This window comes from Oncorhynchus masou, chromosome 15 (genome assembly GCF_036934945.1).
Source record: "Oncorhynchus masou masou isolate Uvic2021 chromosome 15, UVic_Omas_1.1, whole genome shotgun sequence".
NCBI lineage: Eukaryota > Metazoa > Chordata > Actinopteri > Salmoniformes > Salmonidae > Oncorhynchus > Oncorhynchus masou.
Genome location: NC_088226.1, coordinates 55,629,884 through 55,881,329, shown reverse-complemented (window position 1 = coordinate 55,881,329; position 251,446 = coordinate 55,629,884). Strand labels below are relative to the sequence as shown.

Genomic DNA, 251,446 nt, shown 5'->3' with positions numbered 1-251,446 from the left:
ATGGGTCCTGAGATCTTCAGAAGGTTCTACAGCTGCAACATCGAGAGCATTCTAACCCGTTGCATCACTTTCATTCATAGGCTAGGTTGTAGCAACCTCATGATGGCTATAGGGAAAACTGAAGTATTATGTAGTAGCCTAAACCTCTCAAAGTTTCATTAAGCTGGGTGAATGGAATATGAATGACAGCCAACATGCTGTAATAGAAATAAGGCCATTAAAGCTCATTTAAAAAAGTATAGTCCTCCCTCATCTTAAACATTACCAACCGCACTGGTGTGATCATCCATGTGAAGAGGAACTGCATTACACCAGATAGGACATTTCAGGGCTTTATGTTCAAAAGAAAACGGCATTGAGGAAGGCTTACTTTGTTGTACCCAGCCAAGTCCAAATGTTAAAACAGAACAGCTAAAACACTACAGGCAACCTGGTCATGGAAACTGACTACACAACACACACACGTATGTGATAAGCTGTTTAATCGTCTATTTGTATTATTATTCACATGCAAAACATTATAGGCCTCAAATATTTGTTTTACAGAATGGAAGTAAGTAGAAGTGGAAAGATAGATGGGCTGATAAACAGATGAGGTACTAATATCCCTCTCATCTCTTTCCCTCCCTCCCTCACTCCCTTTCATTTGTCTCTCCCTATCCCTCTCACTCCCTCCTTACCTGTCTTCCTCTCTCTCCCTATCCATCCCTCTCTCCACACACACAGCTGTGGAATGTCCAGGCAGGTTGGCTGGGTGCCTGGGTCATGTCATGCCAATTAAGTTCAGCAGCTAATAGTCTTCCATTTGGGAATCCATCCTGTTACAGACAACTTTAACCCTTCCCTGAACTTAGAGTAACTACTACACACTCTCACATGCATGGAAATGGGCAGGCATGCTGTGATGAACACATACACGCAGATGCAGATACATAAATATTTATTAATGTGTATGTGCGTGTGTTTGTTAAAAGCAGAAGTAAAATTTGGATTGGAGCTTGTGGGTAATTCAGCAATAAAGTGATATTATTCTTAATCTCCCACCAGCCTCTTCTGATAAATATACATAGAAATATACATTTACAGAACACACGTAAACACAGCCACAATAATTTATACAAAACCGACCCTCTCTCAATTATGCACATTTAAAACATATTCTAAATAGAAATCCAGATGTTACATCCCCCTCTCCCACATTCCATTCAAACATGTTCTCGATATCATCAAAGCACAACGGCGGAAATGAGATACAGTACATTACCAAAGGAAGTGAAAAATATGGAAAGAGAGACATGATTGTGGGATGGATGGATGGATGGTGGTGGGGTATGGGGGAGGGGGGTGTTGAGAGAGGGACCCAGAGAGACATCTACATCATTTGGCCTAATGACACCATCTGGTGGATGGTAGGGACATCAAGATCACACTCACAAAGAGGGAAGTGGGTGAAGTGTAATGAAGAATTTGGTTCTGGGTGAAAAGCACTTATGAGAAAATGTAGTTTTCAAATCAAATAAAATCCAAATGTATTTGTCACATGTGCCGAATACAGGTGTAGACCTTTCTGTGAAATGCTTACATACAACCCCTTAACAAACAATGCAGTTTAAAGAAAATATAGTTAAGAAAATATTATCTAAATAAATTAAAGTAAAAAGTTTTAAATAACAATAATAACAACAATTAAATAACAATAATGAGGCTATATACAGGGGGTATCAGTACCGAGTCAATGTGCGGGGGTACAGGTTAGTCAAGGTAATTTGTACATGTAGGTAGGGTTAAAGTGAGAGGACAGTCTATGACTTGGGTGACTGGAGTCTTTGGCAATTCTTTGGGCCTTCCTCTGACACTGCCCAGTATATAGGTCCTGGATGGCAGGAAGCTTGGCCCCAGTGACGTACTGGGCCGTGCGCACTACCCTCTACAGCGCCTTACGGCCGGATGTCGAGCAGTTGCCATACCAGGCAGTGATGCAACCGGTCAGGATGCTCTCGATGGTGCAGCTGCATAACTTTCTGAGGATCTGGTGACCCAAGCCAAATCTTTTCAGTCTCCTGAGGGGAAAAGGCATTGTCGTGCCCTCTTCACAAGTTTCTTGGTGTATTTGGACCATAATAGTTTGTGGACACCAAGGAATTTGAAACTCTCAACCCGCTTGACTACAGCCCCATAGATGTGAATGGGGGCGTGTTCGGCCCTCCTTTTCCTGTAGTGCTGATACTTGACACTTTTCCCCACATTATACAGTTATGGTAAAAATACACCTGTATAGTGGGCTTCTGTTTTGTATTGAATTCTTATCAGTGTGTACAGTATGTGAGCTGCCATTTTGCATTGAGTTCCCTTCAGTGTGGATGTTTCCCTGTGAGAGTAAATGTCAGAGTGATTGAGCGGGCAGCAGCGGCATTGTCTGGTGAGGCTCTGTAGGTTGGACCAGTCAGGGATTCCCTCAGGACTGGAGCACTGTGACTGCATGTTCCACAGCTGTCAGCAGCAATTGACTCACCACTAGACACCACTGACACTCTCACACACACTGATACTCTCACACACACTGCACAAACACGATCGTACACACACACACACACACACACACACACACACACACACACACACACACACACACACACACACACACACACACACACACACACACACACACACACACACACACTCCATGACTGCAGAATGACACCCCTTGTCACATTAGTGACCACTATCATCACACACCAGACCCCAAAGCCCACACACACAAATGCATAAATGGATACACACACCATATGCAGGATACACCCCCTCAAATTCGACTAACACTACCCTGAATCTGTCCCAATACTTCATGTCAATGAGGTATCATCGCTGTTGCTGTAGACATACAGTACTTTCAGTGGGATTTTGTGGCTTTGTTGAGTCCTCCGCAGAGACAACTTTACAAATATAACTGAACCAAATGAAATAAAATCATGCCAACCCCTTCCCCTTCTTCTGTCTATTTCCAATTGCCTCCCAGCTGTACCTCTCCCCTCTCTGTGACCCTCAGATCCCTCTCTCCCATTTCTCCACAACACACTCTTCTTCCCTCCCTATACCTCACTCTCTCTACACCTCTGTCACTCTTCTCTCTCCCCCTCCCCCCTCCCCTTCCTCTGCCCTGTCTCTGACCTCACAGTGGGGCGTCTCTGTGCAGCATCTGACCCCCTGGCCGCCTGTCTCACAAATCTCCCATAGAGCCTCTAATGGCTTCTACACATGCAGCCGTGACAGGACATTATACACTACCTGTACTCATTAGACACTGGCTTCTGCTGCTGCTTCACTCTGTGGATCACACGGTGGATGGACTGGTGCTGTAGTGTGTGCTTCTAACCTTACCTGTCTTCACCTTCATGTAACCTGGAATAGAGAGCAGACCTTTAATCCAATCACATACTAATCAGCAAATATCTCAAAAGAGTGAGGATGGAGGCATTTCACAGTTTTGGAACATGGCCATAGTTTTCAGTCCTTCTTGGATGAAATTGTTCCCTCCTCTGAAGGAGATAATCCAATTAACATGCAGTTCAAATTTGTCTTTGGGTGAAAAGCATAATTTCTGCAAGATCATTTATGACATGTATCATTTTCTCCCAGATCATTATGACTTACAGGCTAGCCAGATATTCAGGATGTGAAGCACACTAGCACTCATAGTGTAATAATGAGCTGATCGACAGTAGGAAAGAGAGCTATGAGAGATCCAGAGATGGTAGCGTGTAGATTTTTTATTTTTTATTTTAACCTTTATTTAATTAGGCAAGTCAGTTAAGAACAAATTCTTATTTACAATGACGGCCTACTCTGGCCAAACCCCGACAACACTGGGCCAATTGTGCGCCACCCTATGGGACTCCCAATCACAGTCAGATGTGATACAGCCTGGATTTGAACCAGGTACTATAGTGATGCCTCTTGCACTGAGAGGCAGTGTCTTAGACTGCTCCGCCACTCGGGAGCCCTCAAAAAGAGTGAGAGAATGTGTGTGTGTGTGTGCATGTACAGTATGTACACTGGCTTTCTAATCACACCCTAGCAGAACCACAGAGGGTTTCATTGGGAAATGCCAGTCAGCAGACAGAAAGTCACAGGCCCCAGAGCAGGAAGAACCACACTGGGAGTGCAACGAGACCACAGTATGACCACACCACAATCACACGCCACTCGCTCAAAGACCACAGCTTAGGGGCAGGCCAGCGCCAGAGCATGGCCCTCTGGGAGTGGAGAATGGAGAGGGAGGGCAAACTGGGTCAACAGTACCATCATACAGTGCTAAGACTCACAGGGCTGATTGACTGACTGACTGACTGAAAGAGGGGGATCAACTGGAGAAGATGTTACTTTAGCTTGTCTGTGTTTACAACAGTAATAACCTGTCATAACCCTATCATCATTATCATCATCATGTCATTGACACACACTGTTGCTTACTGTCTGGGACAAGGGAACATTAGCAAAAAGAAAGAAGTTAATAAGAGGAGAGACCGTGTGACAGAAAGATATAGTGAAGAAAGGCACTATTGTACATGTAGCTGGAGGTGCTTTCCTACTTCAGAGTCGTGATGGATGGAGGTTGTAAAGGGATGAATAAGAGATGAGGATCAGGATGAAAGGGCTTTCCAGAAACAGCAGCCTTAGTCACACAGCTGGGCTGAGACCCCTGAGCCCACCGGGCCACACCACACCACAGCCAGCCTCACTGATCAACACAGACACACACACAAAGTAACAAACACACACAGTCATATGCAGTCACACAAACACACACCTCCCAAGAATCCAGATTCCAGCTCCAGCTCCAGCCTAACCATATACCCAGCCCCAGTTGACATGAGTCAGAGGGAGGGAGGGAGGGAGGAAGAGAGGAGGACTGCCAGCCAGCCAGAGAGGTGGGGGTGAGGCAGGGAGGAAGAGAGGGGGACTGCCAGCCAGCCAAGCCAGTCAGAGAGGTAGGGGTGAGAAGGGAGGGAGGGAGGAGGACTGCTAGCCAGTTAGCCAGAGAGTTGGGGGTGAGGAGAGAGGGAGAAGGACTGCTAGCCAGCCAGTCAGAGAGGTGGGGTAGGGGGGAGGGATAGAGGACTGCTAGTCAGCCAGCCAGTCAGAGAGGTGGGGTGAGAAGGGAGGGAGGAAGAGAGGACTGCTAGCCAGCCAGCGAGAGAGTTGGGGGTGAGGAGGGAGGGAGGAGGACTGCCAGCCAGCCAGCCAGTCAGAGAGTTGGGGGTGAAGTGGCACGCTGCTAATAGAGCTAGGAGGAGGAGTGCACACTGAATGAATTTGGCTTTGAGCAAGGGGGAGTCTACAACACAGTGTAGGTGGTGTGTGTGTTTGTGAATGTAAGTCAGTGTGTGTGTGTGTTTTGCGCCAAGGTTGTGTGTGTGTGTGTGACTACGCATGACTGTATGTGTGTGGGTGTCTATGAGAGCCAGAGAGTAGGTGGTGGAGAGGAGGGGTGTGTGTAAGGATTGGGCCAGGTGTAATTCTAGCCAGCTCTGTATGATGTAGCTGTGGTGTCACTGGGATGGGAAGTGACAGGCAGGAAGCCCCACAGACAGCTGGGTAACAGCTCACTCCCACACTGGGGAGGGCTTTACACTGAACACCAAAAGTACTGCCTCTCCTCTCATTCACTCTTTCTCTCACTAGCACTGGAGAGAGGGGGAGGATGATTCATAGAGAGAGAGGGGAAGAGAGAACGATAGAGGGTGGAAGAGTGTCAGTATAGATTGGGAGGTAGGGTGAGACAGGGAAATGAGAGAGGAAGATGTTGAGCAAGAACAGAGATAAAGAGAACAGATAGAAGGTGAGAGGGAATTATAGAGGAGGACATGAGAGACGGGGGAGATAGAGCGGGAAGGACAGTGAAGGAGAGAATGGATAGGCAGTGAAGAAAAAAGGGGGGTGTTTGTATTTCACATGACTCCATTAAACTTTTAGTAGTCCTCATTTCTCCAGTTAGATTTCCTGTTACTAGATCACCAAAACAGCTACCGCAAATCCCACAGCCGACCAATGATGAGACACATTTTCCACCCTCTCCCTCTCTCACACACCCACAGAATAGAGAGGCAGTGAGAGGAGGAAACAGTGCCTTCAGGAAGTATTCATACCCTTTGACTTATTCCACATTTACTTGTTACGCGCTGAATTGTCAACATGGACTCCTCCAGCTGGGTCGTGTCATCATGGACTCCTCTAGCTGGGTCGTGTCAACATGGACTCCTCCAGCCGGGTCGTGTCAACATGGACTCCTCCAGCTGGGTCGTGTCATCATGGACTCCTCCAGCTGGGTCGTGTCAACATGGACTCCTCCAGCTGGGTCGTGTCATCATGGACTCCTCCAGCCGGGTCGTGTCAACATGGACTCCTCCAGCTGGGTCGTGTCAACATGGACTCCTCCAGCTGGGATGAGCCATACTATACACTCCACTCACACAGAGACTGAAGACGAAGACAGACACAGAGAGAAAACAGATGAGAAAAAAATAAGAGATTGACAGGGAGGAAACAAGGGTTGAATTGGGACTGTGTGTGTGTGTGTAAAAGAAAGACATGAGAAATAAATGAAGATTAAGATAAATAGGCCTTTGCAGAAAAAAAGACCGCCACAGATGTAAGAGACAGAACAAAAGAGAGGGAGAGTGACAGAGGGAGAGTGACAGAGGGAGGCAGTGAGGGAATGACAGGAGGAGGGATAGACAGAGGGATGGAGGGGGGTGGTGGATGAGAAGCAGACAGAGATTGACAGCTTCCGTTCCCTGGGACACATGAATAAACCAGCACAGCATATATCGCCTTGGAGAGAGAGGGATGACAGAGAGAGATAGGGATGAGAGAGAGTGAGGAGAGAGGCAAGAGAGGAGAGAAAGGAGGAGATGAAGAGAGAGCGTCTCCATAATCAAGCCATCAAGGAGAGCAGGAGCAAGGGAGTGATGGGGGAAGCAGCGATGGCTCTGAATGAGTCAATCATGATTAATCAAAACGCTTCTTGCTCTCCATTCAGGCGCTCCCCTCTATCTCCTCTGCTCAGTACATGCACATGGTTACTCGACAACATCACAATATGGTCTTCTGGGCATTTCCATCAAATCAAATGTTATTGGTCACATACACATATTTAGCAGATGTATTGCGGGTGTTGTGAAATACTTGTGTTCCTGGCTCCAATGGTGCTGTAGTATCGAACAATACACACATCTAAAAAGACACTGTATATGATGTGTTAGTGTTGCTAATATAGCCATGGAAGTGAAATCCAAATGATTTTCTCAGCCTTTACGTACGATGTGCTGTGTCGCAGAGGAAAAAAAACCTTCCCACCACATCAGTGCTTCTCAGAGGAGTCCTGTATCCTGACACAGAAAAGAGGGCACTTTCATATTTATTTAAGTACTGGGCTCAGATCCAGAGAAGTCCTTGGGGAGATACAGAGCGGGCAGCAGAGGAGGAAGCGGGTTGGAGCCACAGTAGCTCTGAGGTTTCACCAGCACTGCCTCCGAGCACACAAACACACACAGCCAAGGGCACAGTCATTCAACACTCACACTGCCAAGGGCACACTGTCATTCAACACGCACAGCAGAAATAACCAATATGGATAGGGTGTGTGTAACCGCCTGTGTGTGTGCACGTATCACTATCTGTGTGTGTGTGTAATAAAAATAGCCGTGAAGGCAATGACAAGTTGTGAGATTGACAGATAGATGGGATATCTACATGAGGGTTGTGCGTTTGACAGATCGATGGGATATCTACATGAGGGTTGTGCGTTTGACAGATCGATGGGATATCTACATGAGGGTTGTGCGTTTGACAGATCGATGGGATATCTACATGAGGGTTGTGCGTTTGACAGATCGATGGGATATCTACATGAGGGTTGTGCGTTTGACAGATCGATGGGATATCTACATGAGGGTTGTGCGTTTGACAGATCGATGGGATATCTACATGAGGGTTGTGCGTTTGACAGATCGATGGGATATCTACATGAGGGTTGTGCGTTTGACAGATCGATGGGATATCTACATGAGGGTTGTGCAGCGGTACCAACTGGGGTATGTCCCAATGTCTTCAATGTTATAATAATAAAACAGAACATCTGGTGGTGAGAAGCTAAACCTCAAATCAGGAACGCCATGGACCAGACATACCTCTACTACTCCATGCATCTGCGACAGACGCACATGGAGGGACACCTCAGCAATTATCCAGCACAGTGTAGAAATGACACAGGATGTTTTTAAATCAACACTTCCGCCGTGTGGAGTGACAATGAACTACAGGGACCTCAATGCTCCACAGGCATTCACAGACTACTAGGTTAGTATTAGTCATCAAAAGGTCATCCTTCATTTAGTAGTAACACTGAGAAATGTATAGTAACATTACACCATTGACGCTTTAGCTCCACTGCATTGCCTCTGGGACAAGATGCACAAGAACAAAACAGGACAGACAACAATTGATTTGATTGACTTTATTTGTAAAGGCACCAAAAGTACTTCCTTACTGCAGAACATTTCATTTATTTATAGTAAATGTTTGTTATTTTTATATTTCACCATTTCTTTAAATGAAGCTATAATTACATGACACAAATTGTTTGTTTTTTTGGGGGCCAAAGTATGAACTTCAGTTTTTTTTCATTATACACAAAATATGTATTCAAAAAATGACCTATACAAAGCTCAAAATGCTTACAATGCTTCACGCTACGGGGCAACGGGTAAAGGGCAAACAGTGGGTCAGGGGTTAAAGAGGGACAGGTATAGGTCAAAGTACTGCACTTCCTCTAGTGTCACAGCAGTACTGTAGGACAGAGCACAGGAATCATCCAGGACAGACACAGAATATGCAGCCATATATCTGTGGTGTCCAATCAAAAACGCATATTTTGACCAATTGGCAAAACAATGTTACTCATCTAAGAAAACCAATGGTCCAAACCTCATATCTCTATCATAATCCATTCAAAAGTTATTGGAGTGTGTACCCTTGTAGGATGGCCAGAATTAGGGTGACAATCAATGGAAGCCAGAGAAAAAAACAGGGTCAAAAATCTGGAAAATTGCATTGTGTCAGCTAGGCTGGATTCTGTGCAAGAATTAAGGCTACTGGTTACCTGACAGGCTCACTTTCCCATTGAACTCATCTTCCTTCTCGAAGCCGCAGGACATAAATTAGAGGTAATATGGATATCGATTTGAGACATGACGTAGTACTTTCTTATTTTAGTATACGGTTTTCATATTAATTCTACATTTCTATTCCTTTTTGAAAATTCTTCACAAAAACAAGTGTATCTCCAAAATGTCAACAGAGCAATGAGCGTATTTTCAAAGCCTTTTACATTTAATTCAGCTCATGTCATGCCAATTTAGCTTCATGCGACCAGTGGAAACTTTGAAGACGAGCACAAAATGTCAAATCCTCAAAAGTTGTTATGCGAAACCTGCACCGCTATCTGTCAACAGAACTCAGTGCTTATTATGGGATGTATTAGTTTATGAAACGCGACGTTTGGGATATAAAGGGGAATGATATGTTAGAGAGACCCAACTGATCGATTCACAACATGAAGAACCTTATTTGTCTTGGCAAAATGTATTTTATAACATAAGTGAAATTATCACGATAGCGCGTTTTCACCCACACATAAAGCTTCAGAAGTATAACTGTATACATAAACTGGCCCTCCACTACTAAACAAATACATCGTTAATTTAGCGGAATCTTTAAAAGCTTTTTACTCTCATTCTATTTCATAGCGATAATATTCAAACAAGTGTATTGATCACAGAAAATGTGGACCAAACTTTAAAACATTTTGTGGCTAATAGAAAGGAATACAGTTCCAAGAGACATGCGTTTGTGTGCATCTACCCACACGCATTGCATATCACTACTGTTTACGTCAATAAGAGTAAGTTGTGCTGTTCACAAGCAGTATTAGACTTAAAACAAAAGCCACATTTCAATCCCAGGCTCACCACTGACTGACCAAAGTTCAAATCTATATTACAGAGGTTAAATGAATGCATTCACATACGGCTATGAAATCTGTTCTTGTGACACTTTATCTAAGACATTTACACAGATCTCTACACCCTCACAGTGTAACCCACCATCAAACAGAGAGGATGTCTATTAATATAAGGGGAATACAAAAAACATACAATACATCACACGCTGTATAACAGGCTGGGATCAAAGCAATGGTCAGACAATAACACCAATCCCTTCCCAATCGTACAGTAAAACCAGCAGTCAGCTTCACATCTTCTATACCATTCAACCTTTAGTTCTAGCCTACAGCGGCACTTACAGGTCGAGCTAATAATCGCACACTTTCTCCAACAGGCTGAGAGAAACATGTTGGGGTTTGTAGAAAATATATATATATATTTTTTTAAATGTAAATGCACACCAAAATAATGGCGATTTGTGCTTCATCTACTCAAATGACTGATCAAAAATGTTCATTTAAAACTATTCATTGGCCATGGACAATGCAACCACATTTGTGAGTGCTGTATTTGTATTCTATACGAGAGCTAAATCATGCATCATTTCTTCTTACAGAGACTCATCTTTTGAGTGACAAGATAGTGGGCGCAGTGGACATTTTGTTCTATGCCGCTACCTAACATGAGAGACCGAGATGTCAACCTGTTTCCTAGAATAGACCAGAGATCCCTGTTCAAAAGAGGTGACTCAGTGGATGTCAAGAGCTGCTTTCTAAAAGACTTACTGCTTTCTAGTGTTGAAGAGGCAACGTGCACTCTCCTACTGCATCACCACCAGGGAGAGAAAATATCTGAAGGTGTTTTCTATCTCGCACAATGTTAATCATCGCTGCGATCTGTACATTCAGACTGTTATGATAGTACTGATAGCATGCCTTTCATGGAAGCGATCTAAAGTAGCTCAGTGGGTTAGACAGGGCTCTCTGGGGACTGGAGTCACCAAGTTACACGCTTCACCAAGAAGACTAGCATCTTGGGGCGGCAGGGTAGCCTAGGGTAGCCTAGTGGTTAGAGCGTTGGACTAGTAACCGGAAGGTTGCAAGTTCAAACCCCTGAGCTGACAAAGTACAAATCTGTCGTTCTGCCCCTGAACCCACTGTTCCTGAACCCACTGTTCCTAGGCTGTCATTGAAAATAAGAATTTGTTCTTAACTGACTTGCCTAGTTAAATAAAGAAAAAATCTTTCAACGACTGTCCTTAACCTGGGGAGGAATCATAACCTGAAAATCAAAGCGAGGCCAACAAATTTTCAGAACATTTTCTCACTGATATCAATGCAGGATTTTGACGCTAGGATTCAGACATTAACAGACAATTTTTGCTGTTGCTTGTCTAAAAGTCGGTTTATGAAAACAGTATTGTGAGAGTTACCCCACATCAACCAACTGAATCAAGTTGAAACAGAGACTAGAGATCTGGGTGACGCGAGCCTGTCTGTTGGATCTCTTCTGGTTTGTTATTCCACTTATACTATGTGACATTCAGGCTCCCAGATGGGCCTTGGTAAATAAGAGAGGAAGGAGATGCTCAGCCAGGGTGGTGTAAAAACACAGATCCATTTACCACTGGGCCATAAAGGGAGCAGAATGAGGGAAAAACAAATGAGCAAAAAGACAAACCACAAAAATAAAATACAAAATAAAAAGATATATACATGAAAGAAATGATAGTAAAAAAATCTATACTGTACACAAATTGAAGCAGTTGGAATGACGGCAAATGCATCAGATAGGCCGTAGAAGTCGGAGGACTAAAGGGGGAGATGTGGTAGAGAAGAGGGACTGGCATGGATAGATAGCAGATATACAGGACCACAGCCCTCTGCCGCAGCGGTAGTTAATATGCGGTAGAGGGCGGGAGGGAGCTCTAGTCGGACTTGTCCCCGTCCTCCTCACGGTGGCTGTCAGCTCCCTCGCGAGAAGCCTTCTCCTCCTTTGCCAGCTGGGCCTGCGAGGCCAGGATGGAGGAGAGGGAGAAGAGGCCTGAAGAGGAGGTGACGGCCGGCAGGGTTGACTGACTCAGGCCCAGAGGCATAGGGGTCATGGGCAGGGCCAGACCCTGGAGCTGGGACAGCTGGTGAGCCTGGAGCTGCTGCTGTGGACAACACACACACAGCTCAAACACAGAGGAGACACAGAGATGGGTACATATGGCTCTCACACATATATTGGCAGCCCTGCACTAACTACCTATTTCTTTGAAAATAAGTTAAATAACTTTTGGTCTCCAAACATTATTGGATTTTCAACATCGCAGAACCATACATTATATTGTAAACTTAAGTTGACAATTTGAAATGTAAAAAATTAAGACAAATGGCATGGATAAACATATTGGCACCCTGGAGCTAGTATTTCACTGCACAGCCTTTGGCCAAGATAACTCCCAACAAATGCTTATTGTAGCCACCAATGAGCTTGCTGCAACTTTTATTGGCAATTTAGCCCACTTTTCTCCAGAAAACTTCTCCAACTGCTGTTTCTAGCTCTTGCCATAGGTTATGGATGTGGTTCAGATCTGGACTCTTCATGGGCCACTCCAGAACAGTCCAGCGCTTCTTCTTGAACCATTCCAGGGTGCTTTTGATGTGTGTTTGGGGTCGTTGTCCTGCTGGATGACCAACAACCTTTAACGTCACAGTTTATAAACACTTTTTTTTGACACCCAGTTTAAAAACAACAACATTGGACTCTATATAACATTGATAATTGACTGATTTCACGAGGTCCTGCACACATTTACGACCAGGGGCAGCAAAGCAACCCCATAGTATTATCAAAGCTCCCCCATGTTTGATTGTAGGGAGAGTGTTCTTGTCTTTGAATGCTTCATTTGGTCATTGGTGCCAATCATTTTGTCAATGCCATTAGTCTTTATTTGCTGAATTAAAATATTAAATTTAAGTTTACAAAAAAAAAAAAATGTACAAACTGTGCACATCCATTCCACAAAATGTACGACTGGGCCTTGACAAATTCCAGACAAATACCTTTTTATCATCATCATCAATATCATCATCAAGTAAAGCACCAAACATAAAGCTCCATTAAAACCCAGAGCATCAGATGCATTATCATAATGATGGATTGATAGCTAGATAGTGATGAGTGTCAGACCCATAGAGGACATCCTGGAGGGAGCAGCCTACCCGGATGATGGAGTTCATCTCTGGAGGGGTGACCTGCTTGGCCCTCTCAATGGCTCCCAGGACCTGCTGCTGGTGCTGGGACACACACACATGCAGGGGGGTTAGATGGCTCAATACTACCAACACTGACCCTGTGCTCCTCACCCATTCAATTATTAAGTCTCTAACACAAGGCTGGGCTTTGATAGAGAATCAATGATCCACTCCCATGTTGTAATGGGTCATCTCGTCATGGACACAAATTAGCATATCTTATCTGGATCACAGCAGAGCGCTCTGGCCCCTTTCATTACAGGGCTCGCAATGATGAATGGAGATATATATATGGGGGAGAGGAGTCAAATAAGAATGATCTCATTCCAGGCTGCAGGGCACCACGTGGGGTTAGGGGTCAGGAGTTAGAGGGTGTTCTTACCTCCTGGGACAGATAGGGGAGGACTTGGGCACAGATCCCGTTCAATCTCTTCACAATCTCAGCCTGAGGAGATAAAACACATAAGCCCTTAGCTTCATTTAACACCGCCTCAGTCTCACATCAACATACACCCCACCCTCCCAAAGAGCACTTCACAAGCACACATATATATTACTTTACGTTCCAGCAGTAATTATCATAACAAACTCCAATATGCAAAGCAGTGTTAATTGTGTTACTTTCTAATTCAGTGTGATATCTGAGAAGACATTCATTTACTACACACCACCATTCTAGACAAAACACCACACTTATCACTCCATCATCATGCACACTGACATCTCGCTCTCCTCTTAAAATGCATTTTGTGCCTCTTTCTATATGTGAGGAAGAATATGATGCACACACACGAAAGTAAGAGGAAATGCTGAATGTTCTGTCAGGTGGGAGAACAATTCATTGAAGCTAACCGGAAAGAGGGTCTTGCAACTGGCAGGGATGGGATTTTTTTTTAAGTGGAGGGAGACAAAGAAGAAACAATAACCCCTTTTCAATATATCCCCAGTACAAGCTGACTAAACTGTCTGGAGCTCCTCAGCTGGAGAGAAGAGAAAGCTTGGGGAGGAGATTGAGAGAACGAAAGAAAAAAGGGAGGAAGAACGAAAGAAAGAAAATGAGAAAGAAAGAGAAAAATTAAAAAGACAAAGAAAAAGATAGAAATGGAGAAATATAAAAATTGAGAAGACAGTGAGAGAAAGAGCAGGCGTGAATTCTCCTCGACATTCAGTTGTACACATCCCCTTCGATTTCAACCCTCTAATGCTGCCGCAGTTCATCTGCACCCAGTCACACACACACACACACACACACACACACACACACACACACACACACACACACACACACACACACACACACACACACGCGCTAACATAATTGGGGATCCACACACAAGCGTGCACACACAGATTTTCTAAATATTTCATCCCCGCCAGATAAAGGAGTAGGGGTGATGAATTGTACTCATGAGGCAGAGCAGGGGGGCTGTGTGTGTATGAGCTTGTATGTTCTCGAGCGTGTGTGCGTGACTAGATTTTTCACTGCGTGTTCTTTTCTGCCGGTGTGGCTGTCAGGGAGGAGCCGTCAATCTTTTAGCGCGCCAGACAAGGTCACTGATAAGGCCGGGTCCACAGAGGCCCATCGCTCTCCCTCAGTAGCCGGCCCATGAATTACCACCCCCATCTCGCAACAAAACCCCCCCGATCTATAGGCACCGGATTAGCCCCTTAGACAGCAGTATGCTACTCTTCACTGTCCATGTAGTAATATACAGAGACTAGAGCTTTACCCTGCGCAGTACTGTACTGCTCCTTCTTTTAGAACAATCCCTCTGAATAGGGATGTTTTCTTAGCGATGCCAGAGAGAGATGTTTCACTGTCTGTCTACAGGGGCCATGAGGATAAGAACCAATTCCCATCTCTGACAGCACTGCTGAAGAAGGGTTTCCTATTAACATAGACAGAGAGAGACTTACCTGCTTGTGCATTTCGATGTTCAGCCCATAGGACATCTCATAGTACTGTAAAGCAGAAGGAAGATGAGGCGTTGTTATACAGTATAATAACAGAAAGAGGGAAACTCCATTATGTCCTGTAAAGTGTAGACAGATTGTCTAGCTATATGCATTTCCTTCTGTCCCACAGAGCCATCTACAGGAGCCATCTCCTGGTTCTCATGCAACATGTCATTACTGTTACACCAGGTAAAACCCTTCACACACACACACCCACCCACCCCATTGTCCTCCTATGTCGCTGTGAGACGGAAAGGGATGGTGTGTATGTGTGTGAGTGTTCGGTGTTAATGAGCAGGCCAGTGGCTCAGCATTAGCCCTGTTAAATCACCAGCTCTGTCTGTGAGGGCACAGGCTCCAGCGTTCAAAAACACGCACGCGCGCGACGGGGAGTACAGGCTGTCCAGCCGAAACTGCACGTCCCTAAAGCAATTATGGTGCTGGGGAAATTGAGGTGCTGGCGATAGCAGCCGGCGATAGCAGGGGAACCCGATAGGCAATTAAGGGAGGGTGGACCAGGCTGGGGCTACACACACACTGATCCGCTGATGGATACGAGTACAGCGCTGCACAGATTAGATGAGATTAAGCCAGTCAACGGATCAATTAGAGACAGAATCAGACAGCTACACGGGCCTTGCCAGAGACAATGAGATTAGCTAGAGGTGGAGAGTATGTGTTGGGGGAAGAGAAGAGAGAGGATGACAACACCAGAGACAAAAGGACCACAGATGAGACTAGAGGAGAAATCATAAGAGGAAGGAGAGAGACAGAAAGACTGAGAACAATGACATGGAAAAGAGAGAGATGGGCATAGGGCTAGAGAGGAAAGGGGTGGGAGAGTATAGACAGGAGACAAAGGTAAAAGAGCGAGATGGTATTTTCAATATTGCTGTATGTTGTAGTTGCTAGACTAAAATGGTGCCAAATTCAATGACCTGTTGTAAAAAAATGTCCTAGAATAAAAGGTGAAAATATGTTTTGTTGACATATTGTTGCAGTGTTAAACATCCTGCTGCCTGTAGAGGTGGTGGTAGGTGGTATGAATGCAGTTTCCCCTATATTCATTTAGCAGCGGCGCCCCAAATATACACAGAACAAAAATTAAAAACAGTTCATATAAAGAAATCAGTAAATTTAAATGAAATAGGCCCTAATCATTTCACATGACTAGGAATATAGATATGCATCTGTATTTGGCTCATGCAGCGTGACACATCTCCTTCACATAGAGTTGATCAGACTGTTGATTGTGGCCTGTGGAATGTTGTCCCACTCCTCTTCAATGGCTGTGTGAAGTTGCTGGATATTGGCGGAAACACTGTCGTACGTGTCGATCCAGAGCATCCCAAACATGCTCAATGGGTGACATATCTGTTGAGTATGCAGGTCATGGAAGAACTGGGACATTTTCAGCTTCCAGGAATTGTGTACAGATCCTTGCAACAGAGGGCCGTGCATTATCGTGCTAAAACATGAGGTGATGGCAGCGGATGAATGGCACGACTATTGTCCTCAGTTACTCGTCACGGTAACTGTGCATTCAAATTGCCATCGATAAAATGCAAGTGTGTTCATTGTCCTTAGCTTGTGCCTTCCCATAACATAAACCCACCACCACCATGGGGCACTCTGTTCACAACGTTGACATCAGCAAACTGCTTGTCCACATGATGACATACACACCGTCTGCCATCAGCCCAGTACAGTTGAAACCGGGATTCATCCATGAAGAGCACACTTTTCCAGCAGTCTGCAGTCAGGTCAAGACTCTGGTGAGGACGACAAGCACGCAGATGAGCTTCCCTGAGACGAAAAAAAACAAAACAATTTGCAGAGGGATGCACCTGATTGGCAATGATGTTCAGATATCCTGTGGCTAGGGCTGGGCGATATGGCCAAAATCTTATATCCCGATATCGGTCATTTCATATCCCGATAACGATACATAACACCATATACACATTTTCTGTAAATTCAATGAATAAATAATTTATATAAAACGACCACATGTAAAGGCCTATTTCTTATTACATTTTGAATTATACTCAACAAATAAAAGGTATTTGCATTTGGTACCTTGGGTCGAGTATTAGCACCAACTCACGAAACGCCCGTTTCTCGACCGTGTAAATTGGGGCCATGTCTTTGCAGATGTAAGTGGTAACGGAAGCTGTTATCTCCTTCCATCTTTGTGATTCTTTGCCAAATGGTGTGACGAGGGCAAAAGCCTCTTGCAACGTCTGAGTAGGGGGTTTGTTTTGAGCACTCAACTGTACTTTTTTGGGCCTCATCCGTACTCTCTCCGTACTGTTTCACATGATTCTTGCGTAGGTGGTAAAATAGGTTAAGTGGTGTTTGAGCCTGTTGTCGGGACCGGCCTGCGGGATATTTCGCAGAGGATGGTTTTCTGGTCTGTGTCAGACTTTTCATACCCAAACCACGCCCATGCGACCGAAGTAGCTCCTCTTTTAGGTATAAGCTCCGTGTCTCTGTGCTCTGTGTCACATTCACTCTCCCCCATGTTTGTTTGTGTTGCAAATTTCCTTCCACATGGCACGTGTGTGAAAAGCGCAAAGCGAAATCCAATTGACACAAAATATTGCTGTAAAGAGTGTGATTTGCAACACCACGAAATAAACGATAGAGCATAATATGAAACGATAGACGTTTTTCTATCGTCACGCGATATGTATCGTCATATCGCCCAGCGCTACCTGTGGCATTCAAACATTGCTCAAGGCTCCCAATGAGTGCCATGAAAACAACAGCCTGTAATGTCAAAACATGGCATTATGGATGCATGTACAGTACTCATGTGGTTTTGTCCATACCCTAATCCTCCCATCAGCTTGAAAGAGCAGGAACCCGGGACTCAGACCAGGCAATGTTTTCCAATTCTCCAGTGTTTTCGTTCCTTAGCCCACTGGAACCGCAGTTTCTTGTTTTTTTGCTGAAAATAGTTGAATGCTAAGGTCGTTGGCTGCCATACCACATTTGTGTCAAGGTACGACGAGTTGTGCATTGTTTTATGGGTCTTTGGGCACCAATGTTGTACTGGACTGTCAGTTGACTAACTGTAGCCCATCCGTTGCTCTGCACAATTTGTGTCAGCCTCCGTTGTCCTCTTTCATCAATGACCTGTTTTCGACCACTGGCTGGATGTCCTTTGGAGAGTGGACCATTCTTGATACACACAGGAAACTGTGGAACGTGAAAAACCCAGCAGCGTTGCAGTTCTTCACACACAATCCGGTGCGCCAGGCACCTACTACTATACCCCATTCAAAGGCACTTAATTAAACCTTTTGTCATGCCCATTTACCATCTGAATGGCACCCATACACACACCTATGTCTCAATTGTCTCAAGGCTTAACAATCCTTCTTTAACCCGTCTCCTCCCCTTCATCTACACTGATTGAAGTGATATGACATCAACAAGGGGTCATAGGTTTCACCTGGATTCACCTCGTCAGTCTACGTCATGGAAAGAACAGTTCCTAATATTTTGTAGTTCTGTACCAAACAGAACTAGCAGTCTCACACATGAGCGCACAGCCACATCAGTTATATTTCAGATGGTGTCATCATTACATTTTAATGCATTTGAGTAGAACGTCCTTTTAAAAAGTGACATTGACAGAGCAGGGTCACTCACAGTAGCACACACACAGGCAGACTGACAGAGGCAAACACACACACAGCGAGACACAAACACAAAAAAACTCACCATGATATAATGACGTTGCATCTCAGACTTCTCACTGGCCAGCTTGTCACACTCCAGCTTCAAACTGCAGAGAAGAGATCAAAATAGAAAATATTTAGGCTCCAGGAAGCATCACTCATACCTCTTCAGGAAGACAGGAAATGACTTCATCCTTCACTCATCGGATCTTACAAGGTGTCAATCCACCAAGAGAAAAAAAGCCTCCCAAATAAACCCTAATAAAATACCCATACGTATTCCCAGAGTGATTTAAATGTCCTGCCTATAAAAAGCGGACGGTTGGTGGATGACGTGGATGTGCAGCTCTGCTCTGTGTCGCAGACAGTCATTAGCTGTAATCATGTCACAGCGCTCGCTGCAAGAGTTACAGGAGGTGACAGGACAAAGGAGGCCAAGCCTCTACTGTCACACCACTTATCACAAGCTTTCATATTAGAATGGCGTCCGTGTTGACATCCCCCTCTGTAGAGCGTTCCAGTGGATCAACATTAACCAGGAGGGAGCCGTTCTGAATACCAGACCAGGGTTTATAATGGTGTGTTCACGTTAAGATTGTTTTTGGGATCTAGATCTGTGCCGTCAGCGTCACTGTGAATGAAGACTCAAATAAGGCAGACCGTTAGCTGTGGCGAATCCTCATCATTGTCCCCAACTGGGAAAATGCTGCTCATAGCCACCGCCGTCACTGACATGGAAAAATAGTTGATGCAAATGGGATCATATCAGTGGCGCTGTTAACTCAGCCCAAAGTGAAAGGTTAAATGATTTTTTATTATTTATTTTTTGACAACCAAATCTCTATTTTTGATGTATATGCCATGTTATAGATGGGTCCGGACACCTTTGTGATTTCACTTGTTTTTGATAAACATAAGTTTATACTATAAGGACGAACCCAGTCTGGACTTCTGCATAGGGGACTAGATGATTAGAGATGAGATTCAGAATGACAATACACTGAGAGTTTTGCAGTTTTCGAAAAGGAGGCATTTGTTTTTGTTCATGTTTTTTCAGGGCCCTCATACCGCACAACTCGAGAATGAGGAAGTGATTCGTTGTTTGTGGTAAGTCTATCAAAAACAAGTGAAATCACCAAAACAAACAGGTGTCTGGACCCTTCTCGGTCCTATGCCATTTACATCTAAAATTGAGTTCTTTTTTTACAAACAAATATTTTCCTTTAAAGAATAAACCTCATTACAATTCAACAGCAGTCGTCAGATTCTCTGACCAAACAAGTGCTCAGGGGGGCGCATTTCATTCAGACAGCTCTCTCTCCCTCCCTCCATCCATCCGTCTCTACTCCTCTTTCGCCTGCAGCCTTCACTTAGCCAAATCGCTTTTTCCTCCTAAAAATAATAATATCTGCAGCAGCGCGTGCGCAAACACAGGGGTTGGTTGTCATGACAACCAGCCCCCCCTGCTGCCACCCTACCTGAGAGCGGATTGTGATTGTCTTTGTGCGCCTGTGATTGGTGGAGGTGACCCGGGGGCTCGGAGAGACGCTCTCAAACGACACTTTGATGGAGTTTTATTGCCGCTCCTTCCGCCTCTAAATCGCTCCTGCTGTCATCTTTATTTTGATTTATGTATTCCCTGATCTATTTATGCATGTGAGGGGGGGAGGGGTGACAGTTACAATGCTCACTACTATGCTCAGGAGACCACCTGCAGAACATTTCCCTAAAAGGGCTGAACACAGCCTTCTACAAAGCCTCGTCTGTGGCTCCTCGGCTCAAGTCATTAGGCAGCGTGTATGCAAGCTCTGAATACGGTGTAGAGAAAAGGTATTCTTTCAACTGCTTCTGAAGGGGGTTAAACGGTGGGTTGTCTAGGGAATTACACACCAAAGCCCAGGCTCTGAGGTGTTCCTACTACACTAGGAATGGACTGATGATCAGAGACAGAAATTTCACACAATGAACAAACATGCAGGCTTTTATCTGCTTCTCCTCTGATGAAGCTCAATAGAACAGGGAGGAAAGAAAACCTCAGCCAATACACTTCCTAGTTCCTATACCACAGGTAAATAGGGGGAGGGAATCAGAGGCAGTTGAAGCCCTGCTGCTTCAAAGGCTAGAAATCCATAAAACGGAAACCTTCCTTCGGTACCATGAGATCCACGAACTCCACACATTTAGTCATGAATCAAACAGAGCAATACACTGTACTCTCTGGTACATCTCAATCCAGGTAAAATAAATGACCTTGTGCCATCTAGCAATTGCCAATATTGTTAGGTTGTGGTTATAGCAGGACATCAATAACAGTGCTTTCTATTACATGAAAGAGAACAAAGTTCTAGACTAGGGTTCTAAATAGAACTGACACACACATCCATTGGTCTGCTCTTAAAACATATGTCCTATTTTCATGTCTTCTCCTCTGGAGCAACAGCACACTCCTAGAATACGTATTCTTTCACCTGCTTCCATCTGCCTCTGAAGGGGGTTTAACGGTGGGGCGAAATAAAATGTATTAGTCTTGCTGTGATTTATTTGATATTCTAATCATGCAGGTTATTCCAGTGGGCTTTTGCACAGAACCGTGCAGCAGTGTACTCTAGTACCGCACACTGTATACTTACGCAACATAACTCATAGCAGAATGGAATTCAAGTGTTCTAATCTGTACACTCACCTACAAAGATATGGCTATGCTCAGAGTATTCACAAATAGCAGACAGATTTAGTATCTTAACCCCTAGTTCCCTCAGATAAGCCTTGGTTGAAGGGTTTGTGTGAGAAACAGTGCTAAATGGATACCTGTGGTATTGTGCTTGGAGGAACTGGAACTCGTCCTTGATTCGGTCACACGAATCGGAGGTTGTGAATTTCAGCTGCTGCGATGAAGCCTGTAAGACGGACAGACAGACAAACACCATCAAAACATGTCAGTGAAATAAAAACTAGTCTGGCCTGGCTCACACTAGGGTCGTTCCACCTCAAAAAGCACATGGGGATTGACAGAAATCATCTAAGATGATCGTTTCTGTAGTTACTGTTGAAACATTTCGGAGAAATTAAGGCCAAGTGAGTGCACACATATTTACCATTTTAAATGATAGGATTCAGATACAATGCCTTCAGAAAGCATTCACACATCCTGACTTTTTCCATATTCTGTGTTACAGGCAGACTTTAAAATTGATTAAATTGAGATTGTGTCACTTGCCCCATAATGTCATAATGTCAAAGTGGATTTATGTAGACATTTTTACCAATTAATAAAAGATGAAAAGCTGATCTGTCAAGAGTGAATAAGTATTCAACACATTTGTTATGGCAAGCATAAGTAAAAATGTTGCATGGACTCAGTGTGCAATAATACAGTGCCTTCAGAAAGTATTCACACCCTCAACCGTTTCCCCCAAAAATTGTGTTACAAAATGGGATTAAAATGGATTTAATTGTCAATGACCCTACACAATATACTTGAATGCCAAAGTTTTTATTTTTTTAATTGATGTAAAATAAAATAAATATATCTTGAATAGATAAGTAGTCAAACCCATGATTCAATACATGTTGGAACAACCTTTGGCAATGATTAGAGCTGTGAGTCTTTCTGGGTAAGTCTAAGAGCTTTGCACACATGGATTGTACAATATTTGTACAATATTTGCATGTTCATTATTTCAAAAAAAATTCAAGCTCTGTCAAGTTGGTGGTTGACCATTGCTAGACAGCCATAGATTTTCAAGACAATTTAGGTCAAAACTGTAACTAGGCCACTCAGGAACATTCAATGTCTTGGTAAGCAACTCCAGTGTATATTTGGCCTTGTGTTTTAGGTAATCGTACTGCTGAAAGGTGAATTTGTCTCCCAATGTCTGTTGGAAAGCAGATAGCCAAGCACAAAATCCTAGAGGGAATACCTGGTTCTATTATTTCTTTTAATCCTAATAAACGTCCTAGTGCTTGCTGATGACAAGCATCCCCTTAACATGATGCAGCCACCACCAGGCTTGAAAATATGAACAGTGATTCTCAGTGATGTGTTGTTGTGTTGTGTTGGATGTGCCCCAAACATAAACCTTTCGGTTACTGGCCCAATGCTCTAACCATGAGGCTAATTGCTGCCCCCAAACACAGCCATTAAACTGTTTTAGAAAGTCACCGTTGGCCTCATGGTGACATTTGCTTTTATGGAGGACTGGTTCGAATTGTGAGGATGACCACAATTTACTCATCATGAGCCAAATCTTAGTTTCCTACTCAAAGTTGCAAAGGAAATGTTGTGATCTAGTTGATAAAAAACAAAAGACCAGCGCAATAGATGTGGTGGTATAGCAGGAACAGCGGCATCTAGTGGTCAAAACCTGATACTTTCAAACTACTTCATGGTAAATAATGCATGGGACATCAATTGCTAATGTCTCTAAACAGGGTATGAAGCAGCAATTCTCCAAGCCCCAGCATCACACTACTTGTCAGAGAACTGATACTGTATACTGGTTTTTGGGGTGGGATTGGCGTGGGGTCTGTTGGTGGCTAGAGAATTTTGCGGGGGGATCCCTCATCTTATTCATTGGTAGGAAGGAGTTTTGTCCAAATCGGATGTAGGGTACTATATTTATTGAACTTATTTGAATCCTATAAAGTTAAAATGGCCAATATGGATGCAATCAATTAGCTTACATTTTCAGATTTTCAAAGAAGTATACAAAATAATGTTTCAGGAATGTCAATCTTACTTGTTTCTAACTACAGAAACAATTTCAGAAAAATCTGAGATGGTGGGTGTCATGGTTTGCTGAAATGACTCAATAGTACGAGTGGGTTTTGTATGGTCATTACACTTTACAAGCAGTGGTGGTAGTGGATGTAAAATATAAATGCAACATGTTAAAACCTCTTGAAGCTAGGGGGCACTATTTTTATGTTTGGAAAAATAACGTTCCCAAAGTAAACGGCCTATTTCTCAGGACCAGATGCTAGAATATGCATATAATTGGCAGATCAGGATAGAAAACGCTCTAAAGTTTCCAAAACTGTCAAAATATTGTCTGTTAGTATAACAGAACTGATATTGCAGGCGAAACCCTGAGAAAAATCAAACCAGGAAGTGGCCTCTATTTTGAAAACTCCATGTTCCATAGCCTCCCATTGCTCCATTTAAAGGGATATCAACCAGATTCCTTTTCCCATCGCTTCCTCAAAGTGTCAACAGTCTTCAGACATAGTTTCAGGCTTTTATTTTGAAAAACGAGCCAGAACGATAACATCGCGTCAAGTGGTCACATGAGTTTTGCTCGCGCAACAGAGTTTGGATAGGTATTGCTTTTCCCTCTCCTACTGTGAAAGACATTTGCGGTTGATATATGATCAATTATATATTTTAAAAACAACCTGAGGATTGATTATAAAGAACGTTTGACATGTTTCTGTGGACATTACGGATATTATTTGGAATTTGTCTGCGTTGTCGTTACCGCTCTTTCCTGTGGATTTCTGAACATAATGCGCCAAACAAACGGAGGTATTTTGGGTATAAAAATAATCTTTATGGAACAAAAGGAACATTTGTTGTGTAACTGGGAGTCTCGTGAGTGAAAATATCCGAAGATCAAAGGTAAACGATTAATTTGATTGCTTTTCTGATTTTCGTGACCAAGCTACCTGATGCTAAGTGTACTTAATGTTTTGTCATGCAATCAATAAACTTACACAAACGCTTGGATTGCTTTCGCTGTAAAGCATATTTTCAAAATCTGAGATGACAGGTGGATTAACAAAAGGCTAAGCTATGTTTTGCAATATTGCACTTGTGATTTCATGAATATTTTGAGTAATATTATTTGACTGAGACGCTATGCTATTCAGTGGTTGCTGATGGCAATTATCCTGCTTCAGAGATGGGTAGCGTCAAGAAGTTACGTGCTGGTCCCATGTTTCATGAGCTGAAATAAAATATCCCAGAAATGTTCCAGTCGCACAAAAAGCATCTCTAAAATGTGCAGAAATTTGTTTACATCCCTGTTGGTGAGCATTTCTCCTTTGCCAAGATAATCCATCCACCTGACAGGTATGTGATATCAGGAAGCTGATTAAAACAGCATGATCATTACACAGGTGCACCTTGTGCTGGAGACAATAAAAGGCCACTCTAAAATGTGCAGTTGTGTCACACAACTGGCATGCTGACTGTAGGACTGTTCACCAGAGCCGTTGCCACATAATTTAATGTTCATTTCTCTACCATAAGCTCCAATGTCATTTTAGAGAATTTGGCTGTACGTCCAACTGGCTTCACAACCACTCCAGCCCAGGACCACCACATCCAGATTTTTCACCTGCGGGATCGTCTGAGACCAGCCACCTGGACAGCTGATGAAACTGGGTTTGGACAAGCGAAGAATTTCTGCACAAACTGTCAGAAATAATCCCGGGGAAGTACATCTGCGTGCTTGTTGTCCTCACCAGGGTCTTGACCTGACTGCAGTTCGGCATTCAGTGGGAAGATTCTCACCGTTGGTGGCCACTGGCACACTGAAGAAGTGTGCTCTTCACGGATGAATCCTGGTTTCAACTGTACATGGCATCATGTGGGTGAGCTGTTTGCTGATGTCAACATTGTGAACAGAGTGCACCATGACCGTTGCAAGAACTTCCAGTGCGCGTTTACAGAGACCACTGAGGCTGTACCCCTACAGTTTTAGACAGTAGCCAATAGAATATCAATAGACAGTAGCCAATAGACTATTGTGGCTATCAAGCATAATGTATGCATACCAACAAAACCAATGGAGCAAATCCCATAACATTTTCACATATATAGCCTACAGTAGCCTATATGTGGTGTTCAATGCTGGCATACATTGCATGAGACTTAAAAAGTTTACATTATGAAGGGCTTGAATGTTTTTTTTACTTGGTCTGTAACACCATGGGCCAAATAGGTGACTGTACATTGTATGATGCAAGAAACCACTTCAAAATAAAATTAATTATTATTACCACAGAGAATTAATAATGTAGGCTACACCTCTGCTGATTTGCATATTTAAGCCTCTGAAAATACTACACTGCCCCTTTAATTAAGCCATAAGATTTATACCTGACTGGCTTTTCAAAGACAGCTTGAAATGTAGCTTACACATTTTGTGCTCTTGTAGGAAGCAGCAACTCCCCATTGCTGACCTATACTTATTCATAATTGGGCTAATTACTCGCTAACGAGCAAAGAATATCAATAAATGTGCACACACTCTGCTCTGAAACATGCAGTAACTCACGGGTGATTGAAAGCCCACTCGTGGGCTACCTGCCAATAGAATTCTACACTGTTGCGCTTTGGCTCTGCCTAGAACAAAGTCACAGACTGAATTTTGCAGTTAGATTTTTTTTTTGTATTGAAAAAGGGGCTGCTATGATATTGATTCGCTCACAGAAAAAAACATCTATATAGTACAAACTAATGGGGCGAACTCAATGAAGTCTTTCTCTGCGCGGCCTGGCATTTCTTCAGCGTGGCTGTCCTGGAGGAGGTGTGCGGCGGGAAAATTGGTTATGGTATGGGAAGGCATAAGCAACAGACAACGCCACCATCACCTCATGTCAGCATGATAATGCACGGCCCAATGTTGCAAGGGTCTGTACAAAATTCCTGGAAGCTGAAAATGGCCTGCATATTCAGACATGTCACCTAATGAGCATGTTTGGGATGCTCTGGATCGACACGTACAACAGCATTTAAGTTCTAGCCAGTATCCAGAAACTTTACACAGCCATTGAAGAGGAATGGGGCAACATTCACAGGCCACAATCAACAGCCTGATCAACTATGCGAAGGAGATGTCTCGTGCAGCTCGTGCAGTCACACCAGATACTGACTGGTTTTCTCCTACGTTTTATTGAAGGTATCTGTGACTAACAGATGCATATTTGTATTCCCAGTCATTTGAAACCATAGATTAGGGCCTAATAAATTAATTTCAATTGACTGATTTCCTTATGTGAACTGTAAAATCTTTGAAATTGTTGCATGTTGTGTTTCTTTTTTTGTTCAGTTTAGTTGTGTCTTTGTGCCAGACTCATTGCAGCTTTAAACCCAAATAGGAACGTTTTATCATTTATTTTGCAGACTGCATAATGGGTCAAGTGGGAAATCTCTAAAATGTTCCCACTCTAAAGAGTTTCAAGCCATAACTGCATATATTATTTGCAAATCTGCAATTGCAGCAATAATAACAGCTATACAAAAAAATGACCTGTCACATTCAGAAGCCCATTCAACACATTGCAGAATTGTTGTTTGTGATGAATCATAAATGGGCTTCTTCACTAAAAGGAGTCTCACTACATTGGGAGTTTGGACAACACTTAGAACACGTTGAAATACAATTATTTTCCTTATAATTTCAACAATGCAACCAGTTTGAAAATGTGCACCCTCCGTCTTGCTGTAGATACTGTGACGTCAGGAGGTACGCCTAATAGTAGACACCTTTTCCTAAGAACACAGCTGGTTCCAGATCCGACAGTTTGACTGACTTGAGATTTTGCCAAACCCGTTTTAACTTTGAAAAGATTTACAGACTTTTGATAGCCAGTATGTTAACTATCCTAAAAACAAAGGAAGGCTAAATGCTAAGCCACATTCCCTACAATCAAAACACTTAGGAGGCCAAGTGAAAACCGCTACATACAAGTAGGCCTCAACCATTACAATCATCGTTATCACCAAGCAAAATCTCTACACAAACATAGCCTACAGGCTCCAAGTTCCAATTGATCTAACCTTTAAGATATATCCAGCCAACCGTTGCAAAGACAAAGAAAACCGTGGCTATAGTCAGCCTGACCCTGCAGGTAGCCCCCAGACAAAGCTAGGACCGGGGAGGGGGAGGGATTATTGCTTCCTCAGTGTGTAACTGTATGCAAACACTTAATATACCAAAAGGTTATCGGAGTCAATAGCCTCAGGTAGCGCATTCCGGGGGGGGGGGGGGGGGCAGTGTTCCTCCCACAGTAGTTTGTCAGCCTTGCTTTGAACAAAGCTCCAACCAGGAGTAGGTAGAAGCTACCCCTAACCACTGATACAGGGTCATATTTTTTTGTCCCGCAATCTAAATGGTAAAGGCTGGGGTTTGAGGTAGGGTAATCTGATCCTAGATCTGTGGATAGGTACAACTAGTGGCTCGAGCACCCCCAACCATGTAGGCCCCTTACCCTTAACCTCACCCACATGTGATGTCTGATTTTCCCCCAGAATTTATATACCTTGACATTGCTCATTCTGATGTTGCTCGTTACGAAATGTCAAACTTTTATTTTTCACTTTTTGGATTATATGTGTATTTTTATTGTATTGCTAGGTATTACTGAACTGTTGGAACTAGAAACATAAGCATTTCGCTGCACCGGCGATAACGTCAGCAAATCTGTGTACGCAACCAATAAACTGATTCGATTTGAGGTACTCTAGGCTATATAAAACATGCAGTAGTACTGAGTCTACTATTGATGGTGCAGTACTGTAAAGTGACCGAAACAAGAGGCTCTATGGGGCCTTAGAGCACACAACAGATGGATGCACATAATGTTAATGAAATACTGCCGTAATATTGTGACACATGCCATCTGGTGTGACGAAAAAAGGTGCCTGCTCGCTGTGAGAGTGTAAAATGTGTGCGCGTGTGTGTACGTACATGTGAGAATGTGTATTTTAAGTATGAGTGTGTAAGTGCGCAAATGTGTGTTTTAGTTTGTGAAGTCAGCACGTCTCAATGCAGAGAGATAAGCCTCCATAAAGATGCTCTGCTGCTGCCATTGAAGCCAACACCTAGTCCTTGGAATGAATCATGCACACGCATACATAAATAAATCCAGCCTACTTTTACACAGCCTCTCTCACAAACGCACACAAGTACTGTTCACACACAGCTCCAAAATGTAGGACAATCCCTAATTTGATTCTTCCCCACTCCTTTGAGATGCAATTAAAGCATTACAAAGCTTTGTGCTATGGTGGGGCAATAGTCTTCACTGACTACATGGGATTAATAATTTCAGGAAATTTGCAGCCCCCACCCATCCCTTTCCTCCTCCTCCTCCCCCACCCAGCCCAGCTATTGAAAAAAAGAAAATCATATAATCCAAGTGAAATCTACACCGCACCATAATGTCTATCTTAAACAAGGATTACAAACCCAATCCTGTTTCTGCTCGGCAGATCAGACCACAGGCTATGCTTCATGCATGCACACACACGCCGACAATAACACCGAGTATCATCAGAAAACATCCTCCTCAATTGTAAATCCTGCCTGAGGGGAACAGCAGTGTGGGGATTGCATTTCCTGGAGCTCCGGCTCCCTGTTTACATCTCCACGGGAAGACTGAGGAGAGAGCGAGAGAGGAGGAAAGGAAGGTGGGGGGGGTTCTAATCATTCACCAATGACAGGATATTGACATGACCAACTTCTGCATCGCCACATTCAGGGTGGAACAGAACCAGAAGGGAATCTCTCACAGACAGATAATTGGAGGGGGATAAGGGAAATATGATGCGCAACGCAAATCTGTTTACTAACGCATATGGACATATGAACAACACTTTAACCTCAACACAAACCTACCTGAAACACAAATTGTTTACTGCCTTAGATGGACTCCTATAGCGACAGTAAACAAACATAGCACACATATGTGTGTAACTTTGGGGACAGGGACATGACGACGCCCCCCCCCAATATTAGAAACTCGTAAATTTGACCCCATCCCCAATATTATACCATGATCAGTTTGATGGATTTGAAAACATTTTCAGACTGTAAAGCACCAGGCAGCTGCTGGTTTTATGTGGCTTTAAAACTGACTCAGTTCCTCATTTTCTACAAAACTAAAGAATACTGAACAAAAATGTCAGCTCTGGTGGACATTCCTGCAGTCAGCATGCCAATTGCACGCTCACTCAAAAATTCAGATATCTGTGGCATTGTGTTGTGTGACAAAACTGCACATTTTAGAGTGGCCTTTTTGTAGCCCCCAGCACAAGGTGCACCTGTGTAATGATCGTGCTGTTTAATCAGCTTCTTGATATACCACACCGGTCAGGTGGAGTAATTATCTTGGCGGGGGGGAGATGTTCACTAACAGGGATGTAAACACATTTGTGCACAACATTTTAGATAAATACATTTTTGTGCATATGGAAAAATTCTGGGATCTTTTATTTCAGCTCATGAAACCGACACTTTACTTGTTGCGTTTATATTTTTGTTCAGTATATGATTGGATCCCCAACCACCAAATATGCTTTCGGTTGCATCCGGTCCCCAGAGGCAGCCGACTGACATATTGCTTTGATCTGCAGTAACAGTTCAGGGGCACGGACTTGCTCTCTCTCTTTGTGGTGTTCGCCGAGGAGAGGTAGCTACAGGGATCATAATTAAGGGCGTGCCGTAGAAAATATGTCTGGGATGGTTCTGGCACCATAGATCCAAAAATCCATACAACCACTGTAGGCTTTCATCAAAACATGTTAAAAATGCAAATTGAGGTTGATGCCACAGATCAGAACATTTAGCTTAAAATGTTGATAAATGTATTTCTTCACATTATAAGCACACCAATGCGCACACAGCAGTGGCTGTTGAATAATGAAAGAATGTTGATTTGAAAAGTAATAGAACATGAAAGAAATGCTGGTTACAATGGCATAAGGAAGTGTTTATAAAAACATTCCTCAAAATTTCTATGGTCTGACTTTGGCAAGGCTACTTCGAAAGGTAGGCCTAAGACGTGCCTCAGAAAATGACAAAATCTCCAGGTTTTTAAAACAATTACATTTTATGGTTAAATAGTTTCAAAATGCTGACTGCCTCGTCTCAGATTGCAAGGTGGGTGATGGGTGTGGTCAGTGCACAATAGTAACTGGCCTTTCTCTTCGCTCGTGACCATTTCATTCTGAACAAACTGTGCCCTGAGTAGGCCTGGGTCAACAGAATATAGCTTTTAAACGTGAATGTTAATTATCCTCATTACATGTGTCAAACATGACTGGAGTTTAGCCTACATTTATTTAATTAAAAGTCTCATTAAAGTTTGGTTACATTTTCTGGCGCCTCCCTCATGTCAGCATTGGTGTGGACTTGTCATATAGGTTACACTTTGAGATGTAGACAAATTATTTATGTACAGGTATCTGCCAAAATAAAGGAAACACCAACATAGTGACTTTGTAGGGCCACCATGAGCCAGACAGCTTCAATGCACCTTGGCATAGATTCCACAAGTGTCAGGAACTCTATTGGAGGGCTGGAACAACATTCTTCAACAAGAAATTCCACACACTTTAAACCCCTATGCTCCTTTGAGAGTGTCTTTCAAAGTCACAGATATCTTCTTCTAGACATGGTGGCCAAAATAATGGGCAACTGGGCATTTTTATACATCACCCTAAGCATGATGGGATGTTAATTGCTTAATTAACCCACGAACCAGCCATGTGGAAGCAGCTGCTTTCAATACAGCCTACTTTGTATCCCTCATTTACTCAAGTTCTTTTATTTTGTCAGTTACCTGTCCATTTATGAAACATTTATTTGAATATTATTCCAGTGTTGGCCTTTTTAGAGGCACATTTTTTTTAACGTCAATTTCATGCTCATTTGACAGACCCATTTATTTATTTCACTAGTACTCTTATTAGCCTTTTAAAAATCACTGAATGTCCTAGGTCCATGAGTAAACCCATGTTGGCATTTCAAAACAAAAATAAACAACAAATGTTAAATTTGGGATGGTTGAAATTGCACTTTGGGACAATTCTGGGACAATGAAAAAAGGTAGTCTCTAGCCCTGGGCAGCTATATTCACGAGTGTTCCAATGTATAAATATTTTGAACATTAAAAACGAGTAAAAGTTCATGAACATTGCATAAATGTATTCCTATGTTGTGAAACTAGTAAACTATTGGTGATGAGATAGTGTAAAAAGAGTTGTACCGACTGATGCAATGCTAAGTTGTCTATTTTAACTAGGCTAACGTTAGATGGCTAGCTAGCACAGTATCTGCAGTTTCAAATGAGCAGCACTCAGTGAGTCAGTGTTCACTCTAGTGAAAAAGTAGCTAGAGCCCTTAAATAGAGGTGACAATGTCAAAGAGGATAAAAAGTGCAGGACATAATATTTTTGGGAGGAGTGCTGAGAACTAACTGAATGAATGGCTACATAGCTAGCTAGCTAACTTCATTGTACAATTCAGAATAGACTGGCACTATGTAGTCAGCTAGCTAGTGGTGTGCCTTTGCTATGGATTAAATGATATGACATGCTATTTTATAAAATCTATTCTCTGTAATTAATATTACCTGATTAAACTAATCAGGTACTGGTAATTAACTAGGAAGTCAGGGCACCACAGAATAATGTTTATAGAGCTGTTGTCTTCCAAGAAAACTCTTAAAGACCTGGTAATCTTTTATATCAATAGCAGTCATTTATTAAACATTATTATTATTACGTATTCAGTCTCATCTGAACGTCATAAATTCTTGGTTATCATCACGAACCCTGGCTAACAAGTTGAATCAGCAATACAATTGTTTATTTATTTTTATTTACTAAATAATCACACAGAATTACATATACACAGGAAGGATCATACATTGACTACTAACTATGTCATTAAAAAAAACGTCCCTAGTGGACAAAACCTAAACTGGCTGGTTACACAAAGAAAGGGGGTTGGGTTTGAATGAAAGCGTGGGAAAACAGAAACAAAAGGATTTGGTCTCTATCGGACCTTATGAAGCTATGCCATCGTAAATACAGAATCTTATGCATTCTAAATGACGACCCATTCGGAAAAGGAAAATGCAAGAAATAAATTTACTCCGAGCTACGCTTCTATAGATTGGTCGAAGATGGAAGGCTGGGTTGCCCAGCAGAGATCTCCCTTGTCCTTCAAAGAATATTTCTGGGAGGATACGTTGTAGTCTGTCGTCTTGTGGTACAATGGCTACGTTGTAGTACCGTCGTCGTGTGGTAGAACAGATACGTTGTAGTACCCGGTCTTTCCGAAGAGATTGTTCATCCTTTCCTAGGCCACGCACGTTTACAGCGGCTGCTGATAACTCGACCTCTAGGATGTATCACTTCTTTACTGAATAAGAGTTCAAAGTTCATACCAAGTTGCCATACTATAAGCTCATGCTATATTCTGGCTGGTATCGTCGAAATTCATCCTTCCAGCATTTCAATTGTCACCTCCACGTTGAAATTCACCCTTCTAAACACATGGACATCAATCCTCACGTCTTTCGGGAACACAATGTTCATTTCGTTCAACCATTCTGAGGTTGGCTTAGTTCACCGTCATTTGGGTCACGGGGGCTCTTATAGAAATGGAGAAAAGGAGTTGGTTCATAATTTTACATTTACATTTAAGTCATTTGGCAGACGCTCTTATCCAGAGCGACTTACAAATTGGTGAATTCACCTTATGACATAATTTCCAACCAATGCCTATTCACGTGGGCGTGGCCACTGATTGAGCATTTTTTTCTTATGAAAACAATTCTCTCGTTTTAAAAACTAAAACTACATTTAATCTTTTCACAAATAGAATCAACTTAAATGTTTAAATATGAAACTATGTGAATCTGATAACTAGAATGTGTAGACTTTGTGTAGACTTTCCAAGATACAGTTTGTGTCATCCTATCATCAGTAATAATGGACATCATGGACATCATATTCTTTAAGTACCAACGGATACTTTCAACAGGTTGGATTACCTAAAGTTTGTTCTTTTCCCCAACCTTTTGATGTTACAATACTCTCTCTATGTTAACAAAGGGCTTTCCAAGAGTCCATTCTGTAGAGTGGCGAGAAAAAGGGCGAAAGGTATTTATGGGGGAGGGGTGTCATAAACCACCCTTAACCTGGCAACGTCATGACACTAGCTATACATATTGCCACATAGTAAATAAATAATTTAGCTAATAAAAAAGAAATCTGGTTAATAAGCTAACCATATCATTGTTAAGGCCATCCATTTTTTTCATATTATAATGATATTTGGTCATGTGATTATGGTAGGGTTCAAAGATAGGAGAGAAAGAGAGAGAGCACCTCTCACGTTGAGGCAGGGAGAGGATGAACAGGTCATCAGGTGAGAATTTGAGTTATAAAAGCACTATCAGTTCAACTCATCTTCACTGACTGTAGCCCAAGTGCTATAACAAATGTTGTTGCCTGCATTTTGATTTCATTTGGTTGTCATGGAGATTGAAGACGTGGCTGCGCTTAACAATGACACAAAGCAGATTGAACTGTTGCCGTCTGTCATATCCACCAGGAGAAGCTGGATACCATAGATAGGAAAACAATATACCCAAACTTCATTTCTGGCAGTGACCCGCATAAACAGGTATTTGGTGCATTTAAGTGAATTGAGGCTGTAGAGCTGACCCCACTCTGTACCACTATATGCACACCTTTGTATAAGGTTATTAACTGTTTTGAATGTGTATGTGTTTTACTTTATGGTGAATTATGAGTTGTTGCTATGTATTTTTTAAATATATTGCTTGAGCATATTGAAGTCTACTGCTTGATCCATATTGAAGCATTAGGTTTTGACTGTCACTGAATTATTTTATGAATTAATACAGCAATTAAATTATGTAACCAAGTAAGAAGTTTCTGGACTCAGACTGCCTCGACTCCATTTAAATTAACTAGGTATAAGAAATTAGTTATGCAAGACCATATACTAGACAAGCGTAGTAAGGAGTACACAAATAGAATAATGGGTTGACATTTAAATGTCGATAAAGGGGTGGGGTGGTGACTTTCTGAACTTAAGAGTAAGAACACAGTTTAAAGTAATATAGAAACATTGGTGTGGGGGGGACATGCCCTTGGACCACCATAGAGGGGTGTTGACACCGGAACTCGTTGCCCCCCCCCCCCCCCCACCCACCCACAATATCCAGCAAAGATACAGGGTTCCACACAGACCTATATAGCAAGGACTATACTACAACATATGATAAGATCTTCCATCCAAGAAGAGCTCCCACAAACAATTCCATCTAAAGGCCCAGCTTAGAGGTTGTAAAGCCAGTGTACCCAGTAGAGTGAGCTGGCTGGCTCAGGGCTAACCCCTGCATGTTAGGGGCTGAGGAATTGGATTGTGTCTTAAGCGCCGGACTGGGCCTTAGACACAGCAACAGGGAGTCTAATCCGGTTTGGGCCAGGAATTTGATTATTATCGCCATGGACCAGGCTGGGGCTTACCCCCATTCCAGAGACGCAGTTATCCCCCACCCTGAGCCTAGCTGATTTGACCTTGTTAAGATGCTTTAAAATGTGATTATTCTACTTTTATCACTTCTAGTGAAGTGCACTCGCAAACAAGCTGCCCCCACCCCACCGCACAGCCGGCCAAGCATGGCAGTCCAAACGCACAATGCAATCTGGAGGATGGCATACCAGTACACACACAAGCCAGGGCAAGAGCACAGGGGCTGTAACAACCCGAAGGAGACATCCACGCAAGGGGAAATTTGTCACAAGCGAGGAAAGCAGTGAGGGCAACAGGGCTGTAGGTTTGGAGACCATGGGCAAGATTAAAAATATCCTGGTGAAGGAGGCTGTGAGATTAGAGTGTGTGTGGTTGTACCTGTGATTGATGTCTCTTTCTAAAAAGCAAGGTTATTACTTACAAGGGTCCAAAAGGGCAGTACAATGATTACCCCCAGCTTCAGAAACAAATAAAAAAATGGACAATGAAAGCAGAAGGCCTGACATGCATGGAACACTAAAATGCTCCCTCTGGACCCAGACTCCTATCTGCTAAACAACAAAGGTAGCTTTCTGGCTAGTTAGACCCAGCTGGGCCACAGCCTAACCCTGGGCACTACTAGTCCAGTCTGGGAGGGCTTCCTGCCATAGATCTCTGAGGTTTTCAATGAGCTCCAAGATGAGATGTTTTGTTGCTCAAGTCTTTCTCTTGCCTTGCGTGTATGAAGGGAGAGAGTACAGCTAATTCTCTTGTCTGGTCTCTGCAGTGCCTGTGTTCTGGCAGGTCTGGGGCCTGTGCCGGGGTTGGCCAATCAAAAGCCCCCTCGCCTAGCCGCTTTGTTCCAGTCCAGTGCTCTGCTCAGGGGTGCGGTTACACCCCCCACCCACACAGCCACTGCTGAATACTGATGGAGGCACTGCTCCACTTCTAACCCCCCTCATCACACACTCCCACACATACTGCTTGTACCCTCACTGACACACACACATACAAACATCCTCATCATGCTCTGCTTTCTCTCTTTCATCATCCTCCACTTTGTCCTTTTCTTTCTCCCCACACACACACACACACACACACACACACACACACACACACACACACACACACACACACACACACACGAATAAGGTATGCAGACAACAAAAGGCCAATCCCCACAAACAAAGCATGCAATCATTTATGAACAAATAAAACAGAGGCTCATAAAATCTACCCCCACACATACGCATCACTCATAAGGAGAGCAGCCAGATGGGCGGTAACAGGTGTCTCTTCTTGCAATCTTCAGGTCTCTGAATAATAAGAGGGACAGCTCTTTTAGGTAGCACAATATAAATGCTGTGGTTCTTTCACTTCTCTGAGGATTTGAGATGTAATGAATTCTAACCACGAGCTCAAAATATATATTTTTTTACATACTCACTTGCAGCAATGGCAAAGTCAAATTTTCAACATTATTTGGCCTTAGCATTTCATCTAGTTGGCACTCACTGAATTTGTTTTTAGTGAAATAAATGTTTTTTGGGGGGCAGAACCAGTCTCGTGTGTTAGTCCTCCATAACTGGGACGTATGAACCCAGGATGGGGAGAGGTGTATGGTATGCATACCCTGCATAGAATGTGTGTGTTCATGATGGGGAATTAGAGACTGTCCCAATTCCCCAACCCCATATTCACTTGAAAACCAGCCGGTGTGGCCCCCCACAAAAATCCATATCACCTGTGACCCGTGGCCTGCACTCAGACCCTCAATAGCTGTGCCCCCCCCCCCGGGGTTGGTGGGGCACTGGGCCCTCCGGCATGCTAATGAGCAACCCTGACATCTGCTGGCTGTGTGTGTGTCAAGCTCCACATTTAATTTGATCAAAAAAACAAAGCAGATGAGACCATTGAAGCCACTAAGGATATCTGTGTGTGTTTTAAAAGACATGTCTGTACCCTTGTTATTGAGGTTGTGTATGGGTGAGTAGGAGAGAGCGAAATACATGGGAAATCTTTATTTTAAAACGGGTGTGCAATCTTTAGTGCATTGACGAGTGGATGTCAGCTTTGGCTAGAGAAAAGTGAAGATGGCACCCTTGTGTGTGTGTGAGACAGAGTGAGCGATTGAGCAGGGGTGGGTGGAGTTTGATTAATGGGCGATACAGGGGACCAGGGATTAAGCCCCGCGCCCCCAGTTGTAGGCTTTAGAGAAAAAGGCTGGACGCTATACTATTAATTCAAGTGGCCTTAATAATGCCTGTGCATCCTCTGCCCCGACCCTCCCACCACGGCATCAGATCTGGGAGGAAACGCATGATAAAGCGAAACAAGCTGTGTGTGTGTGTGTGTGTGTGTGATCGTGCACCTGTGAATCAAGGCCAAACTTCTTGTATTGTCTATAGGTTTGAGATTTTACTCCCATATTGCCAAATTTAGCAGCAGTGGCGACAAGCTGTTCTGTGGGTTCTACTTACAGCAGCAATAGTTTTATCCATCATCTGCCATTTGCTTATCTGTGTTAGTCACTCACAACCAAATGTATGCAAATACACCTGGGTTTAAACACCTGGTGCTGGTAACAGGGGCTTGAAAGATGAGAGATCATGCTTTAACTGCTACAGTACCGCATGGACTGTAAGCACATTCACTTTATTAAACCCCATTTGCACAGGAGTAGTTTATTGGGGGAGATAATTATGTGCACAAGCACAAATTACCACATCAGTAATTTAAGTTCCATCCAAATCAGCCGAAAATTCCAGCCGAAAACCTACTAACGCCAAGGTCCTCTGATACTACTAGTCCTGTGTGAATAGGGCTTTAAAACCATTCAAATTATAACACCTAATTGCATAGGAATCAAGGTAAAATAGTGTAAACTTACAATTGTCACCATAACTTGGAATATACTTAGTTTATTAAAGAAATATATGAAGGAGAAATATTCTACTTTAAGCATTTCACAGTTTGAGAGAGCATCTCACATCTTAATCTCCAGTTTAAATCTTCCAATCTGACACATACACTACCGTTTAAAAGTTTGGGGTCGCTTAGAAAATTCCTTGTTTTATTTTTAAAAAGCCCATTAAAATATTTTTTGGCCCATTAAAATAATATAAAATCGATCAGCAATACAGTGTAGACAATGGTAATGTTGCAAATTACTATTGTAGCTGGAAACAGCAGCTTTTTTAATGGAATATCTACATAGGCGTACAGAGGACCATTATCAGCAACCATCACTCCTGTGTTCCAATGGCATGTTGTGTTAGCTAAGCCAAGTTTATCATTTTAAAAGTCAAATTGATCATTAGAAAACCATTTTGCAATTATGTTAGCACAGCTGAAAACTGTTGTTCTTATTAAAGAAGAAATAAAACTGGCCTTTTAAAAAAAAATATATAGATATTTTTAACTTTAGACATGTTGAGTATCTGGAGCATCAGCATTTGTGGGTTTCTTTTGCAGGCTCAAAATGGCCAGAAACACTTTATGAAGTACTTTCTTCTGAAACTCATCAGTCTATACTTGTTCTGAGAAATGAAGGCTATTCCATGTGAAAAATTGCCAAGAAACAGAAGATCTTGTACATTGCTGGGTACTACTCCCTTCACAGAACAGCGCAAACGGGCTCTAACCAGAATAGAAAGAGTGGGAGGCACAGGTGCAGAACTGAGGAAGAGGACAAGTACATTAGTGTGTCTAGTTTGAGAAAGAGATGTCTCAAGTCCTCAACTGGCAGCTTCATTAAATAGTACCCGTAAAACAACAGTCTCAACATCAACAGTGAAGAGATGCCTCTGGGATGCTGGCCTTCTAAGCAGACTTGCAAAGAAAAAGCCATATCTCAGACTGGCCAATAAAAATAAAAAGATTAAGATGGGCAAAATAACAGACACTGGGACAGAGGAAGATTGGAAAAAAGTGTTATGGTCAGACAAATCTAAGTTTGAGGTGTTTGGATCATAAAGAAGAACATTCGTGAGATGCAGAAAAAATGAAAAGATGCTGGTGGAGTGCTTGATGTCATCTGTCAAGCATGGCGGAGGCAACATGATGGTCTGGGGATGCTTGGTGGTGGTAAAGTGGGAGATTTGTACAGGGTAAAAGGGATCTTGAAGAAGGAAGGCTATCACTCCATTTTGCCATGCCATACCCTGTGGACGGCGCTTAATTGGAGCCAATTTCAATTTAGACTCAAATAAATAATGAAACATGTTCAATTTGGTTTAAATAATGCAAAAACAAAGTGTTGGAGAAGAAAGTAAAAGTGCAATATGTGCCATGTAAAAAAGCTAACGTTTAAGTTCCTTGCTCAGAACATGAGAACATATGTAAGCTGGTGGTTCCTTTTAACATGAGTCTTCAATATTCCCAGGTATGAAGTTTTAGGTTCTAATTATAGGACTATTTCTCTCTATACCATTTGTATGTCATATACCTTTGACTATTGGATGTTCTAATAGGTACTTTAGTAATTGCCAGGATAATCTTGGGAGTTGATAGGCTTGAAATCATAAACAGCGCAGTGCTTGAAGTATTGCGAAGAGCTGCTGGCAAACACAGTAAAGTGCTGTTTGAATGAATGCTTACGAGCTGCTGCTGCCTACCACCGCTCAGTCAGACTGCTCTATCAAATCAGACTTAATTATAATAACACACAGAAATACGAGCCTTAGTTCATTAATATGGTCAAATCTGGAAACTTTTATTCTTTCAGTGAAATACAGAACCGTTCCGTATTTAATTTAATTGGTGGCATCCATAAGTCTAAATATTGCTGTAACATTGAAGGTTGTGCAATGTAATGTCATAATTACGTAAAATTCTGGCAAATTAGTTCGCAATGAGCCAGGCGGCCCAAACTGTTGCATATACCCTGACTCTACGTGCAATGAACGCAAGAGAAGTGACAATTTCCCTAGTTTAATATTGCCTGCTAACATGAATATCTTTTAACTAAATACGCAGGTTTAAAAAATATATACTTCTGTGTATTGATTTTAAGAAAGGCATTGATGTTTATGGTTAGGTACATTCGTGCAACGATTGTGCTTTTTTCGCAAATGCGCTTTTGTTAAATCATTCCCCGTTTGGCAAAGTTGGCTGTCTTTGTTAGGAAGAAACGGTCTTCACACAGTTCGCAACGAGCCAGGCGGCCCAAATTGCTGCACACTAGTTAAAAGAAATGCATGTTAGCATGCAAAACTAACTAAATGTGCAGGTTTAAAAATATATACTATATATTTGTATATACTTGTGTACTGATTTTAAGAAAGGCATTGATGTTTATGGTTAGATACACATTGGTGCAACGACAGTGCTTTTTTCCTGAATGAGCTTGTTAAAATCACCCGTTTGGCGAAGTAGGCTGTGACTCTATGATAAATTAACAGGCACCGCATCGATTATATGCAATGAAGGACAAGCTAGATAAACTAGTAATATCATCAACCATGTGTAGTTAACTACTGATTATGTTAAGATTGATTGTTTTTTATAAGATACGTTTAATGCTAGCTAGCACCTTACCTTGGCTCCTTGCTGCACTCGGATAACAGGTAGTCAGTTGCCACGCAGTCTCCTTGTGTAGTGCAATGTAATCAGCCATGATCGGTGTCCAAAAATGCAGATTACCGATTGTTATGAAAACTTGAAATCGGCCCTAATTAAATGGCTTAAGGACAACAAAGTCAAGGTATTGGAGTGGCCATCACAAAGCCCTGACCTTAATCCTATAGAAGATTTGTGGGCTGAACTAAAAAAAAGTGTGTGCGAGCAAGGAGGCCTACAAACCTGACTCACTTACACCAGCTCTGTCAGGAGGAATGGGACAAAATTCACCCAACTTATTGTGGGAAGCTTGTGGAAGGCTACCTGAAACATTTGACCCAAGTTAAACAATTTAAAGGCAATGCTACCAAATACTAATTGAGTGTATGTAAACTTCTGACCCACTGGGAATGTGATGAAAGAAATAAAAGCTGAAATAAATCGTTCTCTAGTATTATTCTGACATTTCACATTCTTAAAATAAAGTGGTGATCCTAACTGACCTAAGACAGGGATTTTTTACTAAGATTAAATGTCAGAAATTGTGAAAAACTGAGTTTAAATGTATTTGGCTAAGGTGTATGTGAACTTCCTGACTTCAACTGTAAGTATTCACACCAACATTTCCCATTATTCTTTTCAAAATTCAACAAAGTCTGGTTGTTGATCATTGCTAAACAACCATTTTCAGGTCTTGCCATAGATTTAAGTCAAAACTGTAACTCAGCCACTCACTGTCTTTTTGGTAAGCAACGCCAGTGTAGATTTGCCCCTGTGTTTTAGGTTATTGTCCTGCTGAAAGGTGAATTAATTTCCCAGTGTCTGGGGTGAAAAGCAGACTGAAGCAGGTTTTCCTCAAGGATTTTGCCTGTGCTTAGCTCCATTCATTTTTTTTAAAACTCTAGATTTGTTTATTTCTATCCTGAAAAATTCCCCAGTCCTTAACGATTACAAGCATACCTATATAACATGATGCAGCCACCATTATGCTTGAAAATATGGAGAATTGTATTCAGTAATGTGTTGTATTAGGTTTGCCTCAAACATAAAATGTTGTATTCATGACAAAGTTAATTTGCTTTGCTACATTTTTTTCAGTATTACTTTAGTGCCTTGTTGCAAACAGGATGACTGTTTAGTAATATTTTGATTCTGCACAAGATTCCTTTTCACTCTCAATTACACTGTTTTTGTTCAAACGCAACAATTTCATTGATTTGACTTAGTTACAGTTCATATGAGGTAGTCAGTCAATTTAAATAAATTCATTAGGCCATAATCTATGGATTTCACATGACTAGGAATACAGATATGAATTGGTTGGTCATAGATACCTTAAAATAAAAAATTATGAACATGGGCCTCACAACCTCATATTTTGGTGCACTTAAATTGCCATTGATAAAATGTAATGGTGTTAGTTGTCCGTAGCTTATGCCTGCCCATACCATAACCCCACCGCCACCATGGGGCGTGGTTCAATGTTGACATCTTTCTGGAAGATTCACTTGAAGCCAAGTTTCAACCTCTTGGCAGAGGCAACCAGGTCTTTGGCTAAAATGTCCTGGTACTTGCCAAGTTCATGATGCCGTTGATCTTAAAAGTAAACTCCAAAACAATATTTTGGTATTTGCTTTAGAGGTTGACCGATTAATCGGAATGGCCGATTAATTATGGCTAATTTCAAGTTTTCATAACAATCGGAAATCGGTATTTTTTTTATACCTTTATTTAACTAGGCAAGTCAGTTAAGAACACATTCTTATTTTCAATGACGGCCTAGGAACGGTGGGTTAACTGCCTTGTTCAGGGGCAGAACAACTAAGTTTCACCTTGTCAGCTCGGGGGATCCAATCTTGCAACCGTACAGTTAACTAGTCCAATGCAATAACGACCTGCCTCTCTCTCGTTGCACTCCACAAGGAGACTGCCGTTACGCGAATGCAGTAAGCCAACGTAAGTTGCTAGCTAGCATTAAACTTATCTTATAAAAAACAATCAATCATAAACACTAGTTAACTACACATGGTTGATGATATTACTAGATATTATCTAGCGTGTCCTGCATTGCATATAATCTGACTGAGCATACAAGCATACAAGTACCTAAGTATCTGACTGAGCGGTGGTAAGCAGAAGCAGGCGCGTAAACATTCGTTCAAACAGCACTTTTGTGCGTTTTTCCAGTAGCTCTTCATTGTGCGTCAAGCATTGCGCTGTTTATGACCTCAAGCCTATCAACTCCCGAGATGAGGCTGCTGTAACCGAATTGAAATGGCTAGCTTGTTAGCGGGCGCTAATAGCGTTTCAAACGTCACTCGCTCTGAGCCTTCTAGTAGTTGTTCCCCTTGCTCTGCATGAGTAACGCTGCTTCGATGGTGGCTGTTGTCGTTGTGTTGCTGGTTCGAGCCCAGGGAGGTGCGAGCAGAGGGACGGAAGCTATACTGTTACACTGGCAATACTAAAGTGCCTATAAGAACATCCAATAGTCAAAGGTTAATGAAATACAAATGGTAGAGGGAAATAGTCCTATAATTCCTATAATAGCTACAACCTAAAACTTCTTACCTGGGAATATTGAAGTTCATGTTAAAAGGAACCACCAGCTTTCATATGTTCTCATGTTCTGAGCAAGGAACTGAAACGTTAGCACATATTGCACTTTTACTTTCTTCTCCAACACTTTGTTTTTGCATTATTTAAACCAAACTGAACATGTTTCATTATTTATTTGAGACTAAATTGATTTTATCGATGTATTATATTAAGTTAAAATAAGTGTTCATTCAGTATTGTTGTAATTGTCATTATTACAAATAAATAAAATCGTCCGATTAATCGGTATCGGCTTTTTTGGTCCTTCAATAATCGGTATCAGCGTTGAAAAATCATAATCGGTCGACCTCTTAATTTGTCTCATTAGATCCAGTTAGGTGTCTCACACAATTAGGAGTTATTTCCTTCTCCTCTGCACACCGATGAAGTGGTTGGAACCTTTGCAGTCTTCTCAGACACACTGCCAGTCTTAGAACAGAGATGCATCCCACGGCTGCATGCACAAGGGCACACCATTCATATCATGAGACATCCAGGCTCTAGCCTGAGCAAACAATTCCTCCCCCTTCTACGTTGGCACTGGCAATGACAAATTGTTGCTATGGAGCAAGCACACCGTGGTAACATAATAGTCTTGTAATAGTTTTTGCCGACATTATATTCCAAAACCTTCATTTCAGGTTTTATTTGAGCTGGGAACGACAGGGTCTACACAGCACCAACACCGTGCAACTGCAATTGCTTGTTTAGCACATGACAGTAATGTGAACATTTCAAATAGACTTTTACTGAAGTGTTCCTTTTTTACCCAAATATGTACACAAATGTGAGTTATGTGACCATGGGTTGAGAATCAGTTTTTTTCTCTCTTCCATATACCAATTTCTATTACCATGGGAAATTGGGATTTGGGAAAAAGATTTTGGCCTATTGCAGTCATAAAAAGGTACCCACCAGGGTTAGTTGTTTTCATGCTGGGAAATATGCATTCCATTACACACAATAGCTAGGTTTTAATACAAATGGAGACCGATTTTTTTGGTGAATATTCTAAAATATGCATAAAGAATATTCACATTTTCCCACGAGAGGTGTTTCCATGTAACTGACTTATTGAGGACAAAATGCTGTGTGTGATGACGTAGTGCACAAGTACTTTTGCAAACACCAAGAAATTCAATGCGTTTCCATCTACCGATGACTGCCAAAACTTTTGCGATAAATTGTAAACTTGCCCAATCTGTTTTTGCCGCATGCTCTCTAGACATTTCTCTGATAAAGTTGAAAGGGTAGGTTATAATATATGGATAAGAGCAATATCATTTTTATTTGATAACTTGCAGCCAAGCATCGATCATCATCTCACCAGCATTCAAATAATACCATCAATATTTATAGGACATTTGCATCAAGCTCATCAAACTCTTTTGGTGGGGGTCGGGTGGTCCGACCCTAGTTAAGTACTTCTCTCTACGCGTAGTCTGACCTTGATCTTAAGCATGACAATAGCATGCTATTCACCCGCTATTTGTTTTAGGTGGAGATCAAAGAGATTAATGTGTGCCTACAGATACACCCCATTTGATTTCTAGAATGTTTCATTTATATGCCTGGACCTTTTCACTGTATATATATATATAAAAAAAAATGTTTTAAAGTACAATGTATTGTATTAGCCACTATCGGTAGCCACCGTCAGTTATATCCGCATGCATTTATAACCGTGGTACTTCCTCACACTTTGCACCATTATATATTGTTTGTTTACGTTTCCTCTGTCACGTTCGTGTGGCTGTTCCTGAGGATCGCTAGCAATAGTGGTTCATAGTAGGCTAACGTATTACAAGTTGTGAAATAATTTGGGACTTGTAGCCTATTTGAATCATTATGGAACGCAGACCATATGTATTAGTTTAAACCTGGAGCATGGTTCATGATGACTGGACTGTTGTCACAGTTCCACCGTAAGTGAGGAATATTAAGGTTGATTTATAGACTACTGTTCAAACCATATTCTTCACGTTTCTCACCTTCCAATATGTCATGGCTGGAACAGTTGAATATGGTAATGTTCAGGATGAATCAAACCAGTGTATTTTTTGATAAACCAATATATTTTGTGTAAAGGCGTTCCAAACCTGTTTTTTTAATTATTCATAAATACTTTCCTAACCCCAAATAGTATTTTTCAATGCACCAATTGGTGCTGAAAAGGAGACGAATGTGTGTATTGACATGGCCTTCTCTCATTGATCCCTAATATTATGAACGTTCTTATACTCCAGTAAGTTAGATTTTTTTTTTTAAAGATGTCTTTATATAAATGTACTGAAACCCCTATTGAATGACAACTCCATGAAGAAAAACGCAGAAAGTGGGAGGGTTTTCACCAGGTGAATTACATTTATTCAAGTGCGTGTAAGGGAACAACATTACGTGTAAGGGAACAACATTAAGCACCGGCATAAGGTAACGAATGCCTTGATCACACCGATAGTGTTTTTGCGCAAAATAGTATACAGGATCATCTGGATGTGTATGCAACAAAAGTTCAACATTCACCTTCTGCTACCATTTCTGTCAAGTCATCTACACATACAGTTTGAGCATACATTCGATAAATCCAAAGTATGCACCACACAGAACGCACTGCAACAGCAATGCTACAAGGCAAACGCTGCGTTCCACTGGAAATTAATTACTTCTGGTGTACCAAAATGCAATGAAGCTGTCGATCACACCGGTCAGCATCATTGCTCAAAATAGAATGCAGCATCATCTGCACATGTATGCAACAAAGGTTCAACATTCAACTTCTGCTACCATTTCTGTCAAGCCACCTATGCATTCAGTTTGACGCATAGGTTCGATAAATTCAACGTATAGACAAGAGTAAACGCACTGCAACTGCGTCTGCCACGCTGCAAGGCAAACGCAGCGTTTCATTGGAAATTAACATAATTCTGGTGTACCAAAATGCAATGACACTGTCGGTGTGTTCGTCGCGTGAGCCTGAAAAATAACTACTGAGAAGTGCGTAGGAAAGGCGTGCGTATAAAAAGCGTACATTTCCTAAATCTGAATCAGGCCCTTAATGCTTTCCCACGTCGTGGTTGTACAACTTGGCATTTCATTCCGTGACTCCCAAGTGATGGTTTACGCCACCAATTTTCATGCAATTAATTTTACTGACACAAAAAGATACAATGTCGAACGAAATTGTACCGACACTTCATGTTTCCATAACACCTGTCGTGTTATTTATTAATGCGCCATTACTATACTTGCATAACAACTGGATGGAAACGTGGTTATTAAGGCACAAAACAGACCTACTACATGGGTTGCAGGCCATGAATCGCAAGCCAGTACCAGCTCTACCCCTCAGTATATTCTGGATACTCAGGTAGATACTTCACTTAAGTATTGTATTGTCAAGAGGATCATGTAGACAGCCGTACTTATCGTTGTCAAAGAAACTATCAATTCCATTGACAACAAATCATAGACGGGCAGTTCTGATTTCGAAAGTTAATTATCTTAAATGTTTCAACATTGGACATGAACCAAATCTACCCCCAGTTCCTGTATCATGTCTGCAAAGTCCCCCAACTTCTTCGATGTCATCATATGGGGCTCCCTGTAAGAGTAATCACTACACTGTATGCATTACGTTGTCGGGCTTGTATACTTGTAGCTACAGTAAAATAGCCATCCGTTCTACATTTCCCATCTGCCTTGCAATCCAAATTCATTAGCAATGCAAATCATGCGATTCTGTATTGAACAGAACAAATATTGTAATTGTGTCACCGACAGTTTGATGCAAATACTTGGAAATGACCATGATTATTTTCCACTTTGATTAATAACCAGTGAAATCGCAGTCAACTAACGGCATACAAATGTATGGGCACAACAAGTAGCTAAGCATAATACGGGTGGTTAGGCATAAATAGGCCCTAATTTATGTCTGGTTTAGTAATCAAATTGCCCCAGGGGGTCTGCTTAATTCAGATTTTAAACTAAATGTGACGATCATTTTTTTTGATGGAAGTGACATGCTGAAAACATAAAAACCTGATGCAATACAAAGTAACGATGTCTGCTCATTGTATAACTAGATACAATCTAACTGGCACACGCAGACAAACAAGTTAAATACAGAAAATAATCTATTGATTTTCTGAATATTACATTAAATCCACTTACTGAATGTCTGGATTGTGGAAACATCATGTCAATTCCTTGTTTATTGTTTTCCTTCCCAAATACGATGAATGATGAGTGTTCAAAATGTAGCCCCCCAAAAAATATTGGCTTGTTGTTCCCCCCTTTGTCCGTATTTGCAAACTCGAATCTAGCCAATAATCACACGAGTTGACCAGCTCACTAGCGAACGCTAGTTATTGTCCCCAAAATTGGTGATGCAGCTGGCGTCAGCTAGCTAATCAATATCTCTTGTTTGTCCAGATGTATATCACTCGACAAAAGTAGCCTAGTAGCTACCAGCTGGAATCTCGTTTTCGTTGGCGATGAAATACAAACCTCAACCATTTGAATGGTCCTTTCTTAATTCTTCAAAGGCTGTCGCTCAAAATGATTAATCGCTGTTGCTAACGTTAGTTTTCAGTTTATAGGTAACGTAACTAGTACACTAGCTAGCTAAATATAATATGCATATAACCACAAATGTTATAAATAACGCCAGGTCTTTTCCTGGTTTCTTTTGTTCGGTCTTCTTTCGCCGTGTGTTTTCGCCAACGCAACAAAGCCAGCTAAAGCTATATGTCCGCTAACACACAACGCTTCAGAGGGAAAACTGCTCGAATTCGCAAAAATAACTAAATGGACCTCTGTATTCGCTTAAATTGAATTCCTCCCGTTTGTTAACAACTGGTGCTGGTAAACAAACAGTTGGCGCAAAAAAACTAACATTAACAAATCTTACAGTAAACTTTAAAGTATACACTTGCTCAGCGTCTGTCAAATCTGTTCCTAGCCTAAATCCGAATTTGTGGCGGAGGCTGGAGTCCACATTCCATTCCTGAGGCAAGTTGCGACGTTACAAAACGCCCCACAAAGATATCCACCGTACAGAACAAATCATATTCTATGCCAATGGGAATAGAACGCAGTGGGTGTTAAAAGAAAATGTATTTCTATCTGAAACGTTCTACGTTGCACTTCTCAACATGCCCAAAACGTCTTCCCAGAAATGTAATGGCTAAAGAACTAGCGCCCCTCGTGGAAGGGAACACAAATTCCACCTTGAATGAGTACACGAGCTGCATTTAATTTCTGTTTTCTATCGTTTCCCACTGTGGTATCAACAAATGTCAACCACATAAAATGTATCAAGTTTATCTTCTGGATGATTTTTTGTTTCAAAAATAAAGCCTCATATTAAAAGGTGCAGCATAGGCTGCATTTCAAAAGCTAATTGTTCAGAAATGAGTTCATAATATACAGACAGAACACCAGCAGAGTATAGGAACACATTTTATTCCAATTTAAAACATACTTTTTCTTTAAAGGAGAAGGCTATGAAAATCATTTTCATGTTTGAATGAGGTTCAGGCAACAGTGGTTGAAATGAAACATACAAAAGAGAAATATGGCTAAAATACTGTAAATCAATACCCATTAGGTCCCTTTTCTGGAGGGCTTCGCATTAATACAGTTTATCCCCCTCCCCCCACATTCAATTAAAATGTGATTTCTTTCAAAACATCATTAAATACAGAATAAAATTCACCTTTTTCGTTCATTTTCATTTATTTATTCATCTTAATCACATACTTAGTGTTTATTTGTTTTAAAAAGTGGACCATGAAATACATAGGTCCTTATGATTTTTCACAACATTGGCACTTGTTAAGAGTCTGGCTCTACAAAGAAAGGGGATTGGCACATTCATTATTGTACATAATTTACATTTGGTATACTTAAGAAAAAAATACATTACTTTCAATTTATACACCACTACACAAAGTTTATTTAACCTCTTATTTAAAAATCTATCATATTAAGTGCTCCTAAATACAAGAGTTCAGGTAATGCATCAGCCTTACAAAAGATGCAATAAGAGCTTTTAGCATTTCTGTGCATCCATCACATCAGTATGGATCTCAAGAAAAAGCATTAACCATCAAAAGTGTATACACATCTCATAGTACCAACAAAACGTGCTTGAATGAACATGTAAGTTGCATGAATGCAGGAAGTCCCATTACTGCAGCGCAGGTTCAGTGCATTGACCCGTGAGAAAGAAAGGATTAAAGATCAAGTAAGAGGAGACAACAGCTGATTCTAAAAAACACCATATTCATTAATTCACCGATGAATCCAACTGCTACAGTATTTTACTCTTTCGGTACCTTTACTTGGCAAAGCATTACAATAAATAAAGTTTAACAGGCTTATTTCAAAATGAACTGTATGGAAAAATGGTGGCAACTGTTTGTATATACTGTAGTGCTAGTCAGTCTATGGCATGGACTTGCCTCTAGTAGTGTATCCCTTCCTCAATCCCCACTGTGCTGGTTTTAGTGACGACAGTACTTCTTCCGTGTTCTCTTGCTAGTTATTGTGATGTTCAATTAGTGTGCTGTAGAGGGTGCACATAACACATAGCTACATACACACTGTCCATAGTCCACGTGGAGAAAACCAATGTACTTGGTTTAAACTGATACTGACTGTATGCTCAGAAAACCCATGGTAGCATTCTCATATCTGCCAACAGCAGGGAGGGAGGCCTGCGCCAGACACTTGTACAGTGTTTTTAGAGTGAAGTAACCACCCAGCTCATCGCACACCTCAAAACCACTGGATCACAAGCTGATGCAGATACCTACAGTAGAGAGCAAAAGGTGTACAATGTAACTAAATTAATGCAAAACCACTGGGGGTTACAAACATGAAGAGAGCCCAGCATGAGTGTCACGTGTAGAACTAAACCCTACTCTACCTAAGAAAGTAAACCACAGGTCAACGGGGATGGAGTGTGCTTCTTGAGGTAACAGAGCAGCAGAGAAGCAGTAACCACTCTAAAACAATTCAAAAACAAGCTGCCTTGTTGGTGGTGATCTGAAGTACCACTGGCAACATCTCAGTCCAGCCTGCCCTGGCGAGAGACTTTCGTACTCCTGAGAGAGAAATTAAAACTTGCCTACAAGCTCAACAAGTTAAACCAAAAACATCCGTTCAGACATATGCAATCACGACAAAAAGTCTGTTCAAATTTAGTTGAAAGCCTCATCTGCAGTTGTACAGGAATCATTCATATTTCTGCTTTTTATGTACAGTTCACAAATAATGTGGTAAATAAAGTATTAGGTGTGGGACCATTAATTAACAAGTTGTGCAACACCAAACATCCCTGACAACTCACAAGCTGCCTTCACGACAAGGCCGCATCCACCGTGGGTTGGCCAAATGACAAGGTATTACAAAATGTCCAACATGTTTCAACATTTTTAAAACACTGTGGCACTTAATTAAGTCCAAAAAAGGTCTTACTTTTCCACCTTCAGTGAAAGCAACATTTACAGATATTTCCATGAATTGCACAAACCATTTAACAACTGGGGTAGAGAACGTAGAGGAAAGGTAAACGTTGGACCTTTCAGCCAGGCTAGTATACAGTGGACATTAGTTAAGGGGGACTGAAAAGTATACCCAAGCCAACATTATTGGCAAAACATTCTTAGATTGCAATTCAATGTAATTGTAAACACACAGCACAAACTTCACTTTGCAGGGTAAGTGCTTGCCATGTACAGTAGAATGCGAAAAATATTTGGGCACCCTGCACTCAATTTGGCCATTATTTTTGGCACCAAAAATACAAGATATGAAAAACAAGTCTGTCATCATGATAACTCTAAAGTGTTAAGTTTCACCTAACTGCTCTCACCCAACGCTCTCTGGAGTGCAAATAGCACTGTGGCAATCATATGTCTTCCAGTCAGGGTCTTTCTTAGTATATAAATGTCAAGCATAGAAACATGACTAGTAGGGCACATAAAACACAAACCATCCACAACAATGGACTAAAGCCAAGTTGAAGACATGAATGGCAGGTGGGAACGGAAGAGCACACTAAAGATTGGCTGAGGCAGGCAGCTATGAGATCCCCCCGTGGTTTTACTAGGCTCTGCTCAGGCCCAAACGGGCTGGTCAAAGTTTACAGGCAAATAGCCAACAGAATTCATCCTCCAATGATCACCAACTGGCATCCCTGGACAGTTTGCACTCAACCTGTGGCAATAGCCTTCCCCTTGGCATCAACACACCCCAACACTGGCTCCCTGATTCATAACACTCACTTTAATTGCACCTATTGCTCTATATCATCCATAGAGTCATTTAATTCTCTGTCAACTTTGCTAGTAGTAGCCCTTATAATGAAAACTCACCTGAATTACGTTAAAGACAAAATAGCAATCTATCGACATATTGTTAGCTATGGAATCTTAACTATCAAGCAAAAGACAAGATATGGGATTAAAAACCAATACCAAATTAAAATCTTAAATTACAAAAATGCAAGCATAGACCAGTTAAATTCAACCACTGATGAGTCTTTTTTCTATTTGCATAATGCACCAACCCAAAATGGAAAAGAATCTTCCCATTCTCAATCATTTCAAAATTGAAGCAGAACATAACTGCAACTACAAAGTATGATGTCTCTAAAGAAAGGTAGATCACATGCCGTTAAAATCGTATTTTTTTAACAGTACTATGGACCCCGTCTCTCCCAGTCTCCCATCTGATGGAGACACTTCTAGATGGAAGCAGGGAGGAAGAGTCAGATGAACAACATCTAGAGCTCTGGTCCATAAATTAGACAAATAAAAAAAAGACTTCTCTTATTTATCACTACCATTTCTCAAAATATTGGCCAAATAGGGAAAAAATATCCAATACCTTTAACAAAGAGAAGCTGTACTGATACTGTGTAGAGGACCAACTTGTGACTTAAGTTAGCTGGCAGCACTAAAGATTTCTTTATTACAAACTATTGCTCCTTACTACTCCTTTATGTCATCTGCACAAGTACAGCAAGTTGTTTACCTTCATTGGAAGATAACCAAAATGTTAAAAAAATTCACAGAAACATACTATCAAACAATTGTAATTAATTAGGCAATTGTCCAAAAGAAACGGTATAGTACGGCAAATATAAATGAGTTTTGCCTAAATTAATGTACTAAACTTTTCAATGCAACTATGAGAGAAGACACATGTAAATATACACATTTCGTTTCAGTCATCTCCATCACCCCATTCTCCAACGAGTTGATTTTGTTCATCGTATCTGAAAAGTTTTGGGGGATGTAACTGATACTGGCAACTTGATTGTATCTACAGCAAACAAAACATTTGGCAAATGGTACCGCATTTTAAGGAGTAAAAATCATGACAAATTAAATCTAAATAGTGCTGCAGTTTATTCATATTGTCGTTTTAGAATGTTACAAGATGCTGCCAATTCAACAAGGGGTTCTGTGAAAAATATAAATTATGTTTTGTCTGAGGGACAGGGGAGCAGTGGATTAAGGAGGAAACTTTAAAAGTTTCCAATCATGTAGGTTACATCCTCTATTGGATAATTGTGACTTTCCTCTTGGAAATGAGAAATGCTGAGGTCTTGTTCATCTTTAATTAACATCATTGGGAAAGCAGTAGTAGCAATAGTAATAGTCAATTAACTCACCTAAAATAATTCTTAATATACACAGATCAATTTACTTAATCTCTCCCACCCTTGCTCTGTCTATGTGTGAGCATCCACTTGATTGTAACACACACTTTTTACATTCAACAGTGCAAGGTGACTTCTAGCCTAGCGTGAGGTTTGGGAAAAACACACCTCAAAGACCATGTAGAGTTGAGCTTTCCCTCCACACCTCAGCACCACCCGCACCTGCTCCAACGATTCCATGCAGTTACCCACAATCTTCTGCAGACTGGTGGGTGCGCAGACTGGTGGGTGCACAGCCCCCCCTCCCATCCCGCAGACAGACCCCCCTGACTGAAGGGGGGACACTGGCTTTTTCCTGCTTTCCTACACCTCAGCTCTCCTTCCTTTAAATCACACCGGCACCCAAGCCACCAAATCAGACTTCTACCTACCCACCCCCAAGCCCCCCTCCTTTAACAGGGGTGACCCAGAGACGCAAGCCACACCAGGTGACAAATGAGAGCTGTCAACCACCAAGTCAAGTCAGTGGAGGGATGCAGGCTGCAGTGGGCAGGGAAGAGAGGAGTGGGGGGAATGACTGGAGCTGGAAAAACACATCCAATTAAACCATAGACAAGGAGCAGGAGGATGTTGGGACCAGGGGTGAATAGAACCTGGAATATATTACGCATGTGTGATCAAGTGTGTGTGCGTGTGTAAATGCATGTTGGTGAATGTGTCTGCGTGTGTGTGTTAGTGCAGGTGTGTGTGTAGATGTGTACTCTGTGCTGTGTGTGAGGATTCTCTCAATTTTTCTCTCTCACACCAGGTTGTACTCCTTCAGGTTGAGCTGCAGGATGGTGTCTTTGACAGCAGCGAACACAAAGCGGATGTTCTCTGTGTCCGTGGCGCAGGTGAAGTGGGAGTAGATGATCTTGTCGCTGTCAGGGTTCAGGTCCACAAACATCTTCAGGATAAACTCCCGGCCTGCCTGAGCGTCTCTCTGGGGCCCTAGGGGTACACACACACACACATTATCCCAAAGCTACAAGCAACAGGACACATCACTGTACCTGTGCTACCAACGAACACGCAACATTTTAAATTGAAAGGACGACACGTTACATGATCTCAAAAGGTAAGCGATTTAAATCCTGAATGGTATGCTGCAGTAGTTTGTGTCGGGGGCTGGGGTCAGTTTGTTATATCTGGAGTACTTCTCCTGTCCTATTCGGTGTCCTGTGTGAATCTAAGTGTGCGTTCTCTAATTCTCTCCTTCTCTCTTTCTTTCTCTCTCGGGAGGACCTGAGCCTTAGGACCATGCCCCAGGACTACCTGACATGATGACTCCTTGCTGTCCCCAGTCCACCTGGCCGTGCTGCTGCTCCAGTTTCAACTGTTCTGCCTTATTATTATTATTTGACCATGCTGGTCATTTATGAACATTTGAACATCTTGGCCATGTTCTGTTATAATCTCCACCCGGCACAGCCAGAAGAGGACTGGCCACCCCACATAGCCTGGTTCCTCTCTAGGTTTCTTCCTATGTTTTGGCCTTTCTATGGAGTTTTTCCTAGCCACCGTGCTTCTACATCTGCATTGCTTGCTGTTTGGGGTTTTAGGCTGGGTTTCTGTACAGCACTTTGAGATATCAGCTGATGTACAAAGGGCTATATAAATAAATTTGATTTGATTTGAATTTGTATTACATTTCAGTTCATTGTCTAGCCACACGGTGTCACTAAATACTAACAAAAATACATTCAGGTCTGTTCATGCCACCTGTAGAATTTGAAATGAATAATGTTCCAATAATAAATAAATAAATCATATGCATTATATTTGATAATTTGCCTGAGTAGCTGCCATGGTACTGGACATGGCCACATAAGCCAGTGCAGAGAGGTTCTAGGATAAAGGTAAAGAGTCGTTTACCATCAAACTCTGGGAAGTAGTCGACCAGGTGGGAGTAAGTGATCTTCTCCTCCAAGAGGTCCTTCTTGTTGAGGAACAGGATGACGGAGGAGTTCTGGAACCAGGGATATGTGATGATGGTCCGGAACAGAGCCTTGCTCTCCTCCATCCGATTCTGACAGCGAAAGAGGGAGGTAGAGCGATAGGGACAGAAAGGAAAGGATGGTCAGAACTCGCTTGGTTCCTTTATTTGATCTATATAGGATATGCATCAAGTAGTCTTAAGTAATATCTACGTGATTTCAGGCTATTTTGAAACGGTAAAAACAGCTGCTAGCAATGTGCTTTTTCTCCGCGAGCAAACATGATAAATGTTCTATTTTTGCTGACATGGGAGCGAATACATTCAACAGTACATCAAAACTGGAAAATTTTTGTAGGTTGCACTGGCAAATATGAGAATATTTGTCAGGGTATATTATTTCATTATAAATCTGATTATTTCACATGGGGGAGATGTGAGAAGCTAAAATGCTATCTTGCTTGCAGTTTTTAGCAAGCTGCTAGCAGAGTATCCTACAGCCAAATGGCAGGCACAAAATAAGGTAATGTAAAACAAACCTAAACTTTTATTACATGTAGCTATTATTCAAATATGCAATTGGTTTTCTTGCTTTGAAATGAGCCAACAGCGGTGATGTTTTAGCGTGATTATTAGGTTAATGAAAAACAAAACAGGTTTTCATTATTCTATATCATGCAAAAACATTTCAAAATATGCTAATTAGTGTTAACATTTTGTTCTGTTCAATAATCTAAATATCAACCAATTTATTGCTTTCAATTCATCTATTGGGCCAAAAAACTTGACAGTAAATGTTACTTATCCTATGAAGAAACAACCCCTTCTCTATTAGAGCAAACCCATATATTTGATGGCAGATAGCCTAGTGTTTAGAGCGTTGAGCCAGTAACCGAAAGGTTGCTCGATTGAATTCCCGAGCTGACAAGGTAAAAATCTGTTCCCCAGTAGGCTGCCATTGTAAATACTAATTTGTTCTTAACTGACTTGCCTAGTTAAATAATAAAATCTTTGGTCATTCATGAGCTCATATTAATCCAAGATACTGCTTGATTTAATAACAGTTCTATCAAAATAGTGAATCTAGCCTAACAAAAAATAATAATCATCTGGTTAGAAAACACATGGCCAATTGCTACTGCATACAACTCAATTCAGTGTAATTTTAAATTCCTGACTGCACTTGATAAAAACATTGAAATTGTCTAGTGAAACAATCATAGGGCTTTCAAAATATCATTGTACCCTAGAGACCAATTTACAAAGACTCCCATGGCATTTATAGGAAATAAAGGTGGGGTAGTGATGAGATGTATTACTCCCATCCTCCAAATAAGTTCACCAAATTTTGGGGGGAGGAATCAATAAATATGTAGTTGAAAAATATAATGGGTGGAGTAATGCGCATGTTAGGATTAACTTTGCTCTTGTGAGTTTGCTGTGGTCTGCGTTAAGTCTATGTGAGAGCAGATCTTTGGCATTATATAATCCCATTATCCATGCAGAGGCACCCATCCTGTCTGTGTGTAAGGAGGGCCTGCTCTGCTGCTCCTGTGACATGATGTTTACTGTCAGATCAGGTAGATCCAGTAGCGAGAGCAGTGCAGGAGGATGTGGATGTCTCTACCCTCCAAAATACTCCGCTCTGCTCCGCCTGGCAACGTGGTGCAGTGCTGTATGAAACACTCTCTGTCATATGACCCATCAGACAGCTGGTTTAGAACAACAAACTCTCTCCGATGACTAAACAGCCTGATCATATTATCCTCATTTCATCTGGAGCTGCAGTCAAAGGGACACCAGCAAAATGGAAAACAAAACAAAATACAGATTCATACACAAACAAGCAGGATATAAGAAGCTACTATCTACCGTATGACTGTAAATAAGAGACTAATGACAGTGTGCCTGGTGTGTGTGTGTGTGTGTGTTCAATCTCACCTCATTATCAGACTCCACCAGAACCTGGTCGTACTCGCTGAGGGCAACCAGGAACATGATGGACGTGACGTTCTCAAAGCAGTGGATCCACTTCCTTCTCTCTGACCTCTGACCCCCTACATCCACCATCCTGATTGGACAGGACCCAGATGGAGAGATTAATATAGGAGAGAAGTTTTCAAAATTAGGCTAAATTCAGACATTGATGGCAAGTTAAAAGTTTTTTTTTATTGTGGTAACTAGGGTATCCAACTAAATCATTTGGTGAAACTTAAACATTTGAGGTTAGTCCCATTATCACCTTTTATGATTCATAATGCCCAAAATCTAGCAATGAATACGGTTAACTGTCAAACAAAGCAAAAATATAATGGATATCAAGGAATTAAAATTATTGTTACATTGGGAAATTACTGCATTTTAGTTACAATTGAGAACAGCACTTATAATGCAATAAGATGTATACCCTTCTGATCTGCTTTTAAAATACATCAGTGCAAAGAAGCACTCAAACCCACTTTGTTTACCATCATATACAACTATTTGGAAAACATGATTATGTGGAAATTATGTTCCTTTATGGTCAGAATTGTCAGTTATGTTAACATGAGAATTAAACAAATTAAACGCATGTACAGTAAACATACTGTACATGCGACATGCATTATGTTATCAATAACTTAAATTGATAACAATTAAGTTGGATAACTTATTATGCACTAATACAAAATACAGTACAGTAAATCAAAGAAAGTGCAAGGACAGGTTAAACGACCCAAGTTGAACCAAAAAGAAAATAGAAAAGGTGTGCACTGTGCAGAGCCACATCCCAGCCCATTCCCAGCTAAGTGGATGCAGGTGTGCCAGAGAGGTCAGATCGGGACGGCATTATCCTGCTTGGAAACAGCATCTAAGTCAGCCAGTGACTTCAGATTCAGAGCACAAGCCCAGCAGCAGTGTGTGGAGGTAGGCCAGTGCAAAAAGGAGAGAGGAAAGGGGGGTTCGAGGGGAGAAGGGGAGGATACAGAGGGGGAAAGAAAGAATACAGGGAGGGGGAAGAGAGCAGAGGGCACCTCCATCACAGATCAAGCAGGGGTACCGAGTAGAGGCAAGGATTTGGGAATACCGCTACAGTTGTTTTCCAAACATTATTTTCATGGATTTCATAGAATTTTGCATTTATAGATGATGGATCAGATTAGCCATCATGCAACTCAGAAATCCTCCTATTTTCCAACAGTGGTTTAGTTGATGGGAGAGATCTATTAGTCGATATCCATCTTATCAAAGGAGGATCAGGGTTTCTTTCGTAGCCTAGTGAAGGGGCGGGGGCGTTGATAAATGGGGTCCTCTAGGACTCCTGCCTAAAATAAAAGCTCCTTCGCATCAGCCGGCCTCCTTTCCTGTAGCAGTGATGGGTGACCTACTTAGAAGGATAGGCTCTCCTATGGATGATGAGCCCAGAGAAATCATGACATTCTCAACCACCAATTAAGAGAGGGAAGCACCACGGCCGAACGCAGCAGACATGCATGTTTACTTTGTCCTCATGAAAGCCTGCCTTGTGCAGCTGCTGTGAGTACAACCCGGGCTGGGCTGCACCAGACCCCATCACTCTAACACACATTGGGTTGGGGTGAAGAGGGGGGCTCCTTGCATCACAAGTCTCCTCCCCATCTGACTAGCCAAATATTCTCATTGAGATTTAAATGCAGATTGTCTGGATTTGCTTAAATCCTGAGGAATATCTCTGTAATATATTATTATATAGGCTACATGTCCTTAAACACTGCTGTAGTGATTCACAGCCTATCCATCCAGTAGCAGTAGAGTGAAGCGATGGAGGGATCCTCGAATCCAACCTCATTGTGAGCCTGGGAGTTATTTCTAGCGCTGCTGCGCGTAGGAGGGGCTGACATGCTGGCTTCCTATCGATTTGCACTCTTTTGTAATCGCTCTTGTTCGCTGGTTTCATCTCCTCATGATTATCCTCTTGGAGGAGGGGGGGGGCTGTTCTACACCTTGGTGCCCAGTGATCAGTCTCTTCCGCCTGGCCACTTCCAGGAGGCCCCCCCCTCCCTCAGCTCGACTGGCTTGGCCCAGACGACACTAACAGGCAGCATGCCTGGTTACATCATAATGACACCAGACTGGTTACAGTCCTGGAGTACACGGCTTCTCAACATCCCTGTTATGATGACTAAATCTTCAGATGACTAACTGATATTTAGCTCATCATTCTACTCCATCCAGTATTGTACCATGCAAAGCAAGGGGCTGAAGTGTTGTTCATGTCGAGGATTAAATAGTGACAATTAAGACTTGATGGGCCTGAGACAATTATGATGGGTGGGTAAAAACTGGAGATCAAACAACAATGAGGAATAAAAATTAAGCAGCATCAGTGTTCATGTTGAACTTGTGAGGGAGAAAATGATCAATGTTCTCTGATGTCACAACGCACAGTCAACATGAATATTGAAACAATTATGTATTTCAGAGGAAATACAAAACACTAGGAAGGGAGTAAAAGTGTGAATGTCTTTCTACCTGAAAATGATGCTTTGCAAGTCGAAAGGGTATTCAATGATCCCTGTGGTGGGGATGCGAACCCTAAGCACATCTTGTTGGGTTGGTAGAAAGTTGGGTTCAGCAATACGATCCAGATCGCTTAGATAGCTAGAGACCGGGAGAAAGAGAGACAGGAACGACAAAAAGAGAGAGAGAGAGAAGCATGACAGCAGATACCCCCATCCAAAGCAAGTGGACCAGTCAGTCCCATTCCTGAGAGCTCTGGGGGGGGGGGTGACCCTTCACCTGCCACCTCTACCACCTACTAAACCCCCCAATCATCTCCCAGAAAGTGAGTACAGTACCTGATAGCAGCTCTCAGAGACTCTGTTAAACCTTGCATTATATTATATTGAGTTCAAATTAAGGCAGTCCGCAAGTTCAATAAGATCTGGACTAAATACCCATTTTCCTTTTTTGGTTATAGTTAGGAGAAGTGATTTGGCCTCAGACAAACTCAGAGCTGCTGATAGGAAGGAGTCTCAGAGAGCACGCTACCAGGACCCAGGGCTGTGCGGCCAGCAGCAGTGGGGGGGGGGGGCAGGATAGTGGCGGAGGTATAGGCAGCACTTCACACCAGTACCTGAAGATTACATTCTCCAGGTCAAAAGGGTACTCAATGATGCCAGTAGTGGGCACTCGAACCCGCAGCACATCCTGCTGAGTGGGCACGTACCCCCTGGTCGCTATTCGCTCTAAATCTCTAAGGTAACTGTGGAATGAAGGGGGACACATGACACTTGTGCCTGACGCTGCACAATCACCTGCACACAGACAAAAACCAGGTACACACACACCCTCTCTCTTTCTCATGGAAACAGAAATACATACAGGTAATCACATACATTGCACCCCTTGACGTTTTCCACATTTTGTTGTGTTACAGCCTGAATTTGGAAATGTATTTAATTAAGATGTGTAGTCACTGGCCTACACACACACACACACACACACACACACACACACACACACACACACACATAATGTCAAAGTGGAATTATGTTGTTCAATTTTTACAAATGAATTAAAAATGAAAAGCTGAAATGTCTTAAGTCAATAAGTCTTCAGTCCCTTATGGTAAGCCTAAATAAGTTCAACAGTAGAAAGTTGCTTAACAAGTAAAATAATAAGTTGCAGCAACTCACTCTGTGTGCAATAATAGCATTTAACATTATTTTTTTAATGACTACCTCATCTCTGTACCCCACACATACAGATAATTGTAAGGTCCCTCAGTTGAGCAGTAATTTCAAACACAGATTCAACTACAAAGACCAGGGAGGTTTTCGAATGCCTCACACAGGGCACCTATTGGTAAAAAAAAAAAACCTAAACAGACATTGAATATCGCTTTGAGCATGGTGAAGTTTTTAATTACACTGGATGGTGTATCAATAGACCCCGTCACTACAAGGATACAGACGTCCTTTCTAACTCAGTTGCCGGAGAGTTGTTCAGAGATTTCACCACGAGGCCAATAGTGACTTTAAAACAAACAGAGTTTAATGGCTGTGATAGGAGAAAACTGAGGATTGATAACTCCGCAATACTAACCTAATTGACAGAGTGAAAAGAAGGAAGCCTGTACAGAATACAAATATTCCAAAACATGCATCCTGTCTGCAACAAGGCACTAAAGTAATACTGCAAAAAATGTGGCAAAGATATAAACTTTTTGTCCTGAATACAAAGTGTTATGTTGGGGGAAAATCCAATACAACACATTACTGAGTACCACTCTTCATATTTTCAAGCATAGTGGTGGCTGCATCATGTTATGGGTATGCTTGTAATTTGGGAGGTACAGGATAAAACAAACTGAATGTAGCTAAACACAGGCAAAATCATTGAAGAAAACCTGGTTCAGTCTGCTTTCCACCAGACATGGAAGATGAATTTACATTTCAGCAGGACAAAAACCTAAAACATAAGGCCAAATCTACACTGGATTTGCTTACCAAGAAGACATTGAATGTTCTTGAGTGGCCTAGTTACAGTTCTGACTTAAAATAGGCATGAACATCTGTGGCAAGACTTGAAAATGGCTGTCTAGCCATGATCAACAACCAACTTGACAGAAGAATTAGAAAAATTCTGTGCAAATACTGTACAATCCAGGTGTTCTTCAGAGGCTTACCCAGAAAGACTCATTGCTGTCATCGCCGCCAAAGGTGATTCTAACAGGTATTGACTCAGGGGTGTGAAACTTATGTAAATGAGATATTTCCGTACTTAAATGTTCAATACATTTGCTAACATTTCTAAAAGCACGTTTTCACTTTGTCATTATGGGGTATTGTGTGGTGAAAAAAAATTATTGAATCCATTTGGAATTCAGACTGATAAAATGTGGAATAAGTCAAGGGGTATGAATACTTTCTGAAGGCACTGTACATTAATATATTACAGCTGTATCCTGTTACTACTCACAGACTAACGGTAGGCAGTATCCGTTTGTAACAATTATCACTAACCCTGTTAGGGGGGCTGAATCACAATAGCTCAAGTCTTTAGGGCCAAGTAACTCACCATCCTAAAATGGTCCATGTGGACATTTGGGTTCATTTTTACAGTCCTGATAACCTTATCAGTCATAAAAACAGAGTAGCCTAATCACTACATTGATTCTGAGTCATATTACAACAAAGTGTTTTGTCCCTGGAAAGCTATAAGCATTAGCCATGGTGACAAAGTGCTTACTCTGCATTTTAGGGTTGAACAAATTCAGACCTATAATTCTACATAACAAACATGAAATTCAGGTCTCGTTAGGTTAGTTCAAATAGAACTAAGGTGGAGCAGGATGAGAAACATTGCCGTCTGTTCTTCCTCTTTCCATCTGTTTTTTTCCTATTTCTTTTGGTCTCTTTAAATCTCTCACTTTCTCATACAAAACACTATTTAATAGCATCAGGGAGAGATGATATTCACTATTATGCTAACTCATTCTCTTCTATTTAAAAATCTCAATCTCTAACCACTGTAGCTATTGTGTGTGTGTATCCCAGAAATAGACTTACTATTTGGTTGAGTCCGAGAGCTGATATTCACGTCTGCGGTCGTAGGCCTCCTGGATGCCAGGGTCAGTCCAAAGCATCTTTATTGCACTGATGTAGGGCTGTTCGAAGGAACACACCTTCTCCACGTCCACTTCTCGCACAAGCAGCGCATTGGACTGGGGGGAGGAAGAGGACACCAGATAGGGGAAACAGTTGGAAAAGAGTAAAAGATTGGACAGTGTCACTCACATTCACTAACAGTGCTCCAGGATTATTTACACATTTCTGCATTCTGATCAGTTAAATCAGAACATGCTAGGTCATTTGTACAGATTATTATCGATCAATTTAGGCCTAAAGACAGACTACTGTCTTGCCATTGATACATTCAGGCCTCTCCTCGGCAGTGACTTCGTGTCTGTACCTGGACAGAGCAGATTGGAGTAGCTGGAGCAGTCCATTACGTTTTATGGCATGGTTTACAGCCACTTTTATGGTCTATTTGAATACGGTTTGCATTTGATGATGAGGACATATAAAGCTGTGGCTGGACAATTCGATGCGGAAATTGCCAGCCAACAGTTGCCAGTGAGCGGTCCTATGAGTGGATGAGAATTCAGACAATGCCAGAAGGGAATTGTCCGTAGCTGATTTTGTAGTAGTATTCCCCACCTAGGCTATACAATGACTAGGCTATAGAAGTCCTGATGGGTGCACCTCCGGTTCACCAGTCCTAATTCAAATACATCAATTTCACTTGCTATGGATATCTGCATGCAATGCCAAGTTACATGCATACAGTTGAAGTTGGAAGTTTACATACACTTAGGTTGGAGTCATTAAAACTCGTTTTTCAACCACTCCACAAATTTCTTGTTAACAAACTATAGTTTGGCAAGTTGGTTAGGACATCAACTTTGTGCATGACACAAGTAATATTCCCAACAATTGTTTACAGACAGATTATTTCACATATAATTCACTGTATCACAATTCCAGTAGGTCAGACATTTACATACACACTAAGTTGACTGTGCCTTTAAACAGCTTGGGAAATTCCAGAAAATTATGTTATGGCGTTAGAAGCTTCTGATAGGCTAATTGACATAATTTGAGTCAATTGGAGGTGTATCTGTGGATGTATTTCGAGGCCTACCTTCAAACTCAGTGCCTCTTTGCTTGACATCATGGGAAAATCAAAAGAAATCAGCCAAGACTGGCCGCTAACCATTTGCTGCTCCCATTAGTGATCCCTAGTGTAGCCTCTAGATATATAATGAAATACATTGACCAATATGGTCATTGTCCAATGAGTGGACCCCAATCCCTATCCCCAAGTCAGACTCACCTTGTTCTGTTCATACTTGTACTGGATCTTGAGGGTCTCGGAGGCCCGGATCATAGACTGCATTGAGGTGAAGATGTTCTGGTACACCAGCTTGGTGAAGCCTCTTTTGTCCTCGTCAGTGTAACCCGTCCCATGGATGATGCGCATCTGTTTGATGAATGTGCTCTTGCCACTCTCGCCAGTGCCTGAGTAGACAGAGAGGACAATGAACAGATTAGACCAGGGGCTCCCAAATAGATTCAGTTTGAGAGTGCAGTCCACTATCCAAGACACTGCGGTACTCTTTTATCCACAGAGAACTATGTTGTATCCCTCACAGCGCAGATACAGTCGCCCTATGTTTAAGATCAAATCCATAGCCATGAAACTGCCATGTCCATTTGCAAAATTCCAATGAGGAAGTTACTTGAAATAACACATTTTCCCCCCTCGGACATCATTGCACATGCAGTTGAACAGCACGATTATTATTATTTTTTTTACCATGAATGATGGATGCTGGATGCAGTGTTTCCTACTTACAAAGCATGTAGAGTTCTGTACTTTTTATCATAGGTACTGTGAGAGACGTGATTCTGGATTTTTGTTTTAGATTCCATTGTATGATTTTTAAGTAATTAATTTGCATTTTATTGCATGACATAAGTATTTGATACATCAGAAAAGCAGAACTTAATATTTGGTACAGAAACCTTTGTTTGCAATTACAGAGATCATATGTTTCCTGTAGTTCTTGACTAGGTTTACACACACTGCAGCATGGATTTTGGCCCACTCCTCCATACAGACCTTCTCCAGATCCTTCAGGTTTCAGGGCTGTCGCTGGGCAATACGGACTTTCAGCTCCCTCCAAAGATTTTATATTGGGTTCAGGTCTGGAGACTGGCTAGGCCACTCCAGGACCTTGAGATGCTTCTTACGGAGCCACTCCTTAGTTGCCCTGGCTGTGTGTTTCGGGTCGTTGTCATGCTGGAAGACCCAGCCATGACCAATCTTCAATGCTCTTACTGAGTGAAGGAGGTTGTTGGCCAAGATCTCATGATACATGGCCCCATCCATCCTCCCCTCAATACGGTACAGTCGTCCTGTCCCCTTTGCAGAAAAGCATCCCCAAAGAATGAGGTTTCCACCTCCATGCTTCACGGTTGGGATGGTGTTTTTGGGGTTGTACTCATCCTTCTTCTTCCTCCAAACGCAGCGAGTGGAGTTTAGACCAAAAAGCTCTATTTTTGTCTCATCAGACCACATGACCTTCTCCCATTCCTCCTCTGGATCATCCAGAGGGTCATTGGCAAACTTCAGACGGGCCTGGACATGCGCTGGCTTGAGCAGGGGGACCTTGCGTGCGCTGCAGGATTTTAATCCATGACAGCGTAGTGTTGTACTAATGCTTTTCTTTGAGACTGTGGTTCCAGCTCTCTTCAGGTCATTGACCAGGTCCTGCCGTGTAGTTCTGGGCTGATCCCTCACTTTCCTCATGATCATTGATGCCCTATGAGGTGAGATCTTGCATGGAGCCCCAGACCGAGGATGATTGACTGCCATCTTGAACTTCTTCCATTTTCTAATAATTGAGCCAACAGTTGTTGCCTTCTCACCAAGCTGCTTGCCTATTGTCCTGTAGCCCATCCCAGCCTTGTGCAGGTCTACAATTTTATCCCTGATGTCCTTACACAGCTCTCTGGTCTTGGCCATTGTGGAGAGGTTGGAGTCTGTTTGATTGTGTGTGGACAGGTGTCTTTTATACAGTTAACGAGTTCAAACAGGTGCAGTTAATACAGGTAATGAGTGGAGAACAGGAGGGCTTCTTAAAGAAAAACTAACAGGTCTGTGAGAGCTGGAATTCTTACTGGTTGGTCAAAAACTTTTTTGTCATGCAATAAAATGCAAATAAATTACTTAAATCATACAATGTGATTTTCTGGATTTTTGTTTTAGATTCAGTCTCTCACAGTTGAAGTGTACCTATGATAAAAAATTACAGACCTCTACATGCTTAGTAAGTAGGAAAACCTGCAAAATCGGCAGTGTATCAAATTCTTGTTCTCCCCACTGTACCTGTAGAGTTTATTGTTTCAAACAATACAGTAGGTCCTAAAATGAACTAAAGAAAAAGGTTACATTTGAGACATTTCATGTTTAGTACATTTATTTGATATATCTTCTTTATCTAGACATATTCCATATGTAAACATTATAAGAGTATTAGGACACCAATATATTTTCTGTATCATGTACAGTTCACAGATCATAGGGTCTTTCAGGAGGCATTTATAGGTCTAAAAAGTGGACACTTTCATCAAGATTTTCCCAAAAATGGTTTGTGATACGAATGTAAAAAGCATGTCATATAAGCTTCATCCCTATTCTGACGTTTGTGTGAGAATTGCCAAAACAATGACACAAAAAAATATTTTCTAGCTATCCTGTCTACATATTGCTGGACATATTGTATTTGAGTATATTTATTGTAATTTGTACATTGTTTTTACTATGTGCTGCAAAATTAATGGCCCCCTGGGGAAAATAAAGACTTTACAAAGAGGATTAGTGGGCACACTAACACAGACTCACTGGTGAAACTTCTGCCCTGGCAACCCAGTTTCCTTTCTACCAAGAGACCTAAAGCTTAGCACATAATGCTACAAGTGTAAATCGCTACAGGTGCATTATGCTACAAGTGCATGGGGTGGTTGAAGAGATGTGCGGAGAAAGAGCCTCAGGTGGCCTATAGTGTGTGCAGACATTCCCGATGCCCACACATATTGCGACTACAGACCTGAGACAAAATGAATCAGGCACCATAGAAGAGCAGAGCTCATCATGGAGAGTGAAGGAAGTTGTGAAAGGTCCCAAAGCAGTGCAGGTCCCAAACCTTTTGCATCTTTATATAGACATTCCTAACGGTTGTGTCCAACAATGGGAAATTTAAGAATGTTGAGTCTACACAAAAAATAGCAAGTGTAAAGAACGTTTAAGTATTAACCTCTTGAAGCTAGAGGGGGCACTAATTGTGGTGTTTGGAAAAATAACGTTCCCAAAGTAAAACGGCCTATTTCTCAGGACCAGATATTAGAATATGCATATAATTGACAGATTAGGATAGAAAACACTCTAAAGTTTCCAAAACTGTTAAAATATTTTCTGAGTATAACAGAACTGATATTGCAGGCGAAACCCTGAGAAAAATCAAACCAGGAAGTGGCTTCTATTTTGAAAACTCCATGTTCCATAGCCTTCCATTGCTCCATTTAAAGGGATATCAACCAGATTCCTTTTCCTATCAGTCTTCAGACATAGTTTCAGGATTTTATTTTGAAGAATGAGCGTGAACGACCACATTGCGTAAGTGGATAGGTGGGGGCTCATAGTGAATTGTGCGCAAAAGAGAAAGGCGGCCATTGTTACTCCCGGTCCTAGTGAAAAGCCAACTGTCCCGGTTGATATATTATCGAATAGATATTTGAAAAACACCCTGAGGATTGATTATAAAAAAAAACATCTGACATGTTTCTGTGGACATTATGGATATAATTTGGAATTTTTGTCTGCGTTGTCGTGATTCCTGGGCATAACGCACCAAACTAACAGAGGTATTTGGTTATAAAAAATATCTTTATGGAACAAAATGTACATTTGTTGTCTAACTGGGAGTCTCGTGAGTGAAAACATCCGAAGATCAATTAAGGTAAACGATTAATTTGATTGCTTTTCTGATTTTTGTGACCAAGTTACCTGATGCTAAGTGTACTTATTGTTTGGTCGAGCGATCGATAAACTTACAAACGCTTGTATTGCTTTCGCTGAAAAGCATAATTTCAAAATCTGAGACGACAGGTGGATTAACAAAAGGCTAAACTGTGTTTTGCTATATTGCATTTGTGATTTCAAGAATATGAATATTTTCTCGTAATATTATTTGACTGTGGCGCTATGCTATTCAGCGTTGCTGATGACAATTATCCCGGATCCGGTATGGGTGGTTCAGAGAGGTTAAAGCACTACCCCGCCCGCTGTCTTGCCAAGAAAATTAGTAAAAATCCAAATAACTTCACAGATCTTCATTGTAAAGGGTTTAAACACTGTTTCCCATGCTTGTTCAATGAACATTAACAATTAATGAACATACACCTAAGGAATGGCCGTTAAGACACTAACAGCGTACAGACAGACGGTAGGCAATTAAGGTCACAGTTATGAAAACGTAGGACACTAAAGAGGCCTTTCTACTGACTGAAAAACACCAAAAGAAAGATGCCCAGGCTCCCTGCTCACCTGCGTGAATGTGCCTTAGGCATGCTGCAAGGAGGCATGAGGACTGCAGATGTGGCCAGGGCAATAAATTGCAATGTCCGTACCGTGAGAAGCCTAAGACAGCGCTACAGGGAGACAGGTAGGACAGCTGATCGTCCTCGCAGTGGCAGAACACGTGTAACAACACCTACAAAGGATCGGTACATCACACCTGCGGAACAGGTACAGGAGGGCAACAACTGCCCGAGATACACCAGGAACACACCAGGAACACACAATCCCCCCCATCAGTGCTCAGACTGTCCGCAGTAGGCTTAGAGAGGCTGGAACGAGGGCTTGTAGGCCTGTTGTAAGGCAGATCCTCACCAGACAACACCGGCAACAATGTTGTCTATGGGCACAAACCCACCGTTGCTGGACCAGACAGGACTGTAAAAAAAAAATGCTCTTCACTAACAAGTCGCAGTTTTGTCTCACCAGGGGTGATGGTCAGATTTGCATTTATCGTCGAAGGAATGAGCATTACACCGAGGCCTGTACTCTGGAGCGGGATCGATTTGGAGGTGGCGGGTCCGTCATGGTCTGGGGCGGTGCGTCACAGCATCATCGGACTGAGCTTGTGGTCATTGCAGGCAATCTCAACACTGTGCATTACAGGGAAGACATCCTCCTCCCTCATGTGGTACCCTTCCTGCAGGCTCAACCTGACATGACCATCTGGCATGACTGATCGTCAGCCATACTGCTCGTTCTGTGCGTGATTTTCTGCAAGACAGGAATGTCAGTGTTCTGTCATGGCCAACGAAGAGCCCGGATTTCAATCCCATTGAGTACGTCTGGGACCTGTTGGATTGGAGGGTGAGGGCCATTCCCCCCAGAAATGTCCGGGAACTTGCAGGCACCTTGGTAGGAGAGTGGGGTAACATCTCACAGTAAGAACTGGTGAATCTGGTACAGTCCATGAGGATGAGATGCACTGCAGTACTTAATGCAACACTGACTTTTGAGCCCCCTTTGTTCAGAACATATTATTCAATTTCTGTTAATCACATGTCTATGGAACCTGTTCAGTTTATGTCTCAGTTGTTTAATCTTATGTTCATACAAATATTTACACATGTTAAGTGTTCTGAAATTAAATGCAGTTGACAGTGAGAGGACGCTTCTTTTTTTGCTGAGTTTATATGCACTGTATAGCCTTACCTATGGCTTGTGCATTGATGAAACTGGGTATCAGCCTACTCATTGACACCCACAGAAAACAATTCTCAAAAGTTTACACAAATATTAACATTAGCCCTTATTGAAAGACTGACGACTGTGGAAAATAACCTTCCCAGTCAGTATATTGTCCATATTGGATATTAATATTGCACTCTTAACTATGTAACGGGGTATCAGCCTACTCAGTGCCACCCACAAAACACAACTATATAGAGTTAAAACAAATATTACACTGAACAAAAATAAACACAACACACAATCATTTCAAATTTTCCTGAGTAACAGTTCATAAAAGGAAATCAGTCAATTGAAATAAATTCATCAGTTTTCACGACTGGCAATACTGATCTGCTTCTGTTGGTAACGTTTAAAAAAAAGTAGGGGCGTGAATCAGAAAATCAGTTGGCATTTATCTTTGCATTGACTTGATCAGGCTGTTGATTGTGGCTTGTGGAATGTTGTCCCACTCCTCTTCAATGGCTGTGCGAAGTTGCTATATATTGGCGGGAACTGGAACGCGTTGATCCAGAGCATCTCAAACATGCTCAATGGGTGACATGTCTGTTGAGTATGCAGAACTGGGACATTTTTCAGCTTCCAGGAATTGTGTACATATCCTTACGACATGTGGCCGTGCATTTTCATGCTAAAACACGAGGTGATGGTGGTGGAAGAATTGCACGACAATGGGTCCCAGGATCTCGCCACGATATTTCTGCATTCAAATTTCCATCGATAAAATGCACTTGTGTTCCTTGTCCGTAGCTTATGCATACCCATACCATAACCCCACCGCCACTATGGGGCACTCTGTTCACAACGTTGACATCACCAAACCACTCATCCACATGACACCATACACGCCGTCTGCCATCTGCCCCGAAGAGTTAAAACCCAGATTAATCTGTGAAGAGCACACTTCTCCAGCCTTCCAGTGGACATCGAATGTGAGCATTTGCCCACCGAAGTCGGTTATGATGCCAAACTGCAGTCAGGTCAAAACCCTGGTGAGGATGACAACCATGCAGATGAGCTTCCTTGAGACGGTTTCTGACAGTTTGTGCAGGAATTCTTCAGTTGTGCATACTCCGTTTCATCAGCTGTCCAGGTTGCTGGTCTCAGATGATCCCACAGGTAAAGAAGCCAGATATTGGAGGTCCTAGGCTGGCGTATCAGTCTTACACATGGTTTGCTGTTGAGGCCGGTAGGCTTACTGCCAAATTCTCTAAAACGACTTTGGAGGTGGTTTATGGTACAGAAATGAACATTCAATTCTCTGACAACAGCTCTGTGGAACATTACTGCAGTCAGCATGCCAATTGCATGCTCCCTCAACTTGAGGCATCTGTGGCATTGTACTGTGTGCACATTTTAGAGTGAACTTTTATTGTACCCAGCAGAAGGTCCTCAGATCCTCACAGTTCTACAGCTGAACCATTGACAGCATCACCGCTGAGTAAGGCAACTGCAAGGCACTTGACTGCAAGGTGCTACAGACGTTGGTGAGTATCAGCTATCCCAGATGACAGTGTGATTATGCTCTCCTTGGTTGATGTGATTAAGACGTTTAAAGAGCTTAACATTCACAAGGACAGATGGATTATCAGAAGACATACTCGGCACATGTTGAAAATGCGCATGTCTTCACGGACGTTTTCAACATCTCCCTGACCCAGTCTGTAATACCTTCATGTTTAAAGCAGAGAACCATATTTCCTGTGCCCAAGAACACTAAGGTAACCTGTCTAAATGACTATCGCCCAGTAGCACTCACATCTCTAACCATGAAATCTTCTGAAAGGCTGGTCATGACTCACATCAACACCATCATCCCAGAAACCCTGGACCCACTCCAATTCGCATACCGCCCAAACAGATCCACAGGTGACGCAATCTCTATTGCACTCCACACTGCCATTTTCCAGTTGGACAAAAGGAACACCTACGTGAGAATGCTGTTCATTGACTACAGATCTGCATTCAACACCAGAGTACCCTCAAAGCTCATCACTAAGATATGGACTCTGGGACTACACACTTCCCTCTGCAACTGGTTCCTGGATTTCCTGACGGGACGCAGGTGAGGGCAGCAACAACACAGGGTAGGCAACAACACATTCCCCACGCTGACCCTCAACAAGGGTGCCCTTAAGCAGTGCGTGCTTAGTCCACTCCTGTACTGTTCACCTACGACTGCGTGGCTGCGAACGACTCCAACACCATGATTACATTTGCTGAAAAATTTGGCATGGGCTCTCAGATCCTCAAAAAGTTCTACAGTTGCACCATTGAGAGCATCTTGACTGGCTCCATCCCTGCTTGGCACGACCTAAAGGCGCTACAGAGGGTAGTGCAGACAGTCCAGTACATCACTCAGACTTCAGCCACCCAAGTCATAGACTGTTCTCTCTGCTGTTCTTAATAGTAGGTTCCGGTTGGAGCGAGCGGTCGCATCTACACTTCGGTCCGCAGGTAGTATAACTTTTCATTACATTTCATTACATTTCGTTATAGTACAACGGTTTGATTTGTCTTATCTTAGCAATTTCTTCTTAGCTAGCTACATAGCCGTCTTTGTATCAATGACAATTGCATATTATCGTATTTCGTCGTCCTAACGTATCTGCCCAGCAGCTAGCTAAGCAGCTAGCTAACATCCACTGTCCACTAGCACTGTAGAAACTATTACACTCAACTGAACGACTCGATTAGCGTAGTGTCAGCTAGCTACATAGTTGTCTTCGCTGTCTTCGTATCCAAGATAATTGTGCAGTTTAGAGTGTGTAGACTTAGAGGTTAGCTAGCCAGCTATTTGTCGTCCTTAACGTAGGAAATGCTGCTAGCTAGCTAGCCAACAGCTAGCCAACCTCTACCGAATTGAACTCCAACTACCCGGTCAACATTCCGCGTCGCTCCACAGGTAGTATCACATTTTTCATTTCACTTCATTACAGTACAACGGTTTGATTTGTTTGATCGTAGCTAGCCAGCTACATAGCCGTCTTTGTATCTAAGACAATTGTGTAGTCTAGAGCGATTTTCTAGGTTAGCTGGCCAGCTATTGTCGGTCTTTCAACGTAGCTAGCCAGCTAGCCCCCGAATAGCAGCACTGTAGTAACTATTACAGTACAACGGTTTGTTTTGTTTGATCGTAGCTAGCTAGCTACATAGCCGTCTTTGTATCTAAGACAATTGTGTAGCCTAGAGCGATTTTCTAGGTTAGCTGGCCAGCTATTGTCGTTCTCTTAACGTAGCTAGCCAGCTAGCCCCCGAATAGCAGCACTGTAGTAACTATTACAGTACAACGGTTTGTTTTGTTTGATCGTAGCCAGCTAGCTACATAGCCGTCTTTGTATCTAAGTCAATTGTTTAGCCTAGAGCGATTTTCTAGGTTAGCTACATCGCAGCCACTACCAGCTAGCCTACTCCAGCAGTACTGTATCATTTCAATCATTTTAGTCTATAAGATTCTTGCTACGTAAGCTTAACTTTCTGAACATTCGAGACGTGTAGTCCACTTGTCATTCCAATCTCCTTTGCATTAGCGTAGCCTCTTCTGTACCCTGTCAACTATGTGTCTATCTATCCCTGTTCTCTCCTCTCTGCACAGACCATACAAACGCTCCACACCGCGTGGCGCGGCCACCTAATCTGGTGGTCCCAGCGCGCACGACCCACGTGGAGTTCCTGGTCTCCGGTAGCCTCTGGAACTGCCGATCTGCGGCCAACAAGGCAGAGTTCATCTCAGCCTATGCCTCCCTCCAGTCCCTCGACTTCCTGGCACTGACGGAAACATGGATCACCACAGATAACACTGCTACTCCTACTGCTCTCTCTTCGTCCGCCCACGTGTTCTCGCACACCCGAGAGCTTCTGGTCAGCGGGGTGGTGGCACCGGGATCCTCATCTCTCCCAAGTGGTCATTCTCTCTCTCTCCCCTTACCCATCTATCTATCGCCTCCTTTGAATTCCATGCTGTCACAGTTACCAGCCCTTTCAAGCTTAACATCCTTATCATTTATCGCCCTCCAGGTTCCTCGGAGAGTTCATCAATGAGCTTGATGCCTTGATAAGCTCCTTTCCTGAGGACGGCTCACCTCTCACAGTCCTGGGCGACTTTAACCTCCCCACGTCTACCTTTGACTCATTCCTCTCTGCCTCCTTCTTTCCACTCCTCTCCTCTTTTGACCTCACCCTCTCACCTTCCCCCTACTCACAAGGCAGGCAATACGCTCGACCTCATCTTTACTAGATGCTGTTCTTCCACTAACCTCATTGCAACTCCCCTCCAAGTCTCCGACCACTACCTTGTATCCTTTTCCCTCTCGCTCTCATCCAACACTTCCCACACTGCCCCTACTCGGATGGTATCGCGCCGTCCCAACCTTCGCTCTCTCTCCCCCGCTACTCTCTCCTCTTCCATCCTATCATCTCTTCCCTCTGCTCATACCTTCTCCAACCTTTCTCCTGAGTCTGCCTCCTCAACCCTCCTCTCTTCCCTTTCTGCATCCTTTGACTCTCTATGTCCCCTATCCTCCAGGCCGGCTCGGTCCTCCCCCTCCCGCTCCGTGGCTCGATGACTCATTGCGAGCTCACAGAACAGAGCTCCGGGCAGCCGAGCGGAAATGGAGGAAAACTCGCCTCCCTGCGGACCTGGCATCCTTTCACTCCCTCCTCTCTACATTTTCCTCCTCTGTCTCTGCTGCTAAAGCCACTTTCTACCACTCTAAATTCCAAGCATCTGCCTCTAACCCTAGGAAGCTCTTTGCCACCTTCTCCTCCCTCCTGAATCCTCCTCCCCCCCCCCCCTCCTCCCTCTCTGCAGATGACTTCGTCAACCATTTTGAAAAGAAGGTCGACGACATCCGATCCTCGTTTGCTAAGTCAAACGACACCGCTGGTTCTGCTCACACTGCCCTACCCTGTGCTCTGACCTCTTTCTCCCTCTCTCTCCAGATGAAATCTCGCTTCTTGTGACGGCCGGCCGCCCAACAACCTGCCCGCTTGACCCTATCCCCTCTCTCTTCTCCAGACCATTTCCGGGGACCTTCTCCCTTACCTCACCTCGCTCATCAACTCATCCCTGACCGCTGGCTACGTCCCTTCCGTCTTCAAGAGAGCGAGAGTTGCACCCCTTCTGAAAAAACCTACACTCGATCCCTCCGATGTCAACAACTACAGACCAGTATCCCTTCTTTCTTTTCTCTCCAAAACTCTTGAACGTGCCGTCCTTGGCCAGCTCTCCCACTATCTCTCTCAGAATGACCTTCTTGATCCAAATCAGTCAGGTTTCAAGACTAGTCATTCAACTGAGACTGCTCTTCTCTGTATCACGGAGGCGCTCCGCACTGCTAAAGCTAACTCTCTCTCCTCTGCTCTCATCCTTCTAGACCTATCGGCTGCCTTCGATACTGTGAACCATCAGATCCTCCTCTCCACCCTCTCCGAGTTGGGCATCTCCGGCGCGGCCCACGCTGGATTGCGTCCTACCTGACAGGTCGCTCCTACCAGGTGGCGTGGCGAGAATCTGTCTCCTCGCCACGCGCTCTCACCACTGGTGTCCCCCAGGGCTCTGTTCTAGGCCCTCTCCTATTCTCGCTTTACACCAAGTCACTTGGCTCTGTCATAACCTCACATGGTCTCTCCTATCATTGCTATGCAGACGACACACAATTAATCTTCTCCTTTCCCCTTCTGATGACCAGGTGGCGAATCGCATCTCTGCATGTCTGGCAGACATATCAGTGTGGATGACGGATCACCACCTCAAGCTGAACCTCGGCAAGACGGAGCTGCTCTTCCTCCCGGGGAAGGACTGCCCGTTCCATGATCTCGCCATCACGGTTGACAACTCCATTGTGTCCTCCTCCCAGAGCGCTAAGAACCTTGGCGTGATCCTGGACAACACCCTGTCGTTCTCAACCAACATCATGGCGGTGGCCCGTTCCTGTAGGTTCATGCTCTACAACATCCGCAGAGTACGACCCTGCCTCACACAGGAAGCGGCGCAGGTCCTAATCCAGGCACTTGTCATCTCCCGTCTGGATTACTGCAACTCGCTGTTGGCTGGGCTCCCTGCCTGTGCCATTAAACCCCTACAACTCATCCAGAACGCCGCAGCCCGTCTGGTGTTCAACCTTCCCAAGTTCTCTCACGTCACCCCGCTCCTCCGCTCTCTCCACTGGCTTCCAGTTGAAGCTCGCATCCGCTACAAGACCATGGTGCTTGCCTACGGAGCTGTGAGGGGAACGGCACCGCAGTACCTCCAGGCTCTGATCAGGCCCTACACCCAAGCAAGGGCACTGCGTTCATCCACCTCTGGCCTGCTCGCCTCCCTACCATTGAGGAAGTACAGTTCCCGCTCAGCCCAGTCAAAACTGTTCGCTGCTCTGGCCCCCCAATGGTGGAACAAACTCCCTCACGACGCCAGGACAGCGGAGTCAATCACCACCTTCCGGAGACACCTGAAACCCCACCTCTTCAAGGAATACCTAGGATAAGATAAGTAATCCTTCTCACCACCCCCCTTAATGATTTAGATACACTATTGTAAAGTGGCTGTTCCACTGGATGTCAGAAGGTGAATTCACCAATTTGTAAGTCGCTCTGGATAAGAGCGTCTGCTAAATGACTTAAATGTAAATGTAATGTAAATGCTACCGCCACGGCAAGCAGTACCGCTGCAACTAGTCATGAACCAAAAGGACCCTGAACGGTTTCTACCCCCAAGCTATAAGACTGCTAAATCGTTAATGAAATAGTTAACCAAATTGCTACCCGGACTACCTGCAGTGATTTTTTTTTAAAAACATACATATGTTGCTGCTACTGTTTACTATCGGCCATGTGCTGCCAACCTGTTAGAAGGTAACAGATTATTTTATTACAGTGGTTAACTTATGGCTGGGGGGGCAGTATTGAGTAGCTTGGATGAATAAGGTTCCCAATGTAAACGGCCTACTCCTCAGTCTCAGTTGCTAATATATGCATATTATTATTAGTGTTGGATAGACAACTCTAAAGTTTCTAAAACTGTTTGAATGATGCCTGAGTATAACAGAACTCATATGACAAGCAAAATCCTGAGGAGAAATCAAAACAGGAAGTGAGATATCTGGGCTTTGTATGTATTCACCAGAGTCCCCAATGAAATCCCCTTGAGATATGAATGATGTTGCACTGCCTAGGGGTTCCACTAGATGTCAACCATCAATAGAAATTATAATGAGGCTTCTATATTGTTGTGGGAGTGAATGAGAGCAGAACATATCAGCTGTACATCAAGCAGCCATTTTGTGATTGCACTTTTTCCTCATGGTACCCACTTGCGTTCCATGGCTCACGAAGACTAGAAGGAATACTCTGGTTGGAACTTTATTGAAGCTATATGTTAAACATCCTAACGTTTGATTCTGTACTTAGTTTGAAATGTTTCTTCGACCGGTAATATCACTTTTTGAAGTTGACCAGAATTAGCGTTTGGATATGTATACCAAACGCTCTAACAATAGAAGGTATTTGGACATAAATAACGGACATTTCCGAACAAAACAAACATTTATTGTGGACCTGGGATTCATGGAGTGTTTTCTGATGTAGATCATCAAAAGGTAAGGGAATATTTATCATGTCATTTCTTGTTTATGTTGACGCCATCTTTGCGGCTGTGGTGTTTTTAAATTGAGCTCCGTCTCAGATTATTGCATGTATTTCTTTTTCTGTAAAGTTTTTTTTAAATCTGACACAGCGGTTGCATTAACTTCATGCGACGAGCAATCCCGTATCCGGGATCCTATTTATAGCCTCAAGCTCATTAGCATAACGCAACGTTAACTATTCATGAAAATCGCAAATTAAATTAAATATATTTGCTCTCAAGCTTAGACTTTTGTTAACAACACTGTCATCTCAGATTTTCAAAATATGCTTTTCAACCATAGCTAAACAAGCATGTGTAAGAGTATTGATAGCTAGCATAGCTATAAGCCTAGAATTCAGCCAGCAACATTTTCACAAAAACAAGAAAAGCATTCAAATAAAATAATTTACCTTTAAAGAACTTTGGATGTTTTCAATGAGGAGACTCAGTTAGATAGCAAATGTTCAGTTTTTCCTGAAAGATTCTTTGTGTAGGAGAAATCGCTCCGTTTTGTACATCACGTTTGGCTACCAAAAAAAAACAAAAATTCAGTCACCAAAACGGCAAACTTTTTTCCAAATTAACTCCATAATATCGACTGAAACATGGCAAACGTTGTTTAGAATCAATCCTCAAGGTGTTTTTCACATATCTCTTCATTGATATATCGCTCGTGGAAGTCTGCTTTCTCCTCTCAATCACATGGAAAAATACTTGCAGCTGAAGTTTACGCACCAATTTCGACGCAGGACACCGGGCGGACACCTGGTAAATGTGATCTCTTATGGTCAATCTTCCAATGATATGCCTACAAATGTCACAATGCTGCAGACACCTTGGGGAAACGGCAGAAATTGTAGGCTCTCTCCTTGCGCATTCACAGCCATATAAGGAGACATTGGAAAACAGCGCTTCAAAAATTTTGCTAATTTCCTGTTTGAAGTTTCATCTTGGTTTCGCCTGTAGCATCAGTTCTGTGGCACTCACAGATAATATCTTTGCAGTTTTGGAAACATCAGTGTTTTCTTTCCAAAGCTGTCAATTGTATGCATAGTCGAGCATCTTTTCGTGACAAAATATCTTGTTTAAAATGGGAACGTTTTTTTTTTTAATCCAAAAATGAAATACTGCCCCTAGAGTTCCAAGAGGTTAAGGAGAGGTATATCTATAATTCCATGTGTATAACTATATTATCATCTACATTTATGCTGAGTATTTCTGTTGAATGATGTGGCTATGCAAAATCACTTGATGTTTTTGGAACTGGTGAATCTAACGCGCCAATGTAAACCCAGATTTTTTAAATATAAATATGAGCTTTATCAAACAAAACATGCATGTATTGTGTAACATAAAGTCCTATGAGTGTCATCTGATGAAGATAATTCAAGGTTAGTGATTAATTTTATCTTTATTTCTGGTTTTCCTAAATGCTATATTTTGCTGGAAAATGGCTGTGCTTATTGTGGTTTGGTGGAGAATTTTTTTTGTAGTGCTTTCGCTGAAAAGCCTATTTGAAAATCGGACACTTTGGTGGGATTAACAACGAAAATAGATTTAAAATGTTAAGACACATGTATGTTTTAGGAATTGTAAATATGAGATTTCTGTGGTTTGAATGTTGGCCACCTCTATTTTCACTGGTAGTTGTCATATCGATCCCGGTATCGGGATTAAAGCCATAACAGGTTAAGATGGATGTTCATTGTGATCCACGGTGTTTATTGCCCCTTAGTGGAGCTTTCTGGTATTTAGAAAGACTGTACGAAAACAAGAAGTAGAGAATTCGTTCTGCAAGCATAGAAGCAGCTAAAAACAACGCTACGGTGCAGGTCTTTCAGTGCAGTTATGTCTTGTCAGGCTTCAGCCTCGGAAAATATTTGTTTGTAAGTTCGATTCAAGCATATTGCTAGTGATTATTTTTTTATTTCACCTTTATTTAACCAGGTAGGCAAGTTGAGAACAAGTTCTTATTTACAATTGCAACCTGGCCAAGATAAACCAAAGCAGTTCGACACATACAACGACACAGAGTTACACATGGAGCAAAACAAACATACAGTCAATAATACAGTATAAACAAGTCTATATACGATGTGAGCAAATGAGGTGAGATAAGGGAGGTAAAGGCAAAAAAGGCCATGGTGGCAAAGTAAATACAATATAATACAATAAAACAATGAAATGGTTGATTTGCAATGGAAGAATATGCAAAGTTGAAATAAAAATAATGGGGTGCAAAGGAGCAAAATAAATAAATTAAATACAGTAGGGAAAGAGGTAGTTGTTTGGGCTAAAATATAGGTGGGCTATGTACAGGTGCAGTAATCTGTGAGCTGCTCTGACAGTTGGTGCTTAAAGCTAGTGAGGGAGATAAGTGTTTCCAGTTTCAGTGGTATATGGGGTAGTATATGGGGCTTTGGAAGCCAATTCTAGATTTAACTTTGGATTGGATATTTGATATGGGTCTGGAAGGAGAGTTTACAGTCTAACCAGACACCTAAGTATTTGTAGTTGTCCACGTATTCTAAATCAGAGCCGTCCAGAGTAGTGATGTTGGACAGGCGGGTAGGTGCGGGTAGCGATCGGTTGAAGAGCATGCATTTAGTTTTACTTGTATTTAAGAGCAATTGGAGGCCACGGAAGGAGAGTTGTATGGCATTGAAGCTTGCCTGGAGGGTTGTTAACACAGTGTCCAAAGAAGGGCCAGAAGTATACAGAATGGTGTCGTCTGCGTAAAGGTGGATCAGAGACTCACCAGCAGCAAGAGCGACCTCAATGATGTATACAGAGAAGAGTCGGTCCAAGAATTGAACCCTGTGGCACCCCCATAGAGACTGCCAGAGGTCCGGACAGCAGACCCTCCGATTTGACACACTGAACTCTACCAGAGAAGTAGTTGGTGAACCAGGCGAGGCAATCATTTGAGAAACCAAGGCTGTCGAGTCTGCCGATGAGGATGTGGTGATTGACAGAGTCGAAAGCCTTGGCCAGATCAATGAACACGGCTGCACAGTAATGTTTCTTATCGATGGCGGTTAAGATATCGTTTAGGACCTTGATTGTGGCTGAGGTGCACCCATGACCAGCTCTGAAACCAGATTGCATAGCACAGAAGGTATGGTGAGATTCGAAATGGTCGGTAATCTGTTTGTTGACTTGGCTTTCGAAGACCTTAGAAAGGCATGGTAGGATAGATATAGGTCTGTAGCAGTTTGGGTCAAGAGTGTCCTCCCCTTTGAAGAGGGGGATGACCGCAGCTGCTTTCCAATCTTTGGGGATCTCAGACGACACGAAAGAGAGGTTGAACAGGCTAGTAATAGGGGTGGCAACAATTTCGGCAGATAATTTTAGAAAGAAAGGGTCCAGATTGTCTAGCCCGGCTGATTTGTAGGGGTCCAGATTTTGTAGCTCTTTCAGAACATCAGCTGAACGGATTTGGGAGAAGGAGAAATGGGGAAGGCTTGGGCGAGTTGCTGTGGGGGGTGCAGTGCTGTTGACCGGGGTAGGAGTAGCCAGGTGGAAAGCATGGCCAGCCGTAGAAAAATGCTTATTGAAATTCTCAATTATGGTGGATTTATCAGTGGTGACAGTGTTTCCTATCTTCAGTGCAGTGGGCAGCTGGGAGGAGGTGTTCTTATTCTCCATAGACTTTACAGTGTCCCAGAACTTTTTTGAGTTTGTGTTGCAGGAAGCAAATTTCTGCTTGAAAAAGCTTGCCTTGGCTTTTCTAACTGCCTGTGTATAATGGTTTCTAGCTTCCCTGAACAGCTGCATATCACGGGGGCTGTTCGATGCTAATGCAGAACGCCATAGGATGTTTTTGTGTTGGTTAAGGGCAGTCAGGTCTGGGGAGAACCAAGGGCTACATCTGTTCCTGGTTCTAAATTTCTTGAATGGGGCATGTTTATTTAAGATGGTTAGGAAGGCATTTTTTTTAAATATCCAGGCATCCTCTACTGACGGGATGAGATCAATATCCTTCCAGGATACCCCGGCCAGGTCGATTAGAAAGGCCTGCTCGCTGAAGTGTTTCAGGGAGCATTTTACAGTGATGAGTGGGGGTTGTTTGACCGCTGACCCATTACGGATGCAGGCAATGGGGCAGTGATCGCTGAGATCTTGGTTGAAGACAGCAGAGGTGTATTTAGAGGGCAAGTTGGTTAGGATGATATTTATGAGGGTGCCCGTGTTTAAGGCTTTGGGGAGGTACCTGGTAGGTTCATTGATAATTTGTGTGAGATTGAGGGCATCAAGTTTAGATTGTAGGATGGCTGGGGTGTTAAGCATGTTCCAGTTTAGGTCGCCTAGCAGCACGAGCTCTGAAGATAGAAAGGGGGCAATCAGTTCACATATGGTGTCCAGAGCACAACTGGGGGCAGAGGGTGATCTATAGCAGACTGCAACAGTGAGAAACTTGTTTTTAGAGAGGTGGATTTTTAAAAGCAGAAGTTCAAATTGTTTGGGTACAGACCTGGATAGTAGGACAGAACTCTGCAGGCTATCTTTGCAGTAGATTGCAACACCGCCCCCTTTGGCAGTTCTATCTTGTCTGAAAAGGTTGTAGTTTGGAATTCAAATTTAAGAATTTCAGAATGATATGATAATCTTGTTATTAATAGAATTGCTTACTTATGAATGTTAGTTGGTTGCATTTACTCACACAAATTGCCTTGCCTTTCATATATGCCGTCAGCTGTATTACTTTGCTTGTGCGTCATGTAAACTAATTGTAAAACATACTGAAGTTTTGTTACTGTTTCTATTGTAATATGCTTTGTTATTGTACGGAGGTGGTTGCACATGAGTAATTAAGAGTTAGCCAATTACCAATTGAGTAACAATTAGTTATATGGTTTTGCATCGTGCCAGATACAAGGTGCCTTAGCACGTGCTTTGTATTTTTGCAACTTCAACTTGAAATGTATAATGTCCAGCTACCGTATGTCGATGTGAATGGAATAATAAAGTATATTATTTTCTGTATTTTACCGTTTCACAAACGTTTTCAATATGTTAATTCAAGAAAAGTCACGCCTTGGGAGTTTTATTGAAGACTTAGTTGTTAGCTATCTGTCTAGTTTTGCATGGGAACGCAATTCAAGGGCAGAATAGACCACTTTATTCCAAGTTACAGTGCCTTCGGAAAGAATTCAGACCCCCCACATTGTTACGTTACAGCCTTATTCTAAAACTGATTAAATTGTTCCCCCCCCCTCAATCTACACACAATAACCCATAATGACAAAGCAAAAATAGGTTATGACATTTACATAAGTATTCAGACCCTTTACTCAGTACTTCGTTGAAGCACCATTGGCAGAAATTACAGCCTCGAATCTTCTTGGGCATGATGCTACAAGCTTGGCATACCTATATTTGGGGAGTTTCTCCCATTGTTCTGTGCAGATCCTCTCAAGCTCTGTCTGGTTGGATGGGGAGTGTTGCTACACAGCTATTTCCAGGTCTCTCCAGAGATGTTCAATTGGGTTCAAGTCCGGGCTCTGGCTGGGCCACTCAAGGACATTCAGAGTAGTCCCGAAGTCACTCCTGCATTGTCTTGCTGTGTGTTCAGGGTTGTTAGAAGGTTGAATTGTCGCCCCAGGCTGAGGTCTTAAGCACTCTGGAGCAAGTTTTCATCAAGTATCTCTCAAGTACTTGCTCTGTTCATCTTTCCCTTGATCCTGACTAGTGTCCCAGTCCCTGCCGGTGAAAAACATCCACACAGCATGATGCTGCAATCACCATGAATCACTGTAAGGATGGTGCCAGGTTTTTTCCAGACATGACGCTTGGCATTTAGGCCAAAGAGTTCAATCTTGTTTCTCATGGTTTGAGAGTCTTTTGGTGCCTTTTGGCAAACTCCAACAGCACTGTCATGTGCCTTTTGCTGGGGAGTGGCTTTCGTATGGCCACTCTACCATAAAAGGCCTGATTGCTGGAGTGCTGCAGAGATGGTTGTCCTTCTGGATGGTTCTCCCATCTCCACAGAGGAACTCTGGAGCTCTGTCAGAGTGACCATCGGGTTCTTGGTCACCTCCCTGACCAAGGCCCTTCCTCCCACAATTGCTCAGTTTGGCCTAGGAAAAGTATTGGTGCTTCTATACTTCTTCCATTTAAGAATGATGGAGGCCACTGTGTTCTTGGGGACCTTCAACGCTGCAGATATTATTTTGGTACCCTTCCACAGATCTGTGCCTCAACAATCCTGTCTTGGAGCTCTACGGACAATTGCTTTGACTTCACAGATTGGTTTTTGCTCTGACCATGCACTGTCAACTGTGGGACCTTACATAGGACAGGTGCCTTTCTAAATCATGTACAATCAACTGAATTAACACAAGTGGACTCCAATGTGTGGAAATTCAAGGATGATCAATAGAAACAGGATGCACCTGAGCTCAATTTCGAGTCTCACAGCAAGGGGTCTGAATCCTTATGTAAATAAAGTTTGTTTTTTATTTTAAATAGATTTGCAAAAATAATTAACCTGTTTCTGCTTTGTCCTCATGGGGTAGTGTGTGTAGATGAGGGAAAAACAATTAATACATTTTAGAATAAGGATGTAAACATAAAATGTGGAGAAAGTGGTCTGAAAACTTCCCGGATGCACTAAGCTGAAGCATGGGGATTGTCCATCTACATTTACCCCATTGGACACATCTGATTGTGATTATTAGTAATTTTATTCTAAATATATAATTGTTATTCACTTGGAAAAATTAGATTTTTTTTTGTTTCTACTACAAAGTATGTCATTGCCCTTTTAAGACGCCATTGTCCCCTTTGAGCTCTGTTGGGTAGCGATGGCATTCTGAGTCTTTTCTATGAGACGGATCATTTAGCTTTCAAACAGCTCTTCGTTCAGTCTTAGAACTTAAAAAACATGAAAAAAATGTAAATTTAAAGCCTAAACCATTGCCTACCATTATGTCAGATGGTGAAATGTGAGTTAATAAGACATTTTTACCTGACAAAATTAGATTCCTTGCAAATAAAAATGTACGCACTGAAAAAATTAGTGTGGAACAGAATGAGGCTCTCACCTCACTATATTGTTCCTGCACTTAGGAATTACCATCTTCAGAGAATGCTTTTACAATTTATCTGCAGATAATCGATGTCTCGAGTAAAAAAAGCTATATTAAAAGTATGCAAATCAGGGAGCCAAATGAACAGCTCTTTCACATATGCTATTCGGTTCCCGACATTCCCCAAAAAGAAACTTAAAAAGCCTTTCGTTCATGAACGACCCATCACTATTGTTGTGCAGCAGCTTCTAAACCAGGCTTGAAACTCCGGTAGTAACTGAATTTGTAAAACGCTGCCACTTGCACGAGTAAATAAATAAAATGGTAGCAATGGGGAAAAAACTGGACCCCAATTTTTTAACAAAGTCCAAAAGTCTAATATATTTCCCAAAACTGCATTCAAAAGTTTAATCCTGCAATTGCATATTGAATTGTTGTGCATGGACTGCTTGTCAGAATACATGTTTCCCTCCCTATTGTAACTTGAATACACCGCAAGAAGAATCTCACATAGAACAAACAAGCCTACTAGGTAAACAATTTTACTACTCGGTTGTCCAATTTTGTTTTATACAACTTTACATGGCAAAGACAGTTGCACTGAAAAGTTGCATCCTGACTACTTTGCCAGCAGCTACAGTATTCTTCACACCCCTGTTTGAGTTGAGGGCCACTGGGTATTAAAGAATTCCCTTCATCTGGACATCAGTGTCAGTAACTATCATGCATGTCAGTTCAGTGGACACAGCTTAAAAGATAAAATATTTGGGAATATATTTTCATTAAACAGACATGCTTCAAACCAGACACCCCCATTCCACCAGAGATTTAGAATCCATATGACGGAAACCGTCGCACCTCTGTCAGGAAAGCCTCCTCAAATTAAAATGTGTAGTGGGCAGGGTCAGCCCTTCACCCACTCCAACAAGCCATCCTCTCCACTCCCAGTACCCAGGCTGTCTCCACCGCTTCAGCAGCTCTCCTCGCTCTCTGTTCTCCTCCTTTCTCCCTCTACGTAGTCTCCTCTTCAATACCCATCCTTTCCTCCACTCACTCTCTCCCGCTGTCCTTCTGCCTCTTCAGTTGAGTGCTACCCGCTCACCCTGTTTATTCTGCCATCTTTGCACACATGCCAGGCTGGGGAGCAACATGAAATATCCCATTAACACCTGTTCTCTTTGTCTCCGTAGACTTGGCTGCATGGCGGCTGCTGCTGCTCCTTTCAGACCTCAGAAGCCCGAGCAGCAAGACAAGGCAAGCAGTGAGCTTGCAAACCATTACAGACTACAAAGTGAAGCATAGCCGAGAGCTGCCCAGTGACACGAGCCTACCAGATGAGCTAAACTACTTCTATGCTCGCCTCGAGGCAAATAACACAAACATGCATGAGAGCACCAGTTGTTCCAGAAGACTGTGTGATCACGCTCTCGTCAGCCGTTGTGAGTAAGACCTTTAAACAGGTCAACATTCACAACGCCTCAGGGCCAGTCGGATTACCAGGACGTGTAGTGCGAGCATGCGCTGACCAACTGGCAAGTGTCTTCACTGACATTTCAACCTCTCCGAGTCTGTAATACCAACATGTTTTAGGCAGACCACCATAGTGCCTGTGCCCAAGAACACTAAGGTAACCTGCCTAAATGACTACTGACCTGTAGCACTCACAAATGTAGCCATGAAGTGCTTTGAAAGGCTGGTCATGGCTCACATCAACACCATTATCCCAGAAACTGTAGACCCACTTCAATTTGCATAGCGCCCCAACAGATCCACATATGATGCAATCCTATTGTCCTCCACACTGCCCTTTCCCACCTGGACAAAAGAAACACCTATGTGAGAATGCTATTCATTGACTACAGCTCAGCGTTCAACACCATAGCGCCCTCAAAGCTCATCAATAAGCTAAGGACCCTGGGACTAAACACCTTTCACTGCAACTTGACTTCCTGATGGGCTGGCCCCAGCTGATAAGGGTCGGTAACAACACATCCACCACGCTGATCCTCAACACAGGGTCTCCACAGGGGTGCATGCTCAGTCCCCTCCTGTACTCCCTGTTCACTCATGACTGCATGGCCAAGCACGACTCCAACACCATCATTAAGTTTTCCAATGACAACCGACAACGATGAGACTGACCTCCTCCCTGTAGGCTGAGACCTGGCAGTGTGGTGTCAGGACAACAACCTCTCCCTCAACGTGATCAAGACAAAGGAGATGATTGTGGACTACAGGAATACAGGAAAAGGGGGCCAGAGCACGCTCCCATTCTCATCGATGGGGCTGTAGTGGAGCACATTGAGAACTTCAAGTTCCTTGGTGTCCATATCACCAACAAACTAACATGGTCCAAGCACACCATGACAGTTGTGAAGAGGGCACGACAAAACCAATTGCCCCTCAGGAGACTGAAAAGATTTGGCATGGGTCCTCAGATTCTCTTAAGGGTCTTCAGCTGCACCATCGAGAGCATCCTGATTGGTTGCATCACTGCCTGGTTTGGCAACTGCTCGGCCTACAGAGGGAATTACGAACGGCCCATCACATCACTGGAGCCAAGCTTCCTGCCATCCAGGACCTCTATACCAGGCGGTGTCAGAGGAAAGCGGAACGACTTGATTAGTGTAGTGTCAACATCGCAGCCACTACCAGCTAGCCTACTCCAGCAGTACTGTATCATTTCAATCATTTTAGTCAATAAGATTCTTGCTACGTAAGCTTAACTTTCTGAACATTCGAGACGTGTAGTCCACTTGTCATTCCAATCTCCTTTGCATTAGCGTAGCCTCTTCTGTACCCTGTCAACTATGTGTCTATCTATCCCTGTTCTCTCCTCTCTGCACAGACCATACAAACGCTCCACACCGCGTGGCCGCGGCCACCCTAATCTGGTGGTCCCAGCGCGCACGACCCACGTGGAGTTCCTGGTCTCCGGTAGCCTCTGGAACTGCCGATCTGCGGCCAACAAGGCAGAGTTCATCTCAGCCTATGCCTCCCTCCAGTCCCTCGACTTCCTGGCACTGACGGAAACATGGATCACCACAGATAACACTGCTACTCCTACTGCTCTCTCTTCGTCCGCCCACGTGTTCTCGCACACCCCGAGAGCTTCTGGTCAGCGGGGTGGTGGCACCGGGATCCTCATCTCTCCCAAGTGGTCATTCTCTCTCTCTCCCCTTACCCATCTATCTATCGCCTCCTTTGAATTCCATGCTGTCACAGTTACCAGCCCTTTCAAGCTTAACATCCTTATCATTTAATCGCCCTCCAGGTTCCCTCAGAGTTCATCAATGAGCTTGATGCCTTGATAAGCTCCTTTCCTGAGGACGGCTCACCTCTCACAGTCCTGGGCGACTTTAACCTCCCCACGTCTACCTTTGACTCATTCCTCTCTGCCTCCTTCTTTCCACTCCTCTCCTCTTTTGACCTCACCCTCTCACCTTCCCCCTACTCACAAGGCAGGCAATACGCTCGACCTCATCTTTACTAGATGCTGTTCTTCCACTAACCTCATTGCAACTCCCCTCCAAGTCTCCGACCACTACCTTGTATCCTTTTCCCTCTCGCTCTCATCCAACACTTCCCACACTGCCCCTACTCGGATGGTATCGCGCCGTCCCAACCTTCGCTCTCTCTCCCCCGCTACTCTCTCCTCTTCCATCCTATCATCTCTTCCCTCTGCTCATACCTTCTCCAACCTTTCTCCTGATTCTGCCTCCTCAACCCTCCTCTCTTCCCTTTCTGCATCCTTTGACTCTCTATGTCCCCTATCCTCCAGGCCGGCTCGGTCCTCCCCTCCCGCTCCGTGGCTCGATGACTCATTGCGAGCTCACAGAACAGAGCTCCGGGCAGCCGAGCGGAAATGGAGGAAAACTCGCCTCCCTGCGGACCTGGCATCCTTTCACTCCCTCCTCTCTACATTTTCCTCCTCTGTCTCTGCTGCTAAAGCCACTTTCTACCACTCTAAATTCCAAGCATCTGCCTCTAACCCTAGGAAGCTCTTTGCCACCTTCTCCTCCCTCCTGAATCCTCCTCCCCCTCCCCCCTCCTCCCTCTCTGCAGATGACTTCGTCAACCATTTTGAAAAGAAGGTCGACGACATCCGATCCTCGTTTGCTAAGTCAAACGACACCGCTGGTTCTGCTCACACTGCCCTACCCTGTGCTCTGACCTCTTTCTCCCTCTCTCTCCAGATGAAATCTCGCTTCTTGTGACGGCCGGCCGCCCAACAACCTGCCCGCTTGACCCTATCCCCTCCTCTCTTCTCCAGACCATTTCCGGGGACCTTCTCCCTTACCTCACCTCGCTCATCAACTCATCCCTGACCGCTGGCTACGTCCCTTCCGTCTTCAAGAGAGCGAGAGTTGCACCCCTTCTGAAAAAACCTACACTCGATCCCTCCGATGTCAACAACTACAGACCAGTATCCCTTCTTTCTTTTCTCTCCAAAACTCTTGAATGTGCCGTCCTTGGCCAGCTCTCCCGCTATCTCTCTCAGAATGACCTTCTTGATCCAAATCAGTCAGGTTACAAGACTAGTCATTCAACTGAGACTGCTCTTCTCTGCATCACGGAGGCGCTCCGCACTGCTAAAGCTAACTCTCTCTCCTCTGCTCTCATCCTTCTAGACCTATCGGCTGCCTTCGATACTGTGAACCATCAGATCCTCCTCTCCACCCTCTCCGAGTTGGGCATCTCCGGCGCGGCCCACGCTTGGATTGCGTCCTACCTGACAGGTCGCTCCTACCAGGTGGCGTGGCGAGAATCTGTCTCCTCGCCACGCGCTCTCACCACTGGTGTCCCCCAGGGCTCTGTTCTAGGCCCTCTCCTATTCTCGCTATACACCAAGTCACTTGGCTCTGTCATAACCTCACATGGTCTCTCCTATCATTGCTATGCAGACGACACACAATTAATCTTCTCCTTTCCCCCTTCTGATGACCAGGTGGCGAATCGCATCTCTGCATGTCTGGCAGACATATCAGTGTGGATGACGGATCACCACCTCAAGCTGAACCTCGGCAAGACGGAGCTGCTCTTCCTCCCGGGGAAGGACTGCCCGTTCCATGATCTCGCCATCACGGTTGACAACTCCATTGTGTCCTCCTCCCAGAGCGCTAAGAACCTTGGCGTGATCCTGGACAACACCCTGTCGTTCTCAACCAACATCATGGCGGTGGCCCGTTCCTGTAGGTTCATGCTCTACAACATCCGCAGAGTACGACCCTGCCTCACACAGGAAGCGGCGCAGGTCCTAATCCAGGCACTTGTCATCTCCCGTCTGGATTACTGCAACTCGCTGTTGGCTGGGCTCCCTGCCTGTGCCATTAAACCCCTACAACTCATCCAGAACGCCGCAGCCCGTCTGGTGTTCAACCTTCCCAAGTTCTCTCACGTCACCCCGCTCCTCCGCTCTCTCCACTGGCTTCCAGTTGAAGCTCGCATCCGCTACAAGACCATGGTGCTTGCCTACGGAGCTGTGAGGGGAACGGCACCGCAGTACCTCCAGGCTCTGATCAGGCCCTACACCCAAGCAAGGGCACTGCGTTCATCCACCTCTGGCCTGCTCGCCTCCCTACCATTGAGGAAGTACAGTTCCCGCTCAGCCCAGTCAAAACTGTTCGCTGCTCTGGCCCCCCAATGGTGGAACAAACTCCCTCACGACGCCAGGACAGCGGAGTCAATCACCACCTTCCGGAGACACCTGAAACCCCACCTCTTCAAGGAATACCTAGGATAGGATAAGTAATCCTTCTCACCACCCCCCCTTAATGATTTAGATGCACTATTGTAAAGTGGCTGTTCCACTGGATGTCAGAAGGTGAATTCACCAATTTGTAAGTCGCTCTGGATAAGAGCGTCTGCTAACTGACTTAAATGTAAATGTTAAATGAAAGCCCTAAAAATGGTCAGTCTCAAGTTCTTCAGATAGTAGCTACCGTAGAATAGGCCTAGTGTTAGGTGGATGGATTGAGGACATAAGCCCTTTTTTTAGGACATTGTCCATTTTGACCATGTGCCAACCAGGGCCTCTTGTATTTAATCTGGAATATTTTTTTACGGCCTCTAATAAAAGGAATGATCAGTAGGCATATAATGTGTGTGTGTGTACACTACAAGACCAAAACTATGTAGACACCTGCTCGTCAAACATCTCATTCCAATATCATGGGCATTAATATAGAGTTGGTCCACCCTTTGATGGTATAAGAGCCTCCACTTTTCTGGGAAGGCTTTCCACTAGATGTTGGAACATTGCCGCAGGGACTTGCTTCCATTCAGCCACAAGAGCATTAGTGAGGTCGGGCAATAAGGCCTGGCTCACAGTCGGCGTTCCAATTCATCCCAAAGGTGTTGGATTGGGTTAAGGCTCTGTGCAGGCAAGTCAAGTCCTTCCACACTGATCTCGACAAACCATTTCTGCATGAATCTCGCTTTGTGCATGGGGGCATTGTCATGCTGAAACAGGAAAGGACCTTCCCCAAACTGTTGCCACAAAGTTGGAAGCACAGAATCATCTAGAATGTCATTGTATGCTGTTGCGTTAAGATTTCCCTTCACCTCCCGGGTGGCGCAGTGGTTAAGGGCGCTGTACTGCAGCGCCAGCTGTGCCACCAAAGACTCTGGATTCGCGTCCAGGCTCTGTCGTAACCGGCTGTGACCGGGAGGTCCGTGGGGCGACGCACAATTGGCATAGCGTCGTCCGGGTTAGGGAGGGTTTGGCCGGCAGGGATATCCTCGTCTCATCGCGCACCAGTGACTCCTGTGGCGGGCCGGGCGCAGTGCACGCTAACCAAGGTAGCCAGGTGCACGGTGTTTCCTCCGACACATTGGTGCGGCTGGCTTCCGGGTTGGATGCGCGCTGTGTTAAGAAGCAGTGCGGCTTGGTTGGGTTGTGACTTTCAACCTTCGTCTCTCCCGAGCCCGTACGGGAGTTGTAGCGATGAGACAAGATAGTAGCTACTAACAATTGGATACCACGAAATTGGGGAGAAAAAGGGGGTTAAATTCCAAACAAAAAAAAAGATTTCCCTTCACTGGAACTAAGTGGCCCTAACCTAACCATGAAAAAAACAGCCCCAGACTATTATATATCTCCCTCCACCAAACCTTAGTTGGCACTATGCATTTGGGCAGGTAGCGTTCTCCTGGCATCCGCCAAACCCAGATTCACCTGTTGGACTGCCAGATGGTGAAGGGTGATTCATCACACCAGAGAACGAGTTTCCACTGCTCCAGAGTCCAATGGCGGCGAGCTTTACACCACTCTAGCTGACTCTTGGCATTGCACATGGTGATCTTAGGCTGTTCGGCCATGGAAACCCATTTCATTAAGCTCCCGACGAACAGTTCTGACATTGCTTCCAGAGGCAGTTTGGAACTCTGTAGTGAGTGTTTTTACGCACTTGAGCACTCGGCGGTCCTGTCCTGTGAGCTTGTGTGGCCTACCACTTCAGGGCTGAGCCGTTGTTGCTCCTAGACTTCTCTACTTCACAACTGACCAGGGCAGACATTTGACAAACTGAGTTGTTGGAAAGGTGGCATCCTATGACGGTGCCACGTTGAAAGTCACAGCTCGTCAGTAAGGCCATTCTACTGGTAATGTTCGTTTATGGAGATTGCATGGCCGTGTGCGTGATTTTATACACCTGTCAGCAACAGGTGTGGCTGAAATAGCCGAATGCACTCATTTGAAGGCGTGTCCACATATACTTTTGTGTGTGCGTGCGTTGTAGTGCTGTATGCTTTACTCTCCTCTCTGTGATAAAGCTGCATTGATGTGTCAAAGCCCTGACTGGAGTTTGTCTTCCTCAGAGAGGAGCTCTGCTGGTCAGTTAACGGTCTGACTTCAATGAGGGCCACAATTAGTCTCACATAAGCACTGTCCTTGAAACCACTCTCTCTCACTGAATCCTACTGAATGAAGCAAGATTTTACTTCGGGGTTAACAGAGATTAGTGAAGCAGAGACACATCATGCCTAACCACAGAACCAGGCTTCAACCTCTGAACCATGAACTCGGAGTGATAAAAAAAAAAAAATCAGTGAAAACAGATCCATTTCATTTTGTGGTGGTAGCCGAAGGCAATGGGATGCTTTTCTGCTCCAAACTAACGGAGGGCAATAACTTGAGGCCGTGGTTGGCTTCCTCACGGAGGAGGAAAAAAATGGCAGTAAATTTGACAGAGTAGAGGAGTAAGGCCCCCTTTTGTAAATTATTCCCATAATGTTCCCCTGCGAAGCGATGAGGCAGCCAGTTCAACAGAATGTCATCAGGACACTGGCTGGATACGAGGCCCCAGGCTGTGTTCACAGGGAGGCTTCAATGGGTTTGGCGGTTAGCAGGCCAGATTTTAAAGGAACTCAAAACCCTAACACTTGGGGACCCACCCAGCAGGGAGATTTGCATTTAAGATTACCGTCTTAATGTTGAACAGCTGCTCCAAAAAAGTTTTGCAGTACTGATATATACAATTCTTACTTATTCATTTCCCGTGACCCTGTCACAAGATGATCCCTCACTCCCCCAGTCCCTCCTCCCCCTCTTTGTCTGTGCTAGTGTATCAGCAGCAACTTGGTCAAGTCTGCTTCCTGTCCCTGCCTGCGTGGAGCAGACTTGTAGGCACTAGGTAGCCTACATCTCAATAGTCTTCCGTTGTGTCCTCTTCTTGTCTCCTTTCCTTCATATGCACTAAGGTCAAAGACCTAGACAGGCTAAACCAAATTGGTAGACATCCTCCATATTCACCAAGCCTCTGTTTAAGACTTAAGATGCAGCTTCGGCCTCACCACCCGCTGCCAAGGCACTTCCTCAGGCCCTGGACATGGATCCTACAGGCTGCAGCCTTACCACAAGATCAAATGACAGTCATTTCTCCCGTGCCTCTCACACAATGATAAGCATCAGGAGGGTAGGAGGGAGGGAGTGGGTCGGAGAGGAGAAATCGCCATCCGGGTGGATTCGTCTGTCTTCAATAGATTCTGTTTGTTTCCGCTGACTGATCAGAGGAGTAATCTGAGTATCCACTGAGTGGGCAGAGCGAGACAGAGAGGGAGAGCATCTCTCTCTGTGGAGAGCAGCTCTATTCCAGTTTGGAGAGCGTTCCCAACAATCTTTTCCTTCTAAAGGACTTAGATGTCTATCTAATATTTTGCCTATTTTGGTTCCCATCTAATCAGAACTAGCAGTACTGGAATAGACATATTTCCCATTGGGTAAAGGACAAGTGGGCTTTGCAATCTCTCCTTAGGTTAATCTAAATGCGCTCAGACCGTCTAACTTCTCTTTCTGGAACTTAGAGAAAGCAACACAGGGACTGAGCAAGCGAAGCCCACGCTGGTGACACCTGACAACGCAGACAGACACACATCAGACACGGTCTTAAAAGTTTAGGCCTTTCTAGGCCACATGGGGTGGCCTAGCCCCATATCTTACATGTCGTGTAATAGTGTTTTGGTATCATAGCATCATAATCCTAATGAATTTAACATTTGGATAGACTCACTCACCTTAGATCCAATAGGGAGGATCAGAACGGGACACACAAGTGTGCAGCAATGCCATGTCTGGGAGTGACATAGGAGAGGGTTATCTGGTTAAGGCTTTCACAAGCTGCCACAGAACTGACGAAACTCGGGTGTGTCAATATCACTGTTTGCTCAACCAACAGAGCAGTCAAACACAGGTTAGAACTATACTGAACTAAAATATTAACAACATATAAAGGGTTAGTCCCATGTTTCATGAGCTGAAAGAAAAGAACCCAGAAATGTTCCTGTCGCAAAAAAATCTTATTTCTCTCAGTTTGTGTACACATTTGTTTACATCACTGTTAGTGAGCATTTCTCCTTTGCCAAGATAATCTATCCACCCGACAGGTGTGGCATATCAAGAAGCGGATTAACCTTTTGGTGTTAGGGGGCAGTATTTTAATTTTTGGGGAAAAATCGTTCCCGTTTTAAACTGGATGTTTTGTCAGGAAAAGATGCTAGAATATGCATATAATTGACAGCTTTGGATAGAAAACACTCTGTTTCCAAAACTGTAAAGATATTGTCTGTGACTATAACAGAACTGATGTTGCAGGCGAAAGCCTGAGAAAAATCCAATCCGGAAGTGCCCCAGGTTTTGAAAGCGCTGCGTTCCAATGACTCCCTATTCAGCTGTGAATGAACCATCAACGAGCTTACGCTTTCTACGTATTCCCCAAGGTGTCTACAGCATTGTGACACAGTTTTACGCATTTCTTTTTGAAGAATAGCCGTAGGCGGCCACATTGAGTAAGTGGTCACATGGTGGCTCCGAGAGAGATTTTCGCGTAAAATACAGAGGTAGCCATTACTCCAATCGGTCCTAGTGAAAAGTGAAAAACAAATTGTCCCGACGGATATATTATCGTATAGATATTAGAAAAACACCTTGAGGATGGATTCTAAACAACGTATGCCATGTTTCTGTCGATATTATGGAGCTAATTTGGAACATTTTTCGGCGTTGTGGTGACTGCAATTTCCGGGCGATTTCTCATCCAAACGTGAAGAACAAACGGAGCTATTTCGCCTACAAAAATAATCTTTTGGGAGAAAAAAAAAATGTACTTTGGCTGTCTACCTGGGGGTCTCATGAGTGAAAACATCCGAAGTTCATCAAAGGTAAACGATTTAATTTGATTGCTTTTCTGATTTCCGTGACAAGGTTGCCTGCTGCTAGCAAGACATAATGCTATGCTAGACTATGATAAACTTAAACAAATGCTTTTCTAGCGTTGGCTGTAAAGCATATTTTGAAAATCTGAGATGACAGGGTGATTAACAAAAGGCTAAGCTGTGTTTCAATATATTTCACTTGTGATTTTCATGAATAGGAAGATTTTCTAGGAAGATTTATGTCCGTTGCGTTATGCTAATTAGTGTCAGATGATGACAACGGTCCCGTTCACGGGATGGGGTGTCACTACAGGTTAAACAGCACGATCATTACACAGGTTCACCTTGTGCTGGGGACAATAAAAGGCCACTAAAAAGTGCAGTTGTGTCACAACTAGGGCTGTCCCAGACAACAACAACAAAAATCTTGGTTGACTAAGAGTCATCTGTTCTTTCAACCAATTGATTGGTCAACATTTAATGTGCATTTTCCCATATATTGACACATCCTATGTGTTTTTAATCAACTATATTCACTGAGCTTGTCTGATGCTTTAAGCACACAGTTTGATTAAATAATTAAGACACACAAATGACTAGAGGGAGTCCGACCAGCAATTGATTTGATTGTGCGGGCTGGGCTGGGCTCAGACTTGGTGCGCTGTGTTTAAAAATATAAAATGTAAGAAAAAAATAAATAATTAAAGACTGAGTGGCTGACTAGCACCCATTGTCTTGCTCTACTCCCTGCTGCAGCAACCACCACATAAAGTGTTTATCGTGCAGTCTGTGTTGCTGAAGCTTCAACATAATTACAGCCATTTCCGATTGAAAAGTTGCTAATGAAATCCCTCATTTGTTTAGTTAAAACATTTTATATTCCCTCAACCCTTGCTCTCTCTCCTGACCAATGTATGCATCAAATGCACGTGACCAAAGACCTATTCGCACGGGACTAGTATTACTAGAGAACGTTGGTTGTAATTGTTACTCCAGAATGTCCAGGATTCTAGAGGACGAATTGGACAGGATTATTTTTTTCTAAACTGACCCTGTAATTCTTTATTTTTTCCCCAACAAATGGACAGTTATGATAGAAGCCTGGAGGTTTTTAATTCTAGGCGTGAATATACAGTATTTCAAAATGTCCAGGTGATTCCCAAGATTCTGAACCATCTTTCCTATAGTGTCACCATAATACTTGAATTGAGGAAGTGTGATCATAATCATTAGGATATTTTAGTGATCCGCAGTACGTCCTAAAATCCCCCAGGCTTCAGACGTGCGCTAAACAGTGCAATTGCACTTTAGATGCATTTTTTTTTAAAGAGGTCAGATGTATGCTGCTTTGCAATCTATTAACAGCAAGGGTTGCATTAAATAGGCTCAATATTTTTTACTGATCAATTCATACGCACAAAACAAACAAAAGCAATCACTGAAAGTTGATAGGCTACATGTAGGCAATTCATATATAAAAACTTATGCGGCGCACTTAGATCAATTTATCAAATCCGTTATTGTTTTCTTGAGCAAACTGCTAGGAACACCTTTCAAACTCTGAAATTTCAAAAAGAAAAACAGGGATGTCGATTCTGGCTGGAATTGTTACTCTCCTGCCATGTAAAAAATAACTGACAAAGCAGATACGGACGGGACTAAAATGACAGATGTGCACGAGCACAAAACACCACATAATTACATTACCCAACCTCCCACAGTAAAACTAATCACGTCCGAATAGGGCACAATAGGGCCTGACATTTAGCAAATAATAATCATATCAATAAATTGGTTATAGTGGTCTAAGGCACTGCATCGCAGTGCTAGCTGTGCCACCAGAGACTCTGGATTCGAGCCCAGGCTCTGTCGCAGCTGGCCGCGACCGGGAGGTCCATGGGGTGACGCACAAATTGGCCTAGCGTCATCTGGTTTAGGGAGGGTTTGGCCGGTAGGGATATCCTTGTATCATCGTGCACTAGCAACTCCTGTGGCGGGCCGGGCGCAGTGCACGCTAACCAGATCGCCAGGTGCACGGTGTTTCCTCCGACACATTGGTGCGGCTGGCTTCCGGGTTGGATGAGTGCTGTGTTAAGCAGTGCGGCTTGGTTGGGTTGTCTTTCGGAGGATGCATGGCTTCGACCTTTGTCTCTCCCGAGCCCGTACGGAAGTTGTAGCGATGAGACAAGATAGTAACTACTAACAATTGGATACCACGAAATTGGGCAGAAAAGGGGGTAAAATTGAAAAAAATTAATGATAATAAATTAATTTAGTTTTAACAAACTCTGAACACCGTAACAGCAAAATGGATGCAGAGGACGTGACAAAACAAACTAGAAACGGGAATACATTTGAAAATGTAAAGTATTTAGTCAGCCACCAATTGTGCAAGTTCTCCCACTTAAAGATGAGAGAGGCCTGTAATATTCATCATAGGTACACTTCAACTATGACAGACAAAATGAGAAAAAAAAATTAAATGAATTTATTTGCAAATTACGGTGGAAAATAAGTATTTGGTCACCTACAAACAAGCAAGATTTCTGGCTCTCACAGACCTGTAACTTCTTCTTTAAGAGGATCGTCTGTCAATCACTCGTAACCTGTATTAATGGCACCTGTTTGAACTTGTTATCAGTATAAAAGACACCTGTCCACAACCTCAAACAGTCACACTCCAAACTCCACTATGGCCAAGACCAAAGAGCTGTCAAAGGACACCAGAAACAAAATTGTAGACCTGCACCAGGCTGGGAAGACTGAATCTGCAATAGGTAAGCAGCTTGGTTTGAAGAAATCAACTGTGGGAGCAATTATTAGGAAATGGAAGACATACAAGAACACTGATAATCTCCCTCGATCTGGGGCTCCACGCAAAATCTCACCCCGTGGGGTCAAAATGATCACAAGAACGGTGAGCAAAAATCCCAGAACCACACGGGGGGACCTAGTGAATGACCTGCAGAGAGCTGGGACCAAAGTACCAAAGCCTACCATCAGTAACACACTACGCCGCCAGGGACTCAAATCCTGCAGTGCCAGACGTGTCCCCCTGCTTAAGCCAGTACATGTCCAAGCCCGTCTGAAGTTTGCTAGAGAGCATTTGGATGATCCAGAAAAAGATTGGGAGAATGTCATATGGTCAGATGAAACCAAAATAGAACTTTTTGGTAAAAACTCAACTCGCCGTGTTTGGAGGACAAAGAATGCTGAGTTGCATCCAAAGAACACCATACCTACTGTGAAGCATGGGGGTGGAAACATCATGCCTTGGGGCTGTTTTTTTTTTTGCAAAGGGACCAGGACGACTGATCAGTGTAAAGGAAAGAATGAATGGGGCCATGTATCGTGAGATTTTGAGTGAAAACCTCCTTCAATCAGCAATGGCATTGAAGATGAAACGTGGCTGGGTCTTTCAGCATGACAATGATCCCAAACACACCGCCCGGGCAACGAAGGAGTGGCTTCGTAAGAAGCATTTTAAGGTCCTGGAGTGGCCTAGCCAGTCTCCAGATCTCAACCCCATAGAACATCTTTGGAGGGAGTTGAAAGGAGATCTGCATGGAGGAATGGGCCAAAATACCAGCAACAGTGTGTAAAAACCTTGTGAAGACTTACAGAAAACGTTTGACCTCTGTCATTGCCAACAAAGGGTATATAACAAAGTATTGAGATAAATAAGTATTTGGTCAATAACAAAAGTTTTCCACCATATTTTGCAAATAAATTCATTACAAATCCTACAATGTGATTTTCTTTCTCATTTTGTCTGTCATAGTTGAAGTGTACCTATGATGAAAATTACAGGCCTCATCTTTTTTTCCATCTTTTTAAGTGGGAGAACTTGCACAATTGGTGGCTGACTAAATACTGCATGCAGAATTCTACAAAAATATCCTCTGTGTAAAACTTAGAACACCAAATAATGCATGCAGAGCAGAATTAGGCCGATACCCACTAATTATCAAAATCCAGAAAATTCTACAATCACCTAAAAGGAAGCGATTTCCAAACCTTCCATAACAAAGCCATCAACCTACAGAGAGATTAACCTGGAGAAGAGTCCCCTAAGCAAGCTGGTCCTGGGGCTCTGTTCACAAACACAAACACACCCCACAGAGCCCCAAGACAGTAGCACAATTAGACCCAAGAAAATCATGATAAAACAAAAAGATAATTACTTGACACATTGGAAAGAATTAACAAAAAAAAACAGCAAAATAGAATGCTACTTGGCCCTGAACAGAGAGTACACAGTGGCAGAATACCCGACCACTGTGACTGACCCAAACTTAAAGGAAAGCTTTGACTATGTACAGACTCAGTGAGCATAGCCTTGCTATTGAGAAAGGCCGCCGTAGGCAGACATGGCTCTCAAGAGAAGACAGGCTGTGCACACTGCCCACAAAATGAGGTAGAAACTGAGCTGCACTTCCGAACCTCTTGCCCAATGTATGACAATATGAGAGACACATATTTCCCTCAGATTACACATACTGATCACTTGGCTACATAGCTGATGCACGCTGGACTGTCCATTAATCACGGTACTCCATTCTGCTTGTTTGTTTTATCTGTCGGCCTCGTTGCCTAGTCAATGCCATTTTACCTGCTGTTGTTATGCTAGCTGATTAGTTGTTGTTTCAACCACTGTTTTAGCTAGCTTTCCCAGTTCAACACCTGAGATTACTGTATGCCTCGCTGTATGTCTCTCTCAATTGTCAATATGCCTTGTATACTGTTGCTCAGGTTAGTTATCATTGTTTTAGTTCACAATGGAGCCCCTTGTCCCACTCCTCATACCCCTGATACCTCCTTTGTCCCACCTCCCACATATGCGGTGACCTCACCCATTACAACCAGCATGTCTAGAGATAAAACCTCTCTCATCTTCACCCAGTGCCTGGGCTTACCTCCGCCGTACCCGCACCCCACCATACCCCTGTCTGCGCATTATGCCCTGAATATATTCTACCATGCCCAGATACCTGCTCCTCTTATTCTCTGTCCCCAATGCTCTAGGCGACCAGTTTTGATAGCCTTTAGCCGCACCCTCATACTACTCCTTCTCTGTTCCGCGGGTGATGTGGAGGTAAACCCAGGCCCTGCATGTCCCCAGGCACCCTCATTTGTTGACTTCTGTGATCGAAAAAGCCTTGGTTTCATGCGTGTCAACATCAGAAGCCTTCTCCCTAAGTTTGTTTTACTCACTGCTTTAGCACACTCTGCTAACCCTGATGTCCTTGCCGTGTCTGAATCCTGGCTCAGGAAGGCCACCAAAAATTCAGAGATTTCCATACCCAACTATAACATCTTCCGTCAAGATAGAACTGCCAAAGGGGGAGGAGTTGCAGTCTACTGCAGAGAAAGCCTGCAAAGTAATGTCATACTTTCCAGGTCCATACCCAAACAGTTCGAACTACTAATTCTGAAAATTACTCTCCAGAAATAAGTCGCTCACTGTTGCTGCCTGCTACCGACCCCCCTCAGCTCCCAGCTGTGCCCTGGACACCATTTGTGAATTGATTGCCCCCCATCTAGCTTCAGAGTTTGTTCTGTTAGGTGACCTAAACTGGGATATGCGTAACACCCCGGCAGTCCTACAATCTAAGCTACATGCCCTCAATCTCACACAAATCATCAAGGAACCCACCAGGTACAACCCTAACTCTGTAAGCAAGGGCACCCTCATAGACGTCATCCTGACCAACTGGCCCTCCAAATACACCTCCGCTGTCTTCAATCAGGATCTCAGCGACCACTGCCTCATTGCCTGTATCCGCTACGGTGCCGCAGTCAAACGACCACCCCTCATCACTGTCAAACGCTCCCTAAAACACTTCTGTGAGCAGGCCTTTCTAATCGACCTGGCCCGGGTACCCTGGAAGGACATTGACCTCATCCCGTCAGTTGAGGATGCCTGGTCATTCTTTAAGAGTAACTTCCTCACCATTTTAGATAAGCATGCTCCGTTCAAAAAATGCAGAACTAAGAACAGATACAGCCCTTGGTTCACTCCAGACCTGACTGCCCTCGACCAGCACAAAAACATCCTGTGGCGGACTGCAATAGCATCGAACAGTCCCCGCGATATGCAACTGTTCAGGGAAGTCAGGAACCAATACACGCATTCAGTCAGGAAAGCTAAGACCAGCTTCTTCAGGCAGAAGTTTGCATCCTGTAGCTCCAACTCCAAAAAGTTCTGGGACACTGAAGTCCATGGAGAACAAAAGCACCTCCTCCCAGCTGCCCACTGCACTGAGGCTAGGGAACACAGTCACCACCGACAAATCCATGATTATTGAAAACTTCAACAAGCATTTCTCAACGGCTGGCCATGCCTTCCGCCTGGCTACTCCAACCTCGACCAACAGCTCCGGCCCCCCCGCAGCTCCTCGCCCAAGCCTCTCCAGGTTCTCCTTTACCCAAATCCAGATAGCAGATGTTCTGAAAGAGCTGCAAAACCTGGACCCGTATAAATCAGCTGGGCTTGACAATCTGGACCCTCTATTTCTGAAACTATCCACCGCCATTGTCGCAACCCCTATTACCAGCCTGTTCAACCTCTCTTCCATATCGTCTGAGATCCCCAAGGATTGGAAAGCTGCCGCAGTCATCCCTCTCTTCAAAGGGGGAGACACCCTGGACCCAAACTGTTACAGACCTATATCCATTCTGCCTTGCCTATCTAAGGTCTTCGAAAGCCAAGTCAACAAACAGGTCACTGACCATCTCGAATCCCACCGTACCTTCTCCGCTATGCAATCTGGTTTCCGAGCCGGTCACGGGTGCACCTCAGCCACACTCAAGGTACTAAACGACATCATAACCGCCATCGATAAAAGACAGTACTGTGCAGCCGTCTTCATCGACCTTGCCAAGGCTTTCGACAGTCAATCACCATATTCTTATCGGCAGACTCAGTAGCCTCGGTTTTTCGGATGACTGCCTTGCCTGGTTCACCAATTACTTTGCAGACAGAGTTCAGTGTGTCAAATCGGAGGGCATGCTGTCCGGTCCTCTGGCAGTCTCTATGGGGGTGCCACAGGGTTCAATTCTCGGGCCGACTCTTTTCTCTGTATATATCAATGATGTTGCTCTTGCTGCGGGCGATTCCCTGATCCACCTCTATGCAGACGACACCATTCTATATACTTCCGGCCCGTCCTTGGACACTGTGCTATCTAACCTCCAAACGAGCTTCAATGCAATACAACACTCCTTCCGTGGCCTCCAACTGCTCTTAAACGCTAGTAAAACCAAATGCATGCTTTTCAACCGATCGCTGCCTGCACCCGCATGCCCGACTAGCATCACCACACTGGATGGTTCCGACCTTGAATATGTGGACACCTATAAGTACCTAGGTGTCTGGCTAGACTGCAAACTCTCCTTCCAGACCCATATCAAACATCTCCAATCGAAAATCAAATCAAGAGTCGGCTTTCTATTCCGTAACAAAGCCTCCTTCACTCACGCTGCCAAGCTTACCCTAGTAAAACTGACTATCCTACCGATCCTTCAGCGATGTCATCTACAAAATTGCTTCCAACACTATACATTCAACATTCATACACCTGTATGCTCTAGTCGGCTGGCCCTCGCTACATATTCGTCGCAAGACCCACTGGCTCCAGGTCGTCTACAAGGCCATGCTAAGTAAAGCTCCGCCTTATCTCAGTTCACTGGTCACGATGGCAACACCCATCCGTAGCATGCGCATCTCACTGATCATCCCTAAAGCCAACACCTCATTCGGCCGCCTTTCGTTCCAGTACTCTGCTGCCTGTGACTGGAACGAATTGCAAAAATCGCTGAAGTTGGAGACCTTTATCTCCCTCACCAACTTCAAACATCAGCTATCTGAGCAGCTAACCGATCGCTGCAGCTGTACATAATCTATTGGTAAATAGCCCACCCATTTTCACCTACCTCATCCCCACAGTTTTTATTTATTTACTTTTCTGCTCTTTTGCACACCAATATCTCTACCTGTACATGATCATTTATCAATCCAGTGTTAATCTGCAATATTGTAATTATTCGCCTACCTCCTCATGCCTTTTGCACACATTGTATATAGACTCCCCTTTTTTTCTACTGTGTTATTGACTTGTTAATTGTTTACTCCATGTGTAACTCTGTTGTCTGTTCACACTGCTATGCTTTATCTTGGCCAGGTCGCAGTTGTAAATGAGAACTTGTTCTCAACTAGCCTACCTGGTTAAATAAAGGTAAAATAAAAAATAAAAAAAGAATTTGAAAACAAACCCAATTTTGATAAAATTCCATATCTACTGGGTGAAATTCCAGTGTGCCATCACAGCAGCAAGATTTGTGACTTGTTGCCACAAGAAAAGGTCAACCAGTGAAGAACAAACACCATTGTAAATAAAACCCATATTTATGCTTATTTATTTTCCCTTGTGTACTTTAACCATTTGTACATTGTTACAACACAAATATGACATTTGTAATGTCTTTATTGTTTTGAAACTTCTGTATGTGTAATGTTTTTATTTCACTTTTGTATATTATCTACCTCACTTGCTTTAGCAATGTTAACATGTTTCCCATGCCAATAAAGCCCCTTGAATTGAATGGCAAGAATTGTGCAAGCTAACAGTGGCCACAGACAAATAACACGGCAGTACACCAGTGGTGTGCAAAACGGCATCTCGGAACCCGTCGATCCTTGTCACAAAAGGGCTATTGCAGCAGCCGACCACACCAGGTTCCTCTCGTATCAGCTAAAAACAACAATCGGCTCCAGTGGGCACGCAATCACCAGCACTGGACAATTGAGGAGTGGAAAACGTTGCCTGGTCCGACAAATCAAGGTTCCTGTTGTCATGCTGAAGGCAGTCACGATTTGGCATAAGCATCATGAGTCCATGGACCCATCCTGCCTGGTGTCAATGGTACAGGCTGGTGGTGGTAGTGTACCACTGGACCAACATCCCTGTGAAACTTTTCCATACCCTGAAGAATTCAGGCTGTTCTGGAGGCTAAGGGGGGGTCTGACCTGGTACAGAATGTGTTCACGACCAATCACATTTCATTTTACTTATAGCACAACATTGGATTTAACCCCCCTGTTGGTTAGAGCTGCCCTGTAATATAAAAAGTTTGCTATTCACATGATTGCCTGACGTGAACCATGCCTCAAACAAAATCTCAGCAGACCTAAGATTAAGAATTAGGGATGCACGATATATCGGTGAACATATCGGATATCGGCCGATATTAGCTAAAAATGCCAACGTCGGTATCGGCCCGATGTCTAGTTTAACGCCAATGTGAAAACCCGATGTCAAAGCTGACGTACATACCTACATAACATAGGTACATGACGCACGTGTAGTGCAACATTTTACAACACAGCATTCCTAACCTAGCCCCACAATGTCTGCTGTGTGGATCGAGCAGTCAACATGTCGAGATGTCATTTGTAAAATAATTTCAGCGAGACAATTCAAAGGCAAAATCCATTAAATGCCAAGATAACGGAATTCAATGCCCTTGATAATCAACCGATCTCTGTCATGGGTGATGTTGGCTTTCGCGACTGGTCGAGCACCAATACACACTAACATTACCAAATGCGCTATTGTTCAGATGTTGCCCTACCAGAGTTAGACAGTAATAGTGGCACTGCTATTAGCTTCACCACATACTATGGAACGCCGTTTGGGTCTTTGCGTGTCAAAAAAGATACATGTCAAATAACACCATTTGACGCATTAAATAAGCTCTTGAAAAATTTGACACATCAAACAACACCGTTCTATTATAGAATGTTGTGTGTTCTGAATTTGCAAGTGCAAGCCAAGCACCATCACTGCTATCAGTACCACTGTCAAAGCTGTACAAAAAAAGTCTGCAAACAAGCAAACACCGGCCACGAACGATGGGTTTACAATACCGAGTTGGCAATAAAGCGTTATTTGTTCGACCGAAACTTCTGGGGTAGCTAGCTAGCTTTAGCTTGGTACCTAGCTTGCACCAATACAACCAGCCTGAAAACAATGACCAGTAGAAACTGCAGTCATTTTCACTATTCTTAGCAATGATTTAAGAATTCTTGTGACTAAGTATTAGCTTTGTAGCCACTTGTTGTTCGCCTATTGAAATTGAACTTCAGTTCATAAAAATAAATGGCTAGCCAGATACTTAACCCTGTTGCCCAAAACTAACGTTATAAGCAGCCAGCTAGCTTCACCTGGATAGTGAGGCTCGACCTGACCGGGTTATGTGTTGTGAAGCTAGCCATAATAAGGATTAGGCACAATAGTGGAATTTGCGGTTTGCATTCCAAATAAAAGTACCTCTTTGAAAGTGATGCAGAAGGTTACAATTGACATTCATATTGCACTGTACAGCTTTGCCTAAGGATTGGGGAACAATGAAATGCGGTATCAGCCTACTCAATACCCAATATATTTTTTCCTAACGTCCTCAGAGTTATCAGACTCAAACAACCATGCAGTATTATTTTTCCTCTGGAATAGTGTTATCAATACACATAGGTTGACAATAAATGTGTCTCAATTCACAGTCCTGCTACAATGCTAATGGTCTCTGGGTGTCACGGAGTAGACTGAAACCATGTCATTGAGCCACAATCTATAGGTAAGACTGTACAGTGAAATAAGTATGCCCCCAACGCAATTAATTCTAAAGTATAATACATGCAGATTTGTCCAATTAACAAATTGTCTTTTGTTGATTTTATATAACATTCCAACCTTGTTTAGCATGATCTATTAAATTATGGCATAATTCTACCATTTGTATTAATTTGCATCACTGTCAATAACATACTTTTATTTTGAAGGCTAACCGCAAAGTCCACTATTGTGGCTAACTTCACATAGACGGGGCCGACCGCCATTATTCAAATAAGAACGTCTTATAAATTAAGGTTATTTTACATGACACCTAGCTATATAGTTAGCTAGCCAACTATATAGCTACTGAAACAATGTTGTTTTGTTATGTTTTGGGGGATCCATGAACTAGCTAGCTTTTCTTTTAATGACCAGCACTGTAGGTGCGTGGGAAAACTTTACCAGGATCATAGCATACATATCGATGAATCGTTGTTGCATATGAAATATGATTGATTAATTACAATGTGCAATAATTACGTTAAAAAATTATGAACGCGTTAAATTATTATGTGATGTGCAGGCATTTTCAGGTCCTGATTGGTCAACAAGCTTATCTGACAAAGTGCTATTTGACATGTATTTTTTTTTTTTTACATGCAAAGACCCAAATGGCATTCCATAGAAATCCAGGTTGAATATGAAATGACTGAACAAAGAAACAGAACAGCAACTAAGTGAAAGAAATGAGTTTTGATTATGTTTACTGGTAATGGGGACATACGTAAATGTCAACAAAATAGCTTTTTGGTCAGTGTGGTGCATAACCTTTATTTAACGAGGCAATTCAGTTAAGAACAAAATCTTATTTACAATGACGGCATACCCCGGACGATGCTGGGACAATTTTGCGCCTCCTTATTGGACTCCCAATCACGGCCGGATGTGATACAGCCTGGATTCGAACCAGGGACTGTAGTGATGCCTCTTGCACTGAGATGCAGTGCCTTAATACACGCGGATGCAGCGGTCTAACTATTTAACTGTAATAGAATGCTAAAAAAGGGCTCAAATTTTCAATATCGGTATCGTTTTTTGGGGGGGCAAGGAAAATATCGGATATCAGTATCGGCTAAAATTTCATTGTTGCATCACTATTAAGAATTGTTGACTGGCGTAAAGCTGGAAAGGGTTACAAAAGGATCTCAAAAAGCCTTGATGTTCATCAGTCCACAGTGAATCAAACTGTCTATAAATTGAGAAAGTTCAGCACTGTTGCTACTCTCCCTAGGAGTGGCCATCCTGCAAAGATTACTGCAAGAGCACAGTGCAGAATGGTCAATGAGGTTAAGAAGAATCCTAGAGTGTCAGCTGAAGACTTACAGAAATCTCTGGAACATGCTAACATCACTGTTGACGAGTCTACGATACGCAAAACACCAATGAAGAATGGTGTTCATGGGAGGACACCATGGAAGAAACCACTGCTGTCAAAAAAAAAAACATTGCGGCAAGTCTGAAGTTCGCAAAAGAGCACCTGGATGCTCCACAGCTCTACTGGCAAAATATTCTGTGGACAGATGAAAAGTTGAGTCGTGTGTGGAGAAAATAAATGGCACAGCACACCAACATCAAAACCTCCTTCCAACTGTTAAGTATGGTGGAGGGAGCAACATGATTAGGGCTGCTTTGCTACCTCGGGGCATGGGCAACTTGCAATCATCGATAGAAATTAATTCCTGCGTTTATAATTTTGCAGGAGAATGTAAGGCTATCTGTCAGCCAATTGAAGCAATGTGATGCAACAGGACAACGACCCAAAACACAGAAGTAAATCAACAGAACGGCTTCAGAAGAAAATACACCTTCTGGAGTGGCCAAATCAGAGCCATGACCTCAACCCGATTGAGATGCTGTGGCCTGACCTCAAGAGAGCAGTTCACACCAGACATTCCAAGAATATTGCTGAACTGAAACAGTTTTGTAAAGAAGAATGGTCTAAAATTCCTCCTGACCGTTGTGGTCTGACCCGCAACTACATACAACGTTTGGTTGAGCTTATTGCTGCCAAAGGAGGGTCAATCAATTATTAAATCCAAGGGTTCACATAATTTTCCCACCCTGGACTGTGAATGCTTACACAGTGTGTTCAATAAAGACATGAAAACATATTGTTTGTGTTTTATTCGATTAAGCAGACTGTTTGTCTATTGCTGTGATTTAGATAAAGATCAGATCAAATTGTATGACCAATTTATGCAGAAATACTGATAATTCCAAAGGGTTCACATACTTTTTATGCCACTGTAGATAGCCTAGCATATTACACATCTTTCTCAACTAATAAAGCCCAATATCACATAAGCCATTTTAGCTGAAAGTACCACACAGATCAGGAACAGGCAACCTACCTCACATTGGTCAGCTCCTGAAGCTGAGCACAGTTTGACTAGCCTACTGATATTGCCTGGGGCTGTTTGACATACAAAATGACTTGTCGATCAATGACTCAACACAATTACACGCAGTTTGACACTGAAGGAGAACGGAGAGGACGCATCAGTTGTCACAAAATATTAGGTATTTGGGAAGGTACAATGAAAATCGCTTTTCTGACAGATGCATGCTACATTTGGATTGGTTTGGGGTCTGCAGACCGATGCACTGTATCTTAAAAATGTTCTAAATCGGGGACCAATACATATCGGCGAATCTCTACATCCCTATTCTGCAGTCGATGTGTCAGCTGGAACACAGAGCAGAGAGATGAGAACACGCACACTTCTGAGTCCTGGCACTCAGCTCTCTAACACACACACACATATCTTGGAGGGTTTCAGCACAGGGACTGAGTGTGTCAGTGGATGTGCTGCCTGGCACAGTGGCGGTGGAGGGAGGTAGAGGTGGGCCACCCAGTGGGAGGCAGAGGGGGCTGGAGACACAAATCCACTCGAGGCAGAGCAGCCTCTCATTAGCCAGAGGAGAGCTCGTCCTGGACATCAACAAGTTGAGCTGCCTGGGATCTGAGTCTGGAGCTCAGCAGCCTAAATACACTTCCTTCTGTTCCAGAGAGCAGGGTCTTTCATAACACCAAAAATGTAGGACCAGGGGGGGGGGTTAGGTGGCTAGGTGACTATCTGTCTTGACCTATAATTACAGCTACCTAACTAAAAGGCATGTGTACAAGAACATTACATGCACTCCGACACACACACTTACTTTCATTCATGCCAGACTGTGTGTGTAACAGAGTAAACCTCATACACGGCTGTTGCTGCTCTCCAGCTCAGTTCTGTGCACATTTATTCACTTGTGACTTTCATTTGCTACAACGAGGAGTGCACCTCCTAAGCCGGCCTGCCAGCATCTCTAAACAGTTAAAACAGTTAACACAATCAGCCACACCAGAGAAGAGCACAAATCACAAAGGAACAGCACATTTATTTTGTTCTGAAACACGACAAAACCACCACTACATCGGCATTCTTAAATGGAGGCCACATGTGCTCAAATCCAAGGTCATTAACCCTTTAAAAACAATTTATGAAAGTGAAATGATTAATAATTTTGCTCACAATGTAATTTCCTCATTAAAATTGAGTAACAAAGACTGTCAACCTGTGTGTAGTAAACACTATTCAGACAAATTATCAATGTAATTCTCAAATTTGACTGTGATTAGCTAAAAACAAATATATAGTAATATAGACCCCTCCCCTGATAACAGTTTGCCACTGGAGGGAAACCTCAAGGTCCTTGTTAATCTTTGCAATTAGTGATTTTCAAGGCAGTAACACCAATGAAAAGGGCTCGACATTCAGGGCTGCCCGCTGGCCCGTGGAAGATTTAGAAATATTTCGGGCCAGTCAATTATCCCAGTCAGTAAAAAAAATTAAAAATATTGCAATTTTTATCTCGGCTATATAGAAATATGGATTTCCGAAGCAGTTAGTTCATTATGTCGACTGTATAATACACGTGCGCCACACATATACCTCGATAATCGGTAGGGCAGAGAGAGCGCAGCGCTCAAAAAACTGGTTTTTGAGTGGAGCAGCTCACTAAAGACAGACAGTGGTAGGGGTAGGGAAAATGTTGCAAGTTATATCTACCAGTAAATGTTAAGGACAGAAAGGGTATGCAAACCAGGTATTTAAAAATGTAAAAGTCTTGGAACATTAGCAATGCACAACTCAGTCATCATGGAACAGCCTACTTTGAATTCAGACATTTCCTCTAGCCGAATGTTGAGCCCTGAATGACATACAACTTAGGGACACGTATTCTAATAGCGTTTGTTTTTATTGATCTATACAATATAGAAAATACCTTTCATTTCAAGCATTCAAAAATAAAATGCTAAAATCTCAAACAACCCACTTCGCTTGGAATAAGTACCTTAAAATAATGTTTAAAAAAATTGCAGTATAAAGGAATTGCATCGTTTAATCATAAACCGTTCGATATAAACAAAAACACATGACGTGTTTTTAATGGTTGCAAAGGCGAGTGACAAATGCCAACGCAACGACAAAGCACAGTGCACTACAGAATCAACAGTAGTAAATATGGATTCCAAATGAAGTGAGAATGAATTAGATAGAACTCAAGTTCAATCGAGTTCAGGTTTAAATGAATGACCAAAGAAGCAATGCAATATAACATTATAAAAATAGTTTGGGGAATGGCCTCGAGGGGGAAAGGAGTTCCAATGACAAGCCTTAAGGTTATTTATTATAGCTGCTGGTGGGGAGGAGGATGGTTTTCGAAAACTGTTGTTGAAAATCACCTTATGAGAGAACGAGGGTAATTTGACATAAATACATCAAGATGTATGCACATTGGATGAGAGACAAAGGTGATGATTGCAAAAGCCCATAGATTAAACAGCTAGCATGAGGAATGTGCATTATTATGCCGTGCTTAAGAGGCTATAAAGGTAAATAACAATGTGCACATGGATAACAGGAAAGAGAAAAACAAGAAGCTCTGCTGATCGGTTTGTATTCATTCCCACTATGCCCGTAGAATAGGAAACAACATGAATTGTGTTATGCTTACTGGATGAAGTTAAATGAGCATTCAGACCAGATTGAACTTCCGTAAACTACATCATATCTGAATTCCCAGCCATGTGAAATTCAAATATTAGGGCCTAATGAATTTGTAAATTCACCGATTTCCTTATTTGAACTTTAACTCAGTAAAAATGTTTAAATTGTAGCATGTTGCTTTTATATTTTTGTTGAGTATATTTCAACCGGTGTGTCTCAAAACCTTATCTGACAAGACAATCAGTCCACTGCTTGCCAGTCTAAAGCCTTATTTAAGTTACCCTTGTATGAAACTGCACCATATGATTGGAGAGTTGCCAAATTCAATGAGATCGGATGTTTCTGGCTAGGTCTAAGGCACTGCATCGCAGTGCTTGAAGAGTCACAACAGACCCGGGTTCGATCCCAGGCTGTGTCACAAACAGCCGTGACCGGGAGTCCCACAGGGAAAAGCTGCTGGGATTTTCACAATCAACAGTTTCCGGTGTGTATCAAGAACGGTCCACCACCCATAGGACATCCAGCCAACTAGACACAAATGTGGGAAGCATTGGAGTCAACATGGACCAGCATTCCTGTGGAGCGCTTTCGACACGTTGTAGAGTCCATGCCCCGACAAATTGAGGCTGTTCGGAGGTTAAAAAAATATCAATTTTAAAAAGGGGGTGCAACTCAATATTAGAAAGGTGTTCCTAATGTTTTGTACACTCAGTGTAGTTTACAAAAATAGCAGTTTTCCATTTTTACATGAAGAGTGTAAAGTTGGTAAAATAATTTTACCAGCAGTATGGCACAGTCAGGAGGAGAAGCTACATTTCCAAAAGTTCCAAGCGGTAAAAACAATTTGTTTTTGAGACAGGGGTGTCACCAAAACGATGTTGTATTCATTAGGTATGTCATAGCTAATTTTGAAAAGGTGCATTATGATATATTACAAGCTCAAATAATTATGACAGTAACTGTGGGCATATGCATGACTATTAAACCTAGCCCTAATCGTTACCCAAAATGCTATAATCGTCACAGACTTACTTGGGATCTAATAGTGATTGACCACCTCCACTGACGGACATGGATGTTTTAAATCTGCTTTGTAGCAATTTCTAGGTGTGAGCTGATCACAACATAGATGTATTTGTATAAAGATCTGCCAACCCTGTCCAATTTTTTCGAGTACCAGACACACGAGGAAAATTGCACGCACCGAATTGGGGTTTACATTTCCACGGCGTGGAAAAAGGATTTGTCCATGTGTTTACGTACAGCTGACAGTCGGCAAACTCAGCATCACAACAAACAGTAGGAGGGGAGACACTGGGTAGTTATGTAGAATAATAATGTATTAACCTCCATTTCCGTTGACACAAACTCCATACATGTCTGTGTGCTGCAGCTCGAGAATCGGGATGTTCGATTTACTCAGTGGATTTATTTGTACAAAGAAGCAAAAAATAAATAAATAAATAATCAGGTCCTATTAATTTCTGCATACTTTTAACTCAGATCTCATACATGCGTACATGGACAGAGAATTGGGTAGTTGGTACGCAAAATGAGTGCATGTTGGCAGGTCTGTGTATATTTGAGATGGGATACATTTGCAGAACAAAGCCCATGAATGGATTGTCATCTGAATGGTTGTTGATGTAATTGGATTTCAGAAGTTATTTTTAATGTCAGGTGGAGACTCAGCCTAAGGCCATTCATTAAAATATGTACAATTTGCCCAACTTTGTCCAAATCCCTGGAAACCCATTTGTTCCCAAAAGCCACCCTTAATCCAGATATAGGCCAAACACTATATTCTCTCCTAAATTAACCTGAAACATAAAAACACAGAAAATATTTGAGTCGCTAGAATCTCCCAGAATGCCCAGGTTTCCTGGCCTCCGTTCACACACTGCTAGTGTAGCAGCTAGGCCTTGTTCTTCACATTTCCTTTCATAAAAAGGCTGTCATGCCTTAGTTGGCTTATGAATTGGCAATAACTGTTACAGAATTAATAAGGCAGTGGTCAAAAAAGAAATCACGGCTGTCTATATTAAACTATTAGTATGCTTAACCAATGCCCCTTGACAGAGATCAGCTTGTACAAAGACCTTGATGATCCAGATTTTTCAGATTAAACAGACCAAGAAATAGGCTTCCAAACAAATCTAATTAACACTGAGAAGAACCAATTAAGATATGCAATTATGAGCAGCAAACAGAGGGAAACTGGCAGTTCCAAGTGTGTGTAGAGACATGGACAGAGTTTCTGAACATGTTTAACACATTCTGGATCAGGGGAAATCTACCTGATAATGTAGCAAAACAGAGCCTATTTGTCTAACATTTCAGTAACACCTTCAAAATACTGTACATTTCCCAGTATAAAATAGTAAATCTACAATAAGCCTAATACTTCATTCTTGAGCACCAAAAATATGACCTAGTAAAGAACAAAAGACTGATTTTCAAATTCACATTACGTACACAAGTGTTGTCGAAATGTCAGAATTTTGACTTCGATACCAGGTTCAGTATCATGATTAGGTTTGCACATTTTGTGGGAAAATTCAGGTGGAAACTATCCGTGGGAATTAACAGAAATATATGCAAATTATTATTAATACCATTTAAAATGGAGATGTTTTTTTGTATTGGATATATTTACCATATAACATAAGTCAACATTATTGAAATGATTAAATCCTTCCATTAGAAAAATAAATAAAATGTAGTTACAAATTGAACATTAATGAAATTGGATGATTTCACTGAACAACAAAAGGGAATACTGAATGATCTCCCACAAACATTTTCAACATACATCTGTAAAGTGATAGTCTAGAAACAAAAGCTTTGGTTGTCTTCCTCTCAGGCTTCCATGTCATCTCCCTTGACCTCCTCAATGTCCACCTCTTGAACATCAGACTGAGGCCTCATCTTCACTGTCCAACCTGGTTGAGGATGGCTCGTCGTTAGGCTCAAAAAGCCACAAATTTGGCACGGTGGAAAATTTGGCCTCTTCCAGGCCACGGTGGTAAGACACGGTAGTGATGACACCATAGGCCTTGTCGATCTCTGCACCAGACAGGATGCTCTTGCCAGCATACTTGGGGTCCAACATGTATGCTGTAGCGTGTTTGGGCTTCAGGCAGAAGTCTTCACACTTTTTGATGTATTTCAGAACTTCAGTTTCCCCTGCCTGGGGCAACAGTGACGTGAGCAGGGTGGTACGGATTTATTCTCTCACATCGGGAAGCAGAGTATGAACATCAGACAGGATGGTATGGTCTCCCTCAATCCATGCAATGGCAACTGCAATAGGTTTCAGGAGTTTCAGGCTGCTTACCACTCTCTCCCAAAATACATAATCCAGGAGGATCCTCTTGATGGGGCTGTCCATATCGGCAGACTGCGATATGGCCATTTCTTGGAGACTCCTTCCCTTCCAGGAGACTGTCAAACATGATGACAACACCACCCCCAACGGGTGTTGCTGGGCTGCTTCAATGTGGTGCTCTTATTCTTCTCACTTTGCTTGGTGAGGTAGATTGCTGCAATAACTTGGTGACCCTTCACATACCTAACCATTTCTTTGGCTCTCTTGTAGAATGTATCCATTGTTTTCAGTGCCATGATGTCCTTGAGGAGCAGATTCAATGCATGAACAGCACAGCCAATGGGTGTGAAGTGAGGGTAGGACCAAGCAGCCTTCATGTTCGCAGCATTGTCTGTCACCAGTGCAAATACCTTCTACAGTCCAAGGTCACTGACTACTGCCTTCAGCTCATCTGCAATGTAGAGACTGGTGTGTCGGTTGTCCCTTGTGTCTGTGCTCTTGTAGTATACTGGTTGAGGGGTGGAGATGATTTTGTTAATTATTCCTTGCCCACGAACATTTGACCACCCATCAGAGATGATTGCAATGCATTCTCCTTTCTCTATGATTTGCTTGACCTTCACTTGAACTCTGCTGAACTCTGTAACCAGTAAATCTGGTTGGGGGGAGTGTATGCTGGGCGAAGAACATTCAGAAATCTCTTCCAATACACATTGCCTGTGAGCATCAAGGGTGAACCAGTGGCATACAAAGCTTGAGCAAGACATTCAATCAGCAATTCTCTGACTACATTGCTCCATTGAGTCAAAAACAACTTCTGATTCCAGGAAGAACATGAGCTGTTGGTATCAGATTCATCATTTTCCCCTCGAATAGAAGTAGAGGGTCTTTTGTCAGAGGTTGCTTGTTGTGAGAGCTGAGGGAACTTTATGCACTTGGCCAGATGACTCTACATCTTTGCTGCATTCTTCACATATGATTTGGCACAGTATTTGCAAACGTTACACAGATTTTCCTTCTACATTAGCTGCAGTGAAATGTCTACCATTCAGATAGTGGCAGTTACATTTACCTGTAAAGATTAGGATTTTTTTTTTTTTTTTACAAAAAAAAAAATTCCATTTTCAGATAAATACACTGCTAAAAAATAAATAAAGGGAACACTAATACACATCCTAGATCTGAATGAATGAAATATTCTTATTAAAATACGTTTTTCTTTACATAGTTGAATGTGCTGACAACAAAATCACACACAAATTATCAATGGAAAAATCAAATTTATCAACCCATGGAGGTCTGGATTTGGAGTCACACTCAAAATTAAAGTGGAAAACCACACTACAGGCTGATCCAACTTTGATGTAATGTCCTTAAAACAAGTCAAAATGAGGCTCAGTAGTGTGTGTGGCCTCCACGTTCCTGTATGACCTCCCTACAACACCTAGGCATGCTCCTGATGAGATGGCGGATGGTCTCCTGAGGGATCTCCTCCCAGACCTGGACTAAAACATCCGCCAACTCCTGGACAGTCTATGGTCGATGGAGCGAGACATAATGTCCCAGATGTGCGCAATTGGATTCAGGTCTGGGGAACGGGCGGGCCAGTCCATAGCGTCAATGCCTTCCTCTTGCAGGAACTGCTGACACACTCCAGCCACATGAGGTCAAGCATTGTCTTGCATTAGGAGGAACCCAGGGCCCACAGCACCAGCATATGGTCTCACAAGGGGTCTGAGGATCTCATCTCTGTACCTAATGGCAGTCAGGCTACCTCTGGCGAGCACATGGAGGGCTGTGCGACTCCCAAAGAAATGCCACCCCACACCATGACTGACCCACCGCCAAACCGGTCATGCTGGAGGATGTTGCAGGCAGCAGAACGTTCTCCACGGCGTCTCCAGACTCTGTCACGTCTGTCACATGTGCTCAGTGTGAACCTGCTTTCATCTGTGAAGAGCACAGGGCGCCAGTGGTGAATTTGCCAATCTTGGTGTTCTCTGGCAAATGCCAAACGTCCTGCACGCTGTTGGGCTGTAAGCACAACCCCAACCTGTGGACGTCAGGCCCTCGTACCACCCTCATGGAGTCTGCTCAAACGGTCAGAAACAGACACCTGCACATTTGTGGCCTGCTGGAGGTCATTTTGCAGGGCTCTGGCAGTGCTCCTCCTGCTCCTCCTTGCACAAATGCAGAGGTCCTGCTGCAGGGTTGTTGCCCTCCTACGGCCTCATCCACGTCTCCTGATGCACTGGCCTGTCTCCTGGTAGCGCCTCCATGCTCTGGCCACTACGCTGACAGACACAGCAAACCTTCTTGCCACATCCTGGATGAGCTGCACTACCTGAGCCACTTGTGTGGGTTGTAGACTTCGTCTCATGCTACCACTTAATTGAAAGCACCGCCAGCATTCAAGTGACCAAAACATCAGCCAGGAAGCATAGGAACTGAGAAGTGGTCTGTGGTCACCACCTGCAGAGCCCCTCCTTTATTGGGGGTGTCTTGCTAATTGCTTATAATTTCCACCTGTGGTCTATTCCATTTGCACAACAGCATGTGAAATTTGTCAATCAGTGTTGCTTCCTAAGTGGACAGTTTGATTTCAAAGAAGTGTGATTGACTTGGAGTTACATTGTGTTGTTTAAGTGTTCCCTTTATTTTTTTTAGCAGTGTAGTTAAGAAGTTACTTTAACCACTTTTTTATTTTATGAAACATGTATGGAAACAGGTGAATTAACACTCCTCTACTAGCAGGCTCAAGCAAGTTAAAACCCAAATGGAAGCAAAAACTAACTAGCAGAAATTGTTAACAAGTTAGAAATGATTTAAAACACACTTTGCTATAGGCTGCTATTTACTAGTTAACAAAAAAAGAATGTGATAAAATATATTCACCCCACCCAGTATTGCAATCAAAACTTACCAGAGATCATGTCGTTCTTGGCTCAGACAAGTGTAGTAGTGTGGGCTCAATAGCATCTCATTAGTGTGCAAGAACTTGAGAATCAGCTGTACATGTGATGGAAGAATGCACTGTGCATGCAGAGGGATGCAATTCCATTGATTTGGGGATAGTTTAACCAAAATATGCAACAAAACCTAGAATTGCCTTATGTGTATCCCACAAAAGGTTCAAATCAAATTGTATTTGTCACATACACATGGTTAGCAGAAGTTAATGCGAGTATAGCGAAATGCTCGTACTTCTAGTTCCGACAATGCAGTAATAACCAACGAGTAATCTAACTGACCAATTTCACAACAACTACCTTATACACACACAAGTGTAAAGGGATGAAGATTATGTACATAAAGATAGTGGGGAGAACAAGTATATGATAACCTGCAAAATCGGCAGTGTTTCCAACTTACAAAGCATGTAGAGTTCTATAATGATTATCATAGGTACACTTCATCTGTGAGACGGAATCTAAAACAAAAATCCAGAATATCACATTGTATGATTTTTAAGTAATTAATTAGCATTTTATTCCATGACATAAGTATGATACATCAGAAAAGTAGAACTTAATATTTGGTACAGAAACCTTTGTTTACAATTACAGAGATCATACGTTTCCTTTGGTACTTGACCAGGGTTGCATGGAGCCCCAGACCGAGGGTGATTGACCGTCATCTTGAACTTCTTCCATTTTCTAATAATTGCGCCAACAGTTGTTGCCTTCTCACCAAGCTGCTTGCCTATTGTCCTGTAGCCCATCCCAGCCTTGTGCAGGTCTACAATTTTATCCCTGATGTCCTTACACAGCTCTCTGGTCTTGGCCATTGTGGAGAGGTTGGAGTCTGTTTGATTGAGTGTGTGGACAGGTGTCTTTTATACAGGTAACGAGTTCAAAAAGGTGCCGTTAATACATGTAATGAGTGGAGAACAGGAGGGCTTGTGGCGAAATCTGCTCGGAGCCTTCACCGTGCGCTGCCACTTTAAGAGCGCATGAGCAGTAAGGAAGGAGGAAATAAAGAGCTCGTTCAGCTCTTTGGGGAGGAGCTCTTTGGTGGCGCCACAGTTTGTGTGTGCTGCAGAAGTTGTTTGTTTTCAGCGTGTGTAGTTTATAAAGTCTGTAACTCAATCATCAGTGTGATTGCTCTAGGTCGTGGTTGTTTTCGTTTGGGACCGCGCCAGTTATGGATCGCATGGATTAGTAGCAACATTGTTGCAAAGCTTTAACATACAAACCATCGGACAGTCAGACAGTACACCGGCACGCCTGAAGACCACAGCTAAGAAATCTTTTTCTCTTCCCTCTATCGTTCCAGTGCTTTACCCTGCAATAGACTATTTTTCCAATGCACTTCCCATTGAAGTTCATTACAGCTGGACTATTATTGCCCTGCCAGAAGTATTTGGATGGACATTTTAGTTAAAAGGGAGGTTGCGTGTGTGTATTGTTATGTGAACTGTATTGAGGTGAGGTGTACTAATGACATGTGGCCGAGAAGACTGTGGACATTAAGGCCTTTGTGTCGATGAACACCCCCCACATTCATACCCTCTGCACTCATCCACTAGAAAATAATACAGATTATTGCAAATCCTCTGTTGATGACTGGGTTCGTTCTTGTATGAAGTTGCTGTTGAATTGCTCTGCCATTATTAGTATTATTGTATGAGGTATACTTGTTGGGGTTACCCCTGTGCTGTGATGTGGGTTTTATATGGTGTGTATTCTCTTTTCTCTCCACTGGCTATCTGGTAAACAGGCTACACTCTAGGCAGTCTCTTCTGCTGATGTGTGTGGGTCTGGTAGTGGTACTCTCTCTTTTCTACTCTTTCCCTTTCGGCATGGTTAATACCTGCCTGGCGCACAAACAAAATCTTTCTTTACCCCTCTCTAATAAATACCGCTACAGGCTTCTTAAAGAAAATCTAACAGGTCTGTGAAAGCCGGAAATCTTACTGGTTGGTAGGTGATCAAATACTTATGTCATGCAATAAAATGCAAATGAATTGCTTACTGGGGCGGCAGGGTAGCTTAGTGGTTAGAGAGTTGGACTAGTTACCGAAAGGTTGCAAGTTCAAATCCCCGAGCTGACAAGGTGCAAATTTGTCGTTCTGCCCCTGAACAGGCAGTTAACCCACTGTTCCTAGGCCGTCATTGAAAATAAGAATTTGTTCTTTAACTGACTTGCCTAGTTAAATAAAGGTCAAATAAAAATAATTTTAAAAATCAAAAGTGATTTTCTGGATTTTTGTTTTAGGTTCCATCTCTCACAGTTGAGTGTACCTATGATAAAAACGACAGACCTCTACATGCTTTGTAAGTAGGAAACACTGACTATTTTGCAGGTTATCATATACTTGTTCTCCCCACTGTACAGTGGGGCAAAAAAGTATTTAGTCAGCCACCAATTGTGCAAGTTCTCCCACTTAAAGATGAGGCCTGTAATTTTCATAGGTACACTTCAACTATGACAGAAAAAAAATATCCAGAAAAATCAATTCTGACCCACTGGAATTGTGATAGTGAGTTAAGTGAAATAGTCTGTCTGTAAGCAATTGTTGTTAATTACTTGTGTCATGCACAAAGTAGATGAACTTGCACAATTGGTGGCAACTAGTTAACCTTACAGTTAACTAGTCCAACGCAATAACGCCTTTCCTCTCTCTCGTTGCACTCCACAAGGAGACTGCCTGTTACGCAAATGCAGTAGCCAAGGTAAGTTGCTAGCTAGCATTAATCTTATTTTTATTTTATTTCTTTATTTCATCAGGTAGGCAAGTTGAGAACAAGTTTTCATTTACAATTGCGACCTGGCCAAGATAAAGCAAAGCAGTTCGACACATACAACGACACAGAGTTACACATGGAGTAAAACAACCATACAGCCAATAATACAGTATAAACAAGTCTAAGTACGATGTAAGCAAATGAGGTGAGATAAGGGAGGTAAAGGCAAAAAGGCCATGGTGGCAAAGTAAATACAATATAGCAAGTAAAACACTGGAATGGTAGATTTGCAGTAGAAGAATGTGTAAAGTAGAAATAAAAATAATTGGATGCAAAGGAGCTAAATAAATTAAATACAGTAGGGAAAGAGGTAGTGGTTTGGGCTAAATTATAGAAAAACAACCAATAACCACTAGTTAACTACACATGGTTGATATTACTGGATATTATCTAGCGTGTCCTGCATTGCATATAATCTGACTGAGCATACAAGCATCTAAGTATCTGACTGAGCGGTGGTAGGCAGAAGCAGGTGCGTAAACATTCATTCAAACAGCACTTTCGTGCGTTTTGTCAGCAGCTCTTCGTTGTGCATCAAGCATTGCGCTGTTTATGACTTCAAGCCTATCAACTCCCGAGATGAGGCTGGTGTAACCAAAGTGAAATGGCTAGCTAGTTAGCGCACGCTAATAGCATTTCAAACATCACTCGCTCTGAGCTTTGGGGTGGTTGTTTCCCTTGCTCTGCATGGGTAACGCTGCTTCAATGGTAGCTGTTGTCATTGTGTTGCTGGTTCGAGCCCAGGGAGGAGCGAGGAGAGGGATGGAAGCTATACTGTTACACTGGCAATACTAAAGTGCCAATAAGAACATCCAATAGTCAAAGGTGAATGAAATGTTTTTATTTCACCTTTATTTAACCAGGTAGGCTAGTTGAGAACAAGTTCTCATTTGCAACTGCGACCTGGCCAAGATAAAGCGTATCAATTTGACACATACAACAGAGTTACACATGGAATAAACAAAACATGCAGTAGAACAAAAGAAAACAAAAAGTCTATATACAGTGAGTGCAAATGACGTAAGTTAAGGACATTAAACACTGGAATGGTAGATCGGCAGAAGATGAATGTGCAGGTAGAGATACTGGGGTGCAAAGGAGCAAAATAAATAAATACCAGTATGGGGATGAGGTAGGTAGATAGCCTAAGTACAGGTGCAGTGATCTGTAAACTGCTCTGACAGCTGGTGCTTAAAGCTAGTGAGGGAGATGTGAGTCTCCAGCTTCAGAGATTTTTGCAATTCGTTCCAGTCATGGGCAGCAGAGAACTGGAAGGAAAGACGACCAAAGGAGGAATTGGCTTTGGGGGTGACAAGTGGGTGCTGCTATGGTGACCAGTGAGCTGAGATAAGGCGGGGCTTTACCTAGAAGAGACTTGTAGATAACCTGTAGCCAGTGGGTTTGGTGACGAGTATGAAGCGAGGGCCAACCAACAAGAGTATACAGGTCGCAATGGTGGGTAGTGTATGGGGCTTTGGTGACAAAACGGGTGGCACTGTGATAGACTGCATCCGGTTTGTTGAGTAGAGTGTTGGAGGCTATTTTAAGGATGACATCACCAAAGTCGAGGATCGGTAGGATGGTCAGTTTTACGAGGGTATGTTTGGCAGAATGAGTGAAGGATGCTTTGTTGCGATATAGGAAGCCGATTCTAGATTTAATTTTGGATTGGAGATGCTTAATGTGAGTCTGGAAGGAGAGTTTACAGTCTCACCAGACACCCAGGTATTCTAAGTCAGAGCCATCCAGAGTAGTGATGCTGGACGGGCAGCGATCGATTGAAAAGCATGCATTTAGTTTTACATGCGTTTAAGAGCAGTTGGAGGCCACGGAAGGAGAGTTATGGCATTGAAGCTCATCTGGAGGTTATTTTTTATTTTTTATTTTTTTACACATTTATTTTACTAGGCAAGTCAGTTAAGAACAAATTCTTATTTTCAATGCCTAGGAACAGTGGGTTAACTGCCTGTTCAGGGGCAGAACAACAGATTTGTACCTTGTCAGCTCGGGGGTTTGAACTTGCAACCTTTCGGTTACTAGTCCAACACTCTAACCACTAGTCCAACGCTCTAACCACTAGGCTACCCTGCCGCACAGGTTAACACAGTGTCCAAGGAGGGGCGAGAAGTATACAGAAATACAAATGAAATAGGAATTATAGGACTATTTCCCTCTATCATAACTACAACCTAAAACTTCTTACCTGGGAATATTGAAGACTTGTGTTAAAAGGAACCACCAGCTTTCATATGTTCTCATATTCTGAGCAAAGAACTGAAACGTTAGCTTTCTTACAAAGCACATATTGCACTTTTACTTCAACACTTTGTTTTTGCATTATTTAAACCAAATTGAACATGTTTCATTATTTACTTGAGGCTAAATAGATTTTATTGATGTATTATATTAAGTTAAAATAAGTGTTCATACATTGTTGTAATTGTCATTGTTACAACAAAAAAAAAACAGCAAAAAGGTTGTTTTTTTAAATTTATTTATTTTTTAATAAAATCGGCCAAGTAATCGGTATCTGCTTTTTTGGTCCTCCAATAATCGTTGAAAAATCATAATCGGTCGACCTCTAGTATAGAGTACAGTATATACATATGAGATGAGTAATGTAGGGTATTATATTAAGTGGCATTGTTTAAAGTGGCTAGTGATACATTTTTTACATCAATTTTTCTAATATTAAAGTGGCTGGAGTTGAGTCAGTATTTTGGCAGCAGCCACTCAATGTTAGTGGTGGCTGTTGAACAGTCTGACGGCCTTGAGATAGAAGATGTTTTTCAGTCTCTCGGTCACTGTTGTAAGCTAACATTTTGATTAATTTAAGCAAAATACCCGGGCTTAACTTTCATGGAACATTACGGAATGTTTCTGACCCTTTGCAACCCTAATCACGATACCCGATATCGTCACCAGGGCAAACAAAATACGTTTTTGGTCTACCAGCCACTGCGGCAGGTAGATTTAAAAACCTACCACTAAGACTTTTTTACTAGGTACATTGTTTCTTGCAGGTAAAATTACACCAACAAAACACAAAAAAAACATGAGCATGCTTTGTAATGTTTCTAAAACAAATTAGCAGTAAGAAGTAACGTGGTATATTGTTTAATTTCATTTTTTGTGATGTAATTCTTTTAACCAAGATATCACAGATGAGACAAGAATGTTCACCTTCCCCTTTAAGGGTGGGAGGTTACTATGGTAACACGACTCAGTCATGTTTGAGCCTGCGAGATTTGAATCTTGACTAGTAGAAGAGCTGTCTTTTCCCTAGCAGTTGAAACTCAAACATAGAAAAACTACCTAGCTTATGAACAAAATGTGAATGGGCAAGAAACACAAGGATAAAGTTACACATTAGTAGACTTCCGTTTCAAGTAGATTAGACCAACTTTTACACCAGTGGGCAGTTCTTCACGTGCAAACAGCCCCAGCCAGGCAGTGTTGCAGCGCGAGGTGGAATAGGCTATATAGAATTCACAGTTCTTAGACTCTGTGTGATTAATTTACCAGCTATGAAGAAAATGTCAGAGATACTGAGAACATCTACTGCAACATTTATTTTACTATAAATAATTTAATATTGTTTTTATTCACAAATGCAAATGAGCACTGTGGACTTGAGACATGACCGTTTAATTAGGAACGATTAAGTTTTCATAACAATCGGTAATCCGCATTTTTGGACGCCCATTATGGCCGATTACATTGCACTCCACGAGGAGACTGTGGCAGGCTGACCACCTGTTACGCGAGTGCAGCAAGGAGCCAAGGTAAGTTGCTAGCTAGCATTAAATTAAACAATCTTAACATAATCACTAGTTAACTACACATGGCTGATGATATTACTAGTTTAGCCTCCCGGGTGGCGCAATAGTTAAGGGTGCTGTACTGCAGCGCCAGCTTGGTTGGGTTGTGTATCGGAGGACGCATGACTTTCAACCTTCGTCTCCCCGAGCCCGTACGGGAGTTGTAGCGATGAGACAAGATAGTAGCTACTAAAACAATTGGATACCACGAAATTGGGGGGGAAAAAGGGGTAAAACTTATTTTTTAATTTAAAAAAATATTACTAGCTTGTTGTGCCTTGCAAATAATCAATTTATCATCGAATCACAGCCTACTTCGCCAAACGGGTGATGATTTAACAAGCGCATTCGTGACAAAAAGCACTGTCGTTGCACCAATGTACCTAAACATAAACATAAATGCCTTAAAAATCAATACACAAGTATGTTTTAAACCTGCATATTTAGTTAAGAAATTCATGTTAGCAGGCAATTTTAACTAGGGAAATTGTGTCACTTCTCTTGTGTTCAGCGAAAGCAGAGTCAGGGTATATGCAGCAGTTTAGGTAGCCTGGCTCATTCATAACATTGAAGGTTGTGCAATGTAATAGAAACATTTAGACTTATGGATGCCACCCATTCGATAAAATACGTAACGGTTCCATATTTCACTGAAAGAATAAACGTTTTGTTTTCGAAATGATATGGTCAAATCCGGAAACTATTAATGACCTAAGGCTCGTATTTCTGTGTTTATTATATTATAATTAAGTCTATGATTTTATATTTTATAGAGCAGTGGTAGGCAGCAGCAGGCTCGTAAGCATTCTTACAAACAGCACTTTACTGCGTTTGCCAGCAGCTCTTCGCAATGCTTGAATACAGCGATGTTTGACTTCTAGCTTATCAACTCCCGAGATTAGGCTGGCAATACTATAGTGCCTATAAGAACATCCAATAGCCAAAGGTATATGAAATACAAATGGTATAGAGAAATAGTCCTTTCATTCTTATAATAACTACAACCTAAAACTTCTTACCTGGGAATATTGAAGACTCATGTTAAAAGGAACCACCAGCTTTCATATGTTCTCATGTTCTGAGCAAGGAACTTAAACGTTAGCTTTTTTACATGGCACATCTCACTTTTACTTTGAGTGTTTTTGCATTATTTAAACCAAATTGAATATGTTTCATTATTTATTTGAGACTAAATGGATTTTTGTTGATGTATTGAGTTAAAAATAATTGGTCAGGATTCTTGTAATTTGCATTATTACAAATATACTATCATATTATGATAAACATTAAATATGATGGCCAGGCATCAATTTTGCACAAACTACCTTGCTTTTTAACTATCAATTAATTTGTGGCTGCTAGCCAAACAGGGTTGCATTTCTGTCATCGTCTGATGAAAATTAAGCTATTTTCTGCCTAATGTGTTGCACTAATGTATTTTCTGTAAAAGAAAACTATATTTGCATACCCCTGATCCCTATATTGAACCAAAAAAATACTTTCAAATGCAGGTGAAATAGTTTAACGTTAATTTGATGTTCGCGTTTTGAAAATGCTGATATCTGAACTCTAACGGAAGACCTTTGCGATACCACAAGAAAGAAAAAAAGTTTATTAGCCAAAGTCATAGAATGGCACTTGATCCAGACAGCAACTGCTCTGTTCAATCGTTGGGCATCTTGAGTTCCACATCACTACACTTTAAAAATTGTATGTCCATTTTTTTTGAGACAGCCATGTATGCATTAATGAATCAATTTGACTTTGTTTTTTACGAATCTAACTACATAACAATGGTAAATCTCTATTCATAAACTGGGTAAATCAAGATGTAGCCTAGGTCTATTCACAATACAGGTGAATGCTGCTTATTCAATAAGAGTGTGTGCCTGCAGAGTTATTGAGCTTGTATTAGATGATTTCATTGGACTAGAAATGACAATCCCTTCCATTTAGGACTTATTTTATAGGCAACTGATAGAACATTTTTATTGTACTGATCAACAACATTTGCATAAAAAAGCTCTCTTTTATAAAAGTGTGTGCTGTCTCTTTAAGAAAGTAATGATGTAATTTCCAAGGCAGAATGTGACTATGGAATCTGGTGGAAACCAGACAGGAGGAGAGGGAGACAGACAAAGACATGAATGAGTTTGTTGAGAGACTAAGTGAATTAATAATTTTTTGGTGACAATCTTAGAAATCAGAACATTTTGCATTACGGTTTAAATATTATCACAAACAAAGTACTAGGGTAGTGAATTCATCTCTAAACTAGCATGGAAAGTTAGCCTACAATTAAAGTTGGAAGCTACTGGTATAGTCTTGAATTGTATAAAAAAATAATGTTTTTAAGAAGTGTTCTATCCTGTATGGACATTGTTTCGAAAACCAGTAATGAACAGTTTCAACATCTCTACATGCCGTGTTGCATTTATTGAAGTGTTTTAACTTCTGTGCAGCATGAGTGGGGAGCTAACAATGCAGCCCAGACAGCTCTAGCAATGAATTAGTAAGTAGAGTAGACACTTTGCACTATAAAAGGGGCTGCAAAGATTGAGAGGATCAAGTCGGTCTTTCACATGAGACACATTTGACTGAAGTGCCGAACGTAACAAATTCTACTACCAAACCATTTACTGAAAAAGTAACAGTTTCGGTATAAGCGCAACAATAACATCCACTCCACCAGCTTTTGCTGATCCAAGCTTTGGTGCTGTGTAAGAGTAAACTATGTCCATGCTGGTATTCATACTGTACATTGGTCACTCCTTATAGAATTCAGTTGCTACTATTACAGCAACCATCAGGATTAAACCAGCCATTAGTTTTTCCTAACCCACCAAGAAAAACTCTGGTTTCGAGTTATAAGTTATCAGGTCAGGTAAAACTTATGGCCCTACTTACCATCACCAATGGGTTAAATTATGCAACTTCGCTCCATACTACACTCCTCTGCGTGTAAGAGAAAAGTATGAACAAGGTGAAGTCAGTTGTGTGATGCATCTATGTTGTCCAAGAAGCCACTATGTTGTATTATTTTACAACCATGTCATCAACCTGACAGTCACTGTGATAGAGCTTAGTTATGTCAGCCCTGGAGGCACAGCGGCACAAAAGGCCCACCACGAGGATGTCTGATTTTGTGACCCAAGCTCCAGATTATGTCTCTGATCTAATTATTTTCTTAATTGCTGCTCCTTTCCCCCCCCCAACTATAAAAACACAAGAACGATCTGAAGAGACATTAGCTCTGACTACAGAACCCATGAGACTTAACCCACTGTAGCTTACTTACTGAACAGCGTAAACTAGCCCATGCTCTAGTAATGCATGCAACATTGATTTAAGTTTGCCATTCAAACTATAGACATCTATGATAACATAATGAATCTTTGGTAAAAACAGAGGAGAAATCTAGAGTGAACTAAGGTCAACTGAGCCAGTGTGTTGTTCAATGGTGTCATTGAGGCTATACGCTGTATACCCACTTTTTCTTCCAGTGGGCACTTCAATTCTTAATCCCAAATGAGTGTAGTGGAGGTATACGCCGTATTAAAAATGTAGTGCAAGAGAGAAATCATGCACAAAGTAGCCTATACAAACCACGTGAAATATACATTCACATGCGCACCGTTTCAGTGGAATAGACTAGCATCTAGGCAGCAAGAGTGCACAGCTCTCATTGCACGGAAAAGCTCGCAGAAGAGCGACATCGGTAGCCGGTAGGGTTGGTAGGAAAGTAATTTGAACTTATATCTACCAGTGAATGGTAACTAAGGATATGCTAACCAGGTATTGAATAAGTTTGGTCCGAAGCCTTGGTTGAATCTTTGCCATGCGTAATTCAGTCATCATCCTCTGTTTGAATAAAAATGTCTTAAGGCTTCCCCAAAATAACCTTCCCAATTAAAATGTTGACTGCAAAGTAGGCCTACTTGGTAGAATGATATGATTTGTATCAATTGGGATGGCATTAGCTTTGCAAACTCTGCCATCACATACGGCGGCAGGTAGCCGAGTGGTTCGACCAGTAACCAAAAGGTTTCTGGATTGAATCCCTGAGCTGACAAGGTAAAAATCTGTCATTCCGCCCCTGAAAAATGCAGTTAACCCACTGTTCACCAGTAGGCCGTCATTGTAAATAAGAATAAGTTCTTAACTGACTTGACTAATTAAATAAAGGTTACATTTAAAAAAATAAAAAAGGGACAACAATACAGCACAAAAACACTGCTAGCCAAAGGGTCTCTTGATAGGTGAGCAATTGTATTAAACAGCAGCTACACCCAACAAATATTTTTTCCCCCCCCATTTTTCCCAGACCTCAAAAATGGTCTCTTGATAATAATCATTGTTGAGGCCTTACATCACATGTACTTTTTCTATAAAACAAACATGTGAGAGTGAAATCCTGAAAGATCTATCAGAAAAAATAAACTATAGGAAAAGATTTTGCCAAAATTACAGTATAGACACTTCTCCAGGCACCACTCCACCACTGGTGTTGTTGAATGTACAGCTTTGACAGATGGGCCATTTCAATGTTACCATAATTTGTGTAGAATCATAGGTGTTGGGCCTATATAGTAGCAGGATGTCGAGTACAGTGTCTTTCTCAATGCCATTCAAATCAGAAAGTGAAATTGGCTTTATATAAATCGGATAATGTTATCAACATATGGAAACTGTGGTTTACTTCAGCAGTCGTTATGTAATTGGGGGCAACTTGCTTTGCATACTATAAATCTTTATACAGCAAATACACTGTCATATCATTAGACATAGCAACAGCATAATTTATGCCCTGATGAATGGTATCACTTCAGCAATGATGCTTTATTGACTCCGACATTTAGAGCAATCACATACGAATTCCAGCAATTGAATAATTCAGGCATCTTTCTGCGTAATTCAATTATGGGTTAGGGGTGTGTATGGATTAAGAATGGTTTAATGTTACTGTACCCAATAAAAGCAGTTTGAGTTCCCTCCTCGCGTCCCGCTTGTCTCGGCGAAGCTGCTTATCGATCTCGGCGTTGATTCGTTTGGACTCCTTCGCCTCCTCGCTCAGGCAACAAGCCATCATGGATTCTAAAGTCATCACCGCAGTATTTAAAAGCCCGACTTGAATGAGGCGCCCACGCCTCACACTTAGTAGCAAATAATTGTTCTGATCCCTTTTGTAAATTAGAATGGACAGTCCAGTGGTAAAAACAAATTAGTGTTGTGGATGCAACAAATGTAGTCAGTTACCTACGATTAAGTTTGCCCTCCTTCGAAGACGCGTGTGCGAGCTACTGTAGCATTAGCAGCAGCTACACGGAATATTTCACAGCCTGCAAGTCTCGTGCAACTGTCAAGTTTGGGTTAATATAGTTGAAGCAGACACATATAGAGGCCCAGTTAGCTCTGCTAAACTCGACAGCAACTAGCCAGCGACGACAGCTGAATTTGCTAGCTAACACTTGACAGTCATCTGGATAACTAACTTAGCTCGATATTTTTCGTTTCTCTCCAAAAACGAACAATCTATTTCTTGCCAAATGTTGTAGTTAGCTCTAGCATCAACTCATCTAAATTGCCGTGTGCTTACCAACCCAGGTCCCGGAGACAAGGGGACAAACTTGGTTGCCACATCTGTACAGTCTCCTGCTTCGCCTAGCCGCCCCAGAACCAATACCTTAAAACGCCCGAGAAGTGACAAAGAACGTCTGTGAAACTGTCCATCAGCTAACTAAAGGAGTAACTAGTTGTCAAACGGCAAACCACAACGGAGATTTAGTAAAATAATAAAAGCCGAAAAATAATCCTTAAATCGTTATTTATTTAGCTAGGATAGCAAGCTAGCTATCTCGTGTGTTGCTTTTGCTAGCTAGCTAAATATAGCTTACTCGCCAGCGGTAACGTTAGCTAGCTGGCTAAAATTAATAGCTAGCCATTTATATTACATTTAGCTAGCTAAAACGCCAAATATGGCTAGCTAACGTTCTTCATTGTGGTAACATTTTCCAAAAACGTAGCTAACTAGGTAGACTCAAACTAGCTATCAAAAACCTAACTGACAGCAAAAGTGACCTTATCTGTTTTTCGCCTCCCTTTGAATTTTTTTCCTTCATCCCTCGGTGTGATGTACACACTACTTTGTTGCTGGCGACACTTCAGGAAAAAGTGACTGACAGAGCGAAAGCAAATCAAAACGGAGAATTGAGGTGGTTAATCTTAAGTGAAAGGGTGGGGTTTACGCTGTCTACGGGCAGGTTTTAAAAGTTTAGAGAAACCTACAAACTCTTTCCTTTGGTTGTCACTAGTTACCCCAGCCACAACGTCGAAATTGGCTCGTACAAATTCATGAAATCAGACATTTACTTTTTGGTCATTATATAAGGTTTGAAATCACAGTTTAAGACGGTAATTTGTAGAAATTGGCGCGGTTTAGATAACATTGACAACTAGTGAATAACTATATTCTTTCGAGGAACGTCAACCACCGTTCCAGATATGACTGGATGGACAACGCCCATCCCCAAACGTCGTTAGTCACTGGCGCGTTTTTTTTAACCAGGTAAATTAGTTGAGAACAAATTCTTATGTACAATAACAGCCTACCGGGAAAGAGTGGGTTAACGGCATTGTTCGGGGGCAGAACGACAGATTTTTACCTTCTCAGCTCAGGGATTTGATCCGGCAACATTTCGGTTACAGACCTAACGCTCTAACCACTAGGCTACCTACCGCTCATGTTCATATACTCATCGAAGTTACTGTTTCCTAGTTGTGATGTCAGGAATACAACATTGTTTAATAAACTATTGTCTATATATACAGGACCAGCCAAAAGTTTGGACACACCTACTCATTCAAGGGTTTTTCCGGATTTTTACTATTTTCTACATTGTATTAGAATAGTGAATACATCAAAACTATGAAATAACAAATACGGAATCATGTAGTAACCAAAAAAGTGTTAAACAAATCAAAATCTATTTTATATTTGAGATTCTTAAAAGTAGCCACTCTTTGCCTTGATGACAGCTTTTGCACACTCTTGACATTCTCACAACCTGTTCCATGAGGTAGTCATCTGGAATGCATTTCAATTAACAGGTGTGCCTTGTTAAGTTAATTTGTGGAATTTCTTTCCTTCTTAATGCGGTTGAGCCAATCAGTTGTGTTGTGATAAAGTAGGGTTGATATACAGAAGATATGCCTATTTGGTAAAATACCAAGTCAATATTATGGCAAGAACAGCTCAAATAAGCAAAGAGAAATGACAGTCCATCATTACTTTAAAACATGAAGGTCAGTCAATCCGGAAAATTTCAAGAACTAGAAATGTGCAGTGCAGTTGCAAAAACTATCAAGCGCTATGATGAAACTGGCTCTCATGAGCACCGCCACAGGAAAGGAAGACCCAGAGTTACCTCTGCTGCAGAGGACATGTTCTTTAGAGTTATCAGCCTCAGAAATAAATGTTTTACGGAGTTCAAGTAACAGACACATCTCAACATCAACTCTTCAGAGGAGCCTGCATGAATCAGGTTTTCATGATCGAATTGCTGCAAAGAAACCACTACTAAAGGACACCAGTAAGAAGAAGAGACTTGCTTAGGCCAAGAAACACGAGCAATGAACATTAGACTGGTGGAAATCTGTCCTTTGGTCTGAGTCCAAATTAGATTTTTTGGGTTCCAACCTCTGTCTCTTTGTGAACTGCAGAGTAGGTGAACGGATGATCTCCGCATGTGTGGTTCCCATCGTGAAGCATGGAGGAGGAGGAGTGATTGTGCTTTGCTGGTGACACTGTCAGTGATTTATTTAGAATTCAAGGCACACTTAACCAGCATAGCTACCACAACATTCTACGGTGATACGCCATCCCATCTGGTTTGTGCTTAGTGGGACTATAATTTGTGTAAGTGCTATTTGACCTAGAAGGAGAGTGATGGAGTGCTGCATCAGATGACCTGGCCTCCACAATCACCCGACCTCAACCCAATTGAGATGGTTTGGGATGAGTTGGACCGCAGAGTGAAGGAAAAGCAGTCAACAAGTGCTCAGCATATGTGGGAACTCCTTCAAAACTGTTGCAAATGTATTCCAGGTGACTACCTCATGATTGAGAGAATGCCAAGATTGTGCAAAGCTGTCATCAAGGCAAAAGGTGGCTACGTTGAACTTTTTTGGTTACTACATGATCCCATGTGTGTTATTTCATAGTTTTTATGTCTTCAATATTATTCACAATGTAGAAAATAGTAAAAAAAATAAAGAAAAACCTTTGAATGGTACTGGTACCTTCAGTAATGGAATTTAACTTCCTTGTGGTATAAAATCAATTTTGGCAAGATATAGATGATTATTAAGGTTCTGAATCGTTCAGTGGGGTCTTTCTCTAACATATTAGCATTATATCCAAAAAGTGTTTTTGGGCAATAATTTCATCACCTAATACATCCGAAAATAAGCATGGAGCTCTGACGGTCGCGGTGCAGATTTCTAGTAACAGCTTTTGAGGATTTTACACTTTTTAGTCGTCGTCTTCAAAGTTGTTTCTGCAGGTCGCAAAATTAGCATGACAGGAGCTGAATTAAATGTAAAAGGCTTTGAAAATAAAAAGCTTGATATGCTCAGTGCTCTGTTGACATTTCACTGAGACACTTGTTTTTGTGAGAAATCTTCTAAAAAGAACAGGAATTTTGAATTAGTAGGACAAGCGTTTACTAAAATATTAAAATCGATATCCATCTCACCTCTATATTGTTTTGTATTCTGCAGATTCGTAAAGTAAGATGACGAGTTCATTAGGAAAGTAGGCGTGTCAGGTAGCCAATTAGCCTTAATTCTCGCACAGAATCCATTCTAGCTGATGCGATGCAATTTTCCTGATTTCATTCTGGCCTCAATTGATTTAGTCAGCCGAATTCTGGCCATCCTACAAGGGTTAAAACTCCAATAACTTTTGAACAGATTATGGTAAAGACATGAGGTTCAGACCTTTGTTTTTCCTAGAGGAGTATCTACACAATTTACATATTATTTTACCCATTGGTCAAAAAATGCATTTTTGATTGGACACCCTATAAGATATTAGTTACCACTCTAACAATGGAAATAAGACACCATACAAGGTGAAGGAGCATGGCGGAAGTGGATGTCCAAAGTGAAACAACAACCTCCCAAGCCCCCCAACCCATTAAACTTAATCTATATCATGCTGAAACAATTAGGATTATTCAGCATGTCTGCAACCTTTTCAAAAGTAACATCTGTTACCCCCAGTAACTATTTTGCCATATCCACAATAACCTTCAACCTGGCATTTCTGATTTCCACAACCCAAGTCGTGTTGATAACCTTACCAATGAAAGCTATGAAGTTAACTTCATTTACTATCAAAGTGTCCTTTGACACAGCATATTAATGAGTGCAAGATTGCTGAAAAGGTCTCGAAACCATGCCAGGACCAGCAGATTCACCAGCCCGACACTTGTTCCACTTAGTACAGGAGCCGCCATGGAAGCTCCATCATTCCGCACTGTAGTTCCACCTATCTATCTTACAGCCTCTGCATACAATACATCATGACTGATTTATATATCTGTGAGCCTCTCTAGCCTCTCTCTGCTCCTGACATCCACCAAATGCTGCACTATGTTCCCCTCAACAATTACAACACTTAACCTTCACATTGCTCCCATATTCGCGGTAATCATGTCCACATCCACACTTGGCACATATTTCCTTTCCTTTACACTGAACAACTATATGTCCCATTATTTGGCATTTAAAATACTGCAAGGGGGATTGGACAAATTCTCAGGAATTTAAACTAAAATAAATATGTCTGTACTTTTCCAGGCAAAACCTACTCAAACATCAGCAGCACTGATAAGCTTTCACTTCTTTGACCCTCTTTCCTACTGATCAACCTTTTAATCTCAAAACTCTGCCTCAATTCACATTTTCTTTAATATTATCTATGGAAATAGATATTGGGACCCCAGTGATGACTCCACTAGTATAAGAGAACATGACTTTTAATCTTCTTCCCTTTAAGCTTTTCCATTTGCAGAATCTTCCCTTGCTGAGCCTGGCTAACACAACATATTAACAATCTACCATTTCCAATTAACTAATTTGACTTCACCAATCTCTTTCTCTACAATGTTGGTTAGTCGGATAGGGTGTAAATGAGGCCCTGTGGTCTTATCAAACACCATCACCACTTTCCACTCCAAAACATTATTACTCTTGCTTCCTACCTTGGCTTTCTATATACTTTCTTTACTATGCGCTCCACTGCTTTCAGTATCATGATATCTCTTCTTCCTATGTCTTTCCACTACAGACCATTCTGGTCCTTGACCCTCATCCTCCCCTTCCATATCATCAAAACTGACACCCATACTGACACCCATACACATTCCAGCACAGCTGTTGATTCTCCAACCTTCTCCATTTCCTCCATTTCGTCCGCACTACTCGCCACCATTTCGACTATCAGACTTCGAGACGCGAGTTGAGTGGAGTTGAAGAAGAAGAATGAAGAACAGTAGTATCAAATAATGGAATGATAAAGAAGAAAGTGTTGAAAACTGAAGGGGATAATAAGTGTATGTCAGACAAGGATTTGTTTCTTGTTGGGACGCAATTTTTGATAAGGATGGTAATCTGTGAGACCCATTTGGGGTCTCATAGAAGGTGAATCTTGTGCTGGGAAAAGTGGGATCAATCAGTGACCAGGTCCTGATTAATTGTGTGTCTGAGGAACAAAATAAGGCAGTGGGCATCATCATTAATAATAATAATAATAATAGTAAAAAATAGTAACACGAGTAAATACATTATGAGCAATGATAGCTTGGCTTTATACATGGGGTACCAGTACGAGGAAATTGAGATAACCAAGTAGCTACCCAGACAAACTATTTAGCAGTCCTTTGGCTTGGGGGTAAAAGCTGTTCAGGAACCTTTTGGTCCCAGACTTAGTGCTCCAGTACCGTTTGCTGTGCAGTAGCAGAGAGAATAGCTCTCCGCTTACTGTAGTCCACAATAAGCTCCTTTGTCTTGTCCACGATGAGTGAGAGGTTGTTGTCCTGGCAACAGACTGCCAGGTCTCCGACATCCTCCCTATAGGCTGTCTCAGCATCATTGGTGATCAGGTCCACCACTGTCGTGTCATCGGCAAACTTTAAAAAAATGTTTTTATTGAATATCCGAAATATACAATATACTAGCAGTGAAGCCGCTCAACAACTACACAATACCAGTCATCCAACAGACTTCCATTCAGAGCGACACACAGAAGCATCCAGGGTCAATGCCCTGTTCAAGGGCACGTTGACAGATCTCCCACCAGGCCAAAAAACGTGAACCCGAACCCTCCAAGATCCCCCCACAGTTCCCCAACAGCTGTCCCTCAACCATTCAAGACCCGTCCCACAGCCCCCCCCCCCCCTGAAGAAGAAAAATAAAATACAATTAATTCCATTCCCCACCTGCAAGAACCCCCCAATGCACCAACAACCAGGAGAATGAACTAAAGAGAAAAAAAGAAAACGGCAAACAATGCAAAAAAATAAAAACAAAGGAAATCAAGGACAACTAAAATCATAACAGCAATGCCAACTATATAGTTGAAGTCGGAAGTTTACATACACCTTGGCCAAAAACATTTAAACTCAGTTTTTCACAATTCCTGACGTTTAATCCTAGGAAAAATTCCCTGTCTTAGGTCAGGTAGGATCAGCACTTTAATTTAAGAATGTGAAATGTCAGAATAATAGTAGAGAGGATTATTTATTTCAGCTTTTATTTATTTCATCACATTCCCAGTGGGTCAGAGGTTTACATACACTCAATTAGTATTTGGTAGCATTGCCTTTAAATTGTTGAACTTGTGTTAAAGGTTTCGGGTAGCCTTCCACAAGCTTCCCACAATAAGTTGGGTGAATTTTGGCCCATTCCTCCTGACAGAGCTGGTGTAACTGAGTCAGGTTTGTAGGATTCCTTGCTCGCACATGGTTTTTCAGTTCAGCCCACAAATGTTCTATAGGATTAAGGTCAGGGCTTTGGCCATACCCATACCTTGACTTTGTTGTCCTTAAGCCATTTTGCCATAACTTTGGAAGTATGCTTGGGGTTATTGTCCATTTGGAAGACCCATTTGCGACCAAGCTTGAACTTCCTGACTGATGTCTTAAGATGTTGCTTCAATATATCCACATAATTTACCTCCTCATGAAGACATCTATTTTGTGAATTGCACCAGTCCCTCCTGCAGCGAAGCACCCCCACTACATGATGCTGCCACCCCCGTGCTTCACGGTTGGGATGTTGTTCTTCGGCCTGCAAGCTTCCCCCATTTTCCTCCAAACATAACTATGGTCATTATGGCCAAACAGTTCTATTTTTGTTTCATCAGATGAGAGGACATTTCTCCAAAAAGTACGATCTTTGTCCCCATGTGCAGTTGTAAACCAGTCTGGCTTTTGCATGGCGGTTTTGGAGCAGTGGCTTCTTCTTTTCTGAGCGGACTTTCAGGTTATGTCGATATAGGACTCGTTTTACTGTGGATATAGATACCTTTGTACCTGTTTCCACCAGCATCTTCACAAGGTACTTTGCTGTTTTTCTGGGATTGATTTGCACTTTTCGCACCAAAGTGCGTTAATCTCTAGGAGACAGAGCGCGTCTCCTATCATGAGCGGTATGATGGCTGTGTGGTCCCATGGTGTTTATACTTGCATACTATTGTTTGTACAGATGAACGTGGTACCTTCAGGCGTTTGGAAATTGCTACCAAGGATGAACCAGACTTGTGCAAGTCTACAATTTTCTTGCTGAGGTCTTGGCTGATTTCTTTAGATTTTCCCATGACGTCAAGCAAAGAGGCACTGAGTTTGAAGGCAGGCCTGGAAATACATCCAGAAGTACACCTCCAATTAACTCAAATGATGTCAATTAGCCTATCAGAAGCTTCTAATGCCATGACATAATTTTCTTTAATTTTCCAAGCTGTTTAAAGGCACAGTCAACTTTGTGTCTGTAAACTTCTGACCCACTGGAATTGTGATACAGTGAAATAATCTGTCTGTAAACAATTGTTGGAAAAATGACTTGTGTCATGCACAAAGTAGATGTCCTAACAGACTTGCCAAAACTATAGTTTGTTAACAAGAAATTTGTGGAGTGGTTGAAAAACAAGTTTTAATGACTCCACCTTAAGTGTATGTAAACTTCCGACTTCAACTGTGTTTGTGTGCATATCTGGCACTATTACGTGTGTGTGTTCTTGTATGCGTTTATTTGAACAAGAGTGTGCATATATGCATGTGTACAAACACCTGCACGGCATCAGCCTCAGGCAAACTGGCATTAGCTGTAAAAACACTGCCCCTCAGTGTCATTCAAACATACTTTTTATTATGTTTTATTTTGACTTTATTTTTGACTTATCTTTGACCATTATTCACAGCAACTCCACTCCCACTTGTCTCCAATTCCACATCCCAACCCTCAGCCCATCCCACCTATCTATGTTGGCCACACTCTTCGGATTTTTACGCAACATATATCTTTTAACTATGCTGTGATGTTTAAGGTACAATTTCAATCTATCTAATCGAATGGAATCCACAGATTGCAAGTTGAAGATAAATACTTTTACCAGGAGTATTAGTATATTAGTAATTGACTGACCCGGTCTCTCCAGATCTCCGAACAGTTCTATTTCTAGTGTAATGGTTTTCCTCCTCTTAATCTGAAGAGGAGGTGTAGTATGGATAGGACCAAGATGTGGCGTGGTAAGTGTTCATGATGTATATTTTAAAGACAAACTGAACACTAAAAAACGTAACGTGAATAACCAAAAACAGTACCGTGTGGTGAACAAACACCCACAAACAAACAGTGAAACCCAGGCTACCTAAGTATGATTCTCAATCAGAGACAACTAATTACACCTGCTTCCGATTGAGAACCATACTAGGCCGAAACATAGAAATCCCAAAATCATAGAAAAACAAACACAGACTGCCCACCTCAACTCACACCCTGACCATACTAAATAACGACAAAACAAAGGAAATAAAGGTCAGAACGTGACATCTCGGGTCAATTGTAGATCAATGCTATGAATTTTCAGTCATTCCTGAACCTGAGACCAGAAACAGGCTACCTAAGGGCAATACCAAAATAAATGGTCTATTGATTCTGTATGCTCACAACAAAATCGTCAGAGCTTCGATGATTTTATGCCCCAAATATTCAATATTTTGTTGGTGGCAAGAATTCTATATAATAATTTTAGCTGAAAAGCACGAAGTCTTCAATCTTGCATTGTTTTATTTATCAACTTATACACCCTGTGCCATGGAATCGTGCAAAGTCTTTTTTCATCACATATTTGGCCGCATTCGTTGGAGACTGTGAAGAGACCTCTGGTGGCATGTTTTGCAGGGTATGCTTGGGTGTCTGAGCTGTGTGCTATATGTTTGAACAGACAGCTTGGTGCTTTCAACATGTCAATACCTATCATAAAGAGAAGTAATGATGCAATTAATCTCTGCAATCAATCGCTCCTCTACTTTGAGCCATGAGAAATTGACATGTCATTGATGTTAGCTCTCCGTGTACATTTTAGGGACAGTCATGCTGCTCTGTTCTGGGTCAAATGTAATTTGCCTATGTCCCTCTTTATTGCACTTGACCATATGACTAGGCAGTAGTCCAGGTGTGACAAAACTAGGGCCTGGAGGACTCATTTTGTTGACAGCAATGTCAAGAAAGCAGAGCAGCGCTGTTACGGACAGATCTCTCCCATTGTAGCTACTGTTTCATCAATGTTTTGACCATGACAGTTTACAATCCAGGGTTACACCACGCAGTTTAGTCTCAACGTGCTTAATTTCCACATTTTTCATGACAAGATTTAGGGTTTAGGGTAGACTGCTGCTCTGAGTCATGGCATGTTGTGTGGTCCTCCAACTACAACTTGTCTGGAAACCATGCAGTTTATTAGGCTACAGATGAAATTAACTTCACAGGGTGGTGAAGGTGCAAGCTGCATGACCTTGATGATCCTTTCCAATAAATATTGAGGGTCTTATTCTGGTGACATGAGCATCGATGCGTGCCAGGATGCAATTATTTTGTCCACAATAATCTCATCACGTAGGCTATAGGCCTACCCATACTATCTGCGAGCTGTTGATGTAAGGAGTGCGCTGAAAGTTGGGAAGCAAGTTCAGGGAGTGAGTGTTTTAATAAATAAAACGCAACTAAATACAAAACAAGAAACACAAACAACACACCGACATGACACCGGAACAGAAACAATAACGCCTGGCGAAGAAACCAAAGGGAGTGACATATATAGGGAAAGTAATCAGGGAGGTGATTAAGTCCAGGTGAGTCTGAGACATGCAGGTGCGCATAACGATGGTGACAGGTGTGCGCCATCACAAGCAGGCTGGAGAGGGACCCGCTCCCCGACTCGCGGCTCCAGCTGCAGGACGCAGGCCAAAATGACGATCCTGTGGTTCAGGAGCGGACCAGTCACCTCCGCTGAGGCGCAGGAAACCTGTCAATCTGGCTGAGACGCGGTAGCATGGCGACCTAGCGCACCGGAGAGAGATCATACGTGACGGTACCCCCTCCCTGGCGCGTTCAGTTGCCGGGGAGGGGGTACATCTGTAAAATGATAGACTAGAAACTAAAGCTTTGGTTGTCTTCCTCTCAGTCTTCCGTGTCTTCTCCCTGAACCTCCTCAATGTCCACCTCTTGAACATCAGACTGAGGCCTCATCTTCACTGTCACTTTCCAACCTTGTTGAGGATGGCTCGTTGTCAGGCTCATAAACACTCAAATTTGCCTGTATGGCCACCAATTTTTCAAGCCTGTTGCGTGCTTTGGTGTGTGTGTTCCCAAACAAGGACCAGTTGCGCAACAAAGGAAAGAGCCTCAGATCTACAAAGTCCCTTCCACCAGATGGCTGATGAGATATGTTGGCACGACTGCCATATTGCATCTCCATCCAAAAGCCCTTGCTTGGAAGTGTACTTCGCCAGACTGCCAAGAACCTTGCCCTCATCCAGGCCAAGGTGGTGAGACCCGGTAGTGATGACACCATAGGCCTTGTCGATCTCTGAACCAGAGAGGATTCTCTTGCCAGCATACTTGGGGTCCAAACATGTATGCTGCGGTGTGTATGGGCTTCAGGCAGAAGTCTTCACACTTTTTGATGTATTTCAGTTTCCCCTGCCTGGGGCAAAAGTGAAGTGAGCAGGGTGGTACGGATTTCTTCTCTTACATCGGGAAGCAGAGTCTGAACATCAGACAGTCTCCCTCAATCCATGCAATGGCAACTGCAATAGGTTTCAGGTGTTTCAGGCTGCTTACCACTCTCTCCCAAAATACATCATCCAAGAGGATCCTCTTGGTGGGGCTGTCCATATCGGCAGACTGCGATATGGCCATTTCTTGGAGAGTCTCCTTCCCTTCCAGGAGACTGTCAAACATGATGACAACACCACCCCAACGGGTGTTGCTGGGCAGCTTCAATGTGGTGCTCTTAATCTTCTCACTTTGCTTGGTGAGATAGATTGCTGCAATAACTTGGTGACCCTGTACATACCTAACCATTTCTTTAGCTCTCTTGTAGAGTGTATCCATTGTTTTCAGTGCCATGATGTCATTGAGGAGCATATTCAATGCATGAGCAGCACAGCCAATGGGTGTGTTAGGTGAGGGTAGGACTCCTCCACTTTGGACCAAGCAGCCTTCATGTTTGCAGCATTGTTTGTCACCAGTGCAAATACCTTCTGTGGTCCAAGGTCATTGACTACTGCCTTCAGCTCATCTGCAATGTAGACCGGTGTGTCTGTTGTCCCTTGTGTCTGTGCTCTTGTAGAATACTGGTTGAGGGGTGGAAATGATTTTGTTAATTATTCCTTGTCCACAAACATTTGACCACCCATCAGAAATTATTGCAATACATTCTCCTTTCTCTATGATTTGCTTGACCTTCACTTGAACTCTGCATTCTGCAAATTAGTAGATAAAGAATGTCTGATTGGAAGAGTGTATGCTGGGCGAAGAACATTCAGAAATCTCTTCCAATACACATTGCCTGTGAGCATCAGGGGTGAACCAGTGGCATACAAAGCTTGAGCAAGACATTCATCAGCATTTCTCTGACTACTCTTCCTCCATTGAGTCAAAAACAACTTCTAATTCCAGGAAGACCATGAGCTGTTGCTATCGATAAGGTTTCTGATTCATCATTTTCACCTTGAATAGAAGTAGAGGGACTTTTGTCAGAGGTTGCTTGTTGTGAACGCTGAGGGAACTTTATGCACTTGGCCAGATGATTCTGCATCTTTGTTGCATTCTTCAAATAGGATTTGGCACAGTATTTGTAAATGTACACAGCTTTTCCTTCTACATTAGCTGCAGTGAAATGTCTCTACCCATCAGATAGTGGCTGCTGCTTTTTCCTGTAAAGATTAGAAAAAAATGAGTAAAACAAACAAAATACAATTCCTTTTACAGATAAATAGTTAAGCAGTTATATTAAACAACTCCTTTGTAAGATAAATGTTTCAAAATGAAACATGTATGGAAACAGGTGAATTAACACTCCTCAGTTTGCAGGCTCAAGCAAGCTAAAACCCACATGATAGCAAAACGTAACTAGCAGAAATGGTTAACAAGTTATAAATTACTTTAAACACACTTTGTGGTAGGCTACTATTTACTAGTTAACAAAATAATCATGTATGTCATATAAAATATATTCACCCCACCCAGTATTGCAATCACACCATACGAGAAAGTATGTAGTCCTTGGCTCAGACACTATAGTAGTGTGGGCTCAATAGCATCTCATTGGTGTGCAAGATCTTGAGAATCAGCTGTACATGTGATGGAAGAGTGTACTGTACATGTAATGGAAGAATGCACTGTGCATGCAGAGGGTTGCAATTCCTTTGATTTGGGGATAGTTTAACCAAAATACGCCACAAGACCTAGAATTGCCTTATGTGTATCCCACAAAAAAGGTTCACTGTTATATGCTAACTTTTTTGATGAATTGTAGCAAAATTCCCCAAATTCTGGCTTAACTTCCCATGGAACATTTCCAGAAAATTCCTGGGATGAGGTAGTTGGGTGGGCTATTTACAGATGGGCTATGTACAGGTGCAATGATCGGTAAACTGCTCTGACAGCTGATGCTTAAAGTTAGTGAGGGAGATATAAGTCTCCAGCTTCAGTGATTTTTGCAATTCGTTCCAGTCATTGGCAGCAGAGAACTGGAAGGAAAGGCGGCCAAACGAGGAGTTGGCTTTGGGGGTGACGAGTGAAATATACCTGCTGCAGCTTGTGCTATGGGTGGGTTCTGCAATGGTGACAAGTGAGCTGAGATAAGGCAGGGCTTTACCTAGCAAAGACTTATAGATGACCTGGAGCCATTGGGTTTGGCGATGAATATGAAGCGAGGGCCTGTCCTCGAGAGCATACAGGTCTCAGTGGTGGGTAGTATATGGGGCTTTGGTGACAAAACAGATGGCACTGTGATAGTGTCACGACTTCTGCCGAAGTCGTTGCCTCTCCTTGTTCGGGCGGTGCTCGGCGTTCGACGTCACCGGTCTTCTAGCCATCATTGATCCTTTTTTCATTTTCCATTGGTTTTGTCTTGTCTTCCCACACACCTGTTTTCAATCCCATTCATTACCTGTTGTGTATTTAACCCTCTGTTTCCCCTCATGTCTTTGTCAGAGATTGTTTTATTGTCAGTATAGTGTTATTGTTGTATAGGTGCGCGTCGGGTCCTCGTTCCCATGTTTGGTTTGTTTGTACATTTATTGTTATGGAGCATACTCTTGGAACTTTATTAAAAGACTCCATTTTACACTCAGTTTGACTCTCCTGCGCCTGACTTCCCTGCCACCTATTACACCTATGCTTGACAGAATCTCTGACCAATATATATGAAGTCAGCAGGAGAGGACACTATGCCCATGGACCTGGAGGAACGCGTTCAGGAACAAGTGAGGGAGCTTGACTGTATCAGCTCCGTCATGGAGCACATTGTCCAGAAAATAGATCGCTGGGAGAGACAGGGAGTTTCTCCAGCGCCACCACCACCACAACCGGAATCTCCCGTGAACGTTTTTTCCTCTCCGGAATCGAGGATCCATTTATCCCTACCCACGGGATACAACGGAGATACTGCCGGCTGCCAGGGTTTCCTCCTCAAACTGAACTTATATCTAGCCACGGCCTCCCCAGTACCATCTGACCGTGAGAAGAGTTACGCCCTCGTCTCATGCCTCACCGGGAAAGCCCTGGAATGGGCCAGCGCTGTGTGTAGAAGGGAGGATGCGGCGTTGGACCATTTTGAGGAGTTCACCCGCCAATTCCGGATAGTATTCGATCACCCACCTGAAGGCAAAGCAGCGGGTGAGCTCCTCTATCATCTGAGGCAGGAGACGAGGAGTGCCCAGGATTTTGCTTTGGAGTTTAGGACCTTGGCTGCCGGCGCTGGATGGAGCGACAGGGCCCTGATCGACCATTACCGTTGTAGTCTACGCGAGGACGTCCGTCGGGAGCTGGCCTGTAGAGACACCACCCTCACCTTCGACCAGCTGGTGGACATGTCCATCAAGCTGGACAACATGCTGGCTACTCGTGGACGTCTAGATCGGGGTCTGGTTGTTCCATCCTTCCGCACCCTCTCTCCCGAACCTATGGAATTGGGAGGGATGGTGCGCAGGGAGACCGGAGGGGGTTCCCGCTCGAGCACCATTCATGGTCGCAGAGGGCACACTGCTGATCGGTGCCGGGTTGGTTCCTCTGGGAATAGAGAGGGCAGGCAGGGCATTCTGGCGTCACCCCAGGTGAGTAGGCACCATTCTCATCCAGAGCCCTCTGCTGCACTAATGTTTGTCTCTGTCTCTTTTCCTGATTTTTCACTGCATTCCCAGTATAAGGCGCTAGTAGATTCAGGTGCGCCTGGGAATTTCATTAATAAAAGTCTAGCTCATAGTTTAGGGATCCCTATTGTTCCTGTGGATATGCCTTTCCCTATTCATGCCTTAGATAGTCGACCATTAGGGTCAGGGTTTATCAGGGAGGTAACCGCACCTTTGTGTATGATAACGCAGGAGGGTCACAAGGAGAAGATTAGTCTTTTCCTTATTGATTCTCCTGCGTATTCTGTGTTGCTAGGCCTACCCTGGTTAGTTTGTCATAACCCCACTGTTTCTTGGCCACAGAGGGCTCTCACGGGGTGGTTGCGAGAATGCTCAGGTAGGTGTTTAGGGGTTTCCGTTGGTGCTACTACGGTGGAAAGTCCAGACCAGGTCTCCACCGTGCGCATTCCCCCCGAATATGCCGATTTGGCTCTCGCCTTCTGTAAAAAGAAGGCGACTCAATTACCACCCCATCGACGGGGGGATTGTGCGATAGATCTCCTGGTAGACGCTGCATATCCCAAGAGTCACGTGTATCCTCTGTCGCAAGCGGAGACGGAGGCTATGGAGACACATGTCTCTGAATCCCTGCATCAGGGGTTCATTCAGCCATCCATTTCACCCGTCTCTTCAAGTTTCTTTTTTGTGAAAAAAAGGATGGCGGTTTACGCCCGTGCATTGATTATCGAGGTCTTAATAAAATCACAGTGAAATATAGTTACACGCTACCTCTGATCAATACGGTTATTGAGTTAATGCACGGGGCACGTTTTTTCACAAAATTGGATCTCAGGAGTGCGTACAATCTGGTGCGTATTAAGAAGGGTGATGAGTGGAAGACGGCATTTAGCACTACCTCAGGTCATTATGAGTACCTGGTCATGCCATATGGGTTGATGAATGCTCATTCAGTTTTCCAATCATTTGTAGATGAGATCTTCAGGGACCTGCACGGGCAGGGTGTAGTGGTGTATATCGATGATATTCTGATATACTCTGCTACACGCGCCGAGCATGTGTCCCTGGTGCGCAGGGTGCTTGGTCGCCTGTTGGAGCATGATCTATATGTCAAGGCTGAGAAATGCTTGTTTTTCCAACAATCCATCTCCTTCCTAGGGCATCGGATTTCCACTTCAGGAGTGGAGATGGAGAGCGACCGCATTACAGCCGTGCGTAATTGGCCAACTCCAACCACGGTAAAGGAGTTGAAGCGTTTTTTGGGGTTTTCCAATTACTACCGGAGGTTTATCTGGGGCTTTGGTCAGGTGGCAGCTCCCATTACCTCACTGCTAAAGGGGGGCCCGGTGCGCTTGCAGTGGTCGGCTGAGGCGAACAGGGCTTTTGAGCACCTGAAGACTCTGTTTACCTCGGTGCCTGTGCTGGCTCATCCGGATCCCTCTTTGCCATTCATTGTGGAGGTGGACACATCCGAAGCTGGGATAGGAGCAGTGCTCTCTCAGCGTTCGGGTACGCCACTGAAGCTTCGCCCCTGTGCTTTCTTTTCGAAGAAGCTCAGCCCGGCGGAGCGAAACTATGATGTAGGGAACCGAGAGCTGTTAGCTGTCGTAGAAGCCTTGAAGGTGTGGAGGCATTGGCTTGAGGGGGCTAAACACCCTTTTCTCATCTGGACTGACCACCGCAATCTGGAGTACATCCGGCAGGCGAAGAGATTGAATCCTCGCCAGGCAAGGTGGGCCATGTTTTTCACTCGTTTTGTGTTTACTCTTTCTTACAAACCAGGCTCCCAGAACGTTAAGGCAGACGCATTGTCTCGGCTGTATGACACAGAGGAGCGGTCCATGGATCCCACTCCCATACTTCCAGCTTCGTGTCTGGTGGCGCCGGTAGTGTGGGAGCTGGACGCGGACATTGAGCGGGCGTCACGTGCAGAGCCTTCTTCCTCTGAGTGTCCAGCTGGTCGTCTGTACGTTCCGTCTGCTGTCCGCGACCGATTGATATATTGGGCTCACACGTCACCCTCCTCTGGTCATCCTGGGATAGGTTGGACGATGCGCTGTCTTGAAGGAAGGTACTGGTGGCCCACTTTAGCTAAGGATGTGAGGATTTATGTTTCTTCCTGTTCGGTGTGCGCCCAGTGCAAGGCTCCCAGACACCTGCCCAGAGGTAAGCTACAACCTCTACCCGTTCCTCAACGGCCATGGTCGCACCTGTCGGTGGATTTTTTGACTGATCTTCCACCTTCACAGGGTTACACCACGATCCTGGTCGTTGTGGATCGGTTTTCAAAGTCCTGTCGTCTCCTCCCTTTGCCCGGTCTCCCTACGGCCTTACAAACTGCAGAGGCCCTGTTTACACATGTTTTCCGGCACTATGGGGTGCCTGAGGATATAGTGTCTGATGGGGGTCCTGTGTGGCTCAGTCGGTAGAGCATGGCGCTTGCAACGCCAAGCGTCGTGGGTTCGATTCCCGCTGGGACCACCCATATGTAAAAGTAGTGGCCCCAGCCGACTTGTAAGTCGCTTTGGACAAAAGCGTCTGCTAAATGGGATTTATTATTATATATTATTATACAGAATGGTGTCATCCGCGTAGAGGTGGATCAGAGAATCACCATTAGCAAGAGCGACATCATTGATTTATACAGAGAAAAGAGTCGACCCGAGAATTGAACCCTGTGGCACCCCCATAGAGACTGCCAGAGGTCCGGACAACAGGCCCTCCAATTTGACACACTGAACTCTATCAGAGAAGAAGTTGGTGAACCAGGCGAGGCAATCCTTTGAGAAACCAAGGCTGTTTAGTCTGCCAATAAGAATGCAGTGATTGACAGTCGAAAGCCTTGGCCAGGTCGATGAATACGGCTGCACAGTATTGTATTTTATCGATGGTGGTTATGATATCGTTTAGGACCTTGAGCATGGCTGAGGTGCACCCATGACCAGCTCTGACACCAGATTGCATAGCGGAGGAGGTACGGTGGGATTCGAAATGGTCGGTGATCTGCTTTTTAACTTGGCCTTCGGAGACTTTAGAAAGGCAGGGGTAGGATAGATATAGGTCTGTAGCAGTTTGGCTCTAGAGTGTCACCCCCTTTGAAGAGGGGGATGACCGCAGCAGCTTTCCAATCTTTAGGGATCTAAGACGACACGAAAGAGAGATTGAACATTCTAGTAATAGGGACTGCAACCATGGCTGAATATATTTTAAGAAAGAGAGGGTCCAGATTGCCTTGCCCAGCTGATTTGTAGAGGTCCAGATTTTGCAGCTCTTTCAGAACATCAGCTATCTGGATTTGGGTGAAGGAGAAATGGGGGAGGCTTGGGCAAGTTGCTGTTCGGGGTGCAGAGCTGTTGACCGGGGTGGGGGCAGCCAGGTGGAATGCATGGCCAGCCATAGAAAAATGCAATCATAAACATTATCATAGATTTATCGTTGGTGACAGTGTTTCCTAACCTCAGTGCAGTGGGCAGCTGGGAGGAGGTGCTCTTATTCTCCATGGACTTTAAAGTGTCCCAGAACGTTTTGGAGTTTGTGCTACAGGATGCAAATTTCTGTTTGAAAATGCTAGCCTTTGCTTTCCTAACTGCCTGTGTATATTGGTTCCAAACTTTCCTGAAAAGTTTCATATCACTGGGGCTATTCGATGATAATGCATTACGCCACATGATGTTTTTGTGCTGGTCAATGGCAGTCAGGTCTGGAGTGATCCAAGGGCTATATCTGTTCTTAGTACTACATTTTTTGAATGGAACATGCTTATTTAAGATGGTGAAGAAAGCACTTTTAAAGAATAACCAGGCATCGTCTAATGACGGAACCGTCAACAACCTTCCAGGATACCCAGGCCAGGTCGATTAGAAAGGCCTGCTCGTTGAAGTGTTTTAGGGAGCGTTTGACAGTGATGAATGGTGGTCGTTTGACCGCGGACCTATTAGGAACACAGGCAATGAGGCAGTGATCGCTGAGATACTGGTTGAATACAGCGGAGGTGTATTTAGAGGTCAGGATGATATCTATGAGGGTGCCCATTTTTACGTATTTAGGGTTGTACCTGGTAGGTTCTGTGATCATTTGTGTGAGATTGAGGGCATCTAGCTTAGATCGTAGGATGCCCGGGGTGTTAAGCATATCCCAGTTTAGGTCACTTAACAGTACAAACTCTAAAGATGGATGGGGGACAATTAATTCACATATGTTGTCCAGGGCACAGGTGGGGGCTGAGGGGGATCTATAACAAGTGGCAAAAGTGAGAGACTTATTTCTGGAAAGGTTGATTTTAAAAGTAGAAGCTCAAAGTGTTTGGGCACAGACCTGGATAGCATGACAGAACTCTGCAGGCTGTCTCTGCAGTAGATTGCAACTCTCCCCCCTTTGGCAGTTCTATCTTGGTGGAAAATGTTGTAGTTGGGGATGGAAACGGCTGAAGGCTATAAGAACTGGTCGTCTAGGTCATCTAGTGCGTTGGGGATAGAGATGTCACGAATATCACCGAAGATGGCTCCCCTTCCCGTTCGGGTGGCGCTCGGCGGTCATCGTCGCCGGTCTACTAGCTGCCACCGATCCTTTTTCCCTTTTCGTTTGGTTTTGTCTAATTGTTTTCACCTGTTCCTTGTTGGGGTTTTTGGGTTGGTGTTATTTAAGTTTGATTAGCCCGCTTGTGTTTGTGCAGGCTTGTTTCTGTTATGTAAAGGTGTTCGTTATTGTCAGGATTTGGCCAGGGTTGTTCCGGGTTTTGGTCACTAGATGCCCCCATTGTGCTTTTTGACCTTTTGTTTTTTCCCTTGTTCCCCATTATTATTTGCACCTGTGCCTCGTTTTCCCTGATTGTATTTAAACCCTTAGTTTCCCTCAGTTCTGTGCTCTGTGTTTGTATGTTAGCACCCAGCCCTAGTGTTCTGTGTATTCTTGTCGATTCCGGTGGATGCTCTTGTGGAATTCTGTTTTTGTTTTTGAGTATCTCTTGCGGCTTTTTTGTGCTATTCCTACCACCTTTTGGATTTGCCAATTTTGTATTGAAGGACTTCTCCTTTTTACTTTATTAAATACACCGTCTTAAGTACTGCTGTGTCTGCCTCATCTTCTGGGTTCTGCTGACTATTCGTGGCTCAGTTGGTTAAGTGACTGTTTCTCACTCCGGAGACCCAGGTTCGTAACCGGGTCCTGACAGTTATATTGTGGGTTTTCCGCTGTCCGGTTTGATACCAGTGTGTATTTTAGGTGGAGTGTATTACGCCTGTGTTTCGGCGTCACCTATTTGTACATGTTTCTGGTTGGACATTAAAGCGTGTTTTTTCCCGTATCCTTGGCTCTCTGCGCCTGACTCCACACCCATTCACTCTTTGGACGTTACAAGAGAATACATTTCTGGGCATGGTAGAATAGATTCAAGGCATAATGTACAGACAAGGGTATGGTAGGATGTGAGTACAGTGGAGGTAAAACTAGGCGTTTAGTGACGATGAGAGAGATTTAGTCTCTGGAGGGACAAGTTAAGACAGGCAAGGTCTCCACATGTGTGGGGTGAGACGAAAGAGCTATCTAAGGCATTTTGAGGGGCTCTACGGTGAAATAAAACAATAAAAACTTGCCAAGACAGCAGTAGACAAGGCATATTGACATTAGAGAGAGGCATAAAGCATTCACAGGTGTTGATCAGGAGAGCTAAGACAACAACGGGTAAATGGTGATGAATGGGCAGAGCGGGTCAGTTAGGTACATACAGGACCTGAGTTCGAGGCTGGGGCCGACAGGTAAACAAAATGAGGTACCGTGTTATTCAAACAGTCCAGGGGGCATCAGCTGTGTAGCTGAGTGATCATAGGGTCAAAAGAGCAGCAATAGGTGAGTCAGGGTGCTGTTCGGTAGTCACTACTATGCTAGGCAAGCAGGGGACACAGCGTTCAGAAAAGCTAGTGGGCCGGTGCTAGTAGATGGTTCTTTGGCAACATCGTAAACAAAATTTCCTGTTGAGACCCCATCGGTCGATCACGTCGGCAGTCCAGTCGTGATGGATCGGCGGGGCTCCGTGTCGACAATAAAGGGTCCAGGCTAATTGGCAAAGGAGGTATTAGCTGGTATATGGGCAAAGCTCTAGGCTAGCTCAAGGCTAGCTGGTGCTTGCTTCGGGACAGAGGCGTTAGCTAACAGTAGCCACTCGTTTGCAGCTAGCTAGCTGCGATGATCCGGAGTAATGATCCAGAGTGGCAGGAATCCGGTGATATGGTAGAGAGAAGCAGTCCAATATGCTCTGTATTGATATTGTGCTGTGCAGACTGGCAGGTGTTGCCCGAGCTAAGGCTCGCTGATGACGGGGAAAAAGGCGAGGACAGCAAGCCGTGGCTAACAAAGACTAGTAGCTAGTTAGCTGGCAAGCTCCTGGTGGAAGTTCCAATTATAAGGAATAAAAATAGCAGATCTGTACCACATTGAGTGAAGCAGGTTGCGGATAAGTATATTTAGTTCGTAGATAGCAAGAGGTTAAGATATATACGAAAAAGACTGTCTATTTACATGGGATAAGCCACGGGATAAGACAAAGACAGATACGCACGTCCAACTGCAGCGCTATCTTGAATTTGGATTTGTATGATCTCTTATACATTATTTTAGGCCCAGCTGTTGGATGACCAGCAGAGTCAAATAATAATAATAATCACAGTGGTTGTAGAGGGTGAAGCAGGTCAGCACCTCAGGAGTAAATGTCAGTTGTCTTTTCATAGCCGAGCATTCAGAGTTAGAGACAGCAGGTGCGGTAGAGAGAGAGAGTTGAAAACAGCAGGTCTGGGACAGGTAGCACGTCTGGTGAACAGGTCAGGGTTCCATAGCCGCAGTCAGAACAGTTGAAACTGGAGCAGCAGCTCGACCAGGTGAACTGGGGTCAAGCGAGGAGTCACCAAGCCAGGTAGCCCTGAGGCATGGTCCTGGGGCTCAGGTCCTCCCGGAGGGGAGGGAGAGGTAGAGAGAGAAAATTAGAGGGAGCATACTTAAATTCACACAGGACAACAAATAAGACGAAATACTCCAGACATAAGACTGACCCTAGCCCACGACACAAACTATTGCAGCATAAATATCACATGATGATGTCTTATGACATAGGCCTATGATTCCAATCCGAATTCTGTTTTGAATTTGTTTATATTCAGTCCAGTAGGCCCCATCCTAAAAAAGGTATAGACTATTATCAAATCAAATCAAACCAACTTGTATTTGTCACATGCCCCAAATACAACAGGTGTAGACCTTACAGTGAAATGCTTACTTACAAGCCCTTAACCAACAATGCAGTCATAAGAAAATACAAAAAAAGTAAGAGATAAGAATAACAAATAATTAAAGAGCAGCAGTAAATAACAATAGCGAGGGCTATATACAGGGGGGTACTGGTACAGAGTCATTGTCAATGTGCGGGGGCACTGGTGTCGAGGTATCTGAGGTAATATGTACATGTAGGTAGAGTTATTAAAGTGACTATGCATGGATAATAACAGAGCAGCTGCAGCATTCTGTGGGGGTGCAATGCAAATAGTCTGGGTAGCCATTTGATTAGCTGTTCAGGAGTCTTATGGCTTGGGGGTAGAAGCTATTTTGGAGCCTCTTGGACCTTGACTTGGCACTCTGGTACTGCTTGCCGTGAAGTAGTAGAGAGAACAGTCTATGACTAGGGTGGCTGGCGTCTTTGACCATTTTTAGGGCCTTCCGCTTACACCGCCTGGTATAGAAGTCCTGGAAGGAAGGAAGGAAGGAAGGAAGCTTGGCCACGGTGATGTACCGGGCCGTATGTACACAAACCTCTCCAGTGCCTTAAGGTCGGAGGCCGAGTAGTTGCCATACCAGGTAGTGATGCAACCCGTCAAGATGCTCTCGATGGTACAGCTGTAAAACCTTTTGAGGACCTGAGGACCTATGCCAAATATTTTCTATATCTATTCTCCTGGGGTTTTGTCGTGCCCTCTTCATGGCTGTCTTGGTGTACTTGGACCATGATAGTTTGTTGGTGATGTGGACGCCAAGGAACTTGAAGCTCTCAACCTGCTTCACTACAGCCCTGTCGATGAGAATGGTGGCGTGCTCATCCTCTTTTTCCTATAGTCCACAATCATCTCTTTTGCCTGTTTTATGGTTCGCCGGAGGGCATATCGGGATTTCTTATAAGCTTCCGGGTTAGAGTCCCGCTCCTTGAAAGCGACAGCTCTACCCTTTAGCTCATTGTGAATGTTGCCTGTAATCCATGGCTTCTGGTTGGGGTATGTACGTACAATCACTGTGGGGACGACGTCCTCAATGCACTGATTGATGAAGCCAGTGACTGATGTGGTTTTCTACTCAATGCCATCGGAAGAATCCCAGATCATATTCCAGTCTGTGCCAGCAAAGTAGTCCTGTAGTTTAGCATCTGCTTCATATCACCACTTTTTGCTAGACCGAGTCACTGGTGCTTCCTGCTTTAATTTTTGCTTGTAAGCAAGAATCAGGAGGATGCTGCTTGTGTATCAATATCACAACCTTTTGTGATAAAGGTATATTTCTTCTTCTTCTTTGTTTTATACTTTCTTTATTTGACAATAGTTTTCCATAATCTCAGATCCTACAGACCCAGTATTATTGATGATAACACCACCCAAATCCTTATGACACCAATGCCATTGCTACATTGTGTGGGAGGCAGAATAGTTACGGTGCATTCGTGAAGTATTCAGACCCCTTCACTTTTTACACGTTTTGTTTCGTTACAGCCTTCTTCTAAAATGTTTTATTTTATTTTTTATGTTCCCCTCATCAAGCTACACACAATACCCCAAAATGATAAAGCGAAAATAGGTTTTTCGTTTGTTTTGCAAATGTATTAAAAATAAAAAACAGAAATACATTATTTATATAAGTATTCGGACCCTTTGCTATGAGACTTGAAATTAAGCAACTTCGATTGGAGTCCACCTGTGGCAAATTCAATTGATTGGACATAATTTGGAAAGGCACACACCTGTCATGAGGTCGGAGGAATTGTCCGTAGAGCTCCAAGACAGAATTGTGTCAAGGCACAGATCTGAGGAAGGGTACCAAAACATTTCTGTAGCATTGAAGGTCCCCAAGAACACAGTGGCCTCCATCATTCTTAAATGGAAGAAGTTTGGAACCACCAAGACTCATCCTAGAGCTTAGCCGCCTGGCCAAACAGTGCAATCGGGGAGATGGACCTTAGTCAGGGAAGTGACCAAGAACCTGATGGTCACTCTGACAGAGCTCCAGTTCCTCTGTGGAGATGGTAGAACCTTCCAGAAGGACAACCATCTCTGCAGCACTCCACCAATCAGACCTTTGTGGTGGAGTAGCCAGACAGATGCCACTCTTCAGTAAAAGGCACATGACACCCTGCTTGGAGTTTTCCAAAAGGCACCTGAAGGACTCTCAGACCATGAGATGAAAACCTGCTCCAGAGCACTCAGGACCTCAGACTGGGACAAAGGTTCACCCCCAACAGGACAATGACCCTAAGCACAAAGCCAAGAAAATGGAGGAGTGTCATCAGCACAAGTCTCTGAATGTCCTTGAGTGGCCAAGACAGAGCCCTGACTTGAACCCAATAAAACATCAAATCAAAATCAAATCAAATGTATTTATATAGCCCTTCGTACATCAGCTGATATATCAAAGTGCTGTACAGAAACCCAGCCTAAAACCCCAAACAGCAAGCAATGCAGGTGTAGGAGCACGGTGGCTAGGAAAAACTCCCTAGAAAGGCCAGAAACCTAGGAAGAAACCTAGAGACGAACCAGGCTATGAGGGGTGGCCAGTCCTCTTCTGGCTGTGCCGGGTGGAGTTTATAACCGAACATTCTTAAATGACCGGCATGGTCAAATAATAATAATCACAGTAGTTGTCGAGGGTGCAACAAGCCAGCACCTCAGGAGTAAATGTCAGTTGGCTTTTCATAGCCGATCATTGAGAGTATCTCTACCACTCCTGCTGTCTCTAGAGAGTTGAAAACAGCAGGTCTGGGACAGGTAGCACGTCCGGTGAACAGGTCAGGGTTCCATAGCCGCAGGTAGAACAGTTGAAACTGGAGCAGCAGCACGGCCAGGTGGACTGGGAACAGCAAGGAGTCATCATGCCAGGTAGTCCTGAGGCATGGTCCTTGGGCTCAGGTCCTCCGAGAGAGAGAAAGAAAGAAAGAAAGAAAGAAAGAAAGAGAAAGAAAGAAAGAAAGAAAGAAAGAAAGAAAGAAAGAAAGAAAGAGAAAATTAGAGAGAGCATACTTAAATTCACACAGGACAACGGATAAGACAGGAGAAATACTCCAGATATAACAGACTGACCCTAGCCCCCGACACATAAACTTCTGCAGCATAAATCAAATCAAATCAAATTTATTTGTCACTTACACATGGTTAGCAGATGTTAATGCGAGTGTAGCGAAATGCTTCTAGTTGCAGTAATAACCAACGAGTAATCTAACCTAACAATTCCAAAACTACTACCTTATACACACAAGTGTAAAGGGATAAAGAATATGTACATAAAGGTACATGAATGAGTGATGGTACAGAACGGCATATGCAAGATGCAGTAGATGGTATTGAGTACAGTATATACATATGAGATGAGTAATGTAGGGTATGTAAACAAAGTGGCATAGTTTAAAGTGGCTAGTGACACATGTATTACATAAAGATGCAGTAATTGAGAGAGTACAGTATATACATATACATATGAGATGAATAATGTAGGGTATGTAAACATTATATTAAGTAGCATTGTTTAAAGTGGCTAGTGATATATTTTCCATCAATTTCCATCAATTACACTTATTATTGTGGCTGGAGTTGAGTCAGTGTGTTGGCAGCAGCCACTCAATGTTAGTGGTGGTTGTTTAACAGTCTAATGGTCTTGAGATAGAAGCTGTTTTTCAGTCTCTCGGTTCCAGCTTTGATGCACCTGTACTGACCTCGCCTTCTGGATGAAAGCGGGGTGAACAGGCAGTAGCTCGGGTGGTTGTTGTCCTTGATGATCTTTATGGCCTTCCTGTGACATCAGGTGGTGTAGGTGTCCTGGAGGGCAGGTAGTTTGCCCCCGGTGATGCGTTGTGCAGACCTCACTACCCTCTGGAGAGCCTTACGGTTGTGGGCGGAGCAGTTGCCGTACCAGGCGGTGATACAGGCCGACAGGATGCTCTCGATTGTGCATCTGTTGAAGTTTGTGAGTGTTTTTGGTGACAAGCCAAATTTCTTCAGCTTCCTGAGGTTGAAGAGGCGCTGCTGAGCCTTCTTCACGATGCTGTCTCTGTGGGTGGACCAATTCAGTTTGTCTGTGATGTGTACGCCGAGGAACTTAAAACTTACTACCCTCTCCACTACTGTCCCATCGATGTGGATAGGGGGGTGCTCCCTCTGCTGTTTCCTGAAGTCCACAATCATCTCCTTAGTTTTGTTGACGTTGTGTGTGTGAGGTTGTTTTCCTGACACCACACTCCGAGGGCCCTCACCTCCTCCCTGTAGGCCGTCTCGTTGTTGTTGGTAATCAAGCCTACCACTGTAGTGTCGTCCGCAAACTTGATGATTGATTTGGAGGCGTGCGTGGCCACACAGTCGTGGGTGAACAGGGAGTACAGGAGAGGGCTCAGAACGCACCCTTGTGGGGCCCCAGTGTTGAGGATCAGCAGGGTGGAGATGTTGTTACCTACCCTCACCACCTGGGGGCGGCCCGTCAGGAAGTCCAATACCCAGTTGCACAGGGCGGGGTCGAGACCCAGGGTCTCGAGCTTGATGATGAGTTTGGAGGGTACTATGGTGTTAAATGCTGAGCTGTAGTCGATGAACAGCATTCTCACATAGGTATTCCTCTTGTCCAGATGGGTTAGGGCAGTGTGCAGCGTGGTTGAGATTGCATCGTCTGTGGACCAATTTGGGCGGTAAGCAAATTGGAGTGGGTCTAGGGTGTCTAGGGTGTCAGGTAGGGTGGAGGTGATATGGTCCTTGACTAGTCTCTCAAAGCACTTCATGATGACGGAAGTGAGTCGTTTAGCTCAGTTAGCTTAGCCTTCTTGGGAACAGGAACAATGGTGGCCCTCTTGAAGCACGTGGGAACAGCAGACTGGGATAAGGATTGATTGAATATGTCCGTAAACACACCAGCCAGCTGGTCTGCGCATGCTCTCATGGCACGGCTGGGGATGCCGTCTGGGCCTGCAGCCTTGCGAGGGTTAACACATTTAAATGTTTTACTCACGTCGGCTGCAGTGAAGGAGAGTCCGCATGTTTTGGTTGCGGGCCATGTCAGTGGCACTGTATTGTCTTCAAAGAGGGCAAAAAGGTTATTTAGTCTGCCTGGGAGCAAGACATCCTGTTCCGTGATGGGTCTGGTTTTCTTTTTGTAATCCGTGATTGACTGTAGACCTTGCCACATACCTCTTGTGTCTGAGCCGTTGAATTGCGACTCTACTTTGTCTCTATACTGAGTCTTAGCTTGTTTGATTGCCTTGCGGAGGGAATAGTTACACTGTTTGTATTCGGTCATGTTTCCGGTCACCTTGCCCTGATTTAAAAGCAGTGGTTTGCGCTTTCAGTTTCACGCGAATGCTGCCATCAATCCACGGTTTTAGGTTTTGGAATGTTTTAATCGTTGCTATGGGAACGACATCTTCAATGCACGTTCTAATGAACTCGCACACCGAATCAGCGTATTTGTCAATGTTGTTGTTCACCGCAATGCGAAACATATCCCAGTCCACGTGATGGAAGCAGTCTTGGAGCGTGGAATCACATTGGTCGGACCAGCGTTGAACAGACCTCAACGCGGGAGCTTCTTGTTTTAGCTTCTGTCTGTAGGCAGGGAGCAACAAAATGGAGTCGTGGTCAGCTTTTCCGAAAGGAGGGCGGAGGAGGGCCTTATATGTGTCGCGGAAGTTAGAATAGCAATGATCCAAGGTCTTACCAGCCTTGGTTGCGCAATCGATATGCTGATACAATTTAGTGAGTCTTGTTTTCAGATTAGCCTTGTTAAAATCCCCAGCTAAAATGAATGCAGCCTCAGGATATGTGGTTTCCAGTTTGCAAAGAGCCAAATAAAGTTTGTTCAGAGCCATCGAAGGGTCTGCTTGAGGGGAAAAAATACGGCTGTGATTATAATCGAAGAGAATTCCCTTGGAGGCTGAGACAGGAGGGGTCTGGAGACACTGTGGCCCCATCCGATGATACCCCCGGACAGGGCCAAACAGGCAGGATATAACCCCACCCACTTTGCCAAAGCACAGCCCCCACACCACTAGAGGGATATCTTCAACCACCAACTTACCATCCTGAGACAAGGCCGAGTATAGCCGGCAAAGATCTCCGCCACGGCACAACCCAAGGGGGGGTGCCAACCCAGACAAGAAGACCACGTCAGCAACTCAACCCACTCAAGTGACGCACCCCTCCTAGGGACGGCATGGACATCTCTGAAGAGACCTGAAAATAGATGTGCAGCGACGCTCAGCATCCAACCTGACAGTGTTTGAGATGATCTGCAGACAAGAATGGGATAGCAAATGACGCTGGAGGTGATGGCTGACGTCCTAATAAACTGTGGTATTTTGTTTGTTTTTTCGCATTGTTTGTAACTTATTTGTGTATTTATTTTGTACATAATGTTGCTGCTACCTTCTCTTATGACCGAAAATAACTTCTGGACATCATAACAGCGATTACACACCTCGAACTGGACTAAGATTTTTCCGTTAACGAGTCCAGCATGAAGGTTATACTGCTTTCTTGGGAACAGGCCCAAATCTCCTTCCTCAGCGTGACGAAAAGACGAAGAAAAAGAGGGCGGAGGTCGGGCTGCCTTTTGAGAATTCTTAGGCAAGTGAGTAAACCTCCGCTACCATCCGTTCTATTGGCCAACGTGCAATCATTGGAAAACAAAATAGATGATATACAATATACTATCCTACCAACGGGACATTAAAAACTGTAATATCTTGTGAGTCGTGGCTGAACGAAGACACGGATAATACGGAGCTGCAAGATTTTCCATGCATTGGCAGGACAGAGAAGCTCCGTCTGGTAAAACGAGGGGCAGGAATGTGTGTCTATTTGTCAATAACAGCTGGTGCGCGATGTCTAATATTAAAGTCTTGGGTACCTTCTGATAAACTGTAGACCACACTATCTACCAGGAGAGTTCTCATCAATATTATTCGTAGCCGTCTATTTAACACCACAGACCGATGCTGGCACTAAGACCGCACTCAACCAACTCTATAAGGCCATGAGCAAACAAAAAAATACTAATGCAGAAGCAGCGCTCCTAGTGGCCGGGTACTTTAATGCAGGGAAACTTAAATCTGTTTTACCTAATTTCTATCAGCATGTCACATGTGCAACCGGAGGGGGAAAAAACTCTAGACCACCTCTACTCCACACACAGAGACGCATACAAAACTCTCCCTTTCCCTCCATTTGACAAATCTGATCATAATTCTATCCTCCTGACTCATGCTTAAAAGCGAAAACGAAAGCAGGAAGTACCAGTGACTTTCTCAATAAGGAAGTGGTCAGATGACGAGAATGCTACGCGACAGGACTGTTTTGCTAGCACAAACTGGAATATGTTCTGGGATTCATCCAATGGTATTGAGTATACCACCTCAGTCATCGGCTTCATCAATAAGTGCATCGACGACGTCGTCCCCACAGTGACCGTACGAACATATCTCAACCAGAAGCCATGGATTACAGGCAACACCCGCATCGAGCTAAAGGCTAGAGCTGCCGCTTTCAAGGAGCGGGACACTAATCCTGACGCTAATGAGAAATCCTGCTAGGACCTCAGACGAACCATCAAACAGGCAAAGCGTCAATACAGGATTAAAATGTAATCCTACTACACCGTTTCTGACACTCATCGGACGAGGCAGGGCTTGAAAACTATTACGAACTACAAAGGGAAACCCAGCTGTGAGCTGCCCAGTGACACAAGCCTACCAGACGAGCTAAATGCCTTTTATCCTCGCTTCGAGGCAAGCAACATTGAAGCATGCATGAGAGCACCAGCTGTTCCGGAAGACTGTGTGATAACGCTCTCGGTAGCCGATGTGAGCAAGACCTTTAAACAGGTCAACATTCACAAAGTCACAGTGGAGACACTGGCTGGAGGGAGCTGAACATACGTTTTTGGTCTGCACAGACCACAAGAATCTGGAATATCTCCTCACTGCCAAGCGCCTTAATTCCAGGCAGCCCCGGTGGGCTCCGCCCAGGGTCCAAAAACATGAAGCTGGACGCTCTCTCCCTTCTATACAGTTCCACTGCCACTCCCTCTGAATCTGAGACAATCCTCCCTGCCTCTTGTTTGGCGGCTTCTGTTGTTTGGGAATTGAGGCTCTGGTCTGCAAGGCTCAGTGTTCCCAGCCGGACCCTGGGGGGGGCCCCGGCTAACCGTCTGTTTGTGCCTGCTGCGGTCCGGTCTAAGGTCCTGGAATGGGCTCACTCCTCCAGGCTTACCTGTCATCCTGGTACTCGTCAGACCCTGACTTTCCTCCGTCAATGCTTCTGGTGGCCTACCATGGTTCCTGATGTCTCGGCCTTTGTCGCCGCATGCATGGTATGCGCTCAAAGCAAGACTCTGCGGCAAGCTCCGTCTGGCCTCCTACAGCCACTTCCTGTCCCTCATCGCCCCTGGTCCCATATTTCTCTGGATTTCGTCACTGGGCTTCCTCCATCAGATGGCAACACCACCATTCTGACTGTGGTGGACAGATTCTCCAAGGCCACCCATTTCATCCATCTTCCTAAGTTACCTTCTGCCAAGTAGATGGCCCAGCTTATTGTGCAGCACGTCTTCCGTATCCATGGACTCTTGGTTGACGTTGTCTTGGACCGGGGTCCTCAGTTCTAGTCCCAATTCTGGAAGGCGTTCTGCACTCTTATTGGGTTGTCAGCCAGCCTGTCCTCTGGGTTTCATCCCCAATCTAACGGCCAGTCGGAGCGAGCCAATCAAGATATGGAGACAACATTCCTGTGTCTGGTTGTCAGTATCCTGTATGGCTGTCCACTTGGGACCTACCCCTCTGGGTAGAATCCCGTAAACTTTCCCCCCATTTCATTGGTTCTTTCCCCATTTCTAGAGTCATTAGTCCACTGCTGTCCATCTGCTGTTTCCCCGTACCCTCCATGTTCACATTACTTTTAATGTTTCCAGGATTAAACCCTTGTCTTACTGTCCTCTGTCTTCTGCTTCTAGGCCCATCCCTCCCCCCGTGTCATCGATGGCCAGCCAGCGTATACGGTGAGACGCCTCCTGAGGGTTCAACCATGGGGTAGGGGTTTCCAGTATCTGGTTGACTGGAAGGGTTAAATCAAATCAAATCAAATTTTATTTGTCACATACACATGGTTAGCAGATGTTAATGCGAGTGTAGCGAAATGCTTGTGCTTCTAGTTCCGACAATGCAGTAATAACCAACAAGTAATCTAACTAACAATTCCTAAACTACTGTCTTATACACAGTGTAATGGGATAAAGAATATGTACATAAGGATATATGAATGAGTGATGGTACAGAGCAGCATAGGCAAGATACAGTAGATGGTATCGAGTACAGTATATACATATGAGATGAGTAAACAAAGTGGCATAGTTAAAGTGGCTAGTGATACATGTATTACATAAGGATGCAGTCGATGATATAGAGTACAGTATATACGTATGCATATGAGATTCATAATGTAGGGTAAGTAGCATTATATAAGGTAGCATTATTTAAAGTGGCTAGTGATATATTTACATAATTTCCCATCAATTCCCATTATTAAAGTGGCTGGATTTGAGTCAGTGTCAGTGTGTTATGGCCCGGAGGAGAGGTGCTGGGTTCAGGCTAAAGACCTCCTGGACCCGGCTGTCATCGCCGATTTTCACTGTTGACATCCGGTCAGCCAGGTATGCGCCCAGGTAGGATGCCCTAGAGGAGTGGGTACTGTCACGCCCTGATCTGTTTCACCTGTTCTTGTAATTGTCTCCACCCCCTCCAGGTGTCACTTATTTTCCCTGGTGTATTTATCCCTGTGTTTCCTGTCTCTCTGTGCCAGTTCGTCTTGTATGTTTTAAGTCCACCAACATGTAGACTGTTCTCTCTGCTACCGCACGGCAAGCGGTACCAGAGCGCCAAGTCTAGGACCAAAAGGCTTCTTAACAGCTTCTACCCCCAAGCCATAAGACTGCTGAACAATTAATCAAATGGCCACCTGGACTATTTACATTGACCCCCCCATTTGTTGTTACACTGCTGCTACTCGCTGTTTATTATCTATGCATAGCTACTTTACCTCTACCTGTATGTACAAATTACCTCCACTAACCTTTCTCTCTCTGCACATTGACACGGTACCGGAACCCCCTGTATATAGCCTCATTCTTGTTATTTGATTGTGTTACTTTGTATTATTTTTTACTTTAGTTTGGTAAAAAACTCTTTCTTGAATTGCATTGTTGGTTAAGGGCTTGTAAGTAAGCATTTCACTGTTGTATTCGGCACATGTGACAGTTTGATTTGATTTGACTCCCCAAATACAGGTGTGGCAAGCTTGTAGCGCCATACCCAAGAAGGCTGTAATAGTTGTCAAAGGTGCTTCAACAAAGTACTGAGTAAAGGGTCTGAATACTTATGTAAATGTGATATTTCAGTTGTTGTTTTTCAAAGTAAATTTGCAAACATTTCTAAAAATCTGTTTTTGCTTTGTCATTATGGGGTATGGTGTGTAGATCGATGAGGGGAAAAATGATTTCATCAATTTTAGAATAAGGCTGTAACTTAAAAAAATGTGGAAAAAGTCAAGGGGTCTGAATAGTTTCAGAATGCACTGTATGTTCCACTGATGATGATACTGAAGATCTACTGTAGCTTTGGACTGGATATAGCCCTACTACTGCAGAGACACATCACTACTATGAGTGCTGTATGGCTCAGTTCCACTGACTTAATTTACATTCTGTACATTATTAGGGTATCATGCTTCCCACATATACATGTATTATGTCTGCACACTTTTTTGAAACAATAATGTGAAAGTGAAACAGAAATAGTTTGCATTCCAGGCAAAGTCATGCATACATATGAGCAACAAAAAGAAAGGGGTACTTGATGCAGCAACGTGCATGATTAGTTAATTGATTGATTTCTTTATTTCAGTGTATTTCACACACACACATTCCCACTATCCTTATTTGACAACAATCTTGTTTTTTTGCAGTGTAGAATTTACTCATGCAGCTGATTGATTAAATGGAGCAATGCATCGTCACCACTGCTGTATTCTAATAAAGTTGATCCAGGTGACACCATGTGGACAAGAAAGATAATTGCACGTTTTTGGGATGTACTGTACTTCATAGACATCCTAACATTGCACCTATCTGACAGAAAGGGTGAGCGCTTGGTTTCAACCCTATTGCCTTTATTTAACTGATAGTGTCAGTTCATTGATAACATTAAAGAAGTAGCCTTACATCATGCAATGGTATATTTAAACAATGTACAGTACCAGTCAAAAGTTTGGACACAGCTACTCATTCAAGGGTTTTTCTTTATTTTTTACTATTTTCTACATTGTAGAATAATAGTGAAGACATCAAAACTATGAAATAACACATATGGAATCATGTATATATTTATGTATATTTATATTTATCATGTATATATATATTTTATATTTGAGCTTCTTCAAAGTAGCCACCCTTTGCCTTGATGACAGCTTTGCACACTCTTGGCATTCTCTCAACCAGCTTCACGAGTTACTCTCCTGGTGGAAATCTGTCCTTTAGTCTGATGAGTTCAAATTTGAGATTTTTGGTTCCAACCCGCCGTGTCTTTGTGAGACGCAGAGTAGGTGAACAGATGATCTCCGCATGTGTGGTTCCCATCGCAAATCATGGATGTGAAGGTGTCATGGTGTGCTTTGCTGGTGACATTGTCTGTGATTTATTTAGAATTCAATGCACACTTAACCAGCCTGGCTACCATAGCATTCTACAGTGTTACTCCATCCCATCTGGTTTGTGCTTAGTGGGACTATCATTTGTTTTTCAACAGGACAATGACCCAACACACCTCCAGGCTGTGTAAGGGCTATTTGACCAAGAAAGAGAGTGATGGAGTGCTGCATCAGATGACCTTTCCTCCACAATCACTTGACCTTAACCCACATTAGATGGTTTGGTTGAGTTGGGGTGAAGTGATGTGTTGGAGTGAAGGAAAAGCAGGAAGGAAAAGCAGCCAACAAGTGCTCAGCATATGTGGAAACTCCTTCAAGACTTTTGGAAAGGTATTCCAAGTGAAGCTGGTTGAGAGAATGCTAAGAGTGTGCAAAGCTGTCATCAAGGATAGCGACTTTGAAGAATCTAAAATATATTTTGATTAGTTTAACACTTTATTGTTTACTACATTATTCCATATGTGTTATTTCATTAGTGTTGATGTCTTCACTATTATTCTACAATGTAGAATACAGTAAAAATAAAGAAAAACCCTTGAATGAGTAGCTGTGTCCAAACTTTTGACTGGTGCTGTAGTTAAACAGGTGTGTCTTTCTTGAGTATGTCACACACACACACACACTTACTAGCACTATTTTAGAAAAGCATGATTTGCTGAACTATCACATATGTTCATACAGTATTCCAGTTTAAATGCATAAATTAATGCAGATTTTATTGTTTTCACAACATGCCTTAACATAACCTTATTCTGACGTCATCAACCTCCTCACCTGTGTGGATGGACTCCACTCAATACACAGAGTGGGGCGGAGCAAGTAGAGGGCAACAAAGCCAAGTTGAACCATAGGTAATCAGGCATAGTAGAACAGTAGGGTAGGCTGCTATGCAATAGCAAGAGATTGCAGACAGAGGCAGGTGCAACATCCATGAAATACCAGATGATTTGTTCTGGGATTAATCATTGATAATGCCTTGTATTGGCTACCTCATTCCATTTTCCACAGATAGGGAGGATAGGTTGGGCAGCTCCCCTGGGCTGTACCTCATACTGCCTGAGCTGAGCTTCCTCTTCCATGTACTCATCCCTGACTTTGGGTTATCACTATTATCACCTAATTTACTCTATTTGGCAGAAAGAAGACTTTCCTTTTACTGTCCATTCACTATATCGTTCTCACTTCCCCTCCCTTTCTCAACAGTGGCTTACCACACCTTGTTCCCATGGCAATGTGGAGCTCAGGCAATCTTAATATCTGATACCTGTTGGAGAGTGCATGAATGTCCTGACTAACCGGTTCTGCCTGCTGAGACAAAAGATTGACTGACTTACATAAAGTTGGATAGGGAGAGGAGTGACAAATACCTGTTGTGCCATTAATTTCACACCAAAAACACTTTTAGAATGATTCATATGTCTATTGACACTGTAATTATACATAAGAAATGTTCGTTAGAAATAGGAAAAGTATGAGTAACCTACTCCAGCACAGTCTGAAAGTATTTATTCTAGGCTATGTGCCTGAGGGACTTCTCAATTTGGTGTTCTCAACTGACTGAGAGTGTTTCATCAAACTACATACTCTGCATATTCTACGGAACCCGTAGACCTATTCACGGATCTGCTTACTTGTTTTAGATGAAAAGCTATTGAAACCTGGAAATAGTCTGTCATGCTTCAACAGAAAATTCATGCAGTTAAAATAAATATATTAGAGACACGGGAAGAATGGATCGGGCACAACGAAAGTCTTGTGTAGGCCTATCTGCTTTACAAGGCGTGTGACACATTGAAGGTAAATCGTTTTGATTAAAACATATGACTTATTTGTTTTTAATAACTTCCATGTTTGTTCGTGACAAGAATTGTCATAGGGTTTCTAACTGGAAAGTTAATTGTGATTTAACGACCATGATAAAAAAGGCAATAAAAAGTAGAGTAAAATCAATCTGTGTCTGATGATTGAGACTCATTTGTGTTTCAATGGTATGAAGAAGCAGTTTAAGAAACATTATGCAATGATCACGTTTCTGATTCTGAGGGAAAAAACACCACTCATAATTTCCTGGTGCGCAGGTGAATGACTATATTCGGTGCACATGTCTGCCAACTTTATAGGGTTTAGCCTGAGAAATATAGTATGCCTATTTATAAACACATCTATTTATCTACCTATTTTAGTGAGTTTGACATGGCGTGCTGGCAATGGTGCCGTCGGACCTGCGTTTGTTTCCTGGACAATGAAGAGAGGCAGACTATTGCTATTGACAAGGAGATTCAGAGGATTCTTCGAAAGCAGAAGAAGAGAGAACGCAGAGAAATCAAAGTTCTTTTACTCGGTTAGTATCTTCTGTCTTCCTTTCTATGGACTTGAAATCTGTTATGTTTATTATAGCCCACAGAACGGTCATTGCTCACCAGTATCATTGCTGTCATCACAAAATGTGAAGTTTTTATTCCTTCACTCTTTGGTCTAAGAACGTATTATTGTTGAATAAGGACAGACAAAATGAACAGGAAGTTGAAGCCTTCTTTTCACCCATTTAAACCCATGATGAGAACAGCCAAATTAGGCATTTAACTACAAAAACAAACAATGTTTTGAGAAAGAATGTATTATATTAGATAGCCTACTGAGGACACCAGGAATGGGAGTACAACATCCATTTAGTGGGTAGGAATACATGAGGTGTACACTTAGACCTAGATTTAATCAGATGAAGTGTTAACCTGCGATAGAAGACACCTGCATAGCTGATGTTTTCAGGAAGGTCACTCAGGTGAGTACTGACTTGTATCACACAAGTCAGTATTAGACAACCATCCATGTCTGAGGATGTCTGGAGATGACTTGGGAACTGGCCACAAGTGGCAACAGTGAGCAGTGTTACCTTAAAGTTGGCTTTGGTTTTGCTAGGGCGCAAATGTTGTATGTTCAAATCCAGCAATAGAAAGTTGTTTTAAACTATTTGAGTTTTAAGCCTATTCCCAACCTTAACCCTTACCTTAACCATAGTCAATGCCTAACCTTAAGAATTCTGAGTTAATGCCTAAACTTAAGAATTTGGAGTTAATGCCTAAATGTAACTTTGGAATCATACAGAGAAGTAACCAAACACTTCGAAATTTGAAGTTTGGAACATCTTCGAAATCTTACATTTGAGAAATATTCTTCTTACCAAACCACATGACCTTTGTTTTTGAGGTGTTCAGAACAAGGTTAAGGGTAGAGAAAGCTTGTTGGACACTAAGAATGCTTTGTTGTAGAGCATTTAATACAAAATCTGGGGAGGAACCAGCTGAGTATAAGACTGTCATCTGCATATAAATGGATGAGAGAGCATCCTACTGCCTGAGCTATGTTGTTGATGTAAATTGAAAAGAGTGTGGGGCCTAGGATCGAGCCTTGGGGTACTCCCTTGTTGACAGGCAGTGGCTGAGACAGCAGATCTTCTGACTTTATGCATTGCACTCTTTTAGAGAGGTAGTTAGTAAACCAGGCCAAAGACCCCTCAGAGACACCAATACTCCTTAGCTGGCCCACAAGAATGGAATGGTCTACTGTAGCAAAAGCTTTGACCATGTCAATAAAACTAGCACCACAGTATTGCTTAGAATCAAGGGCAGTAGTGACATCATTGAGGACCTTTAAGGTTGCAGTGACACATCCATAACCTGAGCGGAAACAGATTGCATACCCGAGAGAATACTATAGACATGAAGAAAGCCAGTCAGTTGTTTATTGACAAGTTTTTCCAACACTTTTGATAAACAGGGCAAAAGAGAAATAGGCCTATAACAGTTAGGATCAGCTTGATCTCCCCTTTTAAATTAAGGATGAACCACGGCTTCCTTCCAGGCAATGGGAACCTCCACAGAAAGGAGAGATAGGCTTGGCGGTGATAGGGGCAGAAACCTTAAAAAAGAAAGGGTCTAAACCATCTGACCCAGATGTTTTTTTGTAGTCAAGTTTAAGGAGCTCCTTCAGCACCTCGGACTCAGTGACTGCCTGCAGGGAGAAACCTTGTAGCAGGGCAGGGGAAAAACTGTCATACTCGTCACCAAACCCACTGGCTACAGGTTATCTACAAGTCTCTGCTAGGTAAAGCCCTGCCTTATCTCAGCTCACTGGCCACCATAGCAGCACCCACTCGTAGCACGCGCTCCAGTAGGTATATCTCACTGGTCACCCCCAAAGCCAATTCCTCATTTGGTCGTCTTTACTTCCAGTTCTCTGCTGCCCATGACTGGAAAGAATTGTAAAAATCTCTGAAGCTGGAGACTCACATCTCCCTCACTAGCTTTAAGCACCAGCTGTCAGAGCAGCTTACAGATCACTGCACCTGTACATAGCCCATCTGTAAACAGCCCATCTACCTACCTACCTCATCCCCATACTGGTATTTATTTATTTTGCTCCTTTGCACCCCAGTATCTCTACCTGCCCATTCATCTTCTGCCGATCTACCATTCCAGTGTTTAATTTCTATATTGTAATTACTTCACCACCAATGCCTATTTATTTCCTTAACTTACCTCATTTGCACTCACTGTATATAGACTTTTTGTTTTCTTTTGTTCTACTGTATTATTGACTGTATGTTTTGTTTATTCCATGTGTAACTCTGTGTTGTTGTATGTGTCGAATTGCTTCGCTTTATCTTGGCCAGGTCGCAGTTGTAAATGAGAACTTGTTCTCAACTAGCCTACCTGGTTAAATAAAGGTGACATAAATAAATAAAAAAAGCGGAAAAGAGGTAAAGCATCAGGAATAGTAGCATTAGAAGGGGTAGGAGATGAGGAAATGTTGGACGGGCAAGGAGGCATGGCTGAGTCAAATAGGAATCCTGACTTAATGAAGTGGTGATTAAAGAGCTCAGCCATGTGCTTCTTGTCAGTAACAACCACATAATCAACAATAAAGGACATGGGCAGGTGTCTTCTTGGGGTTAGACCCACAAAGAGAGAACTGCTCCTTAAAGTAAATAACTTTGGCCTTCCGGATAGCCTGAGTGCACTTATTTCTCATTTGCCTGAACGATAGCCAGTTAGCCTGAGTTTGCGTGTGCCGAGCCTTTCGCCAAATGCAATTTTTGAGGTGGAGTAACTCTGCAAGATCACGGTCTAACCAGGGGCTGAACCTGTTTTTAATTCTCATTTTCTTAATGGGGGCGTGTTTGTTAACAATACCACTGAATATATATATATTTTAAAGGTCCAAGCGTCCTCGACAGAGGGAATCAAGCTAATTCTATACCATTTTACAGAGGCAAGTTTATGAAGGCAGGCTTGCTCATTAAAGTTTTTTAGCAAGCGTCTATGACAAATCAGGACAGGTCGTTTCACTGAGCAGCTATTTCTAACACAGGCTGTAAAACAGTGATCACTAAGGTCATTGCAGAAACCTATCAGGATTATTTGTGAGGATAACATAGGCTGCATGGGATTTCCATAGACATTAAAATCCGGGGGATTTCTCATAATGCGAATCGGCGTAGCCAATGGCAAATGTCCTCTTTAAATATAATAATGAATAGATATTCCCCAGCAAACCAGGAACATTCCCAGAACATTAGCTAAGATTCCTATTATATTCAAGTTATCTAACATTAAGATTATAACATCCCAAAAAACATTCAGAGAATTCAGAGAATGTTTTTGATCAAATCTATTTATTTATCAAAAATGTTTTATATGAAATATCATTGGAATGTTATTGTAACATTCACAAAAATGTTGTAACAACCACCACAGATAATTCCACAAAAGGGAGATCTTTTGTTGTTGTTGTATAAAACATCTGCCTGATGTTGAACGTTCCTATAACACATTTAATCTGTTCATTAAATGTTCCCGGAATGTGTCATTAGGTTGTGGAAACAGTCTGGTGGGAACACTGTGGTAACATCACAAAAGATATGTTACCAAAACGTTGAGAAACAGACGCCTCACAAGTCCTCAACTGGCAGCTTCATTAAATAGCACCCGCAAAAAAACAGTCTCAACGTCAACAGTGAAGAGGCGACTCCGGGATGCTGGCCTTCTAGGCAGAGTTCCTCTGTTCAGTGTCTGTCTTCTTTTGCCCATCTTAATATTTTATTTTTATTGGCCAGTCTGAGATATGGCTTTTTATTTGCAACTCTGCCTTGAAGGCCAGCATCCCGGAGTCACCTCTTCACTGTTGCCATTGAGACGGTTGTTTTGCGGGTATTATTTAATGAAGCTGCCAGTTTCACTGTTTTTTTGTTTGTTTATTTTACCTTTATTTAGCTAGGCAAGTCAGTTAAGAACAAATTCTTATTTTTCAATGACAGCCTAGGAACAGTGGGTTAACTGCCTTGTTCAGGGGCAGAACGGCAAATGTTGTACCTTATCAGCTCAGGGATTCAATCTTGCAACCTTTCGGTTACTAGTCTGCTCTAACCACTAGGCTACCTGCATTGAGACAGGTGTTTTGCGGGTACTATTTCATGAAGCTGCCAGTTGAGGACTTTTGAGGTGTCTGTTTCTAAAACTAGACACTGATGTACTTGTCCTCTTGCTCAGTTGTGCACCGGGGCCTCCCACTCCTCTTTCTATTCTGGTTAGGGCCCTTTTGCGCTGTTCTGTGAAGGGAGTAGTACACAGCGTTGCACGAGATCTTCAGTTTCTTGGCAATTTCTCGCATAGAATAGCCTTCATTTCTCAGAACAAGAATAGACTGACGAGTTTCAGAAGAAAGTTATTTGTTTCTGGCCATTTTGAGCCTGTAATCGAACCCACAAATGAGATGATAAACGTGGATTAGCTAACACAATGTGCTATTGGAACACAGGAGTGATGGATGCTGATAAAGGAGCCTCTGTACGCCTATGAAGATAATCCCTAAAAAAATCTGCTGTTTCCAGCAGATGTTTCCAGCTACAATAGTCAATTACAACAATAGTCATTTACAACATTACCAATGTAATGATACATCTTATGTTATTTTAATGGACAAAAAATGTGCTTTTCATTTAAAAACAAGGACATTTCTAAGTGAACGGTAGCCTTTGAACGGAAGTGCAATTAGTTTGTGGGAACAGTGTGGGTACATTAACATTTTGTGTTTAGGTTCCCAAAACACAAAATATGCTCAGTTGTGATGACATTCATACAATGATTAAGTTATGTTACACAGGACATTGCCTTTAATGTTGTAAGAATGAAATAGGTCAGTTTTCATGATGTTCATTGCATAGTTGTTTTAGGTTTAACATAATATTCCATTGATGTTCACACAATATTAATTTTACCTTGTATTGGATGTCCTCAGAACATTTCAAGAACATTTAGAAAATGTCATATTTAAGTTTTACTTAATATTACCACAACATGAAAATCATCCCCATTATGTTTCTCTCCAAATGTAATGGCAATATGCATTTGAGGACTGTGTTGTAGGTGATATAGAGACACAATGCTTTTTAATTTCATTCATAGGACATTTTAACAGCATTTAATCATATAAACACAACCATGTTTTATGTTGATAATCTGCACATGTAGGGTTTGAACCTGCAATGTTTGGATCCTATGCCAGGTCTTTTATCCTTTCCACCACCAGGGAATCTCTCTTTCCTTATATTTTGTCAGTATATACAGTACATTATGAAAGTATTCAGAGCCCTTGACTTTTTCCACAGTTACAGCCTTATTCGAAAATGTATTCAATTGTTTTTTTCCTCGTCAATCTACACACAATACCCCATAATGACAAAGTAAAGCAGGTTTATAGAAATGTTTTTTTTTTAAATAAACAAAGAAAAAAATTGAAATATCACGTATACATAAGTATTCAGACCCTTTACTCTGCACTTTGTTGAAGCACCTTTGGCAGTGATTACAGCCTCGCATTCTTTGGTATGATGCTACAAGCTTTGCACATCTGAATTTGGGGAGTTTCTCCCATTCTTCTCTGCTGATCCTCTCAAGCTCTGTCAGGTTAGATGAGGAGTGTAGCTGCACAGCTATTTTCAGATCTCTCCAGAGATGTTTAATTGGTTTCAAGTCCGGGCTCTGGCTGGGCCACTCAAGGGCATTCAGAGAAATGTCCTGAAGTCAGTCCTATGTTGTCTTGGCTGAGAGCTTAGAGTCGTTGTCCTTTTGGAAGGTGAACCTTCACCCTAGTCTGAGGTCCTGAGCGCTCTGGAGCAGGTTATCATCACGGATAACGCTGTACTTTGCTCTGTTCATCTTTCCTTCAGCCTGACTAGTCTCCCAGTCCTTGCTGTTGAAAAACATCTCTACAGCATAATGTTGCCACCACCATGCGTCACCGTAGGGATGGTGTCTAGTTTCCTCCAGAAGTGACGCTAGGCGTTCAGGCCAAAGAGTGCAATCTTGGTTTTAATCAGACCAGAGAATCGTGTTTCTCATGGTCTGAGAGTCCTTTAGGTGCCTTTTGGCAAACTCCAAGCGGGCTGTTGTGCCTTTTACTGAGGAATGTCTCCCCCCCCCCCCACCTCCGATTGCTCAGTTTGGCCGGGCGGCCAGCTCTTGGAAGAGTCTTAGTGGTTCCAAACTTCTTCAATTTAAGAATGATGGAGGACACTGTGTTTTGGGGGACCTTCAATGCTGCAGAGATGTTTTGGAACCCTTCCCCAGATCTGTGCTTTGACACAATTCTGCCTCAGTGCTCTACTGACAATGCCTTCGATCACATGGCTCAGTTTTTGCTCTGACATGCACTGTCAACTGTGGGACCGTATATAGACAGGTGTGTGCCTTTCCAAACCATGTCCAATCAATTGAATTTATCACAGGTGGATTCCAATCAAATTGTAGAAGCATCTCTTCATTGATGTCAGAAGGTGAATTCACCAATTTGTAAGTCGCTCTGGATAAGAGCGTCTGCTAAATGACTTAAATGTAAATGTAAATGTAAATCTCAAGGATGATCAATGGAAACAGGATGCACCTGAGATCAATTTTGAGTCTCATAGCAAAGGGTCTGAATACTTCTGTAAATACAGTACATGTTTTGCATTTATAATACATTTACTGAATAAAAAAGGTTTTGCTTCATCATTATGGGGTACTGTGTGTAGATTGATGAGAAGAAACATGTATTTAATCCACGTTAGAATAAGTCTGTAACATAACAACATTTGGAAAAAGTCAAGCGGTCTGAATACTTTCCGTATGGCAGTATGGCCAATCAGGAATTCCATGCTTCCTTTTTAGCCTTAGACAGAGTAACTAACCCAGGGAAATACTGGCAACAAAATCCTCTTTATATGCTGCGTACTTCTGGGCCCATATTTACAAGGTATCTTGTAAATTAGTACTAATATAGGATCTCTTTTGCTATTTAGATCCTGGAAAATGAGACAGGAGGGACCATATCAAGCATTGCAATTTCAGTTTAATCATTTACATTTACATTTAAGTCATTTAGCAGACGCTCTTATCCAGAGCGACTTACAAATTGGTGAATTCACCTTCTGACATCCAGTGGAACAGCCACTTTACAATAGTGCATCTAAGTCATTAAGGGGGGGGGGGTGAGAAGGATTACTTATCCTATCCTAGGTATTCCTTGAAGAGGTGGGGTTTCAGGTGTCTCCGGAAGGTGGTGATTGACTCCGCTGTCCTGGCGTCGTGAGGGAGTTTGTTCCACCATTGGGGGGCCAGAGCAGCGAACAGTTTTGACTGGGCTGAGCGGGAACTGTACTTCCTCAATGGTAGGGAGGCGAGCAGGCCAGAGGAGGATGAACGCAGTGCCCTTGCTTGGGTGTAGGGCCTGATCAGAGCCTGGAGGTACTGCGGTGCCGTTCCCCTCACAGCTCCGTAGGCAAGCACCATGGTCTTGTAGCGGATGCGAGCTTCAACTGGAAGCCAGTGGAGAGAGCGGAGGAGCGGGGTGACGTGAGAGAACTTGGGAAGGTTGAACACCAGACGGGCTGCGGCGTTCTGGATGAGTTGTAGGGGTTTAATGGCACAGGCAGGGAGCCCAGCCAACAGCGAGTTGCAGTAATCCAGACGGGAGATGACAAGTGCCTGGATTAGGACCTGCGCCGCTTCCTGGGTGAGGCAGGGTCGTACTCTGCGGATGTTGTAGAGCATGAACCTACAGGAACGGGCCACCGCCATGATGTTGGTTGAGAACGACAGGGTGTTGTCCAGGATCACGCCAAGGTTCTTAGCGCTCTGGGAGGAGGACACAATGGAGTTGTCAACCGTGATGGCGAGATCATGGAACGGGCAGTCCTTCCCCGGGAGGAAGAGCAGCTCCGTCTTGCCGAGGTTCAGCTTGAGGTGGTGATCCGTCATCCACACTGATATGTCTGCCAGACATGCAGAGATGCGATTCGCCACCTGGTCATCAGAAGGGGGAAAGGAGAAGATTAATTGTGTGTCGTCTGCATAGCAATGATAGGAGAGACCATGTGAGGTTATGACAGAGCCAAGTGACTTGGTGTATAGCGAGAATAGGAGAGGGCCTAGAACAGAGCCCTGGGGGACACCAGTGGTGAGAGCGCGTGGCGAGGAGACAGATTCTCGCCACGCCACCTGGTAGGAGCGACCTGTCAGGTAGGACGCAATCCAAGCGTGGGCCGCGCCGGAGATGCCCAACTCGGAGAGGGTGGAGAGGAGGATCTGATGGTTCACAGTATCGAAGGCAGCCGATAGGTCTAGAAGGATGAGAGCAGAGGAGAGAGAGTTAGCTTTAGCAGTGCGGAGCGCCTCCGTGATGCAGAGAAGAGCAGTCTCAGTTGAATGACTAGTCTTGAAACCTGACTGATTTGGATCAAGAAGGTCATTCTGAGAGAGATAGAGGAGAGCTGGCCAAGGACGGCACGTTCAAGAGTTTTGGAGAGAAAAGAAAGAAGGGATACTGGTCTGTAGTTGTTGACATCGGAGGGATCGAGTGTAGGTTTCTTCAGAAGGGGTGCAACTCTCGCTCTCTTGAAGACGGAAGGGACGTAGCCAGCGGTCAGGGATGAGTTGATGAGCGAGGTGAGGTAAGGGAGAAGGTCCCCGGAAATGGTCTGGAGGAGAGAGGAGGGGATAGGGTCGAGCGGGCAGGTTGTTGGGCGGCCGGCCGTCACAAGAAGCGAGATTTCATCTGGAGAGAGAGGGGAGAAAGAGGTCAGAGCACAGGGTAGGGCAGTGTGAGCAGAACCAGCGGTGTCGTTTGACTTAGCAAACGAGGATCGGATGTCGTCGACCTTCTTTTCAAAATGGTTGACGAAGTCATCTGCAGAGAGGGAGGAGGGGGGGAGGGGAGGAGGATTCAGAAGGGAGGAGAAGGTGGCAAAGAGCTTCCTAGGGTTAGAGGCAGATGCTTGGAATTTAGAGTGGTAGAAAGTGGCTTTAGCAGCAGAGACAGAGGAGGAAAATGTAGAGAGGAGGGAGTGAAAGGATGCCAGGTCCGCAGGGAGGCGGGTTTTCCTCCATTTCCGCTCGGCTGCCCGGAGCTCTGTTCTGTGAGCTCGCAATGAGTCATCGAGCCACGGAGCGGGAGGGGAGGACCGAGCCGGCCTGGAGGATAGGGGACATAGAGAGTCAAAGGATGCAGAAAGGGAAGAGAGGAGGGTTGAGGAGGCAGAGTCAGGAGAAAGGTTGGAGAAGGTATGAGCAGAGGGAAGAGATGAAAGGATGGAAGAGGAAAGAGTAGCGGGGGAGAGAGAGCGAAGGTTGGGACGGCGCGATACCATCCGAGTAGGGGCAGTGTGGGAAGTGTTGGATGAGAGCGAGAGGGAAAAGGATACAAGGTAGTGGTCGGAGACTTGGAGGGGAGTTGCAGTGAGGTTAGTGGAAGAACAGCATCTAGTAAAGATGAGGTCGAGCGTATTGCCTGCCTTGTGAGTAGGGGGAAGGTGAGAGGGTGAGGTCAAAAGAGGAGAGGAGTGGAAAGAAGGAGGCAGAGAGGAATGAGTCAAAGGTAGACGTGGGGAGGTTAAAGTCGCCCAGGACTGTGAGAGGTGAGCCGTCCTCAGGAAAGGAGCTTATCAAGGCATCAAGCTCATTGATGAACTCTCCGAGGGAACCTGGAGGGCGATAAATGATAAGAATGTTAAGCTTGAAAGGGCTGGTAACTGTGACAGCATGGAATTCAAAGGAGGCGATAGATAGATGGGTAAGGGGAGAGAGAGAGAATGACCACTTGGGAGAGATGAGGATCCCGGTGCCACCACCCCGCTGACCAGAAGCTCTCGGGGTGTGCGAGAACACGTGGGTGGACAAAGAGAGAGCAGTAGGAGTAGCAGTGTTATCTGTGGTGATCCATGTTTCCGTCAGTGCCAGGAAGTCGAGGGACTGGAGGGAGGCATAGGCTGAGATGAACTCTGCCTTGTTGGCCGCAGATCGGCAGTTCCAGAGGCTACCGGAGACCAGGAACTCCACGTGGGTCGTGCGCGCTGGGACCACCAGATTAGGGTGGCCGCGGCCACGCGGTGTGGAGCGTTTGTATGGTCTGTGCAGAGAGGAGAGAACAGGGATAGATAGACACATAGTTAACAGGGTACAGAAGAGGCTACGCTAATGCAAAGGAGATTGGAATGACAAGTGGACTACACGTCTCGAATGTTCAGAAAGTTAAGCTTACGTAGCAAGAATCTTATTGACTAAAATGATTGAAATGAAACAGTACTGCTGGAGTAGGCTAGCTGGTAGTGGCTGCGATGTTGATACTACACTAATCAAGTCGTTCCGTCGAGTGTAATAGTTTCTACAGTGCTGCTATTCGGGGGCTAGCTGGCTAGCTAGCAAGGTTGATTGCGTTCCGTTACTTAAAAGAACGACAATAGCTGGCTGGCTAACCTAGAAAATCGCTCTAGGCTACACAATTGTCTTAGATACAAAGACGGCTATGTATCTAGCTAGCTACGATCAAACAAAACAAACCGTTGTACTGTAATAGTTACTACGGTGCTGCTATTCAAACAGTAGAAGAACGACAATAGCTGGCCAGCTAACCTAGAAAGCTAACCTAGAAAATCGCTCTAGACTACACAATTGTCTTAGATACAAAGACGGCTATGTAGCTGGCTAGCTACGATCAAACAAATCAAACCGTTGTACTGTAATGAAGTGAAATGAAAATGTGATACTACCTGTGGAACGACGCGGAATGTTGACCGGGTAGTTGGAGTTCAATTCGGTAGAGGTTGGCTAGCTGTTGGCTAGCTAGCTAGCAGCATTTCCTACGTTAAGGACGACAAATAGCTGGCTAGCTAACCTCGGTAAATTAAGATAATCACTCTAAGTCTACACACTCTAAACTGCACAATTATCTTGGATACGAAGACAACTATGTAGCTAGCTGACACTACGCTAATCGAGTCGTTCAGTTGAGTGTAATAGTTACTACAGTGCTAGTGGACAGTGGATGTTAGCTAGCTGCTTAGCTGCTTAGCTAGCTGCTTAGCTAGCTGCTGGGCAGATACGTTAGGACGACGAAATACGATAATTATGCAATTGTCGTTGATACAAGGACGGCTATGTAGCTGGCTAAGAAGAAATTGCTAAGATTAGACAAATCAAACCGTTGTACTATAACGAAATGTAATGAAAAGTTATAAAAAGTTATACTACCTGCGGACCGAAGTGTAGATGCGGCCGCTCGCTCCAACCGGAACCGGAAGAATTCACCAGAAAAGAATCCACCAGAAAAGAATGTAACAAATATCATAGTTAAATAGTCAAATACAGTGGGTCAAAAAAGTATTTAGTCAGCCACCAATTGTGCAGGTTCTCCCACTTAAAAAGATGAGAGGCCTGTAATTTTCATCATAGGTACACTTCAACTATGACAGACAAAATGAGGGGGAAAAAATCCAGAAAATCACATTGTATGATTTTTTAATGAATTTATTTGCAAATTATGGTGGAAAATAAGTATTTGGTCAATAATAAACAAGCAAGATTTCTGGCTCTCACAGACCTGTAACTTCTTCTTTAAGAGGCTCCTCTGTCCTCCACTCGTTACCTGTATGAATGGCACCTGTTTGAACTTGTTATCAGTAGAAAAGACACCTGTCCACAACCTCAAACAGTCACACTCCAAACTCCACTATGGCCAAGACCAAAGAGCTGTCAAAGGACACCAGAAACAAAATTGTAGACCTGCACCAGGCTGGGAAGACTGAATCTGCAATAGGTAAGCAGCTTGGTTTGAAGAAATCAACTGTGGGAGCAATTATTAGGAAATGGAAGACATACAAGACCACTGATAATCTCCCTCGATCTGGGGCTCCACGCAAGATCTCACCCCGTGGGGTCAAAATTATCACGAGAACGGTGAGCAAAAATCCCAGAACCACACCCCCCGTGTGGTTCTGGGATTTTTGCTCACCGTTCTTGTGATCATTTTGACCCCACGGGGTGAATGACCTGCAGAGAGCTAGGACCAAAGTAACAAAGCCTACCATCAGTAACACACTACGCCGCAGTGCCAGACGTGTCCCCCTGCTTAAGCCAGTACATGTCCAGGCCCGTCTGAAGTTTGCTAGAGAGCATTTGGATGATCCAGAAGAAGATTGGGAGAATGTCATATGGTCAAATGAAACCAAAATATTACTTTTTGGTAAAAACTCAACTCGTCGTGTTTGGAGGACAAAGAATGCTGAGTTGCATCCAAAGAACACCATACCTACTGTGAAGCATGGGGGTGGAGACATCATGCTTTGGGGCTGTTTTTCTGCAAAGGGACCAGGACGACTGATCAGTGTAAAGGAAAGAATGAATGGGGCCATGTATCGTGAGATTTTGAGTGAAAACCTCCTTCCATCAGCAAGGGCATTGAAGATGAAACGTGGCTGGGTCTTTCAGCATGACAATGATCCCAAACACACCGCCCGGGCAACGAAGGAGTGGCTTCGTAAGAAGTATTTCAAGGTCCTGTAAAGAGTAGCCCCACATTACAAGGCTTTTGTGGGGTTATTCAAATCATATTTTTACTGCAGCCTAGAGTAGAATTTTGTACTCACTTGAAAACAATAATGGAATTATTCATTGCATTGTGGTGTTGTAGGCTAGTCTAGGTAGGATATGGCGTTGTCCTTAAGATCAATAGGTGATCTTTTTGAGCTGTGGGTCTCTTGTCTTCACTATTCCTTCATGCACAATGTGCATATGTTGTCCTGAGGCAGAAACTTAGACCGCTATACCAGGATTTTTCTATTATATCCTTGTAAATAAAATCCTGTAAGATAGAATCCTGTTAGAGTCCAATAGGACTGGTTCCAAAAGCTGAAATAATTTTTCTATTGGAATCTATTTGGATCTTTGTATTGGAATACTATATGATCCTATAGGATTAACATGTTTTTTTCTCCTATTGGATTTCTATTAATTTTGTAGCTGTACACTACCGGTTAAAGGTTTTAGAACACCTACTCATTCAAGGGTTTTTCATTATTTTTACTATTTTCTACATTGTAGAATAATAGCGAAGACATCAAAACTATGAAAAAAAGTGTTAAACAAACAGATTCATCAAATAGCCACCCTTCGCCTTGATGACAGCTTTGCGCACTCTTGGCATTCTCTCAACCAGCTTCATGAGATAGTCACTTGGAATGCATTTCAATTAACAGGTGTGCCTTTTTAAAAGTTAATTTGTGGAATTTCTTTCCTTCTTAATGCGTTTGAGCCAATCAGTTGTGTTGTGATAAGGGGGTATACAGAAGCCATATTTGGTAGAAGACCAAGTTCATATTATGGCAAGAACAGCTCAAATAAGCAAAGAGAAATGACAGTCTATCATTACTTTAAGACATGAAGGTCAGTCAATACAGAAAATGTCAATAACTTTGGCATTTTCTTCAAGTGCAGTTGCAAAAACCATCAAGCACTATGATGAAACTAGCTCTCATGAGGTCCGCCGCAGGAATGGAAGACCCAGAGTTACTTCTGCTGCAGAGGATAAATTCATTAGAGTTACCAGCCTCAGAAATTGCAGCCCAAAGAAATGCTTCACGGAGTTAAAGTAACAGACACATCTCAACATCAACTGTTCAGAGGAGACTGTTTGAATCAGGCCTTCAAGGTCGAATTGCTGCAAAGAAACCACTACTAAATGACACCAATAATAACAAGAAACTTGCTTGGACCAGGAAACACGAGCAATGGACATGTCCTTTGGTCTGCAGTCCAAATGTGAGATTTTTGGTTCCAACCACCTTGTCTTTGCCGGTATGTCGGTGTGGGTGAACGGATGATCTTCGCATGTGTATTTCCCACCGTAAAGGATGGAGGTGGAGGTGTGATTGTGTGGGAGTGTCACCAGCAAAGCACCGTCTGTGATTTATTTAGAATTCAAGGCACACTTAACCAGCACGGCTACCACAGCATTCTGCAGCGATACGCCATCCCTTCTGGTTTAGGCTTAGTAGGACAATCATTTGTTTTTCTCCAGGACAATAACCCAACACCCACCTACAGGCTGTGTAAGGGCTATTTTACCAAAGAGGTTGATGGAATGCTTCATCAGATAAACCTGGCCTCCACAATCCCCCGACCTCAACCAAATTGAGATGGTTTGGGATGAGTCGGACCACAGAGTGAAGCAAAAGCAGCCAACGAGTGCTCAGCATATGTGGGAACTCCTTCAAGACTGTTGGAAAAGCATTCCAGGTGAAGCTGGTTGAGAGAATGCTAAGAGTGTGCAAAGCTGTCATCAAGGTAAAGGGTGGCTATTTGAAGAGTCTCAAATATAAAATACATTTTTATTTGTTTAACACATTTTTGGTTACTACATGATTCCATATGTGTTACTTCATAGTTTTTTCCGTATGTGTTATTTCATAGTAAAGATAAAGAAAAACCCTTGAATGAGTAGGTGTTCTAAAACTAATTGTAAATATATTTAAATTACATTCTAAAGGATATATCCTCAAAACTTGGCTATACACTATAGTTACAGTGCCTTGCGAAAGTATTCGGCCCCCTTGAACTTTGCGACCTTTTGCCACATTTTAGACTTCAAACATAAAGATATAAAACCGTATTTTTTGTGAAGAATCAACAACAAGTGGGACACAATCATGAAGTGGAACGACATTTATTGGATATTTCAAACTTTTTTAACAAATCAAAAACTGAAAAATTGGGTGTGCAAAATTATTCAGCCCCTTTACTTTCAGTGCAGCAAACTCTCTCAAGAAGTTCAGTGAGGATCTCTGAATGATACAATGTTGACCTAAATGACTAATGATGACAAATACAATCCACCTGTGTGTAATCAAGTCTCCGTATAAATGCACCTGCACTGTGATAGTCTCAGAGGTCCGTTAAAAGCGCAGAGAGCATCATGAAGAACAAGGAACACACCAGGCAGGTCCGAGATACTGTTGTGAAGAAGTTTAAAGCCGGATTTGGTTACAAAAATGTTTGTATTTCTATGTGTTTTGCCTGGTATGGTTCCCAATCAGAGGCAGCTGTCAATCGTTGTCTCTGATTGAGAACCATACTTAGGCAGCCGGGTTTTCGCCCTTGAGTTGTGGGTAGTTGTTTTCTGTTTTGTGTGTATCACATGACAGAACTGTTTCGTTCTCGTTATTCCTCGTTGTTATTTTGTTTAGTGTTCAGTTTTGATTCAATTTACAACATGAACACTTACCATACTGCACCTAGGTCCTCTCCTTCTTCCACCTACGACGATCGTGACAGAAGTACCCACCACAACCGGACCAAGCAGCGTGGTAACCAGGAGCAGAGAGTTCTGGACTCCTGGACATGGGAGGAGATTTTGAACGGTAAGGGACCCTGTGCACAGGCTGGGGAATATTGCCGCCCCAGGGAATAGCTGGAGGCAGCTAAAGCCGAGCGGCGGCGAATGAGGAGTTAGCACGGCAGCACAACAGGGAGGAGAGGCAGCCCCAAAATTTCTTGGGGGGGGCACACGGGGAGTGTCGCTAAGTCAGGTAGGGGACCTGAGCCAACTCCCCGTGCTTACCATGGAGAAAGGTTGACCGGGTTGACCAGGCAGGCACCGTGTTATGCGGTGAGGCGCACGGTGTCCCCAGTGCGCACGCATAGCCCGGTGCGCTACATCGCAGCTCCTCGTATGGGCCGGGCTAGAGTGGGCATCGAGCCAGGAGGACTGAAGCCGGCTCAGCGCATCTGGTCTCCAGTGCATCTCCTCTGCCCGGGTTATATGGCACCAGCCCTACAGACGGTGTCCTCGGTTCGCCAGCACAGCCCAGTGCGGTCTGTTCCACCCCGCCGCACTTGCCGGGCTACGGGAAGTATCCAGCCGGGACAGGTTGTGCAGGCTCGGTGGTCTCATCCGGTGCCTCCTCCACGCACCAGGCCTCCTGTGGCAGCCCCACGCACCAGGCTGTGTCTCCGTCTCCTCCCTCCAGGTGCTCCCACCTGTCCAGCGCTTCCGGAGTCTCCCTCCTGTCAAAAATGAACGAAACGTTGAAGAGATCTGATTATTAGTTTATAAATACTTTGCTACAATGACACACCTCGTTCCTTTCTTTTAGCATGTGCACATATTAAGTACACCATCATGCCTTGGGGATATGTGTCTATTCAGATTCCACAACGATTCTTTAGTTGTGGACATTACATCACCACACTCCCTTTCTTGCTCTCGGTCCTCATCTTTGTAAGTCACCTTGATTTAGCACGTGTGTGTTCTATCAGTTTATTTCTGAAAATATTGAGCGAACTCCATGACAGTAGCTAAAGCAAGGGTCTATAGCAGCACACAAGTAGACTACAAATGCATGCTGGGCCGGGCAGGCCCTGAGCTCATGAAGTGAGCGCTACTGGAGGGAAATTGGAAGGTGTGAGAAGGCTGGCGCTCCAGCCTTTGAGAACCTTGCTCCTCAAACCAGTCAAATTGGGCATGCTCCGCTCCAGCTCCGCTCCACTCCCATTCACTGGTGTCAATGCAATAGAATCCTACTCCGACGTGTTCTGCCTATAGCAAAATCTCTTGCATAGTTAGTTTTATTTCGGTATGTTGAATTGAAAGTGGCTAATATTACGTTAATTCGATCACAATTGCCACAGTAAAGAGAAATGTTGAAAGTGTTAACAGGGAAAACTCTAGAAGTGGTCATCAACCTTTTCTAGGTCAGGATCACTTTCTGAGTCAAAATGCAAGTTGAGATTTAAATCATTTGCTTTCTATTTTACTGGGCTGATGTTGCATGCATCTGATGGTCTGTCTCAGCAGAGGGAAAGAGCAGAAGATTGAGGGTTCGCCAATCAACAGCCCTCCGCTCTCCCTTTCCTCCACTGACACCGTCTTCAGCTGATGGCGAAACTCGAGTCACATCGCATTATTTCTGCCTCATGCACAAATTCATATTGTTACTCCTATGAACAGAGAACGTGAAATATTCCTTGGTATTAAAAAAGACCCAAGCCGCTAATAACAACAACGGAAGCCTACAGATCAACTTACCTACTCATTCATTACTGCTTTAGTTCTTGTTGTAGCGCTGAGTGGAAATAGGAAGAAAGTGCATTTTATGGCTAATAAAAGTGTTGACAGTGCTGAGTAAGAACTTAAACATGAACTCATAAAAACAGCAGCTCATAGCTGTATTCATTGACAGTCTCTCTGTAGTCATAGTTTGAAACATTTTGAAATATCACAGTATCAACTTTGCTGTAGATTTCTTATGCCTGCTACGTTACTGCAGACACTATATTCTGAGCCATCCGATTGGCCAGTGGTAAGCCTATAGTGCACTTGATTTGCTCTCTGGGCCCGCTGGGAAGGCAGAGTTTGTACCTTCAGACATGATATGATTCACAATGGCAACAGTTTGCCTACTCGGCGCGGGGCAGCTGAATCGGGTCATCTACCGCCAACAAAAAAAGGAACACAAGACTTTATCTTTGGGTTTTTTACAGAAATGTTTGGCAATTGACTAGGAATGCCTTGGTGACCATTGCTCTAGAAAGTTGAGTGAAGTTAAATCTCGTCCTTCTCTCTGTGGGCTGATATTTCTGCGTGTGGGGCCTGGTATAATGGTATGATAACAGGTGCCACTCTGGTTTCTACCAGAGGCGGTGCCTCCTCTTGACAATGCTTTGCTCCAACGCTTCACTTAATTTAGTTTTCAATTTGCATAAAGTAGAGCAGAGCTCAACTTTTTGTACTGCTCCACTAGCAGGGTTCTCGCCGCTCATCTTCCCACAATCACCCACACATTTCTCTGTGTGCCTTAATTTGAAAATGAATGGGGGTGGAACTTCTACTGAATTTGTTGTTTGACCTGAAAAGGGCCTCCGCTTGTCAACTCTTCGCTGCAAAAGACTGGCCGCTTCGAGGGCATAGGTGTGAGTGTATTCTAGTAAGTATACATTTTGAAAATGAAAAAAAGAAACAATGTACTATATATTAGCTGCTAGCTAGCATAGGAAGGCCACTCTGTGTGGGTTAATGAGCTGCTAGCTAGCTAGCCAACTGTACATACTGTATAGCTAGCTAAGTGAAATATCATCAGCTAGCTAAATTCCTATTAGCTTGTTATCTTGATGTAGGCCTATTTATCACTGTAAATTAAAAACACATGCTCCAAATGCATTTGTAGATAACAACAGCAATGGAAGAGGGTGAAAGGATTTGCTGCTCCAGCTGTCAGAAAAAGGAAAAGACTACTAGTGCATTCTGAAAGTATTCAGACCCCTTTGTTTTTTCCACATTTTGTTACGTTACAGCCTTATTCTAAAATGGATTAAATAAATAAAAATCCTCATCAATCTACACACAATATCCTATAATGACAAAGTGAAAATATGTTTTTAGATATTTTTTGCAAATTGCTTTAAAAAAAATGAAATACCTTATTTACATAAGTATTCAGACCCTTTGCTATGAGACTCAAAAATTGAGCTCAGGTGCATCCTGTTTCCATTGATCATCCTTGAGATGTTTCTACAACTTGATTGGAGTCTACCTGTGGTAAATTCAATTGATTGGACATGATTTGGAAAGTCACACACCTGTCTATATAAGGTCCCACAGTTGACAGTGCATGTCAGACCCAAAACCAAGCTGTGAGGTCAAAGGAACTGTCAGTTGAGCTCCTAGACAGGATTGTGTCGAGGCACAGATCTGGGGAAAGGTACCAAAACATTGAAGGTTCCCAAGAACACAGTGGCCTCCATCATTCTTAAATGGAAGAAGTTTGGAACCACCAAGACTCTTCCCAGAGCTGGCCGCCCAGCCAAACTGAACAATCGGGTTTGAAGGGCCTTGGTCAGGGAGGTGACAAAGAACCCGATGGTCACTCTGACAGAGCTCCAGAGTTCCTCTGTGGAGATGGGACACCCTACCAGAAGGTCAACCATCTCTGCTGCACTCCACCAATCAGGCTTTAATGGTGGTGTGGCCAGATGGAAGCCACTTTTTAGTAAAAGGCACATGACAGCCCACTTGGAGTTTGCCAAAAGGCACTTGAAGGACTCTCAAACCATGAGAAACACAATTCTCTGGTCTGCTAAAACCAAGATTGAAATCTTTTGCCTGATGGAAACCTGCTTCAGAGCGCTCTGGACCTCAGACTGGGGTGAAGGTTCACCTTTTCAACAGGACAACGACCCTAAGCACACAGCCAAGACAACGCAGGAATGGCTTTGGGACAAGTCTCTGAATGTCCTTGAGTGGCCCAGCCAGAACACAGACTTGAACCTGATCGAACATCTCTGCAGAGACCTGAAAATAGCTGTGCATTGAGGCTCCCCATCCAACCTGACAGAGTTTGAGAGGATCTGCAGAGAAGAATAGGAGAAACTCCCCAAATACAGGTGTGCCAAGCTTGTTGCGTCATACCCAAGAAGACTTGAGGCTGTAATCGCTGCCAAAGGTGCTTCAGCAAAGTAACGAGTAAAGGGTCTGAATACTTATGTATACGTGATATTTCAGTTTTTTTTTTTATACATTTACAAACATTCTAAAAACCTGTTTTTTCTTTGTCATTATGGGGTATTATGTGTAGATTGATGAGGGAAAAAACAATTTAATACATTTTTAAATAAGGCCGTAAAGTAACAAAATGTGGAAAAAGTCAAGGGGTCTGAATACTTTCCGAATGCACTGTATATGGAAGGTAATTTTGAGGGGGGACATTATGAAAAGCTTCTTCAGTTCTAGTCTATAGAGAGGAAAAATATGGAGACAGTGAGATAATAGCAACATACTAGTCATGGTTGTCTTGCTAATTGTAATATAATGAATCCTGTTTCTTTTTTATGTTTTCTGTACTCAGATATGGCGAGTTTTGAAAGTCTGTCCTCAGATGAAGTGGTCCCAATGGATGTCCCAAGAGACTGCTGGCACATTCTTGTATGCCATGGGTTGTATGTACTTATGTTAGCAAAGGTTGTATACAACAATACAGTTCAAATTCACACACAATGTAGGCTTCAAACCTATTACAACTAGAGCAGACCAATCCTGCTCCTGGAGTTATGCTGGGTGTGCAGGCATCTGTTCAAGCCCAGTAGTAACACACCTGATACAACTTATCGAACCTAAAGAGTTGATAAAAATGTGTATTATTGCTGGGCTGGAATAGAAGTCTGCTCACCAGGTAGATCAGGGTGTGGAGCAAGGTTGGCCACCTCTGGTATGGACTAGTTTTTGTTCAACTGAAAGTATGCTTTAGTAATAATAGCCTACTTACTAAGATGTCTAACATGTACGAACAAGTTAACATGTCATTTCAAAATGCACAAATAAACTGAGTTGATTCATTCATTGTTGATTCATTGAAGTAAAGTTTTTAAACTTGTTTAAATTGTTAACTTAAAACTGTTATTCAAGATGAACTAGTGTCAATGTTCATTAATCACAGATCACAATTCTGCAATAAAAAGGGGTGAAGGGGGATCTGTCTTTAATTTGTCTGTGTTTCTGTGTTGCTTTTTCAAATTAGCATGAGCTTTTTGTCCAGTTGTGAGCTTTCCAATCTGTTTTAATTGATTGTCACTCTGTCTCAGGATATCAGCCATGTGAACCCATTTTGCAGCTCATTATATTCTCATGCATGCGTCCCTTCCCAATTTCACCATGGGGGACAATGCTACCAGTAGATAATATATATATAACCATAAGCCAGATTTCGTACATGATTTTTCTGACATATGAAATTGTTTAGTGCAAATCCAACCCTTGTATTCTAGGTACAGTACTGTACATGAAAAAAAGGAGCTGACTGGGCTAATTCAAATGTCAAAAAGGAAAATAATAGGGTGTGGGAAGCATTGTAATTCTACCGTGTTTATTTGCTGAGAATTATTTTTGGATACAGTGACAAAATCAGAAGGTCAATGGGATGGAGGAGGATTGCAGAGGTTGTTGGTGTTGATGGTGGATGAAGAGAGATTTGCACAACAATGTTTGCAAATCAAAGCCACAATATCATTTACCCAAAGTACACATTCAAATCAAATCAAATGTATTTATGTAGCCCTTCGTACATCGGCTGATATCTCAAAGTGCTGTACAGAAACCCAGCTTAAAACTACAAACAGCAAGCAATGCAGGTGTTGAAGCACGCTGGCTAGGAAAAACTCCCTAGAAAGGCCAAAACCTTGGAAGAAACCTAGAGAGGAACCAGGCTATGAGAGGTGGCCAGTCCTCTTCTGGCTCTGCCGGGTGGAGATTATAACAGAATATGGCCAAGATGTTCAAATGTTCATAAATGACCAGCATGGTCAAATAATAATAATCACAGTAGTTGTTGAGGGTGCAGCAAGTCAGCACCTCAGGAGTAAATTTCAGTTGGCTTTTCATAGCTGATCATTGAAAGTATCTCTACCACTCCTGCTGTCTCTAGAGAGTTGAAAACAGCAGGTCTGGGACAGGTAGCACGTCCGGTGAACAGGTCAGGATTCCATAGCCGCAGGCAGAACAGTTGAAACTGGAGCAGCAGCACGACCAGGTGGACTGGGGACAGCAAGGAGTCATCATGCCAGGTAATCCTGAGGCATGGTCCGAGGGCTCAGCTCTTCCGAGAGAGAGAAAGAAAGAGAGAAAGAGAGAATTAGAGAGAGCATACTTAAATTCACACAGGACACCAAATAGGACAGGAGAAGTACTCCAGATATAACAAACTGACCCTAGCCCCCCGACACATAAACTACTGCAGCATAAATACTGGAGGCTGAGACAGGAGGGGTCAGGAGACACTGTGGCCCCAACAATGATACCCCCGGACAGGGCCAAACAGGAAGGATATAACCCCACCCACTTTGCCAAAGCACAGCCCCCATACCACTAGAGGGATATCTTCAACCACCAACTTACCATCCTGAGACAAGGCCGAGTATAGCCCACAAAGATCTCCGCCACGGCACAACCCAAGGGGGGCCGCCAACCCAGACAGGAAGATCACATCAGTGACTCAACCCACTCAAGTGACGCACCCCTCCTAGGGACGGCATGAAAGAGCACCAGTAAGCCAGTGACTCAGCCCCTGTAATAGGGTTAGAGGCAGAGAATCCCAGTGGAAAAAGGGGAACCGGCCAGGCAGAGACAGCAAGGGCGGTTTGTTGCTCCAGAGCCTTTCCGTTCACCTTCACACTCCTGGGCCAGACTACACTCAATCAGATGACCCACTGAAGAGATGAGTCTTCAGTAAAGACTTAAAGGTTGAGACTGAGTTTGCGTCTCTCACATGGGTAGGCAGACCATCCCATTAAAATGGAGCTCTATAGGAGAAAGCCCTGCCTCCAGCTGTTTGCTTTGTCTAGGGACTGTCACGAATCCCGCTTCCTGAGTCTGTGTTTGCCTGTGTTTCTGTCCTGGAGTGTGTTTCCGGTGTCCTGGAACGCATCCTGTCGAATTAGCTTGTTGGGAGATCGATGTTCACCCGCACCTGTATCCCATCAGTAATCTGCACACCTGTCCTGATCATCACCTCTCCCCTTCAAAAGCTCTGACCTGTCATCCATTCCCTGCCGGATCGTTAGCCTTGAACAGTATGTTGTGCCCACGAACCAGCCTCCAGTTTATAGAGGTTTTTTTTTTTTTTGACAGGGACAATTAGGAGGCCTGCGTCTTGTGACCGTAGCGTACGTGTAGGTATGTACGGCAGGACCAAATCAGAGAGATAGGTAGGAGCAAGCCCATGTAATGCTTTGTAGGTTAGCAGTAAAACATTGAAATCAGCCCTTGCCTTGACAGGAAGCCAGTGTAGGGAGGCTAACACTGGAGTAATATGATACATTTTTTGGGTACTAGTCAGGATTCTAGCAGCCGTATTTAGCACTAACAGGTTTATTTAGTGCTTTATCTGCGTAGCCGGAAAGTAAAGCATTGCAGTAGTCTAACCTAGAAGTAACAAAAGCATGGATTAATTTTTCTGCATAACTTTTTAACAGAAAGTTTCTAATTTTTGCAATGTTATGTAGATGGAAAAAAGCTGTCCTTGAAACAGTCTTGATATGTTAATCAAAAGAGAGATCAGGGTCCAGAGTAACACCGAGGTCCTTCACAGTTTTATTGGAGACGACTGTACAACTATTAAGATTAATTGTCAGATTCAACAGAAGATCTCTTTGTTTCTTGGGACCAAGAACAAGCATCTCTGTTTTGTCCGAGTTTAAAAGTAGAAAGTTTGCAGCCATCCACTTCCTTATGTCTGAAACACAGGCTTCTAGCGAGGGCAATGAAAACAATAGTGGTCCTAAAACGGAACCTTGAGGAACACCAAAATTTACAGTTGATTTGTCAGAGGACAAACCATTCACAGAGACAAACTGTGAATGGTTTCCGACAGATAAGATCTAAACCAGGCCAGAACTTGTCCGTGTAGACCAATTTGGTTTTCCAATCTCTCCAAAAGAATGTTGTGATCGATGGTATCAAAAGCAGCACGAAGGTCTCGGAGCACGAGGACAGATGCAGAGCCTCGGTCTGATGCCATTAAAAGGTAATTTACCACCTTCACAAGTGCAGTATCAGTGCTATGATGGGGTCTAAAACCAGACTGAAGCATTATAATGCATTCATGTGCATTATACATGTAGGCCTATGTATTTTATAGGAAGTGAGCTATAATAATCAATGTCATGAGACAGGTATAATGAAAGAGCCATAACTAAGCTAAAATATGAGGATCATAATGTTAAGATACCATAAACCAATTGGTAACATATTACATGGGAAATTAAAGTGTTTCATTTACAATGTTATAATGTGTGTTACTGGTGAATTCTACACTTTGGTGGGCAAAATTCACAATTTAATTTAGTCAACACATTTACAAATGGTGGCTTTGATCACAGTTTTGAAGTTTAGGTTTAGTTCATAGCTAGCTAGCAGCACAAGCAAACGTTGTGCAAATCTCTCTTCGCCCACCATCAACACCAACAACCTCTGCAATCCTCCATGCCGTTGACCTTCTGATTTTGTCTCTGTATTCTAACAAATTTACATCATATAGAATTGGAAAACCAGACACAAAGATGATTGGCTTTCCTCAATATATTTTTTGGGTTTTGCTTGTCCGGAACAAATGACAAGTTAAACTACAGTATGTTTCATGAACGGAAGATTTTAAGGCAAACATCTGCTTCTCACTTGATTAGTTAATGACAGTGGTGGCCGCGTAACATGTGCATAAGTTGAGCAGAGCTTAACCTTCTCAACTGATCCAGTAGCAGCATTCTCACACCTTCCTGTAACGCTCGTCGTTGGAATGAGGTGAGGACCAAAGCGCAGCGTGGTGAGTGTTCATCATATATTTATTAAACCGAGAACACTAAACAAAATAACAAAGGAGAATGAAACGAAACAGTTCTGTAAGGTGACATACACATATCAGAAAACAATCACCCACGAAACACAGGTGGGAAAAGGCTACCTAAGTATGATTCTCAATCAGAGACAACGAACGACACCTGCCTCTGATTGAGAACCATAGCAGGCCAAACACAAAACCACAACATAGAAAAAAGAACATAGACTACCCACCCAACTCACGCGCTGACCATACTAAAACAAAGAGATAACAAAAGAACTAAGGTCAGAACGTGACACTTCCCCGCACCTTTCTCTGTGTGCACTCGTTGAAAATGAATGATGCCACATCTGGTGAACCTCCTGTGTAACGGTGTGATTTAGGACCATGCAGACGTCTCCGAGCACCACAAAATGATGTCCCCCCCACTTCTAAAACCTAAGTTGCATCCCTGGAGTTCTATACACATAATACTCTGTCAAATAAAAACTCAACCATTTGAAGAAAGGGGAATAAAAGGTGAAGAAGTAGAGAGATTATTAAATGTTATTACATTTATTTATTAGCCTGCACATAAACGCAGCATTTTGACCTGAAGCCTTTGCAAAGGACGCTTTGGACAGGATTTATTTATTCGAACCTTAGTAGCCTGCACATAAACCCAACATTTGACCTGAATCCTTTGCAAATGGTACTTTGGACAGGACAAGTCAGATGTGGAATATGTTCTCAAGTGTAATAACTGTATCGTAACCAATTAATTAGGCTACAATAAACTACCATCCTGACTTGACGGTGGCCTACAGTTGTAAAATCTGTCAACTTCACGAAAGCTTTAGTTTATGGTTAACTATGCATTCCTCTTAGGCGTTTACCTGAGGGCTGTTTCCTCTCATAGCAGGTTTGTCACTCAGCCTGGTCTCATAGACTAGACGTAACATAGTAAATGTAAATTATATTATGTCTACACGTGAGTCCAGGTTATATCACTAGGCAGATGGCTGGTATCGCTTGAAAGCATGTGTGAGGTTTTGAATGTTTCCAAATGCAAATTTGAATGGTGTAATGATGTAATGACTCTCTTCAGTGTATCAACAACTTATTGTAACATTGCATTGTTTAATCACCTTCTGAGAAGTGGACATATTCTTCTCCTCTCTGACTGTCCACTGGGCTATGTATCCTCAGGCACGGGGGAGAGTGGGAAAACCACCTTCATCAGACAGATGAGGATCATCCATGGAAGAGGCTTCTCTGAGGAGGAAAGACGGGACTTCGCCAAGCTCATCTACCAGAACATCTTCACAGCTGTGAAGGCTATGACCCGGGCCATGATCACCCTCAGACTGCCCTATGCCTACCCAGAGAATGAGGTCAGGGTCTGGTTACATACTGTTCAGTCAAACTGGCCTAACCATGAGTGAAAGGCACCCTCTCTAGCATCTGTCTATCTATCTGCCCTCAGATGTATGACAGGTGGGTGCAGGATGTGGATGTCTCTGTCACCCAGCTGGACAGAGGCAATGTGGATGCCATCCGCCGTCTCTGGGCCGACCCAGGCCTCCGGGTCTGCTACAGCCGCCGCAGCGAGTACCAGCTGTTGGACTCCACAGAGTAGTGAGTACCACCAGTATCTCTTGGTCTCGCTCTGTCTTTTTCTCTGTCTCTTTCTCTCTCGCTGTGGGAGACATTTACTAAGCGTTTGCCCCAGGTGCAATATTTGCTAAGTTTGCACCTGCTTTTTTCAGTAGAGGCTGAAAAAATATGAAGTAGATGGTTTTTGCTTCCTTGGTAAGATACAAAATGTTATACCTTAATAACCACAATGAATGAAAAAAAATGATTGTTTCATTCACAGAACTGTGTCCCCATTGTACAGCACTGTGCGTTGTACACTGTCCTTATCAACTGCAAAGTACATGATGTCCATTGGAGGGGGCTAATTCTCCACAAATAAATGCACAACCAGATATCAGCCATGTTAAAAACACATATTCACAAACAGCCATCTTGTCCGGCACCATTTGATTTCATTTTATAAATCAAATCAAATAGCAGAGAGAACAGTCTTTGACAATTTTTGTGGCCTTTCTCTGACACCGACTGGTATAGAGGTCCTGGATGGCAGAGAGCTGGGCCCCAGTGATGTACTGAGCCATACTCACCAGCCTCTGTAGCGCCTTTTGGTCTGCTGCCTTGCAGTCCGTTCCAAGCGGTGATGCAGCCAGTCAAGATGCTCTCAATGGTGCAGCTGTATAACTTTTTGAGGATCTGAGGGCCCATGCCAAATCTTTTCAGCCTTCTGAGGGAGAAGAGACTTTGTTGTGCCTTCTTCATAACTGTGTGGGTGTGTGTGGACCATGTTAATTCCTTAGTGATGTGGACACTGAGGAACTTGAATCTCTCGACCCACTCCACTACAGCCCGATCGATGCCGATGTGGGCGTGCTCGTCCCTCCTGTTCCTGTAGTCCATGATCAGCTCCATTGTCTTGCTGACGTTGAGGGAGAGGTTGTTGTCCTGGCACTATACAGCCATGTCTCTGACCTCCTCCCTATAGGCTGCCTCATCACCATCAGTGATCAGTTCTACCACGTCATGTCGTCAGCAAAGTTGAAGATGGTGTTGGAGTCGTACGCAGCTACACAGTCGTGGGTGAAGGAGGGGAATACAGGAGGGGACTAAGCACAAACCCATGAGGGGCCCCCATGTTGATGGTCAGAGTGGCGGATGTGTTGTTGCCTACCCTCACTGCCTTGGGGCAGACCGTCAGGAAGTTCAGGATCCAGTTTCAGAGGGAGGTGTTCAGTGTTCAGTCACTGGGTCCTGAGCTTGGTGATGAGCTTGGAGGGAACTATGGAGTTGAATGCTGAGCTGTAGTCAACAAACAGCATTCTTACATAGGTATTGCTTTTGTCCCGGTGAGTGAGGGCAGTGAGGAGTGTAATACGGACTGTGTCATCTGTGGACATGGTCACAATACAGATAATTTCTCAAAAGTATACTTTTTCACTTTCCACCCATTCTTGAAATCTACCCGATAGTAAAGTTATTTTCCTTTTAGAATTAATTTACTAACTAAGTTGAAATTGAATAGATTGATACAGACAAAGGCCTAATGTTGGACTGCTATGTGTCCCTACCCGTCTCCCCTCCTGTCCTCTCTCTCCTTCTCCCTGCTCTCTCAGTATTTACTCAGCTAGCTCTGAGTCATTATAGCAGCATGATAAGAAACATGCACACAGTCAGTCAACATCCAATTAATGACAGGTTGTGTCAACATAAACCATTAAAACAATAATCCCAACACAGTGGTAAGGACTCCATGTACCTTTTTCTAATTTCCCATCTCAATTCCTTCTGCAAGACTCAATTTGTGTTGATTGTTGTATGTAATATACAGTTGATATTACATGTCTCATCTACAGAATTAACTTGCTACTACCATTGTCATTACCATGGGAAAGATAATTGTATCACATTTTTTTGTGTTCTCGGTCTTTCTTTGTCTGTTTCTCTCTCTTTTTTGCCCTCTCCCTCTTTCTCTGCTTCTGTCCATTTCAGCTACATGACAAATCTGGACCGCATATCAGCCCCAGACTACATCCCCACTGCTCAGGACGTACTGCGAGTTCGATTCCCCACCACTGGCATCCATGACTACTCCTTCACTGTGGAGAAAATCACACTCAGGTGGCCGCACCCTCACTCATATCACTCAGATTGCTCACCCTGGACTCACCTAGACTTCAAGGGAACTAATAGAACACCAGAGCTGCTGATAAGATTGTGGACTAACCTATAGGCTATCTTTGATATTGTCTGGCTCTACCCTTGGCTGTTTTAGACACAGTGGAATTACAAGCACATGCAATCACATTACCCAGAAAACTTGCTGAAAACATACACATTTATTTTTGTGCTTTTGAACATGGCGATGTCATTGTTTTTTACGAAACCTTTGTGTTATTAATATGAAAGGTCCAGCTGTGTTCAGGTGTGGTGTTTTTCACCACCCCTGTTGTGAAAAGTTGGACTGTAATTTGTCTCTGTAATCAGGCAGGAAGGATACAGGGATAGAAATGGTGAGGTATCAATTATGGCCTTTTTTAGAGCCAAATGCTCTATGAGGCTCATTTGCATGGGGACTTGAAAACTGTGAAAAACAGGTTTGATATGTGACAGAAGGAGAGAGAAGAAATAAGTATCGGCATACACAGGAGGATATGCCTCTCAGCCTTTCTCACAGTGTTAGCTACACCTCAGACACTTCTATCTCATTAACAACTCTGACCAGCTGCCTCATTGAGACAAGGCCCCTGCCTTGCGTGGCATCACAAACACCTTATTGATAAAGGTCACAATGGTGTGTGTGTGTGTGTGTTGAAAGATGCTCTAATAGGTGTTTCTAACTTTCTCTCTCTCTCACTGGGTAGGATTGTGGATGTGGGTGGACAGAAGTCAGAGAGGCGGAAGTGGATCCATTGTTTTCAGGACGTCACATCCCTCATTTTCCTGGCTTCCCTCAGTGAGTACGACCAGGTCCTGGAGGAGAGAGAGACCGATGTGAGTACCTGTCTGTCTTTCTGTCTCTCTGCCTGTCTGATTGTCTCGGCCTGCTTGTCTGTCTTACACACTGGCTGACAGCCTGTCTCTGTCTGTCTATCTGACTGGCAGACTGCCTGTCTGTCTCTACCTGTCTGCCTCTACCTGTCTGCCTATCTGTCTGACTGCCTGCCTGCCTGCCTGTCTATCTGTCTGTCTATCTGTTTATCCTCTGTGTTGTCCTTGACCTTCATTTCATAGCATAGTTTGTATATGGGTCTCAACCAAGTAAACATTGAAACCTCCGTTTTCTATCCAGAGGTTTTTCTGGCCATGGCCAACAGGTTTCAGTGTTGCGTATCAAAACCTGCTGCCATACCACTATCTCTCCAACCCTCCCTCCCTCCTGACCAAGGCTCACTAAGCCGCTTATCTTTCCTGGCCACTTTTGAGACTCTCTCTACATTCATTAACCTCCACTGTGCTCCTGCCCCCATATTCTCTCCTCTCCCCCCTCTCCCACCTCTCCCCCCTCTCCCACCTCTCCCCCCCTCCCTCCTCTCCCCCCATTAGAACCGTATGGAGGAGAGCTTGGCTCTGTTCTACACCACCATCCACTCCCCCTGGTTCCTCAACACCTCCATCATCCTCTTCCTCAACAAGACAGACATCCTCGCTGATAAGATCCAGGCGTCCGACCTGCAGAAGTACTTCCCAGGGTTCACAGGTAGGTCTACACAAACACACGTGCGCACACACACACACACACACACACACACACACACACACACACACACACACACACACACACACACACACACACACACATCCCCCCCTAAATAGCGGTGTGATGGATGTAAACTCATTGAGTCACATCCCTTGGTGTTAGTTTTTCTTTCTCAGAGCGATGGAGTTGTAGCTAACTGCTGCTTCTGGCTGGAATAACAGAGACCTTATGACCCCAACTGGTGGGTTTTTGCATTATAGTTGGACATGTAAAAAAGACTGTAAAACCACCAGCAAATGAGCTCCAAGTGATTTTAGTTTTGTAAATCTGTTCCAAAGTATTCCCCTGCATAATAGAGAGATACTGTATATGTGATTGTGTACATAAGTAAGCAAGGTTTGAAATGATTGTTTTTTAAAATATTATATCTGTTTGGGCTTTTTGCGGCTTTTTTTGTAATTATGTTCCAGCCCCTTGACCATCCACTCAAGAAACTAGTTGATGCCCTGCCTTATGATATTCAAAAAAGTCATTTAGAAAGTAATTTCAAACCTCTTTTGAAAGGGGTTTCATAGGGTGAATTCTCACATGAATACATAACCATGCTGGCTATAGCAAAACCAGTAAACATAATGTTCTTTAAGTACCAAATCATTGTTTCTTAATGCAGGGATTATTGTTTCAGCAAGGGTTGAATGTGTGATTGATTTCATGTGTATGGTGTGGGTACATAGTTTACTAACGATGTGCCTCCACTGATGTGGAAGGAAGGTTGCCGAGCCTCTCTAGAGCTTCCCCACCACACTTCCACTCCCCCGGCATGTTGCCCATGGCAACTATAAATACCCTGCACTTTGCATCACCAAGCCATCCCTCCAGGGGGTTTGGGGAGACTTTACTCCTTCCTCCATAAACTCTGAATTGAAGTTTTGTTTATTATCACATACACCGGATAGGTGCAGTGAAATGTGTTGTTTTACAGGGTCAGCCATAGTAGTACGGCCCCCTGGAGCAAATTAGGTGCCATCAACAGATTTTTCACCTTGTCGGCTTGGGTATTCGAAACCAGCGACCTTTTGGTTATTGGTCCAACACTCTAACCGCTAGGCTACCTGACACCCTGAGGTTAGGTTCATCCATATTGGCCGTTTGATGTAAAGTTGCTATTTAAACTTTTTGCGCTATAGCGTTGCGATGGTAACATTATGCGATGGTTGCCTTAGAACATATTTAATGATTTTTGTACTTCTGTACAATCTTGGGATTTTATCCTTTGCTTTTCATCTTTGTTTCTATTGGCCTCCAATTTCTCTCTCCCATTTACCCACACCCCCTGACCTCTTTTCTTCTCTCCCCTCTCTTTCTCTCCTCCCTCTCCATCTCTATCCTGCCCCTGTCCTCCCCCTCACCCCACACCTGAAGGAAAGCGACGTGACGCTCAGGATGCTATGAAGTATATACAGAAGATGTATAAGCAGCAGACTCGCAGCCGGGACAAGGAGGAGAGCAAGACACTGTACCCCCACTTCACCTGCGCCACCGACACCAACAACATCTGCAATGTATTCAATGCCGTCAAGGACACGGTGCTTCTCAAGGCCCTCAGGGACTATGGGGTGATTTGATGGACCTGGGGGCCCTCCTGCCTGGGGAGCAACACTCAACCAACACTCAGGGCTGAAGAGACTCTCCCCCAATCCATTCCTCGCTCACTTTTCTCCTCTCTCCATCTCAGCGATGGGGATGCTTTCTGGCCAAACCTTCTTATTGTAGGAAGGAATCTCAGACAGAATGGACTCCTGAACACACACACACACACACACACACACACACACACACACTACAGGATCTGATCATAGTTATTTCCCCCTCTGGTTGTTATTGTATAATGTTGTGTGTAAAGGCTTGGAGATGCAGTGCCCTTCCAGTGCTTGAAACTGGACTATAGATGTCATGAAGTGCTGTGCCTCCATTATGTTAGTGATGACTTTAGCAGGTGGAGAGGAGAACTCTAAAGCCCATATGTATCACCAACACCCCCATGTTGATAGAAAAGGCCTCTGCTCTAGAGATCACTACAGAAGCTTCCACTCTATCTGTGTGTACGCTACTGTACACATGTTGTAGCCATTACATAACATACCATTTACACTAATAAGTTAACACTTATGAGAAGGTGCCACAAAATAAGGCTGGTGTAACATTTTGTGTTTGGTTAGTCTTTTCATTTGTTTTATTGATTGATAGCTGTATTCCAGGTGTGAGGTGTGGTGAAGGCGGGAAATGTGAGAGTCGATGGGTTCCCCTGACACAGTATGTTATGCAATGCAATGCTGTACTACACTGTTAGGATTCTTGGTTTGGTTCATTGTGGATGTTCCTGTCTCTTCCCATAATGTGCTTGCTTTTCGACCAATCACTAACTGCTATACATTGAGTTCATATGGGAACAACAATACCAGTGAATCAATACATTGCCCAACAAGTCCTTAAAGGGATAATTCAATGTGTCATTTTGAAATTTGGGTGGTTTCCTTACTCTGTAGCATTCTATGTACAAGGTATGACAGTAATCCATGCTTTGGTTTAGTTTCCCTGACACTGTTTCCAAATGCAAATGTTTAGCATTTGTGGCTCAAATCCCATTCAAGTCATGGGACCGATTATTAGCAATTTTTGGGCATCATGTTCAAATCATCTATAAGTTACTTTGGTGAGCTTCACGATACTTTAGGATAATTTGGACATAAATGATCAAATTGGTCCCATGACAGATTTGTGCTACAAATGTTGGCATTTGGATAACGTGCAAGGGAAACTAAACCAAAGAATGGATTGCTGTCATACTGTATCTTGTACACAGACTGCTTACAGGGTAAGGAAACTAATGTGTCATTGTGTAATTTGGGTGAAATATCCCTTTGAGAGCAGGAGCCAAGTGCAGGGTTAATACTAGCTGGCAGGCATGCTGCTGTTAATGCTATTAGGTGGTTGAGGGAGGCCAGTAGAAATGACAGCCTGGTGTCCTGAGCGGTTCAAGTCTTGCTACTGTCTGATACCTCCAAAAATCAACATAAAAAGAACAGAGTGTAGTTGTGATGTGAATGGTGATAGGCTACAGCCCACGGTAGGGCTTTGATTTGAGCGGTGGAGTTTCCTGATCATCTCTTCGGGCTGTGCTGCAGAGTGTCATCAAAGGTTACACAGCAAAACAAGGATTTAATCATTGTATTTATTATTAACATCTCTTTATTTATCGTTGGCTAGTTCTTTTACTCTGGTCCCGATATCCAAATTTATGTTCAGTCGATATTTAGCTTAGTAGGCTTTGGCTGTGCTCAAATTGTTACTAGGTCGGTAGGATTTTATATTGGTTTTTATATTGGTGCAATTGAAGCAATATTGTCTCTATACATATGAGTGTAATATCCATCTCAATATGAGTGAGTGGAGCAAGGTGGAGTCTGTCTGATAATACAGGTATTAATATTCTAACGTGTGTGTGTGTGTGTGTGTGTGTGTGTGTGTGTGTAAAAGAACTTCAAGATCAGATTAAAACCTCTTCCATTTAATTGAATTCAGTAATGACAAATTGACATAGATCATGTAGTGTAGTATGCATCTATATGATCAAGATTTAAGAATATTGCTTTGGGACAGTGTGAATAATGTATACAGTATAAGGATTTGACCTGTGTTTTCTAACTTTTGACCAAATAGTTTTTTTGTAAAGGATTTGAGTCTGAATGTGCAACTGTTGTATAGCTATATACTGTATCTTCCCCTGCAGAACTAAACAAGAGCCCTGCTGTTGTGAAATATTAATTGTGTTCAGATTATTTTTATATTAGACAACCTAGCTACAGTAACTGGAGTTGTTGTATATCTTACAGACTTAAACATTGGGAGAACTCTTATTTGGTGCAAATATTTTGTATAGATTTGGCAAGAATTTTGTGGAAATAATTTCAGATTAGATTAAAGATATGTTTTGACAAAGATTCTGTTTTTGTGTTTTTCTTCAGACTATGGTACTCATGGGAAATCTAGTGTACTGCTGAATTGCTTGCCATGTTGATATAGCTTCCTGTCACTTATGACTCCAAGGAGTAGGGGCTTAGCTTAACCTGCTTTTTTCAAATAGTCATACAAGATCTTTCACCTGCCATTTATCATTTCAATAAACCCCTGTGTGCTTAAGGTGTGGCCCGAGAGACAACCTGTAAGGACAGGTGTGTGTGTCCACAAACAGACAGCTGGCTTTGGATTTTATATTGGTGCAATTGCAGCAATACGGTCTCTGTACATATGAGTGTAATATCCATCTCAATATGTGTGTATGTATAAGATGGCTCCAGAGAAGAAGGCTGACTGTCACGCCCTGACTGTAGAGAGCTTTTTATGTCTCTATTTTGGTTTGGTCAGGGTGTGATTTTGGTGGGCATTCTATGTTCCTTTTTCTATGTTTTGTATTTCTTTGTTTTGGCCGGGTATGGTTCTCAATCAGGGACAGCTGACTATCGTTGTCTCTGATTGGGAACCATACTTAGATATAGGTCTAGATAGATATAGGTCTGTAGCAGTTTGAGTCAAGAGTGTCCCCTCCTTTGAAGAGGGGGATGACCGCAGCTGCTTTCCAATCTATGGGAATCTCAGACGACATGAAAGAGAGGTTGAAGAGGCTGGCAACATTTTCGGTGAATAATTTTAGAAAGAAAGGGTCCAGTGGACCTAGGCACTACAGGGCCTGGACTCACCTCTACATCACCAGAGGAACAGAGAAGGAGTAGGATTAGGGTATGGCTAAAAGCTTTGAGAATTGGTCGTCTAGAACGTCTGGAACAGAGAGTAAAAGGAGGTTTCTGGGGGCGATAAAATAGCTTCAAGGTATAATGTACAGACGAAGGTATGGTAGGATGTGAATACAGTGGAGGTAAACCTAGGTATTGAGTGATGATGAGAGAGATATTGTCTCTAGAAACATAATTGAAACCAGGTGATGTCATAACATGTGTGGGTGGTGGAACTGAAAGGTTGGATAAGGTATAGTGAGCAGGGCTAGAGGCTCTACAGTGAAATAAGCCAATAAACACTAACCAGAACAGCAATGGACAAGGCATATTGACATTAAGGAGAGGCATGCTTAGTCGAGTGATCATAAGGGTCCAGTGAGTAGTGAGGTTGGATGGGATCACGGCGATTCAGACAGCTAGCCGGGCCATCGGTAGCAAGCTAGCATAGGATGGAGGTCTGTTTTTAGCCACCTCGTGTGTTTCCGTCGGTAGATTAGTGGGGTTCCGTGTGGTAGAGGGTATCAATCCAATTGGCAAAATAGATATAGTTATAGTAACCCAAGAAAAATTGTGCGATAGACCTATTCAGATAGTAGCCGATAAGACCACTAACGATTAACGGGCCGCAGATGGGCGTTCAGGTAACGTCGCGACGGAGGGGCCAGTTGGATAACTCCCTCGGGCAGATAACGTCGGTAGTCCAGTCGTGAAGGCCCGGTGGGGCTCTGCATCGGCAGTAAAACAGGTCCGGATAGGTGATTGTAGCCCAGGAGTGGCTGATGGAACTCTTCAGCTGGCTAGCTCCGGAGTAATTGATGTTTGCTCCGGGATCGACGTAAGCCAATAGTCACAAGGATAGTAAAAGTCCAGAGCATGCAGTTGAAATCCAGGGATATGGAGAGAAAAATAGGTCCAGTATGTTCTGGTCTGAGTCGCGTTGTACAAAACTGGCGATAGCTTTTCGAGCTAAAGGATACCTAATGACCACAAACCGTGGTTAGCTGAATACTAATGTTAGTGCTTAGTGGGACTATCATTTGTTTTTCAATAGGACAATGACCCAACACACTGCTAAGCTGTATAAGGGCTATTTGACCAAGAAGGAAAGTGATGGAGTGCTGCATCAGATGACCTTGCCTCCACAATCACCCAACCTCAACCCAATTGAGATGGTTTGGGATAAGTTGGACCACAGAATGAAGGAAAAGCAGCCAACAAGTGCTCAGCATATGTGGGAACTCCTTCAAGACTGTTGCAAAAGCATTCCAGGTGAAGCCGGATGAGAGAATGCCAAGAGTGTGTAAAGCTGTCATCAAGGCAAAGGGTGGCTACTTTGAAGAATCTAAAATCTAAAATATATTTTGATTTGTTTCACAGTTTTTTGGTTACTACATGGTTCCATATGTGTTATTTTATAGTTTTGGTAGAAAATTGTAAAAACTAAAATAAAGAAAAATTAGTTGTGTCTAAACTTTGACTGGTACAGTATATCTATATTGAATTTGTCCTTTACTACTGTAGCTCATAGAAATGCACTGAATAACACAAATCTTCAGGAATAAGGTTTTGAAGTGATTGTCCTATTTTTAGGAGATATAAGAAAACTCAGGAAATATTTACATTTTTTGGACACATATTTACATTTTTTACAATATTTACATTTTTTGGACACATTTTTTGGACACCTGTTTTTTTGATGGTACAAAACTACCTCCATTCATATGTATGTTTACCTTCTGACGAGTCCCCTGATACTTGTGATGGTCATAGTGCAAAACGGAGAACACCATCATGTCCGTGAGAGTCTTATCTTTCCATAGAGTGGTCATATTAGTTAGCCAAACTGTTTGGATGTTACAGATCTTTTCCTGGTCTGACAAGTATAGCTGTAGCTTTGCCACTTTCCACCGCAGATGCCGACATAGGTGGATGTGGCAAATTGAGATGCAGCCCATGCAACAAAAAAACATATCTCTAGCTTAAACTCACGGATATTAATGTTTTTTTAAATTATGTTAATCAGATTGACGCACGGGTGCATCAACAGACTCTTAAGGATGATTTTAATGGCCTGTCTTGGAGTAGCAGTAGCTTGGAGACCCACTCAGAGGTTCAGCCACAGAGGCGCAATAGGGGACTAGGGGCTGCAATTCATCTTCATTTTAATTGGGAACATTTTGAGTTTAGTTTGAAACGGTGTTCTTCCACATTAATAATCCAGGGCCCGCAGCTCTTTCTCTCTATTTAATTAACGCAGTTCCAACTGATGTTGCAGAGCAGAGGGGGTGAAAAAAAGTACCACAACAAAACAAAATTACCTGATAGGCTCCTGAGTGGCGCAGTGGTCTAAGGCACTGCAGCTCAGTGTTAGAGGCATCACTACAGACACCCTGGTTTGAATCCAGGCTGTATCACAACCAGCTGTGAATGGGAGTCCCATAGTACAATGCACAATTGGCCCATCATCGTCCGGGTTTGGCCGGTGTAGGCTGTCATTGTAAATAAAAAGTTGTTTTTAGCTGACTTGCCTAGTTAAATAAAGGTTAAATAAATAGGCTTGGCTCCATATAAGGAGAATAGAAGAAACAAAGAAGGGGATATTAGTAGATGGACAAGGTCTAGCAAGACCTTTTGGAAATGATTAGAAGAGAAGATTTTCTTTCTAAAGATGGTGTTTCAGTGTGGTTTTGTTCCTGCTCAGAGGAGGAACAATGGAGGAACAGCTGTGCCAGTAATTGGTTATTGACATACAGCCTGTCTTTTGCATGGCTTGGACCTCCTAGTCAACAAAAGACTGAGCTGCTTCTGGTTGATTATCGTTGCAGGGTATTCAGATGGATGTTCCTCCCACTCCCCCTTGCTCTCCGTCACTCTACAGGCCAGCTCTGGTCTCGGTGAGGGGTAAGCCCCGGTAGAAAAGCCCAAGCCAGCTGGTGTATCCAAGGCTAGAGCACAGCGCTGATTCCATGCTGCCAAATTGATTCATTTTGGGTGTTGATAACAATTTTAAATTGTCTTCTATTCACTGAAAATGATTGAAAAAGACCTGTGGAAGAAAAGCTTATTTGCTTCACTCTGTGGAAATGATCTGAAATGCTATTTTGTGGGGGTGAATGGAGAATATTTACAATATCTACAAATTGCAATTTTTCAGTCTAGGAATTGTATTTCTATCAATTAGCAAGAATAATATTTGAAAGGATATATCATTTTCTTGAAGATTATTGTTTATCAAGCTGATTGATGCTCTGTGTATCTGCCTTGAGAGACATTAATGAAGATGGCAGGCTTTGACTGTTTCTTATCAGCTTGTCCAGTCTACAGCAGCATACCCACAGAAATACACAGACAACCACAAGGCAGAAAACAGCCAGCCCTCAAACAGCCAAAGCTATTACCTCGTCTCTCTACAACACATCACAAAGATACTTGTGTTCTAGAAGGGTGTTCTGTGCGGCTGGGGATGAAAAAGACGAGGGGAATCCTCACACAGGCCTTTCATCACTACACAGGGGAGCTAGGAAAAGGTTGTGTCATGTGTGTGTGCTTAGTTTTGGCTCCAAGACGGATCAATCAATAGCAATGGTATTTCAGGAGAAGATGAATGTGCGTATGTGTGTGTGTCAGTATGATGTTCCCAAAAACAGATCCACCTTCATGAGTTAGCTGTGTACATCCCACCTGCTATCAAATCCACCTTATTTATAAATCCCACTCTAGCTTGCACTCATGCACCCCAAAAATCTGATGGGGCACAAAATATGTGCACCCCACCCGAAACAGCTTTTCCTGCAATCGAGAGCCATAATCATTAGACTTAATTCTATGTAAAGCAAATATATTTATTTTTCTGCATATCTAAGCATACCTCTTGAGCTGTGTGTATCCTCCTGGCCGGTGTTTCATTTTTTTTAAAGAAAATAAATATGCTTCTCTGCATCTTTGCTAAAATCTGGGTAAACGATTGAAAGGAATGTGAGTCTGATTCAGTACATTTAGTAATCGATTGCTTTTCTACCAATCTTGCCAGCAGGCATGCCACTTTAAACAGTTCAAGCTACAGCTACTCTAACTTGATTGATAGCCTGAATTGGCTTCTTGGTAGCTAGTAATGAGGTTGGGAGATTGGACTAGCTAAAGCCAGCTTAATAATATTGCTAGGTGGCTAATAATATTACAGAGAAACAACATCAACAACAAAAATACTCTTAAATAATTTTTTCTTCTTAAAAAAAGAAAAAGAAAAGACAAATCTGAAGGGGCACGTGCCCCAGTGCCCCCTATGGGCATGATGCCTCTGCTTGCACTGCAGCCATAATTGACAAATCAATCTCTTTAAATGTCAGGCAGACATGAATATGCCAAAATCATCTCATGTCACTGGTACTTTGGCAATGTATGAAAGATGAACTATTTTTATGTGTGCGACGAAGCAGCTCTGCGCTGACATTGCACTGTGACTATTTCCCTTTTATTAAAACCCCCGCCTACATGCACACCAGTGGAGGCTGGTGGGAGGAGCTATAGGAGGACGGACCCATTGCAATGGCTACAGTGGAATACATGGAACGGAGTCAAACATGGTTTCCATGTATTTGATATGTTCCATTAATTCCATTCCAGCCATTAAAATGAGCCGGTCCTCCTATAACTCCACCCACCAGCCTCCTCTGACGCACAAACACACACACACACACACACACACACACACACACACACACACACACACACACACACACACACACACACACACACACACACACACACACACATGTTCAACTAATACCTTAATTTCTTCCGTCTTTTCCTTATCTTCAAGGTATTGCTGGTATCAAAGCCGAAACTTTTCTTTCCACCTAATAACCTAGTATTCATTTCAGTAAACTTTTGACTACGGCTTAGTATGAAACGGTGCCGTAATGCTGAGGCGGCAGCGGCACGCACTACGCTCTTAAACTATTGATGGTTGCTAGGCAGCGGCAGTTAACCATCCTCCTGGCAATTCTAAACGTTGCGAGGCATGTCACTTCTCCCATCTTTTAACATAGCCCACCACTACGAAATACTGTGGGAATAAATATCACTGAGTTACGAAAGTATTGGAATAAATTAGGCAGGTACAATTGAAGGTATGCATTAAATTGTTGCTTACTAAAACTCCCAAAGTCATCCAATTGTTGAAGCAGCCTACCCGCAAGTGGTCAACCAGATTATAATTTTAGCATCGTTTTGATTGGGTCAGGTCCATCGCGTTGCTTGAGCTAAGTGTGGAGTCTCGTCTTGATAAATCAATCAATGTCACATTTTTGTTTTCACTGAATCTCTGTTTGGATATTGGTTAGGCTTCAGCAATAAACCTGGGGGATTGTTAGCTAAATTGAGTTGAGTGCTGCTCATTATCATCTTGTCTAGTTGGCTCATTTATAAGAACATTTTGCCATCATGTTATGTAGTTTAACAAGTTGATTATTTTGCTCTTCACTCGTAGTCGCTTAGTATCCTAGGCCTACTCCTGACCAAAAACCTGTGACTTCCCATACAAAAAAAGATTGCAGTTTTGAAACGGCAGTAAAAGTGCAATAACTGCAGTGGACTGTGATATTTTGGACGCATGTAATTGTTGAATAACTCCAGTGTACTGCCATCGAACTGAATTTATACTGCACTCTAATGGCAGTTACACTGCAAAATTACTGCAGTGAAAAAACAGTTATTTTGGACACAGTATTTGCAGCATACTGCACTTATACTGTGGTTATACTACACTCTGATTGCAATCTTTTTTATAAGGGTTCACTGACTTGTCTCAATCAGTGTGATTTAGTTTCACTGAACTCCTGAATAACCTATTTGGTTCATTTGTTTCTGGCTGGGCAAATAAGTGGAGGTGGTATAGCTCATCTACTCGTTTGCTCATCTCTCACTAATCAGAAACATCTCAATGTAAGACCCAATGACTAATCCCTAACAAAGTGGAGTGAGGGTAGGAAATATGAAATGCGAATCAAAAAATCTTGGGCTTGGGCTCTGTTTCAAAATATTACTTCTTTATATGATAGCGGTTCCACAGCTTCCTGTGACAAGTTGTGTGTGGAAAATATCATTTATTTTATCCTGTTATATTCAATTATATTCTTACTACAAAATACACTGAGTGTACAAAACATTAGGAACACCTTCCTAATAATGAGTTGCACCCACTTTTGCCACCAGAACAGCCTCAATTTGTCAGGGCATGGACTCTACAAGGTGTCCAAAGCATTCCACAGGGACATTGTACGCTATGTTAAAAGCATTGTGTGTTTGTGTGTGTATAACTAAACTCAGCATAAAAAGGAATGTCCCTTTTTCTTTCAGAGATAATTTGTAAAAATCCAAATAACTTCACAGATCTTCATTGTAATATGTATATGTCGGCAGAGTTATTAAAGTGACTATGCATAGATGATAACTACAGAGAGTAGCAGCGGTGTAAAAATGGGGGGACTAATACAAAAAGTCTAGTTAGCCATTTGATAAGCTATTATAGACCTCTTGGACCTAGTCTTGGCACTCCAGTATTGCTTGCTGTGCGGTAGCAGAGAGAACAGTCTATGTCTAAGGTGGCTGGAGTCTCTGACAATTTTTTGGGCCTTCCTCTGACACCGCCTGGTATAGAGGTCCTGGATGGCAGGAAGCTTGGTCCCAGTGATGTACTGGGCCGTACGCACAACCCTCTGTAGTGCCTTGTGGTCAGAGGCCGAGCAGTTGCCATAACAGGCAGTGATGCAACAAGTGATGATGCTCTCAATGGTGCAGCTGTAGAACCTTTTGAGGATTTGAGGACCCATGCCAAACCTTTTCAGTCTCCTGAGGGGAAATAGGTTTTGTCGTGCCCTCTTCACGAATGTCTTGGTGTGCTTGGACCATGTTAGTTTGTTGGTGATGTGGACACCAAGGAACTTGAAGCTGTCATCCTGCTCCACTACAGCACTGTCAATGAGAATGGGGCGTGCTCTGTCCTCTTTTTCCTGCAGTCTGCAATCAACTCCTTTGTCTTGATCACGTTGAGGGAGAGGTTGTCCTGGCTCCACACGGCCAGGTCTCTGACCTCCTCACTATAGGCTGTCTCGTAGTTGTCGGTGATCAGGCCTACCACTGTTGTGTCATCGGAAAACCTAATGATGGTGTTGGAGTCGTGCCTGGCAGTTCAGTCATGAGTGAAAAGGGAGTACAGGAGGGGACTGAGCACGCACCCGAGGGACCCCTGTGTTGAGGATCAGCGTGCCGGATGTGTTGTTACCTACACTTACCACCTGGGGGTGGTCCGTCAGGAAGTCCAAGATCCAGTTGCAGAGGGAGGTGTTGAGTCCCAGGGTCCTTAGCTTATTGATGAGCATTGTGGGCACTATGGTGTTGAACGCTGAGCTGTAGTCAATGAATAGCATTCTCACATAGGTTTTTCCTTTTGTCCAGGTGGGAAAGGGCTGTGTGGAGTGCAATAGAGTTTGCATCATCTGTGGTTCTGTTAGGGTGGTATGCAAATTGGAGTGGGTTTAGGGTTTCTGACATAATGGTGTTAATGACTCCTTGATGTGATTCATGACCAGCCTTTCAAAGCACTTCATGGCTACATACGTGAGTGCTACAAGTCGGTAATAATTTTGGTAGGTTACCTTAGTGTTCTTGGGTACAGGGACTATGTTGGTCTGCTTAAAACATGTTGGTATTACAGAATTAGATGAGCAGAGTTTGAAAATTTCAGTGAAGACATTTGCCAGTTGGGCAGTGCATGCTCACAGTACACATCCTGGTAATCCATCTGCCCCTGCAGCCTTGTGAATGTTGATCTGTTTAAAGGTCTTCCGGAACAGCTGGTGCTCTCATGCATGTTTCAGTGTTATTTGCCTCGACGCGAGGACAGAAGTAGTTTAGCTCGGCTGGTAGGCTCGTGTCACTGGGCAGCTCTCGGCTGTGCTTCATTTCTCATTTACAACCGGGCCTGACCAAGATAAAGCAAATCAGTTCAACACATACAACAACACGTGGAAAAAACAGACATACAGTCAATAATACAGTTGAAAACGTCTTTTTTTTCCAAGATGGCGTAGCAGTAAGACGTGTCGTGTCCCTTGTCCCGTGTATATTTCATCTTTTTTCGTTTTTACATAATTTTTTTCTTCGCATATCTTTTAAAACATTTCGCTAAACCTCAGCTTCCAAATACTCTCCTTCAATCCGCCTCACCCAATGTAGCTATTTTTCTTTTTTCCTAAAGTATTTAGTATTTATATTTACTTCGGAACCGGAACCCCGCAACTGAAGCTAGCCAGCTAACTACCAGCTATGCTAGCGGTCTTCAGCTAACCGGTCATCAGCTAACCTTTAGCACGAAAAGCTCACGCGACTCTAACCAGAGCATAACGGACCTATTTATTTTTTTATTTTCTTACCCCCGGATTCCCGCCGCAAACGGAACATCTGGATCTTCACAACTAGTTATTTAGCTAAACCGCAACCCCGGACGATTACTGCTGGCTAGCGCTTCCACCCACTTAGCCTGAAGCTAGCCCCGCCAGAGCCCCTGTGCTACCTCCGTAGGATACTCCTGGGCTACAATACCTACCACCGTAGCATACTCCTGGGCTTCAATTACCCGGACCCACGACCGGTCTATCGATGTCACCGCATGAAGAGGAATAAACAGACTCACCCCATCGCGACGTCCCCCAAAGGCTAACTCTCTAGCCCTTGCTATCCCCTGGCTTGCTATTTCGGCCTGCTAACTGCTACCTTGTTTAGCCCCGGCCTACTAACTGTTAGCTTGTTAGCACAGGCCTGCTAACCCGTCTGAATCGCCTCGTCCCAAACACTCACTGGACCCATATTTACTCTCTTATCTCTTTCCGATTTTTTATTTGTTTATACATTCCGGTAACCTGCCTCACCCAATGTGATACGGAATTGCTATTATTGTTAATTTTTAGAACACACTCAAGAACCTCCAGAAGCTAACTAGCTAACTAGCTACAAGCTATTTAGTCATTGTTATTTTTTTTTTTTATTAACCTGGATAACACTCACTAATCCAGCTTCCCTGCCCCCTGGACACTGATCACCTGGCTACATAGCTGATGCACGCTGGACTGTCCATTAATCACGGTACCTCATTCTGCTTGTTTATGTTATATCTGTCGGCCCCGTTGCCTAGTCAACGCCATTTTACCTGCTGTTGTTGTGCTAGCTGATTAGCTGTTGTTGTCTCACCTACTGTTTAAGCTAGCTTTCCCAATTCAACACCTGTGATTACTGTATGCCTCGCTGTATGTCTCTCTCAAATGTCAATATGCCTTGTATACTGTTGTTCAGGTTAGTTATCATTGTTTTAGTTCACAATGGAGTGCCTAGTTCCACTCTTCATACCCCTGATACCTCCTTTGTCCCACCTCCCACACATGCGGTGACCTCACCTATTACAACTAGCATGTCCAGAGATACAACCTCTCTCATCATCACCCAGTGCCTGGGCTTACCTCCGCTGTACCCGCACCCCACCATACCCCTGTCTGCGCATTATGCCCTGAATATATTCTACCATGCCCAGAAACCTGCTCCTGTTTCATGCATGTCAACATCAGAAGCCTCCTCCCTAAGTTTGTTTTACTCACCGCTTTAGCACACTCTGCTAACCCTGATGTCCTTGCCGTGTCTGAGTCCTGGCTCAGGAAGGCCACCAAAAACTCTGAGATTTCCATACCCAACTATAACATCTTCCGTCAAGATAGAACTGCCAAAGTGGGAGGAGTTGCAGTCTACTGCAGAGATAGCCTGCAAAGTAATGTCATACTTTCCAGGTCCATACCCAAACAGTTCGAACTACTAATTCTGAAAATTACTCTCTCCAGAAATAAGTCGCTCACTGTTGCCGCCTGCTACCGACCCCCCTCAGCTCCCAGCTGTGCCCTGGACACCATTTGTGAATTGATTGCCCCCCATCTAGCTTCAGAGTTTGTTCTGTTAGGTTACCTAAAATGGGATATGCTTAACACCCCGGCAGTCCTACAATCTAAGCTAGATGCCCTCAATCTCACACAAATCATCAAGGAACCCACCAGGTACAACCCTAACTCTGTAAGCAAGGGCACCCTCATAGACGTCATCCTGACCAACTGGCCCTCCAAATATACCTCCGCTGTCTTCAATCAGGATCTCAGCGACCACTGCCTCATTGCCTGTATCCGCTACGGAGCCGCAGTCAAACGACCACCCCTCATCACTGTCAAACGCTCCCTAAAACACTTCTGTGAGCAGGCCTTTCTAATCGACCTGGCCCGGGTACCCTGGAAGGACATTGACCTCATCCCGTCAGTTGAGGATGCCTGGTCATTCTTTAAGAGTAACTTCCTCACCATTTTAGATAAGCATGCTCCGTTCAAAAAATGCAGAACTAAGAACAGATATAGCCCTTGGTTCACTCCAGACCTGACTGCCCTCGACCAGCACAAAAACATCCTGTGGCGGACTGCAATAGCATCGAACAGTCCCCGCGATATGCAACTGTTCAGGGAAGTCCGGAACCAATACACGCAGTCAGTCAGGAAAGCTAAGGCCAGCTTCTTCAGGCAGAAGTTTGCATCCTGTAGCTCCAACTCCAAAAAGTTCTGGGACACTGTGAAGTCCATGGAGAACAAGAGCACCTCCTCCCAGCTGCCCACTGCACTGAGGCTAGGGAACACGGTCACCACCGACAAATCCATGATTATTGAAAACTTCAACAAGCATTTCTCAACGGCTGGCCATGCCTTCCGCCTGGCTACTCCAACCTCGACCAACAGCTCCGGCCCCCCCGCAGCTCCTCGCCCAAGCCTCTCCAGGTTCTCCTTTACCCAAATTCAGATAGCAGATGTTCTGAAAGAGCTGCAAAACCTGGACCCGTATAAATCAGCTGGGCTTGACAATCTGGACCCTCTATTTCTGAAACTATCCGCCGCCATTGTCGCAACCCCTATTACCAGCCTGTTCAACCTCTCTTTCATATCGTCTGAGATCCCCAAGGATTGGAAAGCTGCCGCAGTCATCCCCCTCTTCAAAGGGGGAGACACCCTGGACCCAAACTGTTACAGACCTATATCCATTCTGCCTTGCCTATCTAAGGTCTTCGAAAGCCAAGTCAACAAACAGGTCACTGACCATCTCGAATCCCACCGTACCTTCTCCGCTATGCAATCTGGTTTCCGAGCCGGTCACGGGTGCACCTCAGCCACACTCAAGGTACTAAACGATACCATAACCGCCATCGATAAAAGACAGTACTGTGCAGCCGTCTTCATCGACCTTGCCAAGGCTTTCGACTCTGTCAATCACCATATTCTTATCGGCAGACTCAGTAGCCTCGGTTTTTCGGATGACTGCCTTGCCTGGTTCACCAATTACTTTGCAGACAGAGTTCAGTGTGTCAAATCGGAGGGCATGCTGTCCGGTCCTCTGGCAGTCTCTATGGGGGTGCCACAGGGTTCAATTCTCGGGCCAACTCTTTTCTCTGTATATATCAATGATGTTGCTCTTGCTGCGGGCGATTCCCTGATCCACCTCTACGCAGACGACACCATTCTATATACTTTCGGCCCGTCATTGGACACTGTGCTATCTAACCTCCAAACGAGCTTCAATGCCATACAACACTCCTTCCGTGGCCTCCAACTGCTCTTAAACGCTAGTAAAACCAAATGCATGCTTTTCAACCGATCGCTGCCTGCACCCGCTTGCCCGACTAGCATCACCACACTGGATGGTTCTGACCTTGAATATGTGGACACCTATAAGTACCTAGGTGTCTGGCTAGACTGCAAACTCTCCTTCCAGACCCATATCAAACATCTCCAATCGAAAATCAAATCAAGAGTCGGCTTTCTATTCCGTAACAAAGCCTCCTTCACTCACGCTGCCAAGCTTACCCTAGTAAAACTGACTATCCTACCGATCCTCGACTTCGGCGATGTCATCTACAAAATTGCTTCCAACACTCTTCTCAGCAAACTGGATGCAGTTTATCACAGTGCCATCCGTTTTGTCACTAAAGCACCTTATACTACCCACCACTGCGACTTGTATGCTCTAGTCGGCTGGCCCTCGCTACATATTCGTTGCAAGACCCACTGGCTCCAGGTCGTCTACAAGGCCATGCTAGGTAAAGCTCCGCCTTATCTCAGTTCACTGGTCACGATGGCAACACCCATCCGTAGCACGCGCTCCAGCAGGTGTATCTCACTGATCATCCCTAAAGCCAACAAGTACTCTGCTGCCTGTGACTGGAACGAATTGCAAAAATCGCTGAAGTTGGAGACCTTTATCTCCCTCACCAACTTCAAACATCAGCTATCTGAGCAGCTAACCGATCGCTGCAGCTGTACATAATCTATTGGTAAATAGCCCACCCATTTCCACCTACCTCATCCCCACAGTTTTTATTTATTTACTTTTCTGCTCTTTTGCACACCAATATCTCTACCTGTACATGACCATTTATCAATCCAGTGTTAATCTGCAATATTGTAATTATTCGCCTACCTCCTCATGCCTTTTGCACACATTGTATATAGACTCCCCTTTTTTTCTACTGTGTTATTGACTTGTTAATTGTTTACTCCATGTGTAACTCTGTGTTGTCTGTTCACACTGCTATGCTTTATCCTGGCCAGGTCGCAGTTGTAAATGAGAACTTGTTCTCAACTAGCCTACCTGGTTAAATAAAGGTGAAATAAAAAAAATAAAAAAAATATACAGTGTGTGCAAATGAGGTAGGATAAGGGAGGTAAGGCAATAAATAGGCCATGGTGGCGAAGTAATTACAATATAGCAATTAAACACTGTAGATGTGCAGAAGATGAATGTGCAAGTAGAGATACTGGGGTGCGAAGGAGCAAGATAAGGAGCAAGATAAATAAATAAATACAGTATGGGGATGAGGTAGTTGGATGGGCTATGTACAGCTGGTGCTTAAAGCTAGTGAGGGAGATATGAGTCTCCAGCTTTAGTGATTTTTGCAGTTCATTCCAGTCATTGGTAGCAGAGATCTGGAAGGAAAGCGGCGGCTAAAGGAAGAATTGGCTTTGGGGGTGACCAGTGAGATATACCTGCTGGAGTGCGTGCTACGGGTGGGTGCTGCTATGGTGACCAGTGAGCTGAGATACGGTGGGGCTTTACCTAGCAGAGACTTGTAGATGACCTGGAGCCAGCGGGTTTGTCAGCGAGTATGAAGCGAGGGCCAGCCAACAAGAGCATACAGGTCGCATGTGGGGTAGTATATGGAGCTTTGGTGACAAAACGGATGCACTGTGATAGACTGCATCCAATTTGTTGAGTAGAGTATTGGAGGCTAGATTCCAAGAACACAGGATGAGATGTTACTATCCTTTGTGCAAGCACTTCCAAGAGTTAATGAACAGTGAGCGTGGTGAAATTTGGGGAGCGCATCGTCAGTAGTGTACCTTTGGTTCCTAGGGTGTTTCGGCCTTTCACACTATACACCCTCCCCAAAGGCGGCCAGCGACAGGGTGATCAATCCTACGCTTGCGTCCCATTCCCAATTAGTCATAGGAGTTTCGTTGTTGTTGATAGCCAACATCCCATGGGACTATGCATGGCAGGGGCGTCCTCCTCCCTTAGTCAAGCATTGACCCTGCTAGATAAAGTCCCCCCTTATCTCATCTCGCTGGTCACCATAGCAGCACCCACCTGTAGCACGCGCTCCAGCAGGTATATCTCTCTGGTCACCCCCAAAACCAATTCTTGCTTTGGCCGCCTCTCCTTCCAGTTCTCTGCTGCCAATGACTGGAACAAACTACAAAAATCTCTGAAACTGGAAACACATATCTCCCTCACTAGCTTTAAGTACCAGCTGTCAGAGCAGCTCACAGATTACTGCACTTGTACATAACCCATCTATAATTTAGCCCAAACAACTACCTCTTTCCCTACTGTATTTATTTATTTATTTTGCTGCATTGCACCCCATTATTTCTATCTCTACTTTGCACATTCTTCCACTGCAAATCAACCATTCCAGTATTTTACTTGCTATATTGTATGTACTTCGCCACCATGGCCGTTTTTGCCTTTACCTCCCTTATCTCACCTCACTTGCTCACATTCTATATATACTTATTTTTCTATTGTATTATTGACTGTATGTTTGTTTTACTCCATGTGTAACTCTGTGTTGTTGTATGTGTTGAACTGCTTTTCTTTTTCTTGGCCAGGTCGCAATTGTAAATGAGAACTTGTTCTCAACTTGCCTACCTGGTAACCTTTTTGGGATAGGGGCAGCATTTACATTTTTGGATGAATAGCGTGCCCAGAGTGAACTGCCTCCTACTCTGTCCCAGATGATAATATATGCATATTATTATTAGTATTGGATAGAAAACACTCTGAAGTTTCTAAAACTGTTTGAATGATGTATGTGAGTATAACAGAACTTATATGGCAGGCGAAAACCTGAGAAAAATCCTACCAGTGGGACATCTGAGGTTTGTAGTTTTTCAAAGTTTTGCCTACACATTGAGATATGGATAAAGTTGCACCTCCTACGGCTTCCACTAGATGTCAACCATCTTTAGAAACTTGAATGAGGATTCTACTATAAAGGAGGGGCTCATGACACCTCTTTGGATCAAGTGGTCTGGCAGAGTGCCTTGGTCTCATGACGTGCGCTCCCGACAGAGTTACCTCTCGTTTCTCTTTTCTGAAGACAACGGAATTCTCCGGTTGGAACATTATTGATGTTTTATGTTAAAAACATCCTAAATATTGATTTCATACATCGTTTGACATGATTCTAAAGGACTGTAACGGAACTTTTCGAGTTTTTGTCTGGATGAAATGCCTGCGCCTCATGAAGATGGATTACTGGGCTGAACATGCTAACAACAAGTGGCTATTTGGACATACATTACGGGAATTTATGGAACTTTATGGAACAAATCAGTCATTTATTGTCAAACCTGGGATTCCTGGGAGTGCCTTCTAATGAAGATCATCAAAGGTAAGTGAATATTTATGGTGCTGTTTCTAACTTTGTTGACTCCAAAATGGCGGATATTCCTCTGGCTGTTTTGGGTTCTGAGCGCTGTTCTCAGATTATGCTTTTTCTGTCAAGTTTAAAAAAAATCTGAGACAGAGGTTGCAATAAGAAGAAGTCTATCTTTAATTCTGTGAATAACACTTGTATCTTTTATCAATGTTTATTATGAGTATTTCTGCAAAATCACCAGATGTTTTGGAATAAAGACATTACTGCACGTAAGGTGCCAATGTAAACAGAGATTTTGGGATATAAATATGCACATTGTCGAACAAAACATACATGTATTGTGTAACATGATGTCCTATGAATGTCATCTGATGAACATCATCAAAGGTTAGTGATTCAATGCAGCTATTCCCTCCGTAAGGCTATCAAACAAGCTAAGCGTCAGTACAGAGACAAAGTAGAATCCCAATTCAACGGCTCAGACAAGAGGCATGTGGCAGGGTCTACAGTCAATCACGGACTACAGGAAGAAATCCAGCCCAGTCACGGACCAGGATGTCTTGCTCCCAGGCAGACTAAATAACTTTTTTGCCCGCTTTGAGGACAATACAGTGCCACTAACACTGCCTGCAACGGAAAAATGCGGTCTCTCCTTCACTGCAGCCGAGGTGAGTAAAACATTTAAACGTGTTAACCCTTGCAAGGCTGCAGGCCCAGACGGCATCCCCAGCCGCGCCCTCAGAGCATGCGCAGACCAGCTGGCTGGTGTGTTCACGGACATATTCAATCAATCCCTATACCAGTCTGCTGTTCCCACATGCTTCAAGAGGGCCACCATTGTTCCTGTTCCCAAGAAAGCTAAGGTAACTGAGCTAAACGACTACTGCCCCGTAGCACTCACTTCCGTCATCATGAAGTGCTTTGAGAGACTAGTCAAGGACCATATCACCTCCACCCAACCTGACACCCTAGACCCACTCCAATTTGCTTACCGCTCAAATAGGTCCACAGACGATGCAATCTCAACCACACTGCACACTGCCCTAACCCATCTGGACAAGAGGAATACCTATGTGAGAATGCTGTTCATCGACTACAGCTCGGCATTCAACACCATAGTACCCTCCAAGCTCGTCATCAAGCTCGAGACCCTGGGTCTCGACCCCGCCCTGTCCAACTGGGTACTGGACTTCCTGACGGGCCGCCCCCAGGTGGTGAGGGTAGGTAACAACATCTCCTCCCCGCTGATCCTCAACACTGGGGCCCCACAAGGGTGCGTTCTGAGCCCTCTCCTGTACTCCCTGTTCACCCACGACTGTGTGGCCACGCACGCCTCCAACTCAATCATCAAGTTTGCAGACGACACAACAGTGGTAGGCTTGATTACCAACAATGACGAGACGGCCTACAGGGAGGAGGTGAGGGCCCTCGGAGTGTGGTGTCAGGAAAATAACCTCACACTCAACGTCAACAAAACTAAGGAGATGATTGTGGACTTCAGGAAACAGCAGAGGGAACACCTCCCTATCCACATCGATGGAACAGTAGTGGAGAGAGTAGCAAGTTTTAAGTTCCTCGGCATACACATCACAGACAAACTGAATTGGTCCACTCACACAGACAACATCGTGAAGAAGGCGCAGCAGCGCCTCTTCAACCTCAGGAGGCTGAAAAAATTTGGCTTGTCACCAAAAGCACTCACAAACTTCTACAGATGCACAATCGAGAGCATCCTGGCGGGCTGTATCGCCGCCTGGTACGGCAACTGCTCCGCCCTCAACCGTAAGGCTCTCCAGAGGGTAGTGAGGTCTGCACAACGCATCACCGGGGGCAAACTACCTGCCCTCCAGGACACCTACACCACCCAATGTTACAGGAAGGCCATAAAGATCATCAAGGACATCAACCACCCGAGCCACTGCCTGTTCACCCCGCTATCATCCAGAAGGCGAGGTCAGTACAGGTGCATCAAAGCTGGGACCGAGAAACTGAAAAACAGCTTCTATCTCAAGGCCATCAGACTGTTAAACAGCCACCACTAACATTGAGTGGCTGCTGCCAACACACTGACACTGACTCAACTCCAGCCACTTTAATAATGGGAATTGATGGGAAATGATGTAAATATATCACTAGCCACTTTAAACAACGCTACCTTATATAAGGTTACTTACCCTACATTATGAATCTCATATGCATACGTATATACTGTACTCTATATCATCGACTGCATCCTTATACATTTACATTTACATTTAAGTCATTTAGCAGACGCTCTTATCCAGAGCGACTTACAATATGTAATACATGTATCACTAGCCACTTTAACTATGCCACTTTGTTTACATTCTCATCTCATATGTATATACTGTACTCGATACCATCTACTGTATCTTGCCTATGCTGCTCTGTACCATCACTCATTCATATATCCTTATGTACATATTCTTTATCCCCTTACACTGTGTATAAGACAGTAGTTTAGGAATTGTTAGTTAGATTACTTGTTGGTTATTACTGCATTGTCGGAACTAGAAGCACAAGCATTTCGCTACACTCGCATTAACATCTGCTAACCATGTGTATGTGACAAATAAAATTTGATTTCATTTGATTTCATTTGATCTATATTTCTGCTTTTTGTGACTCCTATCTTTGGCTGGAAAAATGGCTGTGTTTTTTCAACTTGTCTATGACCTAACGTAATCATATGTGGTGCTTTTGCTGTAAAGCATTTTTGAATTTGGACAAGTTACATATTTCTATTTCTAAAAATTAGATTTGAAGTTCTCGCGCTGCCTTTTCAGCGGAATGTTGTCGAGGGGTTCTGCTGTGCTAGTAAGGTTAAATACAGATTAAATAATTTAAAAAACAAACATTTTAAAGCACAAACCAGATGGGATGGCGTTTCACTGTAGAATGCTGTGGTAGATATGCTGGTTAAGTACAGCTAGAATTATAAATAAATCACTGACAGTGTCACCAGCAAAGCACCCTCACACCATCACAATTCCTCCTCCATACTTCATGGTGGGAACTAAACATGCAGAGATCATCTGTTCACCTGCTCTGCGTCTCACAAAAACACATCGGTTGGAACCAAAAATCTCAAGTTTGGACTCATCAGACCAAAGGACAGATTTCTATCAGTCTAATGTCCAATGCTCGTGTTTCTTGGCCCAAGCAAGTCTCTTCTTATTATTGGTGTCCTTTAGTAGTGGATTCTTTGCAGCAATTCGACCATGAAGACCCGATTCAAGAAGTCTCCTCTGAACAGTTGATGTTGAGATGTGTCTGTTACTTGAACTCTGTGAAGCATTTATTTGGATGCAATTTTTTAGGCTGGTAACTCTAATGAACTTATCCTCTGCAGCAGATGGAACGCTGGGTCTTCCTTTCCTGGTGGTCCTCATGAGAGCCAGTTTCATCATAGCACTTGATGCTTTTTGGGACTGCACTTGTAGAAACTTTCAAAGATCTTGAAATGTTCCTGATTGACTGACCTTCATGTCTTAAAGTAATGATGGACTGTAATTGCTCTTTGCTTATTTGAGCTGTTCTTGCCATAATATGGACTTGGTCTTTTACCAAATAGGTCTATCTTCTGTATACCCCCTAACCTATCTGTAACGAGTGCACTGAGAGTCGGGAAGCAAGTTCAGGGAGTGAGTGTTATAATAAATAAATTAAACAATTAACACTTAACACAAACAACGCACCGACATGAAAACAGAGTCAATAACACCTGAGGAAAGAACCAAGGGGAGTGACATATAGAGAAGATAATCAAGGAGGTGATGGAGTCCAGGTGAGTGTCATGAGGCGCAGGTGTGCGAGACAATGGTGACAGGTGTGTGGGATAATCAGCATCCTGATGACCTAGAGGCCGGAGAGGGAGTATACATGACACTATCTTCTGTATACCCCCCTACCTTGCCACAACACAACTGATTAGCTCAAATGCAATAAGAAGGAAAATAATTCCACAAATTAACTCTTAACAAGGTATACCTGTTAATTGAAATGCATTCCATGTGACTACCTCATGAAGCTGGTTGAGAGAATGCCAAGAGTATGCAAAGCTGTCATCAAGGCAATGGGTGGCTACTTGCGCGCCCAATGTAAACTGCCTGTTACACAGGCCCAGAAGCCAGGATATGCATATACAGTGCCTTACGAAAGTATTCGGCCCCCTTGAACTTTGCGACCTTTTGCCACATTTCAGGCTTCAAACATAAAGATATAAAACTATATTTTTTTGTGAAGAATCAACAACAAGTGGGACACAATCATGAAGTGGAATGACATTTATTGGATATTTCAAACTTTTTTAACAAATCAAAATCTGAAAAATTGGGCGTGCAAAATTATTCAGCCCCTTTACTTTCAGTGCAGCAAACTCTCTCCAGAAGTTCAGTGAGGATCTCTGAATGATCCAATGTTGACCTAAATGACAGATTGCAATTCCTATGGCTTCCACTAGATGTCAACAGTCATTGTTCAAGGTTTCAGGCTCGTTTATTATGAGTTTTGGTACTGGGGGTCACAGTTGGAAATCAGTCTGTGGGGGCACGGTGAAGAGGATGCGCATTTGCTAATTTTACTTTTCTATTGAACATACTTCTTTACGTATGAAATATTATAGTTTAATTACATTTTAGGGTACCTGAGGATTACTTAGAAACGTAGTTTGACTTGTTGTAACCTGTTGCAACTCTAGGGGCAGTATTTTCATTTTTGGATAAAAAACGTTCCCGTTTTAAATGAGAAATTTTGTCACGATAAGATGCTCGACTATGCACATAATTGACAGCTTTGGATAGAAAACACTCTGACGTTTCCAAAACTGCAAAGATATTGTCTGTGAGTGCAACAGAACTGATGTTACAGGCGAAACCCAGATAAAAATCTAACCAGGAAGTGCCGCATTTTTTGAAAGCGCTTCATGCCAATGACTCCTTATATGTCTGTGAATGGGCTACGAATGAGCTTACGCTTTCTACGTATTCCCCAAGGTGTCTACAGCATTTTGACGTCTTTTTACGCATTTATGTTGAAGAATAGCCGTAAGGGACCACATTGAGCAGAAAATCTTGCGTAAAGTATACAAGTAGCCATTTTTTCCAATTGCTTCTTATGAGAAACCAATTGTCCCGGTGGATATTTTAACGAATAGATATGTGAAAAACACCTTGAGGGTTGATTCTAAACAACGTTTACCATGTTTCTGTCGATATTATGGAGCTAATTTGGAAAAAAGTAGTGACTGCATTTTAGTGACTGCATTTTCCGGTCGATTTCTCAGCCAAACGTGAAGAACAAACGGAGCTATTTCGCCTACAAAAATAATATTTTTGGAAAAAAGGAACATTTGCTATCTAACTGGGAGTCTCCTGAGTATTTAATTTGATTGCTTTTCTTATTTTCGTGAAAATGTTGCCTGCTGGTAGCAGAGCCTAGCATAGCATTATGCCATGATAAACTTACACAAATGCTTGTCTAGCATTGGCTGTAAAGCATATTTTGAAAATCTGAGATGACAGTGTGATTAACAAAAGGCTAAGATGTGTCTCAATATATTTCATTTGTGATTTTCATGAATAGGAAGATTTTCTAGGAAGATTTATGTCTGCTGCGTTATACTAATTAATTTGAGGCTATGATTACGCTCCCGGATCCGGGTTTGAGAGTCACAAGAAGTGAATAAAGTTTAGTGATAACTTTTTGGATTGGTTTGTCTGCATGTTGAACTCAAATCGATGGCACCAACTAAACAGACTTTTGGGGATATAAAGAAGGATTTTATCTAACAAAACAACCATGCATGTTATAGCTTGGACCCTTTGGATTGCAAATCAGAGGAAGATTTTCCAAAAATAAGTGATTATTTAATCGCTATTTGTGATTTTATGAAGCCTGTGCTGGTTGAAAGATATATTCATGTGGGGTGCCGTCCTCAAACAATCGCATGGCATGCTTTCGCTGTAAAGCCTACAGTAAATCGGACAATGCAGTTAGATTAACCAGAATTTAAGCTTTAACCGATATAAGACACTTGTATGTGCCTACATGTTTAATATCCATAATCTTTAGGATTATTTATTTGAATTGCGCATCCTCCAATTTCACCGGAAATGTATTAACTTAAGGGGGCTGAATAATTTTGCACACCCAATTTTTCAGTTTTTGATTTGTTAAAAAAGTTTGAAATATCCAATAAATGTTGTTCCACTTCATGATTGTGTCCCACTTGTTGTTGATTCTTCACAAAAAAATACAGTTTTATATCTTTATGTTTGAAGCCTGAAATGTGGCAAAAGGTCGCAAAGTTCAAGGGGGCCGAATACTTTCGCAAGGCACTGTACTGTACAGGGGTCCTAAAATTCTAAATCAAATAGCTTAATGATCAATGTTATGACCATCTTAAAACAATCCCTCCCAGCTCTGCTCTAATATACAGTGCACTCTGGAAAATAATTCAGTATTTTCCTACATTTTATAAAGTTACAGCATTATTAAAAAATTGATAAAATTATTGGTTTTACTCGTCAATATACACACGGTTCCGTAACTACAGACACTGAGAGACGGGAAGCAAGTGCAGGGTGAGGATTTAATAATGAACATACATGAAACGAAACAAGAACCGCGTCTGGACAAGAGAAACAATCAATGATGTGGGGGAGTTCAGGTGAGTCCAATGAAGCGCTGGTGACAGCGTAATGATGAGCAGCCTGGTGACAGCGTAATGATGAGTAGCCTGGTGACAGCGTAATGATGAGCAGCCTGGTGACAGCGTAATAATGAGCAGCCTGGTGACAGCATAATGATGAGCAGCCTGGTGACAGCGTAATGATGAGCAGCCTGGTGACAGCATAATGATGAGTAGCCTGGTGACAGCGTAATGATGAGCAGCCTGGTGACAGCGTAATGATGAGCAGCCTGGTGACAGCGTAATGATGATCAACCTGGTGACAGCGTAATGATGAGCAGCCTGGTGACAGCGTAATGATGAGTAGCCTGGTGACAGCGTAATGATGAGCAGCCTGGTGACAGCGTAATGATGAGCAGCCTGGTGACAGCGTAATGATGAGCAGCCTGGTGACCTCAAGTGCCAGAGAGGGGGAGCGGGACCAGATGTGACAAAGGGAAAAACAGCTTTTTAGACATTTTTGCAAATTTATTAACAATAAAAAACAGAGAACTTATTTACATATGTCAACCGGGTGTATAAGAGGCGAGGTCTTGTGCAGGAGAGTAGCGTGAGGTAAAAAGGAGCACTTTTATTTTAGTTCCAAAACGAGAGCACTACATAAATCAAATGCGCTCAAAACACAGAACATAACAAAAGTAAAGCGTGTAATAAGACACCACAATAGCGTGAAACAATTACACACAAAACATGATGGGAAACAGAGGGTTAAATACAAGTAGATTGATTGGGGCAATGGAAACCAGGTGTGTATGGAAACAAGACAAGACAAATGGATATATGAAAAATGGTATATGAAAATGGATGACTAGAAAGTGACGTCAATCGCCGAATGCCGTCCGAACAAGGAGAGGAGCCGACTTCGGCGGAAGTCGGGACAACATAAGTATTCAGACCCTTTGCTATGAGACTCGAAATTGAGCTCAGGTGCATCCTGTTTCCTTTGATCATCCTTGAGATGTTTCTACAACTTGATTGGAGTCCACCTGTGGTAAGTTCAATTGATTGGACCTGACTTGGAAAGGCACACTACATAAGGTCCCACAGCTGACAGTGCATGTCAGAGCATAAATCAAGCCATGAGGTCGAAGGAATTGTTCGTAGAGCTCCAAGACAGGAATTTGTTGAGGCACAGATCTGGGGAAAAATAACAAAAACATTCTGCAGCATTGAGGGTCCCCAAGAACACAGTGGCCTCCATCATTCTTAATTGGAAGAAAATTGGAACCACCAAGACTCCTCCTAGAGCTGGCCGTCCGGCCAAACTGAGCAATCGGGCGAATGGCCTTGGTCAGGGAGGTGACCAAGAACCCGATGGTCACTCTGACAGATCCCCAGAGTTCCTCTGTGGAGATAGGAGAACCTACTAAAAGGACAACCATCTCTGCAGCATTCCACCCATCAGTCCTTTATGGTAGTGGCCAGACTGAGCCACTCCTCAGTAAAATGCACATGACAGCCCGCTTGGAGTTTGCCAAAAGGCACCTAAAGGACTCTCAGACCATGATAAACAAGATTCTCTGGTCGGATGAAACCAAGATTGAACTCTTTGGCCTGAATACCAAGCATCACGTCTGGAGGAAACCTGGCACCATCCCAATGGTGAAGCATGGCGGTGTCAGCATCATGCTATAGGGATGTTTTTCAGTTGCAGGGACTGGGAGACTAGTCAGGATCGAGGGAAAGATGAACAGAGCGAAGTACAAAGAGATTCTTGATGAAAACATGCTCCAGAGCGCTCAGGACCTCAGACTGGGCCAAAGATTCACCTTCCAACAGGACAATGACCCTCAGCACACAGCCAAGACAACGCAGGAGTCGCTTTGAAACAAGTCTCTGAATGTCCTTGAATGGCCCAGCCAGGAAAGAATACTTTCCGAATGTACTGTATATGTCTGATCCTAAGGCTGTGGAAGACAACATCAGGACACCTCCAGTCGGCAAACAGTATATTTGTCTGCAGTGTGCTATAAGAGATTATATACAATGTGATAGTATATACCACGTTAACCACTTTGTTATAAACACATTTTGCACAGATACAGTGCATACAATTTGATTGATTGATTATAACTTCATGGTGTTCTTAAATTATAGGTTTAAGCTGCAGATTATCACTTCATGTTATCCATGTTAGTTTATTTCATGTTAATTAATTGGTAGAATGGTATGTTCTAGATTAGGTTCATTCTTTATGACTTTATGTTATGGTATAACTCTCTATCACCACCAATCCTAAATTTAAATATTTTAAACATCAGCCATTTACCTCTTTAAGGATCTGGTGCAACAGTGTGTAACATTCTTATCTAGTTCATGCCCCTGGTAATGGTATATCCCTTCCCCAGACACACACTTCTATCTGTCTCACTCACCTCCCACTCAAAACGAGAGAGAGAGAGAGAGAGACAGAGAGACAGACAGTTCTCTGTGTTCTGATGATGACGGCCCTGCTAACACTGCTGACACTTGAGCTAATGCGAAAGTAAACACAGGTCTAATTGTGCCATCAGGACATCGAACAGGCATCACATCCAGATCAGGTCAGCTTGATGGGAGGGGAAGAGAGTCTGTTTATATGTGCTCTCCTTTACGCCTCAGGGGACTATGTGTCTGTTCCTCTGTATCACTGATTCTGTCTAGAAACACATTATAGCTCTGGGCTTCCAGGAAACCAGGGATGGAAAGGTGGGTGTGTGTGTGTGTGTGTGTGTGTGTGTGTGTGTGTGTGTGTGTGTGTGTGTGTGTGTGTGTGTGTGTGTGTGTGTGTGTGTGTGTGTGTGTGTGTGTGTGTGTGTGTGTGTGTGTGTGTGTGTGTGCAAAGGTATAACTGTCTGAGATAGTGATAGCCTCTCCATATCTGAGAGGGTGCTGGGCTATTTTGGATAACTCCTCCAATGTAATAGAAGTTATTATTGCACTCATCAGAGCATGCAGATAATGCAGATAGGCTGTCTCAGGAAGCCAGTTTTTTCAACAATGATGTCCAGAGTCTAATCTGAACAATTACAATTCCTTGAGAAATGAGAATGTGACTATTTCTGAGTGAACTACTTGAATGGCAATTGACTTTGGCACTTTTGGTACTCCGCGGATACATGCTACTGCACATGCTCACACACTTATCTTTCTTTGATCAACATGATTATCTTGATTTGAATATGCACCTTATGTGAAGTAGTTGTTTGATGTGAACATGACACAAAAAGCACAAAGGTTCATATACAACAAAAAAATGATCAGTGTCAAGTGAATAAAGAAACAATATCAAAATGTAACATTGTTACAATATCAATTTCCCAGTGATACACTAGTACACAGCCATGCAATCTCCATAGACAAACATTGGCAGTAGAATGGCCTTACTGAAGAGCTCAGTGACTTTCAAGGTGGCACCATCATAGGATGCCACCTTTCTAACAAGTCAGTTTGTCAAATTCCTGCCCTGCTAGAGCTGCTCTGGTCAACTGTACAGTGCCTTGCGAAAGTATTCGGTCCCCTTGAACTTTGCAACCTTTTGCCACATTTCAGGCTTCAAACATAAAGATATAAAACTGTATTTTTTTGTGAAGAATCAACAATAAGTGGGACACAATCATGAAGTGGAACGACATTTATTGGATATTTCAAACTTTTTTAACAAATCAAAAACTGAAAAATTGGGAGTGCAAAATTGCTCTCTCATACATTGTTAATTCAGCTAGTAATGCTGAATATTCCCCCTTTGACCCTTTTACACAAATCTCTCTCTCTCTCTCTCTCTCTCTCTCTCTCTCTCTCTCTCTCTCTCCCTCTACTCTAGACACCTAAAACAATCCTCCCATAAAGTTACAATCATTTATTAGAAGGTACATCAAAACAACTGCTACTGAACTTCAAGTAGGCCTACAATTTAAACACTGGCCCGAATGTCTGTGAAAACAATTAATCTTTGGGAGATAAAACTTGCACTGCAGTGCTAGCCAGCTGTAGCTTATGCGTTCAGTACTATATTCATTCTCTGATCCTATGATTGGGTGTACAACATGTCAGTTCATACTGGAGGAGCTCTGATAGTTTGGAGAAAGTCCTCAGGAAGTGGCCATATTTACTGTGGAAGTCTGTGGAAGGGGGTGAGAAACATGAGCCTCCTAGGTTTTGTATTGAAGTCAGTGTATCCCGAGGAGGACAGATGCTAGCTGTTTTCCGGCTACACCATGGTACTACCCTACAGAGTGCTGTTGAGGCTACTGTAGACCTTTGCAAAATAGTGTTTTGATCAATTATTTGGTGACTTGTGATTATATTTAGTATAGTTTTATCTAAAAAAGAGAACTTTTTAAATGTTTAAAAATGTATTTTTTTATGAAATTCACTAAGGAGGATGGTCAGGGCTTTGGATAGTAACAGCACCCACACACACTCACTGTGCCCATCTTTTGTCTATCTCCACAAATGACACAGTCATTATAGCCTGTCATTACACCTGACTGTACAGAGAGAAGAGAGTCACAGTGGACTCAGAACAACAGATATTTGAATGCATATCATTTGCCAGAGCCAATTATGCACTCGTATGATAGCACACCTGGCTGCTCTATTGCAAATCTGGTCAAGCATCTGACTCAGATGATGAGAACACACGCTTGGATTACTTGATGAGTAAGAACCAGTATTTACCAAAAATCTTATCTTTAGCTTCACTGTTGATGATAAAAACATCTGATAAAAACACCTGATCCACTTATACCTCCCTCCTCTCTGTCTTTGTTCTCACTTCATATCCAGTGATTGGTGAGTGTGCAATTACCTTCTGTGGTGTTTTGTCTCTCACAATTTACACTCCAATTTGCTTCGTAAAAGCATGTCTCTCAAATCTGTCAACATTTGGGGGTACAGATGTAAGATCTTAGTTTGACCAGTATTGTCGCAGCAAAATAATCCTGCAGCAACAGGATTTGAATGTGTAGTCCATAATGTTACTTGATTGATGGTTAGGCTATTAGCTAGCCAAACTTGAAAAGTATTGCTACATGAAAAGTGCAATACTGTTAACATAACCATGTTTTAGCTCAGATTTTCAGTGAATTGATATAAATCACAAAGCTTATCTGCATTTCCTGCAGTGCAGGAAAATACTCAGCAACAAAGCAGTGATCAAATTAAGATCCTTCACCTGTAGTGACAAGAAGGCTGTGGCCCGTGTTGTGTCAGTTGATCAGTGGATGGTGAGTGCTAGGTGTCTTATTTACATATTGCATACTAATGGTTGTTTGATTAGGAGTGGTGAATGAGGCTGACCTTTCCTGCTGTGTAAAACCTGTGATGAGGTCCATTCTGTGAGCAGTGAGACTAATTGTACTGCAGGTACGCCCTCATAACACACGCACGCGCACACATGCACACACACACTTGCTTTTGCACACACAGACACCTGCACACACCTACACACAGTCATACACTCTTAACCAAAACACACAAGCAGAGGTGTGAGCCCATCTTTGCAAAAGAACGATAATATTCCCATCACAAAGTAATTTTCCACTTGATGGAGCTGGGGGCAAGTCCCACTGGGTGTGCAGTGTGAGCGCTATAATGATTGTGGATGAGGAGTGGTGGGGGATATTTAAAAAGATGCTTTCAAAATAGACATTACAGAACATTTACACTACCAACCCATTGTATAGGCCTAATGATATTTTCCAGACTAGAGAAATGGCCTGCCAGACCTTCAAGGCTATAGTAGTGTGAATGTGTGTGTGTGTCCATGTGCGTGTGTGTGTTCGTGTGGGTTCAGATCGGATTGCAACTCGGCTATTGAGGTTGAGGGCCATGGGGGTTGGATTAATCTCATCCAACAGTCTATTTACACTTGTTATTTTCCATGAACTGTAGTTCTCGTCTGGGCAGATATGTGTCTGTCTACCACAGAGCAAAGATTCCTGTCTTATTCAGGCGAGAACTTTTGCAGATGAAAACCTTGCAGATGAATTGGTTCTGAGAGTATCACCGTTAAACCAAGGAACAAATACACTTGGCTATAATTCCTCGATGGAACTCGCACTTCTCTGCTTTTACAAACATCTGGTTCTCCAGGAGGCGTTGGAGAACTTGTCGGACGTAGAGCACATGTCCTTGGGTGGAGCGGGAGAAGATGATGATGTCATTGAGGTAGACAAAGACGAACCGGTTCAACATGTCGCGGAGAACATCATTGACCAGAGCCTGGAACACAGCATGGGCTTTTGGTGAGGCCAAATGGCATGACCAGGTATTTTACACACATCATAGGTGTCCATTACAATAGATGCAATAATCGGAATGCATTATTTGTTATAAGTACTTGAAAACATGTGAATAAAACTGTAAATACATTATGCTCCAAACATACCTTAAATGGAATCAAACGAAACCTGGATAAACATCTGAATTTGTCCAATAGAAACTATTGTTTCCAACTGTTGGACTAATGATTACACCCTAGATCAGCTAGATACGGGCAAGAGTGTGCAAGGTGGTATTGAATGTGTCACTCTCTGTCACCTTGATTACTCAAATCTTTCTCTTGACCTGTGCTCCTTCGTTATAAACTTTCATTCATAAGCTAGGTTGTAGCAACCTCATGATGGGTATAGGGGAAATTGGAGTATTATGTAGTAGCCTAAACCTATCGATGTTACATTGAGCTGGGTGAATGGGATTGAATGACAGTCATCCAATATGCTGTAATAGAAATAAGGCCATGCTCATCGTAAACGTCACTGTCCGCCATTGGGGTGTATGCGTGTGTGTGTGTGTATGTAAATAATTCCCATTTACATCAGAACATTGGTATGCATGTATCTTGCCACTTATGGAACTCTACAAAGATGATTGCATGTCATGGTGTTTCATACACTTAAGAAATGAGTTGTCACTGGATAGATACACTCTTAGAAGAAAAGGTGCTATCTAGAACTTTATAGGGTTCTTTGGCTATCCCCATAGTAGAACCCTTTTTTCTAAGAGTGTAGCCTATGTCAGGGAATCAAGAATAAGCTTAGTTTAAGTTGGCTTTCAGTTCTACAGTCGATGTTTGATATACATTTAATCTATATGATATGATCTGCAACTGAAATGACTCCTCATATATAAAGACTACTTTAGTTATTAATTATTAACTAAATTTGACTCAGAAAAAACATATTGGAGAGTGGGCTGCCACACTGGGCGCCCGTGGAGCAGTTATTTTCAGGGGTTAAGGGCCTTGCTCAAGGTCACAACAGTAGGCAATGGCATCTAGGATTTGATAACAGCAACCTTCCGGCTGCCAGCTCACTTCCCAATAGAATTTTCCCACCTGCACACCTTTCTCCACAATTTATGCATGAACTTCGATCTGCCATTATAACCATCTCTATCTTCTGTAATACCTTTGTCTCAAAACTTCAGACTGAATGTTTCTGTTTTTATTACAGTTCAAACCTTTGATTCAAAGGTTTTCAGCTGCCTCTGCTGCCTCTGCTTTTCCCTGGTGTTGTCTTCACCTAGACAGCTCGTCCTGCTTCACTGTGTGACTGATACACCGGAGAGAAGAGAAGGAGGGAAGGAGAGAAGGAGAGGGTGAGATGGCTGTGGGTGGACTGGTGGCAAGTTTATCATATTTTATCATATTTTATCTGTCCATTCATATGACATGTTTCATTACTAATACAGTGGAACCATACATTGTTAATTCAGCTAGTAATGCTGAATATTCCCCCTTTGACACTTTTACACAAAGTTTAAATGACCACATCCCTCTCCCTCTCAATCTTTCTATCTCTCTCTCTCTCCCTCTCTCTCTCTCTCTCTCTCTCTCTCTGTCTGTCTCTCTCAATCTGTTTCTCTCTCTCTGTCTCTCTCTCTCTCTCTCTCTCTGTGTGTGTAAAATAACTCCTGAACCCTGACTCCATTGAGACATAAGATAGTGAGTTTGAATAATAAACTTTTGTTATTTCGACACTGTCTGCACCTGGGTCTTACCTTAAGCATGAAAGTACGAACTGGCCATGACTGACCCAGTAGACTCGGACGAGCTTCGCAACGCCATTTCCTCCCAAGGAGCCACCATTGGTAGGCATGAGGAGTTGTTTCGTGGCCTTGTGGAAGGGGTCCAGACCTTGGCCGAACGCCATGACCAAGCATTGAACTCATTGCTGGAGCAATTCTGCGGGTTGTCTGGGAGGCAGCCTACCATGACGGTAATCTCACAGCCCCTCAGTAGCCCAGCTGTTAGTGGCACCGCCTCACTGGTCATCCCAGTTTCTCGGGAACCCTGTTCACCTCCACCGGAATGATTCGATGGAGAGTCGGGCATTTCTTGCTCAGTGTGCCCTCATCATCGAGCTTCCGCCCTCCTTTTTCCCCTGGTACCGATCTAAAATAGCGTACCTCATCACACTGATGTCCGGGAAGGCTCTTGCCTGGGCTACAGCAGTATGGGAACAACAGTTGGCCATATTCTTCAGTCTGGAGGAGTTCGTGGTGGAGGTCAAGAAGATTTTTGATGCCCCATTGTCCAGGTAAGAGGCTGCACGGAAGCTACACCAGCTTCAGCAGGAATCCCGCAGTGTTGCAGATTATACTGTGGATTTCCGCACATTGGCAGCGGAGAGAGCCTGGAACACCAAAGCGCTGTTCGTCGTGTTCCTGCATGGAGTATCGGAGAAAGTGAAGACTGAGCTTGCAGCCTGGGAACTACCAATGGATTTTGATTCCTCATCGCCTTGACCATCAGGATCGATGGGCGACTACGGAATTGAAGGACAGAGAGGAGATTTGATTGCACTTGCCCATCCAAGGATTCCAAATTGCCTCTGAGGCATCCCATAATTCCCCGACGGCTCTGTTGCCTAGAGGAACCGAGGCTACCCAAGTTCCCCCGAGAGTCGCCAAAGGCTGCTGATCCACCTCTTCCCGAGCCTATGCAACTAGGCAGAGCTGGGTTGTCTCCAGCTGAACATACAGGCTCCAAACCAAGAGTTGTCTGTATTGTGGTAATTTTGTGTCCACATGTCCACTAAAACCAGGCTCACCGTCAGGAGCGAGTACTCTGGTGGGACATATGGGAAACTTTTCTTCTTCCTTACCCGCACCCCTTTTCATGCCATTTTGCTGTGGTGGAACCAGTCGAGATCGCTCCGGGGCCTCATCGACTTTGGGGCCGATGAGAGCTTTTTGGACTCTACCCTGGCTTCTGAGCTGGGCATCCCCACTCAGCCCCTCTCCATTCCCATGGACATTAAAGCCCTGGATGGGCGCTCTTTGATAGGAAGTTCCTTATTTTCTGTATATCGTGTTGTCATTTCTACTGTAGGTGCATACGGTATGTATTGTAGTGACCCACACAGACAGCTGTGTGTTATGTGTTAGGCTATTAGTTGGTTGTGTTGTACTTACCAGTACCCAGTGTTCGCGGGGTCTGCCATGCCAATCAACCTGCTATCTGTCAATCACGGGAATGCCTGGAATGTTCTGATGCCGGCCATCCTGGTGGTTGGCGGAGTGGCGTGGAGGGGGTTTGGGCAGGGGGATGGAGCATTGGATGTTAAGACCAGGTTTAGCCATTGTTCTCTCTCTTACGTCTGGCCTTCACAAGAGAAGGTCACTGTTGTTTTATAGGGTATTCTTCATTTATGTGGTGTAGGCTACGGTCAAACAATAGCCTGTGTGAACTTGGGTTAATAAACCATAAATACGTACACTCAATCCTCTGTCTGGACAATTGTTTCTTTATGATCTAGTCGGGTCATTAACCTCTCTGCGCACCGAACCCGTTAGCGGGATGAAATTCGACAACATACAGTGATCGCTACATAAATAGTCATATTAAACATTTATGAAAATACAAGTGTCTCACATGTATCAAAAGCCTAGAATCTTGCTAATTCAACTGCGTTGTCAGATTTAAAAAAGGATTTACTGCGAAAGAATACGATGCGATTATCTGAGGATAGAGCCCCATAAAAAACAACTATTTCAACCAGCACAGGCATAACAAAATCACCAACTGCAATAAAATAAATCGTTTACCTTTGACAAGCTTCCTCTGTTTGCAATTCCAATGCTCATTGTTACACAATGAATGGTCTTTTGTTTGATCAAATACATTTTTATAGCCTAACACGAAACATTTTGTGAACCGCTTGTGTCGTGAATTCCGTCTCATTCCATTTTCGAGACACATTCGATGTAAATACACACACTAAACGTGACTTTTCCAGTCATGTTTGGTTTCATTGCAATCAACTGGTTTGTTTGTAACACAACCAAACGTGATGGGTTATTTCGCGGGACGTATTGACTGAAAGAAACCGATTTGAAGACGGCAAGTAATGACATCATTGTGCACCAATGATATGACCACTGTTTCGTTGATTGACTGTATTTTAACCCAATGACCACTGATCGTCTTGAAATCTAGCTGGGGAGATAGCCAATGAGCTGAGGTAAACGGCAATATGTAATGTTTATGTGTTGGAAGACCAACCCATGTAGTAAACTCCGGAGTAAAGAGGGTAATTCGCCATTGAAGTTTCATACCGGAAGGAGCAACGCATGTTACGCACAGCGTTGTTTTGGGAAAGTGCATCTTCAGCTGTTTATATATCAATCGTCGGGGAAAGCTAAATCTAAGTCTAGATATACAGATATACACACAATTTTAGAAGAAATTGATCGGGAAAGTGAGACAGAGATTGTTGGAGGACAATTAATTTAGTGTTTCCCAAATGGAGGAATATTTTTTGAATGGAGAGGACATCGTTTTGGACTGGTAAGTTCTTCTCATGCTAATGTCGTTGTTTGAAATTAATAATATAAAATATTATTTGTGATTTTTAAAAATTTTAGTAGCAATATATAAAAATGTAATGTCACACGCCTCTATCTAACAGTACACTTCAAGTTACCCTCATTCTGGATGACCGTACTTCTTCATTACACAAAGAAAAAACCTCAACCAATTTCAAAAGACTGTTGACATCCAGTGGAAGCGATGGGAACTAAAAGCCCTGCCTTAGAATTCTAGGTTCCCAATGAAACCCCATTGAAAAGAGAGTGACCTCAAAAACAAAATTCCTGAATGGTTTGTCCTCGGGGATTCACCTGCCAAATAAGTTCTGTTATACTCACAGACATCATTCAAACAGTTTTAGAAACTTCATAGTGTTTTCTATCCAAATCTACTAATAATATGCATATCCTGGCTTCTGAGCCAGAATAGCAGGCCGTTTACTTTGGACACGCTTTTCATCCGGACGTGAAAATACTGCCCCCTATCCCAAAGCAATTTTAAGAAACACTTTCCAACAGAATCGGCAGAATAAATACAACCCTGATCACACGCAAACACAGTTCACTTTCATAGCAGCCACATACAAACAGTATGATCATTTTGCTCATTGAAAATTCCTTTTGCGCTGAATACAACAAGTGTAGACCTTACCATGAAATGCTTACTTACAAGCCCTTAACAAACAGTGCACTTCAAGAAGAGTTAAGAAAATATTTACCAAATAAGCTAAAGTAAAAAATAAAAAAAGTAACACAATAACAAACAGGTGCCCTTATGTGGCTATATACAGGGGGTATCAGTACCGAGTCAGTGTGCGGAGGTACAGGTTAGTTGAGGTGATTTGTATGCTGTATGTAGGTATGTATGTAGGCAAACTTAATGATGATGTTGGAGTCGTGTTTGGCCACGCAGTCATGGGAGAACAGGGAGTACAGGAATCGACTAAGTACACATCCCTGAGGGGCCCCAGTGTTGAGGATCAGAGTGGCAGACGTGTTGTTGCCTACCCTTAACACCTTGGAGCAGCCTGACAGGAAGTCCAGGATCCAGTTGCAGAGGGAGGTGTTTAGTCCCAGGGTCCTTAGCTTAGTGATGAGCTTTGTGGGCACTATAGTGTTGAACGCTGAGCTGTAGTCAATGAACAGCATTCACATATAGGTGTTCCTTTTGTCCAGGTGGGAAAGTGCAGTGTTTAGTGCGATTGAGATTGCGTCATCTGTGGATCTGTTGGGGCGGTATGCGAATAGGAGTGAGTCTAGGGTATCCAGGAGGATGCTGTTGATGTGAGCCATGACCAGCCTTTCAAAGCACTTTATGGCTACTGACGTGAGTGCTACGTTGTGGTAATAATTTAGACAGGTTACCTTCGCTTCCTTGGACACAGGGACTATGGTGGTCTGCTTGAAACATGTTGGCATTACAGATTCATCATGGAGAGGTTAAAAATGTTAGTGAAGACACTTGCCAAGTCCGCGCATGCTTTGAGCATGCTTTGAGTACACGTCCTAGTAACCCGTCTGGCCCCACGGCTTTGTGAATGTTGACCTGTTTAAAGGTCTTGCTAACATTGGCTTCCGAGAGTGTTATCACACAGTCATCCAGAACAGCCAGTGCTCTCGTGCATGCTTCAGTGTTGCTTGCCTCGAAGGGAGCATAAAAGGCATTTAGCTCGTCTGGTAGGCCTGCATCACTGGGCAGCTCACGTCTGGGTTTCCCTGCGTAGTCCGTAAAAGTTTTCAAGCCCTGCCATATCCAGCGAGCATCAGAGCCGGTGTAGTAGGATTCAATCTTAATCCTGTATTGACGCTTTGCTTGTTTGATGGTTCATCTGAGGGCATAGCAGGATTTCTTATAAGCGTCCGGATTAGTGTCCCGCTTCTTGAAAGCGGCAGCTCTAGCCTTTACCTCGATGTGGATGTTGCCTGTAATCCATGGCTTCTGGTTGGGATATGTACGTACGGTCACTGTGAAGACGACGTTGTCGATGAACTTATTGACTGTTGACTGTTGTGATGGCACCGGAGAGGATTGCTGCCATCTTATCGGCTCTTAACTAACCATGCTATTTTGTTTGTTTTTTCGCTTTGTTCGTAACTTGTTTGGTACATAATGTTACTGCTACCGTCTCTTATGACCGAAAAGAGCTTCTGGACATCAGAACTGCATTCAATGAGTCGGACAGGACGGATATTCTACAGACACCCAACCAGGCCCAAGTCGTGGCTGAACAATGACATTAAGAACATACTGCTGGTGGGTTATACACTCTATTGGCAGGATAGAAAATTAGCCTCTGGTAAGACTCGGGGCGGGGGCCTATGTACATACTGTATGTAAACAACAGCTGGTGTACGATATCTAAGGAAGTCTCAAGGTGTTGTTCACCTGAGGTAGAGTATCTCATGATAAGCTGTAGACCACACTATCTACCTAGAGAGTTTTCATCTGTATTTTTTGTAGCTTTCTACATACCACCACAGACTGATGCTGGCACTAAAACCACACTCAATGAGCTGTATACCGTCATAAGCAAACAAGAAAATGCTCATTAAGAGCGCTCTTAGTGGCAGGGGACTTTGCAGGGAAACTTAAATCAGTTTTACCTCATTTCTATCAGGATGTTAAATGTGCAACCAGAGGGAAAAAAATTCTAGGCCACCTTTACTCCACAAACAAAGACGCATACCAAGCTCTCCCTCACCCTCCATTTGGCAAATCTGACCGTAATTCTATTCCCCTGATTCCTGCTTACAAGCAAAAATTAAAGCAGGAAGCACCTGCAGATGCTAATCTACAGGACTGTTTTGCTAGCACAGACTCGAATATGTTCCGGGATTCTTTCGATATCATTGAGGAGTACACCACATCAATCACTGGCTTTGTCAATAAGTGCATTGATGATGTCGTCCCCACAGTGACCTTACCAGAAACCGTGGATTACAGGCAAAATTCACACTGAGCTAAAGGGTAGACCTGCTGCTTTCAAGGAGCGGAACTCTATCCCGGAAGTTTATAAGAAATCCCGCTAAACCCTCCGACAAACCATCAAATAAGCAAACCGTCAATACAGGACTAAGATCGAATCATACTACACTGGCTCTGATGCTCGTCGGATGTGGCAGGGCTTGCAAACTATTACAGACTACAAAGTGAAGTAGAGCCGTGAGCTGCCAAGTGACCCGAGCCTACCAGATGAGCTAAATAACTTCTATGCTCGCTTCAAGGCAAGTAACACTGAAACATGCATGAGAGCATCAGCTGTTCTGGATGACTGTGTGATAATGTTATCCGCAGCTGATGTGGGTAAGACCTTTAAACAAGTCAACATTCACAAGGCCGCAGGGCCAGACGGATTACCAGGATGTGTACTCTGAACATGCGCTGACCAACTGGCAAGTGTCTTCACTGACATTTTCAACCTGAGTCTGTAATACCAACATGTTTCAAGCAGACCACCATAGTCCCTGTGCCAAAGAACACTAAGGTAACCTCCCAAAATGACTACCGACCCACATCACTCACGTCTGTAGCCATGAAATGCTTTGAAAGGCTGGTCATGGCTCACATCAACACCCTTATCCCAGAAACCCTAGACCCACTCCAATGTGTATACCGCACCAACAGATCCACAGGTGTTGCAATCTCTATTGTACTCCACACACACTTGCTCACCTGGATAAAAGGAAGACATATGTCTAGAAGGTAGCGAAGGAGTCAGGCGCAGGACACAGGTAAGAGTAAAATAAACACTGTATTTACTCAATCCATGAACGTAACAAAAATCCTGTTATCAAACAAGGACAAAACATGATAGAACTCCAACACACGAAAGACAATCACGCACAAACAGAAAGGGAAACCAGAGGGTTAAATAAGGAACATAATATTGAAATGGGAACCAGGTGTGTAAACGGACAAAAGAAAAGGAAAAATTAAACATGGATCAGTGGCAAATATTGTCACCCATCAGACTATTCTTGATTTAATATTGTCTTTACATATACTAAATAATATATATGTGAAATTTGTTTTGATTTAGAATGGACCATTACCATGCACATCTCAAAAACAGAGGCAGTGGGAAAAAATGCATGTCTATGCACTTTTCCCGTGGATCATTTTCATGCCAGCCAGGTAGGCGATACTCCTGTTGTAAAGATAAACAGGGAAGTTGAGAAATAAATATAGTAGGCCTAGCCTATAGAAAGCTGATGGGATCCTCCTCTTTTTAGTAGAGGCCATCACTCTTTTCTTGTGCAATTGCATAGCCTATAGAAATGTTGCGCATCATGAGCTCATGGGCTCTCATGAAGTGTTTGAATCGATTTTTGAACACATTTGCATTCATGTTAGAGTGGTTAGAGGGACAATAGAGTGCTGAGTACCAGGCAGTTAGCAAATTTGGTAGGCTACTAATGAACATAAGCAGCATCAGAGCTTGGAGAAGCCTAATTACTGTGACTAAATGGTCATGTGAAATTTGACTGCCTTCATGACTCATGAGTTCCTCTGTGGAGATGGGAGAAACTTCCAGAAGGACAACCATCTCTGCAGCACTCCACCAATCAGGCCTTTATGGTAGAGTGGCCAGACGGAAGCCGCTCCTTAGTAAAAGGCACATGATAGCCTGCTTGGAGTTTGCCAAAAGGCAGATAAACACTCTCAGACCATGAGAAACAATATTCTCTGGTCTGAGGAAACCAACCATCACGTCTTGAGGAAACCTGGCACCATCCCTACGCTGAAGCATTGTGGTGGCAGCATCATGCTGTGGGGATGTTTTTCAGCGGCAGGGACTGGGAGAGGGGGGTTCACCTTCCAACAGAACAACGAATCTAAGCATACAGTACAACCAAGACAACTCAGGAGTGGCTTCGGGACAAGTATCTGAATGTCCTTGAGTGGCCCAGCCAGAGCCCGTACTTGAACCCGAACACATCTGGAGAGACCTGAAAATAGCTGTGTATCAACGCTCCCCATCCAACCTGACAGAGCTTGAGAGGATCTGCAGAGAGGAATGGAAGAAAATCCCCAAATACAGGTGTGCCAAGCTTGTAGCATCATATACAAGAAGACTCAAGGCTGTAATTGCTGCCAAAGGAGCTTCAACAAAGTACTGAGTAAAGGGTCTGAATACTTATGTGTTATTTCAGTTTTTTATTTTTAATAAATTAGCAAACATTTCTAAAAACCTGTTTTTGCTTTGTCATTTTGGGATATTGTGTGTAGATTGAGGAGGGAGAAAAAACAATTTGATACATTTTAGAATAAGGCTGTAAAATAACAAAATGTGGAAATAGTCAAGGGATCTGAACATTCCAAAGGCACTGTACAGTGAATTCTCTAATTGAAAAATTTAAAAACCATAGGTTTACTTATAGTCAGGCAATTTCTAGCCTACCTTGAAATTACTTTTTCATGTTCATTCTACGAGAGGCAACAAGCATATTCTAAAAGGTCAAAACATTTTATCTTCAAACACAAGTTCACTATTAAACTTCTCAACTGTTTGGAATGTTCAAAAGTTCAAACTTAGGCCTCCCTGGAAATAACTTTTTACTTCAATCCCAATTTACAAGAAGAACAAGTTCATACACACAGCAGATCACAACCAAATCTTTAATGATACACTAATTATCCTGAGAACATCCGGAGAACGCCCTGAGAGGATGTAATTAAGATGTCAACAAGAGGACAACCAAAAGGACACATCATAACATATAAATCTACTGTCAATTAATTTTGACAGGCACCGTCTACCTTATTCTCTCTCACACACAAACTGCAGAAGGCTCAACTCCACAGGGTAACCATAGAGATTCTTCTCCGCTCTGCTGTCTATGTTATGGTTAAAAATAATATTTATTTCAGTTTTTTATATTTTACAATCATAAATTGTTCACATACAGTTGAAGTTGTAAGTTTACATACACTTAGGTTGGAGTCATTAAAACTCGTTTTTCAACCACTGCAAATTTCTTGTTAACAAACTATAGTTTTGGCAAGTCGGTTAGGACATCTACTTTGTGCATGACACAAGTCATTTTTCCAACAATTGTTTACAGACAGATTATTTCACATATAATTCACTGTATCAGAATTCCAGTGGGTCAGAAGTTTACATACACTAAGTTGACTGTGCCTTTAAACAGCTTGGAAAATTCCAGAAAATTATGTCATGGCTTTAGAAGCTTCTGATAGGCTTATTTACATCATCTGAGTCAATTGGAAGTGTAACTGTGGATGTATTTCAAGGCCTACCTTCAAACGCAGTGCTTGACATCACGGGAAAATCAAAAGAAATCAGCCAAGACCTCCAAAAAAAATTGCAGACCTCCACAAGTCTGGTTCATCCTTAGGAACAATTTCCAAACGCCTGAAAGTACCATGTTCATCTGTACAAACAATAAATAGTACGCAAGTATAAACACAATGGGACCATGTAGAAATCATTTCGCTCAGGAAGGAGGCTTGTTCTGTCTCCTAGAGATGAACGTACTGTGGCACGAAAAGTGCAAATCAATCCCAGAACAACAGCAAGGACCTTGTGAAGATGCTGGAGGAAACAGGTACAAAAGTATCTGTATCCACAGTAAAACGAGTCCTATATCGACATAACCTGAAAGGCCGCTCAGAAAGGAAGAGCCACTGCTCCAAAACCGCTATAAAAAAGTCAGACTACGGTTTGCAACTGCACATGGGGACAAAGATCGTACTTTTTGGAGAAATGTCCTCTGGTCTGAAACAAAAATACAACTGTTTAGTCATATTGGCCATTGTTATATTTGGAGGAAAAGGGGGCGGCTTGCAAGCCGAAGAACACCATTCCAACCGCGAAGCACGGGGGTGGCAGCATCATGTTGTGGGAGTGCTTTGCTGCAGGAGGGACTGGTGCACTTCACAAAATAGATGGCATCATGAGGTACAAAAATTATGTGGATATATTGAAGCAACATCTCAAGACATCAGTCAGGAAGTTCAAGCTTGGTTGCAAATGGGTCTTCCAAATGGACAATGACCTCAAGCATACTTCCAAAGTTGTGGCAAAATGGCTTAAGGACAACAAAGTCAAGGTATTGGAGTGGCCATTACACTGGGATGTGATGAAATAAATCAAAGCTGAAAGAAATCATTCTCTCTACTATTATTCTGACATTTCACATTCTTAAAATAAAGTGGTGAACCTAACTGACCTAAGACAGGGAATTATTACTCGGCTTAAATGCAGTTTAAACGTATTTGGCTAAGGTGTATGTAAACTTCCGAATTCAACTGTAACTACAATTCAACTTTCATACCAATACATTTGAGCTCACAATTACATAACATGATTTACAGAATTTTAGAGTCCATATTATTTATTATTTATAGTTTAGTTTAGATTTTTCAGCTGTTTTTTCCTTATCCACCCGCCCCTTGACCCGTGGAGTCCAGTTATAACAGCCCTTTATTAGTGACTCAAGACCATTATAATGACCCAAGATGATCCAGGCACACAGATTACTAACTGTATGTTTGGGGGGATGGTATGTTTGATTGTGCTGTAGATTAAAGTGCCTTCAAACACGTCAGACAACAGATAACACGGATGCTCCAAAGGGAGTTCAGTCATTTCAGATAATATGTCCGCTAACGTAATGGAATCCATTACAGGGAATTCACATCTCGGCTATAATTGGCCAATGGCTGCACAACCTTCATCAGTCACTATCAAGCACAGAGTACAGGGGTGGAGTAGCAGTCTATGCTGGGGAGTAGATTTAGACAGCAAATCAGCAATGTAATTAAAGAGGGGAATGGAGAAATAAAGTAGTGAAGGAACAGAGAGGACCTCCGGTGGGAAAGAATGGGGGAAAGGATATGGATGGGGAAAATGACAGGGAAGAATATTGCTAAATGATGAATAATTGCTATTTGATTAAAGCTCCTCAAAATATGTGACTTGAAAATAAAGAGAATTACCATCAGATAGATGCTGTACCTTACTAAAAATTTGACAAATTAAGACATTTGTAAAACCTCACTGAAGCTATGACTGGATGAAAGGAGACAGATTTTTCACTAATATTTAGGATGATGATTCACTTGAAGTCTTTCAATCAACTCACATGCTGTGTAATGAGACTACCTTCAGTCTGACTCCGAACCTGTCAATATCAACACCTCTTTGTGTTCTATTTCTTTCCTCCCTTTTGCCTCCCCCTACCTCAATCAATCTCTATCTTTCTATCTGTATCTCTATCTTCAATAGTCCACAATGAGAGATGTACGCACACAGTCAAGCATATACCATAAATACCCATAACCCACCGAATTACTGTCTATCACATAAACACAGAGGGAGGGGTTCAGTCCCAGGGTCTTTAGTTTAGTGTTGAGCTTGGAGGGCACTATGGTGTTAAACGTAGATAGTCAATGCAATCAATGAACAGCATTCTCACGTAGGTGTTCCTATTGTCCAGGTGGGAAAGGGCAGTGTGGAGTGCTATAGAGATTGCGTCACCTGTGGATCTGTTGGGGCGGTATGCGAATTGGAGTGGGTCCAGGGTTTCTGGGATGATGGTGTTGATGTGAGCCATGGCTACAGAAGTGAGTGCTACGGCTCGATAGTCATTTAGACAGGTTACCTCGGTGTTCTTAGGCAAAGGGACTATGGTGGTCTCCTTGAAACATCTAAGTATTACAGACTGGGACAGGGAGAGGTTTAAAATGTCAGTGTAGACACTTGCCACCTGGTCATCCCATGCTATGAGAATGCATCTGTAACTGTATTGCTTCCACCCCTCTCCTCGCCCCTATCTGGGCTCGAACCAGGGATCCTCTGCACACATCAACAACTGCCTCCCACGAAGCGTCGTTACCCATCGCTCAACAAAAGCCGCAGCCCTTGCAGAGCAAGGGGAAAAACTACTTCAAGGTCTCAGAGCAAGTGTCATCGCCGATTTAAACACTGTTAGCGCACACCCCGCTAACTAACTAGCCATTTCACACCGGTTACACTCACCCACTCCTTCTCCACAGCAACCAGTGATCCGGGTCAACAGCATCAATGTAACTGTATTGCTTCCACCCCTCTCCTCACCCCTACCTGGGCTCGAACTTGGGATCGTCTGCACACAGCAACAACTGCCTCCCACTAAGCATCGTTACTCATGGCTCCACAAAAGCCACGGCCCTTGCTACTTCAAATTCTCAGAGCAAGTGACGTCACCGATTTAAACACTGTTAGCGCGCACCCCGCTAACTAACTAGTCATTTCAGACCGGTTACACATCCTGGTAATCCGTCTCGCCCTGCAGCCTTCTGAATGTTAACCTGTTTAAAAGTATTACTGGCCTCTCGAGTGCTGCAGCGGTCTAAGGCACTGCATCGCAGTGCTAAAAGCATCACTGTGTCACAGCTGGCCACGACCGGGGGATCCATGAGGCGGCACACAATTGGTCCAGCTTCGTCCGGGTTTGGGGAGGGTTTGGCCGGCCAGGATTTTCTTGTCCCATCACGCTCTAGCGGCTCCTTGTGGCAGGCTGGTCACATGCACGCTGACTTCAGTCGCCAGTTGTACAGTGTTTCCTCTGACACATTGGTGTAGCTGGCTTCCGGGTTATGCGAGCAGTGTGTCAAGAAGAAGTGCAGCTTGGCAGGGTCATGATTTGGAGGAAGCATGGCTCTCGACCTTCGCCTCTCCTGAGTCCGTACGGGAGTTGCAGCGATGGGACAAGACTGTAACTACCAATTGGGGAGAAAAAGGGGTAACATGTACAAAACAAATTATCATTAAAAAAATACAATCAAAAATGACTTACTCACATCGGCGACGGAGACAGTGTGATCACACAGTCATCCTGAGCAAATTATAGGTGTCCTGCTCCTTGAAAGCATCAGCTCCAGTGCGGATGTTGCCTGTAATCCCTATCTTTTGTATGGGAGATGTATGTACTGTCACTGTGGGGATGACGTCGGCGATGCACTTATTAATGAAGCCGGTGACTGATGAGGCAAACTCCTCAATGCCATCGGATGAATCCCGGATCCAAGTCTGTGCTAGCGAAAGTCCTGAAGCTGAGCATCCGCTTCATCTGACCACTTCTGTATTAAGCGCGTCACTGGTAAATGCTGTTTGAGATTTTGCTTGTAAGCAGGAATCAGGAGGATAGAATTATGGTCAGATTTTCCAAATGGAGGGCGAGGAAGAGCTTTGTATGCATCTCTGTGTGTGGAGTAAAGGTGATTTAGAGTTTTTTTGCCTCCAGCTGCACAGATGGCATGCGGTTTTCCTGCATTAAAATCACCAGCCTCTAGGAGTACTGCCTCTGGATGAGCCCTTTATTGTTTGCTTATGGCCCCATACAGTCCAATCCACAATGAGAGACACAGTCAAGCGTCTACCATATATACCTGTAACCTTTATTATTATTTTTTTTATGTTGTTGTAAAAATTAGGAGGTAGATCAGCTTCAAAATTGCAGATAGATTTTTATATTATATCAATGTAATTGTCTGCATAATTTCCCATCCCCATATATTTTGGGGTAAATATATACAGTACCAGTCAAAGATTTGGACACACTTCCTCATTCAAGGGTTTTTATTTGTATTATTTTCAACATTGTAGAATAATAGTGAATACATCAATACTATAAATAACACACATAGAATCAAGTAGTAACCAAAAACAAATAAAAATACATTTTTGATTTTAGATTCTTCAAAGAAGCCAACCTTTGCCTTGATGACAGCTTTGAACACTCTTGGCATTCTCTCAACAAGCTTCATGAGGTAGTCACATGGAATGCATATCAATTAACAAGTGTGCCTTGTTAAAAGTTAATTTGTGGAATTTATTTTCTTCTTAATGTGTTTGAGCCAATCAGTTGTGTTGTGACAAGGTAGGGGTGGTATACAGAGATAGCCCTATTTGGTAAAAAAAAGGTCATATTATGGCAAGAACAGCTCAAATAAGCAAAGAGAAACAAGCTCCCGAGTGGCGCAGCGATCTAAGGCACTGCCTCTCAGTGATAGAGGAATCACTACAGACCCTGATTTGATGCCAGGCTGTATCACAACCGGCCATAATTGGGAGTCCCATAGAGCAGTGCACAATTGGCCCAGCGTCGTCCAGGTTAGGGTTTGGCCGTGGTAGGCCGTCATTGTAAATGAGAATTTGTTCTTAACTGACTTGCCTAATTAAATAAAGGTTCCTTTTTATTTTAATTTAACTAGGCAAGTCAGTTAAGAACAAATTCTTATTTTCAATGACAGCCTAGGAACAGTGGGTTAACTGCCTGTTCAGGGGCAGAACGACAGATTTGTACCTTGTCAGCTCGGGGATTCGAACTTGCAACCTTTCGGTTACTAGTCCAACGCTCTAGTAACTGAGAGTTACCCCAGCTGCAGAGGATTATTTCTTTAGAGTTAACTGCATCTCAGATTGCAGCCCAAATAAATGCTTCACAGAGTTCAGACACATCTCAACATCAACTGTTCAGAGGAGACTGCGTGAATCAGGCCTTCATGGTCTAATTGCTGCAAAGAAACCACCACAAAAGGACACCAATAAGAAAAAGAGACTTGCCTGGGCCAAAAAACACGAGCATTTGACATTAGTCCGATAGAAATCTGTCCTTTGGTCTGATGAGTCCAAATTTTAGATTTTTGGTTCCAACCGCTGTGTCCTTGTGATATGTAGAGTAGGTTAACAGATGATCTCTGCATGTGTTGTTCCCACTGTGAAGCATGTAGGAGGAGGTGTGATGGTGTGGAGATGCTTTGCTGGTGACACTGTCTGTAATTTATTTAGAATTCAAGGCACACTTAACCAGCATGGCTACCACAGCAGTCTGCAGCGATACGCCATCCCATCTGGTTTGCACTTAATGGGACTATCATTTGTTTTTCAACAGGACAATGACCCAAATCACATCACCAGGCTGTGTAAGGACTATTTCACCAAGGAGGAGAGTGATGGAGTGCTGCATCAGAAGCCCTGGCCTCCACCATCACACAACCTCAACTCAAATGAGATGGTTTGGAATGAGTTGGACTGCAGAGTGAAGGAAAAGCAGCCAACAAGTCCTCAGCATATGTGGAAACCCCTTTAAGACTGTTGGAAAAGCATTCCTCATTAAGCTGGTGAGAGAATGCCAAGAGTGTGCAAAGCTGTCATCAAGGCAAAGGGGGCTACTTTGAAGAATCTCATATATTTTTTGATTTGTTTAACACTTTTTTGGTGTTCTTCCAACTAATTCCAACTCACACTCTCAAACACATAGATCCCCTGAACGCAGCCCACTTTCCAGCTCACACTCTCAAACACATAGATCACCTGAACGCAGCTCACTCTCCAGATCCCAATCACCTGAATTCTGATCACCTGTTCACACATCTGTATGTCACTATTAAATTCAGTTCTTTGCACCTCATCAATGTGAGGTATTGATTGTTTTGTGACACACTTCTAGTCGGAGCACCCCCCCCTCCCCCCATAATTTACTCCTCTCGTGTATGATAGTTTTTTCCTGCCTCACTAACGACGCCTTTTGCCTGTTCCCTGCCTGAACTTTAGCCTATCGGATGTCCTGTTATCAACCTATTGCCTGATCTCCAAGAATATGTTAGTTTCTAGCCTTTTCCTTGCCTGTACTGTTGCATTTTTGGACCCTGTGTATGACCTTCTGCATGCCCCTGGACCCAGCTACCTGCCTCCTCCTGCGGTCCTTTACAATAAACACCTGCTGCGCCCTGTGCTTGAAACCAAATCTCTGTCTCCCATCGTGTTCATTACATCTACAATGTAGAAAATAGTAAAAATAAAGAAAAAACCTTGAATGAGTAGGTGTGTCCAAACTTTTGACTGGTACTATATATACATACAGTTGAAGTCGGAAGTTAGGTTGGAGTCATTAAAACTCGTTTTTCAACCACTCCACTATTTTTTTGCTAACAAACTATAGTTTTGACAAGTCGGTTCGGACATCTACTTTGTGCATGACACAAGTCATTTTCCCAACAATTGTTTACAGACAGATTATTTAACATATAATACACTGTATCACAATTCCAGTGGGTCAGAAATTTACATACACAATGTTGACTGTGACTTTAAACAGCTTGGAAAATTCCAGAAAATTATGTCATGGCTTCTGATAGGCTAATTGGCATAATTTGAGTCAATTGGATGTATTTTCAAGGCCAACCTTTAAACTCAGTGCCTCTTTGCTTGACATCACAAATCAAAAGAAATCAGCCAAGACCTCAGAAAAAAAGTCTGGTTCATCCTTGGGAGCAATTTCCAAACACCTGACGGTATCACGTTCATCTGTACAAACAATAGTACGCAGGTATAAACACAGTGGGACCATGCAGCCGTCATACCAGACTCGTTCTGTCTCCTAGAGATGAACATACTTTGGTGCGAAAAGTGCAAATCAATCCCAGAACAACAGCAAAGGACCCTGTGAAGATGCTGGAGGAAACAGGTACAAAAGTATCTATATCCACAGTAAAACGAGTCCTATATCGACATAACCTGAAAGGCCGCTCAGCAAGCAAGAAGCCACTGCTCCAAAACCGCCATAAAAAAGCCAGACTACGGCTTGCAACTGCACATGGGAGCAAAGATTGTACTTTTTGGAGAAATGTCCTCTGGTCTGATGAAACAAAAATAGAACTGTTTGGCCATAATGACCATCGTTCTGCTTGGAGGAAAAAGGGGGAGGCTTGCAAGCCGAAGAACACCATCCCAACTGTGAAGAACAGGGTGGCAGCATCATGTTGTAGGGGTGCTTTGCTGCACAAGGGACTGAAAATAGATGACATCATCATGAGGAAGGACAATGTGGATATATCGAAGCAACATCTCAAGACCTCAGACAGGAAGTTAAAGCTTGGTCGCAAATGGGTCTTCCAAATGGACAATGACCTCAAGCATACTTCCAAAGTTGTGGCAAAATGGCTTAAGGACAACAAAGTCAACAAATATATTGCTACTGCTCTCAATAACATTGCTGCCCTGAATTTATCAAGCACTATCGACAAAGGTCAGTGAGAAAAAGTTGTAATGGACTACTTTCTGGAGGACGATCGTGCCATGCTGACTCTCTCTGACTCTGAAAATGAATCAGGTGATGAGGAAATCCCTGATTTAGGTAAAAACATTTTCATTGAAGAAGACATTTTAGAGTCTTCTGATGACAGTGATGGAGAAGAAATGGCGACAATCAACAGTGTTGTTGTCACGGAAGAAGTTGACCTTAGTTTTGAAATCTGTGTAATAAGCATTCTGTGTGATAAGGAGATTAATGGAATTCTGCTGTTTGATTGCAAATGCATAAAGAGTCGAAAAGAGAACACAGAATGCTGTTGTGCATAACACATGTATCCGGATTACATCTTCAAACTAAGGAAAACCATGGTATTGGTGACAGAGATGGAGAAAGATCTGATGATTATTATGGTATTGCACATGGTCAGTGTGAACCAGAGTGATTTGATACAACGGGCCAAACAAGCTGTTCAAACTAAACGGAAATGACACAGGACGTCTTATTTAATAAAATAATATTTTGTCCATGTATACGGGGAAGAATCTAACATTGAACTTATTTTGATTAACTTTAGCGAGCTATGACAATCGTTTTGTATTGCTAGTTAAAGCTTGCTGTTAGTTAGCCAGCTGGAGTTCGATGGCTGGCTTGCTAACGTTACTCTATGGATTGGGATTTTAGTTCATGTTTTAGCTAGCTAGCTAATGGTAATATTAAATGTAATATTAAGTTAAAGCTTGCTGTTAGCTAGCTAACGTTAGTGGAGGTTAGGTGACTGACTTGCTAGCTAACATGAACTTACATGTATGAAGTGTGTGTAACGTTAGTGTCTGGAATTTGTCTTTCAGCATCACGCCTAACTGTCCTCCACAAGTCATACAAAGAGAATAGTATAATCCCTCCCATCAAAAAGAGAGCTGGCCCAAGCAAGCACAGGTTACACCTGAAGCATGAGGACTTGCAGCGAGTGGTGAACTTCATCAACAACTACGCAGAGGATAATGCAATAGTATTACCAGGATGCCACCCAGGACACAAACACTTTGGTAGAAAGTGAACACTAACATCCTTCCTCCCATAGATGGTCTGCCTGTACAAGCACCACCTGGACTGGACACAGTTAGAGAAACGTATATTTTTGAGAAGTTCAAGGAGTTTTGCGACGAAGAGGATATTGACATCACGTGCCCTACACCAAAGTCAAGGGCAGGACAGAAACAGGCTCTCCGAACATAGATTCCCTGTTCATGCGTGGTTCAGACGGACCAATCATCAGCACTATCTGCAGTGCCTCTATTCAAATGACTCACTCCTAACACACGCCGTACGTTGCTTCTACTATTTATTTTTTTATCCTGCTGCTCAGCCACTTTACCTCTGATTATATGCATACAACTACCTTGTATATCACTATCGTTATTGATATTGTTTGTGTACATACTGCATATTATTTTATTTATATTGACACTACTGGTCAAAAGATTCAGAACACCTACTCATTAAAGGGTTATTCTTTATAGAGAAAATAGTCAAAATAAAGAAAAGCCCTTGAATGAGTAGGTGTTCTAAAACTTTTGACCGGTAGTGTAGTTCTGTGTTAAAGGGGGAATAATTGAACAAAATGATCTCCTCCTCCAAATGGCTGTGAAATTAGCTCAGGGCATCAGGGAATTATATTGTTGTGGAAAGCAACATCAGCCCATCAGTGTCTCTCCACTTCATCAGAGGGATCAGGTAGTAGAATGGACCCTCCATCCTAGGCCCCTGTCAACGTGATTAAAACCCCTTAACCAAGTGGCACCAACTGGATCCAGACAACAACAGGGGTGACCCCGATCCCCCTGCACTGAGCACAACATCCCTGGGCTCCATGCACTGTGCCTGGCCATGGCAGGAAGGAGGGAGGCTCTCTCTGGAGCACAACACAACTCTCAAACAAGAAGCAGAGGGAACAGGCAGAGGAAGAGGGAGAAAGAGCATAAATTGCTGATGAAAATGCGTGAACAATGCGTGAACAATTACAGTGAAAGGAAAAAAGTATGTGAACCCTTTAGAATTGCCTGGATTTCTGCATAAATTGTTCATCAAATTTGATCTGATCTTCATCTTTAAAAAATATATATATACCTTTATTTAACCAGGTAGGCTAGTTGAGATCAAGTTCTCATTTACAACTGCGACCTGGCCAAGATAAAGCAAAGCAGTGCAACACAAACAACAACACAGGGTTACACATGAAATAAACAAACATACAGTCAATAATACAATAGAGAAAGTATATATACATGTATTCAAATGAGGTAGGATAAGAAGGGTGAGGCAATAAATAGGCAATAGTGGCAAAATTATTACAGTATGGCAAATTAAACACTGGGGTGATAGATGTGCAGAAGATGAATGTGCAAGTAGCGATACTGGGGTGCAACGGAGCAAAATAAATAACAATATGGTGATGAGGTAGTTGGTTGGGCTGTTTACAGATTGGCTATGTACAGGTGCAGTGATTTGTGAGCTGCTCTGACAGCTGGTGCTTAAAGCTAGTGAGGGAGACATGAGTCTCCAGCTTCAGTGATTTTTGCAGTTCGTTCAAGTCATTGGCAGCAGAGAACTGGAAGGAAAGGTGGCCGAAGGAGGAATTGGCTTTGGGTGTGACCAGTGAAATATACCTGCTGGAGCGTGTGCTGTGGGTGGGTGCTGCTATGGTGACCAGTGAGCCGAGATAAGGTGGGGCTTTACCTAGGAATGACTTATAGATAACCTGGAGCCAGTGGGTTTGGCGAGGGCCAGCCAACGAGAGCATACAGATCACAGTGGTGGGTAGTATATGGGGCATCGGTGACAAACCGGATTGCACTGTGATAGACTGCATCCAATTTGCTGAATAGAGTGTTGGAGGTTATTTTGTAAATGACATCGCCGAAGTCAAGGATCGGTAGGATGGTCAGTTTTACTATGGTATGTTTGGCAGCATGAGTGAAGGATGCTGTGTTGTGAAATAGGAAGCCGATTCTAGATTTAATTTTGGATTGGAGATGCTTAATGTGAGTCTGGAAGGAGAGTTTACAGTCTAACCAGACACCTAGGTATTTGTAGTTGTCCACATATTCTAAGTCAGAACCGTCCAGAGTAGTGATGCTGGACGGGTGGGTAGGTGTGGGCAGCGATCGGTTGAAGAGTTTTGCTTGCATTTAAGAGCAGTTGGAGGCCACGGAACGATAGTTGTATGGCATTGAAGCTCGTCTGGAGGTTAGTTAACACAGTGTCCAAAAAAGGGCCAGAGGTGTACAGAATGATGTCGTCTGCATAGAGATGGATCAGAGAATCACCAGCAGCAAGAGCGACATCATTGATGTATACAGAGAAAAGAGTCGGCCCAAGAATTGAACCCTGTGGCACCCCCATAGAGACTACCAGATGTTGGTTAGAACTGCCTTGCCCTATAAAAAACACTCACAAAATTAGAGTTTGCTATTCACAAGAAGCATTGCCTGATGTGAACCATGCCTCGAACAAAAGAGATCTCAGACCTAAGATTAAGAATTGACTTGCATAAAGCTGGAAAGGGTTACAGAAGTATCTCTAAAAGCCTTGATGTTCATCAGTCCACTGTAAGACAAATTGTCTATAACAGTCAGCACTGTTGCTACTCTCCCAGGGAGTGGCTGTCCTGCAAAGATGACTGCAAGAGCACAGTGCAGAATGCTCAATGAAGTTAAGAAGAATCCTAGAATCCTAAATATTCTTTGGACAGATCAAACTACAGTTGAGTCGTTTGGAAGGAATACACAACACTATATGTGGAGAAAAAATGGCACAGCACACCAACATCAAAATCTCATCCCAACTGTAAAGTATGGTGGAGGGAGCATCATGGTTTGGAGCTGCTTTGCTACCTCAGGGCATGGACAGCTTGCTATCATCGACGTAAAAATGAATTCCCAAGTTTATCAAGACATTTTGTAGGAGAAGGTTAGGCTATCGGTCTGCCAATTGAAGCTCAATGGAAGTTGTGTGATGCAACAGGACAACGACCAAAACCAAAAATCTACAACAGAATGGCTTCAATAGAAGAAAATACGCCTTCTGGAGTGGCCCTGTCAGAGCCATGACCTCAACCCGATTGAGATGCTGTGGCCTGACCTCAAGAGAGCAGTTCACACCAGACATACCAAGAATATTACTGAGCAGAAACAGTTTTGGAAAGAGAAATGGTCCAATATTCCTCCTGACTGTTGTGCAGGTCTGATCCGCAACTACAGAAAACGTTGTTGCCAAAGGAGGGTCAACCAGTTATTAAATCCAAGGGTTCACATATTTTTTCCACCCTGCACTGTGAGTGTTTACACGGTGTGTTCAATAAAGACATGAAAACATATAATTGTTTGTGTGTTATTAGTTTAAGCAGACTGTGTTAGTCTATTGTTGTGACCTTGATAAAGATCAGATCAAATTTTATGACCACTTTATTCAGAAATCCAGGTATTTCCAAGGGTGCACATACATTTTCTTGCCACTGTATGTTTGGAACACAGATACATGTCAGTCAAATTAAATGGTACAATGATGAATAGCTACTTATGCTTTGTATGTTAAAAGTAAAGGTTGGTAAGTTTCACACCCAACCAGTATAAGCTAATATGTAACGTGGGGGATTTTACCGTAAATATCAATATCCCGCATCCAAAACTAAGCCACCTTTTTAATGCCTGAGGTGAGGTGCTCGGGATTAAACAAAAACATACACACAGAGGCGTCAAGCCCACAGGGGGCACAGGCGCACATGCCCCCTCAAATTTGTCATGTTAAAAAATATATATACAGTGGAGCAAAAAAGTATTTAGTTAGCCACCAACTGTGCAAGTTCTCCCACTTAAAAAGATGAGATGCCTGTAATTTTCATCATAAGTACACTTCAACTATGACAGACAAAATGAGAAGAAAAAAATCCAGAAAATCACATTGTAGGATATTTTATGAATTTATTTGCAAATTATGGTGGAAAATAAGTATTTGGTCACCTACAAACAAGCAAGATTTCTGGCTCTCACAGACCTGTAACTTCTTCTTTAAGAGGCTCCTCTGTCCTCCACTCGTTACCTATATTAATGGCACATGTTTGAACTTGTTATCAGTAGAAAAGACACCTGTCCACAACCTCAAACAGTCACACTCCAAACTCCACTATGGCCAAGACCAAAGAGCTGTCAAAGGACACCAGAAACAATTTGTAGACCTGCACCAGGCTGGGAAGACTGAATCTGCAATAGGTAAGCAGCTTGGTTTGAAGAAATCAACTGTGGGAGCAATTGTTAGGAAATGGAAGACATACAAGACCACTGATAATCTCCCTCGATCTGGGGCTCCACGCAAGATCTCACCCCGTGGGGTCAAAATTATCACAAGAGCGGTGAGCAAAAATCCCAGAACCACACGGGGGGACCTAGTGAATGACCTGCAGAGAGCTGGGACCAAAGTAACAAAGCCTACCATCAGCAAGGGCATTGAAGATGAAACGTGGCTGGGTCTTTCAGCATGACAATGATCCCAAACACACCGCCCGGGCAACGAAGGAGTGGCTTCGTAAGAAGCATTTCAAGGTCCTGGAGTGGCCTAGCCAGTCTCCAGATCTCAACCCCATAGAAAATCTTTGGAGGGAGTTGAAAGTCCGTGTTGCCCAGCAACAGCCCCGAAACATCACTGCTCTAGAGGAGATCTGCATGGAAGAATGGGCCAAAATACCAGCAACAGTGTGTGAAAACCTTGTGAAGACTTACAGAAAACGTTTGACCTCTGTCATTGCCAACAAAGGGTATATAACAAAGTGTTGAGATAAACTTTGGTTATTGACCAAATACTTACTTTCCACCATAATTTGCAAATAAATTCATAAAAAATCCTACAATTTTTTTTCTCATTTTGTCTGTCATAGTTGAAGTGTACCTATACTGAAAATTACAGGCCTCTCTCATCTTTTTAAGTGGGAGAACTTGCACAATTGGTGACTGACGAAATACTTTTTTGCCCCACTC

At 43.1% G+C, this 251,446-nt stretch overlaps 3 protein-coding genes across 9 annotated transcripts; 1 reads left to right on the top strand and 2 right to left on the bottom strand.

Annotated features, from left to right (window-relative positions):
• Window positions 1–8,500: 8,500 nt before the first annotated feature.
• Window positions 8,501–48,508, bottom strand: LOC135556499 (TLE family member 5-like). 2 transcript variants are annotated; one of them, XM_064989750.1, is made up of 7 exons: window positions 47,502–48,508; window positions 21,700–21,788; window positions 18,935–18,998; window positions 15,164–15,208; window positions 13,629–13,691; window positions 13,214–13,288; window positions 8,501–12,159 (listed from the first exon to the last, which is right to left on the bottom strand). In XM_064989750.1, exons 1-7 carry the CDS (start codon window positions 47,526–47,528, stop codon window positions 11,932–11,934), a joined length of 591 nt encoding a protein of 196 aa, XP_064845822.1. In that variant the 5' UTR covers window positions 47,529–48,508; the 3' UTR covers window positions 8,501–11,931. The 2 variants fall into 2 exon arrangements, with proteins under 2 accessions (XP_064845822.1, XP_064845823.1); XM_064989751.1 differs by having other exon boundaries at window positions 8,501–12,156.
• Window positions 48,509–48,775: 267 nt separating this feature from the next.
• On the bottom strand, window positions 48,776–129,675 carry LOC135556498 (guanine nucleotide-binding protein subunit alpha-11). Of its 5 annotated transcripts, none has more exons than XM_064989748.1 (8): window positions 128,456–129,666; window positions 128,168–128,293; window positions 63,839–64,023; window positions 62,512–62,666; window positions 59,471–59,599; window positions 56,921–57,050; window positions 54,919–55,072; window positions 48,776–53,994 (listed from the first exon to the last, which is right to left on the bottom strand). In XM_064989748.1, exons 2-8 carry the CDS (start codon window positions 128,286–128,288, stop codon window positions 53,804–53,806), a joined length of 1,065 nt encoding a protein of 354 aa, XP_064845820.1. In that variant the 5' UTR covers window positions 128,289–128,293; window positions 128,456–129,666; the 3' UTR covers window positions 48,776–53,803. The 5 variants fall into 5 exon arrangements, with proteins under 5 accessions (XP_064845820.1, XP_064845819.1, XP_064845821.1 ...); XM_064989747.1 differs by having other exon boundaries at window positions 128,460–129,666; XM_064989749.1 differs by having other exon boundaries at window positions 129,278–129,666.
• A 33,786-nt stretch (window positions 129,676–163,461) lies between these two features.
• On the top strand, window positions 163,462–198,064 carry LOC135556497 (guanine nucleotide-binding protein subunit alpha-11-like). Of its 2 annotated transcripts, XM_064989744.1 has the most exons (8): window positions 163,462–163,904; window positions 164,291–164,448; window positions 189,982–190,166; window positions 190,259–190,410; window positions 192,358–192,486; window positions 193,230–193,359; window positions 193,912–194,065; window positions 195,488–198,064. In XM_064989744.1, the coding sequence occupies exons 2-8, from the start codon at window positions 164,301–164,303 to the stop codon at window positions 195,688–195,690; spliced, it is 1,101 nt and encodes a 366-aa protein (XP_064845816.1). In that variant the 5' UTR covers window positions 163,462–163,904; window positions 164,291–164,300; the 3' UTR covers window positions 195,691–198,064. The 2 variants fall into 2 exon arrangements, with proteins under 2 accessions (XP_064845816.1, XP_064845815.1); XM_064989743.1 differs by lacking the exon at window positions 163,462–163,904 and having other exon boundaries at window positions 164,189–164,448.
• The last annotated feature ends 53,382 nt before the right edge of the window (window positions 198,065–251,446 follow it).

What these genes read in the sequence shown, in the direction of transcription:
- LOC135556499 (XM_064989750.1), bottom strand. Translation starts at nt 47,528, where the DNA reads ATGATGTTTCCACAATCCAGACATTCA. An exon ending in TTCCACAATCCAGACATTCA is followed by an intron (nt 21,789 to 47,501) that starts GTAAGTGGATTT and finishes TCCGTCTTACAG; the next exon opens with GCTTCATCGCAGCAGCTGAA. An exon ending in TGCAACGTCATTATATCATG is followed by an intron (nt 15,209 to 18,934) that starts GTGAGTTTTTTT and finishes TCTGCTTTACAG; the next exon opens with TACTATGAGATGTCCTATGG.
- LOC135556498 (XM_064989746.1), bottom strand. Translation starts at nt 128,303, where the DNA reads ATGACTTTAGAATCCATGATGGCTTGTTGCCTGAGCGAGGAGGCGAAG. An exon ending in ACAAGTATGAACAGAACAAG is followed by an intron (nt 62,667 to 63,838) that starts GTGAGTCTGACT and finishes TCCTCCCCCCAG; the next exon opens with TCCAATGCGCTGCTTGTGCG. An exon ending in CTGGAGAATGTAATCTTCAG is followed by an intron (nt 57,051 to 60,074) that starts GTACTGGTGTGA and finishes CTGTCCAATCAG; the next exon opens with GATGGTGGATGTAGGGGGTC.
- LOC135556497 (XM_064989743.1), top strand. Translation starts at nt 164,250, where the DNA reads ATGCCTATTTATAAACACATCTATTTATCTACCTATTTTAGTGAGTTT. An exon ending in CTGTTGGACTCCACAGAGTA is followed by an intron (nt 190,411 to 192,357) that starts GTGAGTACCACC and finishes TGTCCATTTCAG; the next exon opens with CTACATGACAAATCTGGACC. An exon ending in TGGAGGAGAGAGAGACCGAT is followed by an intron (nt 193,360 to 193,911) that starts GTGAGTACCTGT and finishes TCCCCCCATTAG; the next exon opens with AACCGTATGGAGGAGAGCTT.